This window comes from Ciconia boyciana, chromosome 5, assembly GCF_034638445.1.
Source record: "Ciconia boyciana chromosome 5, ASM3463844v1, whole genome shotgun sequence".
NCBI lineage: Eukaryota > Metazoa > Chordata > Aves > Ciconiiformes > Ciconiidae > Ciconia > Ciconia boyciana.
The window spans coordinates 76,919,534-77,207,891 of record NC_132938.1 but is presented as its reverse complement, the minus strand read 5'-3'; the positions used below and the strand labels follow the sequence as shown (position 1 = coordinate 77,207,891).

The 288,358-nt window shown below is 41.8% G+C and overlaps 1 protein-coding gene and 1 long non-coding RNA gene across 2 annotated transcripts; both read left to right on the top strand.

The window, feature by feature from the left end:
* Nucleotides 1-54,901: 54,901 nt before the first annotated feature.
* On the top strand, nucleotides 54,902-204,890 carry FAT4 (FAT atypical cadherin 4). The gene is made up of 17 exons (XM_072861873.1): nucleotides 54,902-60,275; nucleotides 132,915-133,046; nucleotides 137,129-137,390; nucleotides 139,462-139,812; nucleotides 144,125-145,047; nucleotides 145,805-145,979; nucleotides 163,104-163,284; nucleotides 167,649-167,899; nucleotides 170,733-175,082; nucleotides 182,401-182,505; nucleotides 184,233-184,540; nucleotides 188,355-188,440; nucleotides 189,878-190,057; nucleotides 190,917-191,041; nucleotides 192,178-192,395; nucleotides 196,956-197,217; nucleotides 201,448-204,890. Exons 1-17 carry the CDS (start codon nucleotides 54,993-54,995, stop codon nucleotides 203,334-203,336), a joined length of 15,081 nt encoding a protein of 5,026 aa, XP_072717974.1. The 5' UTR covers nucleotides 54,902-54,992; the 3' UTR covers nucleotides 203,337-204,890.
* Nucleotides 204,891-222,353: 17,463 nt separating this feature from the next.
* On the top strand, nucleotides 222,354-251,574 carry LOC140651974 (uncharacterized). The gene is made up of 3 exons (XR_012042611.1): nucleotides 222,354-222,386; nucleotides 251,358-251,439; nucleotides 251,546-251,574. It is a non-coding gene; the product is annotated as an uncharacterized lncRNA (long non-coding RNA).
* The last annotated feature ends 36,784 nt before the right edge of the window (nucleotides 251,575-288,358 follow it).

Here is a 288,358-nt window from a genome sequence, read left to right as displayed (position 1 = left end):
AAGAGTGAAGAGTTGGCTTCATTTGGATATTTCATACCACCTAATTTTAAAAATTAGAAGATAATGAAGGGTCAGGACTCTAGAGAACACTTCACAGCAAAGCACAATAGGAAAGGAAAGTCAATTAGGCTTACACAGGAGTGAGAATTTTGTTTCGTCCCATATTGTTTAGATGTGTTTGTAAACGTGTTTTTTCAGGCCTAAGTTACCTTATGCAAGGGAAATTTGAACCATGCTATATGAGCATACAATCTTTTCCAGTCACTCCCATCCAAAGGACACCAACATTATACTGGAGAGATCCCTACTGCCATGTCCAGCAGGACTCTTCTCAAAAGGGAGAAAGGAAAGTTTTTCAGACAAGCTTTATGTAAAACTGTAAACAAAGTGGGTTAAATTAAAAAAAAACATTGGAAGCTGGTGCAGAATTGATACTGTGTCAGATATCCCTATATGTTATGCAATAATGTTACAGGGAAGTCTTGATGAATTAAGAAATTTAATACCAAAGCCATGACAGCAGTCCTAGAGGACTGATTCTCTCAGCTCTGGAGACTGCATCTGGATCAAAACTTTACTTCAATTCAAAACCTATGCACGAGATAAATGATACACTAGCCAACTTTCTTCCGGTAAGTTTTGAGTACACTGAGTAAAATTAGTCATGAGCAGAATCTCACTAAAGCAAGAAAATTGCCATAAGATACTGCGGGTCTATAAAATCCATTAACAGTGCTGCATTTCTAGTCTAGTTCCTGATAATTAGCACATTACTGATAATTGGCATCTCCAGTATTGCTCACTCTGAGGGGGTTCCTGTTATCTATATTAGCTGGGGACTGTGAGCCTATGTGCCCAGATGGCTGTGGTGCTCCTCAAGCCAAGGACGTGCAGAAAGAGTACTTTTGGGCTGGATCTGTAAAACACTCGCGTGCCTTACAGAGAAAGTCCAAAATACAGTTGTATTGAAAATCCCGGGTAGGTAACTTCCTTTTTATAACCAAAACAATAACTTATGTAGACAGACATAAGTTGTTAAAAGGAATATAATAGTTATTGCTTCCTCCTTCCTGTAGAGTAGTATGCTGGCATGAGTGTGTGGTTTTGGTAGTTTATTTTTATTAGTTAATTGCACCTGATGTTTCATCCTTTTGTATGTATTTAGAAATATTTGCTAAGTGACAATTTCCTTACACCTAAACGATCCTATTTTGGTTGAATAAATATTATTTCCTAGGACTAGGCGTGTAGAATAAATCCCATTAATGTTGTTTCTTTTGCTACAACAAACTTAAATCTGCATTTTAGCAATTCTTAAACATATGTCACAGGCTATTTATTATTCTTAACTTGAGAACATTTTAAAAAAACCCCAAACATCAAACTGGCTGTTCTAAATCCTTCTTCCTATTTTACATGAAGAATAAGAAAACTTAATGTCTGTCTTCAGTGTGAAATATGGAGATGTTAGACCAATTTTTAATCAAATTTATTGTTTGTCTAGAACAATTATACTTAGCTTATTGAGATTATCATGCATGATTTGCATGTCTAATAAATAATGCATATTTTAACTAGTCTCTGTTGAAACCCCCAGAACAAAGGTGATGAACTCCCAAAGGACTGCTGGCAGATAGAAATTTAAGGTAAAATATATATAAATGTCTTAACTTACCCCAATTAAAGTCTAAAGAGGTATCTGAACAAGGTCCCTACATGCTGTACTTCTTTCTGTTGTTCAGATCTTGCCTTTCAATAGTTCTCTGAGCTAAAGTAGCAATGCAATATAGCTTTACTTGATAGAAACCTTTTTTCAAAATTAGCACAGTCTGGTTTTGCTATATTTAATATTCAGCATTCTATTTAATCATGTAATTACATCATTATCAGTTTGGTAAAAGTAAAAATGGAGGGGAGAGGGAAGAGAACTAGCATGAGACAGTCTTATGAACTGTATTCCAGCCATGAGCTTTTGTTTTTCATCTCCAAAAACCCCAAGGAGCAGGCAATTGTAAATACCTGGCCTCCTGTGTAGGTGTAAAAGCATTTTCCATATCCCGGGTAGGTTTTCATATGCATGCTCATGTCATGTCTTCCTGTAGAGCCCAATCAGAGCTGGAGCCTTCAGTTATAATGCAGTGCTCATACCATTTTTTTGGCCAAGACTGTTATTGCACCTGCACAGGGAGGCTGTGACATCAAAGGCAACACATGAAAGGGAGAAAAGCCCAGTAAATTTAGGGATTTGATTATTTGTGTAAATCATCATAGATATGGCATCTTTCTTTGATGTCACCAGCACAGCAAAAGGTTGGAAGGTCACACTTAAATGTAAACTGCTTTCCAGCTCCTGCACTGGGTCCTCCTCCAGAGCAAGATTTTGGTGCAACACAGTTTCCCCCTTTCATTCCCCCCTCCTCTTTCACAGTTTCCATACAGAGGGACTGCTCATTCATTACGTTTGCAACTGCTGGAGAGAGCAGTACCAAAAGATGTTGATGTATAGCCCAGTCTCCCTTTTGGTATACTGAGCTCATCAAACTAGCCCTCCAAATATGGATTGTAGGAGGATATTTCAATGAAGCTGAAATCTGCATGCTGAAATCTCCTGGAAACTGGGCTAAAAGCACCACAATAAAGTGATGGTTCTTGCAAAACCAGGCTCCTGCTGGAGCCAGCTGGGTCAGGAAGGTGCTCTGAACCTGGGAGATGCAAACTGGGCTCCTCTCTGTGCTGAGAAGTAGCCTGATGCTGATGTCACTGAGGGTCCTCTAATCCCCAGTGTCACCCATATCAGAGTGGGAATATTGGTTTTACATCAATAAATGATAAGTTAAAAAGCTTACTAGTGTTCAGAATCCTACATAAAAAGCATTTGCTGTTTTAATCATACTTGATCAAGATAACTGTGGCTCATTTGCTTAAGCTAATTAGCTGTGATACTGTTATCAGTGTCTGCCAAATAGCATGGAGTTTTATACAAAGGTCTCCATTAAAGGAACTAGGTAAAAATCTCACATTGCTGGTCCATGCCAAAATAGCATTACCTGACTTAGCAAGTCTGGTGCGACTATGTTTACACAAGCTGCAATACTTCTTTGTCATGTGTGGCATGCAATCCACAAGGCAGGTTTGGTACGGGGACCCTAGCAAGCAGTGATTTCACGTTACAACTCAGGCATACTTTGGACTCACTCCTGCAAACGCCTACTCATGAAAGAAATCTCAGTGAAGTCAGGAGGATTAATTTAGTGAAACACAGACTTTCAACATCAGTATTTTTAAGGTCTGATCCTGTTCTTGCATCTGAGTAATTGGTTATGCCACAAGACATCAGTCTTCCTGTGTTTTTAAGTAAAAAGCACCTTTCAAATACGGAATTTCAAGGCCATTTCTCTCCTCAGTATAATGAGGAAAGGATTTTAGGGCTGTGAACTTGAAGGCATAAAGATGTTCCTAAAGTGGAACTCTTTGGCCTCTTTGTCATTATTCTATGGGTATGGGTGAAGTATCAATAATCACTTTGGGGAAGCAGTATGTCCAAGCTCAAGTCAAATTGTTTCTGTGAACTGGGCAGACAATTGGAGAAATGCATAGATGTACTGGCGAATTACCCACAGGATATCACAGTGATCTGTCCCATGGGGCTGTTGAGTGGATTAATTAGTAATGCTTGGTGAAATAGTCACAATTAATGTATTTTATTAGCTTGAATTTTTTTCCTTTTATTTTTCCCCCATGAAATTGCCTACGAGAAGCCTATGGATTTTTAAAAATGCATGTAATTGGGATAACAGTCCGCCTGGATTTCAAATGCTTATCCAGCAAAGCAACCTTCCCGTCTGCTCTGCCACATAGAGATCATGCAGACTGCAGTCCCAAGATGATGCTGAAAATGTATCCCCCTGTTTCTTCACCTGCCTTCTGAATCGGACAGCTAACGGGGGGAGCTGGCTCTCACCTACCTGGGACTATAATGTCTCCAGTTCTGGCCAGCTCTAGGGCACACAGCGAGTAGGGGTCTTCCTATGAGAGAGGACGGTTGTTCACTTGCCCTGCAGAGCTTTTTGTGTAATGCTCCACTCCAAAATTTTTGCTATTGGGCAACAGTGATGTCCTTCAATAGCTTGTGCATCAGAGACTGAATTTTGCCTTTAACATCAGTGATAAGCTGTTGCAGGCAAAGACCTACCCACTTAATGAAGATGACTTGAAGAAAAAAATACCAGTGGTGATGACTTTAGGAAAAAAAGAACATTGTTGGGGCAGTATTTGAGCCTATACTATTGAGGGAAACAGATGATCTTTCAGATCAGACTAGTAGCGACTTAAAGATACTATAACGCTTCAATCCAGAATTCCAGACATCTCCGACAGAGGAAACTGCTGTTTCCTATCCCATAATAATGCATTATTACTTTAAAAATACTTCAAATGCATCCTGAGGCACAGAAAATTATCCTGCATCTTGAATACAGATTATGCACAGAGTAGATAGAATAAAGCAGGAAAAGTGTTCTTTGAAAAGCACATTTCGTATACATTTGTTTCAGTGGAAAAAAAATGGATTTTCTGCTCTTCTACATCAGTCTTAACTGTGCTAATCAATAGACTAGAATTGGAAGCCTCTAGTGAGGTAGAGAAAAATAAGTTTTATTTTCTTTATATGTATGTGGCATTCTAAAGCACAGTAATAAGAAAGCAATTACATCTACATCACAGATTTTGTATTTCAGAGCAATAAATTGTACTTTAAGTCTCATGTGGTGGAGCAATGGATTAAATATGCATGAAAGCAGACCAGTCACTATCATTTCAGAGGAAATATCCCTTGATGATTTCAGAAGGAACCAGGCTCTCTAACACCTATGGGCGGGTGGTGTGTGTGGGGGGAATTAAAGTCAATTGCTCAGGATTGACTTTTAAATTCCTTGAAAATTGCATCTAGGAGAAATGTGATATGGTGTGCTTGTTTGTTTATTTCTGGCAAATCCATTTATTCTCATGTGAATGTCTCATTAAAGGTAAGATCCAGCTGTAATTCCCAGAGGACTGCAATGGAACCAGCAGTGAGTAAACTGCCCGGCACACGTGCTCTTCCCCAGCCCTGGGAAACAGCAGTGGGGCATGGAGCGTACGCGTTCAAAATCCTTCTCGCTGTCGCCAAAACCCCTCTGATGAGATTCATCATGGGATTGAGAGAGCCTATCATAATATGAAAGTGATGAAGTCTTTCTTTGAACATCTGTATGCGTAGCGAGAGAGTCATTTTTCAGCAGCAGTCATGTAGAAGGAACGGGGAGCTAACCCCTCCGTGATCACAGCTGCGGCATTTATTCCAGCACAGACCTCGCACTGCTGCGCGGGGATCCTTCGTATCTCAGCACGGTTTAAGTTAGCGGTGCTAATTGCGCCAAGGTCCCCGAACCTTGCAGGGGGGATGCTGCTCCGGCGGCTGGCTCCCCAAACGCTCCCAGAGAAAGCGCTGGCTTCCAGATTGCCGGTCTGCCGCTGTTCTACTGCACGCTGCTTACACTGATTAGTTTTGATGGATGAATTGCTTTGGAAATAGTATTATACATCAGTGCGCTCAAAGTGAGTCTTTCATTCCCTTACGGACGTGATTATCCTCATCCTCCTTCTGACAGCGTTTTGTCGGAGAGGAGAAAGGCAGCTCGCGCGGAAGGGCAGGAGGGTGGAAGCTGCACGCCCAGCCCTTGGAGCCGGCCCGGCTGGAGCTGCTGCTGTTCACCATATTGTGCACATCTGAGGGGGCTGACGACATCAAATAAAGTATTGCAAATTACATTAACAGTACTCCAGGTAACAGCTTTTGACATATCCGGTGACTGATGCATATGAATGACTAAAAAACCATTAGCCTTTCCTACTAATATTTCCACTAATGATTTCCAATGGGTTTCTCTAACGAGGAAAGCCACAAAAGGGAAGTGAAAACAAAACTGTTTGGTCTGCGCTAGGTAAAGCTCTTCAGCTGGAGAAAATGGTACAGTTTTAATAAGTGGATCTTTTTTCTTTCCTTTTTTCCCCTGAAAGCCTACAGGAAAACTGACAAAAGAACCCAACTAATAATTGGCTTTATGTCAATGTTTTGCATGTAGGCTGAAGAGAGAAAAATCCTTCTTGAAAGCCCTAAGGCAAGCTGGAGGGATGCAGCATAGCCACTTTGTGTCTGTTCCTTCAGCCCCTGGGCTGGCACAGCAGCTGTTACCTTTTGCATCTCTGAAGCAGCCTTTCCCAGCTAATTGTTTTGCATAAACACAAAGGGTCTTTTCCCTCAAATCTCCCCTCAAAGGCAGCCCTTTAAGAGCTGGCAAGAAGCCTACCTCTTCACTGAGCAGGGCTTTTTGTGGGACCCCTTTCTGCTCTACTGCAGATTTGCTTTTACAGCCCTACCACCTTGCATCGGTTCTCCGTGTGGGGTAAATTCAGGCAGGTAGCTCGGCTGTGACATCTTCTTTTGTGTGCGTGCATCTATGTGTGTGTGTGTAACTCTGCCAGCTTCAGCAAAATGCCTTGATTGTAAGTAGGTCTGTACGCGACAGCTAATATCCAGATTTTTATCTGTCTGACAACCCTTCCCCAAGCATCTGCCCACCTTTGGGTGAACCCCTGCAGTCTGCTCTGCTGTGGCAGCTTCTAGCTGCACAAACAGTTGCAGAAATATCTGCGGATGTAGTCGTGTCCAAAAAGCTGTTCTTCCAGAGACTGTTTTATATTTGTGCTTAACAGTATCACAAACCAAGCCGTCTATTTATGCCTTGCATATATTTATGCACAATAAAGCTGTATCCAATTCCTTTCTTCTTACGCATATATATCACTGAAAACTCAATTAGGATTTAATCTGCCCAGTGCAATGCCTGCTTTCTGAGATAGTAGCCATCAAGTTATTTTTAAGTGACTGCAATGTTCTCTTGAACCTGCAGTTTTCTCCTGGAGAAGCCTCTGGCTCGCCTGAGGCACCTCGCGGGTTACGCTGCGGTCTGTGCTGTTGCCTCAAATGTTGGTGCCGTCGGGTTAACTGGGTGCTCTTTCCAAGTGATGCTATTTGCCCGCACCTCTCTTCCCAGCTTGCTGCTTCCCCCAGCTTTGCTAGGGGTCCCTGGGGGACAGCTCTGTGATGGTCTCCTGCAGATCCTCTGATGGTCAGGGCTGCTCTCATCACAAATGCAAAGATGAAATACATCCATTGCATTTTTTTCTGAGCTCTCCATTCCAAAGAAGCCTAACCAGACAGAAAGTGGTATTTAAGCACCTTATTCCTCACCCTTATTTGCTAGAGCAAATGTTGAAATGCTGATGTTTTCAACAGAGCTGCAGTTTTGATTTTTCCACCAGCTGTCCAGCATTGACCGTATTGCCACCTCTTTGTAATCAATACACTGAATTCTAGACCTCCTGTCTCTTTGATCAGGCCCCATGTGACTCCAGGCTTCATGGGTCTGCTTCCCTGCGGTTCCTGTACAGACAAGGTAGCCAGATCTGTTAGCCGCACAGAGCAAAAATGAGGGTCCTCCCATTTATGCCATGAAGCAAGGCTGTTCAGCAATTAGATAAAGGGGACCAAATGGGGGAAGATTAAAGTGGGTGGGCTAGAAGCAGTGTCCTGTTGGGGTGGCGGTGGCCTGCGTGCATGACGAGCGTGCAGGTCAGCAGGATGGGAGCACGGGTGTTCCATCTCACGGATGGCTTCTGGCTCTGCCCTTGCGCAAGGCTGTGGTCGGGAGAGGTTTCTTCAAACAGAAATGCAGTCTCTTCGAACTGTGCCATATACAGGTAACAACCTATCTCCAGTGGTTTCAGTGCTCCTGTGGGCTCCTTCTCCTCTTGGCCTGTTTGGCAAGTAGTTTCGTTTTGCCTCACAAGCCAAAGTTTGGCCTCTGGGCTGTCATTTGAACCCTGTAATGCAGGAGTTTGTGATATTTCTCTTAGGAGCAGGAGGTGGTTAGCCAAAATGTGCTACATGTACCCTAGCTTGAGAAGTCACCTCTGCCTACACGTACGTAAAACTGTCTCCACCCCTGGAAATGGGTAACTATACGTTTCTGCTGTTCCTAAAGGAGCTGTGCAGTGCTCCTGGCTCAGGTCAGCTGCTTCATCAGGACGGAGGAGGTTGAACATCACCATTACTCAGGTACTCTACTGCACTCACTTCAGGGAAGACAAAGCTGGCTAACGGCAAAATTGTTATTTGCATGTCCACGTAACGGGTTTGATTATCAGCGTTCATCACTGGGCCCAGTAGAGGGAGGTTGTTTTAAAGTTGCAGCTTATCAGACTGGAAAGGAAACTCAGGAAAGGGAATGATATTGATTCACCCAAGAAGCGAATGCTACGGCGAGTGTGGAAACACCAAAGGCCAGTCCGTGGGAGCACACAGCCCTCCGAGTCGTGCCGGTGCTGTTCGGTGCCCCGGGGCCGGGAAGCGCAGGGGAGGCAGCACCTAGCTCGGATGCATCGACCGCTGCTGCGGTGCTCCCCAAATCCAGCCCCCGCCGTACCCAGCACCTGCCCGTGGGTTCTGGCTGAAGGGTACCACTGGTGCCCACTGCCCCACTTGAGCGACTAGGTCCTGGCTCCCGGGGGCAGCCCCTTCACCCTGGAACGAGCCACCGGCTTCTCCAGTTACCCTATTTATGATCACGTCTCAGAGCCGTAATTTAAAAAAAGCTCAAGTAGACATATCCAGTTTATCTGATAAAACGTCAAAATACTTCTGCGTACAAGATAATCATCTGCAGGCTTCCTACAAGTGCTCGCTGAGAATAATGGCGGCCTTGTTCGGAGAAAATACCTGGATAAAACAGCACCTTTTGAGGCAGGTAATCATCAGGAAGATATTCTGATAAAACAACCTATGTATTAGAAATGAGCTGTAGCTCTTGCTGCAGAAAAACTCCCCACGAACAAATACTTGCATACCAGTATCACAAAAATTAAATGAACATCCAGGTCTCATACGTAAAAACTGGTGTAGAGCCCTTGCCTCCAGCGCAGCTATGTCTCCTTTCACCAGATGAGGCTATGAATTGACATAATTGGAAACTGCGTCTTGAGAGGCAGTTTTAGGCAGGGCAAAAAAAGATGATGGATGGCTGGACCGCCTCTTCTTACATTTGCCAAGTGCCTCTATGCTTATGGCTTTCATTTCTTCTGAGAATATCAAACCTAAATACTAAGCTTAAATTTTCCCTGTCGGAGGTCAGCTTTCTGGTGTTTTTATTTACTATTTACTCCAATAGAAACAGTTTGGTAATTCTGAGCAGGAGAAAAGAGAGTATTTTACCTTATTAAATAATTCTGGCAATCCTCTTAAAAAAAACCCAACCAAACACAAAAAGACTACCTGTTCCCGTTCTGAGGCAGAACATTTATATTTAAGGAAGGAGTGATTTCTGTATCACAGGAGTTTCCTGACGTGGTAAACTTTTTTCTTTTGACATGACAACATCAATAGTATTATGCTATTATTTTTCATAAAACGTTATTTAGAACAGTGCAATAAATAGAATGACTTCATTTCCATTCAGACTGTTTCCCTTCTCTCGTTTCAGCCCCTTATGGACAAAGAGATACAAGGCAACAGGGCATGTAAGAATTGTAAATTGGAAATGAGTCCTTGCTGTAAGGCATAGCTTCAAACATGACTTTCTCCATTTCCACCTCAGACCAGCTTTTCATCCCACTTCTTCCCTATGCAAATTGTGAACAGTGCAACAATAGTAAGGATAAAAAAACCCACAAAAATAAGAGTTTCAAAAAGACATGAGTATTTTGCTTCAGGAACTCCCTCTAAATCAGAGACCGCCTTGCAGGCATTTCATAATTGCCTGTTGTAGGTTTTCCTGCACCTCCGTCTCCCATCAGAGACAGGGTATGATTGATCAGAACCAAGAGGATGATTGTATTAACTTCATTTTGAAGTTCATTTTGAGCTGGAAGTGGAAACTCGAGACAATCCTCAAGTTATTGAGAAACTAGGGAGAGTCGCTTTATAAAACTCTGAATTGAATTTAAACTCTGGTCTCTTCTTTTTTAAATTGTTGTTCCCCCCCCCCCTCCCCCCCCTCTTTTTTACGAATAAAAGCTTGTAAGGTGATAACTTTTAGCATATTGTAATGATTCTGGAAGGAAGATATTTCAGTGTCAAATGTACTACTCGGAAGCAAAAAGTATACTCCAGTGCAGCAGCTTATTTTCAAATTAAAAACAACCTTTTCCTTAGGTGCCTGGGGAGTAATGGTTCCATTCTTCACGTGGGAGAATAGCATCTATTTAGTGTTTTAGAGGCATTTATTAACCATAGATTATAAGCCTAAATCCCATATGATTCTCACATCTGTGTCATTGAAGAGGAAATGTCTCAGACCAGAGGCAGCAAATGAAGACTCTTTTATATTTCATGTCCACTGGAAGTTTCAGATAGTCTGGCTTAGATGCAGTTTATTCTTCTTCTTTGCAAGAAGAGCTTTCAGCTTACGGCTGAGGGGAAAAAAAGTTATTTTACATCTTTCCCATGTTGTTTTGGATTTTCTCTGTTTCCTTTTCATTACCACGGTCACCTAATCACTCCCTGTACATGTGTGTTTCCTCTTCGCCCCCCACCATCTCTCTGCTGCATCCTTTCTGGGTTTCCCCTTCCATTTGTTTTCTGCTTCAGCCCCACTCCTGGGCCTACTGATCCCTATGTCCTTGTCCTAATTTCTTTTCCAGACTGAACTCATTTCCTTTCTTGGCCATATTTCTCCCGACCCAGTCCAAGCTTCCTTTACACCTGCCCAGAGCTGTTTTCCTGCCAAACCCAAAATACAGTAATTGTGCTATGAAAGTCTCTTAAAAAGGCCAAACACTGGAAGATGCAGAAAATGGTTGTATTGTACACTGTGTTGCTCCGCACTTGTACAGCTTCTGGTGATCCAAGCATGGGTGCCAGTGAAGACCATATCAGATATTGGGTAGCATGTATCCCAAAAACTTTTCTGAGCATAAAAGGACAGATGCAAAATTTCAGTAAATTTGTGTAGCTCAGTTGCGATAATAAAGTGATATTTTATACCAGATGTGGATTTGATCCCTGGAGGAGGAAGACACTAGAGATTATGAAATAAAGCACGCTGGGTTTTCAGTTTGTTTGTTTTCAGGGCAGTAAACTTCCAGAGCTTTGTTTTGCATTACGATGACATTGCTGGCAAGTCTGTACTTTATCCCGTGGAAAAAATTTATCCCAGCCTGTTCTGGTTTGTTCTGAGCAAGAACTTCTCCATTTACACTGCTCTTTTCTGTTTCCTGTCTCACACTTGGAACTTTGGTTTCTTTACTCACTTTAATTTAAAAGTCCCCTAAAGGCCGGTCAAGCACTGAGTGTTAAACCTGTTAAGATCTAGGTTTGACCAGAACTTGTAAAGTTTCATTCCTCATAGCCTCCCTTGCTTTAAAATTAGGTAGTGCAGTGTTTCCTACATTAGCTCTATAAAAAAAGCATCATAGGAAACAAGTTACTATCGGAAGTTACTTCATGGTATTCAAATTGTGAAAGGAGTCTGTAGTCAAAGATTAGCTTTTGTTTTAAATCTGGCTGAACGAACAGGAAAGACATACAGAAAACGGCCCTCTACACCCCCACATACTATACTGTGTGTGTAATCTAATGTGGTGATGGCTACAGATGGTAATGTATGTCGCAGCCATAGTGTCTCAAGCTGTGATCTTGCCACATCTTAAAGTAATGTAGCTTTCAGGGCTGGTCTGCCTTTGGGAAACTTCCAAAGAAAACCTAAGTGTTATAATAAGTGATGGTGGTGATTTAAGAGGTGGCACTTTCCTTTCTGTATTAATCTTAAGCCAATGTCCCAGCATGATGCTAAAGAGAATGATGTTTCTAGAGGTGTTATGCTTTGGAGGATATGCAAAATGGTGATCCACTGCTCATGCCTTTATTTTCTATCGTTCTGTGATACCCTGTGTGGAAGTGTTGTTCCTTAAAAGGCAGCTTGGACACAATTGTATTTCTGCAACAATTTGTTTCACACCTCTGTTAGGTCTTTGAAGTGCGTTAGCGCAATGTTATTTTCTTATGTCGTATGTACTAGATGTGGGCTATGGCCACTGCTTCTTGGTGATCTTTAATGCAATAGGGAGAAACGTCCGTAAGACTAGCTTGCAGAATGCAACTAGTATGTAACGAAGTGCTCTTGCTAACTCTACATTTTACACAGCAAGCTGAAGTTTCAAACCTTAGTTCTTGCATCACTGTCTCAGGTATTCGTATACTCACATGCAAACCATGCTCCTGAATGCAGACAGGTACTTCCTTGTGCAAGTAGTTATTTTGACTTGATGCACTGAAACGGTCTTTTTGCTCAACTGTTTCAAGATGCATCTGATGGCTCTGTCTAGGAATGCATCCTAGCACATTGTGTGTATCGAGAGACAGATAATAAATAGTTGGGAAAAACACAGTCGCTTGCATAAGGAGTCTAATAACTTCTCCCTGCTGGTGGTATCTATAAGATACAGATGTGGGAAACAGCAAATTAGTTGTGGTAGAGGGATACTGACAGCGAGAGAAATAAAGGTAGTTACAAGCCAAATGTTTTTTTTCCCATCTGAAAGAACGGCTGTACTACTGGAAAATACTAAATGACAAGGTAAACTAGAAGTCAGGTACACACTGATTTCACGCTTATTTCCCACTGTGACATAAAATCTAACAGGGTCATGTTTTCAGTATTCCCTCTCTCTCCAAATGCATGCGGAATTTGATGGAATATCTCCTGTTGGACTACACAATGTCCTGTATATTCCCTCTACTACATCAGCACCTCTCTGTGATGAAGATCAGCTGTACCACATCCCAGATGGTTATAGAGTAGCCAACATCTCGCTCAAAACTCATCTTTCTTCTTGGCACTTGAAGGTCGGGGGATGTTTTTGAAATTGCTTTCTCTCCCTCCAGTTACAAATGACCAATTCTCTTCCAGCCCTTGGAAGTCCTCAGTTCCTCTGGGCTGCAAGTCCAGAATGCTCTAGTGAAGAAAACCTTAAGGTATAAAACTGCTGTGGAATGGGGGATTTGTTTGCTTCATTTGGGGGATTGGGGAATGGGGGATTTGTTTTGCAGAGACTTCACCCGGCTTCAGGGTTTCACTGGGTTATGGGCTACAAGCACAGAGCAAGGCAGGTCAGGATGAGGAGCACTTGCAGAGGCAGCTGCAAGATTTAAAAAAAGAAAAAGCAAGAAAAAAGCAGTGCTTGAGCAAAGATTAATCAATCAGCAGGCAGCAATCACAACTGTTATATATAAATGCAGTCTGTGTAAAATGGAGCCATGGCAATTAAGCTTGTAACTTCTTTTTTTTAATGTGGCTGGAGAAGAGGTTTTAAATTGTGGTATTTCAAAAAAAGCCCACCCTCCTCCTGTTTTTAACACATTTTCTTTCTGAAACTTTTACTTCTTCTTCCAAAAATGAATTTGCCTCCATATGTCATAGCCATTCCCGAGGAAAGATGTCTGATAGTATTAAAACACGTCCATGAAACATTTGGGCTGTGATACACATTTGAATACCATACGGTTTAATGCCCTCAGTCACCGCGCAAAACTGTGATGATAGTTTGAGATGTGTATATGGCATCAGCTGTAGCTTTGCCAGAAATCCAAGGTGCAAACATCATTTTAGTACACTGCCCCAGGAGCAGAGGCCAAATCCTCACCTAATTTCCTCGGTAAACCACGTTGACTCTGCAGCTAGGATGTGCTATGGTACGCTGACACAGGTCCACCTTCTGGCGCGCTTGCTGGAGGGGAGTAGAAGCCCTACCTTTGCCCAGTGTACTCACCCATCTCCTTACTGTCCTTATTTCTCTTACAATGCAAGAAGGAAATATAGGGTAAAAAAATCAGTCTGTCAGAATACTATGATAGCAGATGGACAGGCCACTGTTAGACACTAAAATAGACATAGAATGTGTTATACTTAATAACTAAAAATGTTATGACACCTTCTTTTTGCCTTGCCACTTCAATCTTTTAGTTCGCAACAGCCTTTACACAATGAACATGTTATTTAGAGTTCCAGCCAGATCACATAGCAACATTACAGCAGCATTTGAGATGCTGGAGCGTGTCCAGAGAAGGGCAGCGAAGCTGGGGAAGGGTCTGGAGCACAAGGCTGATGGGGAGCGGCTGAGGGAGCTGGGGTTGTTTAGCCTGGAGAAAAGGAGGCTGAGGGGAGACCTTCTCGCTCTCTACAACTGCCTGACAGGAGGTTGTAGAGAGGTGGGGGTCGGTCTCTTCTCCCAGGTAACGAGTGATAGGATGAGAGGAAATGGCCTCAAGTTGCGCCAGGGGAGGTTTAGACTGGATATTGGGAAATTTTACTTCCCTGAAAGGGTTATCAAGCATTGGAACAGGCTGCCCAGGGAAGTGGTTGAGTTGCCATCCCTGGAGGTATTTAAAAGACGTTTGGATGAGGTGCTTAGGGACATGGTGTAGTGGTGGTCTTGGTAGTCTTAGGTTTACGGTTGGACTCGATGGTCTTAAAGGTCTTTTCCAACCTGTGCGATTCTGTGATTAAAGGTTAATATAAATGAAAATGTGATATGAAAGGTTTTATCGCTTCCAAGATAACATAATAGCTATATTTATAATAATAGAAAAAAAATCAAAAAAGGAAAAGAATCCTACTTATAAACCCATGGCTAAACCCCAGAAAATTCTTGATCGCTGTTAGGGCAATTCCAGATATTCACATGTCAACCTCCATTATCCTGTTTCTTAGGCTGTAGGAAATTCCACTTACATCATTGACTTCCTGCCGCAGTGGAAAACAGGTTTTGGTAATGGTTTAGAGTTAGAATTAGCCCTCATCTGCCTTGTTCTCCAGTTCTCGACCACGGCAGTTTAATTACCCAGAAATTATTAGTGCAGTCTTTTTCTTTTTCTTTTTCTTTCTTTCACTCCCCAGCATTTCCCCTCTATTAAACAAAACCAAGTTTCTGCAAGCCAGAGCAAAAGCTGGATTTAAAGCAGTTAATGCTGCTCAGAGCAAAAATCTCCCTCAGTCTAAAAGCTATACCGGACACAGGGAATCCCAAAACTGGAGGGAAAATCACTGGTTTCTACCACCGAGAAGAACCGCAGTCCTCATTTGCAGAGCTTTAAGGGCCAGCAATAACACCCGCATTGCCTGAGCAGCGGGAAAGCCGCTGTTTCTCACAACTTAATCCGAAACACGGCCATGAACGTTAGATTAGGATTGCTGCTGCTGCATGTCAGAGACGCCTGACAGGAGCTGCCCTTTTTGCTGACTGCCTTCTGACAGTTTCCAGAGGTACCAAGTAGCTGATACACCGGTGGGAAGTTTCTGCTGGTTGAGGATGTTGGTTGAAGGCAACGACCTTCAATGAACTACGTGGGAAGGGATTTTTCCTTCTTGGAGGACACATGTGGCTGAGGCACTGGTGTGACGGAAGCGCAATGAATTAATACGTGTGGTTTTAGGTTTTGTGCTTCATCCCCTCTTCTCAGTCTCGCTGTGCATGACAATATGTATTTGTTGCTCATGCCTGGCAAGCATAACAAACAGAGAAAAGGAGATGATCCTGATGGTACTGGCAGCAATTCGTGCTTCTTGCTGTAGTTCATATATTTATAATATTATCAGGAATAATATCTTAAGGCAACACAACAGCAAGGGCAGCTGTTGTTCTTATCCCTTTGACTGCCGAGAAGAGATTCAGAGCCTAAAATGGCAAACATTATCTTTCCTTGAGAGTAATTTCTTTATTGGTTTTACATTCATACTACTAATGATGTCTTTCAGGAAGGTAATGGCTCCTTACCTTAGCTCTGGAATAAATATTTGTGGTTTTTTTAATGAGCATTTTGCAACTCCCTCCCCATTCCCAAGTGAGGGCACTTCCACAAGAGGAGGAGGTGGTGTCACGCTCATCCATTCCCACCCCCGCTTTTGGGTTCGTTTTTCATCTGACGTGCTTGGCAGAAACTCATTCCAAGGGCAGAAATTTCCAGCCCCGGCTATATTCTTGTTTACTCAGATTATTTTGCTGAGAGAAATGCCCTGCTGTGATATCAAATGAGAAGAAAACAAAGCAGGAGATTTGGTTAATGAGCTGCCTGTTGACGTGGGGATGCGTGGGCAGATTAGGCACAAGAGCAAAATTACCCAGCTAAACCTGGGTGCTGAGAGGGCTTCTCAAAGCGTTAAGATATTTGCATGTGTTTCATTCTCTAGACTGGCATCTTAATTCAAGCTCTTGGATGCAGCTTATTAATAGTGAAACTGGGAGGCTTTGCCATTTGTCAGCTTACATGGGTAGTAATTAGCCATTAGAGTGCAGTCCTATTTTTTGTAATTAACTTTGTGTCAAAATTTCTCTGTTCATTATCTGTGGAAAACACTCGCAAAACAATCAACATCCCTTTTACTAGAAGTACTGTTGAATGCCCTTGTTTTCTTTAAGCTATTCCCTTCTGATATTACCACAAATTCTCCTACTGCTTGCTATCTCCTTCACCTTAACATGCTTTGGAGGGACTGAATGAGGACGGCATAAGTTTGAGGGCTTTCTTTTTTATCGTCTCTATGAACACGCCTGAATACTTAGAAAATCTCATTCAGCACAAGTAAATAATACATAACTTTAATATTTGTGGATAGGCATGCCTAGAGGCTTAGCGTATATCTATCTATACTTCAGTAGTATCCGTGACAGCAAAGCAAGGGAAATGCTTTAAACTAGCTATATGGTTTAGCCTTACCTAGATTACCTAAAGTTTGTTAGTGGTAACATATAACTCTTGGGGCCTGATATACCCGCCCTGTTGATGCTGCCCTAGAAAATGTGCAACAGTTGTTACCTCCAGACAGTGAATTACGAAGACTGTCTCTTGCTCATGTGTTGCTCCAGACCACTCACCTTGTTTAATTCCAGGGGAAATAAAGTTTTGGTTGCAAGTCAAGGCTGAGGATGATGCACTGCATGTATTTTTTTTTTTTTCCATACCCTTTGATTCTCATGGGAAAAGAATGCACTAAATTCAGCTTTTCAGACCGTTCTCTAAAAACAAAGGAGGAAGTGGGGTCTGTTAGATAGGTGATCACAGACAAATATTCATGGGAGATGTCTCCTTCCAGTGAACCCCTTTTCTCACCCTCAAGCATCATGTAGGTATTACACGCATTCAAGAATTCAAAAGACAACAAAACCTATCCCTGCCCCAAACGTTATTCTTTTCACTTCCTTCTGGCCAGCTGGAAATAGGCAGATTGCTAGCTTTGATGTCTGGGTGGTAGAAAAATACCCATCTCTGCAAATACAGACAGGGACATATCTTCATAGCAATAGACAGACATTCACTCCCCCACCAGACAAGCCTGTCCTCTGAATGACCACTTTACTGCTAGAAAGCAAGAATTTTACCAGAAAAGGGACTTAGTGATGAACAAGGCAGAAATGCATTAAGGGAAAGTCTAATTGACCCAAAGGACATTCTTTTTCCGCCAAATCCGAAATGAGCTAACGAAAATCCATCACGAGGAATTGCAGATCAGCCTTTCTTGTCCCAGGGCTCCCCGACCTGCCTCCATGCGGAGAGCTGGGTGCTGGCAGCCGGAAGCAGGGCACGCGCCCCGAGGATTCACAGCATTTATAAAACCTTCCCCCATTTATTCAGGATCATGTGCCACTGCTACGCAGTGCTTGGAGAAGAAGCGTCTATAGAAGTGTAGTAGAAGTGTATAAAAAACTTTTGTATTTTTAACAGCCCCATCCACAACAAGGCTCAAGGTGTCCTTCAAGGTTTCTCAAGAAACCTGGGGTGTACTCACTCTTAAGACACCTACAAAGGAAGAGCAGAGAAGTCCCTCCAACAAAGTCCCTCGCCCTGACTCCTGCTCTTTCTGTCCCCACCCTTCCAAGCCACCTGCTCAGCCCAGAGGTGGTCCTCAAATGCTCATATAGGAAAGCCACCAACAAGGAAACTTGAAGCTGCTGCTGTGTAAGTCCCTGCAAACCATGGCTTAGCCTAGTGTTCTTCTGGCTTTTCAGCTCTTTCCTTATAGCCTCCTATTTTCCCTTTTCATCCTCAGAGCAATTGAAAAAGGCAGAATATAGGGAATTTTTTCTTTCAGGCAAATATATCACCTCTTTATGAAATTAAACCAGATCTTTAATAGATCTCATCCCCCTTCATTTACACAACAGGCAGCTGCCAGGTGCGGCATTACTGCTGTCCATAATTGTAAAAAAGCTTGCGTAGTGTAACACAAATTGGCTCCCAGGAGTCATAGGGACTAAGCATAATGGTCCATCAACTCTAATTTTCTGTAAAAGTGGTTGGTATGAACTGCATTAGAGGAGGGAGTTAAAAATCCTGCATCACACAGCTACTTGCTTGGACTGCTCTCCCAAAGGACAATTTTTTCCTAGGTTTACACTCTGAAATGCAATAGTTCCCTTCCGTACCTGTTATTTTCTTGGGTAGGGGGATGTTCTGATCTTTCTTTCAATAAAAATAAATGCTTTTTTCAAATCATGCTAAACTTCTCAAAATGTCTTGGGACAAGTTCCACCAGACACTGAGTGAACGGGTATCTCCTTTAAGACATGGCAAACGTAAACCCCCCATCCACTGAATGCCCCTTGCCACTTTTCGTGTCTATAAGAATGGGCAAGCCTAGCTTACCTCCTTTATTTCCTTCTTTATTCTGCTCAGTTGCATGTTTTCTTTTAGTCATCTCCTCCCTAAAGTAAGGGGGCCAATCTCCTCGGTCACTCAGGGCATCCGTCCCCAACCCTGTGCTCCCACGCAAAGGCCATTTGCGGGCTGACCTGAAGGCACTCGTCCTGCTGCAAGATACGTTCCCATCTCCTTGTGCCCCAAACATACAGCAATTGCTTTAAAATAAGAGTATCGTGTTTGCTTGCTTCAAAGGAGCAGCTTCTTGGCTTTCTCGTTTCTAACCCTGCTCTCCCAGCCAGCCTGACATTTGAAAAGAGAAGAATCACTTCACTTTAATTGTGGCTTTTTGAGGTGAGTAGCATATAGGGTATTTTGTAAAATAGCACAGAAGACCATAAAGCTTTAGAAAAAGGTTTCCTATTTATTGCAGAACACCTTGTTTTCCTGTTAGTGCAAGGACTAAAAGACACAAAGACCCTCTTTCCCTCTAATCAGGTTACAGCATCACAATATGGCTCTCTTTATAGGGGTCATTAGATCTTTTCTTTGGAGAAGAGAGTTCTTTCCATAGCTTTGGTGAATTAACTCTTTTGTCTGGAACAGAAGGTGCTTCCCTCAAGCAAGCTTTTTTAGGCTCTACAAAGCAATCTCAACTGCCTGGAAGTTGCGTGTTTATTTTGCTCCCTTTGTTTGCAGAAATACTTACTTTCTGAAGAAAACACTACACAAACTTCACGCTACCTCGAGTGTCCTTCTTTACATACTGGCTTGTTGTTTATATGCCTTTAGGTCTCTGAAGAAACTGGGAATAACTATCACAATATTCAAACAGCATAAAACTTTTCAGGAAGGCTGACAATGAAAACTCTCTAGTGCTCATTACCTAACCTGAATTCTGCACAGCAACAGCAATATATTTGAATTTCTATCCACTAAAGCATCAATTTTAAGAAGGAATGCTTTTCAAATTAAAAATGTGTCTTCATTCAGTCGAGCGTTGTATGTATTGGTTAATATTGGTTGGACTTGATGATCTTAAAGGTCATTTCCAACCTAAACGATTCTATGATTCTATGAATATCATACGGGTTTGTTTCTGATTTGCAGCTTCTTTTCACGTCAGGCTAGTTGCCACAACCTTAGCTTCCACCTAAGAACACAGCACCCTGCTGGCAGCACTCCACAGCTGGGGTTAAGCTCTAAAGCAGATACATACAGAGATATATAGAGATATATAGAGATATAGACATGCATAGGTTAGAAAAGCCCTTTGCTACAGCTTTCCATTAGGGAAATCCGTAACAGAAAGTTACTGTTACCAGGCTGTTACTGGAAAGCTTTTCATGTCTGAAGAACTCCTCTACAAAAATCATCGTTGCATTGAAAAATGCTAAATGTTCTTCTGAGTTGAGATTTGCGTAGCTGCTACAATTAACAGCAGGAAAATAAAAACTCTCCATGCTTTTTATCTTGGGGCTCATTCATTACCGAAGAGATGTTTCTCTGTGAAGCCAAAGTGCCGCAACGAAGCAACTCCTTTCCGAAAAGAGGGGTAAAAAATGATATGATTAAACAGGCAGAGGAGGGTTTTTGAGAGAGCTGCAGCGACCTTGGACTAGGCAGCAGTCTCCAGGAGGGAAGCAACCGAATCACCTTGCTAGGACGTGACTCTACGACAATTAACAGATTTTACCATAGCCCCAGATGTTATCTACAAGGGGAATAATATCTCGTTGTATCATACCCAGAAGGTATAAAACTAGCTCACGCCATCCTCGTATGTTCACTGTAGCAAACAGGGAGAGATCCAAGCTGTTAAATTCTTTGCCTGTGCTCTGCAGCTGCAGAATTGGTGGGCAAACCTGGATGGCCACAGATGCTGAGGAAAATGGATGCCTGGTGGGACGTGGGTGAGGGAGATCAGTCCCTTGGTCACCCCGCTGGCCCCCCACGACTGACCCTACAAAGGTTTGAAGAGGAAGCCAAGCAGCGCTGAGCAGGGCCAACGACGGGGGAAAGGTCCCAGTGTAAATGCACTAAGCTGGTTTCCCTCCTGGAAATGTGGGGTACGAGGGGCAGGCCAGCTGCCTCCCCCCCAGGAGCCATCTCCTCCCTCTGCAGTAATAGCCCCAGCCATGCTTTTGGAGAGGAAATAGAAGGACCATTGCTAGGGAACACCACCCTCCTTGTTCCCCTCCTTCTCCCTGCTCTGTCTGGCAGGAAACCCTACTGCTGTCAGTCCCTGCCCGTAACATTTTACCTGCTGGCCTTCGCCGGTTCCAAAAGTACCAAACGCTCTCACTGCTGTGAAAGACCAGATTTGGATTGCAGATGTCAGTCAAAAATCTACCAACTCCTATTACATACATTGCACTGTGCAGTGGACAGTAAAAAAGGGGTTAATATGTCCAAAAGAAGATGGGAAAGAAAAATTTAGGAAACTACCTAATTATGTATTATTTTTAAGCAAAAAAAATGTAGGTATTAAATGTGCCCTACTAAGTATTTTCCACAAAGCCAGAGTAAGATGATGGCATCTAAGTAAAGGCTGAGACATCCAGCATTTCAGTCATAAAAACACATCAGGAAACCCCAGATGATGACGGTACGCTACCACGCGTGGCGTTCCCATTGACAACAGCCCACGCGTGATCTGGACGAGAAGCCTGGAGGGAGGAGACCTTCAACCACCAGGCTGGGCAAGTTAAGTTATTGCAACCCCCACTACTTTTTCAGGTAACTTGGGATTTATCTGGCTCTGCTCTTTTATTTTTGTTAGACTTCTTTTTTTTAAATGTGCCTTTAGAAGTCAGTCACCATTCCATGTCTGTATCAAAATGATTTTGGAAATTAGAAGAACAAGGATGGTTAGAATCTACAGGATCCTCTATTTTTGCTGGCAGTACTTGGCACAAATGAAATCTGTCCTTTCTTTCCCTCTCCCTCACTCTTTTTTCATATATATATCTAATGCATTACCAAAAAAAATTTTGCAATTTTAATAATACTTTGAAAAATCAAATAGTGGTACAAATAATATGTTGCTTGAAAATTATTCCTGCGACATCATGAAATTCCAAAAGTGTTTTAACCTTATGAAAGGTATTGGCTGCTACTCAATGTTCTGCTCAACTTCGTTATTACAAGTAGAAATGCATGATTTCTCTTCCTTGAAGCCACTCTAATTCTCCTTGCATGTTATAAGGTCTCCTTCCTCCAGGAATTTAATCTTTGTTCCACTTGTGAAGGAAATTTTCTCCTTCCTAGATCATGCTGAAAAATTTTATTGGTTTCTAGAGAATTTAAAGCTCCTGTTGCTGCACTTTAACTTGAATTTCAGCAATTCTATGTGCTTTTCCTTTCTTCTTTTTTTTTTTTTTTAAGGCTACAATGGCTTTCCTTGTTTTTTGGGTTTTTTTAACTTTTTCAATTGAAATCTTAAAAACATTCTTTTAAGGATCATCGGGAGAGCCTTTTTGTTATTTCTCTTTACCTTCAATTGAACATACCTTCAGTACAGATCGTACTATTTCCTCTGCTCTTCCAGACTGGTGAGCTGCTTCAACCTTAATCATCTTTTTCCACTTGATTTATTTCCCACATACCTGAATTTGCCAAATAGTCTGCACAGCCTTGTCTTAATTAGCAGCTTCAGGGCCAAGCAGTCATATAATTTAATTTATTATTCCTTATACTTCAGGACCCTTATTCCTGCCTTTGCATGACATCTGAGCTGTGACTCTGCTGTCCACCTTTAAAACTGGGACAAGGACACTGTTGGGATTGCATTAAGAGAAGTAACAACAGTAACACTCAGAAACTCCAGCTGAAGCTGGGACGCATCGTAGGTGTTGTTCACTGTCTCCGAGAGGTCTTCTGTGAAAAGTTAAGCAGACAAATCAGATGAGGGAACAGCAGTAAAAAGAGGTGATGTGATCAGGCTTTATTATTGTCTCTGCAAAGAGGAAGATGCCGTTCTCCAGGCTCCTAATTTTGTACCAATCTTTTGATCACACTTCCTCCTGAGAATGTGTTGTGCTAGCAAATAATATTAATTATTATGTCATAAGCTGAACGACCCAAAGCAAACAGATCAAATCCAGCCTGGCGGCAGAAATTAAACAAGAAAGCCATGGCAACACAACTGAAAAAGTAGTGGGCTGCTCTTCAAAAGTCTTTTCAAAACTGATATTGCCACGTTGTGCTCATTCAGTAACCTTTTAAAGAACAATCCTCTTTTGCCAAATATTATTTTGGCAGGAAAACTTACGGAATAAGTTAATAAATCTAGCAACATCTAAGAGCCTTTTGAAGAGTATTTGCTTCCACTCATGTCTCCTCCTTACCCCACTCTCTCAGTTTACACTCCTGGCTTTTGTTTGTTTCACATAATAAATAATAGGGTTAATCGGTAGCATGCTAGTAGTCGGAACCTGACATGGCACCAGGCTCACGTGAGATGCCGACTCCAACCTCTGTTGGACAGAGAATGACCTGCTTGGTTGCTGGAAGCCCATCAAAGCCCGTGTGTCGTGTCCCCTCTGCAGTGCGGGCGTGGTGGCCGATGGAGGACCCTGCAGCGCACGCAGTGCAAAAATAAATCTGTTCACTGATCTCTTCTCCCCCCTTCAGCATGATTACCACTGTAGTGGTTTTTCATCCGTGAAGATGTATGTGTATCATTTATTTATGGCACGTTTGATATATCGAAATATGTCAGACTCAAGCATTTGGAGTCATCCAAGGACTTTAACTTGAGTGTGTAACCGAGCATTCAACAAATCAGCCAACACAGAGAAATTGCATAAGCACGACCGCAGAGACAACGAGGGTCCGGTCTAGGTTCTGAATGAAGTCAAGACCAACGTGTTTTCCATTCATAAACCCACTGATCTTCATGATGGTTAAAAATACAGCTGCAGACACGAAGACGTACTGCTAACCTTTGTAAAGTACGTAAGAATAACTGAATAACTGTTTCCGCTAAATGTAACTACTACAACAAAAATCAACTTTAAAGCTGTCTTTGGACTTACAGATATTTGGCCTACGTTTGCGCTGATGTCAATGAAAATATCCATGAGTGAGGCCTGACAGCAATAGACTATGACAAGGCATGTGTTTACTGGGGTAATAGCCAGTTATAAAAGCAGGAATGCGGGTGGATATTTCTAGATCTGAGCCTGATGGGGAGGGGAAGATGAGGAGGAAACGTCTGCCTGGCTCATCCTGGGTGTCATTTTAACACCAGCGTTATTGAACAGCACCAAGCTGAACAGAACTGCTCCCACCTTGGTTGTGGGTGACAGTCATAGTTTTTTATGCTCTGCAATTTCATACTGTAGTTATTTGAAGACAGAAATTATCTCAAGATTAATAGGTCTTGTTTCCACAGTCCTCATTCTTCTTGAATCTTGGTGAGAACACAGAAAAAGGAGTATATTCCACTTCTTAACCGGAAAAAAATCAATTCAAACTAAAGGGAAATGAACATGTTTTACTTCACAGCTGCTGCCCTCTTTCTCGGTGAGACAGCTTTACCGTTCCAGTCTGTTGGGTTTATTATATTTACTTTTTTCCTGAGATTCATTCATTATCACAGGTAACCTCAGATTTACCTCTCGATGATCTCAAAACAAGCTATCAGAATACCTGGGGAAAATGAATGCTCTGAAATTACAGTGCTTCTGGTGAAATTGTTACTGGTACTGTCTTTACTGTTTGGGGTGTTTTGGGGGGCAGGCTTAGATAAAGCAAACAACTCATACAAATTTTTATTTATGTATCCATCATTTGAGTTGAAGTAATAAAAATAAAATTATGATGGTGTTTAATGGTGGTGAACCAATCTTTTAGCTGATGCAAACAGTCATAGATTCTGATTTCTCTATAGCTGTCCCCTTCTAAACCAACTAATGCACATATCGAAGTCAAGGGGTGGGGTAGACCACTTGGGAGCTCACATATTTGTGCTGACTTAATATCGTCTGTCCTACCCTTGACCTCAGCCAAAACACCTAGGAAGAAGGAATTCATCACCACCACATCGAAACTTCTGGCTCTGTAATACACCCTATCAGTATTTATTTTTCTATGCTACACATATTTATACATCAGGCTTACTCTTTTTCTTTTCCTTCTTCTTCCGTATGTGAGTCTGGAAGCAAACACTTCTCAGGCCTAGGACAGTTGATTTTCTGTTTCCGGGGGAACTACAGAAGTTGGTGACCTGAATTATGACAGAATAGCTGTAGCTACAAAAATGACAATTTCTGATAATGGCTTCTTCATTATCTTGTCTTCTGCAGCATGAATACAAGATCCATAGCTTCTGTTACAGTAAGAAATATGTTTGTTGATAGGTGAGAAAAAGAATATTCTTAGCCTGGAAATAATACAATCTACTAGCAATTCAACAAAATGTTACACTGATGACAGACAAATAATCGATGCTTTGTCTATGATTTGCAAAACAAAGCAGTTGTATTAAAATAAGAACTCAGTTGTATTAAAATAAGAACTATATTTATTCAGATACTTTTGTTTTTACATGTTTCTTCAATATTTGGAGCCAGGTACTTTAAAAAAATAAAAGAAAAGAGAAGTAAACTCAAAAGCTGTAAGGTTGCCAACAGCTTCCCAGACCTCAACTTTAAAATCAGCTCTCTGCAACTAGGTGACAAATAATTTATTGTCTAACTGGATTATGCAGATGTTGAAAATAACATGAGGGTTTTTTGGTTCCACTGAGTCCTGCTAGGCTGCTTGGGCTCGCCTCCACAGTACTGGGATTTGGCCAGCCCGGCTTGCTTGGACTCTTTGATGTTCATATGCTCTGTTGGGCTTCCTGGGATTTGCTCCTTCCTGATTAGAAAAAAATAAGTACTTTCCCAAGCCCGTCAATTCCTGGCACTTCTCGGAGCCATGAGTCACAGGAGGCTAATTGAATCAGTGGTGCTCAATTCCCTCCATCCCGAGACCTGCCCCCAGCCCCCGGCAGCCGGCACCGACGTCAGGGAATTGCGGCTGGGAGCTGCTGATATGCTGGATACGTATAGAAAAAAAAAGAAAGAAGAAGGATTCCGTGTAAGAAGGAGTGAAACGGTGACAGTTAAGTGGCACCTGAGTAAACGCTTACTGCAAAGGAGAGAATAATGCACGTTTATGAGGGCTACTCTTTGGGATTTTTTTCAGACTAAGACAGATTTCACGCCTCCCTGTTTATATATTCTTTGCCATCTATGCCTGAGCTTGCCGTGCCTCCTATACCTTGCCCTGTCATCCCTTGTTTCGAAATAGAGAGGCAGGTTCAGCCATGCCCCACACCAGCGAGTCCAGCCGGAGCGGCCTCGGACGGGCCACGGGGAAGTGTGGCCAGAGGAGTGAGCTCTGGAGGTGCTCAGGGCTGCAAAAGGCAGGCTGGGTAATACTCCCAAAAAGAGAGTCGTCAGCGTCTTTCCACGCAAGCCGCTTTTCACAGCTCCTGTGGTAGCTGTTACACTTCTCAAAAGCGAATGGAAAATGCCTCGGTCTGGAGACGGAGCCACGCAGAGCCCGTGAGACGGAGATCAGACCACAAGTCCCCACCTGCCAGGCAGTGCTGCAACCACGAGGGCAGGCAGTCATGTTCCTTCTTGCAAGCTCCCATCGAAGAGGGGAAGTACAGACGGATTTTGCAACACCTTTGATTACAGTTTCTAAAGTTTACGGAGGAGCCAAAACACACAAATGATATAAAACGACGAGAGAAGCTGGATCTTCATGTTTCGCATGAGGTTTGCACTGGAGTCGTGTGTCTGGAAGGCAAACGAGACCTTCTGGAGGGTTTTGCTGGGACATGTCCTTTTAGCACATGTCCTCTTTCTCCTAGAAGGCCAGATTGCAGGCACTCGCTAGTTCTCGGGTAGTGCCACGATTTCTTTATACTGAAAAGCCAAGAGGAGAAAAATATGCCAGCTGTGACTATCTAAAGAAAAGCCCTATTGATTTACATTTAAATGCAGCTGTCACTCGCCCGTTATAGCCAGTAAAGCAAAGGCAATAGGACACGGCACTAAAACACTGCAGGGCGCTTGTACTTTTATGTGCTCGCAAAGCACAAGGTGGCAGGAAGAAAATGGGTGGCAATGAACGCCAACGTACGGGAGCGAACACGCAGCCCTGTCCTTCCAGCTTAATACGCTGTCGGTGAGGGGCACGAGCAAAACCCACCCAGCTCTGGGGCTGGACTTGGGGGTTCCATTTGCTTGCAGGGACCGGGGGGACTCGGCTGCGGAGGAGAGCGGGGGGAATTGGGCTGCGCGGCGGGAGCTGCAGCTGCTCTCCTCGCTGGCTCCCTCTCCCCGTGTCGTATGTCAGCGCTCGCACGCATAAAGCGCTATTGTTCACAGCCGAAAAATTGCCAGGGGAGCACCGGACAGCATCGCCGCCTTACGGCGTTGGAAACCGCACGTGTTCCCTCTCCCACCCGCACAAGCACACATGCAAACGGTCATCCCGAGCGTCCCGGGATGGAGAGGGGTATCAGAAAGCACCGCTGCCTTCAGGCTGTGCCTTAGCAAGCTCCCGAGGACTGCTCAGGCTCTCGGAGGGGTGGGAAGCGACGGACGTCCCCACTGGGTGGGCATTTAGGTACTCCAGCGGGCACGTCCGAGCTCAGCAGCGATCGTGAAGAAAAAGCTGTGTAATAGCTGAGTGAATATCTGGTATTAAACTGCGGAGCTAATTCGCTACTTTTTTGTATCTCACTTGGGATGGAATATTTGATTTTTACATGCCATTCTGGGGGTTTTCGAGCCCTCTGAAACACTTCTGAGCGTAGAGTGACATGTACCAACGATAAAAGGGAATACTTCCCCGGCACTAGTTTTTAATTCTGTATATAACAAACACTTCTTTCTTCAGTATTTCTTTCAACTCCATTTTTGAAGTTGATTTATATCTGCCTCCTGTTTTGCTCCAGTTTCAATCTTCTGGCTGCGTTCCTTGCCAAGCCAGCCTAATGCCCGCATGAGCCCCATTAAGCCGCATGCTTCTGTATAGGCAGAAGTACGTGTTTTTTCTGGGCTGAGCTTTGTTTGCCAAATCTGGGCCTGTTTTCACAGATAATGACTTCCTTTTTGTCTCTTTCTCCTTCTGTGTGCTTTTTTTTCCACACACAGCCTTTTCAAAATGTAATATGACCCTCATACATCATTTTTATCAGCCTTATAAACCCAGCATAGTACGGCATATGATGTATGTAAATTCATGCACCTAAAGGCAGTGAGAAAAAAAATCTTTTAGTTTTCTGTCAGGAACAGAGGATACCTCTATGTCATTCAGAGTCAAGGTTTCTTCTATCTGAAACTATTAGCTACAACAGTCCTGTATTTAGGATAAAAAATAGAAATACCTTCTTTTCAAGATGTCATAATTAATTTTGCATTTTTTTGAATGGTAAGATTCTCTTTCAAAGTCACTTTTCATTTTGAAATATATTTTTATGCAGTACTATAAACCCCTTTAAATCAAAATTTAAAAAAAGTGACTGACCAAACAAAATTTCGAAGTTTTATTTCACAAAATACTTGGAAGCTTCAGCCTGGTTTTGTCACTGGTAATAAAATAATATTCTGGAGAAATGCAAAAATATACTTTTGGAGTAGCATTCATCATGGTCATATTTGCAGAGTTGCATCTGTGTGCTAGGTACAGAATTGTTACCGACGAGGTCTCGGTGAATGGACCTTGGCCATTCAGTCATATAATGGTTTGCGTTGGAAAGGACCTTAAAGATCACCTAGTTCCAGCCCCAAAGCGCTCAGCTTTGCCACGGTAGCCAACCACAGTTTGAAGTTGGAAACTAATTCTTCAAGAAGAGAGTTAGTTTAGTTAGGGGCACCCCGAGAATGATGGGGAAGTTTTACCAAGTGTCAAAAACTTTCTCAGCGTGCTGTGAGAAAGCCCAAACCAGCCACCAGCACTGCTGAAGAGCAAGCTGTAGGACATTGCATGCCAGAGAAGGATTCCCCATCACTGGCAGGTCCTACAGCGCTGCGCAGAGGAAAATTCAGGTCTCGGTGTTACAAAAGCACATGGAGCGATGAGGTTTCAGTTCGTTATGTTATACCCCTGTCTACTGATACTCCCTGATAGCATCTGGGATTTCTGAGCGCTACAGGGACTTTTGTCAATGAAGTCGCCTCAATGATGTTTGTCCTAGACTGAATACACTGAGGCAGACAACTGATAAGGGACCTACAAGCTTGACATCAATACACAGTTGGGCTGTCATAACAATAAAACCTCAGCCTCTAGGTTACAACTTCTCAGAAATAAGGAATGCTCATTAAGGGGAAAGATAATTGGGAGCGGTTTGCTCAAAAGGAAAGCCACTCCAGGCAGCTGCAGTTGAGTGCAGGCCTCCACAACGGTGGCATTGTTTAGAAGCCATTGACGTCTGTGTTTTAACTCAGTGTTACTGTTTAAGACTAAAATATCAGAAATCTGTTATCCTTCCGCTCCAAACAGAGTCGATGGAGATTCAGCAAAGCTACCTACATCTGCAGATAAAACAGGGTTACGTTTCTGAAGGTGTTAATATGAATGCCCCAGATTTCCTTTGAGGTATTTTCTCCTCCTCCAGTAGAGGTGTGACTGGTCTATCTTGGCAAATACCAGAAGTCATGTAGGGCCAGAGCAGTAGAAATATTTTTCAGCAATAACCGTAATGCAGAATACCATGGTGTCTTTTCACTTAAAAATATTTATATTTAGGTTTAAATGAAAACATTTCTTTGAAATCTCCTAATCATCATGTCTCAAATTCTTCAGATCTTACAGGCACAAGATGAAGCAATTTTTTTAAAGAAGATATACCTAGAACTGAATAGAAAGCGTTTAACGTACAGAGAAGTACCTCTAATACACAGACACACAGATAGGTAATCCTTACCCTAGAGCTCTTTATTTTAAATCTAAAAAGCAGAGTCTGAAAGACCTGCAAGCCAACCAAAATATCTCAAATCTGTCCCTTCTATCAGTAATTATTCTTTCCAGCGCTACAGTGGAGACTGTAACCCCGTTCTTTGGGCCACATCCTGCACTTGCTTAATGTCTAGTGTAGTTCCTCTTTGTTGACTTTTATGCCACCCAGTATTTTAGATCCTTCATTATGTGGAAAGCAGAGACAATTTATAAGTGGTTATTAGAAACTTTATTGGCTGAATGTGTGACAGACAGAACCTGTTATGGCATGTCCTACATTCTTACAGGTTGGATGAATCAGGGCGTTTGTGGCGGCATACTAAATCTGTGCCCTTTTGTCACAGCCCAGGTCACTACTGATCAGTAATTAGCACCTCTGAGGGAAGTTTCCAGCAAGAGAGCAATTACAGGGACAGCAGCATAACCCTCCCTCCCTGATGGCTCTCTCCAGAACCTGGAAAAAAACATATTTGTGAGACCACGCGTTAACTTTTTCAATGGCATTACTTACGTTATATGCCATCCGTGAACACACAGACCTCCCAGAGCAAGGCAGCCCTTGTACCACTGAATTCATTTCCTCCACCATCCCTGCTGTTTCGGTAGAGCAACTTTCTTTGCCTTATTTCTCACCTCATGTCTATGGAATTCCCATTGAAATCAAAATTCGCTCATGATTTTGCATGTATGCTAAATGAAAGTCCTTGCTAAGAAATACCAAGACAAAGAAAAGCTCTTCACATGCAGAGGAGCGATTACAACCTGAGTTACAACATCAGCACGTCTAACTACGTACACAGGGCGTGCATCTGCGTAGGTCTACTTCGTCCTTTTTAAGTTAAGGTGAAGTTGAATTTTCTTACCAAATGAAAAAAAAAAGGGGGGGGAGGTTTTAAATAGACTCAGTTATGTCCGTATTTGTTCTCATTCCTATTTCCCCTCTTTCCTTCCCCTACCTTCAAAAGCCCCCTCCCTTACTCCATCCCCTCCCTCTCTCTCTGTAACATGCAGCCATGCACATACATTAGTGCCAAAAATGAGAAGACAGAAGTGAAAGAAACCATAGGAAACTCCTGCCTGTTTCAAATTGCAAAGTGAAGACAATTTAGTGCCTCTGTGGAACCAACATCTTTTTCAGTTTTAAAATTATGAGATTTGCCGGTATGCAGGTTTCCTTGTCAGCAGAAAAAAATATTTATCTGGGGAAAAATCCTTGATAGCCACCAGTTGCACGTCAGTAGCTCCAGTATGCTTAACACTTGATGAACAGAGAGGTAGAAGTGAGGTATATGTTGTTTTGTTTTTATGACAAATAACCATAATTACGAGGAGAAAAGGTATTATGGTATTTAGACAATTCTTTCCTTTTCTGTCCCTGAGGGATTTTTCAATGGCTGTATCTGAAATGAGAAATGGAAAAAAAAAAAAAAAAAGAGAAAACTGAAATGAAATCCTTTAATCCCATCCTTTACTTTTAATCCAATCCCTGTGACACAGAATGAATTATTTAAAGAAGTTTGTATCTGAGATGGCACTTCTCAGCTCTTGGTTGGAAAGTTGCGCTGCCCGTGCTGACCAGGGGTGACATTTTCCTCCGCAGTCACAGAGCATATGCCAGGTGACTGCCTTACAAAGCCAGCCAGAACAGTCAACCTATATTCAGGGATAGCTAGATCTATGCCTGGAAAAAGTGTATTTTTTACATTCTTTCAGCTTCCATTCTATTAATTATGGAGTTTCATGGACTGCCGTAGACAAATTATGCTCCTTTTTATGAAAATTTAGATTTTATCTTCTTTAATTCCTTCTTGGGGAGTGTTAATGGGTACAAAATAGAAGGATTGCTGTGACGGTAATGCCACACTGGGAAACCCTCACAGCATAAGCTTCTGAGCCAATCTGGATATCAAAGCAGCCCCTATCTCCTGCTGTTTCAGTCCTGCCGGATTTATAACACGCTCCTCAGCCGATCATACATTATTGAAGAGTTCTCCGGGTAAACACAGGCTACTGCAGTCTCCGGCTGTACAAGAGACATTACCAAGCTGAAACTGTTGTGGCAGCAGTCAACTCCTTTCATTTCCATTTCTGACTCCTGCCTGAATCCAAAGGAAGAGCCTTTGCCATCGCTGCTGTAGTCACAGAGGACGCACCCTGAAGACTGCAAGAGGCTCTTGTCGGGTCCCGGGTTTCCCATCTTTAATGATGGGAAACCATCTTTAATGGTTTCCCATCTTCTTCCCATCTTTACCTATCTTCGCTGGCTATAAATAAATCTAAGCCTGACATTGCAGTACTCTTGCACTCTTAAACGAGAACAGAGATTTCTTAAATCACCTTTTAGTCAGAAGAAACAAGGTGAGGACGTGGAGCCCAGGAACTTCTACAGTACCTGTGACTGATAGATGGAGATGCCACGAGAAGCTCTCTAAACTTTAGATAGCCCTCTCTTCAGCCTCAAAGCACGGCTCAATGATTGAACATAATCACTGCATTTTGTGGGGCTTTTGAACATTTTGTGTGGCATTTTGTGTGGCTTTTGAGTCGACGCTTCGGCACTGGAGAAATCCGAGTGCCAGCCACAGAACGAAACCACCGTGTCTGAACCTGTGAAGGGAAAAGGGCATGTAGATATAGCTGGCTACCCAATGGGAACCAGGAGGGGAAACGAGTAAGAGTACAAACACAAATAAGCATGCATCGGTCTCTGTCTGCAAGACTGACTTAATTTTATCATTATCTGTTGCTAACTCATCATGAACAGTGGGAAAATCACCGCAGAATGAACGTGACTGAAGGTGTCAGATGATATGAACAGCTCAAAGGATCAGGGCAACTCTAATTACAAGTGCTTGATCCCATCCAAAGATAATTCTTTCTTTCAGCCCCCCTGCTCAGGAGCTGGAGCAATATGCACTCCAGGCTACATCTCTCTTCTACACATGGCATATGAGCTAAGATACTGCAAGTTTCGTCCAGTATTTGCATCAAACAAGGAGTAAAGCATGCTGCTTGCTTATTAATTAGCATAGAAATTTAACACTGACTGGTTTACTGGCTTACAAATGTATTTTGGCAATTACAAGAACCTACTGGATACACCCACAAGGTGAAATCCTGGGAATTTTTCTGTTAATTTAAATAAAGCCAAGATTGACCTTGATTCAGGAGAAGGAAGACGAACATTTTATCTGCTTAGGCATCTCTCAGTATTTTGAAACCTTTCCTCTTACATGTAGCATTTCCCATGTGAATATATACAACATTTTATGGTAAACTCTTGGCTTCTTTAATCTTACCTATATTTTTTAAGTTTACAATAACTGGACATATGGAAATGCCTGGAAATAGATGAATTTGCATAAGGTCAGTGTTGTTCCAAATTTTCTTCACTTAAGAAATGATAGTAAATATGTCAGTGAAATTCATGCTCAAATAATCTCTGGTATTCTACTACATTGAAAAAATGCAGTACTCCCATTTCTCTCTGTTCACAGTACAGAGATTGATTTCATGTTATCCTTACAGTCTTTACTACCACATATAATTTGTGTTCCAGATTCCGATGCCAGATGCTATTATCTTGGAAAGCATTTGATATACATAAGTGTAACAGCCGATTCTATAAAACATTTCATGGGTTCCCGTGTTCCCATGCAGCATTGACAACATTTTGTTAATTAGGAAAATCAGGTTTGCCCAAGGAGGGAGAAAAGGTCATCAATATTAACAATGGCAAGATCTTTCTCTCATCATTTGAATCACACATTTCATGGTAAGAATCACAAAATGATGTTCTTTGGAGGATAGAAAGAAAATCAGTTTTGCCAGGCATCTATTGAGCAAGGATAGAGAGGTGCTCTGCAGACTATGATGAGCAAAGTATTTGTTGTCTGAAGTGGACGTACGGCAGCACAAGCTTTCAGACATGATTTCAGGCTCTAAGAGGAATGACGAGAAAGCTCCGCTCTAAAATGCTGGTTAACGTGGACCTAGCAGTGAATATAACAGGGCTTTTCATTTCTGTGATGCAGCGTTCCCAAGAATATCAGAATCCAAGATGAAGTTTGGCTCAGCAGGAGTAACTTTAAATGTGAAAGGAAGATGTCCAATTAGCAGACACGCAGAGGAGAGAGCTCTGTGAAAGAATAGAAGTGCGGCTGCCCCACTGGCTCCGAAGCGATGCCAGGAAGAAGGGGGCGTCCGAGCAGGGGGCTGCTCTGCAGGGCTAACGCACGCAATGCAGAGTCCACAGGGCATGTGATGATCATCGATGTCTTTTTTTTTTTAAGAGGAGGGTTATCAGATGATCTCAGCAAGGCTCTAAGGAAACACCTCGACTCGGAAAACAGAAAGGAATCAAGAGGTATTGAGGGTACCGAGCACTGCCTTTACAAACGTTGCAGGAAATGAGTGAATAGCGCAGGTGGACGGTAAACAGGAGGAACCTTAGCGGAAGGAATTCATACAGGATTTGCTCGGCAGCACGAACAGATTTCGAAATCGATGTTGATAGCAGAGCAAGGGTCTGTGTTGCTTATTGCCTTGAGACTTCTTTGTTCAGGAACAAAGGGATGCGGGACCCGCCAGGCAGCACGGGGTCCCTGTGGTACCTCCTGCGGGTGCCGGGCGGGGAAAGCCTCGGCAGCCTTCCCGAGACTGCTTCGGTGCAGGAGGTGGCACGGCCACCCGGTATGTGCAAATCCACGTGCAGCAGCCCTTGCCGAGCAAAATACCCTTTCAACGTGCAGCATATCACATTTATGCCACAAATTTATTTTGCCATGAAACAGTGCACGTGGACTAAAGCGGCACTTCCTAGCAGAAAAGGAGTCCGTTTGCTCTACAGCAAACTACCATAATCCAAAGATAATGGGAGGATCCTCATCAATGGTTGTAAGCTATTGTTCTAGTAATCAGTCGTAAATTATTATTTTTCTACATTTAGTCATCGTTCCATATATATTACATATCCTCCAGAGTATCCCATTTGACAGTGGTGAGAAAGCTGGTGTATATGGATTTTGCTTGCTGCAGAATTTAATTGTGCCTTATGGGGATTCCCTTCTGCCAATGATTAGTTGGATATTGATCCACGTAACTGGGGGACCTTTTTGGTTTGTTGGGTTTTTTTTAATAATTGACCTATAAACAGACATTTGAAAGAAAACACACTAGGCAAGGAGAGCTTTCATCTTTCAAAATTCTGCCAGTAAAAAGCCTGCTAATAATCTGTAGATATCTTGGACCATGTCCTTTGCTGATGGAGAAAATGGAATATTATTTCAGGGAGTGAACTCGAGCCAGAGTCGTTGTTGGGGGGTTTTGTTATTATTTTATAAGATATCCCATTATTTTTGTGGGGCACAACAGGTGCAGGGAAGATTATTCAGCTGAGGGCAGAAAGATCTAATCATAGGGCTGCTGCTTAGACGGTACCACCTTGATTATCCAAATGTCATGGGGACACTGAATATGTTTGCATAATTAAGGCCTTGGCTAATGGTAGTGCTTTTAAATGTAATTAATAGCTTTCTGGGGATATGATTATTTTGAAAAACAAGGAGATTGTGGTAATTGAGGTTCAGATAACTGTGGCAGAACTAACAAGAGCTAGCATGAAATGAGTGAAGAATTATGTGAAATATTAATTCATGAAGAAATATGAAGTTATAATTCATTTTTGAGGATACTATCAAAACACATTAGCAGATGTCTTCAGTCACAATATGTATTAAATTTAACAGAAAGCACAAAAGCAAAATTACAGTTACAAAATTAAAAAAAAAAAGTAAGTGCTATATTAGATTTGGAAAGGCAACTGACAAATTCATTTCATTGTTTCATTAACACTTTGCCTTCTTTCCTATTTGAGAGGCAGTCATTCTCACTTTGTTCAAGGTTCCTTCCAATATGTGTAACAGAAATAAGATACTTCCTTCAATTTGCATTTTTTAAAATGATGTACGTGATCCACACGAGCTTTTATTGCCTTTTTTTTTAAAAAAAAAAAAAAGGTTGAGTAAACATAAGAATTATATGCAAATATCATGCAAATATGCAAAAACCAGTCCCGTCTTAGAAAAGCAAGCCTACACCTGCACCAAAGGCAAAGCATCGCAGGGCTGGTTTCGGGCTTGCACAGAGACCGGGTGGGCAAGTGCGGCCCCCAGCGCGCTGGCCGGGAGCAGCTGCCCGCAGCCCACGGGGCCGGTAGCCAGGACCGGTGGCCAGTGGCTGGCACGGGGCAGGGCTGGGCTCGCCCCTCCACTGGCAGCTGGGGAGGGGGGAAGCAGAAAGATGGGCTTTGCGTCCAGCGCCGTTTGGAAATATAGTCCATCTTTTCATCTGCTCAGATCTAGGCAGAGACGGCGAGAAGGGGTTTAGATAGATGCTCCAAGAAAATACGAAGGGTATTAGTTTTCGCAAAATCTTTACCTTTTTTTTTTCTCCCTTTTAAAAAATAACAGAGAGCTACTGTACCCTGCTGAGACCAACATCTGTGCAGACAATTAAACCCTTTTAGACTCCGAGCGGGGGAAACTCAGAGGCACTGGCCCTTTTCTACTACATCCTCTGAAGGATTACAGATAAATAAAAGATTTTGCAAAGAGCTAGGCACATACATAATTACAAAGAGGTCCCGCTGATTTGTTTTTAAATAAATTTGGTTAACAATGAAGTTTTATTTTCTGAAAAATACTTACTGATATTGGCACTTGGATCTGAAATGCAGCACTAACATCTTTGTTGTGTACCCCCTTTGGAAGGAAGCCGGATCTAAGACAACAGGATAAGCAGCTGAACAAGTCCTTGGGTTTTATTCTTCAAATTTCACAGGAAATTATTTATCAAAACTTGATTCATGACGATATGACACTAAAAGCTCATTATACCGCATTCTGGTTTTCTTCTTTAGGCGTCTTTTGTTTTCCTTAACTTTTTCTGTTATGTAGCTAGGGCTGGACAAGTGGTGCAGAATACTTCTGCAAGGTATTTTCTCTAATTAAAGTTTATACCTGGGATTATAGTTAAGAAAGGGACTCCAAACAAGGAGGGATGCCACTGCGGAATGGGTGGTTTAAATGTGGAGCGAGTTCAGTCCCTGCTCTGAAGGGCTTAAAATCGAAATGAACAAGGTGAGCAGTGAGAGAGGAAACTGAAATTAAGAGTTCTGCAAAAGGGAAGTGAATGAAAAAGACGTTATTACAGATACCATTTTAATGGCACTTTCTGCTGAAAAATGCTTCTGTTGGAATTATTCTGACCCAGGGCTGTGTATTAACAGCTCTCAGCGTTAATCACTGTACATGCTTCCAAGGGCGCATACCGTTCTGTAGAAACAGAAGTTCATGCATTTATCAAATTACATTTCGTTCTGGGAAATGCCCACCAACAATTTCAGGTTTCCAGGCAAAGAGGCAGACCAGCTGCGGTTCTCCTTCCCCGCGTCCGTCCTGCCAGCCTGCGCCCTCCCTTGTGCCGCCCGAGGGAACGCCAAAGAGCGGGCGGGTGCTTTTCACACAGTGATTTTGGCAGTGTTTTGGTTCACTTTGATATGTAGAGGTAACGCTAAGAAAAAGTACGCTGTGGGAAACACCAGATCTTCAACCTGAGATGACAGCGCGTGACACTTCCTATCCTAGAGAGGATACCTTAACAAAATCTGACCTGTCAAGGTTTAACCTCTTGGTGTATACACAGTGCAAGATGCAGATGTTGCCTCTTATGACAGCATCTTTTTTTTTTAAAAAAAAGGCCCTGTACTAATGGCACAATATCAGGAAACGAGTTTTACGCTGTTTCTAAATTGTCGAACCCAGTACAATTCTCTGCATACAATTCCAGGTTTGTAACAGCCTGAGAAACTCCGATTGCACAGATTGCACGCAAGAACAGCTTGCCTCCTGTGCTCCGAGCAGAGACTCTGAAAACTGATTGACCCTGCAAGGCTAGAAACATAAACATAGCAGTTCACTCTAACACCAACAAAGCAAAATTACTCCTGCAGACTTCCAATAGAAAATGGAAAATGACAGACATTAAGACAAGTCAGGCTATCTTTTGTGAATTTTAAGAAAACATGACCTACAGCAGGAACAGTTCAATGGTGAGAAACTCCAGGGCAAGGAAGGGACCTATCTCATTGCTACGGCACTGCGCCTGGCTCTCTGCCCCAGCAGCCTTTCGTCCCTCTTCCCAACACCCACATTTCCGTGCTACAGAAATCTGGGAGCAGAAGCTGGGCAAGAGCCATGCTGTTCCCTGGCCAGGGGCTGGCTGGCTGCCGCAGCAAGGCCACCAGGTCCACAGCACACCCGTCTCCTCCTCCAGGCACGTTTGGCAAGGGCAAGGAAGCTGTACTAAGCAAAGGCTTCTCTGCCTTCATGGGTCGCCTGCATCCCTTCCAGGCTTTGCCTCCTATTTTAAGGTCATCGCTCCATCAGGGAAGTTATAAAGTAAATTTGAAGGTAGAAGATAAGGTAATTAAAGTTTGGGTTCATCCACCATGTAGCCTGCGCTCTCCCCTGGTCAGCGTATATGCTGGGGTACAGCTGGCTGCAAACCTTGTTGTCTGCAAACCTGAGCTGGGCTGGCAGGAGCACCCCCAGGGCGAATAGAAGCCCAGATAGGAAGAAAGGTTTGCTTATAAACACGGAGACAAACCTGCCTTTCTGAAAGCGTGATTATGCTTCATATTTAAACATATACCTCAAATCCAGCCTGGTGCGCGATAACACTGACGGTTTTAAACAGTGACGGTTTCAAGAGGCACCAAAACTGCAGCGATGAAAATGTTTGTTTCAGTGTGAAAATATGAGCTTTCCTAATATTTAGTGTGTATTTAAATATGTGCTTTAAAATGTGGCTCAGATTATAAAGACAAATATTTTAAGAGCAAATAATTGTTTAATTAAGTTTGCACACCGGGTTAAGTTCATAACAAGATTTATAGAACATGTAATTATGAGTGTTCGTCTAATAAATGATCACGAGATGAAAGAACACTCTTGCCAAAGCAGAAATAGTCAAAACTTAGATACCTGCAGTGCCTCCCCATGGTTAAGCCTGTGCTGTCCCTGCTCTGGAGAGAACTCTGCTGGCCAAGAGACCCTCTGCTTCCAGGTGCATTCTGTATGAAGGAATTAGTTATTTTTGTTTTCATGAAGGGACCAAAACGTGTCGTGCCTCTTTCCTACTGTGCCTTGAAATAGTGACTCTTAAATCAAACACGAGCTTTCGGGTGATGGACGCATTAGAAAGGGGCTTCTGGTAGGTTTGCTTTGTAAGGAAGCCCATCCTTTTGCTTTCCTCCACTGAAGACCAACCGCAGACAGGCCAAATGGAAATGAAAACGTGTCTGTATGGCTCCGAGTGCCGCGCACAGGCCATCCATCACTGTTGCAATGCCAGCTTTTATTGGCTTTTGCCAGTGCTTCACAGGAACGGAGGCAGCTTTATTCCTTTCTCTCTGACTTGACTTCAGCGTGAGTTTTGTGTTACAATTCCTACCGACTCCTGAGCCTGACATATTCAGGAAGTATGATGGGGAGTAATGGAAAAAATAATGATAACAGAAATGTCAACAGAAACATTTTAATTGGGGGTTTTCATTCTCATTACCTCAAAATTAAATGGAAGCAGTCAACTGTAAAACAGAGGACAGAGCAAACGTAATGGACAGTGGCTCTTCCATATGGATAGTGATTCCTCCAGAAAGTGAAGCGGTTTAGCCTCAAATACAGCTTTCATACAAATAAAAAAAAACCCCACCCTTGCTAATATAGGTGCTCCTGTACTATAGCAAAAGCCTCAAGACAGCATTTATTCTGAAATAATGCAACGAGCGCATACTGCAGTCTGTAAAGAAAGTATTCCCTAAGGAAAATCAAGGCAGAAATTTTAGTAATTACCACTCCAAGAGCATTTCGAATAATGAAGAGGTGTAAAAGAAATACTTGCTGCGCTCATTCTCCCCCTTCTGGTTTTCTGTTCCTGTTGCTATTTCATTTCTTGACAGACAGACGCATATATATATCCATCCACATCCATGTGAAGTTATGCGTGCCAGAGAGGTTTATTATTAAGGTATCTAACAACCTGGCATGCCAAAGAGCATCGAATGGACTTTGCTCTCTGTTCAGGGGAGTGCTCCGAGGGGAGGGTTCGACTTCTTGCTGCATTGACAGCTACGCAAGAACACGCGCTTTCTCTGCGTGGACGCGTGTGGAGAGCAGGCACTGGGGAAGGCGTTAAGACAGAGGTACCTGAATGCACGAACTCAGCCCTGCTGTAATTTGGTTATGCTTGATTGTAGCTGTGATGTCAGGGATGCAGAACAAAAGATTCTTATTTGATATTTTATAAGAATGAAAGGATCTTAGCTAGGTGTTTTGCCAGTTGGTGTCGTGTGAGGAATACGCCTGCTGGGGTCCTCCTCAATGCCACAAACAAACTAGGGTCATTGCTGACGGTTGTGATGGAGGCTACAGCTATGGGTTCAACATGCAGAAAGAAAAAGTGGCTTATAAATAGGAAACAAACACAAAATCGACGTGGTTCCTTTATATTTTCTTGGTTCCGCATGCAACATCTAATTCCAGCCCTTCGTTTGCTCTGGTACCCTGCAGAGGATGCACACTGCGTATTCACTTTCCCAGTGATGGAAAACCCTTTCAGATCCCATTAATGTGACGTGTGTTGTCAGATCTCAGACAGGAACGTCACAACGGGAGTCTGAGCTGCCTTGGTCACTACCTGGGTAGGGTGGCCACTGCCCTGGATTTAGCTGCCAAATCCTCAGAGGATTTCAAGATTCTACTGATGGCTTTTCCTCAGTGTTAATGAGTCAGTCTTAATAGTTGTCACTGGATGCAAGATCACTGGATCCTAGCAAAAATCACACTGATAAATAAAATCGGGGCAAATTACTCACATCCACTTAATTTTTGCACTCAATAACAATCAAGAATTTATTTCCTGGATTAAAAAAAACAAACTAGCATGACAAAGGAGCTCATTTAGTATAAACACTAGTGAATGCAATGCTGGAGAAGTCTTTATTTCCCAGGAAATTCAACTCTAAATATGTGGGAAGCAGAAGCTGCTTCAGTAGCTGATGATCCGTCCTATAATTAGCCAACGCCACCACACTGAGTGTCAATACTATTTGGCTGATACGGCTCTTTCAGTAGAACATCAAAATTTGATGAAGGGGGGACCTCATTCTGCATGTCAAATTTCTTTCTTTATGAAGTTTCAACGGCAAAGATTATACTCAAATCCAATGTTTTAAAGGAAAGCCTTATTTGCAGCAAATACTGCTGTTGAACTTAATGACCAACTTGCCTTTATGTTTTCATGTAAAAACTTATTTGATGCCAATTTCTATATATTATTGGACTTACTTTCTAATTTGGTAGACCTACCATAACTTTCATATGCAGTCTATTTTTTATCTTCCTTTGATTTTTTAATTTATTTTAATAATGATGCATATTTCCAAACCATTAAAAAATGTTAGCAATTTTATAGAATTTGGTAGGAAAAAAAGAAATAGTTTATAATCAGTGTTGTAGTTACCAACAACCCCTAGATATTTTTTTCTCTGATAAGTACTATCTGCTGATTTTACACAAGATAGTTGATAAAGCTTTCTCTTAGGGTACATCATTAACCTCGCAATGAAATTGCTGTCTCATACTGCATTTTATAACATTGCACACCAAAATGATTTGGCACAGATCTCATGTGAGGGTTAGTTAGTCAGGTCCAAGTCAATCAAGTAAATAATATTGTCAAAGTACTGGATAGGCTTTACATGCCCCAGAGACCGGTCACTCAGAAGGAGGGGTAACCCATTTCTGATGAACTATTTGCCTAATTGTGTCTCTACAACCAAACAGATATGATTTAATGAAAAACAACTTCTCTATTTGAGGTCCTGTAAGTTAAGGCAAGACTAACCCAAGTACATTAAGTAATGGTAAGGCTAACTTTTCGCTGAAGTTCATGTTATATTGTGTTTACTGGAGTGCTCATATGTGTATCCAGACATGTATATGAACATCTTGAACAAATTTCAAGAGAAAGTTCTTATTTTGCCCAGCTCCAGGTTAATCCATTATCTTAGTATTATCAAATACCAAGGCGGTAGTAAGGCTCTGCAGAGGGACCTGGACAGGCTGGATCGATGGGCCGAGGTCAATTGTATGAGGTTCAACAAGACCAAGTGGAAGGTCCTGCACTTGGGCCACAGCAACCCCATGCAACGCTACAGGCTTGGGGAAGAGTGGCTGGAAAGCTGCCTGGTGGAAAAGGACCTGGGGGTGTTGGTTGACAGCTGCCTGAATATGAGCCAGCAGCGTGCCCAGGTGGCCAAGAAAGCCAACAGCATCCTGGCTTGTATCAGGAATAGTGTGGCCAGCAGGACAGGGAAGTGATCGTACCCCTGTACTCGGCACTGGTGAGGCCGCACCTCGAATGCTGTGTTCAGTGTTGGGCCCCTCACTCCAAGAGAGACATGGAGGGGCTGGAGCGTGTCCAGAGAAGGGCAGCGAAGCTGGGGAAGGGTCTGGAGAACAAGGCTGATGGGGAGCGGCTGAGGGACCTGGGGTTGTTTAGCCGGGAGAAAAGGAGGCTGAGGGGAGACCTTATCGCTCTCTACAACTGCCTGAAAGGAGGTTGTAGCGAGGTGGGGGTCGGTCTCTTCTCCCAGGTCACAAGTGATAGGATGAGAGGAAATGGCCTCAAGTTGTGTCAGGAGAGGTTTAGATTAGATATTAGGAAAAATTTCTTTACTGAAAGGGTGGTCAAGCATCGGAACAGGCTGCCCAGAGAGGTGGTGGAGTCACCATTCCTGGAGGAGTTCAAACAACGCGTAGATGTGGCACTTCAGGACATGGTTTAGTAGGCATGGAGGTGTTGGGTTGACAGTTGGACTAGATGATCCTCGAGGTCTTATCCAGCCTTAATGATTCTATGTTTCTATGAAACTCCTCTAATGCTTCAAGGGGCAGTTCTGTACAGAAAAGTTAGAGCAATATTCTGCTAATTAGATTTTACTTATTTCTTCTCAGGAGTGGCTGTTGGTGTTTAACACATAGTAACGTCTCTGCTGTGACCAGGGCAGGGGTTCCAGGAGAAAGCGGCTCTCGACCCTTTGCTCAGGACTCAGCCACCCTTTTAAGGAAATGTTTCTTACCTTTTTCTTTTTGGTGAAGCTAACCTTGAAAACGGGAGTGCCAAGAGTGTCGTGCGGCTCTTCCTCAGGAAGCCCGCTATTGTTTTGGGGACGTGAACTGCCCTGGTATCCCCAGAGGATATCATCTCAGCTGTAACAGTGCTATTTCCAAGGTCACAGCCTTGCTCCTGAAATCCTGCACCGTTTTCCCCTGGGAGAGGAGTTTGCAGCCCTGCAGGGAGACAAGGGAGCCGGCACACCAGGGGCCGCGGCACTGCCGGCAGCTTCACCAGCGATTCCCTCCCAGGTCCCCATTGCTGTCCTGTCCACGGGGACTTAAATCGTGGGGTGCCACAAGGCATTACAGCTGCTTCTCCAGCGATAAGTAATCATTCCTCTTTTATTGCCACCCGATTCCCATTCAGCACTTAGTTTGTTTTATATATATATATATAAATATATAAAAAAATAAAATATATACATATATAGTTATATATAACTATGTATTTATATATATTTTAATATATTTATACATAGATTATAAAATATATAATCTATAAATAAAAATTATATAATCTATATATATAATATATAAAAAGATATATAAAAATATTTGTATATATATATAACCTTTTATAACTAAGGTTATATTTTACCTCAGAGTAATGAAGGTACTTTTTAGGATGACATTAAGTAGGGATATAAAGTGACTATGCCTTACCCTTAGGGTCCCTTCATAATATGTTAGAATTTTAATATTACTGGCATTTTTTGTAAAAATAAAATTCTACCTTAGTTACTTAATCAGTGCAAGATGAAACGTTTAATTAACATAAAACACGATGTATTTCACCTTCTGTATAGCCTGAAGGCTCCAAGGTTTTTCCTTTTAGTATCAAAAAGCCTTCGTAGTAAATCACCATGTGATACTAGAAGTAAAGACATAAAAGTCTTGTTCTGTGTTATTCCAAGCCTGATTGAATTCTGAGATTTTTTTTTTTTTAAATTGAGTATGAAATATAGTAATTTGCTTTAAGGCAAAGTAGGATAAGGCCTACGCCCCACTTACACCTCACACAACTCAGTACAGCACCTGCATGCTGTTTGCACTTGAATGCTTCACAGTTTTCCGAAGGTATTTTTTAAAAAAACTTGAGGGAGGTGGTTTTTTTTCTTTTCCCCTGTAGAGAGTACACATTTCTGAATGTCATGCAGATACTGTCTCTTACTTAAATTTAGTTCCTGCTGTTTCTTCACAGATTATTACCTATTAGCAACTTGGGTTGAGCAGATAACAACCAAGTATCCCAGTGATGAGTCTGAGGAGATAACGAGCAGGGGCTGAGCCTTGTTAGCTGTCATGGCATCAACAGCTCTATATGGGCTCATTTATTCAGGTTTATAAGTCAAGCCCTGCAGAAAGGGCTAAGGTGGAGACTTAGGTTGCTCTAAGGCTTTTAGGGCTGTCTCTACAGCATCTGACTAGAGGATTGCTGGGAAGTGGGACCTGCTTTTGGGTGATGCCTTCAGCTTTGCAGATCAGGAGCGCAATGCCTGGTGGAGACAGCCTTTGAAAATGTATAAATTATGGTAATGTATGTCAAAAATCTTTCTAACCAGACTTTTTCCTAGCTTTTTTGCTTTATCCTCTAATGACATCTGTGCTGAAATAGCTGCCATTGTAGGCCAAGTTTATACCAAACTTCTATTCTTCTGAGCTCCAAGTCATTTTGATATTAATGGCTTTGCTGCTTCAAACACTGCATTTGAAACATTATGGGTACTTTATTTCTCTCCCTTGAACAAATAGCATCATGACAAGACTCAGTAAAGCACCACTTAGCATCAGGAAGACTATCAGTAAAGCTGTTGGACTCCAAAGAACAGACTTAACTTTCAGATTTGTAGATTTGCAGAGCTGTTTTACTGGATAATAGGCTGTATTTCTGATTTAGAGATGGGTTTTCTTTTTTATAATGAAGACTGAGTAAAAGCCCAGCAGTTTCACAGTCACTGATGTACTAAGCTGTATTACAGATTTACTGGATTTAAGACTAATAGTCTGGTTTCTCAGTGTCTTGCTGTCAGTAGTTGCATCCCATTACTAAACACATCAGAGGAGAGAATGCCATCCAAAGAGTATGGTATACAGATGCTTGAAGGAGTAATGAGATGCATTCATTTGCTTTCTTTTAAATAGATAACAAAGGCTATGCAAGCAACGAAAAGTCCTCCAAATGTTTACACAGATTATGAAAAAAAGGTTGAAATTGAACTTCTGGAGCATTAGCAAAATTAATTAGTAATTAGTTAACAATGATGTTATATGTTCATGGTCCAGGCAATAGTAATTTGGTGCAGATTGTGCTACTTCTCAGCTGAACTATACCATCTTGTGGGTTCCCAGGAAATTACACTTTCAATATCAAAATCATCTTTAGTAAGTTTGTCAGTCTAAAATTGCTGAAAGCACTGCTATTTTTTTATGACTAAGTGGTATACTATGAACAGAACACTATTAAAGCTTTTCTGTAATTTGCACTTTCCAAGCCATAATGATATGTATACATTCCACTGGTTCCAGTATTTTCCAGTTATTTTACAAACTTCTAACTCAATCTGTAGAAGTTTTTTACAGTGCAAATAGAAAAGAGAATGATGCAAACCTTTTGTTGCTATTTAGGCTTTTAAATCTTGTGACAAGGAAATTAGAACAACAAAACTTAAAAGAAAGAAGTGAACAAAAAAAGAAGCATTAGCAATCACTTTGAGAATTCCTTTCTTTCTCATGGTGGGTTAAGGTGTCCTTAACTGTACTGGATCTCTGGCACTTTTGTCTGGAAACTGTAGGATTTCTACTTGTTTAGGGGTTTTTTTGTGTGGTGTTTTCTGTTGTGGTTTTTTCCTGTTCAGAAGTGATGGGAATCTGATGGGAATCTTCTGTTCTTTTGATGGGAATCTGACTCTGAGTGGGATAATGCTGAATTTAGAACCTGAATTGTAGAGGATGTCTTGGAAAACCTTTAAAAATGGGGCAGCTGCTGACTTCAGCAGGGTTTCACCAGCAGCCAGGCCATGAGCTATTAAAAAAACCAAACCCTTAATTTAAAAACAAGAATGCCACAGCCACGATGTACAGTTAAGAGCACTGCTGAGTACTCTAGCTGTTAAAGGAAAAAGAAAACATACTGTTGCAGACAGATGTTGAAAAATAAAACTACTAAGTTCAGACCAGTATATTCCTAGACTATAAAAAATAGCTGGAAAAATATTTTAATGTGGGTTCTTTCCTCAAGCACAGCGAGGCTATTAAGTGCTAAATATCAAAAGACCAATTCAGCTGTCATTAGTGTGACTGGGAAGGCAACAGAGAATTGAATTGGACTAAAAAGAGCTGATGCTGCTGTCCCTATCTGGGATGACGTGATCCTCGGTAACACCTTACGACTATCCCAGTCTAAATTCTTTACTGTCAGAGTTAGTAAAACTTGAATGTTACGAGGACTAAATATAGCATATTGATAACAGGGCTCCATGATGTATTATCTATTTTGCTTTTTTTTATGGACACACTCTGCTTACAGTGACATGTGAGCCATAGCAAGCTCCCTTGCAGCCTTGGTAGGAGACAAGTGCACAGCTACTGCAAGGGAAGGAAGAAATAGTTGACTCCTGCCAGCTCTTTCTGTAACCAGTGGAAAGTGGGTGTGCATGTTGAAAATAATAACACTGCCTATGTCTGCAGATGGGATTTCCCATATCGTACCCACTTCCAGAAGGATTTTCTGCATTGAGGTCATAGCTCTGAGCCCCATGACAGCATCTATCAAAAGGCCCTGGGCAGAGCTGATTACGATGATGTGAGTCCCAGGGAGCCAACTCTCCCTTTCTTTTACAGGAATAGTAGCAACTGCGTATCTTCACATTTACAGATTTTAAAATACATCTTTTCAACTGATGACATGTGGACCTCAGGAGATCCATGAATGACTCCTGAAAGTCTCTGTGCAAGGCAGTTGTGGAAAAGCAACTCTCTTGTCAAGAGGTTTAAATTATCTGCAGTTACACCGCTGCCTCGCTTGCTCTTGGCTACAGGCTGGCTTGTGTTATTTCTAACTTGCCTGTCACCCTACAGTTGGCCATCTGTACTCAGACCTGTTTTTACGCAGAATAATAGGGAAAAGGTTGGGTTCAATATCTGTTGATTTAAAAATGACATTTTTCTGCCTCAATGACTGCTAAACTGCATCCTGAGAAAAATATCATAATAATATTTTATTCCTATAATATTGAAAGAAAGCAATGGAGCAAAGGTGTTTTCCACTGTATCTGCCCCTAACTAAAATACAAGGTGGTGTTACAAATTTGAATGCAGTTAGCAAAAGGAACCAGTGGAGAAAAAGCTTGGTAAAAGAACCAAAGAGGATTAGATTTACTCATTTGTCAAACAGATGCTGCACCCTCTTAAAGAAATGCCTCAGATGAGGCAGAGGAATAAGATAAGTCCATTTTCAGATAAAAAGCTAGGAAAATATTGTAGGAAATCAAGAAACTGCATGAGAAGCTGGTAAGAAAAAGTGGGAAATTCTTAACCTTTGCAACTGTGTATTTAACAGAATACAACTAATAAACCCCATCTCTGCCATCAAGTTTTGTAGTGGGAAATTCACAATTTTATAATGAGACCTAGAATTTCTGATTACTATGCTTGTCCAGGGCCTGAAATAACACTTCTAGGGGGGAGCAGATTTCAAAATGTGCCTGTGATAAATGAGTCCGAAGCCTGATCTCTTGGGCTGCTTTGAGGATGTTCACAATTCTCAAGCAATTTGGTCGTCGTATCATCTCCAATAAAGTCCTGCCAGAACATAGAAATAACACCTCTGAGGGGGTTTTATAGGCCAATAAAACAAGCTGGCTTGGACTGGCATCGAGACACGGAATATAGGCTTTAACAATAACAACAAATAAAGAATTATCAAATGTTGCCTTATGTGAGTAATGACAAGACTGGTCCTGTGGTAAAAGCTCCTGGAAAAAGTCACACTAGACCACTGATAAGGAAAACAGTTGTTTTCTTTAAACACACAAAAAGAGAGAAGTATAACAAAAAGCAGTATTTACTGTACAAGTCAAGAACTGTAGCTCTCATCTTGGCTGCTGTAAAATGATACAGCTTTACAAAACACACAAACCCTAGTGAGCTACATAACTGGAAATCTACCCTGTCCTGCCTGAAATCATTCCCTCCCCAGAACTGACAAACACAAATGAAGTTAACTCCCCCAAATAAAAGCAGCATAGACAATTGATCTCAAACACAGATGCCTAAAATGCAACCTAAATCCTAACCCCAGTATCAAGTGCTAGTTTAGATGCCTATATCATATTTTGAGATCATAAAATTAGGCTTATTGACTTTCTACTTAACACTAAGACTATAAGGCAGCGTGGCTTGGAGAAATGACTGATATATGTTGATATAAGTATGTGCTTTAAATTTTGACTGAGGTATAATTCTGCCAGGAAAATAAATATTTTTGTTAACTGCTTTCAATGGTCTGCAAGATCTCCTCTATCCTTGGCAGCTGTTGTGGACTTACTGTAAAATTTGTCTCTTTTCCTGGTATCTGATGGCTGGGTACAATAATGTCAGCAAAGCAGCTATTCTGGATTCTATGCATTTAAAAAAAAAAAAAAAGAAAGAACAGTATTAGAATGGTTCTTGGCTTCCAGGACCTGAAATGCTCATTTTAAAGAAATCCTTGAATATATCAATGAAATACTAAATGACAAGCAAATATTAATACTATACATTTACACAGGCTGGAGAGGACAAACTGGTTAGTCTGTTGTCTATCGTACCACAGGAGCCTTCTGTGATTGTGTGCAAGCACAGAATTAAAGCAATGAATGCCAAGCTGGTTTGTAACATATTTAAAAATAGGGTTTATCTAAGAAACAAACAAGTCTAATAAAAATTTAGTTTGATACTGGTTTTGTGAGTAGTGATACTAGGGTTCTTTACAGTATTTAACCTAATCCCATACGAATCCTTATCAAATATCCCCCAGCTGAGAGAGCAGTCTGTGTTCAATGCACTAACACAAGTGGACTGATAGACCTAAAAAAATGAGTTAATGAGTTATCCTCATTCTGTTAAAGTGTTTTTAGTGGCTCTGCCAGTAACCACGTAGTTTCGGTCAAATACTATTCCAGATCTTTATCAATGGTCTAGAAGGAAATAAAATTAATTCTGATAAAAACATCAGCCGACAGCAAAAATGTGTGGTGTAGCAAGATGGTAAGTCAGTTATTCAGAGCAATTTGGAATGCTTTTTGACTGAGATACAGCACACACCATATGAAAACATAAAAACGAGTGGTAATGTCCCCAGACAAGCTGCATTATTGGTTATCATTACTTACTGGGAAGCTGAACTCAGACCAAAATGCATTTTAATACAGCATAAAGTTGTGTATATAGGAACAAGAAGCGTAGCTCACACAGAGAGGGTAGCTGTTGGTATATCTCTGGGACACACTAAGATTTTTAAAAGATATCTGCCTAACTTCCTGACTACAAAGTTCCCCAGCGCGGTGCTGATAAGTAAATGGATTCGACTGCTGCACATAGGAGTACTGCAATATCTTCCTGGAGCCGTGTGGTGACATTTCCTTTATATATCATCCTAGTGAAACTAGAAACTACTTCCTGGGAAGACCTAGGCAGTCTTCTGAACAGCTTCCAGCTCCGCCACATGCCCTTGCAGGAATGACATTAGGCAGGCGAGAAGATCAAGTCCTTCCTAAAAGGACTTTGACATCTCCTACCACAAATGAAGCTGGGGTCTGTAGATGATCACAGAATCATTTAGGCTGGAAAAGACCTTTAAGATCACCGAGTCCAACCAGAAACCATAACGATCTAAGTGTGGGCAGGATTCCAGCTGCCTGCAAGGAATAATGAAAATGCCCGATGCCAAGTCCCGCATTACTCAGGAGCGCGGTGCATCAAACAGGGCTTTTGTGGTCTTGCCTTCAGCTCATCAAATACAACACGCAGACACCTATGCACCAGATCTGCTGAATTCATAACTGGTTTCTATTCTGGCTGCAGAATAAAATTCTCTGCCTGTCGTGATTATAAGCCTGAGACTTCTTAGGACTGTGTGAGGTAATAGGTACACATCCAATTTTCATTTAGCTTACACAGGAAGAAAACACCCTCAAAACCTTTTTCTCCCCTATAATGTGTTGCACCAAACGACAACTGCTTTTCATTTCATTCATCATCCCTCTACTTGCTTCTCTACTTCCTGTGCCTTCCCGCACAACATTTCAGCAGCATCATTGGCCGCTTCAGGCAAAACAGCATTGGAAACATATTAAACCTGACAGCCAGATGTGTTGATCTGTTGACACTGGACACTATGAGGTCGCTGTTAAGACTTTGCAGTGGAGCATGAGCTGGATGGTGTTGGGATTAGATTGCTTTTTCTCTATCTGGAGGTGAAAGCCTGATGAAGTGTTGGGCTGTGTTATCAACAGAGCTGTAGGCAAGACGCAGAGTGCAAAATGACCTTTTCTTCACTTTATTACATTCTTACAAGTTATGAGCAGTGGAACACTTCCTAGCACAGCCTTAACCGTGTCTAAATGTATTTGTGTTAATCTAAAAGGGGTCAAAACTCTACCCACGCTTATGCTGATGTACCACCAGAGTAATTCCACTGACACGAGCAGAGGTACTCCAGACTTAGGGTAATGCAATGTGAAGTAGAAGTTGGCTTAGGATGTCTCTCTCTCATGGTTCACTCATAGGCTCTAAGAACTGCAAAGAGGAAACACATCTACGTGTAAATTTTCCAGTGGGCTTCAGGGAAGAATTTGGGGAGTTTCCCTGAGTTTTAAGACCTCTCTTCTTTTTTCTTCTCTCTCTTTTTTTGCTTAGCATGAGGGTAATAAACTTTCTTAAAGTGCCCGGAATTTTTGTTTTATGAAGCAACTCAGGTAGCACGTCCACTGGAGATGGTCACGGTTTCCACAAGCTTTAGTTCTTCAGCTTTCCTATGCCAACAGAACCATAGGTTTGCTTTAGTTTCAGTCTGAAGAACAGGGACCAACTCTGCTGGGGGTGAGGAATGATTTCTCTCCTGCTTCCCACCCCGGCAAGTTCCTCGTAACTACCCTTTCTCAAGGCAAGGTGGGGAGTCCTCATGGCAGCCGGCACTGTTCCCATCTGAGCTGCGCAGCAAGACCTGGACTCGGGGGAGTGCTGGCCGTATCCTGTGGCTGGCAAACAAGCTTTCCCTATTGCCTTTGTCTGTCTTCCTTCCTGGCTTGTCTTTTTACCACTGATACGTAGAAATAGTGCAGCGTTTGTGACAGTCACATCCGAACCTTCATATAAACAAACTGTTCATCTTTCAGGAAGCAAAATTAGGGGCAGTGACAGAGGAAAGAACGGATCCCGAGGGATTTATCCCACTGTTCCATTAACTCATTTGAAACGCATCTTGCTGACAGTACCAGTGACAGCACAGGCAGGTTTGTGTCAGTTTATATCTACCATAGCTGCTTCAATTTCAATGGGTTTTTTTTTTCTTAGCCATTAAAATAACTTTTTTCAAAAATAAAAAAGGATAAAGTAAAATTGTTGTTCTTAAAACATCTCCTAACTTTGGCTATGTTTGAAATAGAAGCTCACATTAAAAATAAAGTACAGCAGCAATTATACAATTTTTTTGCCTGAAATTGTTTTGGTAACTGAAAATTGGCTGTAAAGTTTTATATAATTTTCTGTAAACATTTTGATTAAAAAAAACCACTTTCTGAATCTTATGAAATGGAATTCTGATATACCGAAACACTTCAGGAATTTAAAGGTTGGGTTTTTTTCTTTTGTGGGTGGCTCATATCTAGAAATACATCTAGGCTAGCTTTACATCTACGGATACAAACAGCTTAAGCAAATTCTGTTTCCGAAACAACTTGCCGATATTTACAGTCATCATATTAGATCAGTGATGTAATTCCAAATATTAAATTACACAGGCTGTAAACTGACAAATAGACACTGCTTGATTCGTTATCATATGTGAATTGCAAAATTTTGCAATGTATCACTTTGTGTTGTTGTAATGCAAGGGGCACGTATCATAATTCTGGTATCCAATATTCACAGGCATTATTTGCAAGTGTTTAGAATAGCATAAACCTGGTGCTTTAAAACCTCCTTTTTTCTAGATATTCTGTTTTCCAGAATTTCACGCAATTTGCTTACCTCGGATGTACAGCATTTAAAAGGCTGATGTTGAGGTTTTGTATATTTGAATGTGCATACTGTTGCAGTAGCATTCTTAATTTTGACATTTGAGAGAAGAACCCAGAGGAAAGTGCAAACTGTGGGCACAGAAAAGCTTGAACAACGTTGGAACAAGTTCGTGCCTGTTCCACACATAAAATACTCGGTTAATGATTCATTCTGATCTATTCATTAGTGAATGGACCAAAGTCCTTCCAGGGGGTGTCAGAATGCCCACCATGTTTCTGAGTGCTGTGTTTTTGACTTGGAGCTCAAATTTAGCTGGCAGATGCGAAAAAATCCCATGTGGTGAGAAAAACCTCTAGTGATTAAGCTGTGGCGAATGCTTGAAGAGTTATTCTAGCTAAGGCTGTTAGTGAGCATAGTCTAGCATAGTTAATTTACGTTGGTAATCCTCCCCCTCCACTCTATATATTCTTTTTTCTTTGCGAATACAGTATTACTGCTGTTTTCTGCTGGCTCTAAACACCTCCTCTAAACTGGGGGCATTTTTGTAATACAAATAAAGCAGCCACCTACCTAGATACGCAGGGCTGCCTTTCGAGAAGAGCCAGTGAATTGCTCACTGCAGGCAAGGGTCGATGCACGCCTGTAGATGGAGTTAAATATCAAAGAACTGGTGCAGACCTTAACAGCCCTACGTGATCCAGGCCGTCAGACAGGACCAATGATTCCTCTGTAGCTGTCACATCGGTTTACTGTCCAGCTCCTTGCAAGAGGAAAGGAGCTGTTTCCACTAAGAACAGTTTGTAGATAAACTTGCTATCTCCTACTGAACTAACTAGCGCAGCTAGAAAAAGCAGAGCACTTCCAGGCAGAAAAGTCCTTCTCCAAGTCTGTGGCAGATACTGAAAAGCGCAAAACGAAATACAGGAGGGCAGCTGCGTCCGAGAGGAAAGGTCCCCCGCGACAAGGGGTGGCCGTGCAGGGAGGAGCGCTGGGCACCAGGCTTCCCCACCACACCGGCCCTCCCAGCGCGCTGCCGTGGCCACGGGCTCGGGGCTGGCCGTGGGCGTGAGGCTCCCCAGGCCTCTGCCAGCTCCATCGCCTAAAGGAAACGGGGATTTGCAGGAGCTAATGGCCTGAAGGATCTCTTTGTGATAGATGACAATGCCACCCAGGGACAGGAACCACCGCTTCTTCCTTACTAACCGCTTCCAGACAAGACTCCTGCGAGTGTTTAGGTGATCCCCCTTCTTGCATCATATGCAGGGGAACACCAACCACCTTTGAGACCTTGTCCTCCCGGTTCTTCCAGCTCCACGTTACTCTTACCTTCTCCTCATTCCTTTTCACCTGACTTCTCTCTTTTCTTACTTTTCCATGTTGGAAAATCCACTGCCAGGTCCTTTAACTACCTCACAAGGAGAAGTAAACTCTGTGTTCGCTGATGCGTTTACGTGCCTACGCTGCATTTATCTTGTCGGCTTAACTGCTGCCTACAGCTTGGTCGACCGCCACGTTTACGTCCGTGCTTGTATTTAAAGGTCGTTAAATTGAAAATTGGGCTTTTGCTGCCACCGGCACCGCTGGCTTCGGGGCCGCCCCTGCCCTCACGCTTGCCGGTGCCCGCAGGCGGCCGAGACTCGGGCTCTCCGGGTCATTGCGGGAGGGAGGGCGGTGCGGGCCCCGGGTGCGGCAGGCGTCTCCCCCAGCCCGCGGTGCAGCTTCCGCGTGCTGCTCCGCCTCTCCCCGCCCAGGCAGCGCCGGGGCACCGAGCAGCCCCCGGCCCCGGTTGCCGGGCGGGACGCGCGGCGGCGGCGGCGGGGCAGCAGAGGGCGCTCCCGGCCCGCGCTTCGACCGCGGCGGCGGCGGGGGCCCGGGCTGGCCGGCCCCGGGCTGCCGCTTCCCCTACGCGTACTTGGAAGTTCATGGCTGCGCACCGGAGCATCGTCCCGGGATAACAACACGTCCCGGCCGCCGCGCAGCCCTGAAGTTCCTTCAAGAGCCGCTTTCAAGGCAAGAGGCAGCGCAGCGCCCGCCGCCACGTCCCTCGCTGTGCAGGGCAGGCGCGCCGCCGCTCCGCCCCAGCCCGACGGGGGGGTCCCCGCCGCCCCGGCTCCCTCCCCGCTCCACGCAGCAGCGCACGCGTTTCGGCGGGGAGCTCCCCCCCCTCCTTCCCGGGCGGGCGCCCCCCTCCCCTCCCCGGCCGCCTCCCGGGGCGCAGGGCCGGGGGCGGGCCCCAGGTGCGCGGGGCGGCGGGGCCCCCGCGGGGCGGGGGGGGGCGGGGGGCGGGGCGGCGGTGGGCGGGGCGGCCAATGGGAGGCCGGGGGGGGAGCCGGCCGCGGGCGTCAAGAGGGAAGGGGCCGATGAGCGCCGGGCAAAGTTGGGGCCGGGCGGCGGCGAGCGCCGCGGCCCCGGATTACAGGCGGACCCGGCGGCGGCGGCCGCGTCGCCGGTGAGCGCCCGCTCCGGGCATGGTGCTGGCGGTGGCGGTGGGGCGGCGGCCGCTGAGGCGCGGCGGAGCGCGGGGCCAGCGGCGGTAGCGCCGGTGGCTGCTGAGCGGCGATGCGGCGCGGCGCCCCCGGCCGCCCCCCAGCCCCGGAGCGGCGGCGGGAGGAGCGGCGGCGGCGGCGGCAGCAGCAGCAGCGGAGCGCCCCGTGAGCGCGGCGCGCCGGCGGGTCTGCTCCCGTCCGTGGCGGGGCAGGGCGAGCGGAGCCTCCGTGGGTGAGGAGAGAGGGAGGGGAGCGGGGCGGCTGCGGGGGGAGGCGGACCCCCGGGGGGAGCCGCGGAGAGCCGCGGCGCCGGGCCCCCGCCTCGGGGCGCTGCCCCCCCGGGGCGCCATGGGCCGCCCCCCCGCCGTCCGCGGGGCCCCGCCGCCGCTGCTGCTGTCGCTGGTGCTGCTGCCGCTGCTGCCGCTGGGCGCCGCCGCGGAGCCCCGGCAGGTCTTCCAGGTGCTGGAGGAGCAGCCGGCCGGCACCTGGGTGGGCACCATCGCCACCCGCCCCGGCTTCACCTACCGCCTGAGCGAGCAGCACGCCCTCTTCTCCATCAACGCCACCTCGGGCGCCCTGCACACCCGCGCCACCATCGACCGCGAGAGCCTGGCCAGCGATGTGGTGGACCTGGTGGTCCTCTCCAGCCAGCCCACCTACCCCAGCGAGGTGCGGGTCCTGGTGCTCGACCTCAACGACAACGCGCCCGTCTTCCCCGACCCCTCCATCGTGGTGACTTTCAAGGAGGACACGGGCAGCGGGCGCCAGCTTATCCTGGACACGGCCACCGATGCCGACAGCGGCACCAACGGTGTGGACCACGGCTCCTATCGCATTGTGGCCGGCAACGAGGAGGGGCGTTTCCGGCTCAACATCACCCTCAACCCCAGCGGTGAAGGCGCTTTCTTGCACCTGGTTTCCCGGGGTGGCCTGGACCGGGAGGCCACCCCCACCTACCAGCTGTTGGTGCAAGTGGAGGACAAGGGCGAGCCCCGTCGGCGGGGGTACCTTCAGGTCAACGTCACCGTCCAGGACATCAACGACAACCCACCCGTCTTCAGCCAGACTCTTTACCAGGCACGAGTGCCTGAGGATGCACCTGTCGGGGCCAGCGTTCTCCAGGTGGCTGCAGCTGATGCTGATGAAGGCACCAATGCCGACATCCGCTACCGCCTGGAAGGAGGTGATGGCGGTGGCGGCGGGGAGGGGGCTGGCAGCCTCCCGTTTGAGGTGGACCCTGAGAGCGGGGTGATCCGCATCCGGGAGCGCTTGGACTACGAGATGCGACAGCAGTACTCGCTGACGGTGCAGGCCATGGACCGAGGGGTGCCGGCGCTGAGCGGCCGGGCTGAGGCCCTCATCCGCCTGCTCGACGTCAATGACAACGAGCCCCGAGTGAAGTTTCGCTATTTCCCGGCCACCTCCCGCTTTGCCTCTGTGGATGAGAACGCGGCCCCGGGCACGGTGGTGGCCCTGCTGACGGTGAGCGATGCTGACTCCCCCGCGGCAAACGGGAACATCTCTGTGTCGATCCTGGCGGGAAACGAGCAGCGGCACTTTGAGGTGCACAGCAGTAAGGTACCCAACCTCAGCCTTATAAAGGTAGCAGCCGCGTTGGACCGGGAGCGCATCCCGGCCTATAACCTTACGGTGGCGGTGGCTGATAACTACGGGGCCCCGCCGCCGCCTCCGGGCTCCCCCACTTCTTCCCTTTCCCCCGATGGGGCGGCGGCTCCCGTGAGCCGCTCGTCAGTAGCTAGCCTGGTGATCTTTGTGAATGACATTAATGACCACCCCCCCGTCTTCGGGCAGTCGGTCTACAGGGTGAATATCAGTGAGGAGGTGCCCCTGGGCAGCTACGTGCGGGGCCTGAGTGCCACGGACCGTGACTCGGGCCTCAACGCCAACCTCAAATACAGCATCGTCTCGGGCAACGAGCTTGGCTGGTTTCGTATCAGCGAGCACAGCGGGCTGGTCACCACGGCCGGCCCCGAGGGCGGCACCACCAGGCATGCTGCGGGCACGTCCATCTCCAGCGGGCTGGACCGGGAGACCGCTTCTCAGGTGGTGCTCAACATCAGTGCCCGCGACCAGGGGGTGCAGCCCAGGTTCTCCTACGCACAGCTGGTGGTGACCATCCTGGATGTCAATGACAACAAGCCTTGCTTCAGTCAACCTGAGGGCTACCAGGTGTCCCTGGCTGAAAACTCCCCGTCAGGAACTGAGCTGCTGGTCCTGAGTGCCACAGATGGGGACCTGGGGGACAATGGGACTGTCCGCTTCTCCCTGCAGGAAGCTGAGCCAGCGCTGGCAGCGGTCAGCCCCTCCTCAGTGACCCCTCGCCGGATCTTTCGCTTGGATCCTGTGTCGGGCAAGCTCAGCACCATCTCGCAGCTGGACCGGGAGGAGCAGGCTCACTTCTCCCTGCAGGTCCTGGCCACTGATTTAGGCTCTCCTCCCCTTTCTTCGATAGCCCGAGTTAACGTGAGTCTCCTGGATGTGAATGACAATAGCCCTGTGTTTTACCCTGTTCAGTATTTTGCCCATATCCAAGAGAATGAGCCAGCCGGAACCTACGTGACCACAGTGTCTGCCACGGACCCGGATCTGGGACCTAATGGGACGGTCAAGTACAGCATCTCAGCTGGAGACACCTCCAGGTTTCAGGTCCATGGCCAGACAGGGGTCATCACGACCAAAATAGCCCTTGACAGGGAGGAGAAAACTGCTTACCAGTTGCAGATCGTGGCCACTGATGGTGGCCATCTTCAGTCGCAGAACCAAGCCATTGTCACCATCACTGTCTTGGACACCCAGGACAATCCACCTGTTTTCAGCCAGGGCATGTACAGTTTTGTTGTCTTTGAAAATGTTGCCCTAGGTTACCACGTAGGTACTGTTTTTGCTTCCACCATGGACCTCAACACCAACATCAGTTACCTTATTACAACAGGTGACCAAAGGGGCATGTTTGCCATCAACAGAGTGACGGGGCAGATCACCACAGCCAGTATTATTGACAGGGAGGAACAAGCGTTTTACCAGCTGAAGGTGGTTGCTAGTGGTGGGGCGATAACCGGAGATGCTATGGTCAATATAACTGTCAAAGATTTAAATGACAATTCCCCACACTTTATTCATGTGGTGGAAAGCGTAAATGTGGTTGAAAACTGGAAAGCTGGGCATACCATATTCCAGGCCAAGGCTCTTGATCCCGATGAAGGTGTTAATGGCGTGGTCCTTTACAGCCTTAAGCAAAACCCAAAGGGCTTGTTTTCAATCAATGAACAAACAGGTGCCATAAGCTTAATAGGGCCACTTGACATAAACGCTGGGTCTTACCAGGTGGAAATCCTGGCCTCGGATATGGGGGTGCCTCAGCTGTCCTCTAACTTTATCCTGACTGTCTCTGTCCATGATGTAAACGATAACCCGCCTGTGTTCGACCAGCTTTCCTATGAAATTACTATTTTGGAGTCGGAGCCTGTGAATTCCAGGTTCTTTAAGGTGCAGGCTTCTGACAAAGACTCGGGAGTGAATGGTGAAATAGCTTACAGCATAATTGAAGGAAATACTGGGGATGCCTTTGGCATATTCCCAGATGGTCAGCTGTATATAAAAAGTGAACTGGACCGTGAACTTCAGGAAAGGTACATTTTACTGGTTGTTGCCTCTGATAGAGCAGTAGAACCACTCAATGCTACTGTGAATGTTACTGTAATTCTGGAGGATGTAAATGATAATAGGCCCCTGTTCAACAGTACCAACTACGTATTTTATTTTGAAGAGGAGCAGAGAGGCGGATCGTATGTAGGTAAAATAAATGCTGCAGATAAAGACTTTGGGCCAAATGGTGAAGTCAGGTATTCGTTTGAGCACATGCAGCCAGATTTTGAGCTGAACACGGTAACTGGGGAAATAAGAAGCACTCATCAGTTTGACAGAGAAGCTCTCATGAGGCAAAGGGGAGCTGCAGTATTTAGTCTCACGGTAATAGCAACAGATCAGGGGTTGCCAAAGCCTCTAAAGGATCAGGCAACTGTACAAATCTACATGAAAGACATCAATGATAATGCCCCCAAATTTTTGAAAGATCTCTACCAAGCTACTGTATCAGAATTGGCAGCAAATCTGACACAGGTTCTGAGAGTTTCTGCCTCAGATGTTGATGAAGGGGCTAATGGATTGATTCACTACTCTATAATCAAGGGAAATGAAGAAAAGCAGTTTGCGATAGAGAGTAGCACAGGCCAAGTGACCTTAGTAGGCCAACTAGATCATGAAGCTACTCCGTCGTATTCGCTTGTCATCCAAGCGATAGACTCGGGAGCAGTTTCCCTGAGCTCAACTTGCATGTTGAGCATTGATGTATTGGATGAAAATGACAACAGTCCTTCCTTCCCTAAGTCGACCTTGTTAGTGGATGTCTTGGAAAATATGAGAGTCGGTGAACTTGTGTCATCTGTCACTGCCACCGATTCTGATTCGGGTGACAATGCTGACCTTCACTATAGCATTACGGGGACAAACAATCACGGGACCTTTAGCATCAGTCCCAACACCGGTAGTATTTTTCTTGCAAAGAAACTGGACTTTGAGACACAATCTCTGTATAAGCTAAATATAACAGCAAAAGACCAAGGAAGGCCACCACGGTCATCTACAATGTCAGTGGTAATACACGTTAGGGATTTTAATGACAACCCTCCTAATTTTCCTCCGGGGGACATCTTTAAATCTATTGTTGAGAACGTTCCTGTTGGTAGCTCTGTCATTTCCGTGACCGCTCATGATCCAGATGCGGATATTAATGGGCAGCTAACGTATGCAATCATTCAACAGATGCCACGGGGTAATCATTTCCGTATAGATGAAGTAAGAGGGACAATATTTACCAATGCTGAAATAGATCGTGAGTTTGCTAATCTCTTTGAGTTAACAGTCAAAGCCACCGATCAGGCTGTTCCTGTGGAGTCCAGGCGATTTGCTCTGAAGAATGTGACCATTTTGGTGACGGATCAAAATGACAATGTTCCTGTGTTCATATCGCAAAATGCTCTCGCAGCCGACCCTTCGGTTGTGATCGGTTCGATCCTAACGACAATTATTGCTGCGGATCCTGACGAGGGCGCCAACGGAGAAGTGGAATATGAAATAATCAATGGAGATACCGAAACCTTCATTGTGGATCGCTATAGCGGAGATTTAAGAGTAGCATCAGCTTTGGTGCCTTCTCAGCTCATATACAATCTCATAGTTTCTGCCACGGATCTTGGCCCTGAAAGGAGAAAATCCACCACCGAGATGACTATAATTCTGCAAGGGGTTGACGGGCCTGTCTTCACTCAGCCAAAATACATAACCATCTTAAAAGAAGGCGAGCCTATCGGGACAAACGTGATATCTATCGAAGCGGCAAGTCCGCGGGGCTCTGAAGCTCAGGTGGAATATTACATCGTGTCTGTCCGATGTGAAGACAAGAGTCTCGGGCGCCTCTTCACCATCGGGCGCCATACTGGTGTCATCCAGACCGCTGCCATTTTGGACAGGGAGCAAGGAGCGCGTCTCTACTTGGTGGATGTTTATGCCATTGAAAAGTCATCTGTGTTGCCCCGCACACAACGAGCAGAGGTAAAGCTTTTATTCAGTAGTCATTTACCCGTTTGCTTTCAAAACGAGCCATTTCGTGTATTTGTTGTTAGCTGTTTTACAGACTGTAGTGCACAGCAGAAGACCTAAAAGCTAAGTCTGCTGATTCATTAGCTAAAGATAACCTTTCAATTAGTATTCCTCAAAGCCGCCTCTAGAAATTTGAGAGAGGCTTAGGCATAGTGCTTAAATTTGGCTACTGAGGGCACAATGTTGGTCAGATAAATTTAGGTACTAAATACTTGAGGTGCAAAAAGCTTTAATGACAGGCATTTTGGAGTTTTGCATGCCTTCTCATTTTAGCAATCATTAATTATTTTAAGTCTTTCTATCCCAATGTGAATTATAACTGAACTTCTTCCACTACAGTCATCATGTCCGTATTTGACTGAGAACTGGCCAGTAAGGGATTGCTCTCTGAACACCTCATCTGCTGTCTCAAGTCTTGGATGTGCTTGGCATCCCTGCCTGGTTAAGACCCTCGGGTATCTTCATGCATCTCCAATTTAGGTTACTTCTTTACCCTCACTGACGAGTATGAAAACGGTCTTGTTTCTGTTCTTGGACATGACAGACAGTAGGAGTTGCCAGCTAAAATGTTACACTTTCCTTATCACAAAGCCGTTTGCCTTGACTGAAGGGTCTTTAACTGGTCTCTGCGTGACTAGCGTGAGGAGCAAAGGGTGGAAAACAGGTTTGAAACATCATCTGTGAAGTACAAATGTTTTATTTGCTTTGTCTGGTAATTGAGCCCCAGAGCTGATCATTTACACCATTCTTGCTGTCTTCTGCCGGAATACTGAGAAGCCTGGCGTGAAAGGGAGCCTTGTGTTTGTTTTAAGTTGCACCATCTTCTGGAGCTGCCTTCTGCACTTCACTATGAGCCATTTAACTTGCAGTTCCTGGGAGTTTGGGGCTGGCACTGCTGAGGGGGTCAACCAGCAGAGGATGCTGGTAGTGTGTAGAGGTCCAACCATTGCCCGCGCCAGCTGAACGTACTGCCTCAATATTGCATAGCCCTATGCATCCCAGGCGTTAGCCCCAGCTATGCTTCCTCTTGGGAATTATGTCTTAGTTTTGAGCCACCAAGGATAGTGTGGTGGTTTGGGTTTTTTTTCTTTTTGATTTTAGCAGATGTGGTATTTCTGATTTTTACTTGGCAGCTGTAGCTTTTTCTCTTCATAACCACTTTGTTGTTGTTTTACTGTAGTTCAGTTATGATCTGTATATAGGTATGTAACCTCACTCTCCTATACTGGCGGTGACTGATGCTCTACAAAGTAATTGTTAGGCAGGGAGTTTGAGCACTGTTCAAACTCAAAGATTTCTTGGCATGTATGAGAGACCTCGTCTTAGTGTGTGTGCTATGTGCTGTTGATTATCATGTTTTGAAGAGCAGTAGTGTATTGGAAAATGACCTGTTCTAGCAGTGCTGCTGGTTTAAATAACTCATGCTATTTTTATAGGAGAAGATTCCTGTTATCTAGGTCTTTGTACCCCTGCTGGCAATTTGTAAAAGATTAAACATTTCTCCTTTTTTCTTTTATCATTATTACATCATATTTTGATTTGATGGACAGTTGTTTTGAGGGTTAAGCCTTTGTCAGTGGGTATTTGGATCACAGTCCTTCAACTTTTGAGTCTGCCTGCATGACCGAAGAGTTTCTTGACTGGAGAAGGGCTTGTAGGAGACCCTATGGTTGCAATAGTCTCTCACATTGTAAAAGTATTTAATACGAATATTTGGTGAGCAGGGAAGAGAACAACCACTGAAACTTTAAACAAATTTTACATCGTTGAATACAAACCAGTCCTGAAATCAAAAGCAAATGTTTTATTCTGTAAAGAACATTGAAAGCAGTAGTTGGGAGCTAGGATTTCATATTACTGGTTGTATCTTTATAGCTTCTAAAATGTTTCTTCTCCCAAATGTAATTAGCTCACTGTGCTTCTTTTAGAAATATATTATAAATTATAATCAGCTATCGACTTCAAAAACCATAACCATATGCAGTCTTTCTCTTGACTGATTGAATTTCTCTGGAATGGCTTTTGCTGTCCCATACTTGAACAAGAGCTACTACAGTGACATTCTTTGTGCAAGCTGACTGTCGGTGGGGGCTGAATAAGCAATGCAGCTTTTTGCCATGTTGCTTTTGGGTGGCAACTTTTTTTGGTTTTGGTTTGATGTATGCAGTGCACACATTTTGGTCTCAGAGTTTGCTGCCGATCTTTTTCATAAAAAAAAAAAAAAAGCCATTACCCAAGTATATGAACACTATCTCTTATCTTTGGAAACCCACCTTAAAGCAGACTCATGCTAAAGTCTTTGTGCATCAAATGTGTAATTCAGAAGGTTTAATGGTTTATTCCAGTCCTGGTTTTTAAGGTGACGGCTTCAGTGGTGGTATGACCAGAACACTGACGAGGGACAATGAATGTGCGAGAAGCTGTAGAATATCTAAAGCCACAAAACTTGTGTTCTTTTGCCCATAATGTCTTCAACTTTTTTTGGTATGTACGTGGCAAGATGATTACTGACTGATTTTAGATTCCCCCTTGAGAAGTAAGTTGTAAAGCATTGATGCAGGTGTGCAGAGAAAGCCTGGTCTGGTTCCACTATACCTGACAGCTTTCTGAACAGATAAGCTGGATATAACTTTTGTTTGTTTGTTTTCTCGTTTTTTGGGTTTTTTTTGTGAGGAAAAAGCTTGAGTATTGTATATTTTCTTTCTCCTCTTATGAAGAGTATGTTGGGTTTTGTTTCTGAATATGGTTGAAGAAAAGGGAAAAACAGTAATAGATATGCTTAACAGTAATAGATATGCTTAACAACTTTTCCATTCTCCACTGCCTGCCATGCCTTCTGCCCTGATGCCAGCCATTATCTTAACTGCGCTGTGCATGTGAGTGAACCACGGAGCACTTGGAGCCACCCAGTGTTAACTTTGCTGTCCGAGACTGATGAGGAGAGCAGCAGTAGCAAGGAAGTTAATAGGTCTTTCGTCTAATGTAGACTTTAGGAATGGTTTTGGGTGGCTGATACCTGGTGTGAAATAGAGATATTTACAGCTTCACAACAGTGACTAGGCTTTGTCTAGCCAGCAGGCAGTATAAAAGAAGAGCAGGCTTGCGTGAAACTACTTACTCTAGCAGTGAATCAATCCTTGTCCTTGGGAAAGGATGTGATTCCCCCCCCCCCGCCCCCCTTAAATCCTGTCACTAAACTCTACTTTCCTTTTTTTCATAATATCAACTATATTGAAAAGATCCACCCAAAATGCTCCAACTGAAAAAGCCTCTTTCCAGTCTTTCTCATCCATCCCTGGGGTTTGCCCTGTAGGATCAGACTATAGATCCACTGATTGCATAGTTACTGGGGTTGTATGAAGAGAGGGGCCTTGCTGAAGAGAGGGGCCAAGGGAAGCCATGGCAGGACTGTGGTGAATCCCCTTCTGAACCCAAAGCAGCTGACATGCCTTGAAACTGAAGGGTTACATTATATTTTTCAGTAAAACAACAGCACAGAGTTTAGAAAACAAAGAACAGTTTATTTACAGTTTGTAGATTTTGTTGTTGTTGTTGTTGTTAACACTAGGTTTCATATTTGCGTATGTTTCTGTGCTTGTTACTACTATATGGAGAGAAAAGTGTGTGTATGGGTCAGAAAAGTGCAAGTCGTGAGGTAAAAAGCTTTATGCTCAAAGTACTAAATACATTGAGGTTTGCAAAGAGAACCCAAGTGCTTGTTCCACTGTATTTTACAGCTAGCTGGTGTAATTTTGGGTACTTATTATTGAATTTGAAAACTTTTTTTTAAATTTTGGACTTTTAGCCTATTTCTGTGTAATCTACAGTGAGAAACCAGATGATTTGACATTGCGTGAATGTGTTCTGTGATCCGTCTTAGTTTTTTCCCCTTTTGTGTTAATCTGGTGGTGCACCAGAAAAATTAGGTGTTGCACTGTTCTTCTCAGATAAGAAAAAAATAATGTAGGTGTCCTGAAGGGAACCCTTCTCTTTGCCATTTTACACCTTTTTATGTGCTTCTGCTGAAAGAAGAGACTCGGCAATTGCTCAGCTCCTTTCTCTTGGCTCTCCAACATAAATTCTCTTTTGACCTCTTCAGGCAGGGCTGAGGGGTTCACCATCATGATTTTATATTTAATATAGAATGACTGATGCATATTGGCATCACTTGAAAACCATGTGACTTTATTCAATCCTGCCTCCCACTACAAGAGAGACATGGAGGGGCTGGAGCGTGTCCAGAGAAGGGCAGCGAAGCTGGGGAAGGGTCTGGAGCACAAGGTTGATGGGGAGCGGCTGAGGGACCTGGGGTTGTTTAGCCGGGAGAAAAGGAGGCTGAGGGGAGACCTTATCGCTCTCTGCAACTGCCTGACAGGAGGTTGTACAGAGGTGGGGGTCGGTCTCTTCTCCCAGGTAACAAGCCATAGGACAAGAGGAAATGGCCTCAAGTTGCACCAGGGGAGGTTTAGACTGGATATTGGGAAATTTTACTTCCCTGAAAGGGTTATCAAGCATCGGAACAGGCTGCCCAGGGAAGTGGTTGAGTCGCCATCCCTGGAGGTATTGAAAAGACGTTTGGATGAGGTGCTTGGGGACATGGTGTAGTGGTGGTCTTGGTAGTGTTAGGTTTACGGTTGGACTCGATGGTCTTAAAGGTCTTTTCCAACCTGTGCGATTCTGTGAAAACAATAATCGTGTGCTGTGTGATATTTTGGGTGGTCGTATGTTGTACCCTGTTTCTCGGCTGGCAGTCATAATAGGAACCCAGGGACAATACCTCAACTTCTGTGCTGTGTTACTAGGGATTAAACAGAACTAGATAGGATCTCTAGTTTGCATGTTTAACCCTTCAGTCGACGGCTTCCTTGAAAGGAGCAGTGGGTTTGCTAGGTGCCAACTTGTATAACATGTATGGCAAATGAGAGGGTAACAGTTTGGGAGGTGAACTACTTGTTCATTTAAACATCTTTCATATACTTTAAATAGGTTCATAGTTTCCAAGGAAGGGAGAGAAGGGTATAAATGAGGAAAATGTGTAAACTTTAAATGAAAGATTTAGCGATGGTATTGATTTGAATGGAACTACTTGGAGAGGCAGATCAATGATCCTAGTAGCACTCTTTACCTGTGAATGTTAACTTGCTCTCAAAGAGGAGTGATCGTCTTCATTTTCAGATAGGGAAACATGAGGCACTGAGTTTTCTTTTGCATTTGTATATTTGTAGCTGCCTCTCGTGCTACATTTCGTGACTGGCACTATTGGGAAGCTTGGACTTCCAAGTTGGGGGAGGCTTTTAATCTCCCAAATCCATAGTCTAGGAAAAAAATGTTCTTTCTTTAATCAGGTAAGATATGGGGATTTTAGGCAATGCTTACTGCTGGCATAGTAAAGATCTGGAAATTAATGAAGACAGGCAGAATGAATGGCCCTCTCCTCCTGGAAAGAAAATCATAGGACGCTTCACCTTAACTCAGTGCGGACTGCTGCCATGGCCATAAAACCACGATGGCATGATGTAACTACTTTGTGGCGCTTTTCGACTCAGCCCAGCCGAGGTCCTGTGGCTTAGCCAGCTCTGTGTCACTCCTGCGCCCCGCGGGTCCTCGCTGGACCTAGGAGTGAGATGGGGGTACTCAAAAACTGTCTCCTCCATTGCGTGTATCTGGTGCAGAGCTCTAGAAACCCGGGCTAAGAAAGGGAAGATGCTGCTAAGCAGGAATGACAGGATACATTGCAGGAGAGGCTGCCTGAGCCACAGGAGCGTGATGCTGTTGGGGCTGGGTACCGCTTCAGGGATGTGGGGCGAGACCTGCCATCCCTTTGAGAGAGGGAAAGGGATGGGTTGGTGGGGCAAAACATTGAAGGCGTTACTCTTCTAACCAAGCTGGCTAACGGTGGAGGGCTTTAAATTTAGTAAGGGAATTTGAAACCCACTTCAGAGAAGTCTTATCTGGCGTGTCTCGTATTTACCAGTACCAATAAGAACAATGGGGTACTCCTTGTATTCATACTATTTATAAATCGTTTTATTCTTTAATGATACATGGCACGTTACTTGTAGCTTGACAAAGGAAACTACTTACGAAACGTTTGAGTAAACAATGAAAATCTGCTTTGTCCCAGCTCCAAAGCCAGGTTTTTTTCTTCCTAGTGCTGATATTGCTGATTCTGAGAAATGTGTAATTATTTAAGTTATTGCTGTCATTTGCACTGATCTGAGAAGAGATCTCTAAGCTCTCCTTGAACTAGAGTGGGAGATCAATGTGCCTTATGTCAAAAACTGTTCCAAACCAATTTGTGGGGTTTGGTTCAAAGTTGTCCCTTTTTTCATCCTCTCTAATTTCTTTAATGATTCTGCCTTGCTACGTTTTCTTAATATCTAGAATTTCTCATTTCTTTGCTATTTTAGCAGCCTCTGGGCATTTTTGCATGTGAGGTCACTTCATAATTTTTGTGTTAAAAATCACTAGACTTTAAAAACAACATTCTTTATTATGGAAAATATTATTTTTCATGCGTCTCTAATGCAAACACTAGAAATAATAGCCAAAAACCAGAGCAAAATTTTCATGTGCTTATTTTTGCTAAGTGTTAAATTCTTCATACAAATCTCTAAATGAGTCTTGGGTTCTATCGATGTTAATAGGCGAGTCCTTTTCCATGTAAAATGATACCCCCCCAGAGCTGCTGGGGTGCAGGTTTCTTTCCACGTGTTAGTGGTCGGTGAAGCCATCGGTGGCTGTTCATTTAGGAGAACTGCAGAAGTTGGTCACCAAAGCCTGCCTGCCCTCTTGGTGTCTCCAGCTCTCGCCACTAGCTTTACTGGGGTACGAATACATTGTCTTTGGCTCCTGAAATCTTTGCTATTGTCTTTTCCTTTCCTGTGCATATCTTGAACCTTGAGACTGCATCTCATCAGAGGATGTTCGTACCCTTTTGACTGATGGAAGGAGGCTCCAGACGTTTCCATGGTCTCTCCTGAGTCTTTTCAGAGGTTGGATGTTGTTGAACCACCACTCCAAGGGCCACTTCCCACCCCTCCAATAACAAGGTGCCCGTTTAATTTATATCAAAGCAACCCCTTAGCATGACATAGTTATACTGATAGAGTTTGTTTTAACTGTGTCTAGACTAAGGAGTAGCATTACTGTTAAGGCAGTTTGGTTTCTTACCCACGTAATTGTGTCTGTGCAAAACCTGTGCGTGCACAAGCCCCGATACTCTCGGGTTTGCATTGGAAAATAAATTTATGGTGACTAAAATTGAAGTAAAACAAAGGGTTTTCCTAACATATTCTTGTAGTCAGGAAAAGTGATGCCAGATCAGTATGGTACATCAGTACCATACTGATTTGTTTCAGTAAATTTATAGCCTTACTTCACTTTGCCAAGAATAATACCAGATATGTTACAGAAACTGTGTCTTTGTTTTACTACGATGTTTCTCTCTATTCTAATAAATCTTATTTTTAATTAGACCCTTAGTCTAGACTGTCACCCAGGTTTGTTTTTGTAGTGATCTATTTTTGTTTACTTCCTCAGAGCAATAACATACCAAAAGGACAGTAGAACAGATGGAAACTGATAGCTATGATTGCACTGTAAAAATACATATAGTCGCATTAGTTAATGCAAAAGAATTTCAGAGGGCCTATTATGAAGTGGTAATTTATGTGCCAACAGCCATGCAAAAGGTAATGAAAACAACAGTTTGCCTTAGCATTTCATATTCTGCAGTCTTTGCACACACTGTTAATAGGCTGTTGCTTGTATTGACATAGTGATCTTCAATTAGCGTATAAGGGTTCTACTATATTTAACGCAGCCATCCAGGCGTGCAGCTCTACAGACAGAAAGGCGTGCTCGTGCTGAAAACGTTCAGCAGCCTCTGAGGCTCAGACAGTTGGAAGGTGCTTTGGGGGCTCCTTCTTCTGGAGAAGAGCATCTTCTGGCAGTGCATCACCTTCCCCCTCTCTCTACCCTGTGGCCTGGAGGTGGCATTCCCTGGCCACGTTTGGGTTCCCTGCAGCAGCCATTGGAGGGAAGCTAACTCCTAAGAGCCCCATGAAGTTGATCTGGATCCTCTAATAGAGCTGAAACACGAAGAAAGGATTTTTCTCACAGATCTTTAAGTGAAACAAATGGGAATAGCTTTGAGATGTGCCATATGGCTAATATGTGAAGTATCATCAGCATTAACACAAAATCGTAACTTTCTTGATTTCATATATCCATATTTTCCAGCCTTGTGCCTAGCTATGCCCTTCTAAATACGCATGTACATGCACATGTCAAACTCCCTCGTCAGCCACGCAGTTGGATGTGCTTGGGAAGCAACCAAACTGGGTCAATTAACACTGCAGTTTTCTTCTCTGTAGCATGTGCATGTACCACTTTCGGTTCTCACCAGGTACCTATCCAGACTGTTCCCAGCAAGAGTCAAGCCCCAAGTTGCCATTGCAAAGAATTGTGTAAAAGGCAAGGGGCGCACAGCAGTGTGACTCTTTGCATTAGTTTTTAGGAGATTCAGAAGGGAAATAAGAGGGAAGCACTTGTTTCTTCCATAGCACCTGTGGTACAAGATGAGTGATGAAGATTCAAAGCAAAGTCATCGTGCGTTGAGTTTGGTGTCGCACGCGTGTGCCTGTGTTGTGCTGCAGTATGTCCCCAGTAACCTGAACTCTGACAGTTTTGGGTATTATTATTTTTTTTAAATAAATATAAGGGCATAAGAGAACACTAAAGCTGCTGTTTCAAGCATTGACATCGGTAGGTGTCTTCTGGGTCTCTGCTGCCTACTGCTCCAGCATGGCGAGAGGTCAAGTGCTCCTGCCTCCCCTGGGAGCTGGGGTTTTGTACCGGAGCTGTACCGCGGTGCCCAGCCTGCCGTGCCCCACCTCTGCCTACTTCGTATTTAATTCTGTATGAACAGCACTGATAAAACTGATGAGCTGGAGGCTTTCTGTGTCTTACAAGTTACTTTTGACTCACGTCCAGGCCCTTAGCTGGATATATCTTTTATGGGGCAGCTAGTTAGTACAGAGCATAACGGTCGCTGTCACTGATGGGAATGACGGGTGGATTTACGAGCTGTGCTACGAGAGTGACCGCTCTTGGAGGTCTCCATCATAACTTCACGATTCATTCCTGTCCTCTCCGCTGGAGAGCAGGGCTGGACCAGCGCTGCGGCACCCGTGTGCACGCCCTGCCTTTGGGAGCAGGGTCTGCAACCCTGCCAGTGGCTTTCTGCCAGGCATCAGATGTGGAGCTGCTCTGGGCCGATCCATCGCTCTCCTCTGATGTTGCTGCTGATGCGAGTTTAACATCTACTGTGAAGCAAAGAATGAACACAAGACAGTTTTTCACCCACTGAGTTATGCTAGTGAGTCTGAGTTTCTTATAAAATCATTTAAGTTTTTTCCTTAAGGGTTCCTTTGGAGGTATATTCAATTTTAATGCGTTTGAAGCCTTTTCAAGATGTGTTTTTTGTCTAGAATATGAATGAGTAAAATATCAACTTACAATTGTAAGCAAGCACTTCATATCTCGTCCTCTTTGGGTTTATAGGCAAAAGTTTTATTTTTTGGTAGCTGCAACATTTCTTGAAATAATCTTCAAGAGAAGACTATTAATTCTCAGAGTGCGCATATGATGTTTCACCTACCTGAATCTGTAGTCTTCTTTTTAAGCTATGTTAGGAATTTATATCCTGCTTGGACCAAATTAATTTAAATAGCATCCAACACTAGATAGTGCTGAAATAAATTCCGCAACAGCAATTGGCTATCAAAACAAGAATTTGATGTGTAGCATCCTGAAGCAGCTGGGGAGAGGAAAAAACAAGTTCACATCACAGGGCATATATGTATATTAAGACAGAAAAAGCACTACTTACAACTTTAAGCTAGAGGTGTGGGGTTGCCACAGGCACTGTGTATGGGGAAATATGTGATTGTGTTTCCCTTGCAGTGTACTAGGAGATAAATTGTTCCTTGGAGAGCTAGAGAGAAAACTGAGTTGAGGGCTTTTCATGTCAACTCCTTTTTGGATCTTTTTTGATGAATTAAAAGAATTGTACTGAAATAGTTCAGAGGAATAAATAAGGTGCCTGAGCTATGGTACACATCTGTAGTGTATGTGCTTAAAGCTTGAATTTTCCATAGGGGTTTTCTTCTATAATATTACACTTCAGGTTTCCTGGTGCTTTTCCCCATTCCACATCTTTTTTCTTTTCAATACGACAAATCTTTTTAATCCATCAAAATGTCATGCTGTCTGAAATATGAAGACATGTTGCAATTACAAGGCTGTTTAGAAACAGAAGGCGAACCCTGTAGTTTATTGCACTCTTATTCTTTTGAGACCTGCGTTTTTGTTTGTGTGTATTTAAATGACTTTTTTCTGAGCACGATTCTATTCCCTTTGCAAGTTACCTAATAAAGCTTTTATGCCTGTCTGCTTTGAGAAAAGAATTTGAACCTTTATGATTTCAGTGAACAAATTCATGAAAATCCAGATTTTTAACCCCAGTAGGGTCATGTCAGATTGTCTGGAAAGTAATTTATGGCGGTGGTGATCTTGAAGTAGAGGTTTTCTCTCTCTAACAGCACTCTTAACTCCTGCACTTCTAACTTTCGAGGAGTCAGCTTGTTTTATTTTATTTTTACATATAAATTTCTTAACTCCAAATAATTCCTATGGTCAGCACTGAAAGTTGCATGGGTTTTTATCATCTGTTTATTTCTCCGTGCCGTGTTATCAAGTGGGGTTGCAGTTACTCAGAATAAGGTTAAGTGATTGCGCTGAGATTGTAATTAATTAAATATAAGCACCGATACCTTATTATTTCAAGTCCTGCAATTGACAGACTGAGAACGCCGCTTGACCCGTGCGCTGGTGGAGAGGGGAGGAAGTGGGAGTGGACGTTTTCTTGCAGGGCAGGATGATATTGGGTCGGAGCAAGCTGCGCACATGCCTGCCAAAATTCTTGGATCAGACTAAAGGAACACAGATGGCTGAGGCTGATAAAGGTGTCTCTTATTGTTTTTTTTGGTGTTTTCTTTTTTTTTTTTTCCTGCTCGGTACTGTTTTGAGTTTGTGTGTGAGAGAGGGGTAAGAGGGGAGGAAGACGACTACATGAATATGTTTATTTTAATACATTTTACAGTGTAGGAAAGGAGTTGTATAAATTCAATACTCCTGCTCGGTAGGACGCCAAAGGCTGGAGCTAAGCCCTCCTTTTAGGTTTCTGTAACAAACGAACAATAATGTGTCCTCAGGGATTTATGTCATGCTGTCCAACCTTCGGTTCTTATCTGCTAATAGAAAAATCCTGATGCATTGCTGAAAGTAGCTCCTAAAAATGGGACTGAGAAGCCTTAAAAGCATGTGGCCGCTTCTGCTCATAAGCAACCTCAGTGCCAGCTCTCCTCTTACACGGCCCCTTCGTGTCTCCTTGTTCCTCAGGTCATTTATTACCATGATTATTTGTTTATTACCATGCTTTATGTGATGTGTCTGTGTTTATATACAAACATGTATATGTGTGTGTATGCACGCATATGTATAAATAACCTCTTGTCCTCCGAGGAGGTAGTGCCTCAGTCTGTCTGCAGTTTGTTTGGCAGAGGAGGAAGCCAAGCCACCACAGGACAGGGACGTGTAAGGGAAGAGCAAGTCCCACAGACTCTTCATGTGAGCAAAGGCCAGTTCTTCTTAGTATTTGTTATTTATTGTTGTGGAAATTAACTGGTCGCCGCTGTCTAAAAATGGTATGTCTGAACTTTAAAGTTGCTCGCAGAAATAAATCGTTGTCACCAGACACAGGGGTTGGTCCAAGTCTGTCGGATCTGTTACACCCATGAGCAACACCATCCATCAGGGCAGGGCTGAGGAGAAGGGAGTGGAAGCAAGACCTTTTTTTCCTCCATCTATTTAAAGCAAAGTCTTAAACAGGCAATTTCATTAGAAGGCCTTAAGAAAGATTCTTGCTTTGTAAATGATGGCAGTAATGTTCTCCTGCCCATGACAGCTGGAAACGCGCAGGATGTTCTTGCTAGCGAGCATGAAAGACGGTACTTGAGGCTTCATGCTAGGGCAAATAAATTTCATTTTGAATATCTTCTTCAATTTGCAGTCATTAAGTTGAGATATTGTGGTTGTTTTTCATAGAAACTAATATATTAAAAATCTAGTTGCAAAGCCATACTCCTAATGGTATACTGTAAATAACTAAGACCAAACTTCATCCAAAACAGTGCTATTTTGGTCTATTGTCTTCTAAATGCTCTTTCTCTCCTTCCTTGATCACTCTGTATATATGTCTTTTAAAACAGACATTGAAATACTTTTTTTTTTTTTGGTGCAGCAAAGCTGCCTGAAACTGATGGAGGGAGATGGTGTTTCATTCTGAGATTCAGTGCTATAAAAATGAATGTGCTTTTTTGATGCCTTGAGGTCTCGCATGTGCAAACAGTCTCTTCTATAAATACATCATAATATTATGATTATTAATTGTGGCTACTGCTATACAAATAGAAAAATAAATGCAGCCCAGCTACATTCCCTCTGAAAAAAAAAAAAAAAAGCTCTTTGTGCGAGCAGGAAAATGCTACTTTTTTCTGTGAAAATGTATTATTATTACAGCTTTGGCTCTATAAAGGACGTATGAGCATGAGAATCTGGAATTTATAAAAGAAATTATTACTAACAGTAGACTGGCTTTTCTTTGAGTTATGCTAATTTTCCATCACTGTAACTATATTTTATTTAATTAAATTACTCTTCATTTACATTGGTATAACCAAGCAGAAAATGAGGCCCTGAGTAAATAAGAAAGACCTTCTATTTGTGTAAATTAAAATCTATATTGAAAGTGACACAGGGTAAACACTAAACATCTAACAAAAAACTGGCCTTTGCCAAGGAAATAAGGAAATCGAGACGTTCTGCAGTCTATAATTAGGTACTTTACATGGATGTAGCACAGTAAAAAGGAATATAAGACAATGGTATTAGCACAGTACTCCAAGGAAAAGAACTAGTGATAAATTATAGTGCAAAGTGGGCTACAGGACAACTTAATGGAGAACAGTTTTGTAGGAACCTCCGTCGAGAAGTCAATTAAACTCTAGAAATTCATTCGTAAACATACGCATTGCTCGCTGTTCATATCATTTAAAAATAAAGGGGAGCTTTATCTAGTACTAATTTAGAGTGCTTTTCGTTGTGGCATAGTTTTAAAAAGGCAAAAATTAGCTGCTTTATCCGACCTAAGTCAGGGGGTAGGTACTTGATGTTTATGTAGGCTGGTAAAAAGAATGGAGAAGCCATCTAAAGTAGCTCGGTGGGGGCATGTAAACAGCCTAAAAATTGTACACATACCACATCTATTCCAGCTACTAATAGCTGCTTGCACTTAGGAAAAGCAAAGAACAGGAGTAAAAAAAAAAAAAAGGCAGCACTAAGAAGGGTTGGGTTGATATGCCCACCTACATAATCTTATGGATTTTATCTTGGTGAAAATATTTTTTAAAGTAGTGTTTCTTGGGAATAAGAATGGTTCTTTAAGGGGAGGAAGATATAGGCTTAGAAAATGCAGTTGTTGAGAAACTTAAGTGTGTGCATGCATAAAGAACTAACTACAAAATGCGGTTGTCTTCACTCCTCTGGTTAGTTCATTGGAGACCAGAAGGACTATTCGTGTAAGGCTAACAGAATTTGACCTTCTGATAGCACCAAGACTTCTTGTAGGCCACCTCCCGATTTACAGGAAAATAAAATATTTCCTATGTAAAATAAAACAGGCTGCTTACTGAAACGGGAAATTCTTGAGAAATGTTTAAGTGTGCACTGCGGGGAAGGACTTCACAAAGGCCGTTTGGATGGAGCTGTCTTCCTCTTTCACTGCTGTCAGGACCAGCAGCCCTTTCAGGTGAAGTGGTGGTGAGTTTTGGAGTCACCTGCAAGCTCTCATCCCCTGCAAGTTTTCTCTCTTGGTATTTGCTTAATGTGAGGACTATAATGTTATGATTGAGGTATTTCTTCATTTGGCTCTCCAGATGCGTCTAGCACTTAGAGTTGAATTTGGAGCATGTAACTTTAGCTTTGTAAGGCTAATAAGCCACTCGTTGAGGCTTCCAGTATCTCCTCAGGGAAGGACAATAGATCCCCCAGAGTCTGGCCTTCAGAGGCAATCAAGAAGGGGAACGTGCCCATCTGTCATGGGGTGGGAGACTCGCCGTCCCAAAGCGTCCACGCTAGGACCTGCGTGCCTTGCTTAAAGTAAGCCACTGTATGTGAGGTTTGGCTAACTTTGGGTAGTGAATCCCATAGTAGATGTAGGTTTCTGTTTATATCGGGAATTGTGACCGGCAAATGCTTATAGCGTGCTTGAGAGCAGGTTGGTGCTAACGGGTCTACTTTCCTATGGGCCCCAAGCTCATCTGCAGATGGAAGGGTATGAAGTAGACTGTGTGTTCGATGGCTCATAAGCATTTAACCAAGTTCACGTGGCAATCTCCTCTTTAGAAGAAATTCAGTTTATTAATAGTTTTTTAATTTTCATTCAAGAAAGTTGCATTGAAAAGTAAGAGTTGCTTTTAGTAGGCTGGAAGATACTGTCTTTCACCATCACTCCAAAATATATTTTAACATGATTATAACAAATAGCTAGCTGTCTGTGTATTTCTTCCTTTAAAAACCAGAAGTCTGGTGTTTAGAATAAAGGATTCTGAAACAGAAACGGTGCATTAGATTTCCTTTGCGACTCCCACAGACATTGATTAATTGGGACAGTCAGCGTGGCTGGCTTTTAGAAGAAAAAGCTTAATGATTAACTAAGCTCTTTTTCTGTTCCCCCCACTGAGCATATAAAATGCTTATAAAAGAATGTAGAAATCAGGCAGTTGGAGTTGTTGTTGTTGTGCACAATGGAAACACAGCCGAATATTTCACAATATAATATATATAGCCAGAAACATTAATTTCCATGTGATAGCTGTCAAGATCTGAATATAATAATGTATGCTCCAAGTCATTTGGTGTTTTCTGGAGAGAAAAAAGCTGTCATTCTCCCTGGGTTGTAGATAAAGTAACACCTATATTGAATGATTTACCAACAGTTGTTTTTACGTGTGTTGCGACACTGGAATTGAAAACTGGGCATTTGGTAAGTTAGTACCAATTCTAAGCCAAATGACATTGCTCTGGCCTGATGTTTCTAAATGTCTAGTGAAAAGTAATGAGACTCAAGACGTGCCCTCTGTGAATGTCTGAATTTTTTCATTGGTGTCATTTCTAAAACAAATTTCTCGTTTCCCCAGATAAGGGAATGGTAAGGCACCCTGTCTAACTCAGTTGGCAATGGCTGTCACGTTCCCCTTGTAACTCCACGTTGTTGGTGACTGCCAGCAATGATTGTAGCATGCTGAAACATGTAATTAAGCAGCTCTTGAATGAAGTCTACATAATAGTCACTATTTCTTTTACCTGGATCAAATTAAACTCTGTTGAAATTACATTTTCAAACTAGAGTAATGTATAAAAAGCATATGCTTTTGTAAAAGGTGTTCTTGCGATTTGTTATATCAATATTTATCTTACTTGTCTCTCTAAACTGGGATTTGATTGTTATCTAAAGGGATAGTGGGAGGACAGCTGAGCTTCTGCTGTGCTTTAGGAAATTATTTGCTTTTACATCATACAAATCTTCCTAATTATTGAAGAATGCCTCCTTCACATATGGGAGCCTACAGAGTAGAGGAGCACTCAGGAGGGAACGGGACAGTAAGAGGGTTGATCGATCTTGTATGAATTGCATTCAACAGGAACAGCCCAATGTATATAATAGATGCAAACCTTCTGGAGATGCCGTGATTTGTGGGGCACCACAGTTCTTGCTCCTGTTCAGTGGCATGAGTTGCATTTCTCTGTTCTTAACCTCTCTCAAGACCCCTGGTTTACTTTCTGGAAACTTTGTTCTTTGGGGGAAGAGTTTTTCTTGTATTAGCTGACAGCGCTTTGTAAATTGCTGTGATTTCCCCACCCTCCCCCTCGCCCCCCCCATCATGTGAAGAAGAGTAGTGGCGTATAGCTATATGATTCACCACAACTTTTAAAATACAGACGTTTATGTAACGTTGCGGTAATCTTAAATCCATTTAACAGGCTGATGTGAAAGTTACAGCAGGGCAGTTTCAATGTGGTGACTTTAATTCATATATTTTGAAAGATATACCCTTTGTAAAACTACTGTTATAAATATGGCATTGTGGGTTTACACGGTCAATGCCTGTCAGTAGCTTCCAGTTCAATGTTCTCATCCGACTCCCTAAAAGTCATTTTCTCTGTAAGTTGTTATACTCAACCAATGCTAGCTTCATAAGTGCCAGCTTGCAGACACCTAAGCATTTGAAATTTAGTTTTCTCTTGACGGATGCTGGAATTGGGCCCCTTACAACATGTGACTAGCGTTGTCAGAAAAATTTACAACTTCAAGCCTAACGTATACTTTTGAGGGAGTGTTTGTGTTACAGGCTGATAGGTTTTTGTCTGGCTCCTCTGCCTTTCTAAAACACTGGTGGGATGACAGCACGGTGGTGTGATGGTCTGGTGGTCTCTCATCTTGAGGATTTACTTTCTCTTGAGGAACGTAAATTCTACTCCAGGCTGGTTTGTATTAATTTTTGTCGTGACAGTGGCTTTATTTTCTGAAAGTGGCCTGTGTTGGACATTCGTATCAAAGCGTTCAATAGGTTTGGAGCATCTGGGCATCTCCTCAGGCTTGGTTCCTTTCTTGTGTGCCTGTTTTGGGTGGGAAGGGGTAGCTCTGTAAGGCTGGACTTTGCTCTCAATGCAAAGGGCCACCATGCTGTATCCTTGACATAACTAGACCCACAGAATAATCCCATTTTCTTTAGAATTTTCTCTATACTGAGCCTTCATCTATTTTTTTAGTTTTCTATAAAATTGTTATCTGTCCTTATGTCTTTTTTTAAGAGGCTTATGCTTTTCTTTATCAAACAGAAAACCATATTCTTCATTTTTGAAAACATAACTTTTGTGTTTAATAGCCATTATTTTGAAGCCAGAAATGTTGTAGTAGTCAGGTTTTAACTGTCTTGCAACAAGTCTGCCAAAAAATAAGTTATCTAAGGATTTAGTTAGTAATGCAACCTCTCCTTCATTTCAAATGCAGACCTGCCTGGGTGGATAATGAGATCCAGGCGTGAGTGGAATGAAGGAATGCAGCTGGATCCCATGGCTCCAGGAGAAGTCAAGGTTGTCCACAGTCAGGGCTTCAGTAGTCACTGAGGATGAACACTTGGCTGATTGCAAACTGATTTTCCCCAGGCACAGAGGGCTCCTGGTTATTGAGTGCCCTGGCAGGGAGGGCGGATAAACACCCGTGCCCCTTTTGCAGAGTATAGAGAGCCTTTGCTGCATCACGTAGGAGAGCTGGAGAGAGGTGGCCAGGGCAAGGTGTTAGAAAATGGGATGATATATCACGTTACCTTCCCTAGGGAAAGAGGTGAAGTGGAGCCCGTGATCCAACTAACCATCATTGCTCGCCCTATTTATTTATTATTTATTTATTTTCCCCCGCCTTTGCCCTGGCTCCGAATCCTGTAGCCCACATCTCCAAAGCATCATCTGGGGAGGAAAGCCAGGCAGGTCATGAACTCACTGCATGCATGTGCAACGATGCTATGGAGTGAAGGAGGCTTGCCCCAAGGGCTCCCACCATTGCCTGCCTTGCCCCCAGTTTTGTGAACTGCTTACTAGAGCGGTCGCCCAAAGTGAAATCACTGCAAGGTAATTCCTTGTGTGAGAAGTCAGGCCTTGACTCGAGAGGATCGCTTAAAAACACTGAGGTAATAATCCTTTACTTCAGAAGATAGGTGCTATTTTTTTCTTGCTATTGTACTCTACTTTTCTGTCATTGACGGCACGCATGGGTACTTCGCTCTTCTGTTAATTTCCAAATGTTAATTATATATGTGTGTGTTTATTTTAGTGTGTAGTCATTTGTATTTATTGTTTTTATTTAACACTTCTTCCTGCTCTGTTACTGGCAGCAGTATTTGATTTATTTCTGTGATTAATTCTCATCCCTTTGAAATCCAGGGAGCCTTTAAAAAAGAAGAAAGAAATCCTAACAATAATAGTAGCATTCAAGCTCCTTTATCTTCATTTTGTTCCAGTGCAGTGGTGGATATTCCAAATTCTCCATGGTAATAGAGAAGTATTTCAGAAGCAAATATCTTGCCAGATCTTTGCATTTTCATTACAATTATTGCTAAGGAGAAAGAGTACTTTATCAGCCATAGGCTTTGTAGCACTAGAACATGGATGTTTAAAGCCGATGCAAATGAGCGTTCTCTTTTCATTGTGAGTTTACTGCTGAAGTAGTGCGATTTTTAAGACCCAAAGATCTTTTCTTAGAAAGACTCCACTGGCATCTCTTTGGTAAGCAAGCGGCGCAATGCATCCCTGCGGCTTCTTACAGGCAGAACAGAAAGATCTCCTTTACTCGGCCTATTTTGTTACTCGTGGATTATGTGCATTAGCTGTTATCCCATTATATGGTACATTCATAACTGTTCTGTTCAGGGTCTGAAGTAACCAGGTTGGAACGGTGTGTAGTCCTGCTGACGTGAAAAGAGCACAGACAAAAGCGACCTGAGCGTTTGGCTACTGCGAGGACAAGTCATTAAGCAAAGATTTTTACTTATTTCAATCAGTTCAACATTTCTTTCTTCTTGCACGTTTACCTGCCCGTCTCGGGCAGGCATCTCCCCTCTTTGGTTTCACGTATCGCATCTGGCCTCAGCCGCAAATGGGGAAATAATTTGTTGCTCCTGAAGGTTCTGCCTGGTCTTACAGTGGCGCAAATAAAGGTTAGTTCCTATGCTGTAAATCTTACAAAAACAAGGGTTGGAAACTGCAGAGCTTCTCTACATTATTCAAAGACACAGTCAAGTTGCAGTAACAAGTACATTTCTTTTCCTACAATAATGTTGTATTTTTACTTGGTTTCATTCTCTTAATTTAAATCTCATAACTGAGGTCCTACTTCAGACTGAATTTAGAATTAGCACTTGCAGCATTAAACCATTTTAATATCCATTTATTCTACTTAGAGAATTTATGGGAGAAACACACTACACTTTCAAAAGAAATAATTTTGTTTTTTTAATCTAAGCTTTCTTAGACCAAAAATAGTTCTTGTCGAGTAAAGGGTAGGAAAGAATGCAGCACTGTCCTTGACTGGACTAATTACAGACTACTTCAAATTAAGGATATTCATCAAGTAAACCCATGAAAGAAGTGATCTAATAAAAAATAGTGTTTAAAGAGCTTTCCTCTCCAGTGAGACTACTTCCATGAGTCAGTTGAAAAACATTCACCTTTGTTCACTGACATTTAAGAAATTAAGTAGCTTGGAGCTGCTCGTTATGTTGTAGTTATTTAATACTTGCTAACTATCGATTGATGCATCTATGATACAGAGGATTAATCCTGGAGAAATTACGTATGATAGTTAATTTGATATTTAAGACTTCCTTAATTGCTAAACTAAATTATTATTAATGGTGAAACTTAAAAAATTAATTATAATAATTAGCATAGTAAAACCATATCAATTCCCTTTATGAATATGATATAATATCTTATTAAAAATTCATGCATCTAGAAAGTTTTGCCTGTAAGGCAATGGTGGTTTGTGAGACTTGGGCAGACATTAGATCCAGCCACTCAGTTATGGCTGGGACAAGAATAATAATGCAAGGCAGAGGGCATGGAATTGTCTGCATTTGGATTCATTTAAGTACTAGTTTTTTATTAGACTGCTCTCTTCACCAGGGTTTGATGTGCATTCCTAGCAGCATAAGAATATGCATGTTGGTGGGAAGAAGAAAATAATAAACTATTTCACGCAATTGTGAGAATTGAGCCTAGATGAGAACATTGCAGTCAGGTCTGTCATGTATGTGTGTCCCTGTATCAGCTAAATATATGGAATAATATATAAGTAAAGGAAAATGAATTGTTTCTCTCCTTACAGGCTTCGTACACTTATGAATTTTCATGTTGATGGATTATTTTTTGAGATATCCTTTTTATGTGAATAAACATTCCAATGTCACTAAAGGTCAGAGAGCCCCAGTGTTGCCCATGGTCATGTCTAAAGGCAGTTTTGTCCCCCTCTGACTCTTAAATTACTTTTCTCTGGTCCTTCTTAATGCTTGAGCACATCCCTTTATTTTCACAAATCCTGCCTTGCAGGCTCTCCACTTCTTTTTATTCCTATAGTAGGAAAACTATTTTAAACCTTTTATTCCTATAGTGGGAAAACTAACAGTTCTTACTAATTTCAATTCTTAATTTTGATTGATCCCAATTTTTATTACGTTTAACTGAGGGGAATATTGGTACTAAAGGATCCCTGAAGATTAGAGCTCTGTCAGTTAGATATTGTGCTGCTTTGCTTCTTGGTGTAGTTAAAGAGCTCACGTCACTGGAATATAATCCTGCTACTGGCAAGGAGAGCATTGGTGTGGTCAATCTGTTTGTGCCACGCTACTTTTGAAGCATAATGAAGACTTTTGAATAAACAAACTAAATTGTTGCTACCTTCTAGATCATCTTATTCACTACTGAAAGCTACCTGCTTGGCGCTGATGCATATTGTTAACTTTTACATCTGTTAAGTCCATATTACAGGATACTGTGCTATTACTAGAGATTGTTTATAACGAGTGGTTCCTACACCAAAAAGATTATAGACTGGTATAAAAGACACAGCAAACAAGCAAAAGTCAGTAACATGGATCAATGAGAACATGGTAAGTGCCATCAGCTGTAATGCCAGGGCACCTGGAGCTTAGACACCTTTTGAGAAGAAATCTTCGAGGAAGATGTAGTCCTATGGTAGTGTTCACAGATTTTTTTGGAGGTTTTTCCAGCAGGAGCGAGGTTTTATTAAGTCGAAAGCATGATGGTGTTTGGCAGATGATTTTTGTGAAGGGGCATGCTTAGGTGGAGCAGGACACTGTATTTGTGGGTCTACAGCAGGTAGATTTAAGTTGTGAGTTAAGACTGAGTAGAGGTTAAGTCCAAAACGGTGTGGAACAACAAATGAAAGTATATGTAGGTATATCGATGCCATGCTGAATGCACCTAGATAGATAACAGTGAAGTTAGCTCTTGCAGTGAAGACACATAACTGCATCAGCTTCTACATATCAAGAGCATCAGTCTCGTGGGATCTTAGCATGTGCCTGTCAACAGGAGTTGCCCATCTTCTCTTGTTTTCTGCACTACCTGAATTCAAGTGTGCAAACAGGTATCTCCTCTAGCAATACACCTTAACTGTGCTATGCAGAGTTTTTTCCTATGGTAGAAAAGTTTGTTTGCTTCAGTTTAAAACAACAATGACAAACAAAACAACAACAAAACAAACAAACAAAAAATCTACCCCCCAAAACCACCAAACCCATGAAAAACCCTCAACCTATAAAGTGAGAAAAAAGGGTACAAATATATTACTAGAAGCATTTAGAAAGACTTGAATAAACAAAACAGAGGGAAGATGCAGTAGTTAAGATTCAAAAGGATGGTGCCCTTGAGAAGAATCCTTGCTATATGAACTGAGAGAACTGACCAGAGCTGCAGGGTGTTGCATTGGGAGGAACACCAAGTTTTAAGCACAGACGATCTGGTATCAAATGGAGACAAAACTGAATTGGAGATGATGCCTGCCTGATAGGAGTGGTGGTGCCTCAGGTGAATGAATATATTCCATGAGCTGTGATTCAGATAACCTTCTGATTAATGACAAAAGATGTCCTGTGGATGTAACTTATTTTCAGTGATTTGTCAACGTCTACCTGTGCCCCAGAACTGCTCATATGGATAAACAGCATTTCTTAATGAAACTTGTTAGATATTTGTCCTCATCCCCATGTTTCATTACATGTGGGGGTTAACTTCAAATTCATATTTCATATATTTCATTTAAAGTTCATCTTAAACTGTCACAAACAGAAGCAAGTGCTTGGTTGTCCTCGTAATATAATATCTAAAAGTTTTGGAGTTTTTTGTCTTATGTGAGCTGTATCTTCCTGTTTTCAGAGACATAGTTCAGTTGTGTTCTTGTGAGCTGCATGGGATTACTCATTTCTTAGAGGCAATCAAGTTTTTCTTATTTAACTTGCTGTTGACAAGTGTTTTTTTTTTTTAAAGTAATGCTCTTAGAAGGTCATTTGACTTTTGAGAGTTATTCACTTTGTTAGCCCAAACACTAAAACCTTGTGTCCTTGGGTTCTGATTAGTGACACTTTAATAAAGTCATTTGAAGTTCAGTAGACTGAATTTTCCACCTTTTCTAATGTTTCTATGGTCACAGGGAAGCGACCTGTATTCAATCTTTTAAATGCAAATCTTTTAAAAGTTACTGTGCAATTTTGTGTACCAGACTTCTTCATGGGTTACAAAAAGTGCCTTTTTTTTTTTTTAAACAGCTACAGCAGTGTCTTTTCTCTTTCTTTTCTGTTTTCCTCCTCTCTTTCTTTCTAGTGATGTGACAGCAATTGACTAAACTTGGGTCTTTTGGGATAACAAAGGATTGAGAAAAATCTTAAAGGTTTTTATTGCTGCACTTTTTTTTTTTTTTGGCTGGGCCAGGGCAGACAAAGGCCTTTCCACTTGATTAGATAATAAGGCTAACGTGGGCTTTGAGTGAAAAATATCTTTGCATTCTGCTCTTCTTTTTCCTCCAACCAAAAAAAAAAAGAGGAGGGGGGTGTGGAAAGAGAAAACTATGCCTAATCAACCACAATTAAATCTTTCATGGTGAACTCAGTTTGGAGGAATTAATGCATTTCGTATTGCCTAACAACTCGAGTGAACATTAACAACACGTGAGAACTGAGGGGAAGAAAAATTATGGCTGTCTTTTTTGGTTCTCAAGGAATAGGGAAGGGCAGGTCATTGACTTGATTTTCATGGGAAGATTGACTCTGGAGCGCTCGCATATCCAAGCGCGGAGCGAGGGGCTGTTGACAGCTGGGGTTTGGGGAGGGGAGCGTGCGGGAGCAGGGGTTGCGCCATGGCTTGTTGGGGAAAAACAAGGGAAGATGGAAAACAAAGCCCAGGGAGGGAACAGTAGCTGCAGTGTCCCAGGGCTGAGGGGCTGCTTCTCCTCGGTGGTGGATGTGTGTTGCGCTTGGACTCGAGCGGTTGTGGTAGAGAAATATTAGTATAATGAAAGGGGCTGCCCGTAAGTTGAGAAATAGTTTGCTCTTAATGAAGCTGAAGAAGTTGTACCGTGCTTCTCCGTGCATGCTGTGAAAGGGTACAGAAGATGCCCATTCAGCCCTTTCATCCTCCTCGCTGCTGAAGCAACAGCTCATGCAAAAGAAGTTTGGGAATCCAGATGTGTTTTCCCAAGATTTCCTACGAAGTCCTACAGGCTAAGAGCAATAACTAAAGGTGGCTTTAATTATTTTTTTAAAGAACTTTTTCTTCTGACACCTGTTTTGTTCTTACTCTGTGATTAAAAGTAATCTGGGCCTTGAGGTCTGCTCACATGAATGCATCAGTCCACTTCTTTCCCCTTCACCTGCGTGGGTCCTGGACTTTGTCTGGCATAGGCATGCAGACAGACCCTTACGCACGCCTGGGAACGTGGATATTCATACAGCCTTCTCACCCCTTCTCCTCCGAGGGAAACACACACGGCCCATCCTCTGCTCATTGTGCCACCCGACTGCCTCTGCCACCCACGTCCCAGACCTTTTCCTCTCCCCCCTCCAATCGTGCATGCTCATTCCCAAAACGGTCACAGCCCTATTCACTTGCTCGCAAGACCTCGAATCATCATTTGTCTCCTTTTATCCGATTAACCTCTTGTCTTTCTCATCTCTACCTCTGCCACTGTTTCCCACTCTCACTGGATGCCGGCAGCTCTACCCGTAGCCGAGTTTCCTTCTAATGTAGTAGTTTTTCCAACTTATTCCCCAGGAAGGTTTGGTCCCTTTTGAGCGTCACATGCAGGATACAAGATTGTTATTCAAAGTAAATGAATTTTTCCTTTAAGAAGCCCACGCTTAAGGTGAAGTTGCAATACATTAAAGCCTAATCTTGTGAGCTATTAAAATAACTTGAACCATACAAAAATGCAAATTGTATGTGGTTTTGTGGGTAAAGGAAACACGGCAAGAGCCAAACCAAACAAGTTTGGCCCTTAAATGCTGCCTGAGAGAAGGCTCTCACCCGTCCTTAAGGCTTTTACCTTGGCGCTTCAGCCCCACAAATGCAGTTTGTAGCGCTGAACCCAGGCTCTCATCTGGGCTCCGAAAGCTGGATACCCCCTGTAGTAGCCAAGCGAACCCGTCTCCTTGCTCAGGGTCTCATGCCTGGTTATGTAGCCCAGTTCTGAAGATTTCACCACTGCATGAGGAAAAATCACCACCCAAAAGCTCAGAACCTTTTTTTTTTTTTTAAGTACTTGGCTAGGTTTTGGCATCAAAAGCCTTTTCTGCTATGTCAGAAGTTTCTTCAGTTCATTCAACTAATTCAGGTTGTTTAGAACCGGGGAACTGATTGGAAGGTGGAAAAAATCGAGAAAGCATACTTTCCTTATCCAAAAATAGTGACGAAACTGTGAAAGAAGGAGATTGCTAATTGTGGGCTTCTGGAGAGCAGGGTGACAAGAGACGAGGGCTGGGTTTTTCCTTCCAGTCTCTGAGGCCAGAGGAAGGGTAATGAGGTAGCTAGGTCCCTTGCAAGCTTTTCTCTGACTAGCAAACAAGTTAACTGGATTTTTTCGTATTTCTCTGTATTTATCAGACCCTTTCTTAGCGTGCGTTGTGGGATTACCACAGTGTCAGGGGCTGTGACTTCATAGGTGACAACACCATTAAGTACCTCTTCGTAGTCCCATCTTATAGCCAAATTTTCATGAATTCTTTTGAATTGCCCATAGTGGGCTTGTGAATGTATATCAAGACATGCAAACGTATGAAAGCTATTTGTTTTATTTGGGTATATATATGATGTTCTTCTGGGATGTGCTACTTCATTTTTCCCTCATTGAAATACTTCGACTCATTGAATTGAAAATACTTTCCCTCATTGAAATACTACTACTTATTACTATTTTGGTTTTTAATTTTTTTCATTAATTGCTTAGCTGATCTTGTGCAAGTACTTTTTTTTTTTAAAATTTTTTTAAAAACTCTTCCAAAATTCATCAGCTGAATTTTCCTTTTTAGAAAGCTGGAGTTATTGTTCGCACATGTAGCTCCTAAACAATTTACACAATTTACAGAGTTGCTCTGAATTGGAACTGTTCTCTGCAATGGCAGATAACAGCTATCCAAAGCAAAGTCCTCAGTTTTTGATGCTGACTGAAGGCAAACTGACCCACGCTCCCCAGCATCCGAAAAACCCTGGGGTTAGTGCTGCACGAAGATCACTATAGGAAGTGGCTGAGTTGTTTTTTTTGTTGGGTTTTTTTTTTTTTTTACCACTGGCTTTTATTTGAATCCCTGCTTTGCTTGAGCTTTTGAAGTCAAATGAGCAGAAGAAATGCAGTAGATGATTTGAGATGTGTGTGGGAAGAATGGAAGCTGAAAGGTTGGCTTTCTGAAGGCTTCGCTCAGTTCCTGCCTTCCCAAAGAGACCACGGGGAGGTTATTCTTCCTGACTGCGTTTCTGCAGCAAAATAATTGCCTTGAGGATGGTGCTGTAGGAAAAACACTTATTTCAGATTATCTTTGTTTTAATGGAGGGGGGGAAAAAAAGCAGAGGTAGGGAATTGCTCTGGCTAAATGAAAGTACTTTAATGAATAATTTAATAATCACGAATGGCATCATTAAAATCAAACAGAAACATAGATTCCTAAATATGATGGCTTTAACTAACATGCTGTATTTCACGAAGCAGCAGTTGTGAGTGCTGGAACATAGCTGTGCTTTGTGAACTCCTCAGTCCGGATGGAAATGGGGTTCTCTTTATGTTTTTATGTAGTGGGGGTGAAATGATGCAAATGCTGGAGGAAGATCAGGTGTTTAGGAGGTCTCGGTGCACTGGAAGCTCAAGGCAACCTTGTGGGCACTGCAGAAATGGGACTTGAACGTGGAATCTGGCAGCAAGTGACTTCTGCCTGCTTAAGATACCTCTTACAGGGTATCTTCCAGTGGTCTGCTTGAAGACCCGGGAGGAAGCCCAGGTCCCACGGAGGCACGTTGTCCTCTCCCGAGCACCCACCAGCTCAAATGCTGTCCTCAGTTTAGACCTAGGGTGCCTTAATCGATTAGTCCTGGGAAGCACTTCCAACTGTAATTGGTCTGATCTGTAATCTTATCACCTCGCCCGGCAGATTATCCATTTTTAGCTGATTTGTGGGCCAGCAACCTGGACGTCCCAGCAAGACGATGCTGTCAGGTCACCCCTTCTGCTTGCAGTGTTTCTGTAGCTGCCTCTTCCCTTTCTGGTAGCTTGGTGCCCCTCTAAACCAGGGAAAAGAATTGACTGAAAAAGGAATATCAGGTCAGGAGAAGATGACATTTGAGTGTTCAGAGAAAGCTACATGTTATTACTACTCACTCAAGGAAAAAAAAAATCCGCTTTCATTGAATTCAGAGCTAGTGTATTAAGGTGTGAAATCATGCTGCTATATGCTGTAGATAAACAAAGGTAATGTAGTGACATTGCATTAAATACAGCAATATCTGTAAAGAACTGAAGGCACAAAAAAGTGAAAAATTTATTCTTGCTAATTAGTATTTCTGCAGGCAACTGCCATTCTAATTCCAAACCTGTTTCATAGCATTATGGCTGTTATCCAATGTATTTCTTAAGTTGTAGCCCTTTTGTCAGAAGTTAAATGAAAAATTTCAGATCTGACCCATTGTGTTTATTTAATGAAATTATTCCAACAGGAGAGTAGGGTGGAAAGTCATTCCTAGACATGTGTCTTTATTTGTCAGGACGTCAACATGACTTCCAGTTACTTGCCGCACCTTCATTTCTGCCCCAATACAAAAAGCGAGAGCGAAAGCATTTTCATTGCCAGTCCCCAGGCTCCAGACCTTACTGCTGGCCTTTCTGCACCCCACACGTTCTGACTCTTTGGAAAGCCTGGGGTTTTTGTATTTCTACCCCTTTCTAACCTCTTGAGCACTGAAAGGGTGGAATCTCTGATTTATCACTTCCATTGTTTGTATTAATCTAAGCCTTGAGTAGATCTATTCTCTATCTTCAGCTTTTATTACTGATAGTTTTCCCAAGTTGCTTGGCACTTTTTTTAGTGGTTATGTGGTTGGATATTGCAGAACTGTAACGTGGTGTATTTCTAATTTTTCTGAGTTAGTAAAAATCCCATTGCCGTTGGTTGCAGTAGGATTCCATGATCTCAAAGAGCAAGCTGATTCTCTGTGTAGTTTCTCAACTTCTTCTCTGTGCATTATTAGAATAAAGGCACATATTTCTGCTTGCAATTTGGGATAGACAATTTAGATTATGTAGTTCTTGTAAGTTGGACAGCTTTTATTTAAAATGCATGTAACTAATTAAGTGGCTTGGCAGCCAGTCAGAATGATTGCTCAAGTACTGCAACTTCACAGTAACTTTAAAACGGAAAACCAGCCAGTAATTTAGTGATATCATTGAGAAACATAACATTCTTTTAAAGCAAGCAAAGATGTTATACACAAGGGATAGACATCATCCCTGCTTTTGGCCATTGCTGGCTCATACATTCCTATACACTGCATTGCTCCATGTTAAGCAAAAATGAATGTTGAGTATTTTCTTTAATCTAGTGCAAACTTTCCGTTTGCTAAAGCCATACAAGACATTAGAGCGCATCCACCCTAGAATGACAAACGCTTGCTTTGTGCTATGTTAATTGGATTAAGTTGTTACTGTTATCTCTTCAATAAGAAGAGACAAGCTCTCTCTGGCAATGTTAGTATGGGACAGCTTGTTTATATGGAGTGGCTGTGCTTTGTTGTCATCGTTAGGAAGCTAACTAGCAATGCTGGCTTGTCAGTGGTGATATGTCTTTCCACCTACAGAAAACAGTACAGATTATGATCCAGGAATCCTTACCATTCACAAGACAAGATGAGCAGTAGCATGGGAAGATGCAGGCACAGAGAAGTGAGTCTTCTGAGTCTCACTCCAATGCTGTCCCCTAGGGTTGTATCATTTTACATTTCTACTAACTTTTTTACTGAAGGCACTGTGCAGACTGGTGGACTGTGGTCCAGTATGGACTGGAGAATTTCTGTTCTAGCTGCAAAAGCCACCTCGTAGTTCTGCAGTGTTGCTCTAATTGCCTGCTGTTCATTGTCAAGACTAAAATGAATCGCTGTCAGGCTTGCACGTAATTCTATGTTTGGTCCTAATGCAGTGGTTGCAGAGCTTGCCTATAAACCACACACATTTATACCATGGGAAATGTATTTTCTTAAAAATGGACAAGGGGAAGCTAGCAAACCATGGCTTGCTCCAATATTCTTCGCAGAAAGGCTTAGTTGTGTAAATAGCCTCTTAGAAGCTACTTCTGGAGGCACGCATGAGTTTGTACCAGTCTAAAGTGCCGTATGCTTCGGAGAGGGTTGCTGCAGGTCTAGCGGCGGCTGTGCCAAAGGCGCTGGGGCTGGCTGGCCTGGTTGTGCTTTGGGAACGACGGCGCGCTGCGGCTTTCCTTATGAATCAGAGCCGCTTTTAGGTCTCGCCCGGCACAATTCTCGGGTCTCGTTCTTCCCGCAAAGGTAAACCTATCTAAAATTGGCACGGGCAAGCGGGCAGGAGTCGGGCTGCTTTGTCAAAGAGCTGCCTGCGTCGCAGCTGCATCCTGTGATTGACGCGGTCGCATCCGGAGAGGAGCGGTCCTGCTGCTTGGATCATCTGCTGTTTTCTGTCGGTGGTGTGTCTCACGCACTCTCCTCGGTGCCTGCCGCGGACCCCAAGTTGATGAAAGGCCTCCGTGTCACCGTGTCCGACTTTGAATTATTTGGGAGGCGAGGCGGCAGCTGCGGCGGTGCTCCTGCCGGCACGCACGGTGGTCTTGTTTCCGTGCCCTCTCCTCCCCCGTACAGCAGCGCACGTCCCTAACTCGCGTCTCCACCGGCCGCTTTACCCAGCAACGACTGGAAATACCAATTACTGGATAATTTGGCATCTTGAGGGAATAACAGACGAGACTTGTGGGTGTTGTGTTTAGCAATGCCACCGCTTTAGGGGAGGGAATGCCGACAGTTAGATGATCCATGCTCGCTTTCCGATCGGGGCTTGCTTTCCCTGCATGGCTTACAGCTCTGTCCTTGCGCAGGGCGAGGGCTTTCGGGGAGCCCGGAGGTTGAGGGATGCCCTCGCCCTCCCTGCCCAGCAGCCGTGGAGGTGGCCAGCGGCGGGGAGGCTTGCTGCATCCCCCGGGGTGGTACCCACCCCGGGAGCACCGTGCCCGCGCTGAGGGCAGAGAGGAGCAACCCACCCCAAGGGGTTGGGAAAATCCCACCAAGGAGTTCCCGTAAGTCAAGCCGCTCTTCGTGGTCCCGAGGGCAGGAGTCAGCCCGAAGGCACGAGCAAGCCTGGTGTTTAACAAGCTGCCCGGTGTGTAATCCAGCCCTCAAGCTTTACCGAACGCCACTCCGTGTGGTTTTGGTCTGTGTGATGTGCGCTTCCTTAAATTACATGTAGCGAGGGCATTAAGATAACTTTTTTTTTTATCCTCCCCGTAAATGAAGGTGTTTCCTGAGAGAGTGCCAAAAAAATTCCCGTTTGTTTGATAGGAAGTGTTTGTGATGTTAGAGAAATTACAGCTTTAAGCGTTCGCTGCTTGTCAAGAGCAGTTTGCTCTTGAGAAGATTTCTTAACAGTATGAACTGTTAAGACAAGCAAATGCCCTCAGTAATCAGAAATTAAGAAAGATGCCCAAATCACATAACCGGAAGACAATTCAGGCAGGAATCTGTTTCTTAGGCCCAGTTCTTCCAGCTAATGATTTGCCTGTAGTCAGGGATATCAGGCAACCCCTACCAGGTGGCAACATCCTGAGAGCTGAAGCTCCCAGGAAGGTTTTTTCCATAGCATGGCAGATTGTATCTGCAGACCGCATTGCTAATGTATCAGTGTTGAACTGAGCCATGGGTGGTTTCTTCAGAAGAAAAATCTACCGTGTAACTGAGACAGAAATGGGGAAAAAAGCTAGTTTGACGAACGACTTTTCGTCCTCTGTCTCACACCAAAAGTACTAACAGAATAATTGACTAAGTATGGACCAAAAAGATCGTTTATAGTCACTTATATTGCAGAAAAAACATGTGATCACACAGTCTTTTTACTAATTTGCCTTTTTAAAAAAAAAACAAACCAACTTTCTTTAGGTCCTGAGCGGCACTGCAGCACTACCATCATTCTTCTTTCCATTAGCAGAATGAAATCTTCAGACCCTTCCCCCACCTAATGTTATTCCTCACATGGCGACATTCAAAAACCCATTGACAAGCTGCAAATGATGTGTGAAGCAAACTCCAGGATTAAGTTTATAACCTTTCCCCAGGGGGAAAGAATTTGGAGGCAGGAATGAACTTGGGATAGCAAAACAAAAGGGTGCAACTGAGATGGATCAGGAAAACCCATATTCATATTTAGCTAAATGAAAAATACCAGCCAGTCCTAGCTTATGTGGTATCCCGGGGGTTTTCCGCACAGGTATGTAGGACATTATTTTATAGCTCCTTCTCCCAGGTTTTACTGCTCTCGCTAATGAAAAACTACATCTCTCCCTCTCTCTTCAGCTTTGCAGCTGGGATTTGAAAGCGCAATAAATAAAATATAAACGGTAGAAGATGGAGGGCTTGTGTCCCATGGACATGTTTGCATCTTGGGTTTCGAAAGGCATGCACCTTCCTCCTGGGGGGTTGTCATTTACTGCTGAGTTTGTTGTCGGATGGGTGTGAATAGGCTTTGGGGGCCTTTAGACACTGTTAAATTGCCGATGTTAATGAAGGGATGGAGCTAGGGACCTCCTTCCTCGCAGCAATCAAAGAAACAGCTAGTTCCTTCACATATCTATAAGATTATTTCCTTTCATCCGCCAGTATTAGTTTCTTTTGAAGTCATTTAATCTTTGCTCCATGTAAATGGAGAAAAGTTATTTTAAGCAGCTCAGTGGGCAAAAGGGAGTCTTGTGACCGAGCGTTCACAAAAAGAGGTCTGACCACAGGAGTTAACCCCCGTCACCCTGGCATCTGGCGCTCACCGAGGATGCTTCTACAGCAGTTGGCCCCTGCTGCCAGCTGGATGCCAGGGTGAGCTGTGCCCAGACAGACATGTGGCTTCACTGGAAATAGATAATTGAGGAGAACCACAATATAAAGCAGTTTAAGGCTTGTCAGTACTGCCATTTCTTAAAAAAAAAAAAAAAAAAAAAAAAAAATTAAAAAAAAAAACAAACCACACCTTGGGTTATAAATTCAATAACAGGTATAAATTGGGCCTTGGGTAATTTCTAGGAAAGCTGATAGATACTCTGAAGTAAAGTAAGCCTGATGGGGTTAAAATGGAGTTCAGCCATGCCCATAAAGTGAGCAGTGCACTTCAGCCATAGAATCCTAGAACGGTTTGGGTTGGAAGGGACCTTTACAGGTCAAGTACTCCCACCCCCTGCAAGAGCAGGGACATCTTCCACTAGATCAGGTTGCTCAGAGCCCCGTCCAAGCTGACCTGGAACGCTTCCAGGGATGGGGCATCTGCCACCTCTCTGGGCAACCTGTGCCAGCGTTTCACCACCCTCATGTAAGTAATTTCTTCCTTCTATCTAGTCTGAATCTACCCTCCTTTAGTTTAAAACCATTACCCCTTGTCCTATCGCAACAGCCCCTACTAAAAAGTCTGTCACCGTCTTTCTTATAAGCCCCCTTTAAGTACTGAAAGGCCGCAGTAAGGCACGGTAGCCTGACCAGAGCTGGCTTCCCAGCGCTCCTCTGTGCGCATATGTTACTCAACAAAGTTTGACACTTGAGCTTTTGGCTTGTATTTGTTTCCTGACAGTATACTTATGAAAATGAAAAATCACGATGACTTGCTAACGGTTGCCAAAAATGCAGAGAACTCCTATATAAAGCTGAGCTCCATCAGCAGAACAATACAACAGGACAAATTCCTCTTGCTAAATTAAGACGTATGCTTGGAATGAGAGGTCAGGGTCCTGCGCCGTTACTCCATCTGATGCTGCATTATCACCAATACGATAAATGTCCTCTTCATGGTTAGCTGTGGAGCGGCAGTGCTCTCCCTTCTAGATTTCAGAGCCGTGGATGGTATTTTGTGTGTCTTCATTTTTAAGGAAAATATAACTTTTTTTTTCTCTTTGGGTTGCTGCATGCTTTTGGCACTTCTGCTCCTTCTGCATGGGTCACTTTTTTTAAGGAGGGACCATAGTCTGGAAAGACCAGAAATGTGCTCTTTCAGGAATTCAAGACAGAAAATATTTGGCAAGGTTTTTTGTTAGATATGCTTTGGAAATACGCTAGTTCAAAAGTAAATATTAAGAAATAAATTCAGGATGAGGGGAAAAAAAGTTTAAGTAGTAACCAGTCTTTTGCATGTAAGAATGAAGTTGTTGGTATCATCTATCTTTTTAATTGCAAAGCATGAGTTCATATTTGTGTTTCCACCCCTTCTCTCGACTCTCAGCCCTCACAGCCTGGATCGCAGGCGTTCCTTCTGTGTCCCACAGAAGGACATCGTTCCCTGATGTCCCACATCAGGGATGATGGAAAGAGGCAACAAAAGATCTACAGAAACTAGCCACCTGAATTATGGAAAATACGCAAGCACACGTTGTCTTCTGCCGTTTCCCCAAGTACAAAAGAGTTCCTTGGAGCTGTAAGGCCCCTCAGAAGATGAGGGCTGGGCTCAGTCCCTGTGAAGCCCAGCGGCACCTTCGGAGCGCGGTTGCTGTGGGCTGTGGAGCGTGCGGGTCCCGCCTGCCCTCGCCTCCGGAGGGTCCTGCCCTCCCTTCTTGCCTGCCCCCTCGGAGAAAAGTGGGGCTAGTGTTCCTGCGACTGGCAGAGGTGTTATGGTGTCAGGGCTTGGGATGACGTCTTGCAATCTTTCCCTTGACTAGGCTTGTGTAAACAGTTTTACTCGCTGCGTTTCAGAGAAAGGAGCTTATATTTGAGTCTCTGCTCTCATGAGTGTTACATCCTGAAAAGAAACTGAGTTATTGCAGAGCCTGATGGGTTTTTCCTCCCAAAAGAATTGAAGTATCACCAGTTTTGATTCCTGAAGTGCTCCTTAAAAAAGTCGAGATGTACATGTGCAATCTTTGGACACTGTATTATATTTGAAAATATGCTTTTCATAGAATCACAGAATGGTTTGGGTTGGAAGGGACCTTAAGATCATCTAGCTCCAACCCCCCTGCCATGGTCAGGGACACCTTCCGCTAGACCAGGTTGCTCAAAGCCCCGTCCAACCTGGCCTTGAACACTGCCAGGGAAGGGGCATCCACAACTTCTCTGGGTTTTTTCGTTCCTTTTTTAAAAATAAACCTGTGTGTCACCATGCTTTGTAAGCACTCTTCCTGGATGAGACTTATTTTGTTAAATATTAAGATGTCTTCAGCAGTTATAGGTAATTCAGCATCTGTCTTTCTCGGTCCTTGACTCCTGGTGTGCTGTGGCCGACCCCTGTCCTTGGGTGTCCGAGGGTGGTCGTTTCCAGTGACCTGATAGTGGCTGGTATCTCCAAGTTGTAACCTGAGGGTGAAAGGCTGTGGGCTCCTCCCCGGCCGCCTGCTCTGTCTGGTCTTCTGGCAGGGATGCTTCTGTGGGGAGAAAGCGGTGACAACAGGTGACGTTTTAGAGAGCTAAAACTAAACTGCGGGGAGGGAAATTACTCCAAAGTGGAATACCCCGAAGTGGGAAAACAGCTGAGGACTGTGTTTTTGTTTAGCAGTCTGGAGCAGCGTGGTCCTACGCCCCAAATATCTTTCCTGTAGTCAGTATCAAGCCCTGAATGTGATGTTTTGGCCGCGTTTACCAAACACCACGGTCAAAAAGTCTCTCTCCTGTTGAATAACATAAGTTTTGTTTGTACGTATTGTTGTGTGGGAAGGTTGCGTGTCATCCTGTGGCTTTGAGCTGCGATATCCATCAAGTGCTTTCCTATTATTACTTAAACCCTTACACCAGAAAACATGCACATTCCTTAGGCTGTTTCGTTCGGGGTTCGGTGTTGTTGCACCTGTTACTATTGTCTAAGCCAGAAGATGGAGATGATGGTAAAAGCAGATGGAAGCCATGGCCATCCGGAGACGTGGCAGCGGCCAGCTGTGAGATTCCCTCAAGCTTGGCCGAGAAGCTCATGCTGGATGCCTGGCCTTCTTGTTTTCAAACAGCCTTTGTTTTTCCTTGCTGTTTTTTTGTAGTCCTGTTTTACAGTAGAAATAAAAGAGCAGATTACTGTTCTCCGTCGGGAGAAAGGAAGGGAAGAGGAGACCCTTGCGTGGATCTTCTTTGGAGGTCATCTCAGATGGTTTTCAGATGATCATAGAAGGGGACTGTGCCAAAAAGTTGAATCATTGCTACAGTGTTGTACCAGAGGCTTGAGTTTTCCAGAATACTTTTGTGTCGCACATAATGCCCACATCTTAGATGCTGAGCTCTGAAATGTTTCCTCGGTGATCCTGCGGTGCTTTGATGAGAAAAAGTCTTTTTGAATTACAGGGATTGGTTAGCTGTCTTTTAGAAAAATAAATTCCAAGTGGTCTTTGTTAACCACGGAATGATAGGTTATTCTGGCATAAAATAGAAGTTCACTTAGACTGCACATTTTTGTTCTGAAATCGGCAGGAGGAGGAAATGCTGATATGGGTGTATACATGGGAGGAAGATTTATCAAAGAAACATACATTCACACACCCTCTCTTTTTTAAAGTTATGGTCAGTAAATGATAGGCTTCCTTCCCTTGTTTTTGAATGCCAAATAGATTTCTAACAAAATTATTTATGTACGCATCCCTTTTAAAAATATAAAGCATCACCAGGTCAGTGCAAGGCCTCAGCGTCCAGTTTCAAGTGGGAGATTAGGAAACTTCAGGCACAACCTCCAGCCTTCCCTGTCAGCACAATTTCTCTCCAGGAAGGGAATATGGATAACGTGAATTTAACATTTTATTATCGATAGTTTGCGTATCAGTTTCTTGCTGCTTATTTTAATGCATATCGATTGCAACAGACGCTCCTTGTGGTTGGCCGGCTTAAATCTTACCGCTGTATCTTTGAGCATCTTTATGGCTTTTTTTCTGCTTCTACAGTGAAGAGGGCTCTTGGTGTCAATGGCAGTAGAGTTGGGTGTGTACGAGCGTGGCGGCGAGGCCGGTACCCCAGCAGGTCGGTGCTGGTGGGGGGAGTGGGTGCGGTGGCACTGGCTGGTACCCGCTCCCTTGCAGCACGGACACGTCTGCTCCTGCCTTCTCCATCATCACGGCACCTCATCAGTTATAAGAGTTAGAGTTACTTTTTAAAAAAATACAAGCAAACGCAGAAGAAGGAAAACTATCCAACCTGCAATCCTAAAACGCTAGATACCGAAGCAAGTGTTTTCCCCAGGCCAAGCAAAAAAATATATATAGAAAGTTTGTGCTTCATTGCTAGACCTACTAGACATACTCTATTTATATTGTTGAACTCACTGAGACAGTCAGGATGTAGGTTTCAAAGCAAATGAATGTGTGTGTGTGTGCTTGCATAGCCTTTCTTCTTCAGGGACATTCTTCCTGTTTCCTTTTCAGTGTTTCTCCTAAAATTAGTTTTTTTCTGACAGTAAACACAATTGGGTACTTTTAGATAAAATATGATGAGTAAAGGGGAAAAATGTTCCTGGTTTTAGTAGTCTTGCTGTGGGTCTGAGCGATGCTGGTAGCGATTAATTAGTACCACTTGTTGTTTTACTTGGTGGTGTTTAAGTTGTAGAAACCAAGGGCGTGCTTAACCATAAATGACCAAACCATCTCCTGAAAAGCTTTGTTTGTAACTGGGTTGAATGATCCGTAATTCTGCAAAAATGTTTCTTTCTTTAGACTTTGTTACCAGTCTTTACATTTTAATGGACAACTACAATTCGTTTTATGGTTACCATTTGTCTAAAGATTTAAAACTTCTTCTTCCCTCCCTTCTGCCCCTAACGTGCTGTGGCCCTGCAGGGAAGGCGTCAAAGGCAGAAAGCTGGGCTCCCCGTGACCGCCGCATTAGAAATGTGCCCGCTGCGGCACGGCAGGAGCCCGCGGAGGACGAGCCATGGGTGTTTGCAAGTGCAGGTCCCTCGTACGTCCTTCCACCGGTTCTGCATCCCCCCTGGAGAGGGGACACCTCAAGCCCCAGTGCGTGTCACCCATGCAGCTGGGCCAGAACTTTGGGGTCCTGAGCAGCTTAGACTCCCACTTGGATCTGTCGTCTCAGAAATCACTTCGTTTAAAATCCTTCGTGTTTGCATACTTCACTACTCTGTTTTAAAACCCCCTCCTCTTCAAAAAAAAAAAAAAAGAAAAGGGCAGAAAAAAATAGTGAAATAGAACAAAGAGATTGGCAGAAAACCCAGCTATCTTTAGGTTCGATCAAGCTGTATTTTGCTGTACTGCAGCAGGAGCAGCAGAGGGAGCACAAGTTAACACATAATTCCTTTACCAAGAGCTGTACTGTCATCACTGATGACATTTTGCTCAATGGATGAAGATCAAGGATGAAAAAAAACCCACCCCAGCCTAGTGAGTTTGCCATGGGACAGAAGGATAATGTCCTCTATATTAAATATGGAGGGATAGCAAATGAAAATGTATCCTATTACGGCTTCTGTTTTAAATTTTAGGTTGTGCTCTCCATGCAGCTCCAGGTTGCATGATGTCAGTACGGTTTCATGCCAGGGTGCAACCGAGGGAAGACTGATGCTGTGCGGTTTCGGTGCCGTCCTGCCTCACGCTATTCTCCTAATAGACCTGAAGCAGCAGATTAATAATTGTAGGTATTGAAAGGGAAAATGATGACGGCAAACAACTGGCCAAGTTATCTTTGGTGGGTGAGATCAGAGCCATGAGCTGATCAGGCTCTTGCAGCACACAGCAGCCTGACCTGGCCTCCCGGCAGTATTTAAAGCAGAGCTTCATTTTCCTTGAGTTTACAATCATGTACAAAAACCAAAACAAAACAAAACTCTTTTCCTTGAAGTTCATTGTGTTCTTTCAGACCTAGGCAGTGTGGGCTCTCTTTCTTCATCTGCACAGCCCTTGCCACCCTGCCAGGGCAGGCACGTGGGCTTTTGGAGCGGATTGCCGTCACCAATGTCACCTAATCATATTTGTCACTGTCGTCTCAACCCTTAGGTCTGCAATTTTGTCAGCTGTTTTTCCCATAACCAGGACTTTGGACAAGACTGAATTTCCTCCTGTCAGTCCCCAAAGCAAAGTCCCGAATAGGGTCAAAGAGGAGAGAGATTTTTTTTTTCCCCCTCCAGGAGTTTTAGTAAACAAAATGCAAGCTTTAAGTTTTTCCTTCAGATTAGAGATTGCCAATAGCAAATCTTTGTTCTGTTGAATTATTAAGCAGAAGTAAAGGTTATTGAAATGTGCACAGATAGACGGCTGGAGACCCAGAGTGATAACTTTAAAAAGCCCTGGCAGCACTGCGGGCAGGAACCATTTTCCATCTCGGAGAATGGAAAGAGTAGAAATTTCTTTGTGTGGAAAAAAGAAACCGCTGATGTACTTTCGCAAATTCACCCTTTCCACCTTGCTGTTTTATTCAGCGGTCTACTTTGTTCCCGAGGCCACCTCTGCCTGTGTAGGACAGATCCAGGCACGGACTGCTATGAAATGAAAGGTTATCTGCGCAGGTCAGGCAGCGAGTTCGTTGTTTTCCAGGAACACTTCTTCAACACGCACTTGTGTAATGCTCGGAGCCATGGCGCACGCGTTGGATGCACAGGTGGCGGCCTTTATTATTCATTACCTATGAAATTAATTACCAACTCCATAGATTTTTAATGTAATTTGCTTGATAGCTGCTTTTAAATACCTTCTGGAAGTGGCTATTTATTCTCCTGACTATTGATTTTCATGTTTCAGAGAAGCTTCCCCAGTGTATCTTATTCATAGCTCCCCCCTTGAATATCCACAAGGATCAGCTGGGCTCCAAGCATGTAAGCCGCACTTCCCAAACCGCTATAGGGTTTTCTATGCGTCAGAGCACCGGTCTGCTCCCACCCAGCAGCCCGTCTCCCGTGGCTGTGAAGAGGGGATTAGCTGATGAATAGCTTCAGGCTTCAAGACCCAAGAGACCACCATGACGCCCAGCCTGATCCCCGGCTTTCACAGGCCACAGAGCTCCTCTGCTTATTAAAATGTGTCTCAAAGATATCTAATCTTTTCTAAAAGGCTATGTAACTCCAGCACAAGTAGGAAAACCTTGCCTGTTCTTACTCATTTCCGTGGTGGTTGTTTTTCTTATGGGCAGTCTCATAATAGGTTAGAACAAGGTGAGATGTGGTAACTGACTCATTTGCATGGAGAATCTGCTTATAAAAACATTTAAGGTCTAATGCAAGACCTCTGGCATTACGTATCTGATACAAAATACGGTTGCCTGTTGTAGGCTATCTTTTTAAATGAGTCCCTTTCCTTTACCAGAAGCAGGGAACTAGAGATCAGAAGCCACAAGTAGGCATCACCATGGCCATCCCTGTTACCAGTGATGGGTAGAAAAGTGTCTTTGTCCAGTGTTGGTACTTTACCCATCTAGTACTCTTAAATGCAATAGTTTTAAGGAAAACTTCCAGATGCTGATATTGGAGAGGAAGGTTGTTTTTTTTTCTCCTTTATAATGTTGTTGGCTATATTTCTGCCATGAATATGAATATCATTTATCACATGCCTTGGTTTAGCTTCAGCCAGCTGTTTTTTATTGAAGAGCTGATCTTGTTTCACCAGCAGGAGAGCTCAGAAGTGACAGAAGTAGCACCCGAAGTGCAAAATACAGAGTCTAGTGTCATCTGTAAACTCCCAGCACTGGCTGTTTTTGCTTCTAACCTTTCCTGTTTGTTTGATATAAAAGTTGGAGATCGATCTGTGGCATTTTTGTGTGAGTGAGCTGTGAAGGTAGTTTTCTTCATGTGTGCCTCTGTCTTACCAATATCCTGTGTGGGGAGAGAAAAATGTACATTTGCAATGGAAAACCAAAATCATTGTAATTTGTGACTAAGTTATTTTTTGAGGTAGACAGCACAAAAAGTAATGTATGAGCATATCCGCCTGTGCAGATGTAAAAAAATTCAGAGCTTTGGGACTGGATTTACACAGCCGTTTTTGCAATTGAAAGACCTCTCTGCAAATAATGAGGCAAAGACAATCGGGTTTGTCACTTCTCATTTCTTTCCATTCTTCTTTTTTTCCCTGGAGGAGCAGGGTTTGGCCTCCCGAGCTCTGCTTATGGTCAGTGTTTAGCAATGTTCCCCATAGTGCTGCTTCACTGGTGTTAAGTTTTGGTAGGTTTGTCGCTCTGTTGAGTCCCAGGCAAGGAGCAGGTAGTTAGCTATCGCAAGAAACAGCCAAGAAGTGAACAGTTGCACACCTGGTAGATCCATTTTTTCATTTTCTTAGATCCAGAGAGTAGTTTGCTTTATCCTAATCCAGTATTCAGTTACTAAATTCTGTCGAGGCATTGATCCTGTTTCTGAAATCATTTTCCTGGGTCTTGAGGGACAGGCCCTCAAGATGAGTGTAGGACTACTTGGTCTATCAGAGCGGTACTTGAAACAGCACGTACCATGTGGGTTTAAAGAAAAAAGTGGTATAAGGAGCTAGCAACTTGTTTCGTCTCCAGAAGAGATGGAAGGAGGTGGTTCTCTACACAATTGATGGAGCGGCACAGTAGAGCTCCCTGCCAAAAAGCATTGTGTGCGCTAAAAGTCAACGTGGGTTCAAGGGGGTGTTGGACAATATATAGAAACCACATCCTGCTTGAACAGTCCTTGAACTGAAGATGGCTGGAAGCTGGGGAAGTGTGGGGGGAATTATTCTTACATGTGTCCCTGTGCTTTTTTTATTTCCATAGTTTTAGACTTGCCTTTTCAGCCCCACATTATGGGGGGGGGGAAACCTAAGCAAACCCCAAACCCAGCAATAAAATACATTTTACTTAAGAAAATTTTCTATACGTGCTTTTCATAAATCATATCTTTCACAAATAATAAGTGTATGGAATTGAAGTTGGGCTCTTGCTTATGGCAGTGTTGGAGGCCTGAGCAGGTGAACCTTTGGTCTGACCCAGTATGATCATTGCTGTGCCGTTCCATAGCAGTACAGGCAATTAAAAGGTAAGAAGCCACCATGAGAGGTACAACCTGACCAGACATTTAAATCAACTGCATTACTTTGAGAGCATCTAGAGAGTAAACAAAAGGCCAAAGAGCTTTTGATCATCATAGCTATTTAAGATAAGAACCATGTCAGTGCTCTGCAAAGAGAATGTTCAAATAATTGTTGTTGGACTGTTTGTGTTGAAACAGAAATTATTTTCCTGCCTGTTAGTGGAGGAAGACCTTTTCTGTGCCCATCACCAGACAGCAGACAAGAGAAGGGAAGACTGAGAGGAGATGTGCCAGCCCTCAAACACGGGTGCTTCCTGCAGCTCCATCTCTTTACTGGACAACAAAAAAAGCTATTTTTGGCTTGCTGCATCAAGGAGGGGATTGCTTAGTCACTTGGACAACAAAAGGGACAACTTGGCAAAGTTAATAATGCCTTGTAAGGGCATGTCCAAGGAGTTGGTAAAATAGTTTTTACTATATATTTCTTAGAGTGGTTACAGAAGTGCCTGTCTGGGATACCACAGGTACAGTTGATCCTCTCTTTGGGCATGGGGATGAACCAACTAGTTGATTTCCAGATTTTTCCAGCCTTATTTTGTTGTGTTTGTAATGTAGGACAGAAGAACTTGGCATTGTTTTTAGGACTGCTAATCCTAACAGGGTTGAATAACTCAGACGTACCCAAATTTTAGGCCAAGCCGAAATATAGTACAATTAATAAATAGCAATTCAAGCTGCAGTGCCCCAAAATAGGAACAAATGTATTGTGAGCTGGAAAATGAGTTAAGGCATTTATGAATGAATTGCTGTCAATGGTAGGAATTTTTTATATGGCTTCTTACCTTTCTACCTGCTAGTTACTATTAATCCTATAAACTTTCTAGGTAGGTTTAAAAAGAAACAGTTACAAGATTTTTTTTTTTTTCCCCTTTTTGTCTTCTCTGCTAGATTTGACAAGAAGCAATGGCTGCCCTCCAACCATTTGTCTTTCTCTAGCAAATACCGACCTGAGATGTTCTGGTGCCCTGTTAAGGCACGTGCTTTCTCTGCGGCGCAGGGCATTGCCTTGTTCTGGTGAGAACAAGGACTGCCAAAAACAATACTGAGCTGAGATTTCAGATTCATTTCTTATCCACCATTGCCTTCTTGATGTGCATCCCTTTTTCAGTTAAGAGGATGTGTTTCACAGTGTCAGGAAGGGCAGTGTTTTTCCAGCCCCTGTGTTCATTTCTGAATCTTTTTTGGTCATAATTTCTGTTAATAACAAAAGCTTCATGCAAATATATGTTTTGGTTTTAATTTACGGTTCTTCAGCTGCTGCGTAGCGTATATGGAAAAAGGGGTTTGCCATTTGCAGCATTGTGTGGGGGTACAACAGCAATGCACCGTTTCAAAAACGTGGGCAGAAGCCGGTTAACTGGCTGCCTTTCTCAGAGCATCTTCTTGAATGTAAAAGACACCAAGGGCTGCTAAAATATTCATGTACCGCCGTAACTCTAGGGAGGAGGGTACGTCACCTGAAGAGGTCAAAGTGGGGATAGATAAATAAATAATGCACATTCAGAAGCCGTTGCCGTTAGGTAAAGGTTGAGCGAGCCACCGGTTTTATTCAGCTAATTTGAAGTTTCTTATAAAAACTGTGAAGTCTAAGGTGGGAGATCTTTGATTTTTTGCTGTCAGGGTTTGGTCAGTATTGTATAATGGCATTAGACCAATGTGTAGACTACAACTTTAACTCCATTGTGTCAATATTTGCTTTTGAAGCACTTGGGTTTTGAGAATACATACAGGTGTATACATACATACATGAGGTAAAGACAGCAAATACATTTAAGCCCCACAAAGAAAAAAAACCCCCAAACCTGAGATAGTATTTAATTATTCTTTTTTAATTGTATTTTAGTCTCTGTTTCATTGATTAGAAGTGGAAGAGGCTATCTTCCATCATGTACTCTGTCACCTAAAACAGTGTTAATAGTTTCAATCTTGAGTAAAGTAATAATTCGGAAGTTTTGTATTTTTGTGAATGTTTTGTCATGGATGTAATTGAAGCTTGAAATCCTAATGTCCTTTACAGGTGGTATGCAAAATAGGTGAATACTGTTCTGTGAACTTTACGGATGATAATCTGTCTACCAGGGACAGATTTCATTAGGAAAGTGATGGGAGTAATTAGAATGAAGGACAGACTTACAGAAATGGGAGACATTTGTTACTAAGAGCTCTATAAAAATAGTTCCTTCTGTAAACACAGCTGCCGTATGAAATGTTATTTTAAAATATATTGTAAGTGTCATATAAATGTCTAATTGACAGCTGAGATATTGCAGAACGTAATCTGTTTGTATAGGTCAGGAAAAGAAAGTGATAATTCAATGATGAGATTGTTTTTGACACAGTAGTAGCAAATTCAAACTTTGTGTATGCTTCTCGTTTACGGATTTAGATATTATGTACCTTTTCTTATGGGACTTAAATCTTCCAGGACATTCCTGGTTTCAGCTTCATCAAGAGCCTGTTCAAATCACTATGTTAGTTGTTTGTGGAGGGGAGCAGAGCGGTGTATTTCCCTGCGTTTTCACGGCCAGGCGTGGCATAAAAGCCTTCAGTTGGCCATGTGTAGATGGCAGCATTTACCTACTGTACTTTCTTCTTAAATGACTTCAGGTGATGGCAATGGTTAGTTCTCAATGCTGGAATAAATAATCTTTCAAAAAACCAACAAGGATAAAAACTAATTTTGTCCCAACGACCGAAATAAATGGGGTAGGGGAGCGGGTGAAAGACACGGATGCACTGCTGACGGCCTCTTTATGTTTGCCAGAAAGACAGCAATCCCGCGATGGGGATGGTGTTTTCTCCACAGGGAAAAAGTTAAAAGCACCGTCTGCCTTTGAGGGTTTGGCTATTTGGGCTGAAGCAGGGCAGCGCTGGGTGTTGGTGGGTCCTGATGAGGAGCGCTGCCTTGGGACCTTGCCTCTCGGCCATCGTGCCCGCAGCGGTGGCTTGCCTTTCCCAGAAACAGCATTGCTGTTGGTTTGGGCCTCACCTGTGTCTCTGTTGTTTTCCACTGTGGAAAATCTATATGAGTGCTCTCCAAACTGTTTGTACCTATTTGAGGTTTGACTTTTTTATTAAATGGCTTATTTCTTGTTATTCAAGTTTAACTTTAATAACAAAAGTGAGGAGTACAGAAATTCTTGGAGATCTCTCTGCAGGATTTTTCTCATTTATTTAAAAGCATTTTAAGTAATTGTTTGCAGAAGGATTAGACACCTCCCCCCCCCAAAAAAAAAAAAATCTTGCCATGAAGTCCAGCTTTTGGACAAGTAAGATACAGTTTTTGGAAAGTAAACACCATATGGCACAGAATTTGAGTGGCTGGCAAGCACCGCACAAGGCAGCCCTCTTCATTTTGCAGCACTGGGAAGACTTTTAAAGGAAAATTTGCAAATCGTTTTGCTATTCGCTTTTGACCTAGTTTATCCCGCAACTCTGTAACATGCTTGTAATCTGTTAGATTACTGTTATTCCTCCCATCACCTTGCAATAAGCAATCCATTGCAGGCAGCTCGCGAGCAGGACCTTGCGTGCTTCTGAGCAGGCGGCTAGCTGGTGGGTGGGCGATGCTGTGAGAAATGCTCTGTGGTGGTTGTAGGGACACCTTTTACTCTGCTAGGCTGTAGGCTCAGCCTTAGCCTAGGACAACGCCTAGGTCAAATGATGAAGCAACGTTCAGTGTGTGCTAGCGAGGATCGCAATTCAGTATTCTGCCTCCTTCTGTAAACTCGGATTAAGAACATACAGTACAGACTGCCTCTGCCCCAAGGAGTTTGCAGTATAAATAAAATCATCAGAGCAGAGTGCACTGGGGCAAGCAAAAAGGAAATACCAAAGACTGGGGAAAAAAAAAAAAATCTTCAAATTATTATTGTTGACTCATATTGCTGGCTATTATATTAAATATAAAATGAGATGAGAACAAAAACAATACCTGGAAACCCCACAGTGTCCAAAAGTAGGAGGAATCTCACTGTGCAGGGGTTTAATATTATAAGATTTTTATAAGAGTCCATGACTTTGCAAGTTCTGTTGCCATAAGGATTGGCAGTGAAGCGTAGTAAAGTAATAAAAGGGCAAGGCGTGGAGCCAAATACTTCTGTTTGTAATTGTGGTGGTGATGTGCAGAGCAGCAGGAAGAGCAAATCAAATGCAGATGTTTTTTGTGTGAAGTCTTGACTTTTATTGGTGATAGCGCTCAAGGTGGTGTTGACACCGAAATATCCCTGAATAAAGGCTTGTGTTATGCAGTGTTTAAAAGGGATGCGGACAAGTCTCCTGCACCTCATGGATGGTGCCATGCTGCAGTCCGGAGCCTCATTTCGGTTGCCCTCTCAGTTTTCTCACTGAGGTCTCTACCAGGTTGGTCTTATCGACTGCCGGTAGTAACTGTTCGACTGAACCGTTTCCTGAACTGTTAGGGTATCGCAGGAGAGAGGGTTGGGAGGAACCTGCGTGTTTTCCAGCACAGAGGCAGGACCTGGTGTGCCTTCGTTGTTCCTGGCAGTGGCTTCTCCGGCTCCTTCCTAGACTCTCCTTCCTTCCAGCGCTGCAGCGTTTCCTCCTGTTGCTGACCTAAGTTGCTTTTATTACTGTTTAAGTCCTCTGGTTTTTAGACATGCAGAACAATTTATTCTCTTTCTTTTCACGCTTTAGGGCTATTTCCATATCATTTCTCCCAGTCATCTTTTTCTAGACTGAATCTCAGCTCTTTCAATATCATTCAGTTGGTGTGTCACATTTAATGACTATGGTCATCGTTGCTCCTCTTTTCTGAGCTCTTTCCTTTGGATCCACACTATTACTGGATTTCTGTACTGCAATTTCATCCAAGTGCTGTAGCTAAGGTGAGCCTATGAGTAGCAGAACAGAAGAATTACTTCTCATGCCATACGCATGGCACTCCTGGTTTTATGCCCTAGCATGTTGTTTGCCTTTCCTACAGCTGGGGCACGTTATTGGCTTGTCTTCAGGTGGGAAGACCCCAATCTAATAGAAAGACGCAACATCTGTGGCTTTTCTCCTATACGTACGCTCTGTTGCTCCATCGCTGCAAGAAGTTAGGTCTGTTTTACACAGTTGGCGCTCTGCTGTTTTTTATCTCCTTGTTGTCTTTTAGGTGCCTATGAACCCTTTATTTGGTTGTCTAGGTGGCATCTCTCTCCTTTTGTGTTCCTCTAGAAAAAAGTCTACATAAAATCTCATGCCAGTGGCTTGCGAATGAGCAGATAATCTTTCCTCCTTCCCTCCCTCGCTTTTCCTTCAGGAGTGATCCATTACGACACGGAAACAATGCCAGGACATAACTGCTCTCCAGAAGGGACATATTAAACAGCTCATACCTCCCATGTCACAGGAGTGTGTTGGAAGGTCACTTGTAAAACATCAGAATATATTGACTGCGCATAGCTGTCATGCTGTGTTGCCCACAGCATTGCCTGCTTGCTCAGGAAGGATATTGAAGCATGCAAAGAAGAGCAATAAAAATTATGAGAAGATTGCAGGTAGCGAATAAGGCTGATGAAGAAAGCTGAAGGGAGCTCGTTAATTTTTCAATGGTTAGAAGACAGACGCCTTAGCCGGTATTTAATCTGCCTACTTATATACAGAGAGAGACATAGGTATTAACAGCAGTGGAATAAAAGTAACGAGGTTAGGAAGGGACACTGACCTGAGTCAACAGAAGGAAATAGGTAGATTTTTGGAAAACTGTACCTGCTGTGCCACCACCACTGCCCCTAGTAGCTAGAAGAGGAGGGGATGAATTGTGGGTGAAGTTGGGAGTGATAACTCAGGTGATCTTTTCTTCTCCTTTCCCTAAGGAAGCAGCAGACCCTGAAAATCCCACATTCCAGTGTGCAAGTAGGTGAATACTCTGCCAAGCAAAGCAGACACTTCCAATAAGTCAGAGTTATTGGAAGTGTGCTTCCAATAACTCAGTCTAACACTTAGACTCTTCCCAAATAAGTCAGATGTAATTAATACTGTTACATTAATACACCCATAGTCATGTTAACTCAACCCATTTATAACCGTGCAGCTGCATTTTGAGCCAGCTAGAAACAACAGAAGAGATGTCACAGCATTTTCCAAAAAAAAAGGGATATATAAGCGAGTAGAAGTTGCACCACAAAGGTGCGCCACTGCTTCAGTAGGACGAGAACACAGATAGTACAAATTGCACGTCTGGCAAAATATTTGGACCTCCTCCACTTGGTTCACATGTACTTGGCAGAGCCGAGACTGAAACGGAGATAAAAGCTCTCGTTTGCCAGCCCTGAGATAATCTCAGTAGTGGGCATCCGGAGGGGGAGCAGCCATTCCCGCAGGATACTGCTCTGCGTGGAGCTGGCAGCGGGGAATAAACAGGCGGTCTCTATTAAGCACTGAATATATTTTACCTTCTGTTTGAAATCATCTTTCTGAGACGTTGTGTAGGCTTTGAGGATATTCAGTAGCTTTCAGCTTTGAGGTATGTCCCATTTCAAACTCCCACTGAAATGACTCGGTTATCCATCCCTCCTACTGAGATCCCCCCGCAGCTGGTCAAGGCTTGCTCTGAACTGTTAATTTGATACCTTCGGAAACCTTCTTCCTAAAATATCAGGGAGGGTTACTGCTGACAGCTCTCTTTGGTTTAAAATGTGGCGCTTTGCTTTTCCTGACCATAAACTTTTTGTTTTGAGGAGACTTTTTACTAAAGCATATTTAACAGAACATTTTTATTAAATTCTTTGGTTGTAAAACACCATTGCTAGCCAATGAATACTTATGATGAAGCTCTCCATTGGAGATTTCTCTTTTGCTAATGCATTCCTGGAAGGTGGCTCTTCCAGCTTCACACAAGCCTTTTTGCATTTGAAAACATAAAGCCCAGTCCTACTACGCACATCTTTTTTTAAACGGAACTTCTGTCTGGTGGATCATTAGCTTAGTCCCATCAGTGGGTTCATGCCCACTGTGTGAACTGAATATATTTTTTTCACTTGGCTTGAAGAAGTCGTGGGATGATCTCTGGTCACGTTCGTAAGGTTATTGTGGACGGTGCTGAGCAGGTGCACGCAAGCACATGCGAAGGCTTAGGAGCAGATGCTGTAGTTACAGAATTACAGATATACTAATTCATTCTTGTTTTTAAGACGTGCACTGATAACTTGTTAGGAACTACATTTACCTCTTTTTTTTCTTTGTTTTTAAACTATACCCTGTAAGTCAGGTGTATTTTCCAATAGGGTCTGCTGAGAGGATGGCTCCCTCTAAAGCACTGCCCTGAATCCATTGGACTTTAAGGCTGTATCTGGTAGCAAATGCGGTAACAACTTGCTTTTTTCTCTTGTGCATCAGCTCTGTACAAGTTATCTAGGTTACGGGAGCATTTGGCGCTTGGCAAGCATTACCTGGCCCTGTGCCAAATGCGACGCACAACTTTTTGTTGCTGTGGTGCGTTAAGTTGTACAAATAAGAAGATTTTTATGCCTGCAGGAAAAAAACACGTCAATTGAAATTCTTAGTCACCTTTTCTTAGTCGCATTTTAGAGAAACAAGATGGTATCACAGCTATTGTACACAGTTACACAATTCAAAGTGGTAAGAGTAAAATAAATCTTTTGAGTTGGCCTTATTTTGTTACATGGTTGCTGTTTTCTGTTTTGTAGCAGATGACTAACATAATAGACCACTTTCTGGCATAGTTACTGAAGTCAATAGGATTTACACCAGGAGGAATTTTGATTTAATTTAATTATGATTTCAATACCAGGAAATAAGCTCAAGTTTGGAAGAAAAAACTTGGAGTGCTGCTCTGTTTCTGTGTAGTCTGATGATATTATTTGTCAAACTGATTATTGAATATGTGGTGTTAATAGAGTTACTCTTAATAAGATGCACACATAAATGTACCAAAAAATCAGAGGAGCTGAGTAGTCTTTGTACATCAATTAGCAAATTTGATAAGATATAAAGTAAGTGTGGTACAGAAAGCTTAATTAGGAAGTACCAGGGAGGTCAATGACTGTACAGTATAAAAATTAGTGCAGAATTTGATATGCTTTCTGTGCTGATTTTATTAGTTCAGCAATGTATTTGTAATGTTGTAGCTGTGTGTTAACTTAAAGAGCTACAAATACTGGAAATCATGGTTTGCAGCACATTTTCTAAATCTGCAAAGTACGACGTTATTAAAACAACACTATATACTAAGCCCAAGAACTAAAAGTTTAAAGTTCATCAAGCTCTTACTGAAATACAGTGGATAAATATGATTTTGAAGCTACTTGCATATACTTAATGATATTTTATGCAAAATAAGTTATGATAATGTGCTTCATAAGCTGCTTTCTAATGCTGTTCTGACATCTGTGGTGTTTTACCAGGGACTGCTAGAAACATAGTAAAAGACTTCTGTCTAACCTTAATGGAAAAAAGATGTCTTCATGTGTGTCAAACTACTTTAGGTAATTATCTGTCAGTAGAAAATTGATTTCGGATTCCTATTTGCATTTCTGCTCTTCACTAAGTACATGTTCATCAGCCTGAAAAATAAGAAATGAGAAGGAGTTGTGGCAGCAGGTATGGATTGACCAGAGGTGCCAACAGGACTTTCATGCCCTGGGCGTGTAGCACGTATCGATGTCCAGGCTGCCCGAGACCGAATCGCTGCCCGAAGGGACGTCGGAGCAGTCGGGCTCCTCCGGCGAGGTCAGTGGTCACCTCTGCTTGGTTGTGCCCCACTGTGTGCCCCGGCGTGGCATGCCATGGGTATGGGCTTGCAGAGTCCCAGTGGGAAGCTTATTCTGCTTGGTAAGGTTTTTCTTTGTAAGGGTTTTTCGCTTGCTTGTTTTTCTCTAAAGGCTAAGACAGGAGAAATTTTAAAACCAACATAGGGTATAATTATCATAGGCCTCAATTGTGGCTTTGCTGCTACTCTACATGAAAGGTATTGCTGCCTGAAGCCTGCAGATCGTGGGGGAAATGAAAGGGGTTTGCTTTGCCTGGTTCCCTCCAGCTCTGGGTCAGACCTGTTTTGCCGCTGGGCCTCCACGGGCAGGATGGAGTCGGGAGGGGAGAAGCAGCCCCGCGGCTCAGCCGCCGGCAGGCGGAGGCGGTTTGGAGCCGCTCTCCCGTCCAAGCGTAACGTCGGTATCGAGCCCAGAGAAATAAAAGGATTCCCGATGCTTTTGTGGCCCCTTCCAGCAGGATGGCAGAGCAGGATCTGAAACGCAATGTCTTCTGCCATACGCTGGCCAGAGTACGCCCAGAGGTGCGGTAGCATCGCTTCAGTACATACAGAAAAGCTTTTTGGAAACCTCCTGCCTGCCGTGGTCTGAAATTACTGCACAAAATCAGCAAGACTAATGCCGCTATTAATTACGAAGAAGGGCAGGAGGAATAACATTGGTTAAAAGTAACTGGACAAAATTAACACTGAAAAAATCTTAAACCTGCTTCTCACCCATCTTTAACAACGTTCAAAGAAACCATTTTAGACAGGAAGAAAGATAATTTCACTAGGTATTCAACTACTAAGCATAAATACAGACAGAAATTGTTCATTCTGAATTCCTAGAAGCTCTTGTAATCATTAGTAATCTGCCGCTTAATGCTTGGCAAAGCACATACTCCTTATTTTACAATACCTACTGAAACAAGTGGGTGGACAGTAAACTGCTTAAAGTATAAGCTATTAAAGAAAAGCACATTGCAAGTATTTGTTGGTTGTAATTCATCTTGTGAAAGCAAAGTGTTTATAAACAATTTTTCTTGTTTGCCTTTATCTAATGTCATCTTCCATATAGCTCTAGTAGTTTAAGTTGCTGTATGCTCTTTGCGGTCTCCAAGTGTGACAATTTTGGTGATGACTAGTTAGCAAGATAGATTTTCTCCTTCTCTTTTCCACATTTATTTATCCAGCAGTAATTCAACAGACTTTGAGACTTACTATGAATTGGCAAATCAGATTTACTTTTTGTTTAGTTGCATTTATATATTGTTTGCACAAAATCAGGTTAATTGGGTATTTGTTCTTTTTTTTTTTTTCTTTTTTTTTTCCCAGTCGCATAGCTAGGCATCTGTGATTTTTCCGGGTTTTGGTCTTCATTAGAGAGTTGCAAGGCAAATTTTCCTTGAAATGGAGAGAGTGGAAGAAGCAGTGTTTAGCCATACTCTGCATAGTGTTATTACCTCATTTAACCTGATGTGTTTCTGCAAGACTTCGTTTCCAGGTCCTGCATTTATTCTTCTTTTGGAGTTAGCTACAGCAGCTAAATTCTTCTCTCTAATAACGTTAGGTGCAAGTATGCCAGTTAGAGGGGTATTATGCAGCTTTTCATTTGCAAGAATATTTTGTTCTCAGGGAGTTGTCTTCACAAGTTGGAGGAGAAAGGTAGAGTTTCCTTCCCTGGGGAAAAAAAAATGTGGCAAGATCTGTATTTCTCAACTTGTGAAGCATACAAGATTGTCTGTTTACTAAATATCTCTTGAGGATGAAGGTGTTCTGTAAGGTTCTGGTCTGGATTGAACTTCTTGCAGTCTAACGCCTATTTTCTTCTGAAAGTCATCTTTTTTCATGGGCAGGAAAGTGGTCTTCCAAGGCTAAAAAGAGTTTCCTCAGACGAAAGACCTTGGCTCCACATATGACTTCCCCCTTGGCGTTTGGTGTTTTACTGTTCTGATCCCAGCCCTGAATCTCTAGGGTGCCATGGGCTCTGGAAAGGCAGCTGCTATATCTGGGCGCTGAGCAAGGCAGGCAGCTGAGGAGCACGGACTCAAATGAGAAAGCTTGGCTACACTGACCACAGGGTGCAGGGAGCTGGCGCATCCTCTTAAATATCAACTTACCCTGCGTGTTGAAAGTGAGGAGATGGCTGTCATTGGAGATGGGAGAGGTAAAACATTTCCTTTTTGCCGGTAATGTAAAAAGAAGGATAATTAGAATCATAGAATCACAGAATGGTTTGGGTTGGAAGGGACCTTAAGATCATCTAGCTCCAACCCCCCTGCCATGGTCAGGGACACCTTCCACTAGACCAGGTTGCTCAAAGCCCCATCCAACCTGGCCTTGAACACTGCCAGGGAGGGGGCACCACAACTTGTCTGGGCAACAAATTAATTACTTAATTTATAATTAATTAATTAATAGGCCAGATTTAATTCCCAGGGAATTCAAACTCCCACTGGCTGAAGGAGATGCCGCATTATGTCAGTGCTCTACATGTAAAGGACATAAATCTGTACTGGTACAGATTTATGTGTTGTGGTAGCTGGTTCTTCTCAGTTCCATTCACTTTGTCATTTTCAATACGTAAAATGGGTTAGAAAGCGTCCTGCACTGACCACTTGTGCAATTGCAGCTGGATTGTCACCCCAGAATATTAGCAAGTCGCACCTGGTTTTTAGTAGTGAAGGAGGCTGGCAGAGCAGTAACTTCTCATGAAAACTTGCCGTTCACGCTGAAGCATGTCTGCTCATCAGCCTTGCTTTCAACAGTAAATGCCAGAGAAGAGTATCACACGATTTCAATAGAGTGTAAATGAACAAGTTCAAATATGGCATGACCGGGATATTTTTCTGGTTCTGAAATTTCTAGATCATCAATATACGTAGCGGCACAGAAAATTAAGGTACAGCAACATCAGAGGCAAGCTTTCATTTGTGACCAGTGTGTTGTGAGACGCGCCGTTGCCTACACAGGTGTTTTATCTGAGGGTGCTTGCTGATGCTTCAGTAGACTGAAGATGCAGGGATTCAGAGGAGTATGTTGCTGCAAGCCAAGTGCTGGAAAAATGAATGGTTAATGTCCCAGCTGTCTCTTGCCTCGTTCCTACCTCCTCAGCTTCACGCCAGCCTTTCCCAGCGGGGAGAAATGACAAGAGGGAAGGAGATCGTCCCAGTTACGGTCAACTCACGTGAACTTGTGAGTTGTGTATGCTAATGGATATTTTGTATTTGCTGGGAGGTTCAAAGTTAAATCGACCTCCGGAGGCGTGCCCAATTTCTTCAAGCCAGACGGTGGAGACCTTGGGACTGATGGACAAAAGGGCTGTAACAGAGCTGAGCTTTATAGGAAACAAGGCTGTGTGACTTAACTGTAACTTTTCAAATTAGCACATTCTTTTCCTTACTATGAGAATCTTTTTCCACGGACTCATTGTTTTGAAATGAATATCTATGGCTGTTTTCTAGCAAATAGAAAGTTTTGGCTGAATAAAGTTATCCAGCTTCTTAGCCCCGTCTTGACTCTTCTGAACATGAGCACCAAGTTGTGTGTTTGCTTGCCTGGTAGCAGCCCAGACCCCGATTTGGGTGTTCATTACTTTTCTGCGCGTGTTTCTGTGGGCCGTTATTAACAAGTTTGGAGTTTTACTGTGGCCTCAAGAACGTGGGTTAGCAAAGAGGATTAAAATGGTGGATTCCATTGCTCAATGGAGTCCTCTCTGTTGCATTAAAGAGGTAACAGACTATAAAATATAAATATCACAGCTAGAAGAAAGGAATAGATGTTCTATAGCATTTATTAATGTGAGGCAGACTGTAGGTTCTGGTGGTGTAGACGGCAGAACTATAATGTTTCTTCTGGCCTTTCTCATTAATTTTGACAGATTTGAGGGGTTTGCATTTCAGCACAAAGAGGTTTCAATTAACCTTTTTAACTTTCCTGTATCATAGGCTCATTTTAATTCATTCAGCAGTGTTTACCAAGTGCATTAGTCTGTGCACATGTGCAAAGAAAGGCGTTAACCTTGCTGGAGTCTCTCAGGATTTGTTTTGGAGTAACTGAAAACAGAACGTGAATCCAGTCATCAATTAGCATTGCGACAAATATTTCCCCTTCATTTCTTTTTACTGCTGTTATTTTAACCTGAATTACTGTAATCGTAACCTGTAACTCTCTCCCTGAAGCATAGTGCAAATACTTACAGCATTTCGCATACCATCTCATGGTGGGGAATTACCATGGCCTGGTTGGAGAGCATACGTGAATTACTGGGCTTCAAGAAGTAAGAAAGCTGTTGTGTGTTGTTTGGTGATGCCTATGTAAGAAATATGTTTGAAAAAATGCACAGCTAATAGTTATCAGGAAGATGTTTTGAATATACCAGCAATCTTTAATTCATCAGTTTAAGGAATGACTTCTTTTGAAACAAAATATAACACGTCAGCAAATGGCACACAGCAGGGTGTGTGTCATTGATTCATAACGCATAAAGGAAAGGTAAAGATGCCTTTAAAAAGGCATTTAAATACTTTGTTGAGAACTCTGTGAATAAGCAGATAGAAACCACAAAGCAAGGTAATGTATCTGAAGTTATGAGAAATGGGTATTATCCTTAATATCTGTAAGTCAGGATGGTAACATAAATCCATTTTTAATGTTAAATGCTCCACACTCGGCAGATAATTGAAAACAACCGTAAGTATTTGTTTCTGTTGCAGAAAATAATTTCCTGGCTATTTTTAATTTCTGTGTCATTACATCTCATTTTAATGAGTTTCTGGTCAATTGCACAGTTAGCCCATGCCATAGCTAGTGATGGGAGGGCTGAGGACCAGGCTACGTATGACAAATTTACCGTATTTATTCCAGTTTCAAAGCTTTCCATTCCCTGCCTGTTTCATGATCAACTCACATTTATTGCTTGCTACCAAATGATACAGATGAATATATTTCTATAGTACTGTAGAAAGAGAGCAGCACTTCTTAACTTCATTATCTGTAGCTATCGAAAATCCCCTGGGGAAAGTTATTGTAAATTAAGAGTTATGAATATAACTGTAATGTAAGGGATAGTGAAGATGAGGGACAGGTTTTTACAGCTTGGCAGGTGCTTAACTTTTTCCATGCTATATTTGCAGAGGCATTTACAACTTAGGACTTTCATTGTGCCCATTAAGTTTGAGCAAATTAACGTACCTCTCCTAAGCATCGAAACTGACCCTATCTCAAATAGAAATGTTGGTGATTCGATCAAATTTGAGAATGTCCAGTTTCTGAGATACAGCAAACAAAATTCCTTTAAAAGGTTGGCAGTGGTGGTGAGTTCATGAGAGTGGTGGTACTTGTCAAAACTCTCCCTGAGTATCTAAAATGACATGCAGCTTGGTTTTAAAAAGCCAAACTGAAAGAAACTGCCGTTAAGTCTAATTTGCCTTGTCCTGTACTAACTTCAACCAAATACCAACCACCCATCCATCTAAAATTACTCACAAGACTTGTGCCAGACTATTCTGTGCAGTCTGAATATGCACAGGTGCTTATAAAAGTGTAGTTTGTTAAAAGTTGATGCCAGTTTTCCCTGATCATGAGTTTTGTTCTTCATCGCACTTAGACATGTAAGTCTTCTCACAATTTGCTATCCATTTATTCAGCTGTTAAAGAAAAACGAGGCTTTTATATGATGCACTATTAGCACATTGTGAAATAATTGCTAGATACATCTGAATTAATTATACCACAATTTGACATGAAAATGGAATGCATTTTCATTCAATATTATATTGAACATGGTATTGTCCTTTAGGCTTTGAATTTGATTGAAATTTATCTGTGAAGGAGGCAAATCCAACACCGGCTATATAACTCTTAGAATGTCATATGGCATTGTGCTAGGAGCAGTCCTTTTATTTCTACTCTACTGTTTCCAAGGTTCTTAGTATTATTGATGTGTCTGTAATTCAGGATTTATGGTTTTAAATGCCAGTTAAATATCCAAGAATAAATGAAAGGCAACAGATGCACTACTTTTTCTTTACTCTTTGAGGAGTTTAATAATTTCATTCAAATATTTCAGACTTTAATTAATCTGGTTTTGACAGTTAGGCTTGCAATATAGTTCATGTTATAGAGCAGTGGTTGTAAGTCACTAAATGCTGAATTCACAAGGAATTTTCAAAAATGCTAATGATCTCCCCCACTTCTTTTTTGTTCCATAACACAGTGGTAACAGGTAGCAGTAAGGACATCTCTGTGTAATCGTTGCTACAAAGCAGAATGATTCAGATCCATTATAAATGGAGGTATGGTTTTAAGCTGTTGTGTGTTATTTGGTTCGTGGTGGTATCAGTTAAGATGCTGGATATTGTTCAGGAAAGCACAAGTAAGTTTGCTAGGGGATTAACTGAGCCAGTTCTCAGTGAGTTCTTGCTTTGACTTGTTTCCATTGGCTTCAAAGGGTATTTGTCTACATAAGAACTTAATAAATTCTGGAAAAACGCTGCAAAACATTTAATTTATTCTGAACTTGTGCATGCCTGTATGAGATGTATTTACTTAATAAATGGAATAAAAGTGTTATAGTGTACACAAACCGGGATTTTTTTGTTCGATAAATAGAAAAGCTTGAAAAACTGCTGTCTCCTCAGTTTTATATCTATTTGGGGAATGGGGGGAACTGCAGATAGATTATTTCACTGTTACGGTCATCACTGTAGCAATAGACGGTGAATAAACTTTGAGCATGTGGTAGTACATTTCCATGGTAGTTTAACAAATCTAAAGTTACTGTATGATTATTTTCTCATCTTTCTGCTGCTTGCAAACTGTGGATTTTCAAATTGCGGTGTGGTTTTTTTAGATGATGTACCTTAGGATTCCAAAATGGGGATACTGTTTATCTTACCATCCCTTGAAGTATTTGCTGTATTAATAGCAGCTTCTGCTTCTCTGTACTATAGTTTGGTCGCAGAAGTTACTGAAGGAATGACTGCATTATGCACATGCTTTTGGGGGGCTTTTCTGGGGCTGAGAGCAAGACAGAGATTTCTTGCAAGAGGCTTCCTTCCTCCCTTTGTCATTAGTGTCCATGCAGCTTTTGGATAATGTCACATTCTGACTGTGAAAATGAGGAATGATGAGGGCTTAGGCCGGCAGCCAGATCTGTCATAAACTGCACTATAGCAATCATATCACCTTATTTCTCTGTCCCTTATTTTTTGTGTCTTCCCCTGGAAGACAAATACAGTAATCATTTTACTACTACAAAGATGCCTTTAATCATGTTTGAGAAGTCTGCTGGAAGTTTGTAGTAGGCAGCTGTTGATAAATGCAAAAATTGGTGTTACTAATTTCTCCCAAATGCTAATAGTGCTTTTCAAACGGTATGTTTCTAGATAGGTATTTATATTTTCAGTTACAGAATATTTTTAAACAGAGCATCCGCATCTCTACTTCCTATGCAATTACTTGTAGGAAGAGAAACAAATCCCCGTAAAGCACGCTATGATGTCTTTGAGGCATAACGCTTTCCCACTTGCCCTATCACCAACTGTTCATTATGAATTACACTGGCAATTATGTTGTTGTCACCATTAACACTATGAGCTAGCAGAGGCTTCTGAGTTGTTGCCATTGTTTTAATTATTCAGAACTCTTGAGCCTTGTTTTCCTTCTTTCTACTGCTTGATGACATTCTCAGAAAGCTTTCAGGATTATTACGTTCGTACCTAGAAAATAGTGTTTTACATAAAAGTTTTGCTCTGGCATTCTTCTACATTATGCCGAGGAAAAAAAAAATAAGCTATGCCATGCCCTGTGGAAGGATCAAACCAGGCTGATTTAGAATTTTAGGTGGTGGTGGGGGAAACAGTACAAAAAGGTGGGAAAAATGCAGCATTATGTTCTAGACCCCTCCATGATGCCCAGGTTGGTTGTTGTAATTTTCTTAGTAAGAGTCAATATATGACTCTTTGGTTTAATATATTAATTTTTGCCTACCCTCTGTTTCTGTTCTCCTACCCTTTAATATAATAGAATCATTTTACTGTAAACCACTCCATTTTTATCCTCAAAATGCTTTTTTCTTGATTGTTTGTGAAACTATTGAAATGCTTCAATTGTGAACATACAATGAATGATCATCCTCTAATCTGTTCCACATGGATAGTAGCCAGTTTGTACATCCAGTACATAGAAACTAGCAAGACTGATGCTGTTGCAGTTTAATCTACAAGATCACTTAGAAAAACCGTACTTTTCTTAAAAATCACATGCCACGGCATAAACACCCTATTGAAGACATGACGTATATTATCACCTTTGAGGAATGGAATTGCAAAACAAAGGATAAATGCAGAGAAATTGAGCTTAGATTCAATCTTCCAAAGAAAGAATTATGTCTTTTAGTCATGTATTTAAGGGTGCTTAAACTCTGTGAAGAATTTCTGAATCTTTTATGGTTACATTTGAACATTCATTCTGATTTTTTTTTTTTCCCTGAGTATGTTCCTCAGAAGGGAACTGGTGATTCTCAGCACTACTAAAATTCTTCTCATATGTTTCTAAAAATCCAGAGGCTTGTAGTAATGACCAGTGGTGGTGAACTTTCAAAAGATCAAAGATTTGGCATCGTCAGGATAATAATTGAAAAACCCAAGTGTTATAATGCAGGGAATAACTGAGCAGTTTTAGTCAGGACATCAGACAGGGACCTGAGCAAGAAACGTCTCTTTGGTTTCACTTGTGCTGGAAATACCATGAGAACCGTTCTCTTGTGGTATTTCTGCTTCCTGCCACACTAAAATTAAGATATGCAGAAATGCCAGTATATTTCTTTCTTCTTTTTTTTCCCCTTTAAAGTATACTAAGATTATCGAAACTCAAAGTTAGTTTTGACTTGATTGAAGGGAGGCTTTGGTTTGGTCATTCTTTGTCTGAAGTAGTCCAACTAGCCTTCCTAACAGCTGTGTTTGTACTATAATTGTCAACTGCTGGTGATATTTCTGACTCGGTAATCAGGGCTTGCTTAGGACTATCTACAATAAAACCACATTCTTCTAATGTCCTTCGGGAGCAGGTGGCTGTGAAGTGTCCCCAGGTCAGTCATGGGGTGTCCCATAGGAGGGCTGCAGGACAGCGTGTACCATCAGGCGTTAACCTCCGTCCTCTCCTCCCGGGCAGCCTAGAAGTGTACTACACTGATGCTAGAAAAAAAGAAAAGCATGTCAGTCAACCCTCTGAAGAAGGAATTACCCACAGAAACTGTTAAATAAGTTCACTCTGCTCATGTGTTGTGTATACGTACGTCTGCAGTCTCTCTTTGCTCTTCCCTTAAGGTGTCATCTTTGAACGCGTTGAAGTCAATGAGAGACTGGCTGCGGTGCAAAGTCATTGGTACTGGGGGAGAGAGCTGTAATACAGCACTTGGCTATCGGTATAGGATTTGAACTATTAAAAATTCTCATTATTGACTGTAGAGGCCCAGACAGTATAACTTCATAGGTTGATGTAGGTTCTACGTAGAAGGAAAGATGTAGCAGATCTTTAGGAACCAATAAAAGTCAAACCTCTGAATTTATGCTCAAATAAAACACTTCATATTCTTTATTAAGGAAGATGACTATAAGAATCCCACATACGCACACTGTTCCAGTTATTCCAGCTACTTCTGTGAATGCCTGTTTTCTTTTGCTTTATTTTTCTTCAGTGTGCAAGGTCATATACGTATTTACAGAAGTGGTGAATCGATAAGTTTGAAAAGTACCTTTTAATTAGTCTTTAATGCTTGATTTCCTAAATTCTTCTATGTCAAATCCAAAGTCCAATGGCTGAGTAAGAAAATTCAAAAAATAAGTGTGTGAAACTAAAATTGTTGTTGGCTGACATGAAAAATTTTATAACCTGCGTTTCAGCCACCTTCCACATTCCCAGGCCAAAAAAAATGTGTTATTCAGCTTATTCAGAACATTTCTGGAGATCAAAGTTTGTAGTTGTATGTAAATGTGAATCTTCCCAGTTTAAGATCCCATATAGTTGTCTTTATTCAGCTTCAGGAAGGGTCTTACAGCAAAACCTCATCGCTAGAAACAGCAATTTTTTAAGGAGAGGTAATGTAGACCAGTTGAATGTTGTTGGGCAGAAAAACAAAGTTGAGAGGCATGTGGGACTTTATTTTTTCTTTTTTGTCCGAGTATATGAGTTGGTCTAATATGCACTGCAGCAGTTTACTGTTAGCAAGGAGGACTTTCTTGATAATTGTAGTAGGGGTGATATAGTAATGGTTGACCAAAAAGATAACTGGGTTAAGATTTTCATGAAGATACAGCTGCCTAAACAAAGATTCTGATATATGGGAGAAAAGTGGAAAAAGGAGGGCTGGTGTGCCCAGAAAATTGAAGTTCTTGGCTGTTTTGCTCAATTTTGATGAGGTCAGCAGGGAAAGCAGCATAACCGTATATTTTGAAGATGCAGATTTGGAAAGAAAAGGGAAACAAGGATCTGCTTCTCCAAAGACAGGCTCCCCAAACCTGCAGTCCTGCAGGGTTAACCTTTTTCATTGTTTGTAAGACCCTCGACGAGCCTGGAAGGCCTTTGGAGTGACGGCCAAGGAATGGCAGTGGAGCCCAAGGGCTTACTTTCCCGAGTGCTCATCCCACCGATGTGCATTTTGACGTCCTTTTCCCAAGCTGACAGTACTCATGGAGCTGTTGTTTCCTCCAGGAGGAGGAGAGGGGCCTTTCCAGCCAGTTCTCAGCAGCCTGACCCTGCGGTGGAGCAATGCTCCTCTGCCTTTGGCGACTCGGGGGACACAGCTCCATCACACTGCGCCAATGGACCCTGGTTGAATACATGTGTTCCTATTTTGGAAGAGCCGAACGACTCTGGTTTACTTGCTGTCGTAGCCATTGTAAAGCTCCCCATCATGGACGCTTGGGGGCTGTTGTCTGTGTCCCACAAATGAAAAACCCCATGTTTCTAAATGTCCCCTAGTCTGACTAGGCTGAAACCTTGTCTCTCCTTGACAAATTTCCTGAGACCAAGAATGAAGCTGGATGAATCCAAGTTGAAGCCTCTCTTAGCCTTCCCAGGACTAGAGTTTGCCCCCAAAATGTTCCAGAGAACGTACAGTATTTTTGTAAGTCCCATGTGACCTGTGTTTGAGCAGCCGCTTTCGCAGCCATGCAGGAGGGAGGAAAGGCAGGGGAGTACAGATCTGCAGCGTATAGCCAGGCGGTGTGGATTCGCTGGCACTAGGCAAACTCATCGAGCCTCTTCGAGGTCCTCTGAGCACCCAGAACTTGCCCTGCTGGCAGAGGAGACCCCACCACCATAGCCTTGATGGTCAGCTGGGTCTGCTGAGGGCAGCCACAATGAGAAGGTCCATCTGTGGCCACATAAAAAAGCCTTTCTGGCCGCAAGTGGCCCATGGCCATGGGGAGGGAACCCCCCCTACGCTGCAGGAGCAGATGCGAAGCTGCTGCAGGAGACTGTGGTCTGCAAACGAGGAATAAGGTGAGGAGGGCATTTCCCTGAAATTTGTAGGAGGATGCAAAAATATTTGGAGTTTCTAGCCCCGCAGTTCCCTGCTATCAGCCTGTTGATGCTGTGGGGGAAAAGCTTTTAGGCATTTCTAGAAAATGGCCCTGTTCTTCTAAATGTCAAACTAGAAATTAACACTTTGGCTTTGTGTGTTTTATTTGCTAAAATCTATTTAGACTCATACAGGGTTTCTTCTCAGAAAGGTGCCACTATAAAACCCTCATAACATTGCAAAACATCAGTCGGCATTCAGTCCTATATCTTTAATTCCCTTCCACTCACAGAAAAAACCTGTGGTTTCTTAAGTGACTATAGCAATGCTTTTTCTACCATGGCTCTGGGTAAAGAGCTTTTCTTCTGCTGTTTGGACAGCCTTCAGTGATGGAGCGGATTTATCCTATTGTCCTGATGATTGAATGTGTCTTAAATGTCACACCTGTAAATTTAATTAGGTGATTTATTTAATTTAGAGGTGTGACATTCCCATCCTTGAACTGCTAATGCTTACTTTTTCTGTCTTCATCCTTTTTTTTTTTCTGGCATGGACAGAAATGTTCTTACCAATTCAATCCATTTCCTATTACATGGCAGTAGACCTCATTTAATTAAATGCAAAGTTATAAACTAAATGGTTCCCAAATGTATAATGTTTTGAGTATTTAACAAAAAAACCCCAAAACCCAAACCAAAAAGAAAAACCTCACTAGCAAGTGTTTGCCAAGTGTTTGTATTGGTTTGGCAGGTATTTGGAATAGGTTTTGTAACTAGAGGTACTGCTAGATACAGAAAAAATAATGTCTGTATGAGAAAATCACCCCTTTTATCTGGGGAAATGACATAGGACCACGCGTGTGTGCGTGTCCCAGCGTCCATGGGTAGGCAGTGAACGGATGGGTGGAGGAGTTTCTCTGGTCCCTGCAGTGGCTAAGCAGTGCTGCTGAATCAGCGCTCGAGGCACCGACGGAGCCACGCCGCTCTCCCTGCCCTCCTCGCCCTGCACAGTGCCCCGACGGCAGCGCGAGACGCAATTGCACCGTGTAACATGTGCTGTAGTAAACTGGTCTTTCCGGTACACGTAGCGGTCGCTGAGGTGTATACCCCCGTGGTGCTCTCCAGGGCCGTGCATTTTCATGTTGAGATTACCAGTTGGGCCCTGCACGCACGGAAGGTCTCCTGCGCTAACTGAATGCAGTACTGCCTGGGCTAGAACTTGTGCTGCAAACCTCTCTGCGATGTTGTTCCAGTGCAGACTGGAAAACTGATGCTCTCCAGTTGTGAGAGGAGTCACGGTTCATGTCAGCCCCTCCAGGGAAGGCGTGCTGGTGCTCGCCTACCCCCGCAGCCTGGGCTGCGCCGTCGGGACTGGCTCGGTGGGAGAGGAGACACGCAACGCCTCTGCCGTGTCCCTCTCCCTGCGCCTGCTCTGAGCAGGTAGGCTGGCATGGCAAGCTGGCCTTTGTTCTATGCGTGTATACGTACGCGCGTGCACACGGGTGCCATATGCATTTAGAGCAGCTTATGGTCCTTAGTGCCAGCCCAACTATGCGCTGGTCCCACTGGGTTGCCATTTCTGGGTATGTTAGTTGGTCCTATTGAAATGGAGTTCAAAATAACTTATTCGAACAATCAATCTCTTTTTTAAACTGTATGAACATTGGCTGAGCTACACATGTTGCTCATTTGCCAGTACTGACAAAATAACCTGCGTTTCATTATGGTTTTGGTGGTGAAGGGGGGAAAAAACATGAGTGCTTGTGGCATTTCTTATCATTTTTATTCCTTGTACCACTTTGATGTTTATCTCTCATTTATTGTGAAGTTGGATTATTTTGGGTTTCCATGTATATGATTATGTATGTTTTGATGTGTGTTTTAAAATCAGCATGCTGTTGCTTTCTTAAATTAGCCAAGGTTTGAGTAGTGCATTCCTTAACCCAGTCTTAATTCCCTCTGTTGCATGTGAGACCGTGCCTCTTTTTAGAGAGCAGTAAATGATGTAGCACTTAAAAACTTACTTAAAAATACTGATTTCAGGAAGAGCGGGAATGGCTGCATGGCTTGCTTTGGCTTTAGGAAAACTTTTTTTTTCTGTTCTGGCCTTTCAAACAATGGAGTCAGCCCCCAAAGCCCCGCTCATTGTTATTGCACCCCATCCTCAGCAAGCCTGTGCAGGTATTTTGGGACTGGGAGCGGAGGTACCGATGTCCTGCCCTGGCTAGTGGCCTTCTGCTGGGTCGGCAGAATCGGTCGCCTTTGCCGGAGGGATGCTGTCGGTCATGGCTGTGTGCACGTAGCGTGCCCAGGCAATAAATAATCGGTAATTGAAACGTAGCCTGAATTGTTTGCTTTACTTGCCCTTTCTCAAGATCTGAATATCCGACCCTTCGTTTCCCTGTGCCCCGGGGTGCGTAACGCAACATCGTGACAAATCTTTGCCTGGAGTGACCTGACAGGGTATCTGTGCACGTGAATGGCATGGTTGAAGGGGAGGGAGTCAGCCTGGGGAGCCCAGAGAGCATCTTGGCTTCTGACTTCGGACCAGGGAGCTGCTGAGCGGCGGGGGCGAGCGCCCGGGTTCAGTGCTTATTTCATTAATGGCCGTGTCAGGATGCCGCTTGTGTCCCTTTCTGTGATGTATGGTATGCATGCAAAGAGTAACTGCTGCCATTAAGTGTCTGAAGTTAATTTCTGTATGCTGCTCTGGTGTTTATTCCTCTGTTTCTGTGAGCATGTAGAGGGACACCATTTATCAGCCACACGTGTTTACTCACGGGCTCATTCATAATGCCGTTTCCCATGTTGCTGGTTTTAATGAATATTCTGCCCAGGTACTGATGGGCCCCAGCACGAATGGATAAATCCTACTGCATGTCTGCTAAAAGTGGTATTTGCAGCTCTCTCCCAAGAACGAGCCATTTCTTTTCAGTAGCGGTATCATCTGGACTTTGCCGAAAAGTTAAGATGTAAGCACAGTAGGTAACACGTTTCCAGACAATGCCTTATTGTCTGCACAGGCGAGCACAAGCTGGACGCGGAGAGCTTGCATACCTACTTAGAATCAAGATTAAATTACCAACCTTTTTGGCATTTTCATGTAAAATGTTCTTTATTATGGTCTTCTCATAGCTAAAGCATGAGTCACTTGCAAGCCATAATAGATTTTGGCTATGCTGCATGATGAAGTGTTCTGGATGCAGTGAAACATTTAATCAAGACTCCAGGCAGTGCAACTCCCAGTGGTCACCTTAACAAAAAAAAAAAAACAACACAACCAAAAAAAAAGGGGGAGAGAAAGAAGAAACAAATTATGGCAGCTTTTCTTTGCAGCACTAAGATGAGTATTTGTTAGAGAGAACACAAGAAAGTGACATATTTTTAATTTGAAATAATGATGAAAGCAGATTTACACCAGTTTTAAACTAGATATAAGGAAGAAATTACTTACATGAGGGTGGTGAAACACTGGCACAGGTTGCCCAGAGAGGTGGCAGATGCCCCATCCCTGGAAGCGTTCCAGGTCAGGTTGGACGGGGCTCTGAGCAACCTGATCTAGTGGAAGATGTCCCTGCTCTTGCAGGGGGTGGGAGTACTTGACCTGTAAAGGTCCCTTCCAACCCAAACCGTTCTAGGATTCTATGATTTTTCTGATAGTGTCAGTTAAATCACTGAGTTTTTGAAAGCGCTCTGATCTCCCAGCATTTTTTAGAAAGTATCAATGCCTTATAAAAGTGAGTTGGTTGCAAAATGTCAAAACGCCTTACTAAACTGTACTTTACAATATGTTTTTAACTCCAGGGAAGTTACGCAGTCTTCATATACTGGAATTAGAGCCCGCGGATTAAAATTACCTGGGAAATTCCAGCATTACATATAAATCTTATTAATCATGTTTCCATGCATGTTTGTTTAATGGAGAAAATGAAACATTTTGACAAAATGCATTGAGCCCGAAGTTTCCGAACAATTTCAAGGCTGGTAGTCAGTAGTAATTCCTGATTTTGTGAGGGAAAAGGAAATATTGCTATAATCCCTGTTCTAGATGGGCTCAAACTGTTGTCTTTTTCTGGGTCGATATTTGATGTGCATTGGGTGATTGGAGAGGGCAGTTGTGTAGCCCAGGACAGCTTTCACATCCGCTCTTTCATTAAGGTACTCTTGAGCTCAGACATCGAAATTAAGCCTTGTGCCGTGTTGGAGGGATCCTAAGTGTCTAAGGTCTAAGCGTATGGCTGACACATCCGTTTATTGCCTAAGCGCTTGTCACCGTCACCTAAAATTAGGGACTTTGCCTGAAATATTCTAGAAGGAGTTTGGATTATATTCCCTATACTGATTTTTTTTTTCCAAAGGTGTTACACAAAAACTCAAAGATCAAGTGACTGCTGCTGCCCCTGGACGTTCAAACTTGTCTTTTTTTTCCAAACAGTGCCTTTTTAGAGGGTGTTTTTTTCACATTTGCTCCCCAGCTGCAATCTTCCCACTCTTAATAGTGGGATTCTTAACAACTTGGTATTTCTGTTTAACAGGTTTGCTGGCCTGCAGCACAATAGACTAATGCGATTTTTATTGTACTAGCATGCACTGGGATTGTTTGCCTCCTGGAAAATGGGATATTCAGGTGCCTCATTCAGCCTCTGTCTAAGCAAAAGCTATTGCCTTGTCCCAAGACATTTTCTTTATAAATGGGCTTTCCATCTTGTTGTGGAAATTGTAAATATGCATGGTCTGTAGTTCAGGTTTTCCACCTTCCTGAGCTCTGCTTTTATTGGTTATTCAAGTGATTTTAAAACATAAGTGTTTATTTTTCGCCCCCATGCTTACTGTTTCCCAGTATTTTAGTTAGAGCAAGGTGGGAAACTGGTTCAGGATAGCCTATGGGTTTTTATCATTATTAGAAACACTATTTTAAAGATTTTCTCAGAATATCAAGAGTTTGTTGTTTGTTTTTTTTTAAAGGATTTTTCTTCTTTTCTTTCTGGAAATGCCTTTTTGCTTGCTTGTACTTTTATACTTAATCTTTTTCTTCCCTTGCCTTCACAGTTTGGAGGAAGCACACATGCACTGGTCCTGCAAACGCTTAGTTTAGCCATAACTTCACTGATGTGAGTAGCCAATATGATTACTCCATCAATAAAAAAGGAATCTACGCGTACATGTGTGTTTTTCAGGATTAGCGAAGCATTGTTTGCTGGATGAACAAAAAGGCCAAAGTGATGGAGGCAGGAGAAAAATGACTAGTGTTGGCCAGGTTCTTCAGTTAGTTACATGGATGTGATAAATTAATAGTTGAATTTTTCTCTTTTATCATCATGAATTATATTATTTAGAATATTTACCAAGGGATGGGGAATAGAATCCTTTCACTTTCATTCTGTTAAAATTGATAACGCGCTACCACGGTCTCCAGCAAAGAAGAATAAGCTCCTTAATTTTTTTAATATGAAGGACCATATAATGGTTTAAGAATAAACAAAGGTCTTCAGGGCGCTGTGTGCCAATGCTGCCTGTAGATTAGATGGTATCTCTTGAGAGAGGCAGTGAACATCACGGCAGCAAGGAAAGGGAAGAAGAATGACTCAACAACGAATAAACTGAAAGAAAAGCTGTTCCCTTTCCACTCTGATCTTTAATCAAATAGCTGTAGCGTTTGAAGAAGTATCGAACGCGTGAGACGTCTGGGAGTTCCTTTCTTCTTAGGTCGTGTTCTACCTATAGATCTCTGATCAAGCGTGTAACATGGATCGGGTGGCTGCAAGCAAGAATTACTGCATGCGTTTTGGGACTCCCGGTGAAACTTGCTGCTGCCACATGAGCTCATTCAAGTTTCCTGTGGCATCTTTTTTTCCTCTCGTTTTCATTCAATAGATGGAAGAATGTTAGAAAAGTATTCTGTCTATAACCCTCCTCACCTTGAAATAAAAGAAAAATAAATGTTAATAAGTGTAATAAAACAGACGGATAGGTTCTGGCCAAATGAGCCCATTGGTTTACAGAAGGTGTTACGACTGGATAGAATTTGGCACGTTGCCTTCCAGTGCAATGTTTTATTTTACATACCTTTTTAGCTCATAAACCCAGTAAATTTGGTCACTAAAATAATTTCTTGTTCCAGAATAAAACTCTCATGTTAAGCTTTTTATGTTAAACATGGAATTTGTCTAGCCTGTTCAGTAATAATTGTCTGGGTTACTAGTAGTTTTGAAGTGGATTGGTTCTTTTGCTCTAAGAAATGAAACTTCGTCTTTTAGCAACTGTTTCTTAATTCAACAAATTATTTTGAATAAGTACAAGAATAGGCTATTCAAATGCAAACTCATATTCATTTTGGTTAACCAAAAAAATAATCTTTTTTCTTGGTTTCCATCATAATTGAGTTTCTCCTTGCCCCCCCCGAATAAATTGCTTTCAGAACCGTGTACAAAGTATGAAACTATTGAAGACTTTACACTGCAGCATCACTCTTTGTAGAGTCTCTTTCACATAGCCTCCTCATAAATGCCATCAGTTAATTCAAAGAGGGTATTTTCCACTTTCTTCAAAGTAAAGACAACATTTTGAAACAACAGTGAGTTTCCCAGTGACTTCTTGTGTCCAGGTTCGTGCCCTAAATGCTTAAATAGATACTGTATGCTTTATGAAGTGAGGTCCTGGTATGATTCCTTATATCTGTTAAGACCCGAGGTTTGTCTGAATGGAGAAAATAACTCTTATTTTTCTTACATCTACATTTAAAGTAAGTTGAGGCAAAACTGTGTGAGGTGAGTGCTGCCCCACCTCAATATGTTCTGCATTTGTTTACGGAGAAAAAACACAAGAGACTAATTTGAGCAGCAAATAAGAATCTTAACAAGATCAAGGTAATTAATACTTCCTCTGCTTTGAACATGTCCGTGCCAGCAGGCTGCAGCAATCAAATTGTCGCAGATGAGGATGGGTTGACCATCTGTAATAGCGGCAGGGGCATGGCATTATTGTGAGAACGTTACTAAACCTGCAGAATGAGAAATTTGATTCGGACAGGGGGAAATTTGTGATATTGTCTGACTTCCTACTTTTGCTAATCTCTGTGGTTTTTTGCATGTCTGTATTTTTGCATCTTAGTTTAATATAGGTTGAATTGAACGTAAAAGAAACACAGAAGCAAACAAACAAACTCAAACAAAAAACCCCACCCAAAGTTAGTTTGCATAGAAATTGATATGTAAAATTATTGTGTTTCTTTTACAAGGCATAGTAAATAAGCAACACGTATTTTTCTGCAGAATAAACTGTGAGGGAAAGCTTTACTTTTCAGTCTTTTTTTCTAGATGCATTAAACATGTGAGGGAAAAGCGTTATACTAGAATTTGTACAAAAATAGAGTAATTTTGTGGAGATTTACACACACACACGGATACAACAAAGCTTTCTGACTTTGAACAAATTGAACAAATAAAGCAAGGCAATATTTTGAATCTATTCATCAGTTTTCCATCACAGTCTTAACAGATTTAGAAGTGTCTGTGACTATTTATGTTCCCATGGCTTCTGCAGAAATTCAAGGCTGTTCAGAGGAGCAAAGCCCACATCAGTGCCTGGACCACCAGAGAGAGCAATTTAGAGAATTAAAAGTTGCAAACGTGTGGGCAAACGTGCTTCACTACCTTTGCTGCTGCTATATTTTATTATATTTGAGTCCTCTGAGTGACAGTGAGAAGTTTTGGGCCCTACGTTAAAGGTACCGTTGATATAAATGGGAATCAGGGATTTGTCAGAAGGAAAGTTGTGAAAGTTTTTGGTTGGAGACCGGCCATAGTGCAGTACTTTGAGCGGTCCAAGGAGCACTCTGAGGCGAACTGGTTTGTGCCTCTGGCTTGCATCCTAGAGTCACATTGGCTAACAGGTTTGAGGTCAGGCAAGAATATTGCCCATGTTGGATAGATTTGGAGAAGGGGGTAGTGGTTATCACTTTCCACGTAGCCTGAGCATGTTACTTCCTACAGTCGTACAGGCGTTGTCACCTAATGGTTCCTTCCTGTTCCAGGGACCAAGGTTTGGACAAATCCCTTCAGCTCCCTTTTCTTCTTCCTGTGGCATATTTCAGGTTTTGAGGCCTTTGTTTTCCTAAATGTTTATTCTTGTACTTGCTGTTGTCGCTGGTGGGTGTTTTGCCATCGGTGCAAGCTGAAAGCACAGCACATGTTCTGTAGACCCTTCTGAACACGATGCCTGTGGTACAGACGGCTGGTAATACTGCCACGACCACCTTGTCTTGCCTTCATTAAGTCTGAGGCAGAATTGCACATAATTATTAATTGGTAGCATACGCTATTAATCAAACTGTGTATTTCAAGAATCCGAGTGACACACATTGATGTCTTTATGCAAATGCAATGTGGGATTAGAAAGATAGAGGCAGTTGGTTGGGGAGAGATTTAGTTTAGATGTTTGATTAAAGCTTTGTGGATTTTTTTCTTTTTCCTCCCCAGTAAAGATGTGATAAGACATGCTGAAATCTTCCAGTGCCCTGTGGCAATGAAGGACTTTGTGGTTGTGGTTGTCCTGTGAGCTTCTGCTTGGGGTCGGAACTTCTGAAATAATTTCAAAGTGAAATTAATTTCTGAACTCCTGAATAGAAGACTGGACATTCAAATTACACCCGAACTCGTTCAGGATGTATACTTTCTTAAATGAGGCCTTTGGCATAAAACTTAACGGTCTCTTTCATTTTGGGGAAAATGTGAAGATTTCTCTCAAGTCTTTCTCAGAGACGTATTACTTGAGTGAAATTTCTGCAAATGGGCACATCACAGGGTCTTATTCCTTAGGTTTGCAGTACTGTGCTCAAGCTGAAGTAATAAGTTATGACAGAAGTAAAAAGATAGCTTTACAGAGGGATGCTAATTAGCCATCATTAGGCATCAGCTCACTTAGCCAACAGTGAATTATGAAGCAATATGCATCATCTAAGCCCTGTGGATAAATAGTAAATCATGGTGTAAATGCTCTTTGAAAATATTATGGTCTGTTTCTAAAAATTTCTCTTCCTTATTTGAGAATTTCTTATTTTTCCACCATCTAAAGCATGTCTTCAGTATAAAATACAGTGTCTTTGTTTATTTGTGAGCAGATTTTTCAGGATAAAATTACTTCCTCTATTTTCTTCTCCTTTTTTTCTGTTCTCTGGAATCTGGCTTTAATTTATTTTGTCCCACAACCCTTAGCCATCTGTATTCTTGGATTCTGACTATTTCACATTATGCAAGCTGTAGGCAATGCACAGCTCCTAACCCAACAGCCCCGAACTTGTCATATATTTTTCATATGATTTTTACAAAGGGCAATCTCTCATCATGAAAATGGGTTCTGGTGGTGAAATGTCACCTGCAGCTGAAACATTAGCTGTGCGTGACATATATGGTATGAATAAATAAATTGCAGAGCTGTGCAGCTGCTTTACCTTGAAACCATATCTGAGGAAATGCTATACTTTGAGCAGAAAAGCGTACGGAGTTTGCTGTGCCAGTTCATGGGGCAGGACCCGCTTGGCAAGGATAGCTGGCAAAATCCGTCGACTGTCATTTCCACTGCTTCTCTCCCATTTCTGTGATTAATTGTCGCCCAGATGCAGCGGTCACCGTGAAAACCAACATAGGCTGTTTTATTCTCTGAAAGTTTGTGTCTGGTTAGTTAGTTGTCGAATCGTTGCGTGTGATGCCCCGGTCAGCGCTTCTTGTGCTTCTGTTGTCAGGGATTTAAATTTGGCAATAAAACCTCCTGGGTTAATCTGTCTCAGGCCATGAAGTGTTTTATGTACTGTTTGTGAATGGTCAAAGGAATTAAATATGGTATAGATAAATAATGGCCTTCTGTGAAAGGCCATGTAAGCCCTATAGGAACAGTGTTTTGTCTGCACTTCCAGCAAATATATCTATACTATTAATGTAATATTTCCTCTGTTTTTAAAGACACTTCAGTTCTCTTTAATGCTGTGGAAAAGTTCTGGCAGGCTGACAGTAACAGTAGCCTACTGTGGGCATAAATAGCGAACACAAGCTGGAAAAAAAAAAAATTAAAAGAAGAAAGCTCACTTACTTGAGGTGACTGAGGATGGCTTAGATCCCCAGGTGGAAGGTGTCTCTCTGTATGGCATATATACTGAGCAGAGACCAATGTAGCCATAATGTTCACAATGGTCTAGATCTCTCCACCCTCTGAAGAAATCCTGTTGGAGGAAAAATGCTTCTCAGGGAAACAGCTGAGCTCCTTGTAGCCTTCTCTGCATTAGAAATGTCCTCTGAGGCAGAAGAGATGACTGTGTGAGAATCAAATATACTCTCAGAGTATTTACATGTCTACAGCAATTTATATTTTCAGGGTCTTTGATGAAGAACAGTAGCACCACACACCAAATCTGTTCCATCACAAAGTCTGGTGGAAATGTTAGGCTTTCTGAAACAGTTGCCTTTGGGAGGACAGAAAGACGGAGCATCCTTCAGGATGTGGTCTCGGGAAGCCCACAGAGGACCGATAACCCAGGGTGCAGCCCCTGAGAGCTCGAGGAAAGATGCAGCAAGTGAGCCTGGGTGACTCAGGTGTTCTGCGGGGACAGCCAAGCCTCTGTCACTAAAGTGCTTATCTTCGGGATCGTCCTGGTGATCAGGTCAGAAGGGCTTGGCAATTGGTGGTCAGTATGAAAACAGAATGAAAAAAGAAAATATTATGGCGAGTGACTAGAAATAGTAGGAATCGTGGACTTCAGATCACTAGAGATGTCTGCATTGATTATATCCAGAGTGGCCTAACCCGTATATTTTCAACTAAGCACAGGGAGATCCCTTGTGGATAATGGCATGGCAGGTACTGTAGTATCAATAATAGTTTGTCTGTCAGCCTAGTATCTTCTTTAAGTCATCCATACCTTTGCCTCCCTTCCTGTGCCACAGCCCTGTCTACTTTTCTGTATTCCTTGATGAGCAATAAAGACAGACTTCCTTCAGCTACTCAGTTTTCTCATTAGCAGAAACTTCAGAGTTTCGTGGCCATTTAATATTTTGGGTCCAAAACAAGCCTTTTTTTTTTTTTTCCATGATAAATGTAAAACAGCTGTGTCCTCTCTTTCTTTTTTGGAATATTACATGCCATACCCGGCAACGAGGGAAAACGGAGCTCTGCAGCTTTTTGAATTAGCGTCAGCAGGGCAGCAATCTTACTTATGAAAAACTAGGAAAAAATAACACACAACAACCTTTCAGAAACTATAATTACTCCTTGGAAAAGCATACAAATATCGCATGTGAAAAGAACATTTGTTTAGGTGTGCATAGGCAAGGAGAGTAGATGCTAGTGGGTGCTTTGAAAGTAACGTTTATGTTTGCAATTAGAGGAGAGCTTTGAGAGACAGAAAAACATATTATTTTTTTTAAAAAATATAAAGTGCAAGGCTGTTTTTTCCTCCCTCAGAACGGAGAGTTGCCAATATATAAACATTTCAGAGAGAATTTTACACCACCTCATCTTTATGTCAGGCAGCATTTAATGGTTGAATGATCTCCTGCCCCGGGACTTGGCAGCTATCCTCCAGGGGCCGACTTTGAGGATTACAATGACAGTCTATCAGTGGATCTTTTCCAATATAAACTAGACTAGGACCATTTAAAATCAGTTGCTATCAACAAGTCAAATTAACTTTATTTATGTTAGAGGCTTTCCTATGAGTATTTTATAGCAACGTGGAATTTTAATATCTGGAGGGGCTTTTCCTGTTGTTGGTGTGATTTGGGAATGTTCTAATTCATGTGATTAAGAACAATTTACCTGATTGCCTTCAAAATTATGTGATTTGTAACATTCAGGTCCAATCAGCGTCTAACTCACAGGGCTCACACAACTTTTTCCGATTCCTGCTTTTTTACAGGTGGAAATAACGCTTCAGGATATCAATGACAACCCACCAGTATTCCCCACAGATATGCTTGATCTGACCGTAGAAGAGAATATAGGAGATGGATCCAAAATATTGCAGCTGACAGCCATGGATGCTGATGAGGTAGGAGCATGGTTTCATATTTGAATATCTGTACTAAAAATGCTATTCTGGAAATACATGTTTTTACCTGTTCCATTATTCCTTTCGTGAGAGCTTGGCCGTGGGAGTCATTGTGGCCATGCTTTAAACTGCGTTTGGCCCATTCACAAAACTGTATTTGGTGTCGCGGAGTCACACACAGGCAAACACACACACCAGCAAGGGAGACAAATACTCTGTTACTTGAAGGCTGCTTACTGGTTTGTATATAATGAATTAATGTTTTCCTAACATCTCTAATGAGTGGTTCCACTAACGGCAAAAAATGCCCCACATTTTGGTTTTAGATGGTCTTGTTGTTATCAGTCTCATTGTACGCCATACCCGATGACTTGGCGAAGGTGCTGGACTGCCCGGCTTGTGATAAAGATTTACTGACGTTCAGTTTGAGACCACAGCTTGAGATCTAAACTAACTTTGAAGCAGAGATGTTGTAGTTGAGCCCAATTTCAAGGTGTGCAATAAAATTCATGTGAGACAAGCCTTGGAGAGCAAGAAAACTTCTGATAATGCCTGCTCACCCTTTGACTAGAACTACTTAATATCAATATTATCCTTTCCTAAAGAAGGTTTTATTTCACTAAAAAAAGGGGAAAAGAAATAATGCTAAAATATGTGCTCTGTACATGAACCGGTTTGCAAAATCTTTTTGCCCGCTTAGATTCATTACTGTGAGGATGCTGCAACTAAGGAGCTGTTAAGGAACTAGCAGAAGCCTTTGAGCAACTGGTGTTAAACAGTCGGCCAGTCGGCTTAGTGAGGGATACTGCAGTCTTGTTATATGAGTCAGGCAAATATATCCACGTATAATTTGATGCATTCATTTATTTTGGAAAGGACGTTAATCATATTGTTTCATTCACTTGAACTGATTCTTTCCACTGGGGAAAGGCCTAAAAAGTCAATAGGAGCATGCAAAGAAGTTTGTGTTGTCATTAAATTATAGAGTTACACTTGAAAACAATGAGCAATTCTTACATTCAAAGAATAAGGTAATTCAACCCTCTCAAGAGAATTTTATTTCTGGCCTTTTTTGTGTTAGCTTGGTTAGTTGTCCTGTGATTGTTAATTGATGTACTTAATCTTACTACTACGTGAGGAACCACTGGAGCACCTTCAGGAGCGGTACCAATGTGATTATGAACTTTTTGTTCTTTATTATTTTCTGGTGGCAGCACAACATACAGACAAAAAATAGGATTTTTGGAAAGGCGCATATCTGTAACAAAAATTGTAGCCATTTGTCTTCGGTTTAGGAAGAAGTAAATATTGAACTACCACTCTCTGCTGTGATATGGCAAACAGATATCTAAGATTTTAGCAATAAATTATGCCCCAACCTCTTTTTGACTATTCCTAAACTGCACCTAATATGTTATCCATTCTGAAGCACTCTGTCCAGTGGGAATTGATTTGTTGCCTTAGACAGAAATCCGTCAATCTGTTTATAAAAAGGGATGATTTCAGTTTCCCTACCAGAACATTTGTAACTCAAACCCTTTACGAAGAGTCCAAGATTTTTTAGCAATGTGCAGTTTGGGGTCGACACACTTGCCTTTCCCCCCCGCTCCCCATCCCTCTTTGAAGTCGAGGGCACAGTGAACGCCCCTTGTTTTTCATATAATATTCCTGCGACATTACGCTTTTCTGGCTTTCTTTGCACGTGCAACCCATATATGCAGCTCAGTAAAAAGGCGTGCTGCCTTTGCTACATGCACAGGTGCTTTCAGGATCAAAGTTTTGGTTTCAAAAGGGTAAGTGACAGAAAACTTAAAACTCATGGCTGAGTTGTGTACAAGAACCTCTCTTACAAATATTTTAAAAGGGTAGTATGAAGGCAGCAAATTTCAAACCCTTGTCTGTTATAATAAGGACATTGTAGAGATCTGAGAAAAGATGTTAAGGCATTCTCTAGGTGCGAAGTGGTACCAAAGGCTTTAACAATTAAAACAGCTTCTAGCACTTTGCAACTTTTTGAAGTCAGTTGTCGATGAGGAATTTTTATACAGCTTTTTAGTAGGTTTTACATATCTGTATTTTGTTTTGCTTGTCCCCTAACTCACGTAAAGTTGCTAATTTGATTAAAGCAGTACCACACGTGGCTGCGGTTTTAGCTGCGCTCTATTAGGAGGATGCTGGCTAGTCAAACGAGCGGTAAAGAATGTGGTCACCTCTGAAATCTTAAATTCTCATCAGATGTTTTTGCGAAGCTGCACAACTGGAGGAAAGCCTGTGATGTCCCCAGCTACACCTGAGCACAGACGCTGTGCAGGTGGAGCGCTGCATGCAGCTCGTCAGGGCTGGGCACCTGTAGAAGCTTGTTTTCTTTCTAAATTTCATTTTATCAGTTAGCTCAGTCCGTCTCTTTGAAGCAACACTCCAGAGAAAAGCTTGGCACGAGGCACTCTCCTAAGGTCAGGTAACTAATGCTCGTCTCTCATCTCACAAATATGAGTGGGTGTTTATCTCTGTTAATTTGCTTTTTTAGGCAGGAGTGTTTGAAACAGCTATAAAATTTCTGTCTCCCTGATCTCTTTGATCTGTTGTTCACTGCAGAAGTGCTGCTCGCGTGCCAGCGGCAGGTTTCAGCTGTGAAACCCAAGCTCTGGCCTGGCACCAGGGGAGAGCACGGAAAACATCTGCTCGCCCACCAAAACGCATTGCCAGGCATAGTCAGCACGCGGGGTACGGGTACATGTACCTGATGTTGGAGGTTACCAAATCTTCCGTGCCCTTAAGCCTGTCTTGGAAAAAGAAGGACGTGACCCCAGGGTCTTAAGTCTCTTTCTGTTTCCCCTTAAAGACCAAGGTCAGGCTGCTAAGAAGCAAAATTTATAGCTGAGTACTGGCTTTTGAGGGAGGTGTCACCCGAGCTGGTGCTGGGTGCCCTAGCTAGCCGCTTGTATCCCCTGGACCACCCTCTGGCTGCAGCATCCCGCTGCAGAACCCATCCCCAGGAGGTGGATGAAAACGAAGCTCAGGTAGCATCCCTTTTTCTAGGAAACCTCAGTACTCCTCAGAGCTAAGACCTGTAAGGCGGATTGCTTTTCCTGCTAATAATCGATGATACAGACTAGGTGCGGGTGACTTCTCTCAGTGTTTGCGATGGGGTAGGGCTGAGGCAAAATGCACTGTGTCAATGTTTTTTGAATGGAAGTTTCCATATTTTTTTCCTAAGTTTTAATTTCCTCCTTTAAGGGCGGGGGGGCGGTAAAAAAGTGATCATTTTTCTATGTAAAATTATTTTTCCTTAATTTTCCTTTTAACCAACATGCTCAAAGTCCATATGAATCCTTTTTTCCAAGGACGAATGAGATACTTTGTTTGACCCAAAAGCAAATGCTTTTGACTTCCAGCACAACCCAAGAGGTCAGAACTGTGATTTTAATGACACATGATTTGTCACTTTGGGGCTGTTTATTTACAGGGGTAAATGTATTTCCATGCAGAAAGTGGCCTTTGAGGGGCTGCTGCAAGCACGGCTCCCATGAGTTTCTCCTGACCGGGAGCTGCAGCTCTTGCCATGCGTGCTGGCTGGCGGAGCTGCTGCGTGGCCGCCTCTGGCCCTCCCTCCTTCCATCCCTCCCTCGCCTTCTCCCTCCATCCCACCTCCAGAGAGCGGGAAATGCAGAGCTGATCCCGCTGGCAGGGATTTAATTTAACCTCTGAACATAAAACAAGAAGAATAAACACTGATCCCTGTTAAGAGGGAAGCTGTTACAGTGCTCAGTGATGCTGGCTTGAAATTAAAACAGGTATCAGAGCTTTATGGTATTGACTAGATGCGATCCTTTTATGAACAGTGGAGCAAAAAGTATCTGGGTAATGTTGTCATTTCACATCTCATAAATAAAAACTGTGTGCGTATGCATCTTTACCGGGGGACTGAAGCAGGGACTGGGCAGGAAGGCTGTTTATTAAAGGAAACTGTTCTGAAAAATATTCGCCAAGTGCAGTTACTGGAACGATTCTTGTCTTACTGAAAATTATGATGTGGTTTTCCTGGCAAATAACTTGATTTGACCACTTCTGTTTTTACTTAGGGAGCCAATGCCCTCGTCACATACACTATTATCAGCGGCGCGGATGATAGCTTCCACATTGACCCCGAGTCAGGAGACCTGATAGCCACGAAGCGCCTGGACCGGGAGCGCCGCTCCAAGTACTCCTTGCTGGTCCGTGCTGATGATGGCCTGCAGTCCTCAGACATGAGAATAAACATCACTGTTAGCGATGTTAATGACCATATCCCCAAATTCTCCAAGCCAGTGTATTCCTTCGACATCCCGGAAGATGCCACTCCAGGTAAATAGGAAATGGCCCTAAAATTGACTGAGTTTTTTCATTTTGGCAGTCCAAAGGGACTCGAGGGGGAGGGGGTGGCAGACCTGTCTGACTTGGCCAGGAGGCAGAAGATGCCGAAGGCGTCTGTCAGATGGGGTGGAGAAACGGAGGGAATCACATCATGCTGAAAGTCTGCTTGCTCAGAAATCTGTATCACTAGTGAGGTCAAATTTCTTTTCAATGGGAAATAGAGAAGTGGTTGCCGATCAAATAAATCCTAGATGCAGAATAGGAATTATGCCTGTATCCCCATGGAAGCCTCTGAGTGCGACTACTTAAAAACTAGCAAACAGAAAAGTAGGAGGAGGAACAACTTACAGGATACAAACAGTATGACCTAGCATGAAAAATATGTGATGGTATTGATGCTGGTATTGATTTAGTGAGCCGTCTTCGGTGAATATGACTTACAGTACTGAATTTGTCAAGTGTAGGATCACAAAATGGGTGACCATTGAGCAGCCGGTAATACACTGATTCCTTAGTAATATTCCCTACATGTGCTCGGGTAGTAACCCTAACATTGTATTTCCTGGATCTTATGTTTGACTCCTGGTTTTGACAAGGTTGTTGGAGAAAATCTAACCTTTAGATAATTAATTTTGGTTCCTAAGCATGATCACCGACCTCTTAAGTTGTTTTCTTCTTTTAAAGCTTGTTTCATATGCAAGAGTGTTCTGATGTTTCAAAGTTAGGTCGTAAGCGAGAAACTATTTAGGCCAAAAAAAAGTTTTCAAAAGCTGTTCTATATTATATGTCTCCAGATGAGAAATTAATATTTCTTGCAATAAATAGTTTTCAGTATTTTATACAGAGTGCTAGTATAAAAGCAGTATCTGCTGGTATTAGTAACGGAAGCATCTTAGAAACTTGTTCTAAAACGTGAATAAACAAAGGAAATGTAAATAACATGGTGATAGCTTTCAAGCTTTTATTAGGGCTTTGACTTATAAGCGTGGGAGGCTCAGCTTGGGACAACCAAGATTACCCCCATGCCTCCAACTTCTGCGCCGTGTCCCACAGTCACAGTCCCAAAATTCAGTGGTGTTTTGCATTAAAGGATTACAGTGCAATCAGCTGTGCCTCAGGAATCTGATCTGGAAGTAATTGAGACGTCTGTGTAGCATGGAGTGGTTTAGTTGCTGATCCCAGCTAGGCTCTTCTCTCTTGTCACTCAGAGTCCTGAGGCTCAGCCTGTTTTAGCAGGAATAACCCTGGAAATGGCGAGCATAATTCCCTCCCTTCATTCTGATGATAAGCCGTTTTCATTGTCACGTTGCTTGAAAATAGTTAACTGTGCTGGAACGCATGTAATTCATCTGGTTCCGTGGAAAAGAAATTAAATTATTTACCTTCTCAGAAATGAGCTGATCTTAATTATAATTAGTGTTCGAAATACTGAAAAGCGACACTTAATTTCCAAACTTTAGTAAGATAGGTCAGTCGTGTGAACGCAGCTATGCAGAAATGAAAACAATGGCACAAATTCACAAGGAGTTGAATTTCAGAAAACAGTGAAGAATGGACCCCTATAAGGTTTCCAGTTTTCTAACCGCAGTTACACTGCAAAGGCACTTTTTCAAAAAGTAGAGCCGGGATATTGGGTATGTAATGACATTTCAGTTTCTGCATTTAGAAAGAAATATCTAGAAGGTTTCAGAACTTGTATTTGTCTGCGGGGAGGAGAGGGTCCTTTGAGTCGTGGAAAGAAAATACCTAGCAGGAGAAAAGGTATTTTTGCCCCAGTTGATATCCAATCTGGTCATGTTCCCGTTTAAAGATAAAAACAAATAATCCTGGCCATTTCTTGGGGTTTTTTTAGTAGCCTTTCAAATAAACATCGTACTGAATACTCTTCCTTTCAGCTTTGAAGAACCTTTCATAGTAGTTAGTCATGCAATATTGAGGCTTGAATTTCTACCGGAGGGTACCTCTTATTCTACAGAGCTGCTTGATGGTGAGCTGGCTCTGACCACGCCAGGGAGCTGCCTTTTGCGAGTGACTGATTTTGCTGTCCTGTCGTGCTGCGCAGGTTCCTTGGTGGCAGCCATTCTAGCCACTGACGACGACTCCGGTATCAACGGGGAAATCACGTACACCGTAAGTGAAGATGATGAAGAGGGTATCTTCTTCCTGAACCCTGTTACCGGAGTCTTCAACCTGACTCGCGCGCTGGACTACGAAGCGCAGCAGTATTACATTCTTACTGTCCGCGCGGAAGATGGGGGAGGCCAATTTACCACCATCAGAGTGTACTTCAATATATTGGACATCAACGATAACCCGCCAGTGTTCAGCATGACCTCATACAGCACGTCTTTGATGGAGAACCTGTCTCCAGGATCCACTATTCTCAACTTCAGCGTCACTGATGCAGATGACGGTAGGCGTTTCCTCGTATTCCGTATCTCTGATGATAAATATGTATTTCACCTTAGCAACATACTAGAAGACCTAGTAGAAAGGGCAAATTAGGGCTATCCTTAGGATGTCATCATATGCTTAAATTCACTGCATGCTATGTAAATAGAAGTTATTTTTCTGATATTTCACATTAGGTTCCTTATTTTTATTTGTGATAAATTGAAAATACAGTCAAATACTGCTTTTAACTGCTGTTGCGGAAATGAGTTGCAGAGCTGTATTTTATCTAGAGCATGTTACAGCAGTTGAACGCCATGATTTCTCCCCTGGTGCTTAGGTTGCACATTTAAATTAGACCTAAGTGTTCTTTCAGACTGGCTTTTTCTTAAAGTTTGTAATATATTCTAAATAAGGTTCTGGTAATATGAGACGTAATCTGCAATCATCTTAAATGTACTGTAACTTTTAAGTATATCATGAAGAGAATTGTGATCTACAGGGTATTGATAGTGGAGGTTAAAAAACTGATTGAAAGAGATTATGGGAAAATTTCTCATTAAAATAAGCTTTAATCTTGGGATTATTTATGGCATCTAGAAGGTGTTAATGTGTTGGAGTATAAAAGATACAATCTTTATAGCTTGCTTAACCATTTCGCCATACAGTTTATGTCCAAGAAAGAATAATTATAGAATATAGCCATAAAATACATAAAAATCATTCCAGAGCATACTGCATTTTCTTAAGTGTCCACAGACATTAGTCAGTGTGACTTAATAGAAAATTATTCATAACACTCATAGTGACTTTACAGGTGAAGGTTATTTTTGTGACATGTTAAGCAACCTTGTCTGCTCTCAACTTGACACTGGCTCAGCAAAGCCCATAGAAATGTCTTACACTGAAATGTGTCCTTCAAGCACAAAGCACCTACATGCTTTGAGGAATCCCAGTTTATGCACGTAAAACGACTGGGCTGATCAAGATTATTCAGTAAAACAGTTTTTCCTCAGGAAATGCTGAGTTGTTGAACTCAAACATTTTTGTGGGAACATAAATTCTCTGCTGATGGATAGAACTTTCCATGGTAAAAATTGTGCAACTGGTTTTGAGATCAAACTGAGAAAGTGAGCGAGAACAGATGCCATAAGATAAGCCAACAAGTCAGAAATTATAACTTGGTGATATTGGCTATTCTTGCATGGATCTGTCTTTCAACACTCTTGTTAAAGCTTTTATTTTATGTAAACTAACTATGAGTTGGAGGAGGAACTTGTGCTTGCATCATGCATATCCAGGGAAGGGATTGTTCCTTCAGACCTGTAGGTAAATGGGTTTGTGTCTAATCTATCTCCTCTTCTATTTCTTATTTTCCCGTTAGGAGTACAATGCTTGGTTTCAAATCTTTTTGGAAGTTAATTTCACTTAACCGTTATGGGTCTGTTTTCCTTTTCTCTTGCACCTCATACATTAATTTCCATCTGCACACAGTGGACGTGAACTATATCATAGCACTGACGTATCATTTTACATTCATCATGTGCTCAATTATCAAGGAACCAAATGAGTATTTGAGGAGCAATGCTATGAAAAGTCAGATATCTTGCCTTTTATATTTTCTGGCACACTTACTTTTCTAACAGGCTGGATTTAAAATTATTAGGGCAGAAATTTCATTCCAAGAGCGTGCCAGGTTGAGTTCCCCCATAGGACTGTAACTTCAGCAAATGTTATGATCTATTGGTGTTTCTGTTTCAAGTCCAAACTTGTTATCCTGTGTCATCTTATATTTATCTAGAGTACAGAAATAGCTGGTACTATATTCCTCTGCATGTGGCTCTCAGATAATGCACTCAGTGTACACAAATATAATTTTGTTGGTTATTTATATGATCCCATAGTTTGAAGGAGCTCTGAAAAGACATTGTTTTATAATGAGGTGTGCCTGTTGTTATAGGATGAACACTGATAAAAGACAAAAACATGGTGATAGTGAAACTGGTCCCATTTTCATTTTCTTGTTCGACACACCCCTTGGGAAACAGTAGCTGTTTATCTCAGCTTGGACATCTTCATAGAGAGATGCATAGTAAATATCACCTACAGCTCTTGGTTATTTACAGAGCAATAAAGAACTCGGTTTCCTTAAATACATTCATTTTGAGATTCAGATTTTAATTTTTTCCACATTGAAATAACAGGAAAAATCTCAGGGCAAAGCACACCCTTGTCTATTTGTTAAAAAGTATAGCAAGATGTTCCTCCAGGCAAAAACTAGTGGGATTTCCCAGTGAGACTCTACAGGTATTTGCAGAATGGGAGGGGGGGAGTAGGATTTTTTTTGTCTCATTAGTAAATAAATAAAAATAGAAACAAGACCCTTAAAAGAGCATCATCATGAAATTGGTGGCTCCATGTCTGAGCTCTCACTCAGAGTTTTATCGGATTAACCCTCAGATTAAATAGACCCAAAGCTCAGCAAAGAGGATGGCCCTACATTCTCCCTAAGAAAAGCCCGGCTCCAAACCAGGGGAGAGGGGATGGATGAGGCGCACAATGCCAGCTTGGCATGCTGCGTTTAAAAAAGAATACTTCATTAAGTGGCAGTCCTGCTCCACTGTTATTTAGGCAACCCTCCTTCTGCTTCACAGTTTAATCTATATAAGCATTAGCAGCATCGAAACCTATGAGAATACAGGACAAGGAATGAAAAGGTACATGGAGGTGAGATAAAGAAGAACAAGCAGTAAATTTTGTAGGAACAAACACCACCATAGAAAACACTGGGGAAAAAAGAGTATTTTAAAAGTAATTTTATTCTGTAAGATCTAATTCCTACCCATCTCCACAGTCAATTGACAAAAATCTTGAATTGCCAGAAAGTACTTTACTGAAATCAGAGGACTTTCATCCATATGATTAGTTATTTGAAAATACAGATGAACAAAAAATAGACTAGCATTAAACTTTCACAGTGCTTCATTTGATCAAAGTCATGTAGAAACACTAATACCTGGCATATAAAAGTATTAATTTCTTTAATTGCATTAAAATATTTTGTCTTTCTTGTTTGGTTCTATTTATTTTGTAATTAAGTTCCTACGAGAGCAGAAGAGAGAGGGAAAGATGCCAATTAGAGTAGCCGCTGGGGGAAAGACAAGTAAGACTAGAGTTCCCAAGTCTGAGCATAATCAACAGCAGAGATTAATAAATCTAATGCAGGAATAATTTTATTATCAAAGCAATTCAGTCGGAGGGTAGAGAGCTTCTGAGTAAAAATGACAAAACGCACAGCAAAGTAATCAGCTACTTCAGCAGACAGCTTGGTTTGTTTGCATGAAAAAGTGAGTTTGAGGGGTAAATTAGTAGCGAACAGTCTGTTACTCTACTAATCCTAAATCACAGTCTTTATGACCGAAAACAAGAAAACAAAATTTTCAAAATTAATTAAAATAGGAGTAAGATACATATATACATATATATATATGTGAGAGAGAGAGAGAGAGAGAGAGAGAGAGAGATGAGAAAAGACTCATTTCAATTAGTTGTTCCCCAAAATTAGTTGTTTAGAGTGAACTCTGGAGTTGAAGCGGTAACATACATTTGTTTCCTGTATGGCATGTTTCAGGTCATTTCACAGCCTTGTTGTGATTCAGAATACATTTCCCTTACCAGAATTATAAATCTCTCCCTTGGCCCTAATTGCTAGTTATGTTTCGATCATAAGATGAGGGCTGTTCATCTGATATTTTGGAATACCATGCCATATATGGGAAGCATACCTCTCTCCAGTATTCACTCTTGGCTTGCTCCAGCTAGGCTTGGGAGTTTCTGGTTGTGGCCTTTTTTAATTGGGTGGAAGAATTCATGAAATAATTACATTAATAATAACGTTGCTCAGTTGAACTGGGGAGAACGGAGGAAAACAGCTGTTCAGTGAGCAGCAGAACTATTGAGTCTTGGTTTCTAAAGGAAAACCCTTCAAAACCTTTATCCCTAACCATTGTAGATGGGGAAAAATTACGCGTGTTGCCACCGCGCAGCTCCTGCTGAATGAAATGCCAGCCATTCCCTTCGCGGCCGCTCCAATTAACATCCTTCCCTCTCTCTCTCTTCAACTCTTGTCAAAAAATAATTATTTCAAAGGCTTCTGCTCCACTGTGAAACTTGGCTGAAATTAGCTGATGGATTAAAAAATGGTGATGAGGAGGTTGAACAGGCAGCACAACTGTACAGTCCTCATTTCCGTAGGAAATGAGGCCAGAAACATTTATATCTAGGTCGGTGGGATGAAGTCACGTTCTCTACCTTTCTCCTCCCCACCCCACCAGGCTCCAACTCGCAGCTGTCCTTCAGCATTGCGTCCGGGGACAGCGCGGGGCAGTTCGGCATCGACAACAGCGGCGTGCTGAGCATCAGGCAGCCTTTGGACCGGGAAAGCCAGTCTTTCTACAGCCTCGTCGTGCAAGTCCACGACATGGCCCCTCTCCCGGCCTCCAGGTACACAAGCACAGCCCAAGTTTCAATTATTCTGCTGGACGTGAACGACAGCCCTCCAAGCTTTATCTCCCCGAAGCTGACCTACGTCCCGGAAAACACGCCGATAGATACGATTGTGTTCAAAGCGCAGGCGACTGATCCCGACAGCGGTCCCAACAGCTACATCGAATACAGTCTGCTGCGGCCTCTGGGAAACAAATTCAGCATCGGCACTATTGATGGTGAAGTGAGGCTTACCGGGGAGCTCGACAGAGAAGCCGTGTCCAACTATACCTTGACTGTGGTAGCCACAGACAAGGGCCAGCCATCCCTTTCTTCATCTACGGATGTGGTGGTTATAGTCCTGGACATTAATGACAATAACCCGCTTTTTGCCCAAAAGCTTTATAAAGTAGAGGTGGGGGAAAATACTTTGACAGGGACAGATTTAATCCAGGTGTTTGCTACGGATGGAGATGAAGGTACAAACGGGCAGGTCCGCTATGCCGTCGTGAGTGGAGATGCCAATAATGAGTTTCGGATCGATTCTGTGACGGGGGTGATAACAGTTGCCAAGCCTTTGGACAGAGAGAAAAAGCCTTCCTATACATTGACTGTTCAGTCGGCCGACCGTGGGAGCAGCCCGAGGACCGATACCACAACAGTCAGTATCATTCTGAAGGATGTCAATGATTATATTCCCACATTTGAACTTTCTCCCTACTCCGTGAACGTCCCTGAGAATTTAGAGACGCTCCCAAAAGTTATTCTTCAGGTGAGTACATTCAGCGAATAAATATGTATCTCCTACAATTATTAGCATGCCTCAGTATATGGTATTCATGTATAGTGTCTTTCCTCCAAAATTAAAAAGGTGCAAGACAATTGAAAAGTTGCCTCTTGGCCGTAATCTAACATGCAGTGGTTGTTGGCTTGGTTTCCTTTTTGTGTGTTTGGGTGGGTGGGGGATTTTTTTGCTTGTTTTTTACCAAAAGTTTATATTATTCTTTAGAGTTTTGTTTGTGTTTTCCCTACCTATCTTCCCGCCTACACTGGGACTTTCAGAGTTTGCTCTATCTCTCATCTCAATCTCAATTTTCATGCAACAAATCTCTCAATCTGATCGTTGCCTACATGGGATGAGGCTCCGTGCCAAACATTGAAAGAGCACTAAATGGATTCAGCTGGCAGGACGTGCAACGTTTGCTTTGATACGGAGCTCAGCCTATACCAGATCTGTGGTTTTCACTGAGCCCCAACACAGTCTTTACTGAATTTATGCTTGAGACAAATAAGTAATCAACTATTTAATATTTTCAGACTATGAGTTTAAGTCCATCACCACGGTGTTAAGTCATTTTTACAATTACAGCTAATAATTTATACTAGCCCTTAAAGAATTTGGATTAATTCAATCCGTTAATTTGGATTATTGTCATAGAGAATACTTCCTCTATCCCAACAAAATTTTACAGACCCTGCGCTCATCAGTTCTTGATATTTCTTCCCCCGTGTTTGCATTGCCTTTGTAGGTTGTAGCAAGGGACGATGACCAAGGCCTAAACAGCAAGCTTACTTATGTTCTGGTGGCTGGAAACGAAGAAGGAGCCTTTACTCTCTCGGCCAGCGGAGAGCTGCGCTTGGTGCAGAGCCTGGACCGTGAGGCAAAGGAGCAGTACATACTACTGATCACAGCTACCGATGCAGGTAAAGCAAATGGGCAGTCTCTTCTGGTGAAAACTCGTCGTCACTTGAAAACATTGCATTCTGGATAGAAAAGAAATATTTTCATGATGGCCTGAAACTTTAGGAGATGGAGATTGGTACCCAAGCTTCAGTTTAGATCTCTCTGGGGAGAGCTGGGCTTACCGGATGTCAAATGGAGTTTGGTTTCTGGAAATCAGGATTTTATCCTTATGTCTAGCCGTCTGATGTTAGTAGGACACACTACAGATTTAGGTGGGTTGATTTTTGCCCTGCAGTAGTAAGTGGTCCTACCTACATCGTAAGAGCCTCATGCATGGCAATAAAAAACCAATATAAATGGCAATAAAACCCAATATAATGCTGTCATCAGAAATCTGCAGACAGGTCACATCAATGGCCAGAAAACATCTATGGACTACTCAGTTAATCTTACCGAAATCTTACCCCTGAAAAGTAATGGCAATTTACATTTCAGCATTTTAATTTTCTGCTTTGCTCAGCATCCAGTCATATGTTTGCTCCAGAATCCCAAATGTATTCCAAGTTCCCTCCGTTTAAAACAGGACGTGAATTCCTGTTCTGCAGATTAATTACACTTTCACTTGAGGTGTCCGAACACAAAATTTTGGTTTCAGATTTTGGTATGAATATTAGTAACGAAGACATCCTGCATCATACTCTGGGCTGATCTCTGGTCCCCCATGGTCTGATGGATTTAATTTACTGCAGAATTGTTCCTACGTTCTAATAATAAAAATAGAAGCAAACCCAACTTGTTGACAAGTGGATACGATTTTGTTTTCTGCCGTATCGTGTGCAGTATCTTGTGTCAGTGACAATATCTATGGCTTATATTTTCCTATTGCAGCAGTGCTCAGGTATTTCACAGTCTGGGCACAGCTGAAGCTGCGAAACACAATTTTAGGGCTTGATGTATCATTTGTCTTGTATTTTGGCCAGAGGTAATGTATGCTTTGTATTTTTTACACTGGCTTTCTATTACTCTATAGCCGCAAACTGCTCACTTGTGACTTGGACTTGCTTGGGCTTAAATGTCCTTATGTTCCTTCAGAAGCAGAGGCTGGATATGTAAGGGAAAGCAGATCCTTGAAGTCTGTTTACTCTCCCAGTCCAAGTTGGCAGGAGTCAGTTAGGACTGTACAGAACTTACTAGCTCTACATGCAAAATACCCGAAGCCTGAACTGATAAGGGGTGTCACACAGCCAACAATTATTGTCCTTCTTGGAAAAAGGAGACGGGCAAGAAGTCAGTTGTACCCTACGCCTAGCACCGTGTGTAAGCCAGAAGTCTGACAAGAGCACGATCTTTTCCTAGGCTCTGGTTCCTAAAAAATATGAAATCCAGGAGATTTATCCAACCATTCCAAAGGAAAATATTTATTTGTGTTGAGAGATGTCTGAGTTTCAGATAATCCGGGGAGAATTTAGTACATGGAGCGTGCATGGGGCCTTTGCCATAAGTGGCTGACAAGAACAGCAGCATGTTTCGTTAGTTCCTGTGTTTAAACATATAGATATTATACTGATTAAACAGTTTGAAGCTGTTTTGTTTTGTTTTGTTTTGTTTTTAATTTGCTATGTTCTCATAAGGGTAACTCACAAGTTATTGTTCCCTCCTATCAGTGTTAAAAAGTACTAGCAAAAGTGTTCAGAAGCAGATGTTCAGTAGTAACTTTAAGCTAAATTTAACTGTTTTACTGTGTTTAAGTTTACAATCTGACTAATCTGCAGTTAGTGTGATTTGGTATAGTTTTCAACCAGCTTTGTGGATAACGTTAGATAATATCTTCTGATTAGACTGGAGGCTTGCTCTAAATTCATGCCATCAAAGAATACATTTAAAACTATGTTAGTCATGATTTATCTAAACTAAAACATCCCAGGAAAATGTCCAGCTTCTGTAGAAGTCAATGCCAAAACTTTACTTGATTTCGTGGAAGCAGGATGTGGACTGTAGTCATAATAGATACTTAAGTATGTAACATATTTAAAGTACTTTAAGAAATTCTTGGGGATCCTTGTTTTGTTTGAATTAGTCGTACTGAGTTCAAGCAGTTTAGATGGTAAAGGACACTCTGGCATATAATTCATTGGAGACCTCTTAAAAAGCCATGTTTGTCATAATAATGTGCAACAAACAGACCAAGTTACAGACTCTGGGATTTCTGTCGAGCTGCGTCTCAAATTTTATATTACTATAAATTACATTATCATACATAGAATGCACATGTACTTCTGTAGACATTTGGCAGCTGAGTTAGAAAAATATTATGTGGGAGGAAGCCTTTCTAAAAGAGTTGCAGCTTATCAGAAGAAGAATGTTATTACTTTAAAATACACAAAACAGTACAAAAGCTACCAGTATGGGTATGTGATGGATATCCAGGTGGTAGCACACTGACCTTTGGTAGTCAGTGCCTGCTTCATTGAATCAGGTAGTTCTGGCTGTATTAGCAGAACGATGGCAATGACACAATCTTGAAATGGGTAAGAAAAGTGTTTTGAGTATCATGTTCTTGAGCAGCTGCTAAAGGTTTATAAAAGAAACTCTCACAGGCACATCCAGCTCTTTGCCTAATGTAACTATTTCTTTGGAGTGTTTTAGTTTGTATTTGCTTGATAATGCTTAGAAAGAAGAATTTTGCATAGAGACAATTCAACCAGAAATACACACACAAAACATGTAGTGCTCCTCTGTAGGAAAGCAGTGCCTGCCAAAATGTTGAAGAAAGCAGACTTGTCTGAAATTATCCACATCAATATTATCTTTGAAAATAAATCAAGGGAAAGGTATTATACTTTGCACTTTGAGTTTGGGTTTTATTAGCTATAATAAACAGTCTTTCAGATTGTCTTTAGCAGCCCAAGCAATAGTCTTGCCATATATGGTGCATCTTAATGAGTTTTGGTTGGTTTTTTTTTTTTTACAGATAAAAATCATAGTAGACGTCCAGATGCAGTTAACTCTGGAAATGTCTGGGTAGCACATCAAGGGCAAAAATCTGTCTGTCCAACCCACTTCCCATTTTTCTTAGGATCTGCACCTCAATTTTTGTAGGCTACGCTGGCTGGTTTAAAATATTAAAGGATGATATCCTGCTCCTGTAGAAGTCTATGCCAACTCTTCCCTTTCTTTCAAAGAAGCAGACACAATACATACTTAGAAGCACCTTTAGACATAAGAACTGATGGATTCTCAACTTGGTTTTGGCTGTCTTCCCGATCTCCTTATGTTTATTATCACTTCATCAACTTGTGACTGGGGGTCTTACAGTGTTACCCTAGCCTGTGTATGAGGAAGTTGATGGAACAAGAAGGATTTTTAATTTTTCATTATTTTGATCTAGAGGTGTCAGTCCAATGGGCTGAAAACAGTCCGTGGCGTCAGAAGGGGCAGCAGCTTTGGTAATAGCTGTTATTTCAACCTCCGTGCCTAATGGGTTTTCTAGCATGTATTGGCAGCACGTACACCGAGTCCGTTTGTAGCAGGGGAAGGGTTAGGACATCGCGAAGCAGCAGTCCTCATAACGTTGAGCCAGCAGGGCTGCGTGGGACGGGGTGCCCGCGCTGGCTCAGAAATCTCTGTGCGTTGTCACGCCGTGCAGGCGTGCTCTTCCGGAGCCCAGATCTCAGTCCTGGGCACGTGAGACGAGTTGTTGAGTTATTAAGAGTTGAGCTGCTCGTAAGCACGCTGCGCAGGTCAGACGGGGACTGCTGGTGGGACCACATGCGCCAGCGATGGAAATTTGGGCAGTTGTTGGACAAAATGCTTTCCCAAGCAAGGGTTCCCCTCAGGCCCAGAGAAGTCAGTCATGATATATGCATCGTCCTGGCTCTGGCCCAGCTATTCCTTGGCCTTGCCTGCTAATCCTCCACCTGGTCCTCAGGGTAGATCTTGGGTCGGCAGAGAGTCTTCCCTCCGCTCTGGGGGAGGGAAAAGACTGATAAAATGTTTTCTGGCGCTTGGCTCAGTGATTTGTGGCCGTGCAGCTTGCTTCATGCCCAGTTTCCACAAGACAGTCTGCACAAAGGTTCTTGATTTCAACCTTGTTTTATCATCACTCTTCCCTCACTTCTGCACTTCCACCCTTCTCTAACTTCTGCTGGGTCTCAGTTACTAGACTGCCGCTCTAGGCAGTGGGGATTTACAAAAGACACGCAAAATGTCCATCACTAGGAACATTCAGCGTCTTCCAGAGCTGTACACCTGTGGCTTTGATTGAGAAACAAAACAGAATTCAACTCCAAAGTTTACCCGTCCCAGTTTAGAGCCCCTCTTGCAGCCCAAGCTGTAAGACCAGAGTGCGTGAATTATAAGTATAATGACAGGCAAAATGATCGACTGTGGAATAACATGATAGTGTTTAGATTGCAGATGCTCCCCCAAAATGTCTGCTAACATAAACGCCAAGAAACCTACAGGCAACTATTTGAATGTGTCTTTATGGGTCTGTTTCTACCGCATAAATCATTTGTTTTGTTTCGCTCTACCCTTCTTTGTGGCAAAATGGTTGGGAAAAGAGACTTTATAACTTTTTTTTTTCACCCCATCTGGTGAGGATGCAGTGCTGGGTAAACATTGAGTTCTGGCACCGTGACAAGAACTGGTGCAGCCGCTTTTATCATCCCTGTCTTTAACTCTTTGAGCAATTTTCTGGAGAAAATGTTAGCATTCCAACAGTCCTCCTCCGTTTATTTATTGGTTGCAGGGATGTCAAGTAGCACATCTGGAAACCTGCTAGCTGCCCAGGACTACTGTTTAAATAAACTGCAACCACCATCTCTTGCTTTGGTTGGTCAGAATGACATGTTGCCACAATAAAACCAAAATCAAAATGTGGTGTTTCTAATTAGAAGCTGTGTTCCTGTGGGGGTTTTTTTTGTTGGGTTTTTTTTTTTTTTAATAATCTATTTACTGATTTAGATAAATAGTTCTGAAAGAAATGAATCAGTGGACTGATTATTATATTTAGTTAGCTGTTCTTTGTATACATCCCTGGCCTGTATGAAAAACAACCATATGTTTCTTCTTTAGAAAATGTTGGTCCCCGACCTATGCATTCTTTCCTTCAAGAATGCAGGAGGGCAACCAAGCAGAGGGGTTATATCCTCCTCAGGAATTCTCTTTTGAGATAGGCTTTTGGTTCCCTTCAATCCTAAAATCAAATGAAATCTGACAATGTAGTTGTACTGGGTTTTAACACATTTTAAGATCTTTCCCAGTTTGGGCTGACAAGTAAAGGACGACTATTTTCTAGTAAGGGTAAGAAAGAGTCTCGGGGGTTAACACTGTGTGAGATTTATGTGACTGGGCTTAAAGACATTTATACTCATCCTGTTTTCTTAGCATACACTGTATTTCTACTTAACAGGCAGTCTACAGTGTGAAAAGATGTTGCCTTAGAAGAATGGGTTGTATTTTTAAAACAAATTCAGCTATTTTAAAATCTTGGTGCTGTCAAAACAAACAAACAACTCACAAATTTCGGTTAGAAATGACCTGTTTTCCGTGCTTTCTGTGCTATGTCTAAATATACACATCGCTTCAGGCTTCGGTGAGCCAAATGAAGCTGGCGTATGCTTACCTTGGTGCTTAGCAGTTTACATAATGATTGCTCTCTTCCATGGTCTCGGTTTATGCCACAGCTGTTTCAAAATGAATATTGGTTTCTGTCCCAGCTCCATTTATTTCCTTGCCCTGATGGAAGCTCTTCCTCATGTCAACGCTGTCTACTCAAGTCTAGTTTTACTGGTTTACTATTTTACTAGTTTGATTATTTTTGCTCTTTTAATACTGGTACTGTAACTATCGTTTTAGTAGTCTTGCATGATTTTTAAATTTATTTCTAAATGACACAGTGGGAGAACTGAAATGGCGACAGACTCATCAGTGAGTTCATAGTGTTCATTTTGTCTTACCATCATCTAAAATCAGGAGAGAAGAGAATTGAGGGTGGCTTTTTGTAGTTGTGGGAAGTTAATAGCAGGATCTTGCCCTTTCACTGGGCCTAGAAACTGTTAGCACTTTTAAATTTTTCTCCAGAAGACAAAAGCTCAAAAAGCTATTTAGGAAGCGGGTTTATGGCAAAGTCAGTCTGATGTCCCCTGGAGAGTAGTTGTCAAGGAAGAGAGCGTATCCATGTCTATATGATGTGACACGTTTACTCCCCAAAGGAGATGAGGGCTTTAGCCCATCCCTTCAGAGGACTGCTCCATGAGATGCGCAGTCCAGCCCCAGAATACCATTTGAGGGATTTAGTCTTCTATTTGGAGTTAAAGCTTCATTATTAGATCACTATTTTCAAAATAGTTCAGCGAAAGCCTCTGGGCTGAATCCAAGCGTCTGTGTTCTCTGGGGTGCGGTGCGAGAGAGACGTATATTCAGGTTGGCAAAGGGCTCAGGCTGGCCAGCACAAGCTGAAATATCTGTGGAAACAAGGAAAGTTTTTCACTCAAGTTAAAATCATGGATAGAACTTCAGTTTTGAAACCAACTCAAACTGATGGTGCATTTTATTTGGACAAGGCAAGCAGAGTTAGAAATATGTGTTAAAGATGTTTATTCTCTATAGTTCAGACATACTTGTGGACTTTTAGAAAAGTCCTCAATTTAAGTGCATGCCTCTCTATTCAAACATTTCTTACGTGTGCAGTTCCCTTCCTGCTCTTTGTTGGGACCGTGGAGAATCCAGTGAGTAATTGACGGGCTTATTTAGGATAGGATAAACTGCTTCTAGCTGAGGTTTGTTGGGTGAGCTGTTCTCCATTTCAGTGCATTCAACAAAAGAAAAAGAAGGGAAATTATTTTAAATAATATAAGATTTTCTAATTTGTGGTTATTAATGTAGATTTAAAAATTGACCAATTACTAAACTGTAGCCTTTAGAAGTATTCTTTAGAAGCAGGTCTTCAGAGATTTTGCATTGACAGAGACAGAGGCAAGAAGGTTCAGAAATTGGGGTGTTGGAAGAGACCCAGCTATGGCAGAACTGACATGGGAGGGGGGCATCAAGCACAGTGTCTGCATGTTTGTGCTTTGCAATATAAAAACCTGCAGGCTATCCGCACAAAAATATAGTAATGTTATTCAGATTCAAGTGGTGTTGAGGGGAACTCCATAGGTTCTACCTCAGAATGGATGCAAATCCTGTATTTGTTTTGTTGGCTGTTTTTTTTTTAGTAGACCAGCAGAATCCTAATGAGGTTAATGTACTTCTCCTGTTCTAGAGTCTAGGAAAGCATAAGATAAGATGTAGTAACATGGCCAAAAGTTTTAGTCTCTCTACAGACATTCTTGGAACTATAGTTGAAAATATCAAGTTTTATTAGGTAACTAAATATTTTGCCTCTTTGCATCCCACATAAGTAAAAGAAATCCAGACTATTGGTGGAAACATCATTATGTTAAGAATTTTTGGTTAGTCGTAAATGTTGGTGAGAATTGTTGTTGTCTCTTTCAAGGAACATAATTTTATGCCACCTAAAAAGACTGAGTGTAGGTGATGGTCTTTCTTATTCTATCAAGTTACCTCATCACTAGTGAGGCAAACAGGAATATCCAGTAATTCAGTGTTGTTTCTCATCATCCAGAGTTTCTTACAAGAACCTTGTAAAAATAACAAAGGAAAAAAATAGAAATAAAGGGCTACAAATACCAGCTTTGCCAGGGACGCATGTGCCAGGAACTGTCAAAGCTGATTTCTGTTCCTTCTTAAAGGGCTGATCTAATAAAAAGCAATTAGCATCATCTTTAATGCAGGATTACAGATTTATCTGATTAAAGTTTGAAATATTTTCAGTCGTAAATGATGAAAGTATTGATCTATGGTAAGCTGAGGTCAACTGTACTATGTACTGTACTGTATGGAAGACATAGTTCAAACAAGTTCTTACAGCTCTTTTTCAAGTAGCTTATCTGCTTGGTAGGGATATTTTTTCTTTTTCATTTTCATCCACATTGGGATGGAAATTTCCATCGCACGGTTGGGAAAAAGTCCTGTCTTGCTTTGGTTGAAATACCATTGTTTTCTCAAGTTGTGTGATTATATCTTGTGTTAATTTCTTGAATGTCACCCCCATGTTCACAAAAGACTTTGGGCACTTACTGTAATATGGAGCAAATATGAATGGGATGCAGTCACTTTAGGGGCCTGCTCAACTTGGTGTGAAGTTCATTAAATGAGCCAGTTATCGTCCTGATCCTCAGTCTCATCTCACATGCATGGTCTTAAGATCTACTTCTCAGAATCTTAAGATCTACTTCTATGTCGTGGTCTTAAGATCTACGTCTCTCTTCTTAACAGTGGCCCTGCCACTGATGCAGTACAGCTTTATTGAATGTATATATTGGACAGTCAGTTAGGCACTGTTACCAGGATATAGTTTACTGTGAGATGAAAAAGTGAGAATTAAACATATGAAATATGCCAGAGCAATTCAATTTTCATTGAATTTTGCCATGGTACAGAAAAACATTGTGCAGTATTGATCCAAATGAATAAAAATGTGACTGTCAGATCTTTAAGCTGTCTTCACTGTTGTCCTGGTGGGTTTTTTTCCCTTGTTTTTTATTTTTGCTTTACTATTATTTCTTAACTTCTTGGTGCTAGTTTGAGGGGAAAAAAGTGGGTATATCTCTTTGAAAAAAGTTTCAGGTAGATTTATTTAAACTGGAAAACAAGCTAGAATATAATGCTTCATATGTAGGATTTATAGACTGATTGAAAATTTCAAGGAAGAAAGAATTGTCAGTTTGTAAATTTTCAGGCTGTTACACTTCCTCTCTTATCTCTTCATTCATCCATCTTGCTATGATTAGTTAGGAATTTTTAGATGAAAATTAATTTAAAATTATTGTCCTTCTGCTTATGTCACTTTTATATGAAATTCTACTTCAAATGTGCTAATGAGTTTGCTGAATGTAATCTGTTTTGCAGAAGGATAAGATAACTAGAGTAGTCATTATGCTATGCAATTTCTCAGCCTTTGAGAAATACTATGGTTTTTCCAGTCTTGGTGATCTTAAACCATTTTTTAAATTAAACGTTACACCTTATAAATTGAAAGTCTGCTAGCTCATTCTTCAAATACAAAGCTACAATTTCAGGAAGCCTTAATTGCAAGGATAAAACAAGTAAAACATGCACATATGGCCTGAACACTTACCCTGCTGGTTAATCTTCGCTATTTATACAGGGTGTTTTTAAAGCATAATTCAAAATCATGCATTACAGGAATTTCGCTGTGGGATATTCAGGAGTCACAAGCAGTCAAAAATTGCCTTAGTCAGCAGTCCCTGCAGGAGCCAGCTTCTCTATTTTTTCTGTTTACAGCAATAACTTATAACAAGGAGAAGTAATTTGGTGGTTTTAAGAAAATATTTTTTTTAATGTTTCTGCCTTTCTTTTAAGTTGCGGTTCCACTTTCTTTAAATCTCACTTTGGCTACCAGAGTCCTTGGCGGTGCCCGTGGTCATGCCTACCCTCCCAGAACCGCCCGCAGCGCGGGCACAGGGAGATGCACCCGTACGAGCAGTCATTTGCCAGGTTTTGTTATGAACGCTATATTCAGCTGTGAAAAATTTCCCTTGAAGATTCATTTTCTGAAGCATATTTGGAAGAAGGCAACTTCTTGCTCTGAGATTAAGTGCAGTTCTGGGTAAGAAACCTGCGATACCTGTGTCTTTTCTGAGGACTATCTCCAATGACCTATACCTTCGATGTTAATAGATTACAAGTGTACATCAAGGGGTTTACGGCACGTGGGATTAATGCTTGTGCCTTTTCATGGAAGGAGAACGAAACCTGAGAGCCACAAGTCGGTAACTGGCATCTGCTTGGGGCAGCAACCCTGCATCCAGCTTACGCTGTGGGCAGTGGAGCAGGACTCTCTCATCCTTTACTTCATGCGTTTTGAGATTTGCTAAACAAAACCAGCAATGGGGAAAAATGCTAAACCGGAGGAATCTATTATCTACCATTTTTCAGATGTGTAAGTGATAAGTTTATGATAATGTGCATGTGTATGTGTAGAAAGAGATTGTTACATGGAACAGCTTGAAGTGATGCTAAATATATACCATACCTTTGCTTTATTGCATGTGTTTTGTTCCCGGTCTGTGTCTGTGTTCCCGTAGGTCCAGGTCTGTAATAGTGCCACAGCTTTTTTTTCCCCTCTGGGTAAACAGCCGCAGGTAACTTGTTCTGATGCACAGATCAGAGGAGGAGAACAGGGGTAGGGAGATGTGTATATACACACCAGAGGACTTAAAACTCTCTCGGTGTGTGCGTGCAAGTCTCATCCTTTCAACGGCATATTAAATGTCTTGCAGTGTCATGTTGCCCCTGTTGTGAAACTGCAAAGCTTAGTGAATTCGTAGGATGCAGTCAGTCAGGAATTTTGATAGGAAACTATCCAAATTTAAAAATCATGTGGATAAAACCAGATGAGAGATCCCATCTTGCATCACTATTTGGGACAAGGATTTCTTTTGCAATGTCAAAACACATGTGAGTATGTGTGTGTGTGCACATGCATCAGCCTAAGCCTGGCTGGGCATGTCATTGCTTAAACGAGGTTGGACTCTGTCTAGCGATTTTTTTTTAATTTTTTTTTTTCCTTTTGATGGCTTATGTTCCCAAATTTAGGTCTGTTTGCTCCCAGCTCCTTTAGGCTGGTAGATGAGGGAGGATACTGAGGTTTCTAATACCTGATGCAGTACAGAAAAATCTTTTTTTTCTTGTCAGATAGTCTTTGCACAAGTGCAGATCTATCCCAACAGTTCCCTTGTTTTTTCAAGTACAAGTTCTGTTAAACCAGCTTTGGGAACAACTACTACTTTGTACCTAACTGTGAGAAAAACTCAGATTTGACACACACAGAAATTTGGAAAATCTGGGTTCCTGCATGGTCTCATTCACCAGTCACCCACTGAACTGAATGAGAATTGGGCTAGCTTCTAAGCTTTTTATTATGTTGTTTTATCAACTGCTTATTTCAGCTTCTGTCTCAAAATATACTAGGTTCACCAGTCTTTTAAGACTTAGTATGGAAGCCTGTGGTGAAAACTTGAGTAAGAGGAAATCAACATACCCAGCCAGGACAAATATTTGTGGTACAATCTTGTAAAAAGAACTACTTATTTTTTCTCATTTTGCATACGCACTTTCTTTTGTGATCCCGGTAAATAAGTCAATTTAAGGTCATTCACGTTTCAAATCAAGCTTCGTGTGCACTAGAAATCCAAAGCCTAATGCAAGCTAGTTGCATTTTCACTTACTCTAGCTCCATATTTATTTTCAAACTCACCAGTTGTGTGAGGCTCAGCACACTCTGTCTGCATTTAAATGCATCTCGAAAGATTGGCCGCTTTATTGTGAGAAAGGCCTTGTTTACTTGAGTGAAAAAGTTAATGCTCTGTAATAACACATACAACTTCTAGTCCTGGGACTCATTCACTGAGTGTTTGACTGGAGAAGTGAAATCCGCTTTGTTGCAAAGCAACACATTTCAGTGAAGCAAAAATTCCATTTCTGTTAAATCGCTTTCCAATTTTCAGGGTAATGATGTGTTTAATTTACCACAAAACATGGTAAACCGCCTGCAGTATGAGTTTCGATTAGTCATTTAGATTCATTTTATTTAAGTTTAATCCCTTTTTTTTTCATTTTAGTGAAATGCATCTGTAGGTTTTTTGCTTAAGTTTATTGTTAGTTTTCTAGCACTTAATTTTGATATTTTAATGCTGGCGAAAACTTTGAGTTCCTGGTTTCTGAAAGGAATGATGGTTTTACTATCTGCTGTGCTAACCATGGCACAGACAGGACCCAGAAGCCATTAAAGCTTCAAACAATATGTGGGTAACGTGCTGAACACATGCTCCTATTTCTAATTTTTACTGTGAGCTATACAGTACCACACAGCCAAGGTAATTTCCAATAGCATCATCTTTTCCTGAGTTTTCTTGAAGAATGTAAATGGCTTTGCAAGTTTCCTTCAATTGTCTTCTTTTACTGCTCCAGTCCACCAAGTACTCTGATCGTTCCTCACTCGTGCTGGTGTCCAGCTATGGTGTGGAGAGCTGAAATTACGCTGGAGCAGACGGTGCCATGTGTTTGGGGACTAGAGGGAGCCGAGACATTTAACCTTCCCTGTTCCCCAGGACAAGCGTGGCTGAAGATAGCAGGTGGTGCTTCCTTCTTCTAAGGGTGCATGCGTAGGCCAAGGCGAAAGTGAAAGCAGTCTTTGGGTGCATCCCTTTGGATGACTTCATAGCTCATAAGCGTTAGCACAAATTAGGGGAATGAGTGACGTATGGTGAGTTCACCCAGCAACGCTTATTGTCCTCTCTTTGCTGGTTATCCCGCATTTGGGAAGTGGAAATTGTCAGGTTAAAAGATATTTCTTCCCACTGTCCCCTTCCTGCATTTAGTTTCCTTTCTTCTACTTGCATTGGTGTGCGTAGTCAATATTTTTTGTCCCCTTTTCCTGAATGGGATGAGCAGAAGGTCGAGAGGGCTATAGCTTCTAAGCTGACACATTTCTAATATCATCGTATTTTTGTGGCAATCGGATGCAAACAAGCATTGGTGAATGGGGCGGAAGACCAGCTTGTAGGTCTTTGCCAGTCCCGCCTTGCTGGGAGAAGAGAGGTCCTGCCCCCGTGCTGCCGCCTGCCCGCCCCACGGTCCCCCACGGCTGTTTCTTCACGTCACCTCCTCAAACGTCCCGTGCAGAGCGGGGAGCCACAGCCCAGCGCTGGCTAAGCCCAAGGTGGCCTCTTGTAACCTCCCCCTGTAACTCGTCCTCCACCGCAGGCCTCCAAGGAGCAGGCTCCCAAGGTCTGCTCCTTCTCTTCGTCCCCAGACACATGTTTACTTGCAGATGTAAGCAAAAAGCTTAAATTTTTGGAAGAACATCCGTGGGAAGCAATTTTCTTCCTGAACTCAGCGTTACTATTTTGACACTATCCCAGGTTAATCTTTATTTCAACAATGACGTGTAGACGTTTGTGGGACTGTCTGCTTAATGTATATGTATGGCTGTCACCTAGAAAATAAACTGTTCGGCTCATAGAAACAGACCACAGCACACAGAGATGGGAAATTCAAAATAATAATAATAATAATAATAATAATAATAATAGATTAATGTCATCGTCTTTTAAATCTTAAAGATTTGATATTCACTGAACAGTCAATCCGATCTCTCCCATTTAATTCGCATAGTTAACTTTATGTTCTCCAGTTATTAATCGTTTGATGGTTCTTTCATTCCTCTGCCTTTCTAGAAAAAAACTTTTTTTCAATATGGATATCCTAAGCTTCTGTGAGATGGTATTTTGGGATTTGAAAAAAAACCCTGTAGTAGCATAGCACTAGAGAAATGCTCTAAAGAAGAGGTGTCTGACAAAGAAATAGTTGCTGCTTCTGCTGAAAAAATAGTTCAGACTATTATGAAAAATTGGTAGAAATTTTAGTGCAAGTTCACTAAAGGAAAAGTGTGTGTTTCTTTGTGGCTCTAGCCCTCAGAGCTGTTTGTAGGAGCACTCAGAGGCTTGTGTGGCTGTGTACAGCAATTTTGTATAGGTTGTAACGTCTGGTTTATTAAAAACAGTTTGGGGGCATCTGAAGTGTTTGGCTAACATTGCAGAATTTACACAAATTTTACTACACTTATGTATGCAAAATATGAAGTGCAGTTTGAAGAAAAAAGGGGATGATGCTCTAGCATAATAAGAATAACTGACTTAGGGAAGATTTGCTATCGAAGCAAAACTAAGAAATCTGGGAACTCAGCCTGACCATGGAAACTACTTCTCTCACCACAAATATGACATGTACATTTTATGAAACCTACTTATTACCAGGGGCCAAATTCTGTGGTCCTTATGCAAGCACAACTTTCACTGAAAGTTCACTGAGGACGGTAGAATTTGGCCCCGAGCTATTTCTTTTCCATAGAAAATTACTTCATTTGTAATTTCCTCTTCTTATATTTCTCAGTAACTGCAGAAATGTGAGCTAGGCATTTAATTTCAAGTGAATAAAAGCCTTGAGGACTCTCTGTGAAATTGCAACTTTATCTTTCAGTGTAATAGAATAAAGGAGTTAAATTTGTGGACGTGATGTTTTACTTAGAAGAAAAAAACATATTTGGATAACTACATAGACAGGAAACCAATGTAGATGCGTGAGTTTTTCCATCTAAGTAAAATGAGAAAGATTTTGGGTTTTGAACTGAAGAGCAGTGACTTGGGATGTTACAAACAGCTGAATTAATATTGGACTTCTGGGATGTTTCTGTGAGCACAACGCAGCCACAAGCTAGCGCTGAATGAGATCTGGGTTGGTCACATTCCCCTAGCTAATTTTATTAGTACGGTGCTCAGCCTTGGCTGGTATATTCACTTCTCTGAGGCAAATGGAGATGCGTCCATACTGCGCCATACAGCGCCCTGTAGACGCATCCAATGGGGAAGTGCAATCGGAGAATCACGGCACGAAATATATAGGGGGCTGAGGCGAGGGCTGGGATTTGACCCTTGGAACGTTTGTTTGGTGCTGCTGCTATCAGTGTAACCCTGAGCAGGAGCATATCCATAGCCCATAAGCAGCCATTACGTCTGGCATCCCTTTTGACCATTTCCGTTACGCGACCAAAGATTTAACAGCCATGCAGGAGAAAGAACAAAGCCATTGTAGCGTTTTGCTGTTAGCATATGCCCACGCAGTGCTTTGCCAGCAGACGTGAACACGTTCTTCCCATTCTCCTCTCTTCGCCAGTCCCGTGAGCGTAGCTAGCACGGCACCGAGCCCGGGCTCGGTGCTCCCAGCTGGGAGCTGCGCTGGAGCTAGTCCCATCGCCCCAGCGCTGGGTTACCTCTAAAGGCGCTGCCACTGCTGTTCATTTTTGTGAATAAACCGACAGTGTGAATTTTCCAGTGTCGGCTCTTTGTATTAGCAAATACGTTTAAAACAATGAGTTTCAGGGTTTAGCTGCGAGTTAGCTTTCTTTTCCAGACTGAATTGCGTTGCTGATGCTCTTTGAATGTGACTTACCCAAGATTAATTTCTGAATTATGTATAAATTGTTTAATCACCTGTGAAACTTAACAACTTTCAACTTTTCATTTCATTAGCTGTGAGATGAATGTCGATTAAATGTGTTTGGAAGGCCAGAGCTTGATGACACATGCAGCAAACACCACTGAGGACTCTGTTTCATTTAATGCAGTAATAATAAACACTCCACAGGCAATATTTCAGCAATCAAGAATGCTTTTGCAGTCTTTTCTATCTATAAGTGTTTGGCTAAACGACAAAATCGGGGGGGGGGAGGGAAGGGTAAAAAATGAGTCAGACTTATTGCCTTAATGTAACCTTCCTGGCTGAAAGTATATTAATTGGCAAAATGAATTACCTCAGACTAGAGCAGAGAAAGGCCTCCATTGTGCACGGCCGTGGCGTGAAACCTATACTCTTTGGCTTGCACGTTCTTTCCTCGGCATCGTGATCCATCCCGTCCGATCAGCAGGCTTCAAAGTCAGCCTTGCGAGATTTATAGCGCCTTTCAACTGGAAGCTCTTTCGTTCAGTCCGTTTGTGCCTTAAGCCAAGTTACTTTGAAGTATTTCACGGTGAAAAACCTCCTTCCTGTGCAGAAGCTGCTCCCAGCTTCTTCCCGCGATGCAGCGTGGCGATACTTCAGCTTGCAAGGGTTAACGTGGGAAAATGGGTCGTTATTTCTTCTTTTATACAGGAGCTCAATGCCTGGAGCCCTTGCCAGGACCACGAGACCCAAGAGCAGAGCCGACATCCTTCCCAGCCCTTAGGTTGAGGTCCAGCAATAACCTTGGGTAGCAGCGACCTGATCATCTGCTGGGATGGGAGGACTAGGGCAGGCACACGGGCGCTGCCTGGGTTTCATCAAATGACAGCTCCGTGTAATATGCTTGCCTTGTGGCAAGGACTCAAACCAGTCTCTGGCCCAAAGCATTTCATTATCATCACTTCTTTCCCAATCCAGCAAATGGTGAATTGTTGTATCTGAGATTGAAGGGGAAAGAGATGCAGTCTTGGGTAAAACAAGCATGGTCATCATCTGTCTTTTGAGTAAAAGGGGCCATAACTCATGTGTTTTATGCTCCGCTATCACTCTCTCCGTTTCTTTTTTGTTATGTATTCAAAGAAAGGAATGATCCCATTTTTTTTCTTGGACCCTCAGTGAAGTATTTGGTTAGCAGAAGATGTCTTGCTGATTCTTGGCTGAAAATGAGTGTAATAGACTGGCAAAACTAACATGAGCTTGTAAAGCTCTTCATTGTCTTTTTTCGGATTTGACAAAGGAAAAGCTTAAGAGAATAAATACTGAGAGATTGCACATGAATAAACATGCTGTTTCTCACTTGTTTCTGCTCATCAGAGTTAAGTATTAGAATAACAAGGAGGATGAAAGCCGTAGGTTAAATAAGTTCAGTCCGATTTCCCGCAAGCCAATATCTCATCCTAGCGAGCATTATTTGCTGCTATAGGTGGTTGCTTTGACAGAGAAATCGAGGCGGAACAGGGCTGGAGTCTGTGCAACCTTCTCACTCGCTCAGAGAAGGTCTCCCCAGGTCAGGGGCGCGACCGGCAGTGGGAGAGCCCGGCGGAAAGCTGGGGTTTGCCACTGTTTCCACTCTATTTGTTCTGCGGATAAATAAATTGAGGGCTGGAGTTTTCACGGCTGTCAGTGTGCCACCTTTGAACGTCTTCTCTTAGAGAAATAGGAAAGTCAACCACATGTTCAAATTGGTCCTAATTGTTACAGGAAGGCTTCCGAGCCGTTCCAAGACCATCTTTTTCCGCTGAGCTTGTATTACAAAATATTTCTGGAATTAGATGGAGCAAGAAAAATAACAACTTTTCTTTTTTCTTTCACAACTTGTACTTTTTGTCGAGATGCCTTTGAAACAAATCTGACCCTGTCCTGTATGTTGAATTGGCTTTCTTGCTCTGTGAACTGTGACATGCTCAAGCGCCAGGCTTTGAATCGGGGATGGCAGACCTCGGATTAGCATGGTGGTATTTGTAACCTCTAGCATTTTGTATCCCGCTTTCCCGCAGGGTCTCCTGCCCTCACTGGCACTGGAACCATTGCTGTCACGGTGGATGATGTCAATGACAATGTCCCCACATTCGCCTTTAACGTGTATTCCGCCACTGTTCCGGAGGATGCTCCTACGGGGACAGATATTTTGCTCGTAAACTCCTCAGACGCTGACGCTTCTACAAATGCTGTTATTAGGTAGGTCGTTTACTGTTGCTGTATGTAATACTGCCTCGTACCTTGCCGGAAGATTTTTTTTCCCCAGTGTCCATCACCAACATGCCATAAAGCTGTAAGACACAAAAGGACAGCGGTATATGCGTAGCTAAATTATTTTGGCAAATCTGACTTTTTTTCGTTGTTCGTAGGCTTTTAGAATTATATTAAGGACAATGCAGTGTTATTTTAGTATTTTACTAAGTGAAAAGCAAACGAGTTTAACTTGCACCTGAGTGTAATTGTTAATAGGCTAGATTTATATTTCTCAATAAGTGTCGAGGTAGATGAATTAAGAAAATAAAAAACAAAGAAACCCTGAAACTCCAAATAATATCATAAATGGATTAAGCACTTCAGCTTGCAGTCTTTATATATACATTCTCTGCATGAAGGAATACGATATAGGCTGTGAATGATCATCATTACTGACTGTCATCAGCTTGTGTAGCTTTTGGAAAGGCTTTTGCCTTCTATTTAGCATAGCTTTTAGAGTTGAGGCCTTGTAATGAAGGATATAGTTAACAGATATAATACATATCTTTTAAAATGTATTCCTGAAGAAGCTAGAAACCGTTGTTCTTTGAGGCTGACAGACTTCTTAAATATTAATCGAAGGAGCTTTCAGGAAGGGATTGGTGGGGAAGAGGAAGATGTACTTTACATAACGTCATTAACAAATTTGCTACAAAAGCTGACTTTGGGGCAGAGTTAAATAATTTTTTTTTTTTCACTTATGTTCAAAAGAAACCACTCACCCTAAAAAAAGTACAGAATCTGTTTTGCAGCTCTAGTCATCTTTAAACTTCAATTTTTAAGCTAGGCAAATATAGAAATCAGTATCACCTTTTTGCATAAAAATTTCCAAACTAGGGGATAGCGTTAATTTTGTGATAGCATAGATATGTTTGGGGAAGGCTTCAGTATCTTATTTTGAACTTTAAATGGCTTTCAAACCTAACTGTAGTTTAGATGACTGCTTATGCAGACTTGGATGCATTTATAATAAACTAGCCGAGCAGGTGCAATATCACCACGATATCACAATATCATCAAGAAGGTGTGCTAAAACACATGTTATGGGAGACACCGCAGACCCCTGAACGGACAACAGAAAGCACTGCCTGCCTTGCCGCTGCATTCGTGGCTTTTCATGTAGTAAGCAATTTGCACTGAAACCCACCACGTTCCTTGGGTAAATTTATTGTCGGTTAATATCTTCAGTTTAGAATGAAAATTACACAAGGCGAAGTGTAAAGTTTATCCCATTTGGAAAACCAGTAAAAAGTTGGCATTTTTGCTTTAGATGCCAAATGATTTGCAGAGCTCGGTTGATGCAGCTTAACTGGGCACTGGGCTGAACACTGGCCATTCCCAGTTTCACAGACAAGAGTAATGAAGATGCTAAGTGGCAGTGACAAGCTGAAGATTATCCACTGAGGACTGCTTCATTGCTAATGGAATACAGAGCAGATTCATATTAGTTATTAATGGGAAGGACGCATAGGTAATCTCATCACATTTAGCTGTTGTGGCTGCAAACACCTGTATCTCTGTTTCCAAACTTAGAAAATGGGATCTAAAAGTAGCTTCTTTATTTACTTTTGTTAGTTCAGCTCAGTTCATTCTTCAAAGTGCATAAGAATATCACTGTGGTTGTCATTTTTTTTAAAAAAGGAAGTAAAATAAAATAGATCTATGTTATGGCAAAGCGAGTGTGTATAAAAGACTGTAATATTTTCTTTCCAGCTAGCTACAAGCCAAAAATAGAAACTTTATGTTTTGGCATCTTTAAATTTTTGAAAAGCATCCAAAATTATCATTTATTAAATTGCGAAACAATGAAGCTTTTAATTCTATTCACTGTCACTCTAAGAAACTATTTCTGGCAAGCTCCTTTAGAAAAAAGAATTCCATACAAAGCATGAATGATTGTAACGATTGCATCCCATAATCAGAAATTATCAGGGTGGTCTCGGATTTCTTTAGTGTGGTTGAATTGCTTTAATATCTCTGCCATTAATCTTTGTCATTCACTCAGTACCTCATAGTAGAATAGCTGATAAAAATATTTTTTTCCTTCTTAAGAAGCTATTTAAAAATTGTTTTCAGGTTTTGTTTTACACTTTTTAGACTCAGGAACATACTTTGTTTTTCTTGGACAGAATTTGTCCAGGTTCAGCACTTAGAGTAATACAAATCTTAAAATATGGCTGGTATTACAAAACTAGCAAAATCTAGAGGGACCAGAACACATAAGGTCATCTTCTCAGAGGTGCTGAGCACTCAGAACTCCTTTTCAGTCTTGTTAGAGCCTGTTTCAAAATCAAATCTTTAGTTTCCAAAGATGATATGTAAAATCCTCTGCTAAAATTCTCATGTAAAGTCAAAAAATGGACTGCGTCATGCAAGAAGTAGATAATATTCTGCAAAACTGTTACATATCCCTACATGCCGACTCTTTTTCTCTTATTTCTGGTGATAACCTGTGAAGTTGTTAGAGGCTGAAGAGGCTGTTAACGGCAATGCACGCTTGAGCAGTCTTGTTAAAGATGGTATAGATAAGAGGGGTCAGCACAGAGTAGTCGAAAGGCCAGATTTTAAGCGCTTCAGTCAAATTCCTTTTATGCTAGTTGTCACCATTAAAGTTTTGTGGGGTCGTTTGTTTGGGTTTTGTTTGGGGTTTTTTTGGGGGGGGGGTTTGGCTTGGGTTTGGAATTTTTTTGTAACTATGCTGAGACACACTTGCATTGTCCAGTTGCTTTGCATCCAGTTGTACTCAGATGTAACTCAGAATATCCTATGGCAAATGTAATTTGTCTTTATTCTCTTTTTTCTTTTTTTTAAAAAAAGGTTTTCATAGCATCTTTCCAATGCTAAAGCTTGAGCTATTCTATATCTGTGGAAATACAGAAAAGAAGGTCTCTGTCTTCTGCAACACCTCACACAGGGTTAAAACTTTGCAAATCACAGATGAAATTTGCCCGTGCTGCTGGTATTTAGGGAGATTTAAGTGGTGCTTTAGGCTTTGTGCACATTCTTTCCACCCTAGATGCACATTGCTATGACTGGAGAATAATTACATATGGCCATCATATTGTATCATAATTAAGCAATTAAAGCATGCTCATGGCATTCTGTAGAGATTAATGACTGAACAGAAGTTGCCACAGCTTATTACACAGGCTGGCTATCAATCCTCTAGGTAAAGCTTCTGGCCTGTGTTATTACTTCTGTCATAACCTGTTCCGATTTTATAAAGGTGAAGATAGGAATATTACTCTCTTTCATAAAAGCCATTTTCTTCGGAATCTTTTATAGAATCGTATACCTCAAAAAAGCTGCCACTGTGCTGTACCAGTCTTCTCTGAAGAAGCAATGCTAGCCACAGCTGCGTTGGTTTTTGTCAGAGTTATAATATCGAATATGGGAATTGTTCATTTTAGCCAGTTTTTGTTTCCTTTGTTTTGTAGAAAACCCGTTATCTGAATTAATAAAAAATGTCATATTAACCAATTACTTTTAAAAATACAGCCCAGTGCTCCCCACGTCTTTGAGATTCATTCTGTACGAACGCAAGCTGGGTCAGCATTCAAAGAGAAGGGAGAAATTCCCTGTGCTAGTAAGCCAGAGGTAGCCCCTATGACGCACTGCAGTCAGCACACAGTCAGTTCTTATCAAATCACATTTTTACACACACACACGGATGTGTGGACGTCCAGATACACACCAATCAAGGGTCAAATTCTGGTCCCAATTAGTCTCTATTAACATAGCGCTGTGGTTTCTACTTTGCTATGAACTACTACGAACTAACATTGAAATCTTGAATAGCAAAACTTAGCTCAGTATCAGGAAACAATATGAATTATAAATCCTCATACTATTTTGTAAAATTGTCATCCTTTTAATTCAGAAAATAGTATTTTTTCTCATTATATTCTGTGGATTCACTAAGAGGTATGTCAGCCTTTTGGAATAACACTTAGTGCTTTAGTCCAGGGAAATCAGTACTAGAGGATGCCTCCAGTAGGCAATTTTGAGAGTATGCCGGACTGTGTCTCCAAATGTACAAAGGCTCAGCCTGCTCCTCATTTATTAGAAATCTATCTGTGTTAAGCAACTACGCTTGGAAATCCCCAGAAACGTCATTTATGACAGGTCTTGAAATATGGAAGAGAAAAAAAGTGAAGACAGATGGACAGTCAGAAGAAAATCCATGTGTTGATAATACCCATCAGCATGGTGGTCTGAAGAGTGTAGAAAATTGTTGTTATCTTAAGGCAGCAGGCTGCCTTATGAAATACTAATTGAATTTTTCTTCCTTGTTTTTTTCTTTCAAACAGCTATAGGCTTACCGGTGGCAATTCACAATTCACAATCAACCCATCAACAGGACAAATCATCACCAGTGCTCTCCTCGATCGAGAGGCGAGGGAGAACTACACTTTGGTGGTGGTGGCGAGCGACGGGGGCTTCCCCAGGGCTCTCTCCAGTTCCACCAGCGTGCTCGTCTCCGTCGCCGATGTGAATGACAACCCGCCCAAATTTCAACACCATCCCTACGTCACCCACGTCCCATCACCTACCACTTCAGGTAACCTGATCAGCGACAGTGTTTGGGATACTTCAGATTGCATAAACATCTTAATGAAATGCAAAGCTGTGCCACAAGAAATGTTTCCGAGATGTTCCTCTGCAGCTGTTTTCCAGGTTTTGTTATCTTCGTGTTGCATGGGAATGAATAATGGCAAGGCTTAATAGATGACCCGCAATTTAGTGATTTTTTTTTAGTTTGTTCCTTCCATCCAAATTCAATTATTTTCCTGTAAAGAAGACATAGTGTAAATGAGCACCCACTCAAACAAGTGATTAAATTATTTTGCCAGGGTTAGGAAGGCAATGCCCTCTTTTCCTCTGAAAGTCTCCTCTTGCGTGTAGATGTTCTTTTTCCACCCTGAGCAATTCTTAAAGAGGATTTTGTCAACCTCTTCAAAAAAGGCCGTATCTAGATCGAATGTTAGTTATGTTGCCTTTCCTTGAGCCAAGTGGTGAAGTAAAATAAAATAAAAGTAAAGCCAAGCAGCAACCTTCCTTTTGTGGAACCTACACCCAAATTAAAGTGACTTCCCTCAATGCAGGAATTAATTTCTGATTCAGTTATGTTTAAACAAGCCTGATAAATAAATACATTAGAAATGGGTAAGTCCAAAATAGTAATATTTCCTATTTGCAGAATTGGCTTTGCAAGGGGAAAGAAAGGAGAATATGTGTATTTGCATGAAGATGGAGACAATTTACTGAAAGATTCTGCTATTTTGAGAATTTTTTTCCAAGATTTAAGATCAACTAATACCGGGCCCTCTGCTATCTCAAAACAGTAAAAAGATTTTATATGATCACCATATTACCACAGATTCACAAAACTGCAGTCAGAGTGGTTGGCTGTGGAAGTCAGCGACGCTGCGTGTTTTCACACGCATACATGTACATGGATATGTGATGCCTACAGAGAGGATTCCAAGACAAACGGTTTACAAAACAAATTTTCCTTTAAAAGAACAGCAAAAAAGGGCTTATTTCCATGTCTTGGGTTTTCTCTCTAAATTTTAAACAATTGCAAATACTTCTGCTTTTTATGGAAGAATGAATTTGTTTGCATTTCTTTCCTGTTTCCAGAACAGCATTATGAAATTACTTTATTATTGCATCGGTGAATCTTTGTGTATTCTGACTAGGGCACAATGCCTTTGTGTGGTCCTTTTTGGGGTCTTTCTTTAAATGTTTATGAGGAGTACACATAGGTTTAACTGACGTTTTCTAGCAGTATCTTTTTGGATGCTTTTCGTATGAAACCTGTTATAACTAGAAACATATAGAAAGCCTAAGCCCATGTTTACTCTGTTTTTGACTTAGCAAAAACCTAGGGATGCATGCACTTTTTATTTGCAACTTCCTCAGTTGATAGTTCACTTTCATTTAAAAGGAAATGTTAATATCTTTTCACATTATTTTGAAAGGCTCTTGACAATGATGTTACTAGCTGGCATGGCGTCCATTAAAAAAAAAAAAACCACAACTTTATTGCAGTCCAATGTAGCGTCTGAAACAGTTTTTCCAAAATAAAAGAACAAACCCTCATAACTTGATCAAGACTTTTGCTTTTATTCCAATCACAGAATATCTAATGTACATTTTGAAAGAAAAAGCTTAATTTCCTTGTTATTTTTTAATCAAGTTTAAAAGGGGGAACTAGTAATAATAATAATTAATAATATAATTTGTTTAACTGAAGCAAAAAATCTTAATTTTTTCCTGTCCCATTTCTCACAAGGGTTTGAATACTGTTCATGTCTAAATATTCCTCCCCCCAGAGTACAAATCATTGCACATGACAAATAGTGACATGAAGTATAGTTTTAAGGGGATGCTGTCAAAGTCATTCCTGCCTGTAAATGATTTTGCCTTAAGAGGCTGAAAACAACAGGATTTTTATACAGGAGTGGATATTTTCTAAATTTCAGTACCAATAAAACATCAACAGAGTGTGCTGCAAATTGGTTGGACAGTGTCAAATTTGAAAGACGTGCCATGCATTAGATCTGTAAACTCCAGTGCAAAAGAACACCCTGGATTCTCCTTGCAGATAGGCAAATATAGAGGTGAATGCAAATGGTGCCTGTGTAGTTGAGCTCATTGTGAAGTATAAATTTGATAGACCTGTAATATAATATATTCATGTTATTGCACTAGTGTGCAATAGTTTTGTATTTCTATGCGATTTTACCCCTATCTCAGAGGACCAGCATGTGCTTTTACAAATGCAGTCCCAGTAGTTACTGTCCTCAGAATACTCTTACAAAATCAGAAGCAAGAGGCTGTTGGGGACAAAGGAGCAGCATCTGGGGAATAGGAAGAAAAGGGGCTGCAAGGGAAGGTGGGTGTGTAGGGTGAATGTCCATGGGTGCTGCCTGTTCACTTGCATAACCTTAATAGCTGTTGAATTCCAGGGACTTTTTTTACATGGATAAATAAACTATGAGTAATTAAAAAAAAAAATCAAAATAACATTCAATCTTATTAGATGTATGGCTTTCATGATGTGAATGTTCTAAAAATGTGATGCTAGACTTCCAAAAAGCTACAGGTCCATTTTCCAGTTCAGACGTACGTGCAGCCACTGACATGCATTCAAACCCACATTTTTTGGCCGTGTGCATGTCTTGTGGGCTCAGAAACTCACCTACCACTTGTTGAATTTACCATCTTGTGAAAAAAGCAGTTCATTTTCAGAGTGGTGTAAGGAAGAGCATACTGCTCCAGGAGGAATACTGGGAGGTGGACTTCGAGGGCTTCCGAGTGAAAAGCTGACATCACATTTCCCATGGTCGGTGCATCTGAAGATGACCTAACTTTGTTCTCTGTTTCAGGCTCGTTCGTGTTTGCTGTGACCGTCACCGATGCAGATGCTGGCTCCAACGCCGAGCTCCATTATTCCCTCGTGGGGAAAAACTCTGAGAAATTCCACATCGATCCAGCAAGGGGGGCGATCCTGGCTGCGAACCCACTGGCAGGAGAGTCTGAACTCACCATTTCTGTTCACGTCAGGGACGGTGGCCGGTACCCCAAGACAGACTCTACAACCGTCACCGTGAGGTTTGTGAACAGAGCAGAATTTCCTCACGTTCAGGCGGATCAGGAGACTTTCACGTTTCCTGAAAACCAAGCTGTCGGTACGCTTGTCACCACTGTCTCCGGGTCTTCAGCCAGAGGAGGCTCCTTGTCTTACTACATCGCCAGTGGTAACCTGGGCAGCACTTTCCTAGTCGACCAGGTGACAGGACAGCTTTCTGTCGGGCAGGCTTTAGATTTCGAAGCCATACAGAAATACGTGGTTTGGATCGAGGCCAGAGACACAGGCTTTCCTCCCTTTTCTTCATATAAGAAACTGGAAGTAACGGTGGTAGACGTCAATGATAACGCACCGGAGTTTGAGCAAGATCCCTTCATTGCAGAAATAGTGGAGAACCTGTCCCCGCGGAAGATCCTGACGGTGGCTGCTGTCGACAGGGACAGTGGTCTAAACGGACAGCTAAATTATGAAATAATTGAGGGCAATACAGAAAATAGTTTCAGTATCAATCGAGCTACTGGTGAGATCAGAAGTGTCAGGCCCTTGGACAGGGAGAAATTGTCTCAATACACACTAACCATAAAGGCTTCAGATAAAGGCACCCCGCTCCAGAGCACAACTGTCAAAGTTATCATTAATATTTTAGATGAAAATGACAATGCTCCGAGGTTTTCCCAGATATTCAGTGCTTCCGTGCCTGAAAATGCACCTCTGGGTTTTACGGTAACCCGAGTCACGACGTCAGATGAAGACATTGGGGTGAATGCAGTCAGCAGGTACTCCATAAGGGATACGAGTCTCCCGTTTACCATAAATCCCAGCACCGGGGACATCACCATCAGCAGACCGCTCAACAGGGAGGACACGGACCGCTACAGAATCAGGGTCTCTGCACATGACTCCGGGTGGACGGTGAGCACGGATGTCACCATATTTGTCACGGATGTCAATGATAACGCCCCACGGTTTACAAAGCCGTCCTATTACTTGGAGTGTCCTGAGCTTCCTGGGATCGGGTTGAAGGTCACCCAGGTTTCAGCCACCGATCCCGACGAAGGGTCAAATGGCCAAGTCTTCTACTTCATAAAATCCCAGTCCGAGTTCTTCCGAATTAATGCAACCACAGGGGAGATTTTCAACAAGCAGTATTTAAGGTACCAAAACTCCAGCGGTTCAAGCCATGTCAACATTAATAGGCACAGCTTCATCGTTACTTCTTCAGACCGAGGCAGTCCTCCGTTAATGAGCGAGACAACCGTCACCATTAACATAGTAGACAGCAACGACAACGCACCACTGTTCCTCGCTCGTAAATATTTTACTCCTGTTACTAAGAACGTGAGGGTTGGCACAAACTTAATTAAAGTTACTGCAGTGGATGACAAAGACTTTGGCTTGAATTCTGAAGTGGAGTACTTTATCTCTGATGAAAGCAAAACTAATAAATTCAGACTGGACAAGAGTACAGGCTGGATTTCTGTGTCATCTTCCCTAATGGCTGATTTGAACAAAAACTTTCTGTTTAAAGTGAAAGCAAAGGATAAAGGTAATCCTCCACTCTCATCTGAGGTAGCTGTTGAAATAGTAGTAACAGAGGAAAATTACCATACACCTGAGTTTTCTCAAAGCCGTATGAGCATTACCATCCCGGAGAGTCACTCTGTTGGAACAGTGGTCAGGACAGTTTCAGCCCGAGACAGAGATGCCGCTATGAACGGATTAATCAGATATGATATTTCCTCTGGAAATGAGGCTGGCGTCTTTGCTATTAATACAACTACTGGTACACTGACACTAGCAAAACCACTTGATTTTGAGTTACGCCAAAAGCATGAGCTAGTTGTTACCGCCACAGATGGAGGATGGGTGTCCAGAACAGGCTACTGCAGTGTCACTATTAATGTCATTGATGTGAACGATAATTCTCCAGCATTCAGCCCTGAGGACTACTTTCCCAACGTGTTAGAAAATGCCCCCAGTGGGACAACTGTTATTCGTTTAAATGCCACTGATGCTGACTCTGGACCTAACGCTGTGATTGCATATGCTATTCAGTCCTCAGATAGTGACCTCTTTGTCATTGACCCCAATACAGGAACGATCACCACCCAGGGATTTTTAGATTATGAAACAAAGCAAAGTTACCATTTAACAGTAAAGGCTTTTAATGTGCCAGATGAAGAGAGGTGCAGCTTTGCTAGTGTCAACATCCAGTTAGAAGGGACAAACGAGTATGTGCCCCGTTTTGTCTCCAAGCTTTATTATTTTGAGGTTTCTGAGGCAGCCTCCAAAGGTACTGTTGTAGGTGAAGTTTTTGCAAGTGATCGTGATATGGGAACTGATGGAGAAGTCCACTACCTTATCTTTGGCAACAGCAGAAAGAAAGGCTTCCAGATAGATGAGAAAAGTGGCCAGATCTATGTTTCAGGACCTCTCGACAGAGAAAAAGAAGAACGAATCTCTTTGAAAGTCCTCGCGAAAAATTTTGGGAGCATTCGTGGTGCAGATATAGATGAAGTAACTGTTAATATCACTATACTGGATGCCAACGATCCTCCCGTTTTTACCTTAGGAACCTACAATATACGAATCAGCGAGGGTGTTCCTCCAGGCACCCATGTCACGTTCGTGAGTGCCTTTGATTCAGATTCTGTCCCTAGCTGGAGCAGGTTTTCCTATTTCATTGGGTCTGGCAACAACAACAGTGCCTTTTCCATCAACCCGCAGACAGGACAGGTGACGGTCACTGCAGAGCTGGATCGAGAAACGTTGCCTGTGTACAACTTGTCTGTGCTGGCCATCGATTCGGGAACGCCATCTGCTACAGGAAGTGCCTCTTTATTGGTGACTTTGGAAGATATCAACGACAACGGCCCTACCTTGTCCACCAGCCAAGGAGAAGTCATGGAGAACAACCGTGCGGGAACTCTTGTGATGACGCTTCAATCATCAGATCCTGATCTCCCTCCAAACCAAGGTCCCTTTACATATTACTTGCTCAGCACTGGCCCTGCAACCAGCTACTTCAGCCTTAGCACGGCTGGCGTGCTGACAACGACGAGGGAGATCGACCGGGAGCAAATCAGCGATTTCTACCTCTCGGTGATTACGAGAGACTCTGGCGTTCCTCAGATGTCTTCCACAGGAACTGTGCAGATCAAGGTAATAGACCAAAACGACAACCCATCTCAGCCCAGAACAGTAGAAATCTTTGTTCACTATTATGGCAACCTCTTCCCAGGTGGAATTTTGGGCAACGTAAAGCCGCAGGATCCAGATGTGCTAGACAGCTTCCAGTGCTCCCTCACCTCGGGAGTCACGAGTCTCTTCAGCATTCCCGGGGGTACCTGCGAGCTGCACTCGCAGGCGAGGTCCACAGATGGCACGTTTGACCTGGCCGTCCTCAGCAACGATGGGTTGCATGGTGCCGTCACCAGTAGCGTCCGGATTTTCTTTGCGGGCTTCGGCAATGCCACCATTGACAACAGCATCCTCCTCCGCCTGAGCGCCCACAGCGTGCGGGATTTCCTGACGAATCACTATCTCCACTTCTTGCGCATCGCCAGCTCCCAGCTGACAGGACTGGGTACCGCCGTGCAGCTCTACGGGCTGTACGAGGAGGGCAACCACACCTTCCTGATGGCGGCTGTCAGACGCAGCAACAACCAGTACGTGAATCCCAGCGGTGTGGCCACCTTCTTCGAGAGCATCAAAGATGTCCTCTTCCGCCAGAGCGGGGTGCGGATCGAGGCTGTGGACCACGACTGGTGCCTGCAGAGCCCCTGCCAGAACGGAGGGAGCTGCCTGAGGAGGTTGGCGGTGGGCCCGGCTCTGAAGAGTCACGAGAGCGTCCCCGTCATCATCGTGGCCAACGAGCCCCTCCGGCCCTTCGTGTGCAGGTGCATGCCGGGGTACGATGGGAGTCTGTGCGAGATGGACATCGACGAATGCCTCCCTTCCCCCTGCCACAACGAGGGGACTTGCCACAATTTGGTGGGGGGCTTCTCGTGCAGTTGCCCGGAGGGCTTCACTGGCATGGCCTGTGAGAGGGACGTCAACGAGTGCCTTTCCAACCCGTGCAAAAACGGTGCCGCCTGCCAGAACTTCCCGGGAAGCTTCAACTGCGTTTGTAAAACTGGCTATACAGGTACGCTTTTACTTCTCTATATCTTACACTCCAGAAGAGATGGAAGGAGGGTGGAAACGTGCCTTTTTAGCACAAGATTGTCTGAATACGAGCATCCCCAGTAGGGGAAGAGGTCATGCAAAATGAGGTATTTGTAGATAAGAAAACTCAGAAGACCAGGTGCCCACAGTATTATTTTACTTTAGCTCTGTCCTCAGGCAAATCTCACTTACCTGATTTGCATTAGAACAGAAAGATTTTTACAAGAGCTATTTTAATTTATTAAATATGTAGAAACCATTTCCATTGCTGAAGTATGATTTTTCTGTTCTTGTTATTGTTATGCATATTGTGGTAGCATTTCAAGTCTGCTAGGAGTGTGCCAAGCAAGAAAATCGGCCTCTGCCCCAAATTGCTTACAGTCATACAAGACAGAAAACAGATGAAGGATATGGGAAAAAACAGAATGCAGGCAAAATGAGCAAGCATGTCTGTTCCATATTTCGTCCCTTTGTCATTTATTTTCTTCATTAACAATAGAAATGACTGCAGCGTTCCTACCTCTTCTGAGTGTTTTTTCTCTAATATTTATTACACATTCGAACATAGCAGCATTTAATCCCTAGAAAAGCAGGCTGATGTTTGCTTCTGTCATGAGTATGGTATTTAAGGAAGGTCTGAACAATTTTAACCGTCGCTTATGGCCACTTTTTACAGACATCATAACAAAATCTAACCAGAGAAGATTAGGTAAGGCTTTCATTACCTTTTCCAAGGAGTATTTCTGTGTCGCAGATGCCCCAGGGCAGCCCAGGTCGGCACAGCCGTGCTCATTATGGTGCGGGTATTTGGGCTTGCCACCGCTGCCACCAAAACTCATTTGTACCCAGTGGAGTGATCAGGGGGCTGATTGTTCTGGTGTTTGCCTTAAACCAGATCAGTACAGGAGATGTGATACACTTCATTGCAAAGGAGAAGGTTAATCCATTTCAAAATAAAGGTTTAACTACTTCATTTAAAGCACAGCTACAGCAGTGGATACGTATTCAGTGTGAAAGGTCTGTTGATAGGAAGGACACCGATGTGATCTTTTGTGTGAACCTCACAAATGTACTACTGAGCCTCAGGTCAGGAGCAATTACTGTTAATTGACAAGCAGGTCTAATTAAGTTACCAATCCAGGATTTTATTTCATGTTGTATTAGTACGTCAAATTATTTTGCCAGAAGCACGGCAAAATAATACTAGGGCACCTATCCCCTCTAACTCTTTAGGACATTAGCACCAGCAATTACATGGGCATGTTTGCTGTTGCAACGAAGCAGAACGCTTCATTAACTCTAGCAGCATACTATAGTATATGCCTCTAGCCTATGATCTGAAACATTAAAGAAACATCCAGCTAATTTTTTCTGGTATTAAAGCTCATATCTTAATGTTCAACCCTTATGTCAGCTGAAAATAAAGCTCTGCATGTGACAAGCTCAAAAAAAGAAGAACGTTTTAACTAAGAAAATGTGATGAGAGACTCTTACAGTTTGAAGTGTTGGATTTCTTTCACGCCATGAATTAAATGTGGCATCTGATATGAGCTTTCTTAAACTCCTTGTCAACACAAATAACTTTAAAATAGACTACCACTGAGGCAGACGTTTCTATTTGGGAGCCAGATCTTTTTAAATCGGTTGGCCATTGCAGAATGAAGAATTATTTAAGTGTCTGGAGATTAATTGATCAAGACAGAAAACAAATGACACCAAAGTATGTAATTAAAATCCAAAATATCTTCGGAGTTGAATATTAGCAGAGCTTATTAGATAAGATCACAATTAATATTCAGTATATTTAGACATTTTATGTCTGCAAAACCATATTTCAAATTCTGCAAATTTAATATTCAATAGGTTCTGCAAACAAATGTCAGAATACAGATTGTTTGAGAATGCTTGACATAGAGACTATTATGCCATTATTATACTGCCAACAGAAGGAGAACACAGCTGTTTGGGCATTTAATCCTGATTCATATATGATTAAAGATAGCCATAGTAAATGTAAAAATAAAGCCTGAAACTGTTTCTTTATGAATATATACCTTGAGTGCCTCAGGGAAAAAAAAAAAAAAAAAAAAGAGACATCCAAAATAGTGGATTTCTAATTCAGTTTACCATATACATAGATTTGCTGCTTCTCTTGGAATGAAAATACAGTCTCATAATTGAATTTGCATGCTTGGTAAAAAAAATAATATTTAGACGGTACTGCATACAAGTAGAATTTAGTATTTTCTGAGACAGACTCTCTGTTCACCGTAAATTAGAGTACATGAGCTGTAGACCTTTATAATAGCCTACCTGAAAACTGAGAGTCTTACTTTTCCTTGATTTATTATGTTTTGTCAGCTGCATTTCACTTCATCATACTGCAAAAGTAATGTAGTTCTTTTCACTGAATACGGTTATAAAGACGGATTACCTCAGAGCAACATCATTAGGGTTTAAACAATCTGTTATAATTACATCTCTTAATGATGATCAGGTTTTGTTTTTCAAATAATCACTTTCTGGAGGGAATATACTTTGTGATTTACAGGAGTTGTCTGCCCTTCCTTTGAACCCTTCATTTCCTGTTTTCCAGGACTCATTAAGATGAAGGAATGTAGGTTTGTGAAATTGTTTCAAATGCAAGATTAAAATATTAGAACAACCGCTTTAAAAGATGGACACAGAGAACTCCAAAAACTAAAACTCTCAAATCAGCTGAAATCTAACCCAAGAGCATTCAGCTGGTATCTGTTCCTGTTACATTTTTCAATTAAAAAAAAACCCCAACTCTCAGGAAGTTAGATTTTTGCATAAGCCCCTGCATGTGATATCATCAGCTTGGGGTGATGAATGATAAATGCTGAATACTGTCTGTTATCAATTATCCAGTGTTATCCTAATTTTCATGGTCTTCAGAAAAAGGTCTTTCTGACACAAAAATGAACACCCCGAATCTTTCAATATTTCAGCGGAGGAGAGATCTATAAACTCAACTAACTGCAACGTTCACCTGAACTGGAGTGTTACTGGGGTGGCTCTGGTTTGGAGTCTCCCTGGTTCCCAAAACATTGGCTGACACGTTTCCTTCCCCTTGCTAGATTTGATACCCTGAAACACTAATCAAACATATATGACTAGCCTAATTCTTTATGCTGTCCAAATAAAATTATTGCCCAGCTGAGAAGTGCATAGTAGTCTGAATGTGTGAAAATGCTTCTTGAAATTTGACTTGCGTAAGCCATAAAAACACATCTTATAATTTTTCAAGGCACATTACTTAGGTGGGATAAAGGTCTATCAGAACATTGCTCTTAAATTCATGTTGTAAAACTTAAATCAGCAGACTGTTGTGGAAAATGGCCTCTGAAAACCAAAACGACGCTAGTTTTGTGAGGTTAAGATCATTGGCATTATCTTTCTGGAAAGCAGTAAAACTGAACACTTGGGTTCAGGGGAGGATGCTTTTATGCACAGGGGCAAAGTTTCATATCCTCTTCATTCCAGTAAGGTTCCTTGAATGATTTGTTTTACCTGTGCAAGAGAGAATTTCAAAATAGCTAGTACTTTGTGTAAATTCTCTACTCAAGAAAAGCAGGCCTTTCTAAAACGCCTTTTTTTTTTTCTTTTTTCTCTCCACAAAAAATAGTGTCTAAATATAAGCATAATAACTTGGAACAGCAAAAACAATGGGTTCGCAAGCTATGTTTTGTTTTTCCAAATCTACGTCTTTAGTAGACACCTTATGGTGTCTGTAACCCATGAAACTGGTAGGCCGTCAGGGTAGACTTGAACAAATACACCTTTTTACTGAGGTACTTGAAAGCTAGCATTAGCATGCTGCAAGGGAGATAACTGAAAGTGATACGACAACCTGCTGCCATCTTGGATGGCTCTACTCGCTAGAAGAATAAGGTGTTAAAAGAAAAAAGTCGAAGTTTGGTAGAAGTTGCAGGACCAAGTACAATGTAACTGGTATCACAGCTACTTACCTGGAGGAATCCCCATGGTGAAGAAAAGACCAACCACAGAAAAACCCTCCTGGGTAAAGCCCTGAGCAACCTAATCTAACTTTGAAGGTTGCCTTGCTTTGAATGGGAGTTGGACATCATGACCTCCAAGGTCCCTCCAGCCTAACTTTTCCCATTATTTCTGGAGTATATGTCCTTGTTCAGAGGTCTAGAAAGATGCAGTTCTGCCAATCAAGTCTGGGCAATAACAACAGAGGGAAAATGAGGAAAACAGGAGGATCATGGTTTAGATGAAAAGAGAAGAATAAGAAGGTGCAGTTTGAACACTGTTGGACCATCCAAAAACCAGGAGTTGATAGAAACTCTCTGGTTCTCAGCAGAGTAACCAATGCAGGTGGCCAATAATAGCTTGAAATATGGAGACCTTTCCTTAGAGGATGGACGAGGAATGCGCGAGAGTTTCTGTCTCAGAGGATCTAAGGAGGGACTGACCAAAGATCTGAAGGTAGCAGGAAATTCGGATGAATTGATGAAGTTCAGGATTCTACAGAAAAGAGGGAATGAGGCCTTGTAGCAGCAACTGTCTTCAGAAGAAGCTGATGTAAGGTAATTGGTAGGTAAGGTTGCCTGGAGGGATACACATAGGAGAAGAAATTCAGGAGAGTTGGAATCTTTAGAAGAAAGAAAAAAAGTAAAACTAAAAATTATCTTAAAGCAGGAAAAAAAGATGGATGTCTTTAAGAGTTTTAGGTGGTCATACCAGGATTTTTTTTTAATTGAAAATGAGTTACATACTAAATAAAAATAAGTTTCTGTTCTTTTGGTAGTTACCTGACATTATATTATTCTGTTTACCTACTTAATTATTTATTTATCTATCAGTTTTTAGTTTATAACTCTCATCATCTGTTTACCAGGTTTTTCTAATGGTCTTGCTTTATCAAAGTAATTTATTTTAAATCCTTATACAGAACAACCATCGTGGTAAACTAAAATGGTATTCAAATCCTTATACAGGACAACCATCGTGATAAACTAAACTGGTATTCCCAAGTTATACTTTTGTCCTGCCGATATCTCGCGGAAGGACTCTTGCTTTCTAGGATAAGCATACTTAACACGCATTTAAAGAGGAAAAATAAGCTTCATAGACATCTTTTGCGGGATCATTATTCCAAATGTAAATAGATACATTTTTCCCAGGTCCTTAGCACTTCAGTGAATGGCAAAGAATAGCTGAAATTTTGTCTTCATTTTAAATAAATATTAGTTTTAATAGCTCTGATGAATTGTTAAATCCCAGTATTTGTCTTCTCCTGTGTCAAAACAGTTGGAATAAATGCAAACACATTTTTTATTAGTTTCATGAATTATTCAAACAATTGTTAAATATGAAGAAGATGATGGTATTCGCTGGTTAAAATATGTGCAGCTAAAATAAACATCCATATTCTGTTGCTGACTCAGCAAATATGCCAGCTTTAATGTTAGCTGAGAAAAAGAAGAGTATTTAGTTAGATCGAATTGCAAAAAAATGAGTAAGCCTTATTAGCTACACTTGATTTTTGTGAAAACTAAGAAACATCATTGGGCTATTTTAAGCATCTCTGCCTCACTGTTGCTACGAGTTCTCCTCGGTAAGTCAAAGAGCTGTACTATGTACCATAATTTTAAAATAAAGAAAACAGCAAAATCTAACACAAAAAGTTAGCTCATCCTTCAGTCATGCCCATTAGAGAATAAAATATAAATAAATACCCCCAAAGCATAATTGGATTCAGACACTGGAAATGTTTCCTGGATTTATGGTGAATCTACAAGTTACGTATTAACCACAGGAATCCTCCAGCGCTCCGTTTCCATCCTGCTTGCAGGCGCACATGGAGGGCTGCCGCTCACACGGAAGAACTGCCTGCAAACTTCTTTAGGTTAAACAGAAACGTAGAGGGGGAAAAAAGAGGTTTTCTTAATTAGGTGACTGAAGTTGTGAAATTCTGAAAAAGCTAGCAGAGTTAATATAGCACAGCACTATAGCAATATAGTTTCAGGGACCAGCAATCCCTAAGGACTGCATATTGTGCATTGCTGTCACGTGAGATGTAAGAATTATAAGACATGTGTGACATATAAGAACGGACACCCTCTGTGCGAGCTCATGTTGTGCTTTTAACTTAAACGAATATTATATTTATATGGTGCGAGGAATACAATAATTCATTATTTGTGCAATAAGAAGTATTAAGGCAGTCTTTCTTAGCCTTTCTATGTGTATATATCCCGGCCTAGATGAAGTTCAAAGAGAGGTCTGGAAGAGCGTGGCTGATTTTGCCAGTTTTTGCAGAGAAACATGAGGGACAAACATGACGATGCTTTCAAGTTTTTGCTGAGCAAGCAGCAAATGCTGGCACTGCTGGCGGGATGCAGGCAGGTACCAAGAGCGGTATATAGTAGAACCGTTGCTAAACTGATAAAAGCTAAGCATGAAAAATGTAGAAGTGAAGACCAATACTTTTGTAGTTAACGTTTCTATCCAAAGAAAGTTTTAGTTTTGTACAAAGAATCCCCTTGTCAGTATTCGGCATCTGTTAAAATCTTCACTTTTTCTCTTGGTTTCCTTCCTTGTTGAAATGAATTATGTGATTTCAGTTTATTCTCTGGTGAATAATATTTACCACATGTGACAATGTCTGCTTAGAAGAGGACTGTATTGAGGGTAACTCATTTTAGCTCCAGAGGACTGTGGTCCCTCCAAGTCAGGAAAGGAGGTTGTAATGGATGAGGAAAAATAAGAAAAATCATATAATGTACAATAGCAGCCTGTGTTCGGCGTGCCATGTTCATACAGGGTCCAGCAAGGGCTGTCTATCTCCTTCACACTAATGAGTACATTGCATTCAACAGGGGAAAAAGAAGAAAATTTTTTTTTTTTTTTTTTTTTAAGTTCAGCATCTCCTTTCATGATCTCCTTTCATTCATCTTTCATTTCATGATAGCTCTTTTACAGACACCAGTTAATTAAAATAAAAAATAAAAAAAAAAAACCGCACCAAACCACCGGTACCTATATGAGATAATTAGAATGAGACACTTGAAAAGTGAAGTTAATTTCTCTGGACCACATATTATGCCTGTGTCAGGGCTGGGAGCAGCCCAGCATCGTGTCTGTGTTTCCTCTCTCCATCCCACAGCCGCAACTGGCCCCGGGCACCCTCCCTCCTGGCCATGCCTTCAGCATTGGCTCATAAGCGCGTTACTTAAATACCAGCCGGACTTTCCTGTTGACCTGAATACTCTGACCTGGCAATTGCTTTTCTTCCCTAATCGCAGGGAAAACGTGCGACTCCACTGTCAATTACTGTGAGTGCAACCCCTGTTTCAATGGTGGGTCCTGCCAAAGCGGGGTGGAGGGGTATTACTGCCACTGCCCCTTCGGTGAGTATGCTTCTCCTCCTCTCTGCTTGATCTTCCCTTTCCCTATTAATATTTCTCAAATCGTTATTTATTTTTACCTGCGTAAAACCGATGGGTGTGTATATGGATCCCGGTCCATGGGCAGGTGTTGGTCATCTCCTGGCCCTGTCCTCTCTGTTTTTCTCCAGCTGCAAGAGGGAGAAGCCGATATTTCTGCCAACACGGCAGGAGATGGAAGCACGTGGCAGCGTGGGGGGTCACTGTGGCTGCTGGGGGGGCACAGCGAGGGCTCGGAGCAGTGCTTGCTCTCCTGCCTAATAACAGAGACTTCTAGGAGAGCTGAAGAGGAAGACCACTGTAAAGAACATCCGTATTCTTGCGTCCTACGCGCTTGCAAAGTGCAAGGAAGTTGTCCTAATGTTAAACTAGAAAAAGGGACTTTGGGATGGTACTGAGCGGAGAGGGCTTGGTTTTCTTTTGAGAAATTTGCATAATTTGTCAAAATATCGGTAGAGCAAGAATTATTTTTCTGCAAGTGAGGAGCATAACATTAGATATTGGGGTTTTTATATTTAGTAGATTTGATTAAGAGAACCTGACCAAATCAAAACAGCTTTGTTAGCGCACACCAGTACTTGCCCACTCAATTTATTGTATGTTAATAAAGTTCTGAGTTCCAAAACCAGGGTACTATTCTGAAAATCAGAGAAGCATATAGTACTGCCAAAATAGTTTAATAACTATTAGAATTTAATTATCCCAAATTTGGTTTGTGGCATGAACCCAATAAAGACATAAAACAACACAGATATTTTAAAGTGTCATGATATAATTGCAGCAAGATTGGTTCTGCATGCAGATTAATCCAGAATTGTCATTGTTCATATAGAAAAGCATGACAGTAAATGCAACAGATTAATCAAAAACCAGATAAACCTGAGAAATCATCTACAATGTTTTCAGGCTGCTGAAAACCCTCACAAAAGTATGGTTCTCAATACACATTTGTAACTACTTCTGAATACAGTTTTCTACTAACATGTGGAATAACTTCTTTATTCTCTTTTATTTCCTTTGTTTTACATTTCCTCAGAGTTTATTCATTTCCTATATAGTCATAGTGCATTGTAAATGTAACTAATATTCATAAATTAAGTAAGTTTTTTCTCATTGTCACTGCAGTAAAAAAAAAATCAAGATAAATTATGTGACAGAGATCTGAAAAGAAATATGTAGAATGCACCAAAATATTCAGATAAATAAAACACGAGAAGGCATAATGTTTTAATCACACATATGCATATATCATAAGTATAAAAAATGAACCACCGATTGGAAACAGTTCAGATAACAGCTATAAGGAGAAAAGCTCAAGTTGCAAATTTATTTCCATAACTGGATTAACAAATGCCTGGTGATAATTAACAACCATATTTGACATAGCTGTCAGACTTGCTTTTTTTTGTTTTCTAAAAAAACCGTAGAGCTCAATGAAATGTACTTTGTTTTTCAATAGATGTAACTGTCATTTGTAACTCAATTTTTAAGTTTAAAGATATACTTCAACACCCACCTGTGGGTAATAGCATTCTTCTGTTCAAGTTGCATGTTTTTAATCATACATTAGGGGTTTCTTAAAGAGCCTGTGTATCATAGCCATATCTAGAGCACATCAGTACTTTGTTTCTGGGAGAAAGCTCAGTGAGGAACAAACTATCTGATACCAGATTTTACTTTTTCTTTTGCAGGTGTTTTTGGGAATCATTGTGAACTGAACAGTTATGGATTTGAAGAGTTGTCGTATATGGAGTTTCCCAGTATGGATCCAAACAATAATTACATCTATATAAAGTTTGCCACTATAAAAAGTAATGCCTTAATGTTGTATAACTACGATAACCAAACCGGAGAGCGGGCAGAATTTCTGGCCCTGGAAATAGCAGAAGAGAGGCTGAGATTCTCCTACAATCTTGGCAGTGGCACATACAAGCTTACCACAACTAAGAAGGTGTCTGATGGACAATTTCACACAGTTATTGCCCGGAGGGCTGGAATGGTAAGAAATGCTAAAATGAGAATTTAAGACGAGTTCAGCCAAGTCACTTTGGCTTCCACATGAACTCAGAGGAACATAAAATTAGTAACGTTGCGTTTGCTAGCAGAACCTCCAACTTTGGAAAAAACCTCACTCGTTTCTGTCTTACTCCAACTGACTCAAAGACCTATAATGGTTTGTTTAGTATGATGATGATAAAGAATAATTAAACAAACATGTGCAATGCCGTGTACTCTAAATGTGAAAAATGAGAACCAGGAATACTTAGTGAAATAAATTACTACACATGAGGCTAATTAACTGATGCAGATTACAGGGATGATTATCAGGGAAGGCTAATTAACCACAGTAACTACAAAAAGCCTCAAAGTAATTTTTCTCAACATTTGGAAAATAGAAGCGGACAAATGTAAAGTTCCAGGCGTCCCTGACCTCCTTGAGCTAGTTCAGAGATTTTACCAATCTCTGGACGCCTGTTCTTCCTCTGTAGCATACATGTAAAAATTTCAAAGGTGCTACATTGAGAAGGGTTTTTGGGGGTAAGGAGGGGAGTTACTTTTCTTTTTGTCCCTCAGAAAGCATCTGAGGGGAGGAATTCTGCCAAAAACTGGACTGGGACAACTGATTGCCATATGCCTGGTACTCTGACCTCTCTCCTGCCTTCATTTTTTTTTCCAGTAAATGTTTTCTATTCCTCTTCTCTCATTTTTTAATAGTATTTCCAAAGCAGAACATAAACCAAATGCTCTTTGAGTTCAAGCCAATCTTTTTGACTCCGCAGTGTTTGAGTTAGAAATGAAACCAAATCTATTTGCCATCCATAATCAGTAACTATTGCCCAACAGCTCCCTTCTCAGGCAGAAGTGGCCAGCATGCATGGAGTCCCATATTCTTCCCATGTTTGAAATTAAAGTCATATAAGAATAATATATGATTGGGGCTCCACATTTTGTTTTATATATTTCAAGCCAGAAGTAATGTAGGGAATAAAAGAATAAACTGTTCTACCCAGTGTGGCTCCCCCTGAGTCCTTGCAGAGATTTCCCATCACGAACTGCTGCAGAAGGCAGTGCTACTGGGATACAGCCCTTTTATATTTTTAAGCTGCTCTGTTCGGAGCTCCCTGCTGAAGAGCTTCAGGTTGGGGGTGAGATGTCCATAGGCACAGATGTCCCAAGAGCAGCAGAGGGATGTATTACGTTGTGGTCTGGGGTTCTTTGTAGGACCAGGGTTGTCTCCTGACCTTCCTAAATGGTGCTTTTTTCTTCTCTCTTAGAGAGTCTTGAGCCTGAAACTGCATTTCAGTTGCATAGTAGAAGACCTGATTTCTCCATTTATCAAAGGAGGGATGGTTTAGTCTTCAGCTGGATTTGCAAATCTAATTTGTGTGTGTTTGTATGAGTTATATATCCAAACAAGATGAAGGATAATTGTGATGTTGAGTAATGACTTTGTTCTAACGTGCCTTAATATCAGATACTTAATCATTTGCATCGCAGCTTCCCAATGGTAAAGCCCAAAGGTGTGCCTAAATCTTGAAAGGCACCAGGTTCCCATTTTAGCAACTGAAGTAGTGTGATATTTCTATCAATAAGATTTAAATGGCTAAGTATAGGAGCACACATTAAAAATTGCAACAAATAAATGAAATGCACTTCAGAAAAAAATAGAGCAGGAAAATCTTTTACTTGTAGATATGCCAGAGGGCTAGACTGTAGAAGAAGAGATAACATAAAAAGGACTATTTACAGAAAATTTCAGTTACGAATGCTTCAGGCTGAAAGCAAAGATTTAAGACAACCTATACCTTTGTGTGATTTTTTTTTAATGTTTAAATCTTCTCAGTAATGTCAGCTGTTTACAAACACAGTTATGTGAAAAGAATCGCCTTTGTCTTAGATATTTCTGCTGCAAGAAAAATGTCTCCCAGGTGTCCAAAACTGTATAAAATAGCCCCCCTTCAGGATTCCAAATCTGTCATTTCCTACAGCACAGTGGGATTTTATCGGAAACTGGTAAAATCATTAAGTTGTCAGTCCTGAGCTATTGCAGAGTGACAGGATAGAAAGTCTCATAATGCGGCAAGGTAACTGTAGAGTAATGCTTAAGTAACAAGCAGGAACATTTGACTAACATTAGAAAACAAATTGTATGAACTCTGGTCCAAGTAAAATATATTCTCAAATATCTAGCCCTTCAGCTGGGGTTGTAGCTTGGCTTTCACAGCGCATAGCGATGTAAGTTAGGGAGATTACACTGATTTGAGCTGAGAACAAAAAGCTCATTTCATTTTTTGTTGTTGATATTCAGAAGGAAAATACGTATGTGTGTGATGGCATACAGACCAGCCAGCTTATTATTCTTTCTGTGAATTGTTTCATTTATACAGAGCTATAATCTGCTTTGGAACTGCAGACTGACGTTTCTTGGGTGAAGCAGTTTGCTCATTATGTACGGAAAGAAATTCAAGATAGGCTTTCATTAAAAATAGCAAATTGAACAATTTAGGCGTACTGTAGGGCATGATTTAGGGCTAAGAGCTATGAATTCGTTTGGTCAATACAATGCGTCAGCTCACAGTATGTACTTGGAAATAGCATGGACAATCCATGGGGATTTCTACAGGACGTTGTTAGTGAACTTAGTTGCAGGCAGGAAAAAAAGCCATTGCAGAGTAATGACGTACTGATAGCTGTTGCTGTTTGCTCAGCTCCTGTGGAGTAATCTAAATCAAAATATAAGCCAAAGCATTTTTAAAAGTGACGTTTGATTTAAATTTGCCGTAAAACTGTACCACACATCTAGTTGAAACACGAGAAGCTGATATGTACAATTTGGAGATTATGTTTATTTTTCTGAAAATTTGTTTTAAGGAATAACTAACCTTCAGGGGTTTTTTTGCAGCGCATCTGTTATTAATAAATCACTGTGAGGAAAATTCTTTGCTAAATAAGGAATAAAATAAAAACTCCTTTTTAAATCAGCAGGAATTATTTCATTATTTTAGTGAAAGCTTTGGTTAGACTTTTAGAGATTACAAATAAAAGTGCCATGATTTGCTTTAGTGTAAATGACTGGGATGGGTAATGAGGCAACCTCGTTGTCTGGGGCTTGATGGCTTGGGAGATAATAATAAAGAGAAAGACTGCTCTAAGTGCTGGTGATGCCTGGTGCTTCTCTGAACGTCAGCTTGGTCCCACTGTAGGTAGCCACATGTTTCACCGTTATCAACGTGGGGCAAACATCCGTCATGACGTATCAGCCTAAGGGTTGCCTTAATCAGGTCCACTTGGTTACTTTTTGAGTATTATTGAGTGGTTGGTTATTATTTTTAACTAGTAATCTCAGTGTCTGTACTCCCAGCTTTTGTAACATGCTTTTTATCAAGTTTAAGCAATATGTTTAATGTCACGGTCAAGCCCCTGAAGGAATGTCCTTTGTGTTTGGAGGGAGCAGCTCTCTGTTCAGATCAAGAGTAGAATATGGTACGAGCCAAAATAACTGCAGTTTCGAGGAGTAAAGCAAACAAACATGAAAGAAACCCTACCCAAAGCTGAAAACTTTGTGTTTAACTGTTTCTCTGTATGAAGCAGTCAATTAGCTCACTCTCTGTGGGTATCCACATCTTGGTATTCACTATGTTGATGCAGAATGTAGTTGATCAGTGGCTCTGAAGCACTGAGTGACACAGTAATATACAAGTGCTCCCTTCTAGCCAAGTGCTTGATATAATATATTTAATCATAAATATTTAAGGTGGCTGGGTACTACAGCCTTGTAACATTCAGCATATTTGCGTGTGTAACTTTTGCAGGCAGCGTCACTGACGGTGGATTCCTGCTCTGAGGATCAGGAGCCAGGCTACTGCACTGTTAGCAATGTTGCTGTTTCTACTGACTGGTAAATAATTCTTCATTTTGTGGGGTTTTTTTCTGGAGTAAAATGAAAAAGAAATCATCCTCTAAAGGCAGAGAAATTTGGAATAATGATTACGTGCCCTTAGCCCAGCCTCAAGCAAGGAATAGACACCTCAGCTGCACTCCTTTGGAGGCGTGCAAAGGCAAGGCTCCAAAATGTCATTTTCTCCCATCTTTGCAGAAGCAAGTTAAGTTTTCTACATGTACTGCTACTTGCTAACTCAGGCTACGTTTCTGCACGGAGTTTATTCATGACAAGGAGTTTATTCAGAAGTCCCCAGTTCTCGAATTCCGTCTCTGTCCCCAGGCTCTGGTGGCACACAAGAAATGTATGGCCATGGGTAGTCTGCACTGTGGTGTAAACGGGGATAAGACTTATTGCCTAATGCTATGAGATTTCCCATCATAATCTAGACAGAGTTAACAAATCAGAATATTAGATGCTCATAATTACTGACAACTTGTAAATCTTAGACAGTAAAACACAAATATATTTGTTATAATCAACTGGCTCTGAAATATACAGCACTGCTCTTTGACAGTTTGAAGTTCTACAATATTTAGTGCTACAAATCTTAACAAACCCTCCTCCGTGTTTCCATTTTGAATCGTATCTATCTTGCCAAAACCAGGCTCAGACTCAAAATGCTATTACTCTAGTAGCACCTATACTTCACTTCAGTGTTCAGTTTGGGGCTCTAATTTGGGGTCTTGTCTTTATTTATTTATTTATTTATTTAAATGGCACCTCTCATTTCTTATAAAGGTGTAAGAAATAACATCACACGATTACTGCTTTTTTTAAAAAAAAAAAATTGAGTAATTACTTTGACGTTGTTTTCAGTAATTTCCAGGTGTCATCTTTTACAGTTGTCATTTCTTAAACATTGGTCAGTACAGAGAACAAACCTTATTTCTTGCGTTTACCGTAACTAACTCAGGAGCCTTTCTGTCACATCTTTAGGTCCTCTTTGGAGATAACAATAACTTTAATCCCTATCACTTTGGCTAATCTCTTACAATAATCACAATCATATTTCCTGTCACACGTGGTTTCCCCACTAGCAAAGCTGTTATATCTTTGTAAAATAATGAATCCATCTTCTAGCTATTTAAATATCATCTACAATTTAAACGATAATTGAGCAAAAAACCTTATTCATTATGATTTCAAGCACGCTGCTCAGTCAGGTGAATAGAAATTTTGACATGCAATAACCGAGTGTGAATTTAGAGTCATACGCATTATAACTGTTAGTTCAAGCGCTACTGATCTCTCTGTCTCCCCTTCTAAATATAAAATACGAATTTTGGAAGAGGAATTTTAGCCGCAGGCCATAGCTGATGGTTACAGTTACTGTGTTGTCATTGCTATCTTAATGTCTGATACTGATAAATTATTTTTCTGACTCTCTTATAGGACTCTCGATGTACAACCAAATCGAGTTACTGTCGGTGGCATCAGGTCTGTAGAGCCCATCCTTCAAAGGAGAGGACAGGTGGAAAGCCATGATTTTGTGGGCTGTATAATGGAGTTTGCAGTCAACGGACGTCCCCTGGAGCCCAGCCAGGCTTTGGCAGCTCAAGGAATCTTAGATCAGTATGTCTGCTATATATGGTATCGAATGGACCGCGTTTATAATAAAGGAAGCCATCGTGAAAGTCAGATGCTATTCCATTCAGAAACCTTCAGATTTTTCTTGTAAAAAAAATGACTGTAGAATTTATTGTAAAGTGTGAAAAATTTAAGAAAAAAGTGAATTTGGATGAAAGGTTCACAAAAGATTACAGAGGCTTCAAAAAAGCAACATCATTACATTTCTACTGCCAATTATTATTAATGTTGCTTTGCAGGCTGAAATAGAGTAGCCCTGTTACTGGGTTTCTTTATAAATTCCACCTGGGTTTGACTGTACTCATACAGTTCACTAAACCTCTACTCCCTCTTATTTCTTTTTAATCCACAATGTCTGTTCTATCACTTTGCCTCTCAAGTATCACTGAATTTCCCTCATATCCTCCAAGTGATCTTTCAGAAATGATGGACTATCTGATTCTATCGTTTTTTCCATCGCGGTGTTTGAAGTCACGGTTGTAGCAATTATGTCAGTCTTACGTCCAAATTTGCTCGCTCACCCTTCCTCTTTCAACCCTCGAGTTTGTGCCGTTCGTTGTGATAAGAAGTCTCGGGAGATCTGCAGCATAAAAAGCACCTAAAAGAGTTTCTTCTTTTCTTGCGTAACAGATAATAGGAGTTTCACCGTCTCTGAATTCCTTTCTCTTTCGTAAGACTGTTATAACTTCACGCAGAAAATTGGGATCTGTTTAGAAACATGAGCTCTGTATGGAGAAGAGCCTCTCCATTTTTGCATTTCTGGGGGGAAGGACGCTTCCCAGCACATTTTCTCGGCTTATTTGTGCGTATGTCCTTCAGCATCTACTTTTCGGATTTGTTTCAGATGCCCCAGACTAGAAGGCGCTTGCACAACCAGCCCCTGCCAACATGGTGGCACCTGTGTTGATCACTGGTCGTGGCAGCAGTGTCACTGCAAAGATGGACTGACGGGAAAGCACTGTGAAAAATGTACGGAGGGGGTTTTACTGTTTTTCTCTTTAATGTACACCTAACTATGGCTTAACCAAATGCCAGTCAGAGTTTCTTTTCAGGGGCATGGGATAATGAATTTTATAAAATAATGACAACAGGCAGCATGCTTGCTCTTTTAAATAATTTTGAAGGAAAAGTCCACAATGGACTATTGTCCTTTCATGAGCTAAAAATAGCAGCAAGTCACGTGTATTAAGTTTTCTGGTCCGTATATCACTTTTCAGGTAACTTGCACTCATTTAAAACTACTGCTTTCCAATAATGTATGATCAGTAACTAAAATAAAGCTATCGCAAAGGAGGGATTTGTCTGCTATGGGGAGGTAAGAGGGTAAGGGAAAACCCTGCCCTTCATGTAAACATTGTGTGCATGTGCTTATGGCTTCTCTGAACTGTAGACCTTTTTATCAAATGACCGTCAGATTATATGCAAGAAAATATGGTAACTGTAAATAAAAGCAAGCCATTTACGCTCTGGGGTTCTTAACTCGCATACGGATAGCTCGGTAAATCAATACAGGATTGTCTAGGAGAGCAAAGTGATTTATTTCCATGTAGTTGTAGTATAATGACTGGGCTTTGTTTTCTTACATGTCCCATTATTGTTTAGCTGATTTATATGCTTTTATTGCGCCGGTTTACAAAAGAATTTAGCCATAATTTTAACAGCATTTGGTAGTCAATGCTCTGCCATTTTTTATTCTTTTTTTTATGCCATAACAAATAGAAAGTCATTATCTCTGCCCTGAAGAGCTTAGAGTTCAATATATCATGAAACCCTGCTTGCAGTAATGGAAACAGTAACATCCCTGGGAAGGAATTACAGTTCTGAGAGCCAAATTTTTTTCCCTCCTCCCTCACTTGTTCCCTAGCGAGTTTTAATTTACTATTGACTGATAGCAGCAGTAAATTGCTAGCACACTCCCACTCTCAAACACACATTCTGGTTGAAGCCAAAGAGTAGAGGGGCTGAAATTGCCATTTGCTCCTGCTCTCCCCCCTGACCTGCTCTGAACTTGATCTCTGCTCCGAGAGAAAATGGTCGTTATTAGGCAGATGATCACTATAGCTGCAACGAGCTGCCTACTCAGTACTTCCCCGTCCTTGTCCCAGATATTACTGCCGACACCGCCTTATCGCTAGAAGGCAAAGGACGACTTGACTACCACATGAGCCCAAACAAGAAGCGAGAATACATGATGAGACACGGCACTCGAGGCGCCGGCCGGGGACCCCCGAACGCAGACCGCTTGGAAGTGAAATTCAGGACAAGAAGCGAGAACGGCGTTTTAGTTCACATCCAGGAAAGCAGCAACTTCACTACCGTGAAGGTAAGATTACAGCTAATGCTGAGTTTGATTTGATTGGACTGCCTCATGCATGGTGATCAAAATCACATTTTTCCATTACTCTTGCTGTTTCCTTTATAAAATATTAGGTCTTTAACTGAGGCTAGGCACTGCTCCAGTATCATTCATCTTCTCAACAATTCCCTTGTTATTTGCCAAGGTATCAGAAGATCTTGATGGTTTTGTATCTAATCAGTTTTGTCTAGACTCCAAATAGTGACTGTTTTAAGGCCACAGGAACAATACTCATTGCCATATTTGTTATCATCATTAAGTTACACTCTACAGAACAAATCATTTTGTTATTGGCCTTTTATCTTCTGATTTTGCAGGCCTCAAACCCAGACCCTCCTTAAGCTAGCACATAATTGCCAAAAAGTTTTCATTAATTCCTACTAGCGTGGCTCATGCTTATCGAACTAGGAAGTGAGGGATAACTTGAATTCGTGAGGTTGACCCATAGACCAATGTCAATATCAAATTATTCTGAGATACGTAGCTGAATTAATGCTTCAAATGCCACACAGTTTGGGGGTTTTTTTCCTGAAGAGTTTATTGCTGCAGAAGTTACCTTTCTCAAGAGAAAGCGATGGTTCAGTTCCTGGCTATGACTCAGTCCGTTTACTCATAACTCTAAATGAGTACAGCAGTGATGTTGGCAAGCCCCTTTATTGGGTTGGTGTAATCTCCAAGTTTCCTTGACTGCTGTAAGGCTTTCCAAGTTTTTTTCCCTGACTTTTAAAGAAACTCATACAGAAATTCACACTTTCTAAGCTTCAGCCCCATGGATATTCTCCACCTGCCTGGTCAGAGGTACAGAGCTTTCCTGAGACACCGGCTGCGTTTAAGAAGCAAGTCTGCATTACTTCCCTGGCGTACGCTTTTACCACATCACTTGATAGGAAGTTTCTGCCTCAGTCATATTAGCAGATAAGATCTCATTATTTTGAGTTCTGGAGAGAAAAAAACAAATACTACCTTTTTTTCCTTAGTAGAATTTGCTAGGTCAGCTCTACAAGCATTATTAAAAAAAAAAGAAAAAGAGAGTTGCCTTTCCTGGCTGGAAAGCACTAGTGGTGTGTTTATGCAAACACTCTTATTATTGTTAATATTGGTGAAGTTATACAAGCAAGCGGAGGTTGTCAAGTCCCAGACCCAGCTGTGCGATGGCGAAGAGCGGAGGTTTGCCTAGTAACAGATGCAGGAGTTTGAGGAAGGAGAGGTAACATCACTGCACTGATTATTGCCGGAAAGTTCCCAGATGATGCTAGTTAATAAAACTGTAGTAATTTAACTGTACATAGTGTAGTATGACTTCTGCACCGCCACTCATACCTGGAGCAGGTTTCACGACGAGCACTTCCCTCAGCGGTGGCCCAAGATGTCAGTGAAGCCAACCCACGCGGAGGTCTCCCTGGCATCTCAGTCCACTCCCCGTGCAGAAGATGAGCTTTAGGGACTTCTGTTTACAACTCTCTTGTCAAAACAGACAATTTTATAACTTGATTTTTGCGTCTTTTAATATGCCCGTTATCCAAAGTGTAAACATTCAGAGAAAACCTGCCATGTGTTTTTTAATATTGAACTGTGCTAAGGAAAAGCTACAAGTCCTATGGCTACTTCCATGCCTCCGCATTTTTCCTTTTGTAGTTAGCTGGTTTTGGTGTAGATGGGATTGGGGTAAAATTAGAGAAATGGTAATAAATCAGACCCACTGAGACTGCGAGCAGCTGATTCACTAAATGATGGATGTAAAGAACCCAAGAGAGTTCTTTACAATATAAAGGGATCCTTAATCCAGGAAAGATATAAAAACTAGCAGATTAAATTAAACAATGGTCAAATTCAGATGGAAAATGCCCCCCCAAAAACCTACAAAAAGGAAGAGGGTAGGGGATTCCTTATTAGTAAAGCTCTTTGTCACAGCTTATTTTCCTACAAATAATACACATCGCAACTAATTCAATTAGAAGTAATGGGATACATACAGCACGTTAAAGGTGAAATTACCTGCCTTGTTTTAGCTGAAAATCTCATCTGAAATCAGATTAAATCAGCATAACTGTAGCTCGAAGATCTATGAATTGTATGGATGGAGAATGTGGATTGCATGTTACCTATATGAGCTAACATATGCATATGTTAGGGTGGTGAGACACTGGGACAGTGTCTTGCCCAGAGAAGCTGTGGGTGCCCCATCATCCAGTGGGCCATAAATCTGTAAAGGCTAGTGCTCAGATTTAAGACAAATAAGAAGCAATTTGTTCAGTAAAGGAAACTCAGAATATTAGTAAAGATGAATCATTGTGGTACTTAGGAGTATGTTTGCTTTAGTGGTTCATTCTTTTCATTATATTCTACTTGTCAGTTGCTCTGCCAGTTCAATAAAACCCAGAAATGGGTGTTACTCAATATTGTCAGCATCAGCATTTTTTTCAAATTTAGAAATATGTTGTGCTTCAAGGAACCAAGACGAACATTCCTTATTTTTTCTTGGTTGAAGAAGTCGTGGACTGGTCTTGTCTCTGGAAATTTTATTTTCCAAATACCACTAGTGTATTATTTATGAGTCTGTTAGCATTAGTTACATGCAATTTTAAAGAAACAGAAATAGAGCTAGAGAGTCATAAATCAGTATGGAGAATATCAGTTGCTGGCAGGTAAATAATTCTACAATTCTTCTCTAACATGGAGTTAGAAGTTACGATTCTGTGCTTACTCTTCCCATAAGCTTAGAGGTTATTGTCTGATAATGGTATATTTCTTTTTGCTTACATAAAGACCAAAATGCAAGCTAGTATTTTCATGGAGCATAAAAGACAAAATAAGACTAACAAACCAATTACAGGTTACAGACATAAATATATATATATATATATTCTGCCCAGTTAATCTTTTTATAAATAGTTTTGATTGTGACATGTTGTTTAATATGTTATAATAGTCTGTGTGACTGCATTTCCAAATGTGGGATTTTCTCTGTGCTGTGTGATAGTCTAGAGGTATGCCACTTGTGTTTGCCAGTAACAAAAGCATCCTATCTCTGAGGGGCAGCTTTATCAAAGAGTCCCTCAAACGATACATTTTCAAATAGTCCAAATTACTGCCTTTACAAATGAAGTGCATGCACGTATTAACCATTGTTTTCTTGATCCAAATGGAATACGTGCTAGATACATTTAGTTCAGGCTGCTGCCAAGACATGAGCATGGTCTTACAGCCATATTAAAGCTGATCTGTATGAACAAAGTCCTCAGCTTGCATCACTAAAGAAGTAAATCCAGAGCATTTAACAGTTTCTGGAAACGAGAGCAGCATTCTTGTAGCCGGTGTGTCACCTCACAGTTCTTCCCAGGTGAACGTTATTTTTCCTGGAACAAAGCACGCGAGGCTTAGAGAGCTTTCAACAAACCTGGGGCTTCCGACCTTTCCCGGACTACGCGTGTGCACGTTCTGCACGTTCGTGTAACAGATCACGGACCGACCGAGCTGCAGCGAGGAACACGGGAGGGAAAATAGTCGTCTTATTTAACATGTATGACCAAACGTGCAAAGTAGGGAAGGAAACTTGCAACAAGTTGCAGAGCCACCCTATATGACCTGGCCACAAGTCTGTATGCCCTTAGGAGGTCAGCTGATGTACCTGACTCCAATGCAATATTTGAGAAGCTGGCAGGTTTGGATGTCGGGTTTCTTTTAAACTCCTATATCTTAAGTGCAGAATTTGCACTGATCTCATTTTGGGATCACTTAATGTAGAGCTAATAAGAGGTTTGAAATCCTGCATCTCATGATTCAGTAGAATTGCAAGGCGTCATTCCTAGAGGAAAAGCCAAAAAATTTTTCATGGAATTTAATAGTACCTTTTTTTCCTAACAGCTCACAAGTTTAAAACCAGTTTGCTCAAGTAAGCACCATTTGAAAATTCACACAAAATAATACACTTTGCAACTCCTCAGAAAGGTTTCTAAAACACAGCTGTTTTTCTGCAAAATGCAAATTAGCAGCAAAACCAAATAGGAAATGAGAATCTTGTTCTGAGAATCTTGAATCTTGTAATCTCTGAGAATCAAGTCCTGCCATGCCGCATATATATCTCTACTGTGTCATAATGAAAACGAGATGCAAGGTTTTTTGGGCAAGGACAACATCTGTTTACTCTGCAAAGCATTTTCCATGCTTGCATTGAAGAAGGAGGAAGAATTATTCTTTTATTGGTTAAAAAGTTTTGTCATGTGCATGCCCTATGGCTGGCCTCTCAATAGATTTTTCTCTTATGAGATTAGCCGGGCAATGAGTGGATGGCAGCTCTAAGTTTTCCAGAGATGCAATGATGTATTTAATTGCCGCCAAATTTTTAGTACTGAATAATTAATGCATTTTTAGTACAAAACAATTATTTGGGGAAAAATACTTCCTATTACAACCGAAGCCATGTGTTACTGTAGCTCTACTGAATAGGCATTACATTGGTTATGTGTGTATAGGAGTGGTTATGTGTGTATCAGTAAAATGCATAATTTTAAAATGTTTTCTGATCAGATAAAAGGTGGGAAAGTGCATTACGTATCCGATGCTGGAATTGCTGGGAAAGTGGAAAGAAATATCCCCGAAGTGTACGCTGCAGATGGTCAGTGGCATTCGGTACTCCTTGAGAAGAACGGGTCTGCTACTATCCTGTCCGTCGACAAGACTCATAGCCGAGACATTCTCCACGCCACGCAAGACTTTGGTGGACTAAACGTTCTTACAATTTCTTTGGGAGGAATCCCATCAAGCCAACCTTTCAGGAGCACAGTTGCAGGTATTTTTTTTTTTTTTTAAATATGGTGCACATAAAGCAGATTTGAGCAGACAAAGGGTCTCTATTTACTTAAAGGTTGCACAAGGTACTGTAATTCTTTCTTAGTAACTAATATATTTCTGTACTTTGCCAGGAAAACTGCAAATTGAATGAGTAAGGATTGCAGACTTTGTTCCTTCAATACATGTTGCAGCCTTGTTGTTTCCAAAGCAGGCACTCTATCTGCAGGGCTTTTTGGAGGTGGGGGGTGGGCTTGCTTGCTTGTCTGTAAATCAGTTGTTATAATTTTGTTATGCTAATGGAGAAGAAAGGATCTGTTCTTCACCTGGGTCAGAATCTGGAAAATCAAGGCAAATCTTTTACTTGGGCAAAAATGCTAAATGAGAACTTTGTCTCTGTAGGGGTTTTGTAAGTACTGCAGGATTTAGCCTGGTTTTAATATGATTAAAATATTTTCTGAAACTCCAGCTTCCTCCTGCTTTATCCCGCTGTCAAATGAAGAATAAGATTTATTTCTGAGCAACAGAAACCAAGGACAATAAGGAACCACCCTCTGACCGAAATCTAGCTGTTAAGAAGTAAATCAGTCTCCCTTAAGAGTTAAAGCAACTGTCTTAGGCCCTGGCAAAAGAAGTAGATAACATATATTTGATATCATTCCCCCAGTGATAAGTAAAGATGGAAGTGATTTTTAGCTACAAACTGTGAGATACTCCAGACAATGCAGGCATAGGTTTCACAGAGTTTTTATATTGAAAAATCTTCCTGACTTCAAGAATTGTGACCAGATAAAGGACCTTTGAGTGGAGCAAATTCACACTTCACATTTGTGTATTGTGAATTTGCATGAAATGCGGTATCAAATCACATGAATGCTATGCTTACCTTTACCGTTTTTACATGTATGTTTTATGAGCAGTGTATGCATGGAAAAGTCAGAGGCTTTTAGGAAAGCTGGAACAAAGAAAATTGAGGACGCTAAAATCTCACCACTGCCTGATGCTGTGGCAGACAAATTAGGAATGTCTAGCTTCCATTAGGAATACACAATCCAAAATCTCTTATTCGCATGATTTTATTTTATTTTAATATTGGATTACATTGTGTACGACATACCAAGGATTTACAAGGGGGAGGTATAAAACTCTCCCTGAACTCAGAGAGTCAAAAATGTCTGCAGTGCTGTTAAAGGCAGACAAAAACATATGCGGGTGACAATTCCAGGGCTGTGAAGCTGGTATATCCAATAACATTTTCAAACCCGGGTAGACCTGACAAAATCCCGATTGCTGTTTATCACATCACTGCTGCAAGGGACCACCAAGCATGCGGCAAGGTAATCGTCCGTTTTGCTTGGGCTCCCACCTGAACCTAAATCCTCAATTTCCTCTTTATTTGGGAATGTAAAAACAGGAGAAAATGAAAATATAAGTAATGCTGGAAGAAAATGCATCTCTTTCAGAATGGAAATAATACAGAAATAGCATGCTTGCAAAACTTAGAAGGGTCTTTCATGTCCCTTTACACCACATGACCTGCATCTCTCAGTGAAACATATTTGATGTTGGTACCCACTCATATTTCATTTCTGCCATCAGAGAGTGTTCAAATTTTAAAACAACATACTTTGAAGATTACAAATCTGTAGTATCACCTCATACAACTTGAGTATATTTGCTATTTCATGACAGAGTAAATACTCATAACGTTTATCTCTGTGCTCCCCATTTTTACAGAGATTTCCACAATTATTCACAAAGTTACCATTCATAGTCACTGTTCTTCCATTCCAGCAATCTGATTGCAGAAATGAACCTTTCTCTGACACTACTAACGCATGGAAAATTTGCTGCTGTTTATTCTTTCACCCAAGTATGATGCTTCAGAACTGAGTAGTGGCACTTTCCTTCTCCTTGTTGATTATTTTTATTGATAATAGCTGATAAATTTGTCTTGAATAATATCCTCCTGTAAACCTAGCACCATGTAGGGCATTCCAAGGACAATCCATCAGAAGTTAAGGAGAAATAAACGTTTCGTACAGCGACCGCGCATGTGGACACTGAGAGCATAACTTACAAACGCATCTCTGCGTACCATTTTGTCGCAGCTCCGAGTAGAGCTCAGCATAAGGTTGCACTATCCTAAAACCCTTGCAGAAAAGATTAAGTCTTGGGAACACAGAGAATTATTAGGCTGACAAGAGGCTGGATTTTCCTGCGACCTCACGTACAACCACCACACAAAGGCCGGGGATAATCCCATCTCCCTGGGCTCCCACGGCACTGAAACTCGGCGTCACCACCGACAGGGTAGTGCTGCAACCAAGCCATGGGAAGTTTGGGAAAAGGCCGCTCAAGATTCAGAGACATAAAAATATTGCCATGATTTTAGGAGACAGTAAGACAGGAAGCTTAGCTGAAGCACAATAGGCAACTTCAGCTCAGAACAGGGGAAACTGGAAAGCACACAAGCAAAGGGGAATGGAAGCCAATGTTTTCTGCTGGCACGGCCAAGCCAGCTGCGCGCAGGTTTCTCTGTGTGCCTGATAAGAAGTTTTAGGAATGTGGGAAAATTAGAAAACAAAAACATTTAAGTGTATTGAATGAAGTTGTTAGAAGGAATATTTGTTCAAATTCATTTTAAAGACATTAAATACTATTAGGATAGATGTTTCCTTATGGTAACTATTTGAATTACTGGCTTATTTACTGAACAAAGGAGCCTTTCATTTAGCTTCAGTGAAATGGGTCTATAAATTGAAAAGTGAGTCAATTTAACAATATGTTTTTAGAAAATATAATGCTTCTGCAAAATCCAACCATTTGCTCATTGCTTAGTATTTTGGCAAAATAATTTTGCTTCAAGGAGAAATCTACATTATAATAAAGATCTGAGAATATAACCTTCAAGACTTCCTTCGATGGGTCTTAAGTATCCATTTGCATTGCAAACCTCAGATCTAATCTGCTCAGTGAGCAGCAGAGTTGAGTCTATGTGTGAGCAACCTGTTTTTACCCAAAATGCATTTTTTCATTTCATTTTATATTATGTTTTTTTCCTCGATTTGAACTTGATTCCCAGTCTCCAAGCTTGAAGTAGATACTTCCTAATAGGACAGTAGTTCCTTCTCCTGCACAGCCTATAGAATTCTTAAAAGCCAGATCAACATTTCAGTTTATATTTAGGCTTCTGCTTACAATTGCCTGTTTTTTCAGAGTTAATGAAAGCAATGGGAGTGCAAAATGTCCTAGATGCCTTCTAGAAAACATGATATGTTAATTTCAGCATCTTAATTGCAGGTTTTGGTACATTTTATTTACTCACTTAAGAATATTTTCGTTGCTTTGAAATCTTGGTGTTGAAGTTAAAAACCATGGTCTGTTTCTGAACTCTTATTTGACAGACTTAAAAGGACCAAGATATCTTGGTATCATTTATATAAGTGCCATGCATATATCTTCAGAGAAATTACTTAATCACTTTCTTATCTTTAATCTCCATTTCTATGCACAGCTTAGATGTGAAGATCATTAGTTTTAAAAGGTGCATATGTAGAAGTTATGTCAGATGCTGCAGGCACGACCAGCCTTTACTTAATCTCGTTCTGCTTAAAAGTAGATTTCAGTTCCTATCTAATATGACCCCCCCAAAATTATAAAAAATTTATGAACAAAATAGTCATTACAATATAAGAGGAAATATTTAACAAAAGTGACAAAAATGTTCCTTAAACCTGAGCCTAAATGATTCAGCGCAGATTGACAGATACTGAAACATCTGTGAATGGGCCATCCTTCTAGTGAAATTAGTGGTTACTTAAATATTACACCGTTATGGTTAATATCACAGCTATTTGTACATTAATCGCAACGCAAAGTAAAAATATGGGGAAGCCGTCGTAGGCTCAGTACACCTAAGATTCACTCGTGTGAAAATACGGAGGCTTCATGTGTGTAACTAAGAGCGTGATTTACCCTGCACGCTGCTTAAAACCACGTCGTGAAATAAGGCTGTCACCTCCATTGTAGCATTGGGTTTTCCATTTTCTTGCTTCTGTGTTTGTGTTTCCCCTTTCCTTTCAGGGGGCAAGGGGCACACCGCAGATCTTGTCGTCTGCTGATCAAAAGGTTTCCCCTTTAGATGTTGATGCTCAGGGCGTCTTTGGCCTCTGTTAGCAGTGCATACTCAGTCTGCAGGTGCCGATGTGACTGTTGCTTTTCCTCCTAGGCTTCGATGGCTGCATCTCCTACGTCAAGTACGGCGGGGAGAGCCTTCCCTTTGCTGGCAAGCACAGCCTCGCCACTCTCTCCAAAACAGACCCCTCGGTGAAGATCGGCTGCCGCGGCCCCAACGTCTGCGCCAGCAGTCCCTGCTGGGGCGAGCTGATGTGCATCAACCAGTGGTACGCCTACCAGTGCGTCCCGCCGGGCGCCTGTGCCTCCAGCCCTTGCCAAAACGGGGGCAGCTGCGAGCCCGGGGCACACGCCGGCTTCACCTGCAGCTGCCCCGAGGCGTACGCAGGACGGACGTGCGAGGCGGTGGTGGCGTGCCTGGGGGTCTCGTGCGCCCCGGGCCATGACTGTAGAGCGGGGATCAACGGCGGCCACATCTGCCTCCCGTCCCCCCACCCCGCCGAGCTGTCCCTGCCCCTCTGGGCCGTGCCGGCTATCGTGGGCAGCTGCGCGACGGTCCTGGCGCTGCTGGTCCTCAGCCTCATCCTCTGCAACCAGTGCCGAGGAAAGAAGTCGAAAGCCCCAAAAGAGGAGAAGAAAACAAAGGAGAAGAAGAAAAAAGGGAGCGAGAACGTGGCGTTTGATGACCCTGACAACATCCCGCCCTATGGCGATGACATGACTGTCAGGAAGCAGCCTGAAGGGAACCCAAAACCCGATATCATTGAAAGAGAAAACCCGTATCTCATCTATGACGAAACCGACATCCCGCACGCCACGGAGACGATCCCCAGCGCCCCGCTGGCTTCCCCCGAGCCCGAGATCGAGCACTACGACATCGACAATGCCAGCAGCATCGCCCCCTCAGACGCCGACATCATCCAGCACTACAAGCAGTTTCGGAGCCACACGCCCAAGTTCTCCATCCAGAGGCACAGCCCGCTGGGCTTTGCGCGGCAGTCCCCCATGCCCCTGGGAGCCAGCAGCTTGACCTACCAGCCCGCCTACGGGCAGGGCTTGAGGACAACGTCTTTAAGCCACTCGGCATGCCCTACTCCCAACCCCCTGTCTCGGCACAGCCCCGCACCCTTCTCCAAATCGTCAACTTTCTACAGGCACAGTCCGGCGAGGGAGCTGCACCTTGCCATACGGGAAGGGAGCCCATTGGAGATGCACAACGACGTCTGCCAGCCCGGCATTTTTAACTACGCCACTCGGCTGGGGAGGAGAAGTAAGAGTCCACAGACCATGGCGAGCCATGGTTCCCGACCGGGAAGCCGCCTGAAGCAGCCCATCGGGCAGATCCCTCTGGAGACTGCTCCTCCGGTGGGGCTGTCCATCGAAGAGGTGGAGAGACTGAACACCCCTCGCCCCAGAAACCCCAGCATCTGCAGCGCAGACCATGGCCGGTCCTCTTCTGAGGAGGACTGCAGAAGACCTCTGTCCCGGACGAGGAACCCGGCCGATGGTATTCCTGCACCCGAGTCTTCCTCCGACAGCGACTCCCACGAGTCCTTCACCTGCTCGGAGATGGAGTACGACAGGGATAAGCCCATAGCGTACACCTCCAGGATGCCCAAGTTATCCCAGGTCAATGAGTCCGATGCGGACGACGAGGACAACTACGGCGCCAGGCTGAAGCCCCGGAGGTACCCTGGCCGCCGAGGTGAGGGGGGGACGGGGGGGGCACAGGCGGCGGCCGCCAGCGCGGGGGAGAGCTCCCTGCCCATGAAGCTGGGGCAGCAAGCGGGAACCTTCAACTGGGACAACCTCTTGAACTGGGGCCCGGGCTTTGGGCATTATGTGGACGTTTTCAAAGATTTGGCATCACTTCCTGAAAAAACAGCAGCAGCAGCAGCAGCAGCAGCAGCAGCGAGCGAAGACAGCAAAGGTGGTACAACGAAGCCTGTTTCCAAGGACGGGGAAGCAGAACAGTATGTATAGGCTTTATCTCCTGGTATTGCCGCAGTGCAAAGCCACGGGGACCGGTCAAACCATTATATGGTTGTAGAAAAGCAAAGGTCAGCATTTGAACCCCAGGCCAGTTTGGTTGGAGGAGACTTTAAAAATAATAACCATTATGCTGCTGAAAGAGACTTAAAACATTTTTAATTTAATTATGCTTGGATGAATTTATTTCTCCTGCATGCATTGTATTTGAAAACAAGATATTCGGCATGCAGCCTTTGAAAAGGGTTTCCTATTTACCATTGTTTGGTTTGTGATTCTTAAATTAATAATGCTTTGTTCTGAAAACGAACTAATTTTTTTTTTTAAATTGTGAAGGATGTGCATATTGTCTCCAGCTACTAACATGTTTTACGATGCAAGAGTATTGAGGATTTAATTTTCCTTAAGAAGTGCATGGAAGAAGGATGGTGAATGAAGGAATTACAGTAGTAAGGCGTCTCAGAAAGCGTAGTTACCATATCCTGCAGTCGCTCACATGATGGATGTGATGAAATCAGCTTGAATAATTTGCTGGCAACAGTGCTACAAGTCTTAGTCCATACAAGAGGTGCTAGAAGCAGCTCAAGCCAGTCAGCACTTTAGGAGTTTTTTTTCTTTTCAGCTTGTTTATTTGTTTGTTTGGGGTTTTTTCCTTTTTTTTCCTTTTTTTTTAAAATTTTTTGGTTTGGTTTTTTGACAAAGTTGTGTGAGAGCTTCTGAATCTCTATGAAATATTTTGGGATGCTTAACCCTGGTCCCTGCCTGCCCCCCTCAGTGCTTCTAGCGGGAGGGGGGCGATCGGCGTTTGCCAGCCCAGCCCAGCCAGGTAGCCTGCTTGCCGCAGCGGCAGCAGCTCGATCAACGGAAGCGAGGGAAAAACCCCTTGCTTTTCACATCTCTTGGCCTCTCGTCTCGGCTGTGCCGCTGCTGCAGTCTGCGCCTCTCCCCAGAGTTCATTTTCCCGTCTGTACTATGGAGAGGTAGGAATAACACTTACTCGCCTACCTCGCAGGGGTGTTGTGAGGACTAACTAGTTAACTCGTCTGAAGTGCTTAGACATTATAAAGCACTATAATAAGTATTATCATAATTATTATTAAAGCACTGCCTAGCCTTTGTGACCTTGGAGTGGCATTTTCTGCATTATATGATTTTCTATGATGGAAACTTTGAAGAATTATTTATTGTATAGAAAATTACTGCACTCTAGCATTTTGGAGCGGATATGAGGGAAAACTACTTGTAGATTCATTAATGTAGCTTACTGTTTGTCCCAAATTCTCTAAAGTTTTAGGTAAAGTAGAACCTCACAAAGTCCTTACATCTTCATGCAGATCTGATGAACCTATCGTACTGTGTAAAAACTTCAATTTCTTTTTTTTTTTTTACCTAAGCTGTGTTTTTATATCAATATTTTCCTATGCTGAATAGTTTTCTTGCTTTCAGGGAAGGTAAGAAAAATACTTTTTTTACATTTGTTACTTATGTAACATCCATATTTTTCACATTTTGATAAAATTGTAACATACTGTATGCTTTCTACCTGTAAATGCCAATAATAGAATTAAAATATTTATTTAAAATCTTTAGTGTGTGTTATTAGAAACCTTTCGTCTTTTCTCTCTCTCTAATTTCCACTCCTTGATCTTCACTTTTACTAGATTTTATTCAGAAAATGGGCTTTAAGAAGCAAGGTGATGATGTAAAATGACACGTTTGGAGTTCATTCACGGCGAAGGCGACACTAGTATCACTGTGGAAATTAAATTAATCCCTCTGCAGAGGGGCAGCACAAGCCCAGTGCACTTCTTGAAGTCCCCCTGAGTCCAGTGTGGTTGTCCCTTACAAAGGGATGAATTTCACCAAGGGTGAGAGAAGCATTCAGCATATCCCTCTTGTAGTTCATGACTGACCTTGGTATGACCGAGAAACAGCAGGCTTCACCTGTCTCAGGAAGATGGAGAAGAGATGGTATTGTGACGCTGCTGAGCCTAAGATAATGTCCAAAAGTACCAAAGCTACTTTCACTTTTCTAATAACATAATAAAACTGTATTTTAGTCCGTAGGGGTTTATTAGCAGCAACTGGTTTTACATTTGTTAACCAAGACTTCCACCTCTGCTCAAAGCTGAAGCTTTCCAGTCCATGGATAGTTAGGAGTGTGAGAACGAGAGCTTTCTTTAATAAAGCAGCAGCTGAACAATAAATAACTGCATTCTTGTATATTTATAAGAGAGTAAATCAAACTTAGACAACTTGTTGGAAAATGCAGAGTGAAAAAGTTCAGACTGCAGGCAAGAAGCGAGTTCTGAGGTTACACTTTGCATTAGTGGTATTTTGTTTAAAGAACTTAGAAAAAGAACAACAATTCGAGGGGGTTTTTATCTGTTAGTCATTTGTTTTAGAGGTTTTTGGTAAGCTTGTCTCAGAACCGGCAATGAGGAACCGACTCTTTTTAGCTAAAAATGCTGCCAACTTCATCTTGCCCCACAATAGTGAAACGATAACGGGCCATAGTAGCCCACATTTGTATGTAAGTAGTTTCATCTGAAATAACAAGAGATCCACAAATGATTTTGGAGTTTGAGAAGCTGCTGTAATTAAACATCTGTTAAAAAGCTGTATGTTTAGTTTGAATATTATCCTTTAACACAAACTGTACCACATCCAAGTGGTGATTTTAATAACACATGAAAACTTTAGCAAATGAAATCTTTTAAATGTAACACCAAACATATTGAGAACTGCATTATGCCAGTTAAGCATTCTGAGATTATCAAAAAGTTTTGTTAAAAGAGAATAATGTGCAATGTGGACTTAGACAAAATTTATGTCATAACTTTAATGCAGTTTACAGTTTATCGAGTTGTAGTGCATTCCTCTCAATTTTGTCACTTTCTATGATAGACAAAAGTATATTTTGCTGATTTCCTTGTTTCCCTGTTTCTGAAAAGCACAGAGATGTTTTTGACGCTTAAACATATGATCCACTTCTGCCTTTTTTTTTAATTCTTTCATGATGAGGATCAGAAAAGGGCTCCAAATGAATCATGTGAAACAATCATCCAAAGTTATTAGAGTCGTGAGGAGTGAGCAGCATAATTCCCCTGATTCATCATTGGAACTGCGTGGTCCTGTTTCAAGATCTGGGACGTATTAGAAGTCACAAATATGTGGAAGGGAAAAAAGTCTGCACTGCTCACTTCAGTGCACAGGAGCCTCCAAACACGTCTCGTGTCAGCAGTTTGGCTTAGTGACCTATCTTTCTGCTAGTAGCTTGCAGAGAGACACTCGTGTTTCTTTCCCGTGGGATGAGGGAGGGAACTGGTGCCACTGTCCCGCTGCTTCTAGTGGGCTACAGCTGAACTGTCATTGCTGTCTCAGATGGGGACGTTTTCTCCTGATGACTGATCAGATGAAAATGGGCGGTTATGGCAGATTTACTCAGCATTCTCTTGTATACCTATGAAAAAGAAAACAGAGTTTTGAAATACTGTAATTTCTGGTAGGGGGATAAATTATTAAAAGAAGTGAAATCTAGATTTGTCTGATTCAAGACCTTCCAATATTTTTCATCAAAGTTATATAATGTAAAAATCACAAAATTAATAGAAAGACACACTACTTTAAAAAGTAACGTAAAATCCCACATTCTGCTGAAAACATCCCCCATGGACAAGCAGACTATGAGTCAACGCTGCAGACCGCAGCCTGTGTCAAAAGAGTATCGGTTAGCAGTGCAAAATCCAGCTGGAGCCGCGTTACTCCAGTCTGGAAATGAGAAGGCTTGGGGTGGGAAGGGGGTGCGGGGTCTCGCTGATGCCTTCAAAAACAGAAGATGGAGCCCGACACTCCTCAGAGGTGCACAGCAAAAGGACTACAGCCGCCGGCGGTCATAAGGTAAATTCCCGTTGGATATGATGGTGGAAACTATTCTGGCAATGGGAGCGGTTAGGGGCTGGAAGAGATTGCCCAGCGGTGGTGTGGCATCCCTGTCCCTGGAAATATTTCAAACTTGCTTGGACAACATACCAATGAACTTCATCTAACTTCATAGCTGGCCTTGCTTTGAGCGGGGCGTTGGACCACATGACCTCCAGTGGTCTCTCCCAGCCTGAACCATCCTGTGATTCCAGGTATGTCCGGCACCCTCCGTTTCCCCTTCGTGTTGTTATAGAAAGAAATGGGTGAGGCGTGCCGGCCTGGGGCACCGCTCCTCCAGCACCGACACATTTGAAGATCTTTCCATCAGGGTCACGAGTGAGGAGTGCAAGGAACACCTTGAGCTGATATCAGCAAATTAATCTAGCTTCACTACTGCAATTTACTGTATTTCATTTATTTCTTCTATGTAACATTGATCGTATTTAATTTTTGCCAGCCACCTCCTACAGGTGATAATCTGACGTGCCCCTGAGATGATGTGTTGTGTGCTTTTACTGATCACCTCCAGTGCTGCTTTGAGAGTACGGTATTTTTTATTGTGTTGTAGGTTATATTTCTGAAGCATAAAATTCAAATGATAATATTATCCTTTGGTGTAAGTATTTAATTTAAATATGTTGCTATGTAAAAGGCACTTCCTTAACTGAAATCTGTAAAAGACTCCTCATTAGTGTTTTCTGTTGTGGATCTTCTTTTGAAATTTGGGAAGGAGAATGAGGAGAAAAAGATTATCAAGAAAAAAGGTTGCTATTTCTTGAAGTAGGACTGAGAGAAGAAGAAAGTGAAAAGGTTGATCTCTCTGCTTTCTCATGCTAATGGTTTACTGTTCACCCTTTTATCCTTTCCCATGTCCATCTACGTATTCATTCAACAATCTTTCCTCTGCTCCATGAAGTCAGTGCTTTGTTTATCCCAATGTGCTCACTTTGCTTTTCTATAAATAGCACTTAATGAGGATGACAGACAGTTTGTGTTCACGTTGTTGGTGAGCGTCACAGCCTGTCTTTTTTGAAAATTTGGATATTTGCACTCAATTGGCCTTTCTTATATTTTGTATGAGCCCCACTTTTCATTCAGCCAAGCCTTACAGGATCTTTTTCCCGCAAACAAATCCAGTTGGATTCTTAGTAATTTTTACAGCCTTTTCTTTTTTCCAGTGACTTCCAGGTTTCAACATCCTTCTGTAATGAGATGATCAGGAGCAGATAGAGTGTCTAAGTTGGATTTTGTGTTTAAAAGTACCTTTATCTCTGGCCTTCGCAAAGTAAATTCTCAACAGAATCACTCTTCAATTTTATGGCCACTTGCATTTCGTTTAGGAGCATGTACCAAAAAAAAAAAAAAAATAGCATGGTAATAGTAGCAGGCGAATTTCTCAACAGCTTCTAAATGTAAGGGGAAGAGTCTACAAAAGCAGTGCCAGAAAGTTTGGCAACCTGCTAAAACGAAACCGCAAGGCATTTCAGTTGATTGCATTCTCCATTGGGAAGAAAATAACCGACAAGCGCGTCTGCCACTAACGATGAAAACTGCTTGACGTTTAGCCAGCTAACGAGGAGACACCCTCAGTAGGGACTGCATAGAAGCCATCTTGTGCGCGGTACCTGTCAGACCTGGCCACCTGGCAGGCCTCGGCTGGGATCCGCTTCTGACAGCACCCAAGGCCAGAAGCTCTTGCAGCGTGCTTTGAGTTTTTCAAGAGCCTTAGCTGAGGGCAAGCTCAAAAGTAATACTATCTTTTGCCTCAGACCAAAGTGAAGGGCTGGTTTCCAGGGGCCGCTCTGAAGTAATTCCACATGAATGACCAAAATCTGTTCCTCTAATTTGCCATTTACTGGTGGGGAAGAAAAAAGCCCTCAGTCTGTGGTTCCAAGCAAGTATTTTGTTTTGAGGGATGGATGCAATTTTCAGAAGTTTCCACCGACTTGGCTCGGGCTCCTCAAGCCCTTTTTCAGCTCAGAACTCGGGAAGGGCTGGTTATGGGAAGACCCTGCACGGTGCCTTATGCCAGTCAAAAGGCAGTGTGCTCTGCCTGTTCTTTGTGGTTGTTATGGGTCATACGGCGGCTGCTTGCAGCTCTACCTCATCCCATATCTTACACAATCTTCCTGCGTCTCTGCTTTCAGCGCGGGGCAAAACGAGGATCCAGCAAGGTGTTGCTTTCCCCCCTCTCTTACAACGGGAAAGCACAACTAGCAATAGATGGAGAATGAGTAGAAATGGCACCTCCTAACCACTGGTAAACAGGAATGCTAAAGTAAATGCATTTAACTATAATTTAAATCCTTTTAGAGGCAGCATTTTCAGGGAGTCCTCAAACAGTGTCAGCTAGAAGAAAGCGAAGACAAAAGCCCCACATCCAAGAATTTGTTTCAGTCAGGACAAATCAACAGCATACCGATTAAAAGCCAAAATCATTACAGTCTTTCCAGACTTCTGCTTGAGGCCCAAGGATGACGTGTGATATTTCAGATAACTCACACGTTGTGTCAACTACTGTGTTAAAATTGCCAAGAGAAGAAAGTGAGGTAGCCTGGGGTGGAAATCATAAAGCAATAGTCACTGAAGATCAGAAACTTCAGTGTGAAAAGATGTGCTGGACTGAAAATCCAGGAGTAAAAGAGATCGAGGGAGCAGCAGCAGAACACAGAAGGCCATGATGGAATGAAAATTTTATATATTTTTCCCAAGGACCTCCACCCTCGTCGAACACCCTCATTGCCACAATCAGCACACACAAGGGAACAGTTCAGGTGTGTGTGATCAGCAACTATTGTGTAGCCTGAAAAAAAATATGTCAACAGAGACTCTCTGTAGAAAGGAGGATGGTTTTATGCACACATGCGTAAGTTGATGCGTACACGTAGCAACGTATGTATGTAGACATTCGTGAACATGCTTTCCATATGGCAATTAATACCTTGCAAATTCCCTGGCAAGACTTCATGATTGGAAAACAGATTAGCAACCTCTCTCCCCCCAGTAATAAAAAACCAAGCCACTGTTCCATATAATTCTGTGCATTCTCTTAAAATACTGTGACTCTTTGTGCAGCCCATCAGACAAGGAGTAGGGAAAATAAACAGGTCCCTGTCTTCCCGTTTGTTGGTTTATTTCCCCTGAGTCTTTTAAAAGCCAGAGTCTGATTTAGTAATTAGTGTTTGTTCTTGCATATCTTGTGCAATTAGCTAAAACAGCAAATTAGGGAATAAGAAATAAACATTAATATGAAAAACAAACATTAATATAAAAGAACATATACCGGATGAGAAATGGATATTGTTGAGTCATTCAAAAAGCATACTTTGGCATAATGATCTAGAATACTTCCAAATATGCATTGTAATTTCCTTTAAAGTACAACTCCCTCTTAATATGTCTTTATAATGTAAGTCTTTATTAAAACAGTTTGTTAAACCTTGGCAAAGACACTATGTGACAGCATAAGAATTCCTTGTAGTTTGTAGAAAGCTAAGTGAGAACTGGAATGGTTTGTCTCTCTTAAAACAACTGCTGGTAAGCGTATTAAAAAGCAAAAGGAACATTTTTTAATGATTTTTTTACACCTGTAGAATTCATTGCAATCATCAAAACAGGCTGGACTTCGTAGAGCTGCATAAGACCATGTGGCAGAGAATACCATTTTTGTAATGGTGCAGAGATAAGGCTGATGACACCTCCTCGCTTTGTAGAAGGGGGTTACAATGACAAGACATGTTATTAAGAAGAAAGTTAGTACACCGTAGTGCCAGAGGCAGGACACTAGTTTTGAGAAAGAGCGATGAGCTCTCATACAGAAAACCCGCCCTCAGCCTCAGAACACTTGGACCAGGCTCAGGTGCCAAATGCAGCCATTGCTTGCGATACTGCCAGGTCGGTGTTCGTAACTGCCTGTGAATTTCTGCCTAAATATTTATTTACAAGGGAGAAAATGCTTTTGCAATGGGACGCTGATTGGCATTTCAGTCTGAACCCATTACGGTCACCAAGAAAAAGGATAGGCAAGAGCTTGTCGTCTTCTCAGTGTTCCTGTCACCTTTCTTGTTGTCCGTGTTCTCCTTCAAAAGCTTTTTGTCTGAACAGGTGAGCAAATAATACTTTGGGAGGGCAGGAAAGAAGCATGTTTTCTAATGATGGCTGCAGAAGCAATGACAATCAATAGCAAGTATTCCTTTTCTTTAGGAAACTCAACTTGAATGTCTTCTGAAGGAAGTGAAGGAGGCTATGAGGACAGCCAAAGACAGTTCTTGGCCGTCATATGCCTCTGTGCCAGAACTGCGCAGCCTGAAAACATGTTCCCCTTCCCAGAGCCAAGACCACGTCAGGACACATAACCATTCCTCCAGTTGTATACTAATTTTCCAGTGTGGGGGCTGGAAAGGAGTCACCATGCCTGCTGGTTAGGCACTGACCCGTCTGACCCATCGTACAAGCAGAGGAGTGCCCTGACAGCCTAGGCATTGCTACGCCAACAGATACCGGCTCAGAGATACCATTGTATGGTTTCATCTGACTGCTGTTCTGGTTTTGAATTAGAATGCATATAGGCAACATAGACTGGAAACTAGATTTTGGTTGAGATGTAATCAAAGCTGAAGGCACTTAAAGGTAACAGCATGTAAGAATGTAATCCTTTAAAAGCCAAAAATTAATGTATCTAATCTACAGGAGCACCCCAACGTTTCAGCAATTGTATTATGAAATTGCATAAAACTCTGGCTCCCAGAAATGCCACAGGAAAGCCAAATAACCAGATTATTTTATCCATATCAAATATACTTCTACTAAAATTACCCACAGAATCTACAGGGCATTGCCTGCACTAACACCACCACCCAATCACTCAAAGCACAGCAAGTAGAAAACAGATCCTGATGGAACAAATAGGTCCCACAGGATGACAGCTGCTCCCTACTTCTCCTGAAGGAGATCATTCCTGGTAAGTGCCAGTGACACTCAAAACTTGTAGGCTCCGTTTTATTAGGAAATTACTGTTCAGCTAGGGCAAATCATGCACTATGGGTGTCATGTGGGGCTTTTCTAATCCTGTCGTGTTTATGGGTTTGATCCTTTTTTTTTTTCCCAAAGTAGTTTGCAGCTCGAGTCATGTGACAGAGGTAAGAAATATTCTCGTTACTTCAACATAACTGATTTTTGTGATTGAAGTTTTTAATTGCAGTTGAGTAGTTTATTATGAGGGAGATTATATTAAATGATATGCACTTTGACTTCTTTTCCTAGTGTTAGCAGAGATTGTTGTTGTTTGCTGTTCTGTACCCCATTTGGTTTTCTCAATATTAGTTTTGTTCACCTGTTCTTAGCATTAAAATCTACGGCACTTTTTTTTACTAAGCTGACGCTGCGGATAGCAATGCATGTGAAACCTTTCAATACTGCTCAGCAGTTTGCGGCGAAGGGGGCCCTTCTTTTTCACTGATTTGAGTACACTTAGTGAATAATTGCATCTGACAAGGTTCTGAAGCTTTGTCAAAGTTTCCTTTGCCTTCTGATTTTGGTTGCTTCTGTTTTGACTTTAAGATGTCCCTGGATGTTTGTCACGGGAAATGAACTTGGCTGTTTGTTTTGTTTTAAGTGACATTCAATACTCTGAAGAAAGAAGTGGAGTATGACAAGTCTGTAACTGTGTCAATTTTTCTTTTTCCATCCATGAAATAGCTAGACATATACATATCTAACTGTTCTGCTCGTGCAGTACACTGTGTCCTGGATTTTTAATAGGACTTCTCTGTAGCTAGTTTAGGAGTCTAGGATTGGGTTTGGGTTTTTTTTTTACACTTATAAATGAACTGTATGACTTTTGTAGAGCACTGAGAGTTTTTAATCTGGCAAACGTCAGTGACAAGAGAAAAGCTGTGGTATAACAACTAAGAGAACCTTTTCCAATTCGTCTCATCAGCATTTCTCTGCCCTTTGGCAGGAAACACTCTCACTTGGTGAAAAATAAAGCTGCAGAGCCTATAATGCCTGAAAAACAAAGGTAATAAGGAAAACCGTAGAGTTCATGCACAACAAGCAACAGGTTATAAAGCTAAAATATGCCTTTGATAAATGTTTTCCATGAGATCAAGTAGTGCAGATTCCTGGGTTTAACTGCCTCGTGCTGTTTTTTGCTCTGAAGGGTTGATAGTCCTGGTGCAAAACTGGCCCCTCTCCGCTTAAAACAAGGGCGCTTTGCTGATTTATAGCAGCTGGAGAGCTGACTCTTCATGGTTAGTTAAGAACAGCAGCACGGGTCCCCAAACATCTGTGAGTAGATTTCTGTCCCCTCAGCAACACGTGTGTACAGTTCTGAATTGTCCGGTCTGGGTGAAGCGCGTTAGCCGAATTACATGGGTAGATATAGGTGTATATATATCCTCCTATAGGTATATACAGGCTGCCTTCCTACCGATGCACTGAGATAGTGGCTGCACAAAGTGTTGCCTCAAATGCGTAAACTTCCCACGTTGGCAATTATCACGGCACAGTTTGGGCACACCAGGCATTTCCCTGCTAACTAACTAGTGCCACTATCGACGCGCGCCTGCTCACCTCTGGCCGCAGCTATTAGAGCATCACTGCGTTAATTGTTATTTGTGCCCTTACAGCCACTGGCAGCATGTGTGGATCTCGGTGGTTACGGGCTGCTGTATGTCAGAATTAACACAGGAAGGGTTCGGTTGTACTTTTAAAGGACCGAGTCAGAAAAGGCTTAATCTGGCAACAGGTGGGCTCAAAAGTAAGCAGAGAAACAGCGTGCCAGCGGAAATCTGCATTTCAAACCCGTGTACTGACACACATGGCAATTGCTGGTTTGGACAAGATGCTCCAGCTCCTTAAGAAGGCAGCTGATTTACAAACGTTAGTGGTCCGTAAATGTTATCATTTTTTACTGAGTGGCAAGGGGGTTATATGGATGAAGAACTTGTTTTGGTTCCACACTGCTGCATGTCTGTTGACTACCATGGCATGACAGTATCCCCGAGAGGTTAAAAAAAAAGATTTGAAGCAAACAAGGCTGCCACCTGTGAACCTCTTTTGCTACCTAAAAAAGATTTTGCTTCTTTAATAATAATTATTTATTAGACGTCTTCTACATCTTTGACTTAGAAATATAATATGCAAGACATCAAGGGATGAGGCAAACAGTGTCTTAAGCAAACAGAGCCTCAGCTCTGGGTCCGATGGCCAGGTCGTGTGATATTTGCTGTCTGATAACACTTCCATAGCTCCACTGAGTTGCCTCCTTAGTTGCGTAAGTATAAGGAAGAGATTAATCCTCCCCTCCTGCCCCCAGCCCTGCTCTGTATTTCATACACCTACAGCTGTAGGACATCTGCTGAGACAGAAGATTCTACATAAATAAGATGTTAATGTAAAAAATGTTATTTACATTACCTAAAATGAGAACTGTTAGGGAAACGTCCAAGAGGCTGTGTATCTTTCCTGTGACGGCTGGATGGAAGTTCCTAAACAAAAAGCAGCAGGCAACCTAATGTTTTCAAGGGATCCGTTACAGCTTTGTAAACTCTAAGAGTTCTGTGGAAAAAATCTTTTAAGGTTCCTTTTCCACAGCCCTTTATCGTCTTAATTGCTCTATACTTTCCTTTCTTCTTGTTCTAGTGGGTTCTTTCCCCTGCTTATTGAGGCTTAAAAAATGATTGGGAGGGTCACGCACAACTTCCAGATGACCTTCCATACTGGACAAAACCCACATGGAGGAGAGAAATCCTCGTCCACCTTTGAAAGGCACCAGGGTTCAGCTTCCAGCGTGAGCCTTTTCTTTTGCTTTTCTTTCTTTTAGACCCAATTTGATGCCAAAATAGTCAACCATCACACAGATCTGGTTTTTGTTTAATCTTTTTACTTGATCCCAGGTAGAGTCTTGTTATGATCGGCACTGTGCTGTACATCCAGAAGACGCAGGTTACCCGAACAACTATTTTAACTGTATATCCAGGGGTTTGGGCCATACAACCCCGTTTTCAGAAGACGCAGGTTACCCGAACAACTATTTTAACAAGGTTATGCAGATCCCACTGCCAGCGAAAGGATCTCGGCCAATTTCCCAGCTACGGGATCATTAAAGGCGACAGCTTCTGAGTTTTCACGGCCAGCACTGAGTTGTGAGGGTGTGAAAGGCAAGCAGCTCTGTATTGCCACAGCTGCGGCTGCACCAAAGAGGCTGTACCGCTCTTTTGCTGCAGAAAACCATACCAAAGTGACCTCGGTTTTCGGGGTCCCTTTTTATTGATTATACTGATCTCACATCTAGACACGGGCGACACGCAAGGAGTTGCCTATTGATTATAATCACTTTTGTTACAGAGAAAACTTGTCTCCTAAGTTTGCCAGACTTCAGCGCTGATACGGCAAGCGCAGTCAGCAGGGAAAGACAAGCCATGTCAGCAGTATAATATGAACAAATCAAACCATCAAATTATTTGTGGTTGGATGTTTGTTTCATGACTCTTTTGTCACTCAGCCGCCCTTCTCTTCGTCATGTTTTTTTCTTTCCTGCTAAACCGCTTTGACACATTTTCCACTCTATACGTCACTGAAGATTGCTGCCCTGGGAGCGGCTGTGGTAGGACACATTCCTTCCTCTTTATCCCTGATTTCTGACATTTATAGCGAGGGAACAGCTCTTCAGAGTGTGACCGGGTGCTCCTGGGGCTCAGGGATCTGCTCCCTGGCATCTCTTCTGCTGGGGATGTAAACTAGTGCTATGTACCTACTTGCTCACCACAGAATTAAAGCAAAACAAAAAGAGAAGCCCAAGCAAAGCTGTGAGGTCTCCTGCTGGTGGGGTAAGATGGGAGGGTCTGGTGAGACCATCCTATGTTGCGAGGATGTTCTGTTGCTCGTGTAAAGTCTGATCATTTCCAAATTATGTTGATCCCAAATGTGTGGATCTTTCAACTTCCATGAGCTATTCAGGTGTTCTAGGTTATTCTTGACAGTTTGAGTCAAGTTATCTAGAGCCTCTGTGATGCTCTTGAGCCAATGCAGGCCTTCTTATGTTCACAGCCCACCTGGAGCCCATTTACATGACCACATCTTGGACAGGCTGGATCGATGGGCTGGGGCCAATTGTATGAGGTTCAACAAGGCCAAGTGGAAGGTCCTGCACTTGGGTCACAACAACCCCATGCAACGCTACAGGCTTGGGGAAGAGTGGCTGGAAAGCTGCCTGGCAGAAAAGGACCTGGGGGTGTTGGTTGACAGACGCCTGAATATGAGCCAGCAGCATGCCCAGGTGGCCAAGAAAGCCAATGGCATCTTGGCTTGTATCAGGAATAGTGTGGCCAGCAGGACTAGGGCAGTGATTGTGCCCCTGTACTCGGCACTGGTGAGGCCGCACCTCGAATCCCGTGTTCAGTGTTGGGCCCCTCACTACAAGAGAGACATGGAGGGGCTGGAGCGTGTCCAGAGAAGGGCAGCGAAGCTGGGGAAGGGTCTGGAGCACAAGGCTGATGGGGAGCGGCTGAGGGAACTGGGGTTGTTTAGGCTGGAGAAAAGGAGGCTGAGGGGAGACCTTATTGCTCTCTACAACTGCCTGACAGGAGGTTGTAGCGAGGTGGGGGTCGGTCTCTTCTCCCAGGTAACAAGTGATAGGACAAGAGGAAACGGCCTCAAGTTGCGCCAGGGGAGGTTTAGACTGGATATTAGGAAATTTTACTTCCCTGAAAGGGTTATCAAGCATCGGAACAGGCTGCCCAGGGAAGTGGTTGAGTCGCCATCCCTGGAGGTATTGAAAAGACGTTTGGAAGAGGTGCTTAGGGACATGGTGTAGTGGTGGTCTTGGTAGTGTTAGGTTTACGGTTGGACTCAATGATCTTAAAGGTCTTTTCCAACCTATATGATTCTGTGATTCTGTGATCTCTGTTTCCCAGCTGGCTTTCCAGAAGCTAATCAAGCAGAAGAGAACCAGACCTGGCTTCTTGTATGACCCGAGGTGTTCCGTGCAGCTTGGAGACTGGAATCAGCAGGGTTCCTCGTGACCATCAGTGCCCAGACCAGGACTGCCCAGAGCCATATCTAATCTCAAAGCAGTATAAAAGGGGCACCGGCTTGGTGAAAAGAGGCAGGTTTTATCAGTGTGAGAGCCACAGCACAGCAGGGACTTTGCTGCTGGACGTAGCCCAAGTGACCAGAGTGGAACAAGAAGAGAAATAAAGGAGAGGTGAAGCTGCTGCACAGTAAGAGAGTAAAACTACCTGATGGTCACAGAGGTGCACACGCACATAGACTCCGCAGGGATCTTGTTCAGTACGAGATCCCGACACGATGTTCTTGGTCTGAATGTTTTCTGCTGTTGGTTTGGCTCCCAGGCTAAGAGCTGCTGCAGGCTACTTCCCTCCTGCCTTGGCAATGGGCTAAGGGCATTGCTTTTGTAGGCTCATTCAGTCCTACAGTAAAGAGTGAGCCTTCCCGGCAAATGGCAGAAAGCTTATGAGCTCTAAAAGTGGTTTCTCGGGAGCTTTGGATCTGAGAGCAGATGACCCATACTTTGGACAGGTTTGTCTTTAAAATGCTATAAACAGCAAATTAATTTCTCAGCAGTGTTTTAGAGTCATTAAGTATTTTAGTATTTGTTATTTACTCACTGTGCGCAGTTATGAGATATCTGCTATCCTGAAATCTAAGCGCACAGCATTAAATTGTGTCACTTTGGAAGGACCTCCAGCATTGGCTTCCTTTCCTTGCAACGAGTGACAGCAAACAAACTGCTTGTCTTCAGATGCTTTAAGGAATGTGTGTTTATGGTAGTTGCTGATCCTAGTTTTAACGTTTCAACCAGGCCTGCGCTGAAAGACACACCATGTTTAGCAAACCTCTCTTTTGGACTCTCAGTCTTGCAGAACGGGCTAATGAATTCCTTTGTGGACTGCTTTTCATTTGGTGCTATTTCTCCAGCAGCTGTTATAAAAAGAGCTCTGTGAAATGCTGCACTCCAGGTATGTATGCATAAGAAAACAGGTATGTGCAAAATGGACAGAGAACTTTTATTTTGTTTCTAAGAAAATCAGATGCCATTGCTTTTTACCTTAATGAAATTCTGATTATTCCACAAACCAGTCTCTTCAGTCCCAGCTGTACCTAGGTCTACCTCTCTGGGATGTGGTGCGGTGTCTGGGGGTCGGGCAGCAGGCAGCTCTCTGCAGTGTGCTGCAGCTCTAAGCCACATCGCATACCCAGGCTCCTGGGCACAGAAATCAGAGATGCATGCACAGGACAGTGTTTTATACCTGAATTTGGGTGCTGAGAGGCCCTCCTTAGGATAAGACAAAGATTTGTAGGCTGAAATGGAAACACACGAGAAGTGATACTGGGTTAAGGGGTAGGATGCAGCTCAAAATATTGAAACTTTCCTTTCTTTAAGTTAGGCACAAGAATACTGCAGTAGGCTTCATTAATATATCTAATGAGTTAGCTTTTCTCTGGGCCAGTGGGATTTGGGGTCAAGAATCAAGAACAAAGAGAAAAATATACATAAGCTATGTTTTACACCATAATGCTCTGGTCACCCACTAACCAAAAATGCTGAAATAGCTAAGTAAATGAATTCGTCTGATGCAGAACCGCATGAAAGACTGTCTTAAGGAGCTCCCCACTGCAGATTTGCCACTCTCTGTTTTTTTCCCTAAGGACACCAGCTGTGGTTTATGCTCTCCTCCCCTCCTTTCCCCACTTAAAAAGTGCTACATTCTCACTGAAATCTCCATTCCCAAAGCAAAGAGAATCGTTAGTTACTGACACTTAAAAACTACCAAATTTTCCTCGTCTGAACCTCATCTCAATAATATATCAGGAGGATGTACCACCCTTTACCAGAGCAAGTCTCACCTAAAAGAACTGATGCTATAGGGCCCTGTCGAGACGCCCTTCTGGCTCCTCCTCGAATAAAGGATTATCCTCCAAACTCTGTGCTCCAGATCCCAGATATAAGCAGTGATATGTGGGCAGCATTTAGGCCCATTTCCTAGTTCCACAGTCTGCAAAGAACTGGGCTAATGGGTCTACATTTTGTTGTTCAGTCTTTCCTGGCTTTGGATGACTTTTTCCACTTGTTTATAGTGCACTTCTTTTAGCAGTTTAGGTGATCTGTATATGGCTGATCAATTATAACTAGAAGCTGTAAATCTAGGAAAAACTGGAGAGAAAATGGAGCACTTAGTAAAGTGCTGATGGAGGCACACCCAAACAGAAATTTAACCCCCTCTCATCCGTAGAAGATCCTCAGGGTGCTCAGCATTCCTTGACGGGGCAATGAGAAAAAGTTGTGTTGTGAAGAGCCTGCGTTTCTCTTTGTGACCATTCCCCACTCCCCACCTTGCTAATTAAAGGCAGGTTTATTTGGCTTCATTGACGCTAACAGGGGTTTAGAGCTGCATGGGGGTATGTGAATTTCGTGAGAGCTTTGTCACTTCTAAAGGACTGATAGCACAAGTGTTGCTTTGCCCACTTGTGTCGAGGAACCTAAGGCTTTGGGAAGAAATCTCCTATGTGTTTTGGGAATAATACTAGTCATAGTAACATCCATTCAGTGTTTCATGCCACGGAGTACAATTATATGCTGCTCTGGTGTGCAGGTTCAATGCCGTTAGTCACAAAATGTTCCACGTTGTCCACGTTTTTGATAGTTTTAGCTGGGAGAGCTCTTATATTTGGCTAATGAAACCTCTGCCTTGCTTAGAGGGATCATTCTTTAAATAGCAGATAGAAAGGGACCTTCAAAAAAGCAGGTCTGATTGCATGCTCTTCCATTGCAGCCTGGCATGAGCAGCTGTGATGGACCTCGGCTCTTGAGTAAGCCCAGGATCTACCTGCTCTCAAAACAATGATTTCAGCCTATCAATTTTACGCTTGTTAAAGCCAATCTCAGGTCTCCAATTTACTCAGATAATATATCAGAGTGCATGACTACAAGGAGGTAGTGATTGCTATCTTTAAGGCTGTCAAAGCAGCCTCACATTAGCCTTGTGCTCTGCCCGCATGGCCCCTCTGTAGCATTACATAAAGCAGAGCCCTTCTGTGTCTTACAAATTATATAGTTCCTTGCGTAAACTTTTTCTATAAAAACAAAAAGCTAAGCCAGCATCTAGTGATTCCAAAATATGGAGTTATCAGGACCTAATTACTTTTCTTTTGGTTTCATAATAACGGGAAGCATAGTAGAGTGTTGTCGAAGTGGCTTATTCCTATAATTGCTGTTGGAAGAGTCTGCTAGCATTTATATTGTGAGTGAGTTCATTGAAATAAAGATAGACTTATTATGGATTAGCTGGGAGCAAACATTTGACCTTAGAATAGCAAAAAATAGGAATATTATTCTTGCTATCTGCACATTGTCTTTACAAGAGCACTCTTCTTTGTGTTGCTGGGTGGTTGTTTTTTTGGAGGGGAAGGGTTGTTTTTAATACTCAATGATAAGAAGACCCTGAAAAAATAAATAAGCTTGCTGGGATTGGGGCGAGGGGGACGGACATGGACTGCCCTCAGTAAACCATTGTGTTTCCAAAGCTTTACTCTTTCAACAGCCTGGCTCTGGAGTCATGACTCTGTGTGTTTATTATTGTATTATCATTGTATATATTGACAGTCTGACCGGTAAAACTCCACTAGCATCATTTCACAAAATACTGGTGAGAGAAAACAGTAATGAACCGTCCAAAACAGTACTCGCTGAAGCTATTTTATCTGTCAAGGAACTAGCAAACTGCAGTGAGTTTGTTCATATGGTCCCTTCTTTCCCTTTTTTCCTTTCTGTTTTGTGACTTTCTCCTCTCCTGCCCCCTTATTTTTTTTACCCGTGTGGCATCTGTTGGCATCACACCAGGCCACAGAATATTTGGATGCATTTTTCAGAAGGGAGGGAGATAATCAAGCTAAAGCCTCATCCCAAATTCACCAACAGACTTGATAACCGTCTGAGCTGGTGGCAGGGATGGGAACAGAAACTTGAAAGCAATTGCTTTCAAATTCCCAGTACTAAATTACAGTCAAGCCACCTCTGAGACTGCGTGAATTAGCTGCCCCAGTTTAATCATCTACAATAGTTTCAACACAATGTCTCTGTGGCCTGTCAGCCTTCAGAAAGGTGAGGCAAACCACCCATTTGGTTCTGCGTTGATGCCGCATCACCCAGCTGGAAGCCTTTCCTCTACCTCCCTACCACTCCTTCCTCATGGCTTTCTAGACCAGCAGGATGTTTGTTGTTGGTGGTTGTTGCATCCTTTTGTTTTCCTTCTTGACTAATTACAATCAGATTCTGGACTAGTCAGAGCACCAAGTCAGTCAAAGTGCCTTGCATTTCTATAGTCTTGAAATGCAAACAAAGGTGAACAAATCCTTTTCAGAGAGACAAACTGGTATTAGCACTGAGCGAAGGGAACAAGCGAGCACCTATCCAGCCATCAGTGCTTTGGAAAATGTGCTGGCGGGTTTTCTTCTGACATTGAGTTGTCTGAATGGTGAGAATGCGGTGAGGTGGCATTGACTGCCTAGGCGTTCCCCAGCTGATAGCATCGATTGCCAGATGTCCCCTGGCTGAGCAGCATCTGGGTATGGCGGGCAGGGGCGATGGGATGGGGCTGCAGAGCCACGCCGGTGCTCTCGGCGACGAAGAGACAAAGAGCAGCAGTGCTGCTTTGTGAAATCCACCTCAGGCTTGTAGCCTCATAAGGAAAAATATGCCTTACTAGAAGGCAGTAATTGGCAGAAAATAAGGGAGAGGGAGAACTCAGCCTGAGAGTCTGTTCTCATTAGTTTTAAATTAGTGGAAGTTCATTGGCATCACGGGAGTTATTTCTGATTTACACTGAGATAACTGAGATCAGAATCAGATGCAAAACGTATTGAAACCCTTTGTGTCTACAGTTGTGTGATGATTCTGCGAAAATAGCCCGGTTAATGCTGCGTTGTGCTGGGCTGCCAAGAGGCCAGCGCCCGGCAGCACACCATCCAGCACCCTGGTACCCTACCCGCAAAAGAGAAGCAAAGCACAACAACGTTTTGTTCCCAGCCTCGCATCGTGTGAAACTCCGCTGGTGTGCTGGGCACCGCCATCAAACATATAATGCCTTTTTCACAGAGGTAAGGAAAATCCATTAGCAGAATTAAGCTCTGCTTCGAGAGGTGACCTCTCCATGAGCAAAAATGCTCATTCAGTTAAATACAGTTTGCTGACAAATAGTTTATGATGGTGTTGAAGGCCAGCATTGCCATGATTATTTATACTGTGTTATAGTGTATCTGCTACAGACAAACTGCACTGCCGGTCCTTCAAGCCTTATTTCTCAAAATGAAATGTTCACTCAGCAGCCAAGCTTGTTTTCTTAATTAATAACATTTAAAGTGACAGAAGCTTAGTTTCTCCCTACAACTTTTCTGTCCATACTATTTACACTGCAGAGATTCATTGACTTCTTTCAGTCAGTACCAGTTAAACATAACCTAACATTACTGAGGTTTGCTGTTCCTTGAGTTTTTTTCTAATACTTCGGTTACACTGGTTGTGTTTTAATCAGATAGGAAATCAGCAGAGTCTGGAGGAGGCAGAAGAACTGAAACCTGAGAGAGTCAGTGTGTTACAGCAAGCCAGGCACAGTCAGCGTGCTCTGTGGTGGCTCCGAAATCTACCTGCTCTATGCTGACAGCCGAATTTTCATAGTGTGGGCTTTGCTCAGGTTTACATCTGCACTTCTGTAGTTTTAAGTAGCTCAGGCTGCGCAATCTCAGACATGCACTGACGTAACGAGGAGCAGAATCTGATTTGCAAATTAAACTTAACAGTGAAACCAAAATAATGACTCCATAGTGGAGTCATTAACGTCATTCAAAAGCCTTTAGTGTGCTATGAGTAAAATTTGGGCTGTTCTGCTTCTGTGCTCGTTCAATATCGTCAGAAGAAATGAGCCAATCTGAAGGAAATAAGAAGTGATATATTTTTTAAAACCAGAATACTAAATGTTAATCTTTTATTTTGAAAATCTGCTTTTGCTAAATAGGTGAACATATTATAAAAACAAATAGCTGTAGATTTACCTATCTATATATACATTCTGTACAGGCATGGGCTTGCTTCTTGACCTTTTGCAGTGATTTAAGGTTCTGGCAAGACCGCATTACTGAAATACAGCGAGAAAGGCTGTGTTTCAGTAAGGACCAAAGCTGTTGGGCCTTTCCAAGCAGAATAAGGTCTTAAAAGTACCAGAAATCCTTCATGAAACCATGCTCCCAAACTTACCTTTTAAGGAAGTTTATGGTGATTCAGATAAGACTGGAAAGAATTTCCCAACTTTCAAGCACTTACCCATTTCTATAAACAAACCTAACACCTAAACTTTTGATAAATTACTCAAAGGTTTACGCACTGCACACTACAATACATCGAGATGCAATGCCGATGTATTCTGCAGTTAGGGTCTGGTAAAGGCAGCGGGGGGAAATTAAGATGTGCTGCAGTGATTTCATGACCTGAACCATAGTTACTCATTTTGGTGTATCCCGTGGTATTTCTACCACAGTGTCTAACCGCACGGCTATGATTCAGCTGGGAAAATAGAGGGTTTGTTTGCAGTGACATTTTGGGTAGCCTTAAAGCTGTCTTCCACCAGCCTCAGCTGCATGAGCTCATTCACAGCCTGCCTCGGCATTTGCAATACAGCTGTTCACCGTATGCGTCCTGACCCTCGAGTGGATCCCCTATTTCACTTAGCCCTGCTTCTCTTTCTAGGCTTGTCTTTGTCGATCAAAATTAGAGAAGTGAAACATAATACAATGATGTTATAACTTAATAAGAATGAAAAAGGCAGGAAATCAGAGCTAGGGTTTGTCTGATTGTTCCTGGTGGAGGGGTTCTGGCTTTGGGGGGTTACAGGCGGACTGGGACACTAGCGCCTTATGTCTTCAGTATTGCTACCTTCCCAGGCTTGGGCAGAAATCTGCTTAAGGTTTTTAGTGAGCTGATGAGCATGAGGTTGATGATGATCTTAAAACTGATGCTTAATTTCAGTTCAGACTGGGAGTCCTTACTGACTAATTTGGGAAGGGAGGGAGGGAAGGTTGTAATTAATCAGTCTGAAGGCAGTGAAACATTTCATGAGGGCCACACTTGAAAGGTGTGATCATAAATCAAGGCTTAGCTTTGCAGAGCCATCCCTGCACCCCGGGCAGGTGAGTGGGTACTTGACTGGCTCCAGCTCCGAAGGCAAAGCACTGCGCGACATCTTTACCTGGCTGCTGGGCTCGAATGGTCGTGTTCTGCAGTGCCTCCAGGATCACATCCTCCTGTGCAGGGCGGCTTAGGCACCATACTCAAACTACATATGTTAAAGGATGGTGCGTACGCATGAGGAAGAAACCTTTTAACCCTGTGGCAAGTCCCTGCTTTGGAGTACCTATTCTGCAATAGGATCAAAGATGTTGTGTAACGTGGTGTTTGGTGGCCATTTGACAAATATTAAAGTGTGCTTGCTAGAGAAGTGATTTGCTAGGAAGGCAGATGGAATTCCTGCTAATAGTGTCAAATACACTTTCAGCTAGGCACTCTTCTGAGGGGAAAAATAAATCCCAAGTGAAGATTACAGGGGTTTTTCAAAGGATGGCCCAACCCGTTAACATCCATTCAGCTACTGATGCTTTTATCTTCTGCAGAAGGAGCTTTAAAGCAAGCAGGCAAAGAGGCAGAAAGGAGAAGAAGAGACAAAAACTGTCAACAGTCCAAATGCTCCTAACGCTTATGCAATGTGTATGGTGCTAATTGCCTTTTTTGCTTCCAAGCCAGCTCATCATCTTCTTCGTTTGAGGTTTTCCACAGATCAATGTAAAACAATTTTCTGTAAATCCCAAGCGTAACAAAAATAATCCCTTTATTGGTTAGCACTTAATTACGGATCACCACTTCAATTCTAAACAGAAAAAAATGACTGTAACCTGTAGGGGAAAAAAAAAGCACATCCTACATCCAATCTACTTAAGAGCCACTGAAGTACATAGGTAGATCTGGGAACGTATTCTGCTGGTAATTAAAAGTCAGTTTGGCAATCGCTGGATGAAAGTCTCTGTGCTTGTCAACTTCAAAATGGGCTGAGATCACACTGAAGATTACTTACTGTTAAGTAAACTCAGGTTAGCTGTGTCCTTCTGCCCCGGAGGACGAGGCACTGTGGCAATACAGACAAGAAGAAAGATGCTTCCCTCATGGGAGATACTGAATAAGTAACTAATTCATAATATAAAAATATATTAATAAAATCTTGATATTCAATGCCTGATTCCAGAAACTGAGTTGCTGCTGGATGTTTTGAGCACCTCGCAATCAGAAAAAGTATGTGGCAAATTCTTTCCTGCTGTGACTCTAGCAAGCCCATTGGTTTCAGCAAAGCCAGGCTGGCTTACGCTACGTATATTTATAACTATATGGGACCTCCTCAAGCTATGAGATGGGCTATCACAAGGCTGATATACTCTGACCCTTTTTTGAGCGTGTCCAGCTCCATTTTAAAAGCAGTTTGTTTTTTTACCACTGCTGTTTTTTTACGGCGAGCAAATTTACTGTGAAAATTGCTGGAAGGCGTTAAATATGGACCTCCACACTACCACTCTGACAGACGCTTCAGTAACAGCACAGCCACACTCTGATATTGCTTAAATGTTACTTGTTCTTTTTTGTACTCTGATCTAATTCTTGTTTCCCCTTAATGGTCAAATAACATCGGTCTAATTAAAATCAGGCAAATATTTTGTGTCATGTGTAATAGGTAATATAAAGTACATATGTGATGATTCAACTGAACCTCTGAGCTTTGGATAAAGAAAAGTTTTCATCTGGGATTAACTTCCCAGTAGACGGAGAGCAATGGCTGTTGCCAGTCCTGTCGGAGCTCTGATAGATGCTGCACGGGTAGCGCTGGCCTTTCTATAGGAATTATTCAAGCACAGCGAACTCAAGATTTTATTCTTTTATTTTTTTGGTGGCTTTCATTTGCATGGGAAAATTATCCTCGATGATAACAGAAGAAGATAGAACAACAGCAAATTTGTGTGATACTTCTGTGAGAGTGTCCCAATCTAATCTCCGCTTGGTTATGGTAGTTGGATTAGTATGAAACATTAGCAAATTGCATCTCTGGCCTCACAAAGCCAAACACAAATATTTAACCTGGCAAAGGATTTTTCAGTAACAATCCCCCAAAAGTCTAAGACAAAGTAGGCCTTAAAATACTTTCAAACTGATAAAATACTCGTGTGCCAGGCTTCAGCCACTGTTCGAGAATAGCAGAAAGGCATTCTCTCCAGCCAGGGATATCTATTCAGAAACAGAGATGTAAGTGTTGTAGTCCCTTATGAATGTTGAGAAAGAGCCCACCTAAATTCCTACTTTTTCTCTTCAGAATTCGAGAAGTGACAAGTAAACGCAGGTAATTTTCTATAGCTCTGGCTATGTCCAGTGTACCCAAGTTTTAAAACAGTGCAGTGAGAGGAGATGGCTCAGTCAGTCAGTGGCCAGCCACCGGAGGAAGGGGTAAAGCGAGAGCTATTTTACTGCTGAAAGAACGATATTAATATTCCTATTCCTATTCCCTCCAAGGTTTATGACTCTGTAAATTGCAGCATAAAACTATAAATCCTTTCCCCTTGTTTTCCAAACTTATGTATCAATGGTGTTTTTCCTGTTCTGTTTTTAAATAGCTGTTTGCTGCTATTTCTGTTTTTCTTGGTTTATTAAACAGAATCATCTGCAAAACACAATGACAGCACTTAAAAAACCTTAGAAAATACACACACACAAACACACTCTTATATGTATTGGCAGGTTATAACAAATACGTGGAACTCATTCTCAGAGGTTATTACTGATATAAAGGATCTGACAGGAATTGAGAAAGTTTAGGCATTTATGTAAATTCAATCTGAATTATGCAGGATTAAAAAGTAGTGTAGGATTAAAAAGAGCAAAATAGAACTCTTCATGCTTTGTGGCATAAACCAAGCATTAATTCACAGTGCTTTCCCTGGGGACCTTTTTTCCTGCTTGTATTCTCTTTTTGAGACCTCTCCCACTGGCTGTTATCTGAGAGAAAGGGTAAAGTGGATCACTACTCAGAATCACTATGGAAATTTCTATGCTTATGTTTAAGATGTTTCTGCCACTCTCCACTCTCCTGACTTGGATGAGAGTGGGAGAGCCTACATCAGAAATCAGCACTAGCAAAAGTTCCCAGAGTCCAGTCCCATTCACTGCAATTCCTAAGGCACTGGGTTTTTTATTAGGAATTGAAAAACACTAGTTTAATGTTAGAGGGAGGAATTATTTCCTTAGATTCTTGGGGGGGGAGGGGGTGTCTTTCAAAAATTTAGACAGCTAAGCTGTTAAAAAAAAATCAGTACTAGGAAATAAAACCTTTAGCTTTCCTTAATTGGAATAATTTGCATAGACAGTATTTGGCAACTCCAAAGAGAATTAATTGTGATTTTCTTTGATGGCATGTTTTCTTCTCCCCTAAAACTGTGCCCTGCATGTGGACTCTATTCTCAGTCACCTCCCATTCCTGCTTTGCTGGCTGGGGAGGGATGCGAGTCAGGCAGCGCAGCACCATCCCCTCACCAAAAAGCCCTCCGACACCCCTGGCAGAGAGAAGACAGCCCCTCTGCAGTCCTCGCTCCAGCCAGCCCTCACCCCAACAAGGGCATGCAGTCAGGAGCACCCGTAACTTGGTCTCCGCAGACTCGGGTACACCTTCACCTCCAGCAGCTCTGGGTACCACTAGCGCCACAGCCTGAAGCAGACCCCTCAAGGCAATACTGATTTTCGTGAATGGGTCTCCTCCTCTCAAGTTCCTCGTCCACTTGCCCTAGAGCACTTGTACCAGCACAGCAAAGGAGACGGCTGGGTGCAAACAAATGGCAGGGACTTTGCTGTGAACTGCATGAGCCCTCCAATAGCTTCAGGCTAAACACATTCCAAAGCAGCAGAGAAATATAGTCACCAAGAGCCCAGTTCTGTAAAGGCAAACATCTCTTTTTATTAAAAACTATGGACTTTTAACCCACCCTGAACAGAGTTTTGAAAGTTTCATTTGTCTTGCAGGGACTGTAAATTGCATGGGTTTGTATTTAGCCAAGGCTCCAGTCCTTAATTCCCAATATACCTGAAATCATGCTCACATGACCAGTCACTCCAGTCCTAATAAGACACGCGGATTTTTTCTTATGTCCAGTCAGGAACTGCTGTTTCAGCACACCTCTCCCTATCTCCTCAGCCTGTGCCTCCCACCCATCCACCCCCACATGGTTGCTAATTGCATCTTCATTGAATTTTTGTTTCTTTTTACCTGGACTAATTGCACAGTCATTGAGTTGGAGCGAGAAGCTGAGTAGCCAAGCAGCTCAGTAGTGAGAGTGTTTTCCCAGGAGGATGGAATCATTGAATCCAAGGCCTGCTCCAATGTATTTTGAACACTAAAAAAACAAATAATCATTGGAGTAAGGAATCGAAACCTAGATCTGCCCTCCAGATGTGACACCTGCTTTATAGAGCTGCACTCCATCCTCTGCTTGCATAATTAAGTCCATGTAAAGTGGAAGGGCCTTTTTCTATCCCAAATTCCAATGGCTCAGTGTGAAAGCACTGCTGCCGGATAAACCCTTGGTGCTAAGCTTAGAGGGCTCTGGGAAGAGTATTGCGACGCGCGGTTTGTGGTGGCCGGTGACGTACAGGGTCAGCTGACCCCTGAAAACATGTCACCGATTGTGCCGTCGCAGCTGACTGCGAAGGACCAGATCTGAAGGGCTGGGTGGGGACTTCCAGTCCTGTGTTACCAAAATCGGGGGGTCTAGGAAAGAAGAAGGGTAAATTTATCTAGGTGTTTCCATAGGCTAGATGGGAGCTTCTCGGTTAATGGGGGAAAGGGAAAGTGGGCACAGCTACCTGATTTTTCTGAAAGGAAAAATACCCACCTTGGCTTTATTCACCCCTCTAAGAGCCAGCCTAAGCCTATGAATTGTAACAGGATGGAAATATCTTTGCACCTGAATGAATAAAGGATTTCGAGTCCTGGACAGATGTCAGGATGCTCAAGTACTGGAATGTGGCATGGCCAAATTTAAAACCAGTCTATGCAGTTAGGCGTAGACAGACATGAATTCTTCTGCTGATACTTAGAGCTAGCTGAACCCCTGCCCCGGCGGTAGGGGTGCCTTGTGTCAGTGTCTTGTGTCACAAGCCTTGTGTCAGTGGTGTGCCTGAGTTGATGTCAGAGAAGGGGACATGCTATCCCAGGCACCGCACTCACGTCTGGCTCTTAACGTCGGAACTGGCCACATGGAGCCAGTTTTGAGCTCAGGCAGAGCAAGGCTGGGCTTGTGTGCACAGAGGCAGCACCTCTCGGCGTGGGGACTCTCCCTACACCCTGGACGGGCATAGCCTGGTGCCGGGGGCTCCTGGGGGTCCCGAGGGAGGTGTAGCCTGAGCTGGTTAGTGGATTGCCACTTGCAAGGCTTTTCAAGGTCTGCATATGGTGAGGAGATATTGACGGGCCAAAGGAATACAGCTGTGCAAGCGCCAGGCAGGGAGTTTCTGAGAACAGAGTTCTGGGGTTGGCAGCGATGAGGTGCCTCACTTCGCATGCAGGACTTTTTCAAAACATCTATAAAAGCGATATCAGAGCAAGGTAGATGCTACAAGCAATCGAAGGCAGTTGTGTCTTTTTGAGGCCTTGCTGCTAAGGAGAGCAGCATAAACACTGAATGGTAGCTTGCTTCCAGTTTCTGTCTTCTCTTTTAGTGCTGTCCAGGTATGCATGGCTTATCTGAGGAAGCGGTGGGTCAGATTCCTTTACAAGCAGGATCTGGCAGGTTAAAAAATGAACCCTTCCCAGGGAAACTCCCTTTGCAGCAATTGTCTGTTGCAGGGAGAGGACCTACCTGCAGCCCATCAGCATGGGAGGTGTTGGTGAAGACCAGTGGCTCTTCAGTTGGTGAAGTGGCTCTTCAGTTGGTGAAGACCAGTGGCTCTTCAGTTGGTGAAGTGGCTCTTCAGTTGGTGAAGACCAGTGGCTCTTCAGTTGGTGAAGTGGCTCTTCAGTTGGTGAAGACCAGTGGCTCTTCTTTCTCAGCGTGAGAAAACCACACCGCCATGGAGGTGACAGAGCTGAGCCAGGAGGACCTTGGAAGGGCAATGCTCGTGCTTAGGCTTTTGTAAGGCGTGAAGCATTTTTAAAAATTATTATTAGTATAATTATTACTACTACTATAATATCTTTTGCTTTTCTCCACATGAGGAATTTTCTTGAACTCCAGCATTTTTTTCTCCTCTTTTCTTTCCCCTTTTTCAGAATTTCTTTTTGTTTCTTGTAACAGATTAATAGAAAAGGATTTTTACCTCTGTAATTTGGACAAGGGGATAGTTGAAAGGGAACATAATTCTAGGCTTGCATGGTGGTTGACATAAGCTAAGCTTGTTTTTAATCTGAGTTACTAAGGTTGGTGTGTCTATCAGTCCAAACAAAAGAGCTGATAAGGCACTATACTTAAATAACTCACTAGGATAGTAGTTTACAAGCATATATCTTGCTGTCTTTCCTTCTGACAGCTATAAATAACAGACAACCTTCTTCTTCAAATTCAACTAGGCTTTTAAAAATCATGCGGGTTTTATGTCTGATGCTGCATATTGCAGTTCATCTCACTTTATATCTTTACAGTAAATCTAATGACTGACTTGGATTAGAATTAAGCATTTCAATTCTCTGGAAATTTAGCTGTCATTCAGAGTTGTAGATGGGGACCATACCTGTCTAACCCTCCTGTAGTAACCGATTTTAGCAGCTGAACTATTCCTGTTTGATCCCAGCCCCATTTCTCCCTGCAGAGACAGGGAGGGGGGAAGCGCTGTGTATATGTGACTCACGGGCAGTTTCTCTTGTGTTTCTGCCGATCTCATGGAGTGAGTTAGATGCATCAGACACTTGCTTCAAAGTCAGCACCTTGAGGCATGTCTGAGGAATAAGTCTGTGGAGGCAGAAAAGTGCAAGGCTTGCTTTGACTACTGTTGCAGCAGCAGTACTGGCTGTATCTAATCTGCTGTTAAGGGCTATTGTAGTTGCAGTTGCCAGCACTGTTATTGCCTAGCTGGGAGAGAGCTAAACCATCCAAATGCTGTTTGGGTAGAGAAAGTAGTGAAAAACTAAACCCAAGAAAATGTTTGGCTGCCTTTCCTGTTGCAAATAGCATTGCCAGTCTGAGATAGAGGACTTCTCTAGAGGAAGGAAACTAAATGTTTACTGATGCTGATTAGTTTCTGAGAAGATTAAAGAAACCTGTTTATACATGGGCTGGTGGTGATATCATTTTGTCTGATGTCTGGGAAGAATGAAGACTTCTTTACTTTGCTTATTCAGACGTTAAGGTCTGAGAGGTGAACAGAGAAGGCACCGCACTGCCTCATCACATCAGTCAGAAAGTTCACAAAAAAGGCACAAGGCCACATAGTCTAGATTCAACAAGAACAGCTGACTTCAAAAGCTCTTATTTGTCACTCTCTTTTCAGGCAGGAGCCTTTGAGCAAACTTGTGTAACGTGCCTGCTGGGCAGAGCAAGGGAGCAGAAAGCCGTGCTCTGCAATGCCTGGTGTGCTGCTGTCTGTCTGCTCCCCTCCCATTCCTAATCCACCAGGCTGCTGGGGAAGGGGTTTTAAAACCAGTTCTTTACAGCGGGACAGCTGTTCTTCCCCAGGAGACAGTGGCTGAGCTGGCAGAGCAGCTTGCTGAGGAGCAGGAGGGTCCCCGAGGCGAGCGAGGTGTGTGCCTCCTACCCAGACCTCCCTCGAGCGCTCCTGGGTGAGCGGACACAGGGCAGGCGGCTTGCGGAAATAATAATACCATTTCTTAGAGTAGGTATAAAAATCTGGGAGAGTCTTAAGGTCCATATTTATAAAGAGCTAAAGTTTGTGTTTTACCCAGGAGAGTGAAGGCAGACATAAGAAGGGCTGCAATAGGTAAGGCTTAGGTGCTCAAGGTGAGGTTTTGATTAGCTCGGTACCAGGTCAGAGCCTGGCATCACTTGCTTTCTGGAGCTGAGAGCCAGATGCACTGCTCAACGCTACGGGACACAGGACCACCCTGAAAGTGCTGGGAGGCAGTGGTCGCAGCGTGGGTGAGAGGAGACCCCAGCAGATACAGGGAGGAATGAGAATTTGTGGATATGGTAGACTGCAAAATGGAGTCTGGTGGTGAGATTTTAAAATTGACTTGCTATTTAGTATTTACAGATGCTGGGGGCAATTAGATGGCTCTGGTTTGCTCAGAAGGTAGAGTTAGTGTTTCAACACTCAAAGTGTCAAACCAATATGAAATCCTAGCCAATACTGATGCAATAAATCACTGATCAATAGAAACTGGAGAAGTTCAAGAAAGTGTTTAAGAGCACCAAGTACCATCTCCTTTGAAGTGGATGTTGTCCCAAACAACCTGAAGAAGGCTAGACTGGGTCGTGATTAAAACTGAAGATGCTCCTCCTACAAACCTAATCCCAAAGAATATGATTTTTGCTGTTGTGTACAAGGGGAAATGTTTTTCCCACCCGGTTGGGGTCAGAAGAAGATTGTTATTCTGTAAAGTAGAATCTACTTTGGTTTTCTAAGTCTTACTGAAGTCAGGTTTGCTTGGTGTCTGTATTACACAGGTTACCTTTCAAAACCGTAGCACGAAATCTGGAATGGAAATGCAAATCACTGTTCTGGGGACCCCTAACAATCTAAGACACACTCTACCCCCTATGCCTGTCTGTAATATCTCCTTTTTTACATGATCATGTAATACTCTTTCATGTAGCATCCTGTTCAGCAGCTCTCCTTTATGAATTCGGGTAAGCAATAGCATGAAGAGAGCATAATAACCTATCAGATACGGAAAATGCAGTGTCAGGATCTAGGAAATTTGAGACATAAGAATTGGATTTGGAGGGGAAAAAGGTGATCGAAGGAAGCCTAGGGCCTGAATGCTTTTAAAATGCTGGCTTGATGTCTACTGCACTCTTAATTAAATCCTGATCCCTTCTAGCCTTATGCATATGGTTAAGTGTCACTGAAGCCAAAGGGATTTAAGAAGAGTGTGTTCAGCACAGGACTTCTAGCATTGCTCAAATTGCTGCCCAAGTTGCTTAAGTTACATGTTATTAGTATAGATCTGAAGAATTACATATTTCAATAGTTTCATTATTTTATAGGGTTCTTCAGTGTCATGATGAAATTTATATCCTGTCACAGGAAAACACCTTATTCAAACTGACACCTTCCATGTCCAATGGAGTGTAGATATGGGAGGGAGTAAATGAAGAATGAGAAAGTTTCTCTCTTCTTTTTTTTTGTTGTTTTTTTGTTACTACAGAATCAAGAACATACTGAGCACTTAAAGAAAAAGTCCAGCGCTAGCTTGCAGATAGTAAACAACCAACAAACGGAAATTAGTGATACCACAACATCATTGATATTTTAAAAGTCTGCATTAATAATTGTGAAATTGATGCGACTTTAAAACTGATAATGATTTATGTATAGTAATGAACTTTTAAGACTATAATCACTTAGTTTAGTTTAGCCTTTATTTTGCTTCTCTCCCTCATTTAGTGCTTTTGCATCCATTATTTAGCCTGTTTGTTGGAAATGATTTGTGTGTTTTTAAGTCTGATACATGTGTTTTTAATGTATTGGGAAGATAAAACACTATCTTTTGTCAATCAAGTTAGAGGCTGTGGCCAAATTGCAACTCTGCAGAACAAAAATGAGTCTCCTGTTATTCTGGGTATACTGAATCCTTTTGTTATTATTACTTTATGTCCAGGTTCGAGTTAGTATAAGGACACCTTCCTTTTCTTCCTTCCAACCTCCTCCTTCTGGGGGAAAGGGTGGCTGTTGGTATTTTTCATCTTCCTGGGGCCTTAGACAGGCTTGAGAGAGTGTAGAGAAAGAAAGATTCAGGGATCAAATAAAAACAAGGTCATTGTAACAATGAAGAAGCCTCCTGCTCTTCTTGAGCGGAGAGAGCACTCTGAAGACGATACCGTTTTTTCTGAATTATATCCAATATTTTACTGAGCACGTTTGCACTCTACATGCTCCTGCTCGAACACTGTTGCAAATGTTTAAGCTACATGTGCAATAAATGCACAACAAAATCATGGCTAATTGGAAGGAAATATGTTTGACTGACATGAGGTGCAATAACATCTTTTAGTGGTTCCCAGGCAAGCAAGATTTCTGTATTTTTGTACTTTGATTCCGTGTGTGTTTTTGCTTTGGGGGGGTTTGCTTATTTGGATCAAACACTCCTATGCATCGATGTGAAAAACACTAAAGGTTCAGCATCAGTGGTATGCAGGCAAATACGCTGCTCTGGGATTTGGATGTTATTGGTTCTCATTGGCAAGTTAGGTGAGCATGGACAATTCCCATCATTTTGTCCAGCCGCCTTCAATACTGCCTGTTTGGTTTTTTTTTTTCTCTTGGATGCTATTTCTTCAGACTGTGGCTATTCTTGCTGTCAGTATGAGCTGGTTAGCACTTCCAAGGTCTCTGTAATATAAATAATATTCATGCCTGTCCCAAAGCCTTGTAGACTTCACTGGATACCTATACAATTGCGAAGTTTGTTGCTCTAATAACAAGCTATTGGTTCCTTACCTCATGAAAGTACATATTCACCGTGATCTTTAAATTTAAAATATTTTACCAGACAAGTCTTTCAAGACAGATTTTTACTTTTTTTTTTTCTTAAAATGGTGTATTGGGAAAACCATGTTTTATAACCCTAGTGCATAATTTCCAAAACAGTATATTCATAGGACAAATGCCAATAAGCTAGAATGTTACACAAACAAGAATGCTATAAATTACGTGTGGACTATTTACATAAAAACTTCGGTTTGAGAATTTACACAATAATTCATTTTTAAGTATTTTACAGCATATTCAGTAGAAAAGAGGAAGGTAACAGAGTTAAATCCTTACTTTTATAACTCAGAAGTTTAGAAAGGAAGATTTATCAGATGGTCGGTCAAATTTTGCATAGTCATGAACAATAAACCCTACAGTTACTACAGCTGTAGTTATTTGACAGAGAAGACCATTCAGCTACCATAAGCCAGTAACATTGTCTAGTTGTCACTGTAAACAGATGTTTATGCATTAAAGTCCAGAGACTAGAGGATGTAATTTTGTAGGGTATCAGGTATTTCTTGCTTAATATTAGTGGTGTTATATATGTACATTAGAAAGGCAGAAATCTTATTGCCTTTTCTGATAATAATACTTGCACAACGAAATTCAGATCTCTGCTATTAACGTTTGTCGAGTCTGGCAAAGCTGGTCAGCAAGGAACTGGGATGTGAAGACTATCCCCTTGCTGCCTGCCTTGCTCCCGTCAGAGTCAGAACTCCTCCGCCAGTCACGTAATGTCTCTAACAAAGCCTCTTTCATCACGGTGGGCGTTTTGACAGGATACTCAGTTTTAACAGATCCTTTCCTTCGCATCAGCTAAAGTGAGAATTTTAACACAATTTATAATTGTTTTCTTAGTTTTAAACAAAAATCTGAAGGGGTTAAAGACGCATGGACAGAAGGCCACGGGCTGAAGTTTAGGACCTGAGTTTTCCTGATGAAGGAAGAATTGTTTCTTGATCACTGTTTGTTAGTGCTTAATATGTCATTCTACAGAAAATATAATAATGTATATTACAGCTGAAATATAAAAACACATTTGTATACAAAAGAGAGATGCTATTTGTTCTTCCTCTGTTGTTTTCTCTCCCTTGACATAGCAGGTTTAAACAGATTGTAATAGAAGAAGTAGAGTTGTGATCTACTTAAACCTGCTATGTCAGGGGAGAGAAAACAACGACGTTTCTTATTGCTATACTTTCTTTTATGATGAAAACTTCAAAACTTGTGATGATCTAACAAGTTACAAAACTCATTTTTCTTCAACTGAGTGGCCACAACAACCCAACAAAATGTGAATCTAAATGCTACAGTCAGATATGCTGCTTGGACCTTCTCAAACAGAGGGAAATGCCACCTTCTTTCCTTCTCTAACAATACAGACTTTCTCTATTCCCTCTGTCTTTGTTTAACTGCGGGAAAAAAACCTCACCAAACTTCAGAGACTTAATATTCTACCATTTCACAGCACTCACGGTGTTAAGTGAAGTGGTCTGAAATACTTCCTCCATCTAAATACCCACAAAAACTATCTTTAGCACCTGGCACTCCTAAAGGAGGGGTGTATTCTTGGACACCATTCCTATTCAACACAGTTTTCACGGATTCAACAAGAAATGTGGAAATTTATTTTTAAGAGAACTCTTTACATTGAGGCCAAATCTAGCCTGTATTTAAAAAAAACCCAACCTTTCAGGAATCTCCCTTCTTATATGGAAACAGGTGGTTGAATTCCCCAGCTGTATAGTTTCTAGTCTGATTTTAGCCTTCCGTTGTCTTCCTGGTGACCAGCTTATACATTCAATTGTATTCAATAATTTCTGGGTTTGTGATGAAAAAAATGTGCTTCAGGGCAACATCCCAATTTGGTTGGTTTCTTTGGAGATAGCACTGCAATACCTGTGAGCAGCATTTCAAACAAATTAGGGTTAAATGAATTCTAATATTCAGAAGCATTTCTTTCATTTGGCTCTTTAAAAGGAGAATTCTGTTTGTTCTTCTTTTGTTTCTTCTGTCACCTTTGCTAAAATTAAATGCACAAATATAGTAGCATCAGTGAATCTACACCTGTATAAAGCTAGCATTTTGTGCAACTTTATGGATAGGGGTTTTTGTGTCTATGTAGATACAAAAATGTATATATGTAATGAAAGTGAAATTAACAAGTTGTTTTGAACATGTGACTGACTAAGAATTGTTGTTTGTTTGTTTACACACATCCGTTTTGATGCTGTGAGCGTTTAGGTTTATGTATGTCAAGCTGACTGGAAAACTCATTAAAGCTGTGAGCTGACTCCTGCTGAAGGCACGCGTAGGAAGGAAAGGCCAATTCAACTCAAAGATACGCTTTTTGTAATGTTAGACAGAATTGATGGTCTAGTGATCCCTCATCACATTTTGATTCCAAAATGAATCCTGGTTTTGGCGACTCTTCTGTAGCTTGCCACCTTGATTTAACGTACAAAGTGCTTGAGCTGCTGGATATGACCAAAAAGCTTTTTACCGTAGTTTCAGGTTTTACATTTTATCTCAGTAATAAGCACCTACATTTCATTACAAGTGAATGGGACTGACTGACTATAAATCATTGCAATTGTTTTTGCTTCCTTAGTAGATGAGTAGACTTCAGTGTCTTCCACATAGCTCAAGTACAGGGATAGGATGAGAGAGAAAAGAGTTTAGTTGAGCCTCAGATATAAATACAAAGTCATCCTCTTCAGGATAAACTGTAGTCAGGGCTAATCCAAATTTAAATTTAAGTCTGGTTTTGGCCAGCACTTCAGTGCAGTTTTAAGTATAACAGTCATAAATAAAATTCCAGAAGAACAAATCACATTGAGTGACATCTCTCTTAGTTTGTTCCCTGGAATTCATTGTCCAGACTCTGATGAAGAATAACCTCTTCTAACAGACCAATGTGTTTCTTCTAAAGTAGTAAGCATACCTAGGTACAGCTGTATTTAATTAGATCCCTGTTGGCACACCTTTCTGTGCAATGTCTGAACCCCGGCTGGGGTGAAACCTTACGGTATTGGCAGCCTCGATGGAGCTCTGTTCGAAGAGCTCCTCTATGAGGTATGAGGACATCTATGTTTGATTTACCATATTTCTGGATTTTCTTTTTCTTCTGAGCTGTGTGGGTTTTGTCCAAGATTTTTCAGTGTTTTACGGCTGAGTCAGTCAGTCTAATAAAAAGATATTGCATCTTCTTACTAATGATTCCTCTCCTATGCCCTTAGACCGTTACAGCTGCAACAATACTGCTGCTATTAAAATCTTAGCATTAATCTCTTTTGTTGTTGTTACTAGTTTTTTTATGAAAGCAGTTAAAGTTTACTCTGGTAAATATCTTTTTCTTCAGGAAAGTAGTAATTCTGTGGATATGTAGTAACTTAATTATTATCATTTTTTGCAGATTTAACACTATTTTTTTTACCTTTTTAGGAAAGGCTAAGGAATTTCATACTAATTTATGCAAGCAAAAGTAGCTCTTCTTTTAGAAACGTTAATGAAAAAACTCTAGTATAGATGCAGTTTAAATGATTTCCTGATCTTTGTATTTTAAGATCCTATGAACCTGCTAAATACAGCATGATACTACCTTATCATCTTATATAAAAAAAAAAATTCACCCTTGATTTTGAAAGAGGGGTTCTTTTGTCTGCAATAAAAAAGTATCAGTTCAGTGAATATATTAATATTGCTCAGTTTCGTTTTCCTAGACAAGTATTAGTTGCTGTTGAAATGGCCCTCACAATAAAATCTTGCCAAAAAATTATCATGTTTTTATAATACTCACAGAGTGCTTGTGCTAAGCAGGCAAAGACTGACAGATAAATCTCTCTGCTCTGCTACTTACAAGTTGAACTGAGGAGGCCAGCTGAAAGTGCCACATTTTTGTCTGTGGCTTCTCTAGATACTGAGTCTTTTAGGGTGTCGAATACAGAGTGAAGGTCTTGTTAAATCCCAGAATACCCAACACTGGTACTTTAGCTTCATTGCCTCCACATCACTATTTATGTTTTAGCTCCTTGTTGGCATGTATGTTCTATTAGCAGAGCTTTTTCTCATTTTAAGGTAGGAGGGGTTTTTTTTGTTAGCTCTTATTTTGTTTGCATTTTTTAATTTAAAGACTCTAAATCACATGTTGTGCTAAATGCTGGAATGTCTAAAAGGAACAATAAAAGTACATGTGTATATTCTTCTTCTTTCTCCTTCTCCATCAGATATCTACATAATCATTACCAAACTGTTAATTTCTTAATATTGCTGTTAGACAATTCAAGGGAACTTGATTGGAATACTCAAGGAATTAAACCTACGCAGTGTTTATATGTTTGGAAGTTTCCAATTCCAAAGCAAAACCTCACCTTAAATAAATAACTTTTAAAGCCAAAGGTCTTCCATGGATATTGGTCAAAGATAGTTTTTCTCTGACTTGACCACATTCTTGTTTTTTTCAGCAGTGCACATACAGGAGGGAAGGATGCATAAAGTTAAGGAAAAAAAATAAAATCCTGTCTAACTGAAATTCAGTACCCTCCCAAGATTCTTAATATCTGTTGTATGAACTGTAATCGTGGAGCACTTTATCAATCAGACAACTCCAAACAAAATATGCCGAGTTAAACGGCAATATTAACAAATTAACAGGATAATATTTGCATGTGCTTTCATTACCGCAGTTAGGCATTCCTGCATGAAGCTTAACAATTTGACTTATCCTTTCAGCTTCCTCCTCCTGTTTTGTCTTTTGAACCTTACTAATAGCATTCATCTCCATCAGGAAGAAACTCTGTTTGTTTTCTGCCTTCCTACGGGCTATATACTATGAAATCAAAGTCTACTGAGTTAAAGTCAGAGCTCCAGGCAAAAGAAGTGAGATGCTCAGAAACCCTTTCAAACAAATCATAAATTTCAAACTCTACAAAGTTAAAGCTTGTAAGAGAGTTTACTACAATATTAAACAAGTGCAATAGATATTCTCTCTGCTCCAGATATCCTAAAGCTCATCCAAAAAGGATCTGAAGCAGCAACTTTGCCATTGAAAGTCAGAGCTCACGTTTTCAAAATGTGTCCTGTTGAGCACAGGGGTCACTAGCAGAGCTCCAGTTGTTGGTGTGTTTTGGGGCAAGAGGAGGCAGTTTAAAGTTAATCTCTGCTTTTGTCAGCAGATCTGTCCCTCCCTCCTCCGGGTGGCTAAACTCCAAGTTTTGATTACCCTGATCTCGTGGTGGGATGATTCAGCATGCTGAAATGATTTTCTGCTGCTACAACAACGTGAAAAAATTGGAGGAATCCAAGCACAAGGGCTGACACCTGGTATACTGAGTGTATGACACCACTATGACTGACAAACTTTGGGTAACACAAGGTTTCAAAGTACTTTCAAATGCATCAGAGATTTGCCTGAATTTTCTTATGTAACACAGAAGATACCATAAACAGACTTTCTCTGTTTGGCTATGATTTCAGAGTAGCCAGATTTACACTTTGATGTATTCATTGTTAGAGACTAGAGCTCTCCTGCTAGAAATAATGTATTACACTCTTGGATTACCGGCAGAGAACAGGTTAGACGGTAGGCTTTTTTCTTGCACAAAAAGAGAAACAGCAAGAAACTGCAAGATGGCCCTTTCTTATCACAGTTTGCAGTGAGGAAAGGATAGATCAGTGTGTCAGGCTATTATTTTGCTTTGGTGCGACTGATGGTTGAGGGCTGTTGCTTCTTGCAAGGCTGTGAAGGCTTCCATGTCTGCAGAAATAACACACAGCAAAAAAACGAGTCAGTTGGCTGGAGTGATGGGTATTAAAAAGAATCTTGAATGATTAACTTGTTTAATAGAAAAAAAGTTACATACAATTATTCTTTTTCATTCAGGTTTTTAAGACCATGCTGATAGAGTCTGTCAGCCACTAATGTCATACAAACTGTAGTCACAGAGTAATCACACACAGAAGCGATCTTTAGTCAACCAGGCTTCAATAGCCTTCTTCAATAGAGAGGCAAGCTTTGAACTTTAGGTATTCCATATGAACCTCCCATAATACATGTTTTTTAGCGGCTTGCCCTTATTTTATTCCAAGCTTTCTCTTTTTAGTTTCCGCCCTCTCCCTTCCTGGTCTCCTCATCAAAACTGATCACTTAGATACTGTATTTTTACCTGCATTATTTGGACCTGTGGAAAAATGTGACTAAATAGAGCTCAGGTCTCATCTTTACAAATACACTATGAGTTCAACATAACATTTTATTTTCTCCTCGTGCTTGATCAGGCTTTAGTTTTACTTTAGAGATGTTATTTACACATTAATGATGTAATTCCATTTTGGTGAGAAATGCTCTGTGACCACTGCAATCATGTCCACTGCTCAATGCAGCCACCATTTTGTGATCCTTTCCAACAAGTTCCTTGTCCATTTCCCTCAGAGAGAGAGACCATGCCTTCCTACCCACCTAGCATGACCGGTGGCAGCAGTCAGACGTACATTGCTTTGAGCACGAGAGCCACAGCGACGGGAACCTGGACACCTCATCGCTGCTTCAGTTCACAGCTTGTAGTTACAGACACTCACTGTAATCTCCTGTGGTGATAAGCAGGATTATCTTCACTGATGGCATTGAACAAAACATTGCTTTGCTTCCTATTGCTCCCGCCAACTCAAAGAAGGAAAGAGGTATCCAGGAGAAGCAGCACTGAAGGATGCTTGTAGAGACAAACAGAGGAAAGTCTCATACAAGAATCATATGTTTCCACTCTTACTTGCTGCTCCCTAACTAGTCTCCGACAACATACCTTGTGAGGGGTGTGCTTCTTCGTGGAGATTAAGGCTGTGTCTACACTAACTGGTAAGACTGTGCCTGTTTCCTCAGACATCCGAGCAGGGGATGTATGTGGTCCAGCTCACATTTATTGTGGGGTTGGTTCACTGCAAAGGGCTGCATCAGATCCATTTGGACATAGTCCTGCGACAGTTTCATCCCAGCGGATCCTGAAATGCTTTGGCTTTTGTCCTTGCCCTTCAGTAAGATGAAGTGCTGGATTAAATTCCCATGTTGCTCATGCAAGTTGTTGCTTTCTCCTCTACCACTCTTTCTTGTGTGGGTTGCTTTACTCATTTTGTGTGGATGCTGAATGTATCGGCCCCTGTTGGTGAAGGACTAGTGAAGGACTGGTGAAGGACTAGTGTTGGTGAAGGACTAAGTGAGCAGCAGCGGGCTGATCATATTATTTAACTGGTCTCCCAGCCACCCAAAACTGTCCCCTGTAATTAATTAATTTGTTGAAAAGAAGATATATCATTCTATGATTTGAAGATCCTGAGCAAGCTTCTAAACATGGCATCATGGCAAAAGTATGTGTCTCGCAAGACTAACAGTATTCAGCTGCAACCTTTTGAATCTGTTCAATTAGCATCATTGGAAAAAAAATGCTATAAATTCACTGTGGAGGGGTGCATCTATACATATGGTATCACAAGTATTTTCTTTTTAGCAGGAAAATTATTAAGCTCAGACTGTTATGAACAACTTAATTTGTCTGGGCATGTGATATTCATGAGGAACAGATAAAAGAAAAGATTTAATAGTTTCAGTCCTTGGCAGTATATTTTGTTCCAGTAACCACACAGAATTTAAGCTGTTTGTGTTAAACTTGAATAAAGCTAAACAGAAGAAAAGAGAGATCATGCTGGTTTTCACAGCCAGTCAGAAGAATCTTTTTGGAAACTTACAAAAGGATGAAATATTCCCTTCCCCAGAAAACCTTCTTTAGGGTGAGTAAGCTCCCATTTGTGGGGTTCCTCTGAGGTTGTTCAGAACAAAAGGGTATCTCTCTTCTTGATCAGTCGAGTGGTTGCCAGGTAGTGAATGTCAGAAACTCTAAAGCAAACAGGAGTATTTTTATTATTATTATTGTTAGAGTTATTTAGAAGAAATAGTGCCATCTCGGACATGATTCCAACTGTGAACATACAAACAGGCACTCTGGTACCTCCTGCAACCTGAGTTTCTACACGTTGCTTTATAAACATTTTTCTCCCATCCTTTCTGCGAGTATTAGATGAATTCCCAAAGTGAATCTTTCTGGTGCATCAATCATGTTACGTCTTTTGCCAAGTTTTTTAATCAGAGTGAGCACAAGTTACCTGCTAGTGAAGCAGAGAGAATAATAATTTGTGAAGGTATTGGCACCACTAGACGGTAACTTAGAGGGTTCGTTGGGGCTTATGGATGTACCGGAGTATAGAGGAAGAAAATGTGAGAGCAGTATTCTGGACAATCAGAAAAGAAATAATAGTTGAGCAATAAGTTCATGCCGTCTTGAAACACCTTTACTTTGATAGCTGGATGTGGCCAACCACACAGGAAGGAATAGTCTGAGCAGCTCTTTTCCTCACTTGCTTTGTCTGACTTCCTTGGCTCTGCTATACGTGTAACAAAATCAACATTTTGTGCAGAAAGGAAAGGAGGAGAGGTTTTACAGTAACCCTATGACTGACCTACCATGCAAACGGGGGATAAAGAGCCAATTCGGTCTCGATCTTTCCTATGCTTCCTATTGGCAACCTACATATTCTTCCTTGTCAGAGCTGAAAAAGCCATGAACCATGGCAGAGATCCAGGTGAAGGATTTCCAGCAAAGGAAAAGAAATTAGTGGACAAATACAATATTCAGTCAAGTGTTGGTAAAGAAATATTTTGAGAGTTTGCTAAACTTCTCCTCAGCTCCCATGCACTATTAAAGTCACTTGAAATTAATAACTTTTCAGTACTGGCTGGCAGCTGAAGAACTTCTATAAAGATGAATTAACTAAGAAATGGGGGAAAAGCTCACATCAGAACATAATGGCATTATAATTTGCACAAGAACATTAGTCAGAGAGGAAATTATTACTAAATGCTACAAAAGAGTCCTATAACAAAGGAATCTTATGGGAGGAAATGTTCAGAGTTTTTTATGGTCTGTTCTCTATTTCAGTGCCTGATGTAACAACTAGCTCTAATGTGCACAGTCAGGGTCATTCAGTGGAACTTGAGCCAGCAGCCATTTGTTCCAACAGTCCCTCTATTTCTTCTCAGGTCTTACTGAATTCCTGAAAGATTTTCTTCCCATTGTTTAACAGAGGCTGTGTGAGGTCTAGGAGTTGTCTCCTATTCTTTTCTTTTTATTGCCTTCTTTATAATTTCTCATTCTCTGTTTTCATTACCCTTACACATTTCATTTTCTCCCACAGATGCTATATGCGAATTCTCCATGTCCCAAGAGGATAAAAGCTGTAGATATAGGTGCAAAAATTTTGTCTTTATTTTCACTGTTTTATGCATCTTCAAGATGTATTGCTCCTGTTTGAATTTCTCTAGTGTGCTCCAAAATTAGAGTAACTTTCTCTAGCTGGGAAATTTTCCCAAGCCAAGAAAGCTGGCTAGAAGTCATAGATGTATTTTGCCTCTTACTTGTGTGTCTCCACACTTGTGAGGTCTTATAGTGGTTTGTGAGTTGTAATATTTGGAGTCTAGGACGATTCAGTATTATTGCCTTGGCTAGAAAGGCTCAAACTTCAGACTGCATTGTCTCATGTAAAACATGAATCCTTGAGCTTTATATACATGAATTTTATAAAAATTCCTTAGATGTGTCACTGTCACTTATTGGAGGCATCTGAACACACCAGTATGTCATCTTGGAAACCTGCCACAGATCCTAAAACAAGACCAGCAGTTGTAAATTTAGTCTAGAGTTGGGCTCTTTGTTTGGCAGGACGAAGGGAGCGAGAAGAGACTTGAGCGTTGCAGCCAGTCCTGTGCTAGAGTAGATGGGAACGCGGCCCTTGACTACACGGCCAGTGAGGCAACAGCAGTGAGCACTTCCTAGCCGTGGCTATCAGGATTTGCAAAGGGTTACTGAAGGCAGTCAGTATGAATTCACACACCCCCAGTGTCTGCCTATGTAGGCGTACACTAATTTAAAGAAGCAATATTTCTGAGTGGTTCAAGATATTTGGTTCAGTTGAATTAATCCCAATTCTTTCATAGAATGGATTGCACTAGAATAACTCTGTTCATTCAGCAAAATACCTATTTTTGTTACTAGTTGCTATGATACTATATTGCCAGTGTTCTCCTGGTTATTTCCTGATTATAATATAGCTCTGTTTGAGCTAAATTAAAGTGTGATATTTTCAATGTGGAGTTTGGAGTCCTAGCTAGAAAAATGATTAAAACTTTTCAGATTTAATCAGATCAGCCTGAACCTTAATCCAGAGTTTAAAAACAGGTAATCCTCTGTTTCATTTTCACTTTCCCTCAGAAATGGCCGTGTAACTAAGGGATCTTTCAAGCCCCTGATGTTGCAAGCAACTACACATGGAAAATAGGTAGTTTATAAAAAGTCTCTCTCCCATCTCCAAAAATTAACTACACCTATTCTTATTCAGGAAAGTAAGTGCCATTAAATCACGAAATTGCTTATGATAAAACCAAAGAAAGTGTGAGTGAAAATGTAAACACAATGAAGACTTGATGGTGCCAAAATTAAAGCTTATATTACACCAGCTGATAGCTAGCTGGAAGTCAGAAATATGATACGTTAAAATAAACAGTTCGAGATTAATCTTCAGCTATCTGGCAGAGCATGAATTAAAGCAAATTTCAAATAATGTCAACATCAGTTTAATTCTTCTTCCCTTACACCCTTTTCCATTCCCCAGCCTTATACACATGTTTTTAGTTGAATCACAAGGTAGGGGATGGACTTTCAGCTGCTAACCGGTGGACCCACTTTCACATGCCCAGACATCTGGGAGCACAGTATTTTAACAGGAAATTCCCCAGGTCATCTGGAAAAGGAGCGGGATTCTCCATCATTTGCCAGCCGCACTGCTTTCAGAATAGATCACTGCGAGACCTTGGAGTTGTTCGGGTTTGTTATTTATCTCAATTTCTAGAAAAAAGCCGTCTGATGTTTGAAATTGAGGTTTGTCTTAAGGCTCTCATTACTGTGTATCACCTACAAGAAAAATTTTTGGTTTTGTTGCAGAGAGCTGCATGCCAAGCAAAATTGAGTAGTGTTTGGATTTAATATTGGAGCAAGGGCAGATCATACAGAAAATAAAAAACACTCCCCTGTTGTGCAAGATATACTTATATGGCTCTGTTCACTTGAAAATCTGTTCTCGTTGATCTTAGTCTGACTCTCTGCAGGGTTTCCTTGGTCAAGGAGGCTAAAATTGATTCAAGGCCCAAAGCTCTTCAGCTCAGTGTTGACAAAACCTAGAATCCAACGTCCTTGTGTCAACACACTCTGACTTTCTTGGATCTTCAAACCACATTTTGCTGTATGACCAAAAATGGAAGGTGGATCACAATGAGAAACATATGGCTGGGAATGGAATTTCAAACTGGAGGAGAAGAGAGGAGGAGGAGGAGGATGGAGATTGGGAGGAAAAGAGCAGAGGAAAGTAGAAAATGAAAAGAAAAATTAAATTTAGGCTCTTCTATTAGGAAGAAGAAAAACAACACTCTAAACTCTTACATGGTGACCTTACATGGGAACCTCATACAGCTTTGTTTTTATGACTTCTCCTTCTTGCATTTATTTCCTTTCACTGTTATTTCTATAATGTGCTAGACATTAGACTTGGGGATAAGCTGGAGAGCTACAAATTTTGAATTATTTACCTGCTTTCCTGTGTATTCCAAAAGGGTGTGCAATATGTTTGAGTATAAAGGCAGGAGCAGCTTTTTAAATTAAGAAGTTTGGCTATGACTCTGTAGATCAAGGCTATTCACAGAAATGTCTGAAACAAAAACTCATCCAATTAGTTCATAATTAGAGCTGACTGAAGGGCAACAACAGTTCTGCTATGTAGCAACTTGTGAGGTCCAGAAATTTGGTTTTGCTCAAACATGGCTTTATCTACTGGGAATTTAAAAATGTCCACTTTTCATTCTGACATGGAACAAAGTTTGGGGCTTTTTGTTTGTTTTTGCAAAATATCGATGTATTTTTAAAGGGAAGAGAAACGGACTTTCAGCGAGCTGTACTTCATAAGGCTTAGTTACAGGAAAGGACAATGCATGGGCAGTATCCCTTACAGTGCCTGCCTATACATGCAGGGTGCCCCCGGCTGTCCCTGAAGACGGTGTTGGCCCTTGCTGGTGGTTGCAGAGGGGTTCCTCAGATGGCTCCCACCAAACCCACTGCCCTTTGGCCTTGGCGAAGCTCCGCAGCATGACTGAGGAGTCCTGTCAAACAGACATGAGATGGTGAACACAGCCAAGCACAAGTCGGGTTGGGGAAGGAGAAAACACGTGGGCTGCAAGCCGCCCACCCTGGAAGGACCATGTGGTCTGCTGATCACCTTCAGGAGCTAGGAAACCAGGTGGCAATGAAACGACTGTGGTTAGGGCAAAGGTAGGGTGGCTGCAGGGAACCAAGTGATGCCCTTTGTGGTCACACCGGTGAATTTCCTTGTGGTCTGGGCGGCTGCAGACTCACTGGTGCCGGTTCCCGGGAGGCTGAGAGCGGGCTAGCGTTGCAGTGACATTGGAGACACAACGGGGTGGGGGGTAAAGGGACTTGTCTCAGAGGTGGTCTTGGAGGAGCTGCCTGGCTTCTGTAGATACAGGTTTCAGCTGGGGCTGCTGCTGCTGTATGGGGGCACCTCTTGGGCAGGGGGCACTGATTTCCAAAATTGCTCTGCATTTTTGGCCAGGTTGCAGGAGAGTCATGTCTTCATCTAAAACAGCACAAGGTGCCCTGTGTTTAGACAAATAAATTGTCTTTACAGTTATAGATGCTGGCTATTCAGAGCTGAGAAAGATCTCTTTGTATCATATATAGCTGCTCTTATCATGTGTTAAGTATTCTTATTTTTATAAGGGCCACAGAAACTAGGATGTCCCTGGCTGGATTGAGGCACTATGTCTCTTGCTGTAGCTTTCCAAACTGCGTCATACAAAGGGAAAGCAAAAAACACTACCAAATAAGAGATGCACATGATTCATACCAAATTCCCTGTTTCTAAAAGTGATGATGCAGTGGAGATGCTACAATTACGCTGCTTCAGACCTAATAACACTTGATAGCCAAAATCATGTCCCTTATTTTGGCAACATTCCCTGTGAACATCACAGGAGCGATGGCTCGGAGGTAACATTTTTAAATGCAGTGGCTGCTTGGTATGTCAGCTGAGATTTTAGGGATAGAACAGAAAATCGGGTTACTACTGACAGGTGCTTCTTTACATGATCTTGATAGTGTAAAGAGATTTTTGTACGGATAAAAAGCATTGGTAAAACACTGATGTAAGCGTCAATCTGCGCTAAGGTTTCTAATAGGGAACCAGATTATATCTTTAATGAGTAGCCACACTAGATGCAATAAACACACTTCAGATTTTGATTTATAAAATTAACTTGATATGACATTGGCCAAGGTTATGTGAATGTTAACTGTCTTATACAAATGGATGTCTTGGAGCATTCTGAATTTGTTTGCTTTTCAAAAAAAACCCCCAAAACTCATCTGTTTTGGGCAGCCTATTAAGTACTACACAGTACAGACTGCTTTAAAAATAGCATAAGCTAAACATTGATGGTTTTTAATAAACCAGACTTAAACACCGAGTAAGTTTAATAAAGCGGATACTTAAGACAAGCATAATGAAAGGTGAAGGTCTGTTTTCTTTTTATTCCATTTCTTAACCTCTACTCTTCAATCCTATGTTTGGCTTGGGGTTTAAAAGAAATTATTCTCTTAAATTAAGTAATAAGAGAACTAGAGTGAGGAGCCGACCTGTGCAAAGAAATTTATTGTAGATAAACTAGCAGGCGGGGAGAAAAAAGTTCCTATATTAACTACAAAACAGTAAGTGCTAAGACTTTAATAACTTTATTGCAATGAAAATGTTTTTCATAGAGTCAAAACAGATTAGTTGCAAGAAAAAATATTTAGTTCCTCTACTTGAAGCCAAATGGTGAAAATTTCAGTTAATCTAAATAGATTTATGGCTCTCATCATAGTCTGTTCCCTCTGATGATTTGGCACCTTTTTTCTGTAACCAAACACCTTGAGACTGTACTCAGACTAGAGAGAAAAGTGATCGCACGTGCCCTGCTGCCCTTTCATAGACTCATGCCTCTCATCTCCCTCTGATTTCTTACCAGCTCGGGTCAGAGCGACTGCGATGCACTCGCACGTTTCTGAGCGCTGGTTTGGAGGAGGTGCATGTAAATCGCTGCCTCTTCTTCCCAACTTCTACAATTTGAGGAGATATTTGACTTCAAATTTTATGATGCATTGCCCCATTTTGCATTAGTCATTTTTGCAGCTGCTCCTGATTTTTTTTGCCAGCACTACCAGGCCTCAGTAAATGCAGAGGATTTCCCCCAAAGCCTCTGTCCGTATTGAAAACAGCCTTGCGCTCTGAAGATTTCAAGCAGAATTGTTTCTGACAAAAAAAGCAGTTTCAACATAAAGTGAAGTAGAAAGGAATAATTTTCAGATTTTGTTTTACTGATTCCTGAAAGAAATACAAAGAGAGACACACGCATATGAAGTCTAGTTTAAACTTATTTGTATGTGAACAGTGGCGAAAAGGGTTCATTAGTCATATAGCAATATTGAGGTATTGTGTAAAGAAGCTTTTCTTTGGAGAAAAAGTATTGCAAAGTCATGAAGGCTGTAAACAATTTAAATTTGACAAGTGAAGGAAAAGGAGAAGGTTTTTTGGGTTGTGTACTTGTATACAGATGAGCACCCACTTATGTTTATTTATGACCTCTATCAGTTTTATCAGTAGGGACCTCTGTACATCACAATTTTACAAGTTATAATTTGCAACTATTAGATGATAGCACTGTAGGAACATATTACTTTAACAGTGTACTTCTTGTAACTATTGCATTTGTTTCTCCAATTCACATTATATCTAAGGATAAAAGTGAAAGTTTTCCGAAAGACGACATTCCAATTAGGACCACTGGCATTAATGGAAGGAGTTGATTACAATGGACTCAGGTGACTGTGAGCTGGTGACTGGAAAAGATGCTTAAGACATATGTGGTTTTTGCTTTATTGAAGAGAAATTTTAGAATTTGAGTTTCTCTTCCAAGTTTAAGAATGTTGTGTTGCTAAAACAGAGGGACGTCAGTGTAGGTGAGAAAGAGGATAACTCTGCTGACAAAGGTGTTGGTAAGATTAATTAACAAAGTTACCCAACATCATTTTCTAATCAACACAGTATTTAGGGATTCTCTTGAGCTTTCTCCTACTTAGTCTGTTTTTCAGATAAAACATTTCTGATGAAAACAAATCATCACATTCTGTAAGCTTTGCATGACGTTCCCTAAATAGGGTCTCCTTTATGTGAGTTCAAAAGTTACAGATACACATTAAAAGAAAAGATTCAAACATCCTTGTTGGTAAGGCGGCCCATATGTCATGAGGTTTTCAGTTGTTTTTGTTTTCCTGCAAGTAGGTATATAACTCCCCTCTTAGCTGTCCTACACAAGCTTAGGATTCAATGGCTGATGATCTGAGAATAAAGCTTAATCAAGGTTTTGAAAAAATATAGGCAACTATTTGAAAAGCGTTCGCTTTTAGTTATAGTGTATTTGTAGTGTAGTGTAGTTGTAGTGTATTTGACTGAAAGTTGCTTTCTTTTTTTGCTCTGTGTGTGGAAAACCATTTTCCTATGCTCCTACTGTTAACAATGTGCTCCAACTCTCTCGATATTTTAAGTAGGAACATGTGTTGTTCGAGAGACGGCATTGTCTTTCCTGAGACATTTCACCTGTTCACTGTGTTATTCTGAATTCATGAAAATAATTTACAGTTGGCGTTGTCGTGAAACAGAAAGAAAACCTCATTTTAAGAAAGATAAACACACCTGTCAGGCTGACACAGATCGGAGAAGGGATGGCTTTCCTCTTGACAGGCGAGGTGAGCACGGGTGGACCGTTCCCAGAGAGCGCAGCCCTGCTCTGAGCTGTGAACAAGAAATCAGCTTTTTTTCTCTTTAGCACCCTGCCGAGAAGAAAAAGAAAAAGCTTCAAAGTTTTTCCAGCCACAACGTTGATAGGTAACTCTGGGAAATTCTGGTTAAAAGGCAGCAGCGGTTTGGGGAGTTTTGTTTCGGTTTTTTATTAGTTCACTGTGACAACAATCTTAACGCTTTAGGGAGTGGACCTTGTTGGAGAGGGGGACTTTTTGGAACTGTGAAAATGTGAAAGTCCTGTATAATATCACTGTATTGGTTCAGACACTGCTTCTGACAAGACTAACTGTGATAACATGCAGAGATGAATTTCAAGTGACTGTTTATACAAGATAATCTCGTTGCAGAACATCAGAAGAACGTGACCCCCTCCACAGTCATGCGCGCCTTCCCAGCCTCGTCCCGGTGGGAGCTCACGTATAATTTCATGTAAGCCTTGCTCTCTGCTGGGTGGATCAGTTATTTCTGCCACTTCAGCTGCAACTTCTGAATTTGTCATGTGGCATGTTAAATAACTCTGCTTCTCATCCCAAAGTAGTTAACCATTGAGAAGACTCAGTGCAGAACCGTAGATACTCTGAGAAACCAAATACCATCCATTTAATTGGGTTCCCAACTTCTCTGGACATGTGGAAAAGCTAAGATGCTTTTGGCTGTGTACCCACTGCGTTTTTAACTCGTTGCTTTCTCTACCTGTGCTACTGTCCCACGTCCTCCTTGAGGACCCTTTGAGATGCCATGTCCAGAGTGGTATCACACAATATCCTTGCACGAACCTGGCCGATTGACTTCTCCTGTTCCTCACATGTGTGCTATGTTCAGTACTCATAACCAAGGCCTCTTCCACCTCCGCTGTCCCTCTTTCAGACCCGTGCTCTGCAATTTCACAGTCTGCATGTCCACGTTTGTCCCTGCAAGGACCATGACTGTACTCAGCAGGCATCTCCAGGAGGAGCTGCCGCAGGGGAGCTGAGACCTGAGCGTGGCACAAGCATGCTGACCCCTGAGCCTGCGTTAGGGACTGCCTGCACAGAGACGGATGGCTCTTCGTGGTCGTCACGACAGCAAGGATGTTGTGAGCGAGGCTGGAAGGGATGCAGCATGCGCAATAGAGGGTATGAGGATCTGAGGATATTCGAATATTCCCCCTCCAGGCTGGTACAGGCAGGATATAAATGTCTGCTGTGTCTTCATGTTATGGGAATGAGGGATCGCAGTGGCAGCCTTGGGCAGATGAATTATAACTGAAGTCATACATCTGGATTTTCTGGATTATTTTTATTTAAATACCTTTTAAAGTTTATTCCACCTGGAAATAGTACAGAAATATTGTCACACTGATTCTTCTATGGTGGTGCATATAACAACTTGTGCATATCATGCCACATAAATTGTGCATGAGTTGCATGAGGGATCCTGATCCTTCAGTTGTGAAAGAGGGTTGGGTTGATCTAATTTAGGTATTTTGAGTCTTTCTCTAGAGGTATTTTTATACTGTCAAGACTGAGAAGCTGAGTTATTTTCTTCCTAGTAGTATGAGAAACCTACAGGTTGCAGTAAAACATCTGTTTAGTTGGTTTGGGTTTTTTTTAACAAAAAGTATGTCTTAATATTTAATGCCTTAATAAAGAACTCGGTCATCCAGCGAAATATGGAAGGAGATATTACAACTTCGGACTATTCACACCACTTACCAAATGCCTTACACCTTTTGAAGGACTGCTCTGGGCTGCTCTAATAGCTCCTGGGAAAGAAACACAATGGCTGTTCGCTGCAGCCGCACATTTCCTCGATTGTGACACTGGGACGCTTTATTCGTACAGCTGGACTGTAGCTCGGGAGGTGGTGGAGCGCACAGCTGTGCTGACTCAACACCAGCGCGGGAACCCAACCGAGATGGTCACACTTTGTTTGCAGTTTCCTCCCTGCTGCCAGGGGGGATTTGTCACCTGGCAGGGTGGTGAGGACACCTTTCCCTCCCCACACTGCCTGTCCTGGGCAGGGGCACCTGAAAGCCTCCAGAAAGTCCCAGGATTTTCCACCCATTCACACGGGAGGGTGGCAGAATCTCGTAACGGGGTGGACAGGCTCCTGAGACGGGGATTTATCTGCCCCACGTAATGATGCTCGGAGAGGCTGGAGGCAGCTCCAAAGGAGGTTGCACGCAGATGCTAACTTGGGGCCCAAAAGCACTAACGTCACGTAGGCGCCCCGTTGGCGCGGGTCGGGAAGCCTGCAAGCGCAGCCGTACCCTGCAAGCACAGCCGTACCCTGCAAGCACAGCCGTACCGTTTCTAGCTCACGCCTTTGGTTCTGCAGAAATGTGTTGCGTGCAGTATGCATACTCTTTGGTAGCCCTATATGTTTTATATGCCAGCGTTGGTACACTTGGCTCCCTGGTTCCCCTAGTTTTCTTTGCTGTCCACCTCCTTCCTTCAATCCCATGTTTTCTTTTCTCTTTTTTTTTTTTTTTTTTTTTTCCTAGGCTTAGGTTTGTGGTGGGCATAATGGAATGAGTTAAAAGGTGCCAAATTAAATTAGTTCACAAATTTGGAAGAAAGCCAGTCAGGAAATAGCAACTGCTTTTATAAGAAAGCATGAGAGAGAGAGAGAGGGAGACGGGGAGGATCTGTCTGCCTGTGTGCGTGTGCAAATGGAAACCCTGTGCCCAAAACCAAAGTCAAACGATTATAAATGTTTTGGATCGATGCAACACATTTGTGAGTGATTTCTAATACTTCTTCCTGGAAAAATCCCTTGTTTGTTCATAGAAACAGCCAGATGTACAGCACTCATTGGGAACAGGATTAATTTCTGTGTTGGTATTTTGTATGTTTAAAGGTTATGTTGCTATGCTGATCAGTGAACGAGCTACCATCTATACCTTATTAACTTGCTGTAAGAGTGCACGGTAGAAAATAAGTGCAATGTATTCAGCCCACTAACTACATAGTAATGGTCTACATTGCTTTAGTTCTCCTCTGAGCTTAGTAATGCAGCAGCCATGAGGAAATCTTTCCAGCTACATCTTGCCGTTGCTTTACAAGTTGATCTCATTTCATTTGCTCATGTGACTTCCAGCAAAGTTAAATCTGCGGAGGCTTCCTCTCACTTCATTTCATCCTGAACTTAAAATAGTCAAAAACCTTTTATATGGCTTGCAACAGAAAACAGCCGTGGTGGCTTTCAACCAATTACATCATGATTATGCGGTAATCTGTGTTTTCTCTGTGTTCAAAAATGTATTTTTTGCCACAAGTGCCTGTTACAGTAGATTTATAGAAGAAAAAGGGGCACACTTTCTGCTTTGTAAACTTAATATTTTATTATATTAGGGGCTTGCCAAAGTTCTGATATATTTTGTGTCAGACTGTTGTGGGAAACAGTACAAAATGGAATACATTTCTTTCTTTCTCATGATTACTAATCTCTGAAGAAAAGTACAGACTATACTCCAACGGCTTATTCTTGGTGCAACACTAAACATCTATATGAGATTATAACTCTTGGGTAAATTTACTGTACTCCTTTAATTCTCTGTTATCAATGGCACACAATGTATTGAAATATTGCTTGAAATATTGAAATTGTGGTTATTAAATGTGTTTTGAGTCATTTGCATGTATGTACTTCCACTGAAGGTCTTCAGAGTTCTTTACAATGGCTACCTTGCACATTTATTTATTCTGCATTTATAAAATATATAATGTATGCTACATAATATAAATTAGATTATACATCTTACATCAGGATAAAGTAAAGTATAAAGAAAACTATAAAGCTAGAAACCAGGAGAAACTAAGTAAATGACTTGCCAAAGCCAGAGAACAACTGTGCGGCAACGTTAATGATGCAACGTTAACAATAAAAATCAGGAACTGTGATTCTTGGACCTTTATTCTAACCATTAAGCAGTAGTTTTCAATTCTACATTGGCATTTCATAAAGGCTTGTTGTTTTGGAGAGGAAATGCATAATGAAACTGCATTGAGGAAGTCTTCTTCAGCTTCCCAAATTTAAAGTACTTTGATTGAAAGTATCATAGGACCACAGCTCCTTGAGAGACTTGATAACGTGATAAAGGCAAGTAAATGAATAGGTGGGAAAAGCCAGTATGTCTTTGGTACGGGAATAAATGGTATCCAGAGCAGTAGTTATCTTGCTGCTCTCTCCTTCCTTTGGTCTTTTCCAGCTTTCAGCATCCTAACGATATTGATCACTGACCATAAGAAAAAAAGATAACGTCACTTTCTTCATATGAAACTGAAAATGCTTGCTAAGGCTGAGATGAGAGGAAAAGGATAATTGGCTGTTCAGACTTTGCTCAGTTTTGCTCATAGTGTAATAGGTTAAGTGACAAATTTCAGGTATATTTACAGTTAATCTCATAACTGGATGGGTGAAGGTCGCTCAGTCCCAGAAACTGACTTCTAGACTGGCTGAGCAGTAAAGTACAGATTGCTGAAAAGCCTCTTTGCTCTGAAAATAAAGGGAGCCCTAAACAAAATATTGGCAATTGACTGGACAGAGGAGCACTTGTTCTACTAAGAGGAGAGATCAGAGCATCTTTCAAAAGAGAAGTACTTCTGGAGTTCAGTATTGGGACCTGACACCATTGGGTTCACTTCAGATCTTGGCTCTCTGCTCATGTTTCTCCTCATCTTCCTTCTCGGTCACTTTTATTTTTCATATGTGAAGATCAGTAATAGAACTAAATGCTTAATAATTTTGTAATTCTAACTAAGCCTCTGGCCTAGCACTTATTTACAATGATTGCAGCTAAAATCCTTTCATGAATTACTCCAGAGCTTGTAGCTCCTGTACTTAAACGGGAAAGAGCTATAAAACAGACTGTGTAAAGTTATCAAATGAGACATCTTTCGTGTGTTTGTGAACTGAGACTCTTTTCATCTACTTGGCTTTGAAACATCTTTTACCTGTTTCACCCAGCAGAATGACCAAATTCTGGGCATTTTGAGATGCTTTTCTGTTAACGGAGCTCACTGAGATCAAAATGATAAAAGTAACTCATCTGTCTTACATGGCATTGATAAGGGGGTTGTTTAGCCACAGCAAAGTAATGTTTTGTGAACAGCATCTTGTGTTCCAGGTTTCCTTTTCGCCACGGTACCATTGCGTCTATTTAGATGCGCTTATCCAGAGGTGCTGGCTGTTTTGCAGTCTATGTCACCAATCTCACAAGTGTTTCTAATACAACCAAGAGATGTATTAGAGCATCTTCCTTCAGGTAGATCCCTTTAAGATGTCCTAGGGGTGCATAAAAATCAGATAAAAATATGATGTGTCACACATAGTGCATTTCTAAGAGGAAAATGGGCCCCTGAATTTTTGAGACTCGGAGATAGATTGCATTTCATTTAAAAGAATGCATTGCCTCGTTACTTAAGTAGACAACCTTGGGAAAACCTCATATTCTGAGCTTTATTTCAAGTTCAAGTTAATTATTCATATGATTATTTTTCTTTCCTAGGTACCACCTTTCTCCATTCCATAGTCTGACAATAAGTGATATATCTAACATGCCTGTACTTTTGGACCAAGGAAAACACACTCAACAGTGAACTTATTTTGTGTATGGCAATCAAAGTTCAATAAATATAAAGAATTAATCTGTTTTTCATTTATACAAGCACAAAAATGTATTTAAGAAAATTCAGTTTCCTTTATATTTTACACTCTTTAAACTCCAGCTTGGCTTTAGTGACTTTTTTTTCCAACTTAAAACCTTGTTTGCCAAGATTCAAACTGAGTGAATTTTTATTGCACAGTTATAAACCATTGAGGGGGGAGAATTATATAATGGAAAAAAGTTGAAATAGCCTTAACTCTAAAAGTGCAAATAGCATACAGCACCCATTGGAGAGAAAAAAAGATCATCACTAATATTTTCATCGACACACTCCTATAATGCTTTAAAATATACCCAGGGTGCATTTCACAGGTGGAATCAATGAACATAATTAAGAAGTAATGACCAATGGGGAGGGCATTTCCTGACAGCTAATGACGAGTTGGGGTAGAAGGTATGGTGAAACCACTAGGCCTGATTTTCACAGGTCATTAACCGCCAGGAAATGCCAAACTCAAAGGTCATCATTACAAATGCAAGCTGTGAAAACCCAAAGATGTAAATAAAACTAATTAATATTTTTATATATTGAAAATGTAGCTATGGAACTGTTCATTGCATCTGATACATGTTTCTGTTTATGTGGCAGGCCCTCTCCTTGTTGGCTGCAGATGACTCAGCCATGGGAGCCAAGTGAAAGGGCAGCGTGATGTTAGGTGCCCCATCCCATGGAGTTCACAGCACGGGGAAAGCCTCATGGGGGAGCTTGAGACTTTGCTCATGGTCATCATGAAAGAAGACATGCATCTGCATCAGGTGAAGACATTAAGCACAGGAAAATAAGTAAGCTACTTTTATTATTAGGCTCAGCGTTAATTATAAGGAGAAAGATCACGTTAAAATATGTAGTCTAAAGGTCAACTTCCAGTCCCGAAGTCAAGCTCAAGTCTTATTTATCAGCATCCTGTTTATGCTTTCCCGCAAGTAAAAATGTTCTACTGATTCCCTGTCTGACCCTCCTTTCACCAAACTTACCGGGTGCAGGTGGTGGGTGCAAGCAGAATGAGGATATTTTGGAGAAGAGAAAGGGGAATATTGGGGTCCTGATGATGTTCAGGGTGTGGTGCGTTGACTCTGGTGGCCAGATGAGCATCCTGATGCTCCTAGCTGTACGAGAGGAGGAAGAGGGGGCAGAAATACCCAGGGAGATGTCAGCTTTATAATAACCACCCAGGAAAAGCTGGAAAATGTTTGGTCTCTGTTAACAATGGTGTGGATATGCTTCCAAATTTTTCTTTTTGAGCCTGACAGCCACCAAGACCTTCACCGGTTGTTACATTGCGTACTGGGATGCAGGTCTTAGTGATTATTTATCCCAACAGAGCACAGCCTCCAGTATTTTTCAGCATAACCTCTATGGTCAAATCTTTGGCTAGTTCAATGATTTAAACTGAAATACCATCTGGCAGCAATATAAAGTCCAGTGCAGTCACTGAGTCTGGTGAGAGGTGAAACGGAAGAGTAGGAAAGAATTGGTAAAAAGATATAACTGGAAAAAAGTTTTCTGTATCATCAATAGTATCAGGGTACTGCTATTGTCAAAATACTGTCAGGGTCAGTCTAAGAAATTCTATGGTATGTCTTCTTGGTTCCCTCTTATGGTTAAGTTTTATGAGGGTACTGTTCATGAAAGAAAACACATAGCTTTGAGGAAAACAACCAGGGTTCTCCTATCCTAGGAAACTATTTTCCTTTGGTGGAAGATGACTACTGCCATTTACAATTGCATAATAATGAAGGGGAACAAATAACATTCATTATAATTCTCTTGAACCAACAATCGGAGTCTGTTTAAAAGTCAAGTGTCTAGCAGTACATGAATTAACTTGACAGAATTAGGAAAATACTATGGAAACTGGAAAATGTACTACATAAAGCTGACTCTGTTTTCCCAATTCATACTCCAGTGCATTTGTATAATTTTTATACATAAACGAAGCATTGTGTAATCTGTGTAAATCATTTATAAGTAGTAGGAGCTGTAGTATCTAGAGCATGAAGTGTATGGAGCCAGAGAAAAAGCTCTCAAGAAACAGTAATGTTAATGTGATGACTGAGAAGTAACTACATATCTTAACTGTCTGTAAAATAGAAAAATTTTAACTGTTACACAAGAGGCATAATTATTATAGTACAGCTTTTTCATAGCTTTTGAGGACAGTAAATATATCTTCATGGTTTTGTGTAAGTTCGTGCATCCATCTATGCACCAGTTTGAGAGCAAACAAAACTTTGAACCTTTTTCTTTTAACATGTTTTTCTCTTTTCTCTTATCACTCTATGAATGGGACAGCAAAATGTTCCCATCTCCTGCAGTTTCATGTGACTTTTATTAACACTTGATCTTTAATTTGGTGAAACTCCATTCGTAATACGTCTTTCCCGCAAATATTGTTTAAATTAATTTCTTTGGGTTTCACAGGCATAATGTTTTAAATAGGAGTTTCCTAATGCTTGCTGTGTTCTGAAAGACAGTGATCAAGACAATAGGAGCCTTAGGTTTGGTTCTTTAAATGAAGAAATCCTGTAGGGGCCTTAACTGTTGAGCATGTTCAGAAAGCAAATATCCAAAGGCTCCATACTCAACACCTGGGAAAAAAACTCATGGCAAAGTCACTTAAGATACAATGCACAAAACCTTTTCCTTATTCAACAAAAATCTCCTAACTTTAAACAATGGAGTCTTTACCTGCCTGCCATTGTCCAGTAATTCTGAATAACTCTTACATGTTACAAAACTGATTTTTTGCCAGGATATTCAAATACTATGAAAGTAAAAAATCTAAATACAGATACAACAATCTCACATGATAACAGGATGGATCCTCAGTAAGTTTTGACATGAGAATGTCCAGAAGCATAAACATAAGTTGATATTCAGTAAATCAGACCAGTTTTGCATGTTGCAGAAAGAGTGAGACTTAAAGAGTTTGAAAAAAGAAGAATGAAATGGCTTTAAAAAGAGATGGGGGGCTCAACAGAAGAAAGAAGAAGAGACGGTTAAGGGAGAAATCGATAAATATTCTATTAAAGGCCAACCAGAATGGAGAAAGAATAATCAATTCATAAGGTTTACTAACCAATTATCCTGCTTGAGGGCTTTCAGATGGTCTCACATAATACCACATTTCTTTCCATTTCCTTGGATAACTGTAGTCCACTCTTCATAGACTGCAATTCCTTGTACCTGACATCCACAATATAAGCAGTGGTCCAGATCTCCAGCACAAAAACCCCAGAATAACAGTTTGCATGGGTAAGTAAATAGGGACACCTGAGCTGAATTTCCTTTAAGTGAGCTGACTTGTGAATTTTATTCTGGCAATGTTATGGTGCTTTAGTCTCTAGTATGGGTTACCAAAGGGTTCTTTGTTGGGTTTCAAGAACAAATTCATTCAAAAACCTCATCTTCCTGGATATCTCCGTAGTACATGCAAAGACCAACCACTTTCCCCAGCTTTTGGCAAGGTATGAAGTACCACTATTCATTTCCAGGCCAGGGATATTTGAAACCTGGTTGTTAACAGCCTAATAAAAAGCTTTCTCTTGAAAAATATGGAATATTGATCCAAATTCTAATCCATATTTGTCCATTAAGCATGATTCCAAGATCATCATTTCAGTGCTCTGTCATGACTGTAAAAAGCTGCCTCACTGTGATGAAACTCTTGCTAGATTTTTCTAGGGTGTAGATATGAACCTGGCTTTCTCACTCGCTCCTTTTTAAGAGCATAAGGAACAAGGAAACTAATTTAACCGACTGATTTAGAGCTATATTTTCCCCAGTAGACAGCTGCTGAAAAAGCAACAACCCACCCATTTGCTGACACAGGAATTAGATTAATCAAAGAGTTGTATTTTTTTTCCCTGACGTAAGGCTACACAACCTCTGTCTCCAAGAGTTAGATGGGTCAAAAAACTTCTTTCTGGTTAAGCTTTTTGGTTGGAAATGGGATTACCATAGGACAGAGTGGTCCTACAGCAAGTAGGCAAAAACTTCAAAGGCAAACTTCTCAGTAGAGGTTTGGCAAGTAACATATGAGAAGCCTCTGCCAAGCGTCCTATGTCCAACACTGCCTAGCATCCTACGCAGAATGAAGTCTAATGAAACTTTTGATACCTTAATGAGCTAAAGAGGCCATAAAAAAGTAGTGTTTATAACATGTACGTGGTGCCAGAGATCAAAATGAATCCACTTGTTCTCTCCCTGTGCGAAGGATAAAGAGGGAATTCATGGTGGAGAAATAAAAGAAATTACCTCAGGCTTACAATATATTTTTTTTTGTTTGAAACTTTTTTTATAAGCCTTATCAATTAATTACCATAAAGTAATGTTTATCTTTGTTGCATTTCAGAGGCAGCTCCGGCTCCTTATGGTTTCTTTCCAAAGTAAATGTTTGGACCTTTTTGACCAAAATGACTGAATTTCCATTTCCATTAAAAAACAAAGTCATAAAAGTCATGTAAACAGCTTTTACAGACTCTGTAGTCACCTATATATGTTTCTGTAAGCGGACCAAATGACACAGAGCTCTGCCAGAGCAAAAAACTTAGCTGATGATTTCGGCTGGCGACTGGCACCGCAGCCCAGTGTGCATGGGCAGGCGCCTGTGCCGGTGGCGGTGGCCAGGCAGCCAGGGTGCCGGTGGCCAGGCAGCCAGGGTCCCAGCTCACCCCCTGCTCCCGCCACTGGCGGGGGGTCCCCTGCACCCGCATGTGCCCATCCTCACCTGAAGCTGCTGCCCACGCAACGAGTCTGGGTCTGTTCCACCCTCAGCCGAAGCTGATGGGAATGGATTTTGTGAACTTTGGAGTGCGGTGAGATACTCGATGTGAAAATTTTCATTAATAGGCTGAAAGGCCCATTGAGAAAACACACATTCTGCCTATGCACTGAGGTAGCCTGTTATCCAGGGAATTTCCTTTTTCTTTTCTTTTTAACAGTATTTTAAGTATATTTTTATATATATTATTTTATATTTTATATTTTACATATATTTTAATTTTTTATATTTATTTATACCTATTTCTATTATGTAACGTCACATGCAAAAAACCCTAGGAAACACAAATGTTATGCTTCAACAGCAATATATACATAGGAATACAGCTTGTATATGTGATTTAACATGTATACATGTACACTTGTTATACCATCTAACCACTATTTAGCTGTCGTTCATAATGTCAGCAACATGCTGACTATGTCTTGAACTTCAGCCTCTAAAGCAGATCACTAAAAGCCGCGTGCTTACACAGAGGAGGAAGTTGCTATGCTATCTTGGAGTTTTTATTACGAGAGAGCACAAATTTTAAAACTTAGAATGTCTTTTTGTTTTACTGGGCTAAGACTAAGTTGTTCATAATGGTTTTAAAGCTTTCTGTGGGATGGTCTAATGTCTATGTATAAAAGACCAATTCAAGCAAATCACCTTTACCGCTGTTCACTCACGAAGGTCCAGAAGGTAGCATGAAGCTTTCAAAACCAGCTAGCGGTTTAAATCAATATCCAAGGCTGTGAGCTGTGCTATCCGAGAAAATCAGGACCAGTACACTTCTACCAGATCACTTTTTTTGTATCGAGGAGCTCTGACAGAAAAGCACAGTGGATACTTGTGCCTCAGAAGTCACCTCAAAGTGAATCTCAAATTAGCTGGTAAAATCTCTCGGATAGATTTCCTCTGCTTAGGGTTGATTTGCTTTGATGGAAGCATGTCTTGAAACATGCTGTATAAGCTATGCTCCAGTGGGAAATACAAATATATACTTTCTCAAAATGCATTCATGGTATTTTGAAGTAAAGTTGTAAGGAAGTACAGTAAAGAAGTAAAGTTGTATTAAATGGAAAGAAGTAAAGTTGTATTAAATGGACTCACCAGCTGTGTCCCATCTCTCCTTCCCCTTCTCTTCCCATTAATGTAACACTAAAGGTCTGAAACCCTGAGCTTTCCACCTCCTTCAGGGGGATTAATTGTCCCGCTGCAAGGGAAGTTGAAAAAAAAAATAATGTAAGCATAATCTTTTGTTGCTGTTTTGTGCACTTCGTATTACTTAAATTGCAAAACTGGTTTTATGCTGCTTGGATGGAAGCTCTTTCCCCACTGAAATAATGTCTATTCTGACTTCACCGGCTTAGTTTAGTTGATCGCTACAGGCCTTTCCCTAATTTTCCTCTTCCTTTCATCCCTAGTGCCCAACTAATAGCTGTAGGAAAAAAGCTCCATTACTTTTGTTGTCCTTTTAGTTAAAAACTTCTGCTGGAATGAGTGCTGCTGCTAAGAAACAAATTGTGGGCATTTGTCTGTATAGCCACTCACAAATGCTTGTTATTATGTCAGGAAGTTATCAGGGCAACTACTGAGCAGCGTTGCCCTTTCGAGTCCAAAAATTTTTTCGCTGACATGAGACATGAGACATCATTGCCATGTCAGATGTCACCCTCCTTGCTAAAGATTCCTGCCACAAAGGGCTTTGCTCGGGATTTGCTCTGAGGAGTCACCAGTGCCATGCAGACAACCCTTTGCATAGGACACGTGAGTCACAAGAGGACAAAACTCTGGTGGTCTGAGTCTGTTTAAAGCCTTAGGTCAGAGTTTCCATCTATAAACATTCTCTTGTATGTTTATGTTTTTATACAGCTTGATTTATTGGAGGTGAAAAACACTGTATACTAAATTTTAAGCTTTTAATTATTGTTGATAGTAAAATATGCTCATCAGCAATAACTCAGATGATCAGCACATAACACCATACTATTAAGTTCATCTGTGTGACGAGCTCTTCGGTTAAATGTCAGAAAAGTGGCTGTGGATTTTCTCACCTTTTGAAAAAAAAATCAATTTCATAATTATAGTGTTGCTGTTTTAAAATATATGTCTCCAGAACTTATGAAATGTCTCTATTAAATTTCTGTCTGGGTGAAATCACAGACCTCTGGTACACTAATGGGTGTTTGTTCATAGATTTTCAGTGTGAAAAGAACTTTATCTTGGGAGCTGAGACTCATTCCTGAGTCTTCACTCTAGACACACAGACATACTTCGTGTTTAGGGTAAGACATTTAAACTTTGGGCTGTAGTTACAATGGCAGTAAAATAATACTTTACTTCTGCTTGTAAAGCACAATAAAAGCTCCATGTTTGTTTTAAAGTGAATTATATTAATATATAGCAAGATAGTTTTCATGCATGTACATTTAAAGCGTACCTCTGTGTACAAGGCGGTTCATAGATATGCTACTGCAAGAACTATTGAGTGAGCTGTATGATTTGGTCCCAGCTGCGTGCTTTATTCCCAAAACAAAGGGGGTTTGCACAGCTGCTGGTCAGACACAGAAGGTATCTGCGGATCTGCCTTATGCTCACTGCAGCCCTCCCGGTTTTCAGTCCCTCCTGCCCCAGGGCGAGAAAACGAGATTGCGTGGCACTGACGTTCAGTGTGACCTTCTTGCAAGACTGAATTTTTCAGTAGCAGCGCTTTAGGAAAGGCCGTATGTCTTCCACTAAAAGCACAATTTTTCTTTTTTTTTTTGTATACCAGTTTAGTAATTTTTTTGTGCGTTCTTGCCTTATCATTGCTCACTACTAAAGCAGCACAAGCAAGACCTGCAGCCTTTCTGAGAGGGTTCTCTTTCATTTCCATACCTACGGCATCAACTGCTCATATTTTGTAAATTATTCAATGTGTACTAAAATAACTTTTTTTAAGTCCAACTTTCCTTTATTCTCGTAAGCCAGATTCACTTCCTTCAGCTGCAGAACTTCCTAACCTTGTACTTAACTTGAAACGTGGAGCAGAGAGTACCATTGTTGCTGTTCAGTCCTACACAGTTCAAGCTAAGCTCCAAGTACATAAATGTAATGAAGTGATAATACAGGGATGAAAAAGCTTTCTTTGGGTCTATCTAGCAAAGCAGTGTTTGCTAGTAAAAATAAAATCAGCACAAAATGTTGCTTTGAAATCCAAAACCAGTAATTGTTTTTTAATTGTTAACCTCCTATTTTGAAAAAAAAAAAAAAGAACCATGTTGTTCCTAATTTTTTTTTTTTTTTAATGCATTTGTAGGCAGAAGTGTGTGTTAGTTATTTTACGATGTGTGATCTGATCACAGGTACAAACAGTTTATGGCACTGCAGTCATACGTAGGAACCATCCAACATCAAAAAGCAAACAGCCTCTCTGACTTTCACTGTTACACTATTCGGAAGAAATTTAGTTCCTGGACCTGAAGTAGCAAGCAGGCATGAAATGCGATATTGTTCAGTGGTGAATTTCAAACCTTTCACAAGGGGAATCCAAGAGAAAAATGACCTCTGAGCAGCCAGAAATCACTGGCTGCCAACTGCTGACATCTGTACTTCTGGTGATGCTCTGAAATTCCTGACATATGAGGTTGAGCAAACAGAGTAAATTAATAAACCAAACATAATAACACTGGATTTCAGCTCAGTTTCTTCATATTAAAAATAGGGAGCAGAAAGCTTCAGCATGGCAACTGTTTCTGAAGAAAACACGTCTTTCCTGGATATCACCGTGATCCCGATTCAGCTCTGTGTTTGAATCGGTTAATACCTCCAAATTCAACCTTTCATGTCATGGCGAGGAAGTGTTCCCTCGCTGACCTGATCTTGCATTCTTTCAGTGTGAGATTTTCTCAGTCTCAAGATATTCTTTACTAGCGACCCAGAAGTTCGGGGCCCAAATCAAAACTTTCAGCACGGTCAGTCCAGCTCCAAATGTTATAGCTCAGTTTCTTTTTGTTCATGACTTTCATACCGATACTCAAATAGCTACGGGGAAATCCAGTATATAACCATCATTTTCCACTTTCTGCTACAAAGTTTTTATCTTTCTGCATTTGTTTTTATGGTAGGATAGTTTCTGGTTTGAATTTTATCTAGCATAAAAACTGCCTAAAGGAGCAGACTTAGATACTATTCTATTATTCCTTTCAGATTTTGGCTGAAACTGAAATGTGGAGGGAAACCAATTGTCCTCCTTTTTCCTGTTCTAAAAGATAAGTGTGACATGAAGCACATGCCTCTCTTAAACGCTCTCGCATGTGCCTAGCATTTTAGGTCAATAAACCCAGCTCTGGAACAAGGCTGAGGCAAGCATTATGGATTAAGGATTTGTCATGAGGGCCAGATTCCAGGCAGAGGTTTCTTTGTTCCTCCAGAAGAGTTTATTCATAGACATTACTCCTCTTTTTATGTCTCTGCTTTTCTGTGCTTTGCCACTAGATACTAACAGGATGCAGCCGTGGTGCTTCCCCGCTGCCCCCAGGCCTTCCCCACTGCTTCATCCCTTGCAATGCAAATGTTCAAAGGATGTAGATATGGATGTCCATGTCAAGTCTCCCTTGGCAGACTGGAGGACATCATTGCTTCTGTGTTTCCAGGACTCCCAGCAACCCAGAACTTGCAGCTTCGTTGTTGTCTTTTCCCCATACGTTGACCTCAACAGGCATCTGAGCTTTTAAACACTTTAGAGTTGTAGCACCTAGAAGCATTTCCCATCAGCAGAGGTGCTAAACTTGTTCTTGGCAACATTGCTTTGGGCCATTTCTCGGCTTGGGCCCAATGCCAACCATCTGTGTGACACTACGTAGCGTCTCATTATGGTCTGAGGGAGAAAACAGTTTGCGTGCTACCAAACTCACTGACTGTTACGAAACAGCAGCAAAGGGGTGGTACCCAGTGCAGCCAGATTAGAATAAATCAATTTTTTTTAAAAAAAGGTATGGACCTCCACACTACTGTTCCAGTTAGCTGCTACTTCACGTCCTGAGCGAAAGCTGCGCATGTGCTGAAAAAGCCCTTTCATACTTCAGCCACTCTCTTCACATTTTAAATCTCTGTTGTTTTGCTATGCCTCAGTGAAAACCTCTATCTTCTAGGAGAGGCTGAGTAAGAGTTTCTAGTTGTTACGGCCTCTTGGAAAGCAGCCAGTTCTCATTTGAAGTGAATTGTACTATCTAAGCAAAATCCGTCTGGATAGTATTTACTGTTTTTCCTTTGTTACCTGCCTAAGGATACCAGGTGCACCAGACATTCATATATTCAGTTAACAGTTAATCAATTAACAGTTGATCCAAGCCTTTCAAGAGAAGATCCACCAAAGTAGACCATGATTTCAGACAGCTAAAGGAAATTAACTTATTATCAGGCAGATGAGACTTCTTACGTGGCTTTTAAATTACATCCACTTTCTGCTGCTTCATTTTCAAGCATCCTGTTCTCTTTTTCTTCTGCTGGTGTGATTTCGGTCCCTGGAAGAGAGGCAGCAATGGCTGCACGAGCCCTGTTCAAGGAGCAGAGAGCACCGGGGCAGGAGAGCCCCTGAAGACAGGCTTAGTTTTGCCTTGCAATGCCTCCACTCCTGGGGATTTTCTGTTACTAAATAATGCTCTTAATGAGATTTAAGTCTCTCATAAAAATAATTAAATTAACTCTGCCCAAAGACTGTTTTCCTTTCTGACAGTAAGATGGGAGATTAATGATCAATTGATTGCCTGTTCCTTTCTCTCACCCCTTTAAAAAGAATATGTTATAAATATAGATTTAAAAGGATATGAGAGAGGTGAGAAAGGAAAATTATTGAGAGACTGGGGCCTTATTATATGTCTGAAGAGTCTCAAGCACAGCCTGTGGCTCACCATAGGAAAAGCTGAGTGGTCAGCGTTGGCAGTCAAAGCTGATTGCCTTACACACTTCTCTACAGCTTGGCTTAGCACCTCTTCCCCCATAATTTTGCCTTTCCTCAGCCTTGTCATCTGTATCATTTTTACTTGTCCACTAGCGACATCTCAGTCAAAAAGTTTCTTTTTGAAATGGGAAGGTTATGGAGCAGATCATCTTGCGTGCCATCACACAGCACGTAGAGGACAACCAGACAATCAGGCCCAGTCAGCACGGGTTTATGAAAGCCAGGTCCTGCTTGACCAACCTGATCTCCTTCTACAACAAGGTGACCAACTTAGTGGATGAGGGAAGGGCTGTGGATGTTGTCTACCTGGACTTTGACACTGTTCCCCACAGGATTCTCCTGGAGAAGCTGGCTGCTCGTGGCTTGGACGGGTGTACACTTTGCTGGGTAAAGAACTGGCTGGATGGCCAGGCCCAAAGAGTGGTGGTGAATGGAGTTAAATCCAGTTGGCGGCCGGTCACAAGCGGTGTTCCCCAGCTCTGTGTTGGGGCCAGTCCTGTTTAATATCTTTATCAATGATCTGGACAAGTGGATCGAGTGCACCCTCAGTAAGTTTGCAGAGGACACCAAGTTGGGCAGGAGTGGTTGAGTCACCAGCCCTGGAGGTATTTAAAAGACGTGTAGATGTGACACTTAGGGACATGGTTTAGTGATGGACTTGGCAGTGTTAGGTTAATGGTTGGAGTCGATGATCTTAAAGGTCTTTTCCAACCTAAATGATTCTGTCATTCTATGATTTCAGCCTCCTGAACTGCTGGGAGGTGGTTGAGGATTAGTATGCCGGAGGCAGGGACTTGTACAGCCTTGTCCAAGCAAAGAGTTTGCAGAGTAAATAACCCTAGGCGAACCAGTCCTGGAGGGATTGAAAGGGAGAAATCGCCTCACACAAGGACAAGGAAAATGAAAGAAAGCACTCTAAAAAAAAGCGTCTGGCTTAAGGCTTGAGTGCCAGCTTAACACCTGGGCAATGAAATAACAGAGATGTGTGTCTCCACATAAACCACGACCGTGCTGACCTCGTTGTCCTAGAAGAATCAGCCCAGTAGGAGAAAGAACAGAGTAGTCCAGTCGATATATGCCATCAGTGCTGGGTGCTAACAACGGTTTCATTTTATATCAATGGGACCAAACAGTGGAATTTAAGTTGCAACATGGATACCCTGGGAAATAAACTAAGCCTGCACACTTAGAATAGGTCACAAAAACTGTCTTGGGGCAAAATTCCACATTTACTTAAAAAAACCCTATTATGGGCAACATTGGCGCTGACCTGGAGATGAGACTCAGTATCTATGCAGTGCTCCAACTTGACTCCTTCTTAGTGAGGGTTCTGAGCAGCACTTTGCTCTGCTGCACTGCTCTGCTGTGAGCAAAGTAGGGCTCAGTACCACGATCAGTGGAAGAGAGCAAATGTGCCTGACTGATATGCTCTTCTCCATTTCTCCATGCACTCGCTATTTGGTGAGTGGGTAAAAATTTTGGGGAGGGAGCGGGGAGTCATAATAACCGGAAAGCAGTAAATACAGTGAGCGAGCATCCTCCCCACTTGCCTTATTCCAATAATGAGCCTAGAGTTACTAAGACTGGGAAAAGAAGAAGTAGTAAATACTGAAGAATTGTTAATTTGTGATACAGCTTTTCTAATTATCTGGAAAGAGAGCAGGGTATGTGACAGAAGTTTTGCTTCCTGAGTATGGGGGAGGCCGAGGGGGGGGTTACAAGAGAGAGGAAGCAACTTAGACCAGAAAATTTATCTCCTGGCCCCAGGCTCTATAAAACCGAAGACCTAGCTCCACAAAAGGCAGGGGGCATCTCCAGCAGGTTTTTGGTAGGACTCAGTAGCCAAACCTGAAATTCCAACCTTCAAAATGCAGACTTGACTGCTTAACAGTCCAATAAACCTCTGCAATCTAGATGTGCTTTGGTTTTAGAAGCTCAAGTTCTGATTTCGCCTTGCAAGTATTTGATACCTGTGTTCCTTAAATTATCCTGCCTGACTGAGTGTGCAAATATATAGATACATATACAGGTGCATCTACCACATTGGACTTCATATGAAATATAGCAACACTCATTGTTTCCTTTTAAAACATATCACTAAAAGAGGTGAGAGCAATACCTTACTAATACCTTTTACCCCATCGTGAAAGGTTCCCCGCTTCTACACTGTAGCTATGGGGTTCAGTGTAAGAAGTTGTACTTTAAGTAGGCCCTTGCAAGTAGTGAGCAGCTCTGCAGAGGTTCATGTTAAAGCGTGCACAGCAGGTGGAATTCAGATACCAAATGAAGCATTTTTCCTCTCTGATTTTTGAATGCTACATTCAACCAGAAGTAAATGACCCAAGAAAAATAGGCTGATATGGAATAGTGAGGCAATGGAAAGCCGCACCAGAGCAGAAGGAGGATGAGCTAAAAGGATTCAGCTGTGCTTCACTTTATAATAGCAACTACAGCTACCAACAGAATGAAAACAAACAACTTCCTAATGATAGCATCTTCTGGAACACCTGGATTAGATCTAGGCATTTCTTGTTCCATATTTAGGGGATAAAAGGAGCAAATTGAGCTTAGAACAGAGGACTGAAGCTGAGGACAAGCTTCTCTGTCCCAGGTACTGTCCTAATATTGAAGCAAAACTTCTATTCTCTCTTACTGACTCATGTCTTTAATGAAAGAGAGGTTATTATTTTAACTTCAGGACCTAAGAATGTCTTTCCATATGCCTACTAGAATAAGTACAAGGAAATATGGTCTGTGTTCTGTGCTTTGTTATGATTTCTGGTGGAGAGTTTCTGGTCTATACATTCAAAAATATGTAGTTTGGAGTAAGGGGGTTATCCACATGCCTGTATTAGCAATCTGGAAAAATTAAGAGCTCCAGAGATGGCAGAGACCACCACCTTGGGTGTAAAGCAGAAACTGTTCATGTGTTCTCTTAATCTGTTGCAGTCTTTAGCAGAACAGGCTTGCATTATCAGTGGTCCTATCACAGCTGAAGGCGTTGTTTCTTTCTTCTGTGTTTTAAGATGCACAGGTCCTTGAGATGTGGAATTTAAATCTCATTCGTATCCTCAGTATTTCATGTTGAAAAGCTTTAGGCACTTGCCTATTCTGTTGTTCTAGCATACTATGTTGAGGTAGCACCTTTTAGATCATCTGGTTTTCAAGGATCACAACCTGAGGCAAGTTGCTCACAGAGTATATATATGCTTATAGTATATAGGAGGCCTGGATGCTTAAGTGAAGGCTATGAATCTTTGTGGTAGCCAGACAGCTGTAAGTTTAGTAGAGTGACAGTTGTGACAGCCAAAATTACTCTGTACACCTAGATTCTGATGCTGCAACATCTGCCCTCTCTGCTTAGCTAGAAACCTTTTCCTCCCTGGGGAGAATATGATGAATTGTATGGCTTTAAACTGGTAAGAAACATTAAAGAATACAGGTCCTTTTTTGCCTTTTAAAAAAAATATATATATTTGGCCCTGAGGTTTCTTATATGTTTACTTTGGCCCTAATGTAAAGGAGGCAAATGAAATTCATTTCTGAGGGGAAATAATGTTACTTCTGCTTAGAAGAAAGGAAGTTACATACACTCCAAGAAGCTTTCTAGAAGCTAATTATCTCAGCAATAATAACTACAGTCCTAATGGACAGGTCTTGCTTCTGATCATTTAGGAGAAACCTTTAATAACACTGTTCTTTGAAGAATCTTTTGTATAATTTTATTATCACAGTTGGAATTGCCTACTGATTATTTTTAGCTGTCCTTTGAAGAGCTCCCATCTTTCTCCCGTGCCATTTCCTAGGGCTGGGGAATTGTGTTATGGAGTGAACATACAAGTTCTGACACTAGTTTAATAAATGATTACAGGTGCTGCAGGTACTTTTGCCAGCTGTTCTCTAAAGGTATCTCCTAAAAAAAAAAAAAAAAATCAGGGCTAATTCTAATTTCCTTGTACCGATCATCTAGTGGCATAAGTCCAGCAAAACCAGTTAATTAACTTCACTGATAGAGTCCAGAATAAAAATGGTAGTTTATTGCTTGCTTTTAATATTTCTGATAGGAAAGGTATGTTCTTGAATGAGATATAAAATGACTGATTATTGGAGTTACTGACCAAAATGCCTGTGTATGTTATTCTTATAAGTAACTTGCAAATTTAATGTTCAAAAACTGAAGGTAAATTTCTTTTAGCCTAATTAATACCTCTAGAATTTCTCTGTGAATAAAGCAAGACAGCAAGTATGGTATATTTAATAGTCCCTCTGTTATTGCTGGCATTTTCAGATAGTTATTTCCTAGAAAGTTCACGTCCTCTTCCTGGTAATGTCTGGTTTGCCCTAAGGTATTGGCTCTTTCAGTTATTAACATATAAGATCTGATTTCTAATCGTGGGCATGCCAGAACGCAGTGTTTGGCTGGGCAGGCGGATAGTTCTGTGTATAACCAGCCCTTTTCATGTATCAGTTAGCCTCTGAAATGGCAGTAATGGCAAAGGCACAGAAATAACTTCATGTGTACACCTCTGAAAACCATACCAGCACTCTGAAGAAGGAATAATTGTATTCATTCCAGGTTTTCTCATACCTGCCTGGAACTGGCTGAGCGAGCAGAAGTACTGAGTGGCACGGTGCTTCCCATAAGTGTCAGCCTGGGGTATAAGACCTGGGAATAAGGCATGTCGTTTTGCTCTTTAGCAGTCTACTGAGCTTCAAGTAAACACAGAGGAATAAATCACATATAAATCATTTGGAAATATCTAAATATTAAGATTTCAGCTCCTTCAGTTCTTGTCCCGTTTTTTTATTCTCCTTCTATATTTTGAAATACATACTTAACCATATACATTTCTAATTAATCTGGGCCGGTGATGGGAAACTTCTGGCTGGCACGGCAGCGTTGTCACACTGTGCTGCTGTACAGCAGTGGACACCATCCCCTCTGGTCCCCACCGCTCTTCCTCCACCTCGTCCTGGCCCTGCAGCTGGGGAGGATGAGCTGCCCCAGGGTCAGCTTCTTGGTGTGAAGCACACAAGCATTCGGTGACTGGCAGGAGCTCTGTTTCTGGTCATACAGGTAAAATCCATTACAGGAAGCTCTCTTAGCTGGAATCCTTCAAGAGGTGAGCAGGATCTGGCCTGACCCCTTGGTCCTGCCATGTCTGCATCGCTTAAATGCTGGCCCGGCAGCAGCAGGAAAGGGCAGGATAGCGGCAAGGTTAAAGGAGCATCTCCTCCTCCCTTCAGTCCAGGGTGGTTCTTGCCAAGTCATGGACGAGGGCACATCAGCAACAAACCAGGGAATGTCGTAATTACATAAGCTGAGGAAAATTATCATACTCAAGATCCGGATAGCCCCACCATTTGTTGTCTCTCATGGCAGCAATAGCATATACTTAAGCATATACTTTACTTTAGAAGGACTTCCTAGAACAGCTTCCTTCTCAAGTGAATATTCCTATAGATGTTGTAGACTTGTCATAGTATCTTCTGTTTATCTATAGCTGAAAAGAGGGTGTATTAAATTACTTGGTAGCAGCTAGGATAGATGGTTCCATTTTGTCTTTATTAAATCACATGCTGAGGAAAGTTTAAACCATTTGAGCAAAACAGTGAATCAAAGTTCAGAACTGCTGCAAACTCCGCTTATTTCAGCTGAGTTATATCACTTTCACCAGGGTTGAATTATTTGTGAAAGCAAACCCTTCAAGACTATTATTGTGGTAAAAGGAATGGAATCTTACAGTATTTAATATATGATATTGTATCTGTTTTTTTCTACTTCAAGTCCTGTTCCTTACAACAGTTTTCGGTTTAATTGGCTTCAAAGAAAAATTTGCCCACATTTAAGTTATCAAAACTTTAAGCAGAGCAGATAGGAGTAAAGCCAATTATTTATACTGTATTTTTAGTGGACCAAAATGCTGAGAATATAAAAGGCAAAAAGATTAACCCAAACTCTCTAACATTTTAAGGTCTCAAAAAAACAAGATTAGGACTTTGAAAAGCATCCAAGTAATAAATCCACAGAACCAAAACACACTATTTTAATAAGTTTATTACAAAGAAACACAAGAGCTGACAGGCACAGATGCTAAGCTAAGTTGAAAAAACTTTAGCAGCCTTTTGTGTTTGTGGACTTTTAAAAATAAAGCGGTCAGATGTAATAAGCTAATGGTGCAGTTTGAGTCTCTGATGCCAAAGCCCGGTGAGGTGCTGGGGGAAGGGTGGAAGTAAAGTGCTCCCAGCCTCCTGCCTGGTGTCTGCAAGCAATACGCAAAGCCTGTCATTTTTCCCATCTTTGAATAAAGCAAATGCTGGGACTATGGAGGCATAAATCTGTCTGACCTGAGCGTCCTGAATGACTTTGCAGAGGACCTAGGCTCAGGGGGCTCCTGGCAAGACCATGACAATCATCATCCCTGCACCCAAAGCGGGGCCAAGCTCCAGGTCCACGCGGCTGGGGCAGAGCCCCACGTGTGGGAGACTGTACAATGTCTATGGGGCAGGGGATGGAGCAGAGGCACCTGTGAGGGGCTGTACCGTCGCTGGCCCCGCTCGCCCTGCGGATGGACTGTGCCTCTCAATGGAACGTAACCACGGCTTTCAGACACAAATCTAGTCGTAGATGTAAACATCCTGAACTTTATTAAGATCTTTTTCAGCAGATGTGTTCCTGGGTTTTGTTCAAAATCATAGCTGCTGGCTTTTTGGGGCAGGGGGTGTAACTTTTATTCTTCTATAGCCTTGCAGATTTTGCTGAAAAACAGAGGAGATGATTCTAATTCTTCTGAATACCAATAGAGCTGTTTACAAATGTTGAATAAGCTATTCTTTTGCAAATCCACTGGAGACTTAATTTAGTCTGATGTGCTCACCAGGGAAAATAAATTCAGCTTTACTCTGAAATTTCTGGTTGCGTCTCAGGACTGACAGAAAGTAATGCTCTAGAAAGCAGCAATTTTGACATGGTAATGAATGGCAGATAGGAATAGTTTTGAGCATAGTGCTTACTCCCAAGGCACCACATTTGCAGTCACTTTTCAGAGTATAATTATGTTTTACATTTTTTTTTAATCAGGCCTGGATGTGGTGAATCTTTTGTTTTTCTGTTTCCCCTCAAGCCATAGATCTCTACATTCATTTCATGTAATGAAACAAAAGGAATCAGACCCCTTTCCATCTTTCTTGCAGCCTTTTATTGTACTTCTTGCTGCCTCTAAGAATCTGGCCACGAGACTCATAGGTAGATAAGAAGCTGTGTCCTTTGTGCTGTGGTTGCAACCAACAAATGACAAAGGATATTTCTTTTTATCTTTCTTGCTACTACTCCTCCTGTTTCTTCCTTTGTCATGTTCACATTTATTTTGGGAAGTAACTAGATGGAAGAGCTTAGAAATGAGGGACCTATTCAGAGCCAAGTGATGCATCACTGAACGTGGCATCACTTTTTCCTATGAATTTATATTTAGCCTCTGTACTTGAATATCCCACTTAAGTTATATGGGTAGCACAAACTGACAAAGGTGTTAACTGATTGATTGGCGCAGCAGAGTAACTTCTATTTCATCCACGTCCTCCACCAGCTCTACATTTTCCATGCAGCTGGGCTGCCAATTCTCACACCTAACGGGTGAGCCCTTCTATTTTGCCTTGCTTGAGCAAAATTCCATTGGTGTTTCCAAACTGATGCTTGCACCCAGGCATTTCCTAGCTTGCTGGGCAAGGTACTGGAAGGTGAAGGAGATCCCACACAGCACAGTCTCGCTTACCGGTTATGCTTGGAGGTGCTTCTCACAGCCTTTCCGGGCAGTCCCAGTGCTCCTTGACCATCATAGCCTTCTGACTGCCCTGTTTCATCTCCATTTAGTTCCTACAGTAGTTCTTATAGCAACAGCAATGGCAAAGAAATGTAGATTCCCTCTTCTGACATGTCTCCAACCTTAGTGGGATCTCCTGCACGGGTTATTTCCAGGCATTGCTGCCAGAAGAGTGTTTTGGGTAATGTTTTCATGATCAAAATTATTCAATGCAAATCCTGGAGGCATCTGGTATTACCTGCACCTGAGGTGCCTTAGAGCTGACAGACGAAAATATAAATCCAATACTATGATGGAGCTGAGGAAAAGAATGGCTCCAAAGGAAGAGGAGGATATTCTGTCTGCTCTTGTTCATTTTTGCAGTACTAAGTGGTACGGTCTGGAGTAGGCACGGCTCTTCACATGGGTGTAGGATATGGTCGCAGATTATTAAGTTAGAATCTCTGGGGTCTGTGTTTGCGAAATTAATTTTCCATCCCAGCAGCTCAGCCATCCTGGGGACGTGCCTGTGTATCCCATCACAGCTTTATGCCGCAGCGACAGTAGGGAAGGCACGCTTCAGGATCGCTGCCGCGCCGTCCGCTCAGCTTTTGCTCATTGATTTGGGGAGAAGAAATGGGGCTGATCAGTCGGAGGAAGCATGCAACAGGCCAGAGTGCTTGTAACTTTGTCTGCCTCAGTCGGACAGAGGAATCTGAGGTACAAAACTGTAGGGTGCAAAGACTTAAAAAAAGAGTTTGGCAAAGCCTGGAAAAGCTGGAGAAGCCAATACATGACTGCACTAGGCTGTAGCCTTAAGTGGTTTTCAAGTATTGATGGAATTAAGGGGGGGAAAACATGCTTACAGGTTTTCTTATAATATGACAAGCACAGAATAAGAATTCTGCTTCTTTTATCCCCAATTTTTGTCTTGTGTCCTGTGCACTGAGAGGTAACTTTTACCTAAAATTACCAGCTTAGCACATGGTCTTTTCCAAGCATGAACTCCTATAAAGACTATAACATCGTACAATTTATACATGCAAAAATAATTTCTAAAATGGATTTTCCAGGTGCAAATTCAATCATCTGTTTAGCCAGGTGTGAGAATCTATCAGCTGTGCACACAGGTGTCAATGCTTGAAAAATGATCCAGTTTACTCCGTAAAGAGTTTGCACAGGGGCCTGTGTCACTTAAGTCTGTCTTAGGCTGCATTTTGAGGATTTAAGTGGAATTTGAATAGTGCTTTCTGTGCTGAAGGCCCTCTGCATAGGGCAAATACTTCACAAAGTGTATGCACAGATGGGCAAATTTGGCGGCCCAGAAGTGAGGCTGGGCTGGAGGCCCAAATCGATAATCTTGCCCCAGATGTGTCTCCTCCTAAAATGTGTCTAGCTCTTGTCAGGCTCATTAGAGAGGAGTGGTTTTGGCTGGTTTGCCTTTTTTTGAGTGAAAACATAGCATTTCTCAGTGTATTATCAACGTTCCCAAACTCAAATATTTAATATCCTCTGCTATCTAACACCTGACTTGGCTTTGCATTAGAAACAATTGCTTGCAAAGTGTTTATCTATTGAGTGAGAATGATTAAAAGAAAATATAAAATTCTTCATATACTATTTTTGGGCAACAAAATGAGCTTGCTGCTATTTTAAATATTTCAGTATAATTTATATTAGCTATAATACCATCAATAAGGCTGCTTGAAAATTAAGTGTCATTCTTGGCTTGAGACATTGGGTGTGTTGTGGGACTGAATGCCATGTGCCAGAAAAAAAAAATTAAAACCAAACCCATGGTCAAGTAGCTAAATTTATGGAGAAAGCAAGCAACATGGACCTGAACAACACAGCTACTTTGGACAAACAGCAATGCCTCCACCTGGGGAAACCTTAAGTCCCCCTCAACCCTAAGAGCTGCTAAACCACGGTGGGGAGAACAGCAGCAAGCTGACAAAGCCGTAGCAGGCGGTGATGCCGTCATCCTCCAGCTGGGCAGAGCAGGGGGGTGCTGGAAAGCTCTGGGGAGTGGATGGGAACTTGCTGGTATTTATGCCCCCAAGTACTGAAGCATCGTGATCGTTTCCCCTCTAAGGGGAGGCTAAAATGCCCAGCTCAGTCTTTTACTGATTTCTTCAGTGAAAGTCTCTCCTCTACCCAGGTAGCTCTTGCCTCTACTTCTTCCTGTGCAAGCCAGTTTTCCTCCAACGTAGAGGACATCAAATACGCCGTGCCAGATGAGGCCCCTCTAAGGCATTAATGCTTCCTTATCTCTGTTGGAAATACCTCCTCTGTTACATCCCAGGAGAACATTTTGCCTTTTTCACAGCTGCATCACACTGATGGTTTCATGATCCTCCTGCGCTCCGCTAAGATGATGTGAATATTGTGGGATTTGGCAGTGCTTCCCAGCTTCTGGGTCCAAGTGCAGGTCCTGGACACGTCCCAGCTCTGTGCTGGGATGGGATCTGGATGTGCACTTGAGGCCTTTTCCTCCTACCTGTCCATACCCTAGTTTCCATGGAATTAAATGCAGAAATGCTGGCCAAAAGAGAGCCTCAGTACAGTACATTTTGGCCAGGTCTCCTGTCTAGGTAATCAGTGAATAGGATCTTGGAAAACACTGCAGCTTATATCAGTTGTTTAGACACAGCCATACATACCATATCTTTTTCTTTTTTTTCCTCAGGTGTTTAGAACAGACTCCATTCTTCTCAGCTGATCCTATTTGACATCTCCTTTTCTCTCTCACTACACCTGCATGACATAAGAATATTTTGTCATTGCTTTCTCTACATAGCAGCAAAATCCTATCTTTTCCCTCCATTTAATCTATTTATCTCCTGGGCCTCTCCTACTCTGATGATTGTGACCTTCTGTCTCTGAGACTTTCTGAAGAACCATCTGCTAAAATTATTCTTCAAACTTTCATGTAACCAGGTTGCTCCACATTTTGAATAAATCTACCAGCTCTTTCTTCACACATTATCAAATTTCAGCTACTTCTGTTGCTTAGTATGCAATCTAGACTGACATTGTATAGCTGACTGCCTGCCTTGTACAGTACGGTAGCCTCTTCATAATCCTCTGCAGGTGACAGACTGCTTGAAATAATTTCTAAATCCGGTCCATTCACTGATTCCCCTCTCTTAAAAAAGCATTGACAGAAAATCTTGCTTCTTCCATAGTATCTTCAAAAACAGAGGCAATGAGGACACTGGGAAGTACAGTGGCATTGCTAAATGTTCATGCTCTCATTGAGCAAATTGATCTGCTTTGAGCTCATCTATTTAGACACTTAAAGTGTCAAGTCTAAAATTAAGATATAAATCCTCCGAGAGAGAGATGTATTGCATCATATTTGGAAGTGAGATATGTTTGGTTTCCAAAGGATCATTCTAACAAACTTACCTAATCACTTATAAATGTCCACTGCTAATGACAGTTGTTTTCTTGCAGACTTATCCCATCAAGCCATAATTCTGTTGTTTTCAAACAATCTCAGAAACAATCTGGTTTTGTAGCTTTGCAGTTGTGTGTATTTTTTGCTGAGTTGATGAACCTCTGTAACTTTTTAGTATGCACAAAAGACCCATGACACTGAGATTTATGGCACAAGCCAATAAAAAAAATACGTCTGGTGGTATGCAAAATATTCAGAGGGGTTAGGAAAATAATAGCCTCCATCTATATGAGGCAAACTGGTATTAATAAGTTAAAACTCCCTCAAAGAAAGCTTTAATTTAAAAACTAGTATTGCATTTTACCTTTGGAAACAGTCTGAGAAATATTTTTCTCTTGTGTTCACATGTTTGCTATCACAAAGACTTGTGAAATACTACAGGAGAATTTTCAGGATGCTTCAGACGGGTGGAAATAAGACAGCATGTAAAATCTCCTACAAAAGCTCTGGATTCACAGCGTCACCAATCCACTCAGACACTCAAGAGTAATATAAGATCTGAGCTGTGCTGTCATGACATCACAGAGTTTTTCCATTCACTTGAACCCCTCAAGACACTTTACTTCTCTAAAACTTTCTCTAGTGTGAGTGAACATACAGATTACCAATACCCTGCAAAAAGGTCTTGTATCAAAGCCATGTGCTGAAGTCAATGGGAGTCATGTGGCTAACCTGTCCGTATAATGCACCTAAAGTCTGGGGCCAAATGGCTAACTGCTTAATATTATCTGTGCAGGTCTTTTAAAAGCATTTTTTAAAACAAAGCAAAAATATTTTGCCTGGAACGTAAGAACTTCACCACACTAGGCTTTTTCTTTCTCTCTTTCAATGATCCCGCCTGGATCAAGCAGGCAACACTAGAGGGGTCTCAAGCTCACACTGCTGGAAGGACTTAATTGCCCTAGGGGACAGAAAACAGAATCCAGCTACAAAGTTTTGGTCTCCATCCCAGATACTTAGTCTATTAAATGAGTCAGGAGGTTACAACTGAAAAGAAATAAGCCCCACAGCAGAAGTGTATTTTGCAATCTGCTCGCTTTGGAAAGGTGCTGACGCAGAGTCAGACTGCCAGCATCAGGAGATGTACTGATTGCCATTGAACCAGATGGGTAGGGGCAGGGGGGAAAGGAGGGGGGAAACAGGCATTTGCAGGCTTGTTGAAGAGGGCAACAGTCATGCTTTTCTTCACCTTTAGAAACTTGCTTCCCCCCAAAACCTTAGCACGCAGTTTCAGCAAGACGTGACTTGAGGCAGTAACACTTTCCTAATGACACAGGCTATTGAGTTTCTGTGTGATGTGGCTGAGGAGCGTGGGAGGTCTAGTAGCTGGGAGCAGAGGTCTAGGAGCCACTCAGTCACTTTGTCACTTAGGGCATGTTACTTGACCTTTCTGTATGGGCTTGAGCCATGTCAGATAAAGAAAGTGGCTTGACACCAGAATTTCATGCAATACGAGAAACCTAACCTGAAATAAACTTTCTTTAGTTCACTGAAGAGGTCATCTGTATAATCTTGAAATGTCACCTATGCCAGCTGGGTGAAAAACTGAGAAAATCATCAGTCCACCTTCCAAAGTCTGGCCTATCTCTACATTTGCATCGAAAAATAAGTGTTTATAAGACATAAGCAGTATTTGTGGGCATAGCGTAGGTAACTGAATTGTGACTCAGCACTTGTAATTGCTGTAATTCTTGGTAATTAAAATCTGGTGACCTATAACCATCTAAATCTAAAATTAGAAGCTGTTTCTGAAAGCACGGGCCTGTGTAGGTTTTTCAGATTAAATCAAACAGTTTGTGAAGTTGTAAAACGTACATAATCAAGAAGCGTTCTCCTTCCAGTTCATTCCGTCATTATTAGACTGCATCAACAGGTAGTAAAACTACTCTGAAACAAAGTATTGGAGCATTTGAATAATTCATAGGCATAAAAATATTGCAGTTCTTGTTTCTCTTTGCTTGCTTAGGTAGTAGACAAAATCATACAATCCTCAAATACCATTTCTGCTTGCAGTGCTTTCCCTCTGGTCTGACTGCAAGGGTGGATATTTACACACTGGAGCTTGTAGCTGGACCTGCTCACAGGAATCACACAGAAATTGTCTGAGGTCACTGAGTGCGTAGAAATAACTCTTGTAATTTCATGGACATCTTTGTGAAAAAGGGTAGGATATTAGGGTCTTTCACGTTGAATTACCAAGTGCTAATTCAGGAAAAAAAAAAAGACAAATAAAAAGGATTAAAGAATTTCCAAAGCAAAAAGGAGAATTCATTAAATCTTTGGATTGGGGAAATAAAGTCTGTTTCCTGAGGTCTATACCAGATAGACTGCCCACTTAAAACGTAATTTTCTCTTATTATTCACACAGAACGCATGCTCGGTGTTCACTGTGAGCAGCACAATTGTATGATTGATTTGATTAATGTACTTGCTGCACCCAAATCCCTTCAAATCAATCCCCCTTATACTCAAGCAAGTATAAAGAGCATACTATTTCGGTGTTTGAAACTGGTTCCATATGAATATGCTCATGTGCCAGCCTTACACCGTTAAGACTGATTTTAAACTTGCAGCGCTTCTCGATTGCGGTTGCAACTGGAGCAGAGGAGATCATGCAAAAATACCCATGTTGGTATAGTGCAAATAAAAGTCCTACATGTATGTTTTTTAAAAAACACATGAAAAGAAGGCAAAAGTTTTGTCTTAATTTTTAATTAATGGAAATTGAAAAAAAAGAGAAGTTTTTTCTCAGGTATTTACTCTAGGTCTTATTTGCTTATGTCAGTATAGCCTCCTATATGGCTGCTGCCCCTAGCTTGGTGACTGCGCTTAGTAAAACCTAAAGTTAATAATAGAGCCATCTAATCAGCACTGTGAGTTAAAGAACATGAGATGTTCATGCAACTTTGCTTTAAACATATGGCATTTTCCATGAGCTTGAATAGTCAGCAATTACTGTGCAACTGAAGAACAGAGGTACTGTATACCTTGCAGTTACATAAAGCACTGCCTGTTTTATTTTTCAGTAATGATCCCCATGCTTCTTTCTTGGGTTCAAACTCTTTGTAAAGATTGGAAAATTGTGTAGGTGATGTTTTCAAATTGCCTGAAGGCTCATAAAGAAAAAGTGCCTGGGGCATTTCTGCTCACAGCACATAGGTCACTAGAGAAGGTGTGTGTTGGGGAGTCAATGGTTTTCATACCTAAATATTTGTTCCTTAGGCCAAGAAGAGATCACAAGATCAGCTAGTACAGACTTGTAAAACACACTGTTATGCGTCTGTCAGGTATTCTGTGTCAAGACCAAAGACTTTGGTTAGTATGTATATTAGTGCTCAAAAGCATAAAACTTGACTCCGCAGGCAAAGACCCCACTGGGAGGATGACTGGATGGCTAGATGGATCCCCGGGAGGGTTTCCTCCCACCCTCGTGCTGTGGAGAAAGCTGAAAGCCAGAAATGTCTCCCCATCTCTGGCCGGTGGGAAAACTTCTGTCCCCAAATACATAGAGTCCTGAGAACGATGTACAAAACGTTCAGCAAACTGAGGGGATTTCTCTGTGCTGTCAGAGAGCCCTGTCTCCCGGGCTCAGCACCTTGTCTCCTGCTGCAGTCAGTCTCTGATGCTGGGGAAGGAAGAACAAAGCAGACTTATTCCTCAAGCAAAAATAATTCTGCTCAGCCTCGTAGAGAGCCTTCAGGAACAGGATTCAATTACAGTCATTGCACAAATGTGTAGCTGTTAAATGTGATAGCACATTGTAGCAAAGATATTTTTCAGAGGGAAAGTGAACGAAGGTGATAAATGGAAGGGTCTTGTCCCAGTCTTTACACGTACATAGGCTGAAGAAATTCTCCTGAAAACTGATCAAAGCATGCTTTAGCAAGTTATCTGATCTTATGTCAAAGCTCACCCATCTCCTCAGTAAGCGATTCTAATGTTTAACCTTCACAGCTTTGAAGGTGTCTATTTCAAGGTTGCGCTAGTCTAACTTTAGCTCCCAGCCACTGTAGGGCTTTAATAGAGAGGTCTTAACAGCCTTCACTGCCAAACCTCTTGTCCATGCATATTACATTGTCAAGGCATTTCTTGCCTTCCGTTCATTGCTTAGAGTAAGCTGGGCTCCTTTGGCCTCACCTCAAAAAAACTCTGTCCCAGTTCTGAAATCTCTCAGTTCTCACTGGTCCTGGCTACGTATTCCTGATGTGCAACACCAAACCTGAACACAAGGTTTTGCAAGATGCTCTAGCACTGGCATTCTCGTTAATATTCCTTTTAAAAATATATTTAAGGAAAGGAAGCCACATTTGCTGCAGCTTTGCACCAGGAGCTCATGTGGAGGTAATTATCCACGATGACCTGTAAATCCTCTTCTGAGTCATAGCTTCCCAAGACAGTCCACCATTCCGTAAGTACAATCTGTCTCCCCATTTCCCAAGTGTATTACATTGCATTCGGTTGATTCAGTGTGCTGGCTTTAATATGTGATGGTATAACCCAGTGAGCTAAACTGTTCCAAGTGGTAATCTGTACTCTTCTTTTGCTACCCCACTAATCTGTTTATCAGTTGCAAGCTTTACCAACAATCATTTTAGAACACTGTTCATCATCTTGTATAACATTTCTGAATAACAGACATCAATGATTAGGTTCTGACAAGCCTCTAAAAGAAATTAGTACCTTTATTGAGTCTGTTGTGGTATCTTCTGATGGGTACATTTTACTACCAATGATATCCAAGGTACATTAAGGACCCAGGTGTCATGGACCCAGCCAGCAACTAAGCCCCACCCAGCCGCTCGCTCGCTCCCCCCTGGTGGGATGGGGGAGAGAATCAGAAGAGCAAAAGTGAGAAAACTTGTGGGTTGAAATAAAGACAGTTTAATAGGTACAGCAAAAGCCGCACACGCAAGCAAAGCAAGGAATTCATTCACTGCTTCTCACAGGCAGGCAGGTGTTCAGCCATCTCCAGGAAAGCAGGGCTCCATCATGTGTAATGGTGACTTGGGAAGACAAACGCCATCGCTCCGAATGTCCCCCCCTTCCTTCTTCTTCTTCCCCCAGCTTTATATGCTGAGCATGATGCCATATGGTATGGAATGTCCCTTTGGTCAGTTGGGGTCAGCTGTCCTGGCTGTGTCCCCTCCCAGCTTCTCCTGCACCTGGCAGAGCATGGGAAGCCGAAAAGTCCTTGACCAGTGCAGCAACAACTAAACCATCTCTGTGTTATCAACGCTGTTTTCAGCACAAATCCAAAACACAGTCCCATACCAGCCACTATAAAGAAAATTAACTCTGTCTCAGCTGAAACCAGGACACCAGGTTTCTGCAGAAAGACTATGGGTGAAACACCTAGGTGAAACAGGGTGTAACTGGGTGAAACCTGGGTGAAACGTCCAATTAGGAGCTCGCAATTAACAGGAGGGAGGGGAAGAAGACTATATTTGTGTATATTCATATTCATGCGCCTTCTTTGGATGAAGTTCCTTTTGCCTATTGATGACTCAAAGCTGAATCAAAGGTAGGAAAAGTGGATGTGCTAAGAGCATTAGTCACTTTGTCTTTTCTACACGTACAGAGAGGGACTGACCTTTAGACTTCTAGTTTACCACCACCTTAGGCAGCTCTCTTTGTGAATGCCAAGCAGTGGTGCAGCTGACTGTATAGGTATGCTTCCCCACCTCTTAAAGTGGATGACTATCAGGATAATTTAATTTTCTGCCTTGCATACTCAGTCAAGGGCTTTCAAGTGTACAAAACTGTTTCAAACGTAGCAAAACAAATTTAGTTTATCACCTTCCATGGTCAAAGTCTGAAGTTCTGCTGTGCAGGTATTTTTCAGTTTTCCTTTTAAAAACCTGTGATGAGTTTACTTTCTGTAGCCTTCTGCAATAGAAAGAATGAGAGGAATTTGATGTTATTTTAATCCTTTCCTTACTCAGGTAATGGAATGTAAAGTATGAAAAAAAAAATCTGCTTCCCAGAATACTGAATAAGATTTCTAGGAATGGATTAAACAGAAGAGTTAAATATTTTGTAGCCTTTAACTTAATCAGTTGCAATTGGGTCACTGTGATAACGTGCACCAAGATCTGAGTATCCGCAGGGTTTAAGGCCAAAATGTCATGTACCACCTCACTGCTTGCTTCCTTTCCTCATTGTGGCCAAGCGAAAATTAAAATTACTTTTATACCAATTGTTTCAGCCTTTGTTGCTGTGATTTGCCCAGGGGTGCTTGCCGTCCTTTTGCTGCCTGGTGCTGTGCGTGGCAGGAGGCAGTCTCAGCAGTGTCCCAGCTGGGCGCGTGGGTGGTGTATTGACTGATGGAGCAGTATGTGCAATACAGCCTGCGGGGTCGGAAAAGCAACGGAGAGGGCTCAGGAGGCTCTGCGAGCAAGTGAGGAATCAGCTGGGGCAGGAACCCCTGGTCATTTGGAAAAAGAAGGGTGCAGGGCATCATCTGGGGTGGCCACCGTCCCATCGGCTCCAACCCTGGGACCCCAGTGCTGCCCCGGCACCAACTGGAATCCCAGCCCAGGATTAGCAGCACGGCTGGAGCCTGGAGAGTGCCTCGGGACAGCAAGGGAAAGCAGGAATAGTGTTTCTACTTGCAGCATTAAATTCAACACTTGGAAGATTCAGTGCTGTTAGCTGACAGAAAATAGTAGATGCCGGAAAATACTTCTGCAGCCAGACAAAGTGTCTAAACGCATATTTGTCTCCAAACTGGTGATGAATGTAGCTTAAATGAGGGAAACTTTTGGGACTGTAACCTTTTTGAGCTTACTGTAAAAACGTCCAGTTTGCTGGGCTTTCTAATGATTTTAATACATTATGACTATTAAAATTGTAACTTACGTGAAGAGTATAAGGTTGTTTCTGGTCTAGTGGGCTTACTTTCTGTTCCATGGACTTTATAAATAACAATTAAAAAAAGGCTTTTTTTCCTTCAGTGCTCATTCGAAGTGGAAGTAGAACTTATCAGCAACTCTAAATCACCTGGAAAAGTATGGCTAATTGTCTGTTTCATGTGTTTCCTGGAAACCATGCAACTATCATACATCAGTTGAAAATAGCTCCTTAAAAGCACAATGTATGCAGTGACATTTGTTGGACGCAATAGCTTAATAGTGAAGAGATGTGCAGGAAAATCCCCTTGAAAGTACTTCGGTATCCAAGCAGAACGGATGACTAACAGTTGTCAGGTGACCATTTGGCTAAGGGTTAACTTTCTGCCTTAGTTATCTCACTCCAAAAGCTCCTTCCTAGGTTCAGGCACTTCCCAGAGACTCAAGGAAGGAGGCACAGAAAGGCACATGATGAGGAAAAAAACAGGAAAAGGGCAAAAATAGAGCAGTGAAATATTGTATCTGTGGTCCTTATGTGAGTCATATGTCAAGCCAGATAGTATATACAAAAGTCTTCCACCCCAGCCCAGTGCCTCGGTCAGCCGGGCAAAGCTGCCTGCCTGCCTGCCCACCGCTTCTACGAAGAGGTTCGCTTTCATTTCTCTCAGTGCGGTAACTACTGAGGCTGCAATAACAAAAGGATTACATGGGTATGTGATTGGATATTGGAAAAGGGTCTTTGCAACCAAGCAGAGAAGGATGTACTTAATTTGTTTAAAAACAAAAGCTTATATTCTGAGGGAATCTACTGCACAATCTGTGTGAAGCCCTAATTCCCCAAATCCATCTGTGCTTCCACCAGGATAGAGAATTACTGACCGTAGCAATGCCCCAGATGGCAGATGAGGATGCAGAAAAGGATTGCTTATTTTATTTACTCTAGCTACCTGGGGGAGGGGCTAAGCCCACCATCTGAGATTGAGGACACAGAGAATATTCTATGACAATTAAACCCAGTTAAAATATCTTTCACAAGAAATCATGACAGAATGATGCTTCTAATATCTTTTTCTCTGGATGTGCCTGGTGTGGAGCAAGTTTGTGTGTAAAGCTGAAGGAATGAGTCCTGCCTTACAAATGGAAGAAAATGAATTAACAAATTTTGCAGCTGGGGGAGGGTGGGGGGAAAGTCCGTTTCTTTCATGATGTTTATCTGGGAGCTAAGGGTTTCCATGAAGTCTAATTCTCGGAGTCTAATTTAAGTGCCTAGACTTTCTGTATAGTTATTGAAGAGACAAAGACTTCTGCATATGGACTTGGAGTCCTCTGAGGAGGACTTTTTGATTGAATAGGGAACATCAGTTCCCAGTAAGGGTTCACAGGAGATATGAAAAGCTAGAGAGTGTGAATATCCTGCAAGGTCTTGCAAGGTCTTCCATTCCAGTTTTAGAAAAAAGAGCTAGAAGTCCGGTACACCTGAGATTAAGGGTCTGCTTTACTAAAACAAACACAAAGCTTATTTCATCTGCCAGCATTATATGGAATATCATATCTGCGACTGTGTGTAATGAAACACTATGGTACATCTAGAAAGTAATCTTTCCACATATGAACCTGCTTTCCTATGATTTTAACCATTTTATTTTCCGGTAATTGGAAAACTGTATGAATCACTGTTGTGAATTTCACAGTTTTGCCATTGACAAGACAGATATAAAGCTGTTTCATCAGGCTAAAAATTATTTGCTGGTCACTGGCAATGCGTTTGGAAAATAACGTAAAGCAAATGCTTTTTTCTATTTTTTGTAAATTGTTTTGGTGGTAGAAGGGAAAACGATTTCTATGATGTGGGTCATAATTTGTGATCTTCATGAAAGTGAGTTTTGAGTAAGAAGAAGATGCGGACACACCATGTCTTCTAAAGTAAAAAAAGCGACACAAAGACTAGAAATTAAAAAATTTTTAAAAGAAAGGAAAAAAAAAAAAGGAAGAGTGTAAGATAAAATCTGTTGTAAAGCTGTACTTCCCATTTGATAGCCTCTGAAATGAACCCATGGTATTTTCACAATATAGTTTAAAATGAGACAGGCTGTGTTTAGATTACAGCATACATCAACATATTAAAAAGGTACTTACAAAAACTACTGGGAATGAATAGGGGAGTACTCATTTATCCATCAGACAAAACCAAAGCATGATAGAAATCTTAGCAATAAAGTCATTAAAATATCTGTCATTTTATGAGGGGGAATATCAGTGATAGGATGAAGAATTTCAATGATATTGAATCTCATTGCCGTGTTGTTTTTTGTTTTGTTTTTTTTTTAAATAGCATATGCAATCTTCATCTTACTGTGATTTTGCATAATAAATTTGCTCTAGAACCATGTACTTTAGGGGTGAGTGACATCTGGTAGAAACCAGCACCCTGTATTAAGATTGATTTTGACCAGTCAAAACAAGGCAGATTGGACTATGTAAATCTCTTTAATGATTACAAGTTCAGCTGATGCAGGATGGATGCCAAATGTTAGTATTGTGCTCAATTAATACTTTAGTGTAGTATTTGCCTGATGGATCCCACAAAAAAGACATATGAAGCAAACAAAACTGATGCACTTTGGCCTCCCTTTACTTTCGCGGAAAATGGTTACTTTTGCTGGAAAGGTTTTATCTTTGTTTACTCTCTTAGCAGAAAACAGACTTTTTTAGCTGAAGCTTTCCTTGCTTATTGAAAACAACTGTGACGAGTTTAAGCAGAAAGTCAAAGTTTAACTCCCTCATGCTGTTTCATACCTCTTTGTCTGCAGTCATAGCTATATGATCAACAGCACTTTAGTTGGGCTCGACAGCCCCCAGAAGAGCAGCCACAATGGAAATC

Coding starts and splice junctions, on each gene's coding strand:
- FAT4 (XM_072861873.1), top strand. CDS start 54,993: ATGGGCCGCCCCCCCGCCGTCCGCGGGGCCCCGCCGCCGCTGCTGCTG. Junction 167,900..170,732: donor CCCATCACCTACCACTTCAG/GTAACCTGATCA, acceptor TCTCTGTTTCAG/GCTCGTTCGTGTTTGCTGTG. Junction 175,083..182,400: donor TTGTAAAACTGGCTATACAG/GTACGCTTTTAC, acceptor CCCTAATCGCAG/GGAAAACGTGCGACTCCACT.